The 261089-nt window shown below is 37.6% G+C and overlaps 3 protein-coding genes and 2 pseudogenes across 8 annotated transcripts; 1 reads left to right on the forward strand and 4 right to left on the reverse strand.

The window, feature by feature from the left end:
* Positions 1 to 8425: 8425 nt before the first annotated feature.
* On the reverse strand, positions 8426 to 153983 carry APLF (aprataxin and PNKP like factor). 5 transcript variants are annotated; one of them, XM_037807214.1, is made up of 11 exons: positions 153686 to 153983; positions 125733 to 125804; positions 109734 to 109906; positions 76390 to 76537; positions 75907 to 76039; positions 70834 to 71009; positions 56878 to 57212; positions 48470 to 48595; positions 29175 to 29221; positions 9785 to 9986; positions 8426 to 8952 (listed from the first exon to the last, which is right to left on the reverse strand). In XM_037807214.1, the coding sequence occupies exons 1-11, from the start codon at positions 153779 to 153781 to the stop codon at positions 8949 to 8951; spliced, it is 1512 nt and encodes a 503-aa protein (XP_037663142.1). In that variant the 5' UTR covers positions 153782 to 153983; the 3' UTR covers positions 8426 to 8948. The 5 variants fall into 5 exon arrangements, with proteins under 5 accessions (XP_037663142.1, XP_037663141.1, XP_037663143.1 ...); XM_037807213.1 differs by lacking the exon at positions 8426 to 8952 and having other exon boundaries at positions 9715 to 9986; XM_037807215.1 differs by lacking the exon at positions 8426 to 8952 and having other exon boundaries at positions 9715 to 9986; positions 70954 to 71009; positions 153686 to 153979.
* LOC119512500 lies at positions 101763 to 103039 on the reverse strand (annotated as a pseudogene).
* Positions 136959 to 138086, reverse strand: LOC119512748 (annotated as a pseudogene).
* A 206-nt stretch (positions 153984 to 154189) lies between the features above and the next one.
* FBXO48 (F-box protein 48) lies at positions 154190 to 158482 on the forward strand. Of its 2 annotated transcripts, none has more exons than XM_037807547.1 (3): positions 154190 to 154298; positions 157319 to 157657; positions 158115 to 158482. In XM_037807547.1, the coding sequence occupies exons 2-3, from the start codon at positions 157355 to 157357 to the stop codon at positions 158274 to 158276; spliced, it is 465 nt and encodes a 154-aa protein (XP_037663475.1). In that variant the 5' UTR covers positions 154190 to 154298; positions 157319 to 157354; the 3' UTR covers positions 158277 to 158482. The 2 variants fall into 2 exon arrangements, with proteins under 2 accessions (XP_037663475.1, XP_037663476.1); XM_037807548.1 differs by having other exon boundaries at positions 154213 to 154294.
* Positions 158483 to 207824: 49342 nt separating this feature from the next.
* PLEK (pleckstrin) lies at positions 207825 to 234561 on the reverse strand. Its single transcript, XM_037806960.1, has 9 exons — positions 234388 to 234561; positions 222270 to 222425; positions 221430 to 221611; positions 219033 to 219124; positions 215970 to 216154; positions 214398 to 214502; positions 211898 to 211981; positions 210930 to 210999; positions 207825 to 209662 (listed from the first exon to the last, which is right to left on the reverse strand). The coding sequence occupies exons 1-9, from the start codon at positions 234427 to 234429 to the stop codon at positions 209526 to 209528; spliced, it is 1053 nt and encodes a 350-aa protein (XP_037662888.1). The 5' UTR covers positions 234430 to 234561; the 3' UTR covers positions 207825 to 209525.
* Between the last annotated feature and the right edge of the window lie 26528 nt (positions 234562 to 261089).

Below are 261089 nucleotides of genomic sequence, written 5' to 3' on the forward strand. Positions count from 1 at the left end.
ATGCCCGCTGTCACCACTGTTATTCAACATTGTGCTGGAAGTGCTAGCCAGGGCAATCCGGCAAGACAAAGAAATAAAAGGCATCCAAATTGGAAAAGAAGAAGTAAAACTGTCATTGTTTGCAGATGATATGATCTTATATCTGGAAAACCCTGAGAAATCAATGATACACCTACTAGAGCTAATAAACTAATTTAGCAAAGTAGCGGGATACAAGGTTAATGCACATAAGTCAGTAATGTTTCTATATGCTAGAAATGAACAAACTGAAGAGACACTCAAGGAAAAGATACCATTTTCAATAGCAACTAAAAAAATCAAGTACCTAGGAATAAACTTAACCAAAGATGTAAAAGACCTATACAAAGAAAACTACATAACTCTACTAAAAGAAATAGAAGGGGACCTTAAAAGATGGAAAAATATTCCATGTTCATGGATAGGAAGACTAAATGTCATTAAGATGTCAGTTCTACCCAAACTCATCTACAGATTCAATGCAATCCCAATCAAAATTCCAACAACCTACTTTGCAGACTTGGAAAAGCTAGTTATCAAATTTATTTGGAAAGGGAAGATGCCTCGAATTGCTAAAGACACTCTAAAAAGAAAAACGAAGTGGGAGGACTTACACTCCCTGACTTTGAAGCTTATTATAAAGCCACAGTTGTCAAAACAGCATGGTACTGGCACAAAGATAGACGTATACATCAATGGAATCGAATTGAGAATTCGGAGATAGACCCCCAGATCTATGGCCGACTGATCTTTGATAAGGCCCCCAAAGTCAGTGAACTGGGTCAAAAAAGGTCTTTTCAACAAATGGGGCTGGAAGAGTTGGATATCCATATCCAAAAGAATGAAAGAGGACCCCTACCCTCACATCCTACACAAAAATTAACTCAAAATGGACCAAAGACCTCAATATAAAAGAAAGTACCATAAAACTCCTAGAAGATAATGTAGGAAAACATCTTCAAGACCTTGTATTAGGCGGCCACTTCCTAGACTTTACACCCAAAGCACAAACAACAAAAGAAAACATAGATAAATGGGAACTCCTCAAGCTTAGAAGTTTCTGCACCTCAAAGGAATTTCTCAAAAAGGTAAAGAGGCAGCCAACTCAATGGGAAAAAATTTTTGGAAACCATGTATCTGACAAAAGACTGATATCTTGCATATATAAAGAAATCCTACAACTCAATGACAATAGTACAGACAGCCCAATTATAAAATGGGCAAAAGATATGAAAAGACAGTTCTCTGAAGAGGAAATACAAATGGCCAAGAAACACATGAAAAAATGTTCAGCTTCACTAGCTATTAGAGAGATGCAAATTAAGACCACAATGAGATACCATCTAACACCGATTAGAATGGCTGCCATTAAACAAACAGGAAACTACAAATGCTAGAGGGGATGTGGAGAAATTGGAACTCTTATTCATTGTTGGTGGGACTGTATCATGGTTCAGCCACTCTGGAAGTCAGTCTGGCAGTTCCTTAGAAAACTAGAAATAGAGTTACCATTCGATCCAGCGATTGCACTTCTCGGTATATACCCGGAAGATCGGAAAGCAGTGACACGAACAGATATCTGCAGGCCAATGTTCATAGCAGCATTATTCACAATTGCCAAGAGATGGAAACAACCCAAATGTCCTTCAACAGATGAGTGGATAAATAAAATGTGGTATATATACACGATGGAATATTACACAGCAGTAAGAAGGAACGATCTCGTGAAACATATGACAACATGGATGAACCTTGAAGACATAATGCTGAGCGAAATAAGCCAGGCAAAAAAAGTGAAATATTATATGCTACCACTAATGTGAACTTTGAAAAATGTAAAACAAATGGTTTATAATGTAGAATGTAGGGGAACTAGCAATAGAGAGCAATTAAGGAAGGGGGAACAATAATCCAAGAAGAACAGATAAGCTATTTAATGTTCTGGGGATGCCCAGGAATGACTATGGTCTGTTAATTTCTGATGGATATAGCAGGAACAAGTTCACAGAAACGTTGCTATATTAGGTAACTTTCTTGGGGTAAAGTAGGAACACATTGGAAGTTAAGCATTTATCTTAGGTTAGTTGTCTTTTTCTTACTCCCTTGTTATGGTCTCTTTGAAATGTTCTTTTATTGTATGTTTGTTTTCTTTTTAACTTTTTTTTCATACAGTTGATTTAAAAAAGAAGGGAAAGTTAAAAAAAAAAAAAGAAAAGAAAAACAAGAAAAAAAAAAGATGTAGTGCCCCCTTGAGGAGCCTGTGGAGAATGCAGGGGTATTCGCCTACCCCACCTCCATGGTTGCTAACATGACCACAGACATAGGGGACTGGTGGTTTGATGGGTTGAGCCCTCTACCATAGGTTTTACCCTTGGGAAGACAGTTGCTGCAAAGGAGAGGCTAGGCCTCCCTGTGGTTGTGCCTAAGAGCCTCCTCCCGAATGCCTCTTTGTTGCTCAGATGTGGCCCTCTCTCTAGCTAAGCCAGCTTGAAAGGTGAAATCACTGCCCTCCCCCCTACGTGGGATCAGACACCCAGGGGAGTGAATCTCCCTGGCAACGTGGAATATGACTCCCGGGGAGGAATGCAGACCCGGCATCGTGGGACGGAGAACATCTTCTTGACCAAAAGGGGGATGTGAAAGGAAATGAAATAAGCTTCAGTGGCAGAGAGAATCCAAAAGGAGCCGAGAGGTCACTCTGGTGGGCACTCTTACGCACAATTTAGACAACCCTTTTTAGGTTCTAAAGAATTGGGGTAGCTGGTGGTGGATACCTGAAACTATCAAACTACGACCCAGAAACCATGAATCTCGAAGACAATTGTATAAAAAATATAGCTTATGAGGGGTGACAATGGGATTGGGAAAGCCATAAGGACCACACTCCACTTTGTCTAGTTTATGGATGGATGAGTAGAAAAATAGGGGAAGGAAACAAGCAAACAAACAGACAAAGGTACCCAGTGTTCTTTTTTACTTCAATTGCTCTTTTTCACTTTAATTATTATTCTTGTTATTTTTGTGTGTGTGCTAATGAAGGTGTCAGGGATTGACTTAGGTGATGAATGTACAACTATGTAATGGTACTGTGAACAATCGAATGTACGATTTGTTTTGTATGACTGTGTGGTATGTGAATATATCTCAGTAAAATGAAGATTAAAAAAAAAAGAATCAGAATAAAAATAAAAAATAAAAGTAAAAAAGAACACCCAAATCATACCCCCCATGCCACCCTATTTTTCATTTAGTTTCTGTCCCCATTTTTGTACTCATCCATCCATACACTGGATAAAGGGAGTGTGAGCCACAAGGTTTTCACAATCACACTGTCACCCCTCGTAAGCTACATTGTTACGCAATTGTCTGCAAGAGTCAAGGCTACCGGGTTGGAGCTTGGTAGTTTCAGTTATTTACTTCTAGCTATTCCAATACATTATATCCTAAAAAGGCTTATCCATATAGTGCATAAGAATGCCCACCAGAGTGACCTCTTGGCTCCATTTGGAATCTCTTGGCCATTGAAACTTTATTTTGTTTCATTTCACATCCCCTTTTGGTCAAGAAGATTCCCAATCCCACGATGTCAGGTCCAGATTCATCCCCGGGAGTCATACTCCGTGTTGCCAGGGAGATTTACACCCCTGGGAGTCAGATCCCAGGTAGGGGGGAGGGCAGTGAGTTCACCTGCCGAGTTGGGTTAGCTAGAGAGAGAGGGCCACATCTGAGCAACAAAGAGGCACTCAGGGGGAGACTCTTAGGCACAACTATAAGCAGGTTTAGCCTCTCCTTTGCAGTAATGAGTTTCATAAGGGCAAGTCCCGTGATAGAGGGCTCGGCACATCAAACCGTCAGCCTTCAATGTTTGTGACAACATCAGCACCTGCCTTTTTAAAGGGCACCATATGATTCTGATGTACAGCTAGGTTGAGAATCGCTGTTCTAATAAATTTAGTTAAATGCAAAACTGTTAATGGAAGTGAAAATACCCATTCCTTGGCATACACAACATTCTGAATCTATCTCTCCACAGATTTCTTCTTGACCATAAAACATGTTCTGTGTTCTCATCCTAAAAACAATAGAATATAAACCTTTTATTCATCTCTAAACCTGTGCAGTGATCACAATCCATACCTTCTTTCCTTCGTACCATCACTTCCTGAAAACCCTGCAGTCTTGCTTCTGTCCATGCTACTCTACTCTTCCTGTCACAATCACTAATGTCCAAATAGTCATTTATCCATTCAACAAATATGAACTGAGCAACAGTTATGTTCCAGGCACTGTTCTTGGCACTGGGGATTTAGCAGTGAAGGAAATGGACAAAAATCCTGCCCAGATGGAGCTTACATTCTAATGGAGTAAGAAAGAAAAAGAAAAAGAAATCTGTAAATTACTCAGTATGTTAAGAAATACGAGCTATGGAAAAATAGAGTTGGGTATAGGTGGCAGAAAAAGCTTACGTTTAAATGGTTTAAAAGAAGGAAAGGCATTGGTGACAGCAAGTACAGACAACACTTTTGATGAATTTTGCTGTGAGGGGGAGAAGAGAAATGAAGGGAGTAAGTTGTAAAGCTGTAGGGGGAAGTGAAATCAAGAAGATTTTCATTTGTTTTTAGGATGAAAGAAATATCAGTAAGTTTATATGGTGATGGGAAGATGCAGTATAAAGGGAAAAACGAATGATATGAGAGAAAGGAAGGAATACTGGAATAATGTCCTTGAGTATATAAGAGGGGTTTGGATCTAGTGTATAATTGGCTTTGAATTTACAGTAACAGGGGAGAAGATTGAGAAAACAGGAACAGATGCTGGTAGGTGGGTAGATGCAGTGCTGAGAGTTTGCGGAAGTTCTCCTTTATTGCTTCAATTATCTTAGTGAAATAAGAAACAAAATCTAACCTCAGTACTTATGCTGACAACCATTCTGTAGCAGCTGACAATGCCCACACCTCCTCCTCAGGGCTATCTGCTTTTAGCCTTTGTGACACCCTGAAGATCCTGATATTCCTCTTATCCTGTTTAATTCCTTCGAAGCACTTTCTTTATGGTCTCACCCATTAAATGGAGATGACCTCTAAGACCTCATCCTCAACTCTCTTTTCTCTAGATATTGCTCAATCCTTTGTTACTGTGGTAGACATTGCTAGTATTCACTGTATCTGACCCTCATCTTCTCTGGGCAAACGTAAGACTGTATTTCCCAGTCCCACTAAGGCCTGGTGATGACTTCTGGCCAAAGGGTGTGAGCAGGAGTGATATGCGTCACTTCCAGGCTGAAGCACTGAATTACCAAGTATAACCCTCTACTTCTCTATTCCCTTGCAGTCATGATGAAGAAGGTCATATTGCAAATGGGGCAACTAAAAGATGGTGGAGCCTCTGAAAGTTTGGAATGCCCATTTATCACGTGGAAAAAAGTGCCCTGGAGAATCCCCCAAGATGGTAAGTCTTGGCATAAGAAATTTTTCTTGTATTAAGGCCTAACTGGCCTAACTGAATGGTATGGTGATCTAATTGAGTGGTTCTCAAAAGTTTTGGCCTTAGGACTCCTTTTATTCTTAAAAGTTATTGAGAACCCCCAAAAGCTTTTGTTTATGAGGGCCATATCTATAGATAATTACTGGGTTGGAAATTACAATTCAGAAATTAAAAAAATACTATTTACAAATTCATTTAAAAATAACAGTAAACCCATTATATGTTAACATAAATAATTATATTTTCCAAATACATCTAATAAGATGATGGACATTGTTTTACATATTTTCCAATCTCTTTGTCTGGCTTAATACAAATTAGCTGAATTCTCTTATTTGCTCCTGCATTCAATCTATTTATATGTTGCTTTGCTTGAAGAGCAGGAAGAAAATCAGAACTTACACAGATAAGTTGGTAAAGGAAGGAGTATTTTAGCAGGCTTTTCAGGTAATTGTGGATATTCTTGACAGATCATCAAACTGCACAAATGGCAGTTTCTGAAAGGTTGGTTACAATGTGGAATCTGAAACCTTATTAATGAACTTTTCAGACTCTTTTACATTAAGCTCCATTAATCTATCTTACACTTTGAATTGCTCTTTCACCCATTCTGGTTTTGTAACATTATACACTGGTCATTTGGAAAATATTGGTTCACTGAGTTGTGCAGATCTTCTCAAGGTTGACACACTTCATCATATACTATCACCTCCAATATCATCAGAAAAATCTTTAAGCTTGGGGAAATTTTCAGACTTACAGCGACGGATATGAGTTTTTCAAAGTGGTAATTTTTGTTTGAAAGCTCAAATTTTATGGCTATGTTAATTTTTTTTCCTTGAAGAAACAGGCTGACTGTTCATTTTTTGAGGAAATATCTGACAAATACTCATGTTTAAATAACCATAGTTTTTCTGCTGGCCTTCTTTGAAGTAAAAGTTGTGTTCCATGAAAAAAACCTACTAGTTCAGCTTGCAACTCAATCACACAAAGGCTTTTCCTGGACATTGAGATTGTTACTGCAGTATGCAGCAAGAAGTGGCATCTAAATTACAGCCCAGCATTCCCTTTCTGACTAATCCCATTCTATCCATTGTTATTTGGGTACCTGTCTCATTGCCTTTGTAAGCTTTGTAGACACCATGTCTTTTTCTTCCTTGTGTTCTCTATACTATTCAATAGTCTCTGTTCTTGAAAGAATACCCTATCTTTTAATTAGACTGTAAGCACATTGAAAACATTACTCTTCTTTGAATCACTAGCACCTAAGCCTATGTTCCAACTCAACAGAGTACACGTGTGGTTATGATGATACAGTATATTATATACATTATATAATGGTCAATAAAAGATAGTCAATAATCTCAGAAATAATTACTCTTTTATCACTTGTCTTTCAATATCTACCACACAGATGTAGCTTTGTAGGTTAAGTTTGCAGATTGGCAGGAAGAAACTACACACACACACACCCCCCACATACACGCATACCACAGTACAGATTCCTTGCTGTGAGGTGGTCTCTCTGAGCAGGATGTAGCCTGTTGTCATGTGGTTTTCCCCTCCATGAGATGTGCTGGTGACACTGAAACCTGTAGAGATTAGAGTTAAAAGGAAGTCATCAACGATTTATTCTCGGCTTTCCAACACCATTCTGGAAGAATTATGCTCACAATCTATCTTCTTTCATATCGATGAATATTTACAAACATTAATATCTTCTAGCCCTAGAAACAAACTCAGTGGACACAGGGCCATTCTTAACCTGGGGCAGGATAGAGGGAAATGAAGTCAGTGCCCAAGTATCCATGAAAAATCTTCATGACTCCAGCTTCTTTGAAAACATTATGAAATCTACCTTCCCTCAAGAGGTCAAATGAAAATATTGCTTTTAGAATTAAGCATGTAGGTGAGAAATGTGTATATGATCATTTTTACTGGTATAAATCTGGTATATAATTTAAATTCTAATTTTATTTGAGAAATTTCATATAAATGGGTCCATGTAATGTGGTCTTTTTTGAGTCTGGCATCTTTCACTTAGTGTAATGTTTTCAAGGTTCTTCCATGTTGTAGCATGTATTAGTACATTCTTTTTTGACTGAGTAATATTCCATTGCAAGGATATATCACATTCTGTTTATCCATTCATCAGTTTATGGACATGGACATTTGGGTTGTTTCCACTTTTTGGCTATTGTGAAGAAAAATTCTATGGACATCAGGGTACACATTTTTGGGTATATATATATATTTTCAATACTCTTGGGTATATACCTGGAGTGAGTTAAAGAATACTTTAAGGATTAAAGTATCAGTGCAGAAATGATGCCCCTGGCATCATGGGATTGAGAACGCCTTCTTGACCAAATGGGGGAAAAGAAGTGAAACAAAATAAAGTTTCAGTGGCTAAGAGATTTCAAATGGAGTCAACAGGTCATTCTGGAGGTTATTCTTATGCATTATATAGGTATTCCTTTTTAGTTTCTAGTGTATTAGAATAGCTTGAAGGAAATATCTGAAATTGTTGAACTGCAATCCAGTAGACTGGCTTCTTGATGATGATTGTATAACTATACAGCTTTTATCATGTGACCATGTGATTGTGAAAACCTTGTGACTGACACTCCCTTTATCTAGTGTATGGGCAGATGAGTAATAAAGACAGAAAATATATAAATAATGGGGGGGATAAGGAGTATGGGATGTTTTGGGTATTCTTGTTTATTTTTTCTTGGAGTAATGAAAATGTTCTAAAATTGATTGTGGTAATGAATACACAACTATATGATGACATTGTGTGCCACTGTATACTTTGGATGGATTATGATATATCTCAGTAAAATTGCATTAAAAATTTATACGTAAAAAAAGTATCAGTGCAGGAATGAGAATAAATTCAAATATTTTATTCATAGTTTTGTAAAGCCTGCAAGACTGAAAGTACATCAGAAGGGGAAAATGAGTTCTCAAATGAAGACAAAGTCAGGATAATAGTTAACAATAATCTAGAGAAATGTTTATTTTTCCATACCTCAGTTTAAGTAACTTTTATTACACAATTACTTGAAAAGACATTTAAAAACACCAAGAAACAATACTGTAAATCTTTTTTTATTGTAAAAATTTTGCTCTTTTGCGATATACATTTTTAGATTCCCTTAGAAGAGAAAATATTAGTGTTTAACAAGGGTGCTTTTGGTTTGGTGATTTATGATTTCAATAATATACTTCCTACCCTGTGAACACATATCCAACTGTTATAAACAATTCTAAACTATATTTCAAAGAGTCTAAGCCACCTAAATTGAAACATATTATATGGCCTAAAATAGTTTAAGTACAGAGACACAGAGAAGTAATCACTTCATAAAAATTGGAGAATAAGTGTTTTTTCTTGATAGAAGAAGCCAGGATTTTGAACACTGGGAGACAACTTGGTACTCTCATCTGAGGACAAAAGAACAAATGTCATTTGAGAAAATTGTGGTTAAAAACTATTTCTCTACTCTTAATGTAAAGAACAGCACATTGACAGTTAAAATAATCAGGTGAGACCAGTTTGAAAATTAATGTGAAATTCTTTGAGTCTTTCTACTTCTAAACTCTGACATACAGTAAAATTACAGTAGACGTGGAACACAAATAACGTTCCCTACACAATGAACATTTTTCTTCCATAGCCTCGTTGAAACTCTGTTTAGTACCCATTTGATATTAATTTCTCCAAGTTCCAAAGAATAAAAGTATATGAAATAACAAAGCTCCAATCTAGGGTAATAAAGCAAATTATAGCCACTACATGACGGCTGTCATTTTTCAAAAGCTTAGTTCTGCTCGAAGAATTACTTAAATAGCATCGAAAGAGGCCAGCTTTCCCACCCATGACGCAATTTGCCTGTTTATATTTACATGGTATTATTTAAAGAGAGTCTTTTGAAAAAAGACAAAAATTCGTTGCAAACCTATGGCTTTTACTTTTTATTTACCAACAAAGTACATGAAAAAATATCAATTATTATTCTTTAACGTCTCTGTTTCCTATTTCCAGATGCTTTAAATAGAATAGAAAAAGCAAGTCAACAAAAATAAATGCCATCCACTACATTAAAGGCTGACATTTCAACGTCTCATTTACAAGTTAATAGTAAAAGTCCTAACCATCAAAAGAAGGAAAAGAATTACGGATTAAGTGCCTCCTTAGTTCCTGGATTTTTTTTTTTTTTTTTTCCATAAGGAGAAAGTAAATGTGAGCCATATATTATTGCAGAAAAAGAGTTACTTTTTTCTTTTCATAAATTTTTTTGCTTCTTTCAAAAGTTCTTCAACATCTTCCTTTTCTTGGTCTTCCTTTTCCGGCTCCCAGTCAGAGTCTTCATCTGTTGGCTCATACTCTTCTTCTTCCTTATCATCTAGAAAGCTGTCATCCAAGTCATGCTCACTGGGTTGCCCAACATTATCACTGTCATCTAAAATGTTTCCCACTGAAAAACAGAAGATTGGTACACAACACGTCATTCACAACTCAGATTGGGATTAGAGATGTCTAGTGTAAGATGTCTTTCTACATCAAGAGGAATCAATTTAACTTTCTACGTAACTACTACAGATTTCTAGAAAGGACATTAAAATGACCATTTGTTATTTGTTTTTCTAACCTTTATCACCATGGTGCTCCTGAGACTAAAATGCCCCATGAGATTCATAATAATGGTTCCTCTGACTGACAAGTCTAGGCTGTTCCACAAATCACATGAGAAGATATGAGTTTAGGTCCACTGGAAAGTGTAGTTAATAGATCTAAGATATTCTTACAGTTCATGTTTCAGTAAAATTAGGATTCCTGTGATAAGAGCCATTAGAATTTACAGATTTCCAAATAATATTATAATACTAGAATTTTTGTCTTCAAATTAATTTCTTTCCTCATCCCACTCTTTCCACAGTAATCAACAGAGTTCATTCAAAATAAGGCAGTGAAAGACTCTAGGAGGATGTGGAGCATTTTTTAAAATTCAGTTTTATTGAGATATATTCACATATCATATAATCATCCATGGTGTACAATCAACTGTTCACAGTACTATCATATAGTTGTGCATTCATCACCACAATCTATTTTTGAACATCTTCCTTACACCAAAAGGAATAAGAATAAAAAATAAAAGTAAAAAAAGAACACCCAAATCATTCCATCCCTCCATCCCACCTTATTTTTCATTTAGTTTTTGTCCCCATTTTTCTACTCATCCATCCATATAGATGGATAAAGAAGAGTGTGACCACCAGGTTTTCACAATCACACAGTCACACCATGCAAGCTACATAGTTATGCAATTCTCTTCAAGAATCAAGGCTACTGGGGTAGAGTTCGACAGTTTCAAGCATTTCCTTCAAGCTATTCCAATATACTAAAACCTAAAAAGGGATATCTATATAGTACATAAGAATGTCCACCAGAGTGACCTCTTGACTCCATTTGAAATCTCTCAGCCACTGAAGCTTTATTTCGTTTCATTTCGTATCCCCCTTTTGGTCAAGAAGATGTTCTCCATCCCACGATGTTGGGTCCAGATTCATTCCTGGAGTTATATCCTGTGTTGCCAGGAAGATTTAGACCCCTGGGAGTCAGGTCCCACATAGTGGGGAGGGCAGTGAGTTCACCTGCTGAGTTGGCTTAGCTAGAAAGAGAGGGCCACGATGTGGGACATTAAAGAAACAACTAGGAAGATTCTATCTGGAAATCTTCTGAATGGCAGAGGACAATCCTTTGATGAACAGCAAATGTATAAGTTAAAAATATTAAATGCATGCACTTTTATATATGCGTTGGATAACTTCTTCCTAAAATGTTCACATGCAATAGATATAATTTAAATGAAAATCAAGGAATTTGATAGGAAACAATGAGAATGACAGCAAAGTAATTTATTCTCTGAACTATAGTCCAATACATTTATATTTGTCTTAATATCACACTCAATCCACAGGGAATTTGAGACAGCTTATAATGATAATAACTATAATTCAATAATAAAATACAAGTATAAACTAAGAAGATGAAAAAGAAGAATACAAATATGCCAATATCAATTTTAACATCATTATTATAAATTGAGCATCAAATTTCTTCCTGGTTTTCTTGGTAGCCAAGGCTAAAAAGGGAGACATAATGTAACTCACACAATTCTCATTAACATAAAGTAGGAAACACAAAGTTCCTTAGAGGAAACCTTGTATTATATTCACTTACGTACGTATCTTCTGTAAGCATCTTGAGGGCACTTTTTAAGTCTAACTAGTCTCAATTTCCCCTAATACTTTTATGATAGAATGCATTTTAAAGCATTTAGAGGATAATTTGCAGTTGGGGAAGGGGGTGAGGAGGAAAGCACATCAATATCTCTATTCGGTTTTCTTCTTGGAAGTATCCCATATACATAGTTATTTAACGATATCTTGATAAACAGTCTCCCTTCAGATTCAAAAATTATCTTAGCAGATTTACAAAAAAAAAAAAAAAGACAAAATCTTAAACCAAACCTCAGCTCCCCTCCTACCTTGTTGGCTATTCCTTCTAGTCTTCTTTGCCTCATCTTTTTCATCTTCTCAAACTCTATATTTTGGAATGCCCCAAATTTCAGTTTGGAAATTCTTCTCTAACTCATTCCTTAGATCCAGTCTTATATCCTGGATTCCCAAATTTATACCTTAAACCCTGACTTCTTGCCCTGAATTCCAGACTCACTTATCTGTCTATGCATTATTTCCACTTGAACAACAGGCATCTGAAACTTAACATTTTCAGAACCAAACTCTTGAGTCTCCTCACCTAAATGTGGTCATCCTCTAGTTAGTTCTGAGTATATGACTTCTCGAACTTTCAAAGTTTCAAGATGTTTTGGCAAGAAACCTTGTCTTGAATCCCCTTACACCCAACACTGCAAACCCAGTATTCAATGTCAACAAATCCTATTGGTTCTACCTTAAAAATATATCCACTACATCCACTCAAACATCCTGGTCAAAACACCATCACCTACCTGGACTCTTGCAATAGCCTCCTATCTAGGATCCTTGCTTCCATTCTAGTCTATTCTCCACAAACAATAGTTTGTATCAGTCAGATGTCACTTCAAAGCCTTCCAATAACTTTCTATCGTACTCTGAATAAAATTTGAGGTCTTTACTTGCAGGACTTCGCATATAAGACCTTACGCAACTGGTTGACTATTAGCTTTTCTGATTTCATCTCCTACCACTCTCCTTAATCTTTGTTCCAATTCTATCCTCCCTTGCTGCTCCTTGAACAGTCCAAGTATGATCTTCCCTAGGACTTCTGAACTCACTGTTACATTGCCTGGCATACTCTTCCCCCCAGATAACCATCTGACTGACTTGCTCCCCTCTTCAGACCTCTGCTTTAATGTCAAACTATCAGAGAGTTCTTTTTCCATCTGATCTAAAATGACACCCTCTTTACACATATTTACACACACATACTCTTGTGCCACTCTATCCCCTTAAAAAGTTTTATTTTTCTTAGCAGTTATCACCACCTGACATCATATAATTGTTTACATGTGCAGTATTCTACAAGAACAGGGCTTTTCCTCTATAGTATCCTCAGCTCCTACAACAGTGCTAACTACGTAGAAGTCACTCAGTACAAATTTGTTGAATATATGAATGAATGAACAAATGAACTATTTGCAAATCAACTGCTGAACAGCTCTAGTTTTACATAAATCCTTCTTAAAACCTTTTCTTTTGATCACTAGACTGCCTGTCTGTCAATATAATGAATTATATAGCAGACTTTTATTTAAATCCGACTAATTAAAGGGACTTTAAGTCTCACTGAACCCTGGAAATCCCTAGCAACTTACTGAGTAGGATCATTTGTTGAGGCAGTAAGCCAGTATTTATCAGAAGAATCCCATCTGTTTCCTCAAAAAATTGTTCATATCTACAAAACTGTTGTTCACATTTGAGTATATTTCTTTTAATAGGAAGTCTGGAATCTAACAAAACCATCTGTAACAAAACTCAATATAGCTGGTGGTCAAATTTCATTCACTTTATTTCACAAGAACAGGTACTTATGCTTTAAATGAAAACACCTGAAGAGCCAAAGTCCTGGCACAAAAGCAGAGACAGGTTTAGAATTCAGCTCTATGTCCTTTGTCAGTGGTATAACAAACTTCGTAGTGGGGTATGAAATGCTAACATGTGACTATCTGTGGAACCAATAAATTAATAGCTCCCCTGTAGCAAATTCAATCAATGACTTTAAAAATTACACAAGGCAAATGCCATCTAGATGGGAGTTTACTTTCTTTTTCATTGCTAGCAGTGATTGAAGTCATTTTTAGAGAAGTATTAGTTTCTGTCTTTCGATATAAGTAGAGCAAGAAGATAATGAAACCTTCCTTACTTGGAAAATGTTCTGCACCAGTAAGCCTACTGATTTAAATTACTAAATGATTTCCTGAATTGTGGGAACAATCTCAGGAAGTAGAGCTCTTTACACCTGAAATAATATGGCTATCACCTAACTTGGGAATAAAATGTCTATCTTTATCATAAAACTAATATGCTTTTGTGCAAAAAGGATATGGAAAATACTGAAAGCAGAAAAACAAAATACATGAATGTATTCTTTAACTAGCAAGCTGAACCATAAACCATGGTATCTGGATATCCAAATTTAAAATGATGAAACTAGCAGAGTTCAGGTAAATCTTGCTATAGTACTGTTTTCTATATAAAAATTTCAAAGAAAGCTTCTCATACATGGAAGCTTCTTAGAGAACCTGACAACTCAGTCATGAGAAGGCTCACGCCACAGAAAACTGCATGCCATAGAAAATCCCAAGCCATCCCCAAATCCTAGTATTTTACAGAGAATGCCATGGTTAGTGAAAAGCTCACTGAAGCAAAAAACTAATAAAAGTAATATTACAGATGCAGCAGTAGCTGTTTAATTTTTAGTAATAAGTAACAAAAAATCATTTTGTGATTTTATTTTTTGTAGTTTTAAAATCCAACAACTAGAGGAAGTTGAACAACGAATCAGTGACCTGGAAGATGACAGAATGGAAAATGAAAGCATAAAAGAAAGAATGGGGAAAAAAATTGAAAAACTCGAAATGGACCTCAGGGATATGATAGATAATATGAAACGTCCGAATATAAGACTCATTGGTGTCCCAGAAGGGGAAGAAAAGGGTAAAGGTCTAGGAAGAGTATTCAAAGAAATTGTTGGGGAAAACTTCCCAAATCTTCTAAACAACATAAATACACAAATCATAAATGCTCAGCGAACTCCAAATAGAATAAATCCAAAAAAACCCACTCCGAGACATATACTGATCACACTGTCAAACATAGAAGAGAAGGAGCAAGTTCTGAAAGCAGCAAGAGAAAAGCAATTCACCACATACAAAGGAAACAGCATAAGACTAAGTAGTGACTACTCAGCAGCCACCATGGAGGCGAGAAGGCAGTGGCACGATATATTTAAAATTCTGAGTGAGAGGAATTTCCAGCCAAGAATACTTTATCCAGCAAAGCTCTCCTTCAAATTTGAGGGAGAGCTTAAATTTTTCACAGACAAAGAAATGCTGAGAGAATTTGCTAACAAGAGACCTGCCCTACTGGAGATACTAAAGGGAGCCCTACAGACAGAGAAACAAAGACAGGACAGAGAGACTTGGAGAAAGGTTCAGTACTAAAGAGATTCGGTATGGGTACAATAAAGGATATTAATAGAGAGAGGGAAAAATATGGCAAACATAATCCAAAGGATAAGATGGCCGATTCAAGAAATGCCTTCACGGTTTTAACGTTGAATGTAAATGGATTAAACTCCCCAATTAAAAGATATAGATTCGCAGAATGGATCAAAAAAAATGAACCATCAATATGTTGCATACAAGAGACTCATCTTAGACACAGGGACACAAAGAAACTGAAAGTGAAAGGATGGAAAAAAATATTTCATGCAAGCTACAGCCAAAAGAAAGCAGGTGTAGCAATATTAATCTCAGATAAAATAGACTTTAAATGCAGGGATGTTTTGAGAGACAAAGAAGGCCACTACATACTAATAAAAGGGGCAATTCAGCAAGAAGAAATAACAATCATAAATGTCTATGCGCCCAATCAAGGTGCCACAAAATACATGAGAGAAACATTGGCAAAACTAAAGGAAGCAATTGATGTTTCCACAATAATTGTGGGAGACTTCAACACATCACTCTCTCCTATAGATAGATCAACCAGACAGAAGACCAATAAGGAAATTGAAAACCTAAACAATCTGATAAATGAATTAGATTTAACAGACATCTACAGGACATTACATCCCAAATCACCAGGATACACATACTTTTCTAGTGCTCACGGAACTTTCTCCAGAATAGATCATATGCTGGGACATAAAACAAGCCTCAATAAATTTAAAAAGATTGAAATTATTCAAAGCACATTCTCTGACCACAATGGAATACAATTAGAAGTCAATAACCATCAGAGACTTAGAAAATTCACAAATACCTGGAGGTTAAACAACACACTCCTAAACAATCAGTGGGTTAAAGAAGAAATAGCAAGAGAAATTGCTAAATATATAGAGACGAATGAAAATGAGAACACAACATACCAAAACCTATGGGATGCAGCAAAAAGCAGTGCTAAGGGGGAAATTTATAGCACTAAACGCATATATTAAAAAGGAAGAAAGAGCCAAAATCAAAGAACTAATGGATCAACTGAAGAAGCTAGAAAATGAACAGCAAACCAATCCTAAACCAAGTACAAGAAAAGAAATAACAAGGATTAAAGCAGAAATAAATGACATAGAGAACAAAAAAACAATAGAAAGGATAAATATCACCAAAAGTTGGTTCTTTGAGAAGATCAACAAGATTGACAAGCCCCTAGCTAGACTGACAAAATCAAAAAGAGAGAAGACCCATATAAACAAAATAATGAATGAAAAAGGTGACATAACTGCAGATCCTGAAGAAATTAAAAAAATTATAAGAGGATATTATGAACAACTGTATGGCAACAAACTGGATAATGTAGAAGAAATGGACAATTTCCTGGAAACATATGAACAACCCAGACTGACCAGAGAAGAAATAGAAGACCTCAATCAACCCATCACAAGCAAAGAGATCCAATCAGTCATCAAAAATCTTCCCACAAATAAATGCCCAGGGCCAGATGGCTTCACAGGGGAATTCTACCAAACTTTCCAGAAAGAACTGACACCAATCTTACTCAAACTCTTTCAAAACATTGAAAAAAATGGAACACTACCTAACTCATTTTATGAAGCTAACATCAATCTAATACCAAAACCAGGCAAAGATGCTACAAAAAAGGAAAACTACCGGCCAATCTCCCTAATGAATATAGATGCAAAAATCCTCAACAAAATACTTGCAAATCGAATCCAAAGACACATTAAAAAAATCATACACCATGACCAAGTGGGGTTCATTCCAGGCATGCAAGGATGGTTCAACATAAGAAAAACAATCAATGTATTACAACACATTAAAAACTCGAAAGGGAAAAATCAATTGATCATCTCAATAGATGCTGAAAAAGCATTTGACAAAATCCAACATCCGTTTTTGATAAAAACACTTCAAAAGGTAGGAATTGAAGGAAACTTCCTCAACATGATAAAGAGCATATATGAAAAACCCACAGCTAGCATAGTACTCAATGGTGAGAGACTGAAAGCCTTCCCTCTAAGATCAGGAAGAAGACAAGGATGCCCGCTGTCACCACTGTTATTCAACATTGTGCTGGAAGTGCTAGCCAGGGCAATCCGGCAAGACAAAGAAATAAAAGGCATCCAAATTGGAAAAGAAGAAGTAAAACTGTCATTGTTTGCAGATGATATGATCTTATATCTAGAAAACCCTGAGAAATCAACAATACACCTACTAGAGCTAATAAACAAATTTAGCAAAGTAGCGGGATACAAGATTAATGCACATAAGTCAGTAATGTTTCTATATGCTAGAAATGAACAAACTGAAGAGACACTCAAGAAAAAGATACCATTTTCAATAGCAACTAAAAAAATCAAGTACCTAGGAATAAACTTAACCAAAGATGTAAAAGACCTATACAAAGAAAACTACATAACTCTACTAAAAGAAATAGAAGGGGACCTTAAAAGATGGAAAAATATTCCATGTTCATGGATAGGAAGGCTAAATGTCATTAAGATGTCAATTCTACCCAAACTCATCTACAGATTCAATGCAATCCCAATCAAAATTCCAACAACCTACTTTGCAGACTTGGAAAAGCTAGTTATCAAATTTATTTGGAAAGGGAAGATGCCTCGAATTGCTAAAGACACTCTAAAAAAGAAAAACGAAGTGGGAGGACTTACACTCCCTGACTTTGAAGCTTATTATAAAGCCACAGTTGCCAAAACAGCATGGTACTGGCACAAAGATAGACATATAGATCAATGGAATCGAATTGAGAATTCAGAGATAGACCCTCAGATCTATGGCCGACTGATCTTTGATAAGGCCCCCAAAGTCACCGAACTGAGCCATAATGGTCTTTTCAACAAATGGGGCTGGGAGAGTTGGATATCCATATCCAAAAGAATGAAAGAGGACCCCTACCTCACACCCTACACAAAAATTAACTCAAAATGGACCAAAGATCTCAATATAAAAGAAAGTACCATAAAACTCCTAGAAGATAATGTAGGAAAACATCTTCAAGACCTTGTATTAGGAGGCCACTTCCTAGACTTTACACCCAAAGCACAAGCAACAAAAGAGAAAATAGATAAATGGGAACTCCTCAAGCTTAGAAGTTTCTGCACCTCAAAGGAATTTCTCAAAAAGGTAAAGAGGCAGCCAACTCAATGGGAAAAAATTTTTGGAAACCATGTATCTGACAAAAGACTGATATCTTGCATATACAAAGAAATCCTACAACTCAATGACAATAATACAGACAGCCCAATTATAAAATGGGCAAAAGATATGAAAAGACAGTTCTCTGAAGAGGAAATACAAATGGCCAAGAAACACATGAAAAAATGTTCAGCTTCACTAGCTATTAGAGAGATGCAAATTAAGACCACAATGAGATACCATCTAACACCGGTTAGAATGGCTGCCATTAAACAAACAGGAAACTACAAATGCTGGAGGGGATGTGGAGAAATTGGAACTCTTATTCATTGTTGGTGGGACTGTATAATGGTTCAGCCACTCTGGAAGTCAGTCTGGCAGTTCCTTAGAAAACTAGATATAGAGCTACCATTCGATCCAGCGATTGCACTTCTCGGTATATACCCGGAAGATCGGAAAGCAGTGACACGAACAGATATCTGCACGCCAATGTTCATAGCAGCATTATTCACAATTGCCAAGAGATGGAAACAACCCAAATGTCCTTCAACAGATGAGTGGATAAATAAAATGTGGTATATACACACGATGGAATACTACGCGGCAGTAAGAAGGAACAATCTCGTGAAACATATGACAACATGGATGAACCTTGAAGACATAATGCTGAGCGAAATAAGCCAGGCACAAAAAGAGAAATATTATATGCTACCACTAATGTGAACTTTGAAAAATGTAAAACAAATGGTTTATAATGTAGAATGTAGGGGAACTAGCAGTAGAGAGCAATTAAGGAAGGGGGAACAATAATCCAAGAAGAACAGATAAGCTATTTAACGTTCTGGGGATGCCCAGAAATGACTATGGTCTGTTAATTTCTGATGGATGTAGTAGGAACAAGTTCACTGAAATGTTGCTATATTATGTAACTTTCTTGGGGTAAAGTAGGAACATGTTGGAAGTTAAGCAGTTATCTTAGGTTAGTTGTCTTTTTCTTACTCCCTTGCTATGGTCTCTTTGAAATGTTCTTTTATTGTATGTTTGTTTTCTTTTAACTTTTTTTTCATACAGTTGATTTGAAAAAAGAAGGGAAAGTTAAAAAAAAAAAAAAAAGAAAAAAGACAATCAAGGAAAAGAAAAAAAAAAAAAAAAAAGATGTAGTGCCCCCTTGAGGAGCCTGTGGAGAATGCAGGGGTATTCGCCTACCCCACCTCCATGGTTGCTAACATGACCACAGACATAGGGGACTGGTGGTTTGATGGGTTGAGCCCTCTACCATAAGTTTTACCCTTGGGAAGACGGTTGCTGCAAAGGAGAGGCTAGGCCTCCCTGTATTTGTGCCTAAGAGTCTCCTCCTGAATGCCTCTTTGTTGCTCAGATGTGGCCCTCTCTCTCTGGCTAAGCCAACTTGAAAGGTGAAATCACTGCCCTCCCCCCTACGTGGGATCAGACACCCAGGGAAGTGAATCTCCCTGGCATCGTGGAATATGACTCCCGGGGAGGAATGTAGACCCGGCATCGTGGGATGGAGAACATCTTCTTGACCAAAAGGGGGATGTGAAAGGAAATGAAATAAGCTTCAGTGGCAGAGAGATTCCAAAACGAGCCGAGAGATCACTCTGGTGGGCACTCTTACGCACACTTTAGACAACCTTTTTTAGGTTCTAAAGAATTGGGGTAGCTGGTGGTGGATACCTGAAACTATTAAACTACAACCCAGAACCCATGAATCTCGAAGACAGTTGTATAAAAATGTAGCTTATGAGGGGTGACAGTGGGATTGGGAATGCCATGAGGACCAAACTCCACTTTGTCTAGTTTATGGATGGATGTGTAGAAAAGTAGGGGAAGCAAACAAACAGACAAAGGTACTTAGTGTTCTTTTTTACTTCAATTGCTCTTTTTCACTCTAATTATTATTCTTGTTATTTTTGTGTGTGTGCTAATGAAGGTGTCAGGGATTGATTTAGGTGATGAATGTACAACTATGTAATGGTACTGTAAACAATCGAAAGTACAATTTGTTTTGTATGACTGCGTGGTATGTGAATATATCTCAATAAAATGATGATAAAAAAAAAAAAAAAATCCAACAGACATCCAAATAATTAAGCAGCATAATGGCACTTAAACATATTCAGAGCCTACAAAATTTTCCTCTAGTATAACTAGCTTATATGGAATAAAATTATTTAATGTATCTGAGAAATCAGAAGCAAGGTGAGGTTGGAAAAAATAAGTCTCTTCTCTATCTTCAATTGGAATGCTAGTTTTTGCTGCTCTTACTTGGTTGTCCATCCTCCCTCACCCATCAAAAAGTCTCTTTAAAAAATAGCATGTTTAAGAGAAAGAGGACTAGACTATTGGGGGTGGAGTCCAAATATGTCCATCATAAACAAGTTCCCAAACAATGAACAAGTCATTAATCAAGTAGAATTTATTTGTTTAAACTATGAATCAAAGGATGTTGATTAAATGATCTCAAAGATCCTTCCTAACTCCAAATTTCTAATTTTAAACCTAAAGTAGAAATATTCATTTTGTGTATAAATCAGTGAAATAATATGAAATGTGGAGACAGGTTGACAGATTGACTACCTGAAGGCAGAACAACAGAAATCAGTTGTCAGTTATATTGAAAAATTGATAGCTTACAATGAACCACCATGATGACAAAAAATAACTTTTAGAAAGAGCAATAAATTCTTTAACATGCTTAAAACATGTTATTAACTATATGATATTAAGTTGGGGTAATTTCTGACTCTTTTATGCAAAGGAATTTGCAATAAAAGAGTGACTACTCTGAAATTTGCAACTAACAATTCCTCCATGATGTTTAAAAGTTCACTGTCAATTCTCTTCCTGAGAACTAAGTCTGCAGAGCTGCTGAAGAGTACTCTGTCAGATGCACCTTAGAAGAAATTGCTGATTTTGCATGGAGAAAGGATCTTTTCAAATAGCTTTTTGGTTTGGGGATTGTTCTAGTTTGCTAATGCTGCCAGAGTGCAAAACACCAGAGATGCATTGGCTTTTATAAAAGGAGGTTTATTTGGTTACATAGTTATAGTCTTAAGGCCATAAAGCATCCAAGGTAACACATCAGCAATCGGTTACCTTCACTGGAGGATGACCAATGGTGTCCGGAAAACCTCTGTTAGCTGGGAAGGCACGTGGCTGGCATATGCTCCAAAGTTCTGGTTTCAAAATGGCTTTCTCCCAGGACGTTCCTTTCTAGGCTGTGGTTCCTCAAAAATGTCACTCTTAGTTGCACTTGGGGTATTTGTCCTCTCTTAGCTTCTCCGGAGCAAGAGTCTGCTTTCAACGGCCATCTTCAAAATGTTTCCCATCTGCAGCTCCTGTGCCTTCTTCAAAGTGTCCCTCTTGGCTGTGGCTCCTCTTCAAAATGTCACTCACAGCTGCACTGAGTTTCCTCTGTTTGTCAGCTCATTTATATGGCTCCACTGATCAAGGCCCACCCTGAATGGGTGGGGCCACGCCTCCATGGAAATTATCTAATCAGAGTTATCACCTGCAGTTGGGTGGGGCACATTCCCATGCAAACAACCTAATCCAAACGTTCCAACTTAATCCCCACTAATATGTCTGCCCCACAAGATTGCATCAAAGAATATGGCTTTTTCTGGGGGACATAATACATTCAAAACAGCACAGGGATATAAGACAACAGATGTCTCAGAGCATATTAATAGCTTAATGCTGATCATTGTTCAGGTTTTCTTGTCCTTTCTTTTTCAGTAGTTTTTAAGACTAACTGGGATGTTAATTTCATTAAATAAACAGATATTTAAAGATATTCCCTCTAAGAATGGAAATATACTAAATACACACAGGAATGATTATTTTTAAATAATGCCTAGTTTTACTACTAAAGACTCATTTTCTTTTGTGTACAAATTGCCTAGTTGCATATTCATATTTTAGCATCAGAAAAAAGGTTTGTGTACTGATCAACTCTTATACATGAGGTTTATTTCTTTGATAAATACCATTGTGTCAGCTTTTCTCATATTCCATATCCTTCCAACTTTCCCCCCACTAAGCAGAAGCTTTTAAAATCTCATTTAAGTCTCACTAATCTTTCTTTAGAGCTTCTTTTCTAGATCTTTTGGTTTCTACAGGCATATCTCAGAGATACTGCAGGTTCTGTTCCAGACCACCATAACAAAGTGAATGTCACAATACAGCAAGTCACACATATTTTTTGGTTTCCCAATTCACATAAAATTTACACTATACTGTAGACTGTTAACTGTGTGATAGCAGTGTGTCTAAAAAAAACAATGTATATACCTTAATTAAAAATACTTTATTGCTAAAAAACGCTAACCACCATCTGAGCCTTCAGTAAATCATCATCCTTTTGCTGGTGGCAGGTCCAGCCTCGATTTGATGGCTGCTGAAGGCTGGGGTGGCTGTGGCAGTTTTCTAAACTAAGAAAACAGTGAAGTTTGCCAATTTTTCCTTTCGCAAAAAGATTTCTTTGTAGCATGTAATGCTGTTTGATAGAAGTTTACCCACAGTAGAACTTCTTTAAAAATTAGAGTTAATCCTCTCAAACCCTGCTTCTGCTTTAGCAACTAAGTTGATGTAATATTCTAAATCCTCTCTTATCATTTCAACAGTGTTCCATATAGAAACCACTTTCTTTGTTCATCCAAAGAAGCAACTCTTCATCCATCTGAGTTTTTATCATGAGACTGCAGCAATTCAATCACAACTTCAAGCTCTACTTCTAATTCTAGTTCTCTTCCTATTTCTACTACATTTGCAGTTACTTCCTCCTCTGAAGTCTTGAACCCCTCAATGTCATCCATGAGGGTTGGAATCACCTTCTTCCAAACTCCTGTTTTGTTTTTTTTAAATGCAATTTTATTGAGATATATTCATACACCCTGTAATCCATCCAAAGTATACAATCAATGGTTCACAGCATCATCATATAGTTGTGCATTCACCGCCACAATCAATATTAGAACATTTTCATTACTCCAAGATAAAGAAAAAAAAATAAAAATAAAAAAGAATACTCAAAACATCCCATATTCCTTATCCCCTCCCCCCTATTATTTATATATTTTTTGCTTTATTTTATTACTCATCTGCCCATACACTGGATAAAGGGAATGTCAGTTACAAGGTTTTCACCATCACAAGGTGTCATGATAAAAGTTTACAGTTATACGATCATCATCAAGAGTCGAGTTTATTGGATTAAAGTTCAATAGATTCAGATATTTATTTCTAGCTATTCTAATGCACTAGAAACTAAAAAGGAATAGCTATATAATGTATAAGAATAACCTCCAGAATGACCTCTCTACTCTACTTGAAATCTCTTAGCCACTAAAACTTTATTTTGTTTCATTTCTTTTTCCCCTTTTGGTCAAGAAGGCATTCACAATTCCATGATGCCAGGCTCAGGCCCATCCCTGGGAGTCATGTCCTAGGTAGGGGATGGCTAGTGAGATTATTTACAGAGTTAGCTGAGAGAGAGAGGCCACATCTGAGCAACAAAAGAGGCTCTCTGGGAGTGACACTTAGGCATAATTCTAAGAAGGCTTAGCTTCTCCTTTGCAGGAGTAAGTTTCGTAAGGGCAAGCCCCAAGATCGAGGGCCTGACTTATTAAATTGGGAGTCTGTAATGTTTGCGAGAATATCAGGAATTTCCCAGGTGGGCAAGTTTAATATTTCCGCATTTTCCCTCAGACCCTCAATGGGACTTTGCAAATACTTTTTTTATTTTCTGCCCAAACTATTCTGGGATATATTGGGGTATTACATTAATCTGTACAGAATAACATGATCTCATTTCCTATTCTAGGTTCCATGTAATTACGTTGTTTAAATAAACTGACCATACAGGCTAAATTAGATAGTGTTCTACAGAGAATATAAGTTTTGTACCAAATAAACATCTCTTAAATGACAGTTAAAACTCAGGAATAGATATGACTGCTGTAAGAGTTTACAATCTAGGGACTTTTACAATAAGCCTTATTGAACATTCTGTACTCCTGCATCGTTGATAGCCCAATCTCTGCCCACGCGCTATTCCTTGATAACCTATGCTCTCGAATTCAATCCTCAGCATTTGCTCATTATAGTTAGTTTGTATTAGTGGGGTCTTACAATATTTGTTCTTTCATTTCTGGCTTATTTCACTCAACATAATGTCCTCAAGGTTCATTCACTTAGTTACATGCCTCACAAATTCATTCCTTCTTGTAGCTGCTCAACATTCCATTGTATATACACACCACAGTTCGCCCTTCTGTTCACACACTGATGTACCCCAAACTCCTGTTAATGTTGCTATTTTGACCTCCTCCTATGAATCATGAATATTTCTAATGGCATCTAAATGGTGACTCTTTTCCAGAAAGTTTTCAATTTACTTTGCCAGAGGAATCACTATGGCAGCTATAGCCTTGTGAGATGTATTTCTTAAATAATAAGACTTGAAAGTCAAAATTTCACCTTGATCCATGGGTGGCAGAATGGGTACTGTGGAAGCAGGCATGAAAACAACATTCATCTCATTGTATATCTCCATCAGAGTGCTTGGGTGACCAGGTGTATTGTCAATGAGCAGTAAGATTTTGAAAAGAACCTTTTTTTTTTTTTTTTTCTGAGCAGTAGGTCTCAATCGTGGGCCTAAAATACTAAGTAAACCATGTTGTAAATAGATATGCAGTCATCAGCCTCTGTTGTTCCATTTATAGAGCACAGACAGAGTAGATTTAGCATAAGTCTTAAAGGCCCTAGGATTTTTGGAATGGTAAATAAGCATTGGCATCAGCTTAAAATCACCAGCTGCATTAACCCCTAAAAAGAGAGTCAGTTTGTCCTTTGAAGCTTTTGAAGCCAACCACTGACTTCTCAAACTATGAAAGTCCTAGATGATGTCTTCTTTCAATAAAGGGCTGTTTTGTCTCCATTGAAAATCTGTTGTTTAGTGTAGTCACTTTCATCAATGATCTCAGCTAGATTTTTGGATAACTTGCTGCAGCTTCTACATCAGCACTTGCTGCTTCACCTTGTACTTTGATGTTATGGAGATGGCTTCTTTCCTCAAACCTCATGAACGAACTCTGCTAGCTTCAAACTTTTTCTCTGAAGCTTCCTCACCTCTCTCAGCCTTCATAGAATTGAAGAGAGTTGGGGCCTTGCTCTGGATTAGACTTTGGTTTAACAGAATGTTGTGGCTGGTTTGATCTATTCAGACCACTAAAACTTTCTCTGTATCAGCAATAAGGCTATTTCGCTTTCTTATCATTCATGTGTTCACTGGAGTAGCACTTTTAATTTCCTTCAAGAACTTTTCCTTTGCATTCACAGCTTGGCTAACTGTTAGGCACAAGAGGCCCAGCTTTCAGCCAGTCTCAGCTTTCAACATGCCGTCCTCACTAAGTTTAATCATTTCTATCTTTTGATTTGAAGTGAGAGACGTGTGGCTAATCCTTTCACCTAACATTTAAGGCCACTGTCAGGTTATTAATTGGTCTAATTTCAATATTGTTGTGTCTCAGGGAATAGGGAAGGCAAGGGGAGGGAGAGAGATGGGGGAAATAGTTGGTCAGTGGAACAATCAGACACAAATTCAATTAAGTTCACCATCTTATATCGGTGCAGTTTGTAGTGCCCCCAAACAATTGGAATAGTAACATCAAATATTACAGACCACAGATCTGTGTAATAATGGATATACTAATAATGAAAAAGTTTGAAATAGTGTAAGAATTTTATCAAACTATGATACAGAGACACAAAGTGGGCACATGCTGTTGGAAAAATGGCACCAATAGACTTGCTTGATGTAGGGTTGCCACAAACTTCCTATTTGTAAAGAATGCAGTATCTGCAAAACACAGTAAAGCAAAGCACAATAAAACGAGGTATGCCTATACTTCCAAAAAAAGTAGATGTACATGTGTGCATACGACTGCAGAATTAGAGAAATATTAATGAATATATCTGTAGAACATTCTAAATTTCAGTTGTCAACAGCACCAATCACCTAGAAATAATGTACATCACAAAATAATAGAGGTCAGAAAGAACAATCCCAATCAGATGATAAAACGTGGATGATAATTTCTTTCAAACATTATCTACAGGTAAGGTAGCTAAGAGAGTATAAAAGAAATTTTCCTGGCACTGAGTACTCTAGAATTGAATATCTTGCACCAAAACCACAGCACTCTGAAAAAGTAAGAAGAGTTACAGAAATTTTAAACCAATCAGATATACAAGAAGCTCAACAGATGCCAGCAATCAAACCTAGAGAAAACAGATACATTGGACTTCATTAAAATGAAATATTTGTGCATCAAAGATTACTATCAAGAGAGTGAAAAGACAACCCACAATATGGCAGAAAATATCTGCAAATCATGTATCTGATTTGGGTTTAATATCCAGAATATATAAAGAACCCCTGCAACTCAATAACAAAAAGACAGACAACCCAATTAAAAAGTGGGCAACGGACCTGAAGATACATTTCTCTAAAAAAGATAAACAAATAGCCAATAAACACATGAAAATATGCTCAACATTATTAGCCATTAGGGAAATGAAAATCAAAACCACAATGAGATACCACTTCAAACCTACTAAGATGGCTATAATCAAAACAGTGGAAAATAACAAGTGTTAGTGAACATATGGAGAGACTGGAACTCTCTTACATTGCTGGTGGTAATGTAAGATGGTGCATCCACTGTGAAAATAGTTTGGCAGTTCCTCAAAAAGTTAAACACAGAGTTAACACATGACCTGGCAAACGTACTTCTAGGTTTTCAACTCAAAAGAATTGAAAACAAGGACTCAAACAGATAATTGTACACCAATGTTCACAGCAGCATTAATCTACAATAGCCAAAAAGTGGAAACAGCACAACCGTCCACCAACAGATGAATGGATAAATAAATGTCGTATACACATACAATGGAACATTAGTTGGCTGTAAAAAGGAATGAAGTGCTGATACTTGCTACAGCATGTATAAATTTGAAAATATTATTCTAAGGGAAATAATCCAGACACAAAAGGACAAAGATTATATGATTCCACTTATACGAAATATCAAGAATAGGCAAATTCATAGAGACAGAAAATAAATTAGAGGTTATCAGGATTGAGTGGGAGAGGGAGAAATGGGGAATTACTGTTTAATGGGTACAGAGTTTCTGTTTGAAGTAATACAAATTATTGGAAATAGACTGGTGATGGTTGCACAACTTTATAAATATAATGAATATCACTAAATTATATACTTAAAAATGGTTAAAATGGCAAATTTTATGTATATTTTACCACAAAATAGTTAATTGCTCTAAAAATATGTTGTTCATTAAAAAAATGCTTCAATGATAATTCAAAGAAAATTTTCAAAGAAAATTCTGATATTTTAACTATGCCATATAAGGCACATTGACAGTTTTTAGATGAATGGTTAGTGTTTCTTTAAAGATACACAAATGTTTCAAATCCCTTTAATGGGACCATGCTACAATTTGTCAATAACATATAGCTTTAATAAAATGTTATTACATAATGGCTGGAAAGGAAGCTACTTTATGATAAATGCTTCATCATTAGCTGTAATACTAGTAGAGAAACTGCAACAAATAACATTTAACCTCCCTGAATAGTACAGGTAAAGGGTGCATTTTTGTACCTGGAATACCAAAACACTAAATTGTGTTTTAATATGAAATATGAAATAAAATTCCCTTATCATGAAATTAATCATTTTTACCACTTGATTACAAGTTGGTTGTGTGTAAGCACATACACACGCATGTGAGCATAGCCTCAATAGTACGCATTTTAAAAATTCCATCACTGTGTCAGCAGCAATATTGTGTGCTGAATTGGCTTCTGCATTTTATAAATGATACAAAGAAGCCAAAGTCTATTAAAGGGAAAAAATATTAGAGTTTCGAAGCAGGTGAAACAGAAGGTAAACAGACTGATGTAAATAGAACTGATAGCATTTGACGGTTATTCCTCTGGTGTCTATCCCTCCTTTCTTACCCCTCCAAAGGTTTAGTTACTATTAGGGATCCCTGTGGTTCTGAAGGCTCCAGGAGTGGCACAAACTACTCACTGGCCATAGTGATTGGTTCAAGGGGAAGAATGTGATTTAAAGTATAAAAGAATGAATTTTCATGACTTTTCCTAGGAATACTGAGAGTCAAAATTGTTTGTTTTCTCTCTCTCTCTCTCATTAGATGTAAACACAGATGCTTACAGTCCCAGATGAACACGGATGCATATAGTTCCTCAGTTGGGAGGGGAGCCAGTCTTACGTTAATAATGACTCCTGTAGAGCCCAAGAGATAGAAGGAAATTGGGTCCTTAGTGGCATGGTTGAATCAAACCAGTAATTGTATCTAGATCCAGTCCTACCTCTTGAGTCAATGAGTTCTCATTATCATTTAGGTCAGTTTGAGATTTTGTTTTCAGGTACTTGCACATAAAAGTATCCTAACAGATACAAGGACAAATCTATATTGTTGGACAATAATTTTGGAAAACGTTTGCTATATAAAAGGCTCATACTATTTTATATTTTTTTAATCTAAGAAACTTATTAAAATCAGCAATTCAATATATTAACAGAAACAGATATTTTTTAAAAATTCACAATAACTGGAAACTATATCTAAGTTGAACAGAAGAATCATTGAAAGGTTTCATTTTGAGTTTTCTGAAGTGAAATCACTTACCCAGAAGTGTACTATGTCTATATTCTATCTTGTGCTGGGGATTCTTCCTAAAAAAAAAAGGAGGCAAAAATGAGATCTCATTTTCCAATCACTAAAAATTAATTAGACTATTTCAACTAAACTAGAATACTATCATACAAATAAAATTAGGTCCCAATAGGCCCCTTATTGAAAAGAATTTCCTTTTTAATGACAACGTTTACTAGGTGCCTACACCATGCCAGTTACATTTTTGGATGCAAAGATATAGTGGTGAACAAAGACAAAGCTCTCTCTTCATGAACTTATACTCTAGAGAAGGATGGGATGAGACAAATAAAATGCAATGTATTATTTTCCTAAAATATGACTGTATTAGATTCTCCAGAGAAACGGAACCAACAAGATATGGAGATACATATACATATATATATACACACACACACATATATGTAAATATTATGAGATTTATTACAGGAATTGGCTCACACAGCCATGGGGATTGGCAAGCCCAAATTCCATAGGGCTCGCCACAAGCTGGGAACTCCAATGAAAGTTTCAATGAATTCTCCAAGAGAAGACGGAGCTGAAGTAGAGATGGGAATTTTTCTTTCTGTTTGCTAAAGTCATCTGTTCTCCCTTTAAGACCTTCAACTGATTGCATGACATTTCTCTCATAGCTGAATGTAATCTCCTTTGTTGATTGGAGATGCAATCAGCCTTCAGTGCAGTCAATTGACTAATGATTTAAATCCAAAAAATACCCTCACAGTAACAATCAGGCCAGTGTTTGCTTGCCCAAACACTGGACACCATAAACTAGCCAAACTGACACATGAAATTAATCATCACAACAATATCTTGCATTTCTAAAATTTTATATATTACACACAAAAAATACAAAATAGTACATAAACATGACACAAAATAGCACATATATGTGTATACATGCATATATACATATACATATATATAATGTCTAGAAGTGATACTTCGTTAGGCACTTCATGAACCCAAAGAAAAAAGCATTTAGGTCAGGTCTGTCAAAAATGCCAGTCATTTGCCATGAGAAAAATATAAACAGGAAAGTCAATTTGCTGTTGAGAAATTCACATAATGCATTCCAAATTCAAACGAAACTACTGTTTGAAAATCTACTTTTAATTACATGTGTCTATTATTTCATTAGTTTAACAAATGTTTGCTTGTCCTATATATTCAAGACACTGTCCGGATAATGCAAAACTCTCCAGGCAGCGAAAACCCAAAGCAACGGGTTGTCATTATCTACTTGATAGCTATCCCTCTCTTAGGGAAGTGGCAAAGAGGCCTGGAATATACTGTGATGGACTGAATTATGTATCCCAACATAGACGTGTTCTTGGTCTTGATCTGTACACGTGGGGTGAACCCATTGTAATTAGGATCTCTTGAAGATGTGTTTTTAGTTAAAGCGTGGCCCAACTAAGGGGGGTTAGGCTTTAATTCAGGTTACTGGAGTTCTGCATGAGCAGAAGACATTTATACATAGTCAGAGAAAGCCATGGGGAGGAGCTGGAAACCAGAAGTCAAAGGAAACCAGAAGAGAAAGGAGGGGACTTGCCATGTGATAGGAAAGTCAAGGAACCCAAGGATTGCCAGCCAGCCTAAATGCAACCAACATCGGGAGGAAGCAAACTTTCTAGTCAATGATTTGGACTTCTGGCCTCTGCTACTGTAAACCAATAAATTCCCACTGTTTAAGACAACACATTCTGTGGTCTTTGTCATAGCATCTCAGGAAAACTATGACTGACAACAGATACATGCTGAGGCGTACAATTTCTAATATGCCTGTGTCAGAAGTAATTTTTTTACACTATAAAGGTTCGTTCATTCATTCATTAAGTACTGACCAAGTGTTTCACTGTATTCTGGCTCTAAGCAGGCAGTGAAGATTCAACTTATAAGAATATACATATTCTTGCCCTTAAGGAGAGAAAGCCTGGGGGTTGCAACAGAGGTAGGTATTATATACGCATTTAACTTTATTGAAAAATAAGACAGGAAATAATCCTTGTATCTTCTAAGATATAGGTATTAAGCCAAGCCTTAAACCTTCTGCTTGTCAGGCTAAATAACCTTTGTTCTATTTTTAAATTTATTTTTAATTGGGCAAGTAAGACAAAAGAATTAAATAGTATAACATAGGTTATCTATGGATTTAAATTTTTCTGCAAGTCCTCTTATTCAGCTTTCTATTTCCAAATCTGTTCCAATGGATAAAAATGGCCAAATCTTGGAAAGTGGCTCTCTAGCCTCAAAACTAGTGTATGATATGCACACTATGAATCACAGAATGTAAGTGCTAAGGATGACCTCACAGAGCAGCCAGTCCACTTCCTCCAGATGGCAGGTAAGCAATGTGAACCCAAAGAGGTGAAGTTCTTGCTCAAGGTCTATGCTTTTCAACATGGGTAAGTATCATACTGAAGACAGTGGTTCTGGCAAATCTATGGACTGGATTTTAAAAACCACATGTTGTTGCAGTAATCAAGTGACTACTCCATTTAAAAATTACTTTATGGAAACCAGTGGGAAAAATGTATTTGACAACTCTTTTATATAATTTTTAAAGTGTATATTTTGTGTTTGAAATATTTCATAAAAATTATATTTTAAAAATATTGTATTTTTTGCCTCTGTGCCTTTGACTCTATTGTGATATTGGTTAACAAAATAAACTAAATAATTTCTAATCATGAAACCATCTGCTTTTCAAACATTTCTGCCTTCTTTCCAATATTGCCTAGCATCTTGCATTTGCATTTGTAGGAAAGTGATTACAAATACATTTCTTTAAATTAGTCAATGTTTACTATGATTATTAATTTTATAACTAATTACCCTAGTAACTATTAAATTACAATAGGACCTCACTTTATATAACTAATACATTCCAAGACCCTTTGTGTAAGTTAAAAATCATGCATAATAGCAAACCCCATTATTTAATAACTATTTCTTACATGAACATACCTATCACATTTGTTTATAAATAAGGCAGATACTCTAGTAACATTAAGTAAACAAAATTAATCATAGAAACTATTTTTTAAAAATTTAACTCTCTGCCTTTATTTTTTCTGATTGCCAATCATGTATACCTGAATTCGCTTGAGTTTGCGTAAAACGAAGTCCTACTGTATTTGATAACACTCAGAAAAGTAAAAAGTGTTATTGCTTAATAGCCATGGTAATCAAGGAATCTATTTTCCAGGATAGGTTTTAGCTAGTGTTACATTCAAGAGCTTCAATTGAAAAGCCTAGAACCTGTATAATGCTATCCAGTAGAACTTTCTGTGATGAAGGAAATTTTCTCTATCTGTGCTGTCCAATATAGTAGCGACTAGCAACACGTGGTTACTGAGTAAAGGAAATGTGTGCTACTGCAACTGAGGGACTGAATTTTTAATTTAATGGAATTTTAAGTAATTTACATTTAAATGTAATTAGCCACGTAGGTAGGGGCTATTGTGTTGGACAGCAGAGCTTTCATTAAAAAACCAAGAAAAAGAGATCCCTCCTTTCCCAATCAAGATTAATTTAAAATTAACATTTAAAAAAAAGATTTTCCTTATGGTCCCTGTAAAAAGGTAAAAAAAAATTCTATAGGTAGAAATGCTATCATTGAAAATATTTATCAGATGAGGGCAGTGACTAAAACAGAAAAACCCAAGTTAGAATCCTGGCTCAGTCGCTTACTTACATTCTAAGTTTCAGGACCCACTTGCAAAAGGGAAATAAGAACAGAACCTATACTCATATGAAGCTACAGTGAAGATTTATGAGATAATGCTCCATAAATTCTTAGCCTAAGGGTTTGGTAGGTGGCAAAAAGTAATTAATGTTAGCCATTCATTTAGTCATTTGTTCAAAGAAAACTCACAGAATAATTATTACATGCCAGGCCCTGCACTGTGTTGGGTGCTAGTGACAAATCCTTATTGCTAATATCTCTTCTTTTTTTGTAACTTTTCCTATAATATGAGCATTAAACACAGTGCAAGAGTGTTTAATTAGGGTCATAACTCAACAGTTATTGAAAAGTAGAAATAAGATTCTACAAAGGATTCTACATTTCAGGTAATTAACCCAAATATGACTTTTTGATGTAAAGGAAACTTCCAAGTTGAGTGAAATAAACTGGACAATTTAGATGTGATGAAGGAAGTGGCAAATTAACAAAGATGCAATGATAATTTGTGGGAAGATCTTGCCTTACTGAATATGCTGGCACAGATCACTGACTTGTTTAATTCAGTCTTTATTAAAGTACAAGAAATGCTGGACATCAGGGTAAGAGGAAGAGAAAAATGTTATTCTCCATCTCTTAATCTACAAAACGATAACTGGTCATTTCAGATTTGGTTTTGATAATTTTTTACTTTGAAAAAATTTCAAACTTATAGAAAAGTGGCAAGAAGAGTACACTGAAATTCCACATACCTTCATCTTGATTTCTCAAATGTTACATTCTACATGGTTGCCTTGTCATTTATCTACCTATCTATCTATCTTTCTATCAGTATTTGAGATTTAAAGTTCTATCTTTTCCCACTTTGCCCTTAACAGAACAGGATTACTGGAAGGTTAAATATGGTCTTGTTTGCTACCGGAGGCTCCTTCAAAAGCTGCTTTAGAAACTCTCAAGTAATTAAATGTCAGACTTTAAAAGCAAGTACAAAAACAGAACCGAGGGAGTTAATAAAATACAGTTTATGCACCAAATTACACGTGAAAAGACTGAATATATCAGCTGCCAGGCTAGAAAGATTAAAAGAGAGAGTAATTTCTAAAAAAGGCAAAGTGAAGAAGCAGTTTCAGAAAATAGGGGGATACTGGTTCAACCTTAAAGATTCAGAAGATGGTTCCCTATTCTTTATTATCTTGAAACACATCCACAGTTGCACTCAGATACATAACCCACCTACATACTCTAATCTCATATACTACCTGGGAATAAGCAAGCCATTTCAGAGTAAGTGAATAAATGAGCAGTAGGAGAAAAAGTCTCAACACTTGTATATTCCAAAAAGGAAGAGCAGGAAAATTAATTCTGAAAGTTTATTTTCAAAAAAAAGGGAAAATATTTTCAACTCCATGTTAGAGGAGGAAATGTTGTTCCTTTTTGGCTCTGATAATTCCAACCTTGCCTAGGATAATTACATATTTTAATAAAAAGACAGGTATAAGACAGCAATGCAGACCAGAAGAAACTAGTTGAATTAGTGATTTCCCACATTTAATTTTAGAGACCAAACTACCAATTTAAAACAAAAATATTAATAGAGATGAATAACAATTTTGCTACTGATTTCATTGACAACAAAGAAAAGAATTATCCTGTGTGACAGGTTAAAAAGTTTCCTGATATTGGTATTTTCAAATAAACTTTATTCTTTATTGATGATAAATACAACTCACAGAATAGATGGACTTTAATGAGACAATGAATGAAAACCAAAAAGAAAGTATGTCACATGCAAAAGCACACATCACAATAAAAACAAATTTTAAATGTTTATTATATAGCAATTTATATGTCAATAAAATTAAGTATTTTGAAAACTTAGTTCTTAAATCATCCTCTCCTTGAAGGCTGCCCTAAATCTCAATCCCAACCCTTATTTGCAGCCCAATCTTTCATTTCTACTGTAGAGGAACATTTGTTGGTTCTTTTCCATGATAGGTATTTGATACAACCATTTTAGCAAGGATACTTTTTTTTTTAACTCTGCACTGCCTAAGTTCAAATTATATCTCCTCCAAGAAGGTATCTGTGATAATCACTGGGAAATATCTCCAGAATTTATTGTCTGTATCTACCTTTTGGTACCTATCATAAAATTTCTTACATTGTCTAAATTTTCAATATGTATAGGTGTATTATTTCTTTCTACCTGTCTCTTCTACATATCTGTCTATTTATCAATTCATTTTCTGAACACCTGAGTGTAGGTTGCATACATCATGCTCCTTGATCACTTAGTACCATGAACATTACCTGAGACCAAGGATATTCACTTATTTAACCACCTTAAATGCAGTTATCCCAGTAATTTAACATTGATATAAAGCTTACAGTCTATATTCCAATTTTTTCATGTCCCAATAATGTCCCTTTGAGCCTTTTCTCCTCCCTGCTAGATGCAATCCAGAATTGTGTGTTGCATTTGTCACTGGTTTTTTAGTTCCTCTTTCTTTTTAATTGTGGGAACACATATGCAACAGAAACTATCCCATCTCAACCACTCTTAAACATACCATTTAATGGGATTAATCACATTCACAATGTAGCAGTACCCTCACCACCTTCCATTACTAAAACTTTCCCATCTCCCCACAAAAGCACGCTATGCCCATTATATATTAACTTTCCATTCCCTCTACCCCTGCCCCTGGCAACCCATACTCTAATTTTTGTCTCTATGAGCTTGAATATTCTCTGGTATTTTCCTTGTAGTTACCATGGGGTTGAAATTTAACATCCTAAATGTCTAACAATTTCATATGCCCTGATACCAACTTAATATCAATAGTATACACAAACTATGTTCCTATAGCCCTCTGCCCCCCATCTTTATGTAGTTCCTGTCATAAATTACATGTTTATACATTATGAGTCCAAAACCACTGATTTATCATTCCATTTTACATATTTGCCTTTTAGATACGTAGGAAGTAAAAAGTGGAGTTTCAAATCAAAATTACAATAGTCTGGGGGTTTATATTTACCCACGTTATCACCCTAAGCAGAGATCTTTATTTCTTCATGTAACTTCTATCTATGGTCTACTGTCTTTTCCCTTCAACCTGCAACTTTCTTTAACATCTCTTCTAGGGTTGGTCTAGTGGTGACAAACTCTCTCAGCTTTTGTCTTACTCTCTCCCTCATGTATGAAAGACAGTTTTGCTGGATATAGAATTCTTGGTTGCAATTTTTTGCTTTCAGCACTTTAAATATGTCATCTTACTGCTTTCTTGCCTCCATGGTTTCCAATGAGAAATTGGCAATTAATCTTATTGAGGCTCTCTTGTATGTGACACGTTCCTTCTCTCTTGTGGTTCTCAGAGTTCTCTCTTTATCTTTGGCATTTGACAGTCTGATTATATGCTGTTGGAGTTCACTGAGTGTCTTGGATATGTATACTCATGTCTTTCATTAAATTTGGGAAGTGTTCAGCTATTATTTTCTTGAATATTCTGTCTCCCTTTTCTCTCTTTCTACTCTTTCTGGGACTCCCACAATGTGTATATTGGTATGTTTAATGGTATCTCACAGGTTCTTCAGGCTCTGTTCACTTTTTTTCATTCTTCTTTCTGTTCTTCAGACTGAATGATTTCATTGTTCGTATCTTCCAATTCACTGACTCTTTCTTCTGCCAGTTAAAATCTGTTGCTCAACATCTCTAGGGAATTTTAATTTTCTGTTACAGTGGTCTTCAGCACTGTTAGATTCCTTTTCATAATTTCCATCTCTCTACTGATATTCTCTTTGTGTTCCTCTATTGTTTTCCTGATTTCCTTTAGTTCTTTGTCCATGCTTTCCTTTGATCTTTAAGCCTATTTAAGGCCATTTTTTTTATTAAATTCAGTTTTATTGAGATACATTCACACACCATACAATCATCCATGGTATACAATCAACTGTCCACAGTATGATAACATAGTTATGCGTTCATCACCACAATCTATCTATGAACATTTTCCTTACATCAGAAAGAACCAGAACAAGAATAAAAAATAAAAGTGAAAAAAGAACACCCAAATCGTCCCCCCCATCTCATCCCATTTGTCCTTTAGTTTTTATTCCCATTTTTCTACTCATCCATATACACTTGATAAAGGGGGTGTGATCCACAAGGTCTTCACAATCACACTGTCACCCCTTGTAATCTACACTATTATACAATTGTCTTCAGGAGTCCAGACTGCTCGGTTGGAGTTTGGCAGTTTCAGGTATTCACTTCTAGCCATTCCAATACAGTAAAACCTAAGAGGTGTTTTCTATATAGTGCATAAGAATGTCCACCAGAATGACCTCTAGACTCCATTTGAAATCTCTCAGCCACTGAAACTATTTCATAGGACCATCTTTTAAAAGTCTGTCTGCTATGTACCAGGTCTGTTCTTCCTTGCTGATGGTTTCTAATACTTTAATTTTTTCCTCGCCTTGGCCATCACTTGCTGTTTCTCTTTATGTTTTGCTATCTTTTGTTGAAACCTGAACATTTTGATATATTAATGTGTTATCATTAGAACTCAGACTCCAAGGCATCTGTTCCTAAAGTCTGTATCTAGCTAGTATTATAACAGAGCTTTCCTTGAATATAAGGAGCTAACAAAAAAAAAAAAAAAGAAAGAAACAAAGGAAACACCTTTCCCAGTTTTTAGAGATTGACCTGTGAGAGTGTTCTCCTTCAGGGCTTATCTATACAATGAGTTGTATGAGAATAGCACCAGGCCAAAGTATAAAGGCCTCCCTATTGTTTATTGCACACGTGTCTTGTCTGGGGCATGTGTGTGGGGGTCCTAGGAATTCCCTTACTCACACAATTACAAACATCCCTTCTTTCCTAGGGAAGAATTTCCTCATGGTCACAGGCACAGCCAGGAATCCCTCACCACAGGCAGCACAACCTGATGCTCTCCTACAGTGTTCTATAGGAAAACTCTGTGCTGACTTCTTCATGCAGGGTAAGTTCTGGGATGGTGAGTTCCTCAGGTCACTACCAAACAGAATGGGCCAGACATACAGGCTCCCAGCACGTGCACATGGGCCACTCTGCTCCCTCTGGAATGGGGTCCAGGAATCCACAATGGAGGTGTGGGCTGGCTCTGTGCTGAGCTGGTGAGGGGTGGCAGAGGGGCCAGCCAGGGCACTACAAGATCCTACTGATTTTCAGAACACTTTTTCTTGATTTGGTCCTCACCTGGTTACTGCAGTCATTTAACTGTTTTCTAGAGTCCTGAAAAAGATGTTTTTCCCAGTTCTTCATGTTTTTCATAGCTTTTGTATGAGGGCAGAACCCTGAAGCATCTCACTCTACCATCTTGATCCTGGCTGATGGTTTCGAGGGTAGGAGAGCTCCAAAATCAAGGCATTTGCAAGGCAATGCCTTCTCCTAGGTGACTGTAGCATTCCAAGGCTGGCTTTTCTGTAACATGGCAAGGCACACAGCGGAATCTTCTCCTGGATGTGTATGAGTGTTAAGTTGAAAAGGGGTGATGGTTAATTTCATGTGTCAACTTGGCTAGGTTATGGTATACAGTTTATTCAAGCAAGCAGTGGCCTGATTGCTACTGTGAGGGTAATTTCATGGACTTAAATTCTGGCACCTAGAATTTCTGAGAATGAATTATTTTTGTCCCAGCTGTGGTTGAATACGATAAAATAAAACTGATTTATGTTTCTGTAAAAAATAAGGTGATTAATAGGTGACATCTGCAAAACACTAGCTTAGAAATATTTTTTGATTTGTATCTACGGACAATTACATCTACAATCAACAAAGGAGACTGCCTTCAGCAACGAAAGAAGTGCATCCAATCAGTTGAAGGCCTTAAAGGGAGAACTGATGATTTCAGCAGTCAAAACGAATTTCTATCTCTACTTTAGCTAACCAGCTTCCCCTAGGGAAATCATTGAAACCTGCATCAGAGTTCCCAATTTGCAGCCTGCCCTATGGAACTCAGACTTGCTAATCCTCACAATCATGTAAGCCAATTCCTACAATAAATCTCATACTATTAGCTATATATATATATTTTTGTTAGTTGTATTTCCCTGGAGAAACCTGACAAATAATCAAAGTACTCACTGAATCTTTTTACACAAGTCTAAGACTAAAATATGTTAGAATTTCCTGCCATTAATGGTTTATATTACTTCCTCAAGAAATAATGAAAATCTGACAATCACATTAATCAGACTTAACTGCAATCAGGTTCCTGAGATACAGACTGCTCAGCATCTAAGACACTTAACTCTAGTCAATCAATCACTCAGATCAACAAGGAACACAGAGAGCCCTTCACTTAAGTGCCACTGTGTCTTGGTCTGTCCTCATCTGACTTTTTAAACTTTAATCATTAGCACTATGTAATGGAGGGGTTCAGGTTTGAGCTCAGAGGACCAGAACCTGAATCTGAACTAAACTCTTTACTGGTTGTGTGCTTCAGGGCAAGTCGTATGAACCAAGCCCCCATTTTCCCATCTGTAAAGGCGGGATAATACTTCCTACCTCATACCGGGTTGTTTCAAGGATTAAATGAAGTAATGTGCTTAAACATTTCTAAGCTTTTAAACGTTTTGCAGATGTCAGCTATTAATCACCTTATTTTTTACAGAAATATAGATCAATTTTTTTTATCATATCCAACCACAGCTGGGACAAAAATAATTCATTCTCAGAAATTCTATGTGCCAGTAAAAGTAAAGTAACTGGTGATTAATACTAAATGACTGTATATTTCTTTCAATAATACAATTCTGGTTGAATGTTCCCAGTTGAATTTCATACATTTACAGAATATTTTCTATCATTTGGCTATACATATTCCATTTTCAAAAATCACCCTGGGTCAAGCTTAAGTGGCAACTCTGTATGGCTTTTTGGTGACATCTAAAGATTTGAAGAAACTTTCAAGGTCATTGCCAAATTCTACCCAGGTATTTTTTCTAACAATGAATGGAATTGTTTGCTCAGGTTTCACTCATAAAGGATTACAACAAACTTTCTTACAAATGGTATTTTCTGTATTTCAGTGGGTCTCAAAATTCATCCTTCCTTCCTTCCTCCTTCTCTTCCTCCTTTCCTCCCTCCCTCCCTTTTTTTGCATTGTTGTTAATTATTAATGGTAATCTTTGGATTCTAATCACATTCTCATAAAAATAACCATAATCACACCAGCTTTATGCAGGAAGCTTAATTTCACATTTTAAAATATACATTTTAATATATACATATATGTATATAAAAATATTATATGTATATAATAATATATACATACAATATAGAGGAAAAAATAAAAAGTCTAGGCAATAGTATATCTAATAAGATACCTAATATTTTACAGATTTTTCCATTAAGACAAATATTTACAAATCTTTGTAATTTTGATGAACCAATGAAAAATTTAACCCTAATATTTTTCAATGATTAATTCTATGAATAATATTTGAATATAAACATATAAAACAAGTCCTAATTCTACCCATTTCATTCACATTATCAATCAACAAATTGATACCTACCATGTGCCAAGCACAGTTCTAGGTTCCGGAGGGCATAGTAGTGAACAAGCAGACAGTCTGTGTGTTCATGGGATATGATGGTGGGTAACAGACAAACAAATAAACTGCATGTATAATAAATTTTCAGGTAGAAATATAAAGCAAAGGTAGGGCATAGAGAATGACGGAGCGTGAAGAACTGGGTTAAGTATATAGGTAGAGTGTCAGAGATGGCATTTCTGAGGAAGAATATTACCTACATATCTGAAGGAAGAACACTAGGAAGAGGAAACAGCATAGTCCTACATTTGCTAAGGCCCTGAGGTGAAAACAGGCTAGGAGATTTGGAAAAACAGAGGAAATTGATATAGCTCAAGGGGAATGAGTAAGAAAAAAAATTGTAGAAAACTGAGAGAAGAAGATGTAAGTCATGGTAAAGAGGTTGTTATGGGAAGCCATCAGAGCAACCTGAGTTAGGAGACATGATATGACTTAATTTTGGAGAAGTACTCTGGTTGCTGTGTGGAGAATGAACCACAGAAGGGCAAGAGAAGAAACAGGGTTTTCATTAGGAAGCTAATGGAGTACTCCAGGCAAGAGATTAAACACTGGTTATGACTAAGGCAGTAGAGGTAGAGGAAGTAAATGATCAGGTTCCTGACAGGTTTTAAAGGTTGAAATGGCAGTAACTGCTGATGGATTGAGTGAGCAATGGGAAGGAAAGAGAAGAATCAAGGGTCCCTCATGATTTGGGACTTGAACGCTATGGATTTGGCTTGAACATTGCTGAGGTGGGAACATCTGGGAAAGAATGGTTTCCATGACAAAAATCAAGAGGTTTTTTTGGATATAATGAATTTGAAATACCTATTAGACAACAAAGTGGAGGCATTTAAACAAATGAATCTGGAGCTGTTAATTGAATGAGCTCACCTAGAGACAAAGAATAGAGAAGAGAAGAGAAAACATCAGAAAGCTGAGCACTGTGGCTCTGCAATATTTTGAGGTAGGGAAGAAGAAGAGATAGCAAAGGAGGGTAAGGAAGAATAGCCAGGAATATCACTGAGCTGACTTTATGAATAGGAATATATTGCAGTCTGCTCTGGATTACTCCACTATTGAGAAGAGACCCAAGGGCACAAGCGATTCAACCTGAGTTTTCCACAAGAGGAAATGAAGCCCAGGAAAATAAAATGATTTATGCAGTTATGCTACAGAATTAGCATAAATATAACTAAACTAGGTCTACTAACTTAAAAATCAGTTATCTCTCCATCAAAAAGAACTACCTAAAGATTTACTTTTAGGCAATGACAGCAAAAATGGAATAGTAACTTTTTTTTGTTTACTTCCAAAGATACAGTAATTTAACACCATGATTTTAAATGAACTTAAGGTATTGTTCCACATCATCTTCTAGAATAGAGACTAGCACATATTAGGTGCTCAATATTTCCTGGATGAAAACTTAATCATACCATATTTTAATTTTTATCCCAAAATAATTTATCTTGCATTTAAAAAATTCAACACATTTTAAAACCTGAAGCAAAAACATGAATTCCATGGTATGAAACACCTAAGTCTCAAAACTGAGGAGAAAGAGCAGAATAAACAAATATGGTCTTATTTATAAAATCAAAGAATAACCCAGTACAAAGTAATAGAAAGTAGTCAGTTTCTTACTAAAAATCACTACAATTTCCCATGTATGTCAAAACAACTCTGAAAATTCTTATATACATGTAATGAACACTAAATGTAACAAAGAAAAACAAATTTATCATTGTGTAAATGATGTCTATTCAAATAAAGGAAAAAGAAAAACAAAACTAAGAACTAAGAAGACATTCCAGTACATTTTGTCAGGAGTACGAGAACATAATTGATGCTGTTACTGCTGTGTCTAACTGAAGTTTAAAAAAATTATGACGAAGTCTTATGGAAAGCTATGTAGTAAATTATTACCATGTAGTCTAAGATATTTTCTTCCAAGCACATATTCATATACAAGATTAAAGAAGTTTAAGTATGGCAAATGATGATGGGTTACTTCCTCTATATGTAGATCCTGTAAAATGGATTAAAGAGCTATCAACTTTGAAATTAACTTCAAATAATAAATAAAAATGATTGATAGCCTTATATGACTGATTCTGGGAGTCTCAACTACCTGACTATGAGAGTTTCCCTCTAAAACTTACTTATTTTGCCTCAAATAATATAACTTCAAACACAAATTTTATTTGATTTTTATTCAGTGACTTCTAAAAATCATTACCTGGTAATTTAAAGTATACATCTGCACATATGACGAAATAAGAGAATAAATACCACAGTATGGTGGAATACTTCTCAAAATTAAAAGACTAAAGAGCAAAAAATTTTAGATAATAGCTATAAACCTGGATCAGCAAATAACAAAAAATAATGAATTTTCTTACTATCAAATATATGTTTGAAAAAATGAATTATGCATGTGGCAAAACATTGTGCTATTTCACCCCATACAGGCCATGTTAGATTCAATATTACATTAAGAGCACTAAGAGCTGATCATTGATACACTCTGTTATGTCACCCCTCTAAGAAGACATTACAATTTAAAAAAAAAAAAAAAGAAGGACACTGACCTCTGAAAAACATCAAGGCCCCACCCAACATCTTCACTGCATGGTACCTGCTTGGCTAAGGTTTTATATATCTGAGGAAATGCATGTGAATTTGATTTTACATTCTTCCACTACACTGGTTGAAAATGGATTTATTTATTTTAATAAATATATATTCTAAGTTTAGTGCTCAATTTAACAAGTAGTAACAGGAGTAAAGCACTGCATAAAATCCTATTACACACCAGAGGAAGTGGATGAGTCAGAGGTAGGAACAGCAATTACTGGGCTATGCTGGATATTAAATATCTAATGTTCTAACTCAGACAAGTACTTTAAAAATGTATTAAACTGAGTGAGTCTTCTGATATATTGCAATGTACAGTGCAAAAGGAATAAATTAGTTAAATGAACAAGATATTTAAAATAATGGCACAAACCAATTCTTTCAAATTATCATTTTTTTCAAGCAATTTACTTAGATTAAAAAAAGCATAACAAGTCAGAGAAAATGTTAATAATGCCTGTAGTCTAGAAAAAAGTAAAATAGTTATGTATTCTTTTCTAAACACCAACCTCCTATATTTGATAGGCTGAGGAAAGCTTTATTTTTACTACAGTATGCATTTATACATGTGATAAACATCTGTATTTCCCTATTTCACTTAAGTGACAGAATGGCTGGAAATGAAATATACCCATATATGTATAGTTACCTGGATATACATTTGCTCTACAAAGATTAAAAACATTTCCAGTACATCTTGGAAACACAATATGCAATATTATACAAATTTAAACAGCTGTCATATAGTATTAGAATGAGATTATTTAATATGTTCATGTTATGATCACCTAGAAAAAGAAACTGAATTGCACATATTTAAGAGATTAACAGGTAGGACTGGGAACTACTAGGACTACTATATATATATAAAAAAAGTGAAAAATACTTTTCTAAATATAATACTTTTTGTTGCTGATTTTCAAGGCTTATTTTAAGGATGGTGAGACATCAATGCTTTTTATTTGTCTCTGGCTATAGGAAAAATCTGGCATGTATTTACATGAAAAATTGCATTTATGCAAACTAAATTAGAACGTGTCATTCTGACACACTAGGTTTATATTCTAGCACTTAACAAGATACGGCTAATAAAAATAAAATACTCTCACAAATCAACATTGTTAAGCATAAATGTGTTGTTATAACATGTTTAGTTTTAGCAATGGTTCAAAATAAATCTATTAAATCATATTTTTTGCCTAACTAATAATGATAATGTGAGACAAAGAGAGGGTATGCAAATATATATCATGCGTCTATAGCTAGGGTTTCTATACCTTCCTGACCTGTAAAATGAATGCTTTCTTCAATCAAAATACCTTATCCGGATTTTTTTTTTAACTCCAAAATATTATTTTGTCATTTGTCTAAAAAGACAACCACTGTTAATACTTTAGAAAGCCATGAGGAGAAATGCTGGACTGGCGCATGGAGGTACCTTGGTTTCCAGACTAAATTTTGATCTTACTAGCTTTGGGTGGGCAACTCACTTAACCTTTCTTAGTTTTTATTCCCTTATTTGTAAAATAGCAGTTAAACAATCATAGCTAACATCCTCCAAGGATCTTTCTTGAACTGTAATTAAAATTAATAAAGAAAAAAAAAAAAAAAAAGCTCTTAAGGCTTTATCTGCAACTAGAACCAGGACACTAAAAATTCAACAGAAGAAAAGCAAATAATATACCAAGTATATATAGATGTATCTACCAAATATAGATAGATAGATAGATAGTATGAAATTTTGTATTAGCACATGTGGATTACTGACCTTGGAGTATTTTACTTGACCACTCCCTACTTTGAATTCTTTTAAAGATATATATGATTTGGAACTTGTAATTTGCATGACATTATTATTCTTAGCAAGGCTTTGTACTTTTTCTTCTACTCAAGAATAAGCATATTTGCATGTAAGGACCAGGATGGTGGCATAAGACACTCCAGGGTGCCATTCCACTACAGAATGCCAAGGACAAGAAGAGAGTTCTAAAAGCTGTAAGAGAAAAGTAATATATTCTGCACAAGGGAGTCCCAATAAGATTAAGTGTCAATTTCTTATCAGATAGAATATAAGATTATATCAAGGTTAAATTTATTTAACTTGCTATAATGGCATTTAAAGTGGTAACATAAAGTAAATATCCTTGTTCTTAGGACATTTTCATGGCAGTATTAAGTGTATAAGGAGCATGATGTACACAACCTACACTCAGAAAATAGATTGTTCAGAAATAGATTGATAAATAGACCAACAGACAGACAGTCAGAGAGATGGAGTGATACAGAAAATATGGCAAAATGTTAAAACTGGTGGATCTGGGTAGGTATCTTGGGTCTGGGTATGTTGGGTTTCTCTGTATGGGGTTTGTATTAGTTTCGCAACTGCCTATAAGTTTGAAATTATCTCAAAATATATAGTTAAAAACTGGGTAAGTAAATACATACAATGGAAACATTTTAAAAAAAATTCTTATCAGAAACCATGGAGACAAGAAGAAAGCTGCCAAATTTTTTAAAAAGCTGAAAGAAACAACTGGTAATCAAGAATCTTATCCAATGAGATTGTTTTTTAAAAATGAGGGGAGATTAAGACATTCCCATATAAATAAAAATGGAGGGAATTCATCACCACTAGACCCTCCCTACAAGCTGTGTTAAAGGAATTTCTTCAGACTGAAAGGAAAGAATACTAGACAGTGGATTCAGGTGGCATAAAGAAATAAAGACCTTTGGTAAAGGTAATTATATGGATAATTATAAATGCCAATACTCCTAAATTTTTAGGTATGTAACACCACTTTTTACTTCTTATAAGTGCATAAAAAGTAGTGATAAATCTAAGGTTTTAGACATACAATGTATAAAGATACAATTTATAACAAGTATAACAAAAAGGTAGGGGGACAGAGAGGTATAGGAACAGTCTATGTATGTGCTATTGAATTTAAGTTGGTGTCAAATTAACCATAATTGTTACAGATTTAGGGGATAAATTTAAGTCCCATGGTAACCTCAAAGGAAATATCTGAAAAATAAATACAGAAAAAAAAAAAAGAGAAGGTACTCAAAATGGTACAACACAAAAAAATCAAATAACTATGAAAGTAGGTATTAACGGAAGAATTGAGGGACAAAAAAGGTCTAAGACTTACAAGACCAAATAGCAAGACAGTAGAAGAAAGTCCTGCATTATCAGTAGTTGCTTTAAATATAAATGGATTAAATTATCCAGGCAAAAGCAGAGACTGGCAGAATGGATAAAAAAAAGCATAATGCAAATATACGCTGTTTACAAGAGGCTCACCTTATTCAAAGAAATAAGAAAGTTGAAACTGAAAGTATGGGAAAAAATAAATCATGCATATAGAAGCCAAAAGAGAGCTGAGGTAGCTATACTAATTATCAGATGAAATAGACTTTAAGTCAAAAGCTGTTATGAGGGATTTAGAAGGTCACTATCTACTGATAAAGGGGTCAATTCAACAAGAAGACATAACAATTTTAAACATATATGTGCATCTAATGGCAGAGCCCCAAAATATATGAAGCAAATATTGACAGATTTGAAGGCAGAAAGAAGCATTCCACATTAATAGTAGAAGACATCAATACACCACTTCCAATAACAGATAGAACATCTAGACAAAAGATCAATAAGGAAATAGATGGCTTGAATACTATAAACCAACTAGATCTAACAGACATATATAGTACACTTTATACAACAGGAGCAGAACATACATTCTTCTCTAGTGCATAAGGGTCATTCTCAAGGATGGACCATATCTCAGGTCACAAAACAAGTCTCAATAAACTAAAAAAATACTGAAATCATACACTGTATCTTCCATGACCAGAATGGAATGAAACTAGAAATCAGTAAGAGAGAGAACTGGAGAATTCACAAATATGTGGAAATTAATGCACTGTTAACCAATGTTTCAAAGAAGAAATCACAAGGGAAACTGGGAAATACCTTGAGGTGAATGAAAACTTACATACAACATACAAAAACTTATGGGATGTGTGAAAGGCAGTGTTGAGAAGGAAATTTATATCTCTGATTGCTTACATTAAAAAACAAGAAAGATCTCAAATAAGAGACCTAACTTCACAACTGGAAGATTCAGAAAAAGAAAAGCAAATCCCAAGCAAGCAGAAGGAAGGAAATAACAAAGATTAGAGCAAAGATAAGAGAAACAGAGAAAAACATACAATAGACAGAATCAACCAAATCAAAAGTTTATTCTTTGAAAAGATATACAAAATCAACAAACATTTACCTAGACAGAGTAAGAGAAAAAAAAAGAGAGGACACAAATAACTAAAATCAGAAATGAAAGGTGGGGGCATTACTACTCACCCTACAGAAATAAAAAGGATTATAAGGGGATACTATGAACAACTGTATGCCAACAAATTAGAAACCTAGATGAAATGAACAAATTCCTTGAAACACTCAAGCTGTCTACACTGACACAAGAAGAAACAGAAGATCTCAATAAACCAATAACTGTGAAGAGACTGACTCAGTAATCAAAAACCTATTAAATAAAAAACCAGTAACAAGAATTGGAGAGGACGTGGAGAAAAAGAAAAACTAATTCATTGTTGGTGGGAATGTGCACTGGCGCAGCTGCTGTGGAAAACAGTTTAGTGGTTCCTCATAAAGTTAAGTATAGAATTACCTTATGATCAGGCAATCCCATTTCTATGTATACAACCAAAAGAATTGAAACCAAGGACTAGAACAGATATTTGCACACCAATGTTCACAGCAGCATTATTCACAATTCCCGAAAGATGGAAGCAACCCAAGTGAGCATCAACAGATGTATCGATAAACAAAATGTGACATAAATACATACAATGAAATAGTACTCAGCTGCAAAAAGGAATGAAATTTTGATACATGAGACAACACAGATGAACCTAAAGACATCATGTTGAGTGAAATAAGCCAGACACCAAAGGACAAATATTGGTGATTTCATGTTTTAATTGGTACAGAGTTTCTGATATGGGTGATGGAAAAGTTTTGGTAATGGATGGTCATGATGGTAACACAATTTTGTGAATGAATTAACACCACTGAATTATATGTATTAGAAAGTGGGTATAAAGGGAAAATTTGATGTTGTATATATATTACTAGAATAAAATTAAACAAACAAAAACCATAGGACTGTACAACACAGAGTGAATTCAAATGTAAACTACAGACTACTTAATTAATAGTGTAATTACAGTAACACTGTAACCAAGATACTACTCTAATGCAAAGTGTTATAATAGGGAAAACTGTGTGTGTGAGGGGGGGATTTATGGGAGTACAACCAAACATTTCAGATTTACATACCTATAGCAAGATGCTCCATAGGGACATTCAGGCTGGTCATGAGCCTCATCCTGAGGCATATCTTGTAGACTTCCATAATCACTGTCACCTGGGTGGCTGAAGTGTTGGAAATGGACAGGATTCTTCCTACGGGGGTGACAAATGAACTATCATTAAAAATAATTAGTGGGATATTATACTAGATTTTTAGTGAAGTTAGCAAGAAACTAAGCAATACACATCTGATTATTCCAGAAGGTGAACCAACATCTTACCTTGCTAAAAATAAAGTTCATGACACTAATCAGTATAGAATTTTCATGGTAACAATGAATTTATAGTGACAATGTGGTAGGTCATGATTATTAATGGACAATCTGCAAACAGAACTTTATATAAGATATATGTATATATAATAAGTATATGAAATGAATATCATAAGTATAAACAGCTTTTAAAGACTTTTACCAAAGTGAACATTCACAAGCACCCTCTACTGAGATTAAGGAAAAAAAAGAAAAAAAAAAAAAAAACCAAACAGAACATTACCAGAATTCTAGAAGTCCCCATGTGCCCTCTTCCAATCATTAAACCCATTTTACTACCCAAGGGCAACCAGTATCCTGTTTATTAAAGCAATGGTTCTCAAAATTTTGGTCTCAGTATTCCTTTACACTCTTAAAAATTATGAAAATTCCAGAGACCTTGTGATTATGTGGATTATTTTCCCTATTAGAAATAAAAAATGAGAAATTTTAAATATATTCATTTATTAAAAATAAAAATAAACCTATTGCATATTAACATAAAGCATGTGTTAACATAAATAACCCCTATCTTCCAAATAAAAAATTTAGTGAGACAAAGCATTGTTTTATATTTTTGGGAATTTCTTTAAAGTCTGGCTTAATAGAAGGCATCTGGCTTTAATCAGTAACAATAACACACTTCATGTAGCTTCTAGGAAACTACATTTGTAAAGGAATAAGAGCGGTAAAAGGCCAAAAAATTAGTCTTAGTATTATTATGAAAACATTTTTGACCTCACAGATTCCCTGAAAGCATGTTGGGAAACCCCAGGGGTTCCCAGACCATATTTTTGAATTGATAATCTAAAACAAGAGATTAGGGTTGTTTTGTTTTGTTTTTGCTTTTTAACTTACTTTGAAAAATTTCATACCTGTAGAAAAGTTGCAAGAATAATACAAGCATCCGTATGCCCTTCACCTAGATTCACAAATTGTTAATATTCTCCCACATTTGTCTGATGTCTTTCCATAAATATCCACATACTATGTTTGTTTTTGTTTTTTGTTTTGAAACATTTGAAAATAAGTGTCAGACAGCATGACCTTAGGTCACTAAGTACTTCAGTATGCATCTCTTATGAACAGGGACATTGTCTTATATAATCCAATACAATTTTCAAACTCAGGAAAGTTAACATTGACTAATAAGTTATCTAACAGGTCATCTACAAGTTATGCTAATTGTCCCACAATGTCTCTTAGAGCAAACCTATTTTCCTCCTTCTGGCTCCAATCCATTTAGCTTTTCATATCTTTTTAGTTTTCTTTCATCGGAACTGGTCTTCAGCCTTTCTTTGTCTTCCATGACATTTTTGAAGAGTATGGGTCAATTGTTTTATGATTGTACCTCAATTTGGGTTTGACTGATATTTCGTCATGATTAGGTTCAGTGTATCCAGCTCAATGTTTGTTTGTTTTCTTCAACTCAGTTTTATTGAAATATATTCACATACCCTACAATAACCCACAGTATACAACCAATTGTTCACAGTATCATCATATAATTGTGCAATCATCACCACAATCAATTTTTGAACATTTCCAGGAGATTAGTTTTTAAATGCAAATCACATCTCTGCATCTGGAATTTATGTTTAACAATTAATCCATGTTGCTGCATGCAACAGCAGTTCATTTTCATCGCTGTGTAATATTCTGTTGAATGAAGCTGCTACCATTCATTTATTCATTCTACTGCTGATGGACTTTTGGGTTCATTCCAGTTGTTGCTTACTGTAAGTACTACCTCCATGAACTTCCCAGTATAAGTCTTTTAGTGCATACATACGTGCATTTTCCAGGGTATATGCTCAGGTTTGGGATATTTCCAGCTTTCTAAAGCAATTGTATCAACTGTCACTCCCCCCTAACAGGTTATTAGAGTTCTAGTTTTTAAGATCCTCACTATCACTTGGTGTTGTCAGGTTTTTTTTTTTCAGCCAGTCTGGTGGATATATAGTAAAAGCTATAGCAGAAATTGGCAAACTATGGCCTACAGGCCAAAACTGGTACACTGTCTGTTATTGTAAATAAAGGTTTATTGGAACATAGCCTCACCCATTTGTTTATGCATTATCTTCTGTTGCTTTCACACTACAAGAGCAAATGTGAGTAAATGCCACAGAGAACATATGGTTCATGAAGTAAAAATATATATATTCGGTCTAGCCCTTTAAAAGTTTGAGAACTCCTGTTCTACAGCATTGTGTTTTAATGTGTTTCCCTAATGTCTAATGAACTTTAGCACCTTTTCACATGCTTAGTGGCCATTTGCATATCCTTTTTTGTGAGGTACCTTTTGCCTATTTTCTTTTTTTTTTTTTACTGAATTGTCTATAATTTTCTTATTGATTGATATTTATTTTGGATACAAGTTCTTCATTTGATATTTGTATTACAAATACCCTCACCCACTTTGTGACTTGACTTTTCACCCTTTAAATAGCATATTCTGATTTTTTTAAAAGGTAATATTAATAGATTTCATTTGATCAATGGACTACATGGTTATAATTATCATGTTTTATATCCTGTTTAAGAAATCACTGTCTACCCCAATACCATAATTATATCTCCTACATTAGACTCTGGTAACTTTATTTTATGTTTTACATTTGGATTAAAAAGATCATCTAAAATTGACTTGTGTGACAGGTATGGGACAGGGGTTAAGATTTATTATTTTTCACATGAATAGTCAATTACCAAGCACCACTGATGGAAAAGTTCATGCTTAACCCACTGCTCTGCAGTGGCACCTTTGTCGTAAAGACAGACATGAAGGCTTGGTTTTGGATTCTGTATTCTTGTGCACTGACTATGTGTCTACCCTTCTACCCAATAGTACATTGTATTTTATAAAGTAGCTTTATAATAAGGCTTGATATTTGGTAGTGTAAGTCCTTCAACTTTTCACTACAAGATTAGTTTGGGTATTCTAGATCTTCTGCTGTTCCACTGTATAATCAGCTTGTCAAATTACCCACTCACACCCATAATCCTACTGGGATTTTGATAAATATTGCTCTGAATTTATAGATCACTTTTCAGGAAATGTATGTCATTACAATATTGAGTCTTCCAATCCATGTGCATGATATATCCCCTATTTAATTAGGCCTTACTAATTTCTCACCATAATGACTTCTTTGTATACATATATAGCACATCTTTTGTTAGATTTAGTCCTAGATATTTAAGGTTTTGATAATATTTAAGTGTTCTAATTTTTAAACTTTCTAATATTTTGTTTCTGGTATATAGAAACATACGTTTTTGAATACTGACTTTGAATCCAGTGAGCATGCAAAATTCACCTACTGATTCAAAGAGTTTCTCTGAAGATTATTCTGAATTTTCAAGGTATATATGCATGTCATTTGTAAATAATTATTATAGTTTTATTTCTTCCTTTCCAACCCTTATCAGTTATTTCTTTTTCCTGTCTTATTGTACTGGCTAAGATCTCTAGTACAATGTTGAATAGGAATGGTGATAATGGGTATACTTGTTTAATTCCCAGTATCAGAGGGGAAACTTCAATATTTCACTATTAACTATGACATTAGCTGTAGGATCTCATATATATCCTTTATTACACTGAAGAAATCCCTTCTATTTCTATATTGCTAAGAATTTATTTTCATAAACAGGATGTTAAATTTTTACAAATGATTTTTCTCAATTTATTGATCACTACAATTTTTCTCCTTTAACATGTGAAGGTGGTAAGTTATATTAATTGATGCTCAAATATCAAACCAACTTGTATAAGTCTAACTGGAATAAAATAAATAAAACATTGTTGTGATAGAGCTGGATATATAGCTGGAATCAATTAGCTAATATTTTATTTAGAATTTTTGCATCCATATCCCTGTAAGATTTTGGTATCCAGTTTATGAAATGAAATCGGATGTGTTCCCTCTCTATATATTTGGAAAAAGTGTTAAGAATTGAGTTTTTCCCCCTGTAAATGTCCAGTATAATTCACTGGTAAAGCTATCTGGACCCATATTTTTCTTTGTGGAAATGTACTTAATTATGGATTTATTTCTTCAACAGATATAGGACTACTTTGATTTTGTATTTTCAATTGTGCCCATTAAGATTTATTCCTCCTGGGAATTTGTCCATTTCTTCCAGATTTTCAAATTCATTGGAATAAAGTTCAGTATTCTCTCACTATCTTTTTAATGTCTCCAAGATTTTTAGTGATGCTCCTATTTTCATCCCTGATATTGGTAACCCTTCCACCCTGTCTATTTTCTCTCCCCCCTCCTCTTTTTCAATCTTTCTTGGGTTCATCAATATTTAATTCATCTTTTCAAAGAAGCAACCTTTGGCTTCCCAGTTTTCCCTAATGTGTATCTATGTTCTATTTCATTACCATCTTCTCTACCTTTATTACTTTCCTCCTTCCACTTTCTTTGAGTTTAATATGTCATTCCTTTTCTAATTTCTTACAGTGGAAGCTTAGATCACTGATTTTCAGTCTTTCTTCTTTTCTTATATATGCATTGAAGCTGTAAATTTCCCTCTAAGCCAACTTTTTGGTATATCACACAAGATTCAATATGTCACACTGCAGTATAATTTAGTTACAATATTTTCTAATTTCATTGTGGTTTCTTCTTTCATTCATATGCTATTTAGAAGCACGCTGCTTAATTTCCAAACATTTGGGGATTTTCTCCTTTTAACTGATGATCGATTGTTAGCTTAATTACACAGTGCTCAGAAATACTATTATTTTAGTGTGATTTCAATCCTTTAAAATTTGTTGAGATTCATTCTATGGTCCAGGATATAGTTTATTTTCAGAAGTGTTCCAAAGGCACTTTAAGAAAATGTTTTTCTTCAGGTTCAATGCAGTGTTCTAAATACTTCAAATAAGTCAAGTCTGTCAATAGCTTTATTCAAATCTACATTTTACTGATTTTTTTAATCTGCTTAGCCTATGACTTGCAGAAAGAGTATGTTAAAATCTGTTATAATCGTGGATTAATTTCTGCATTTAATTGTCAATTTTTGCTTTTTAGTCTGCATTATTAGGTGCATACAAATTTAGAATTTTCATATCAATGACTACTTTATCACTATGAATTGTCCCTCTTTACTTTAGAAATGCTTCTTGCCTTAAATTCTACTTTGTGTGATACTAGCATGCATTTGCAAATTCTTATGGTTTATCTTTCTCCAACCTTTTAATTTCAACTTTTATATGTCCTTATACTTAGGATGTGAGTCTTATAAGCAGACTAAGATTTTTGCCCTTTTCATCCAGTGCAACAATTGTTGTCTAACTAGGAGTATTTAAAGTCTTTACACACAATGTGATTATTGGCAGAGCTGGGTTCAACTCTAGTATCCAACTATCATTTTTTCTCCATTTATTCTACGTAGTCTATGTTACATTTTCCTTCCTTCCTTGCCTTTCTTGGGTTGATTATATTTTTAAAGTATTCCATTTCCCCATTTCCATTAGCTTGTTAATTACATAATTACTCTTTTTCTGATGGCTACCCAGTAATTAGAACATGCTTCTTTGACTCATTAGAGCTTGACATAAATCAGAACTCTTATAATTTCCCAGATATTGCAAAGACTTAAACACTTTTATTTGCTTTTATCCCCATTTTTGTGCTATTTTCATATGTTGTAATTTCACATATATTTTACATGCCACAAAAATTGTTTCATATAATCAATATTCATTTATATTTAGTCTCATATTTACCCTTTCTATTGCTTTTTATTCTTCCTGAATGTCCCTACTTCCATATAGCGTTCCTCCTATTTGGCAAACACTGAACTCTATTTTTGTTGCCCAAGCCCATGAGATTGCCCAAATCTCTGCTTGGTCTATTAGCCCTCAGCCTGAAACACTAAAAAATTGGTGAATGCAGCCTCAAAATCCTGGCTGCTTTCACAGTTCTATGATGTTTTCAAGTGTGAGTATTCAGCTTTCCTTGCTGTTCTCGTGACGGCTCTGTCTTCAACAAGATACTCCACTTTTACCAGAGATAAAAACTTTATTTTATATACTATTAACTCTTAAAAAGTTTGTATGATCTTATACAGATAAAAGGTACAAGTTATAATTAAGATCTAAATTTCATAAGTGCTAATAAGAGACATTTTAACCTCTGCCCAATTTTTAAAAATAGCTTACTAAGGGAACCATATACTATTAAGCAGAAAAGCATATGATCCCAAAGAATAAAATTTTTCAAAACGATTTTTTGGGGAAGCAACAGATCCTTCAAACAAGTTGTTATTTTGTTTCACAAAAGTATTGAAATAAGATGCAACTGCTTTAGACATGCTGATTATGAAGTGTGTTGTTAGAAGTGGTGAATATTTGAATCTAAAATTCAGAGCAAAAATCTGTGTTGGAAAAACAGATTTGGAGGTAATAAATAGCATGACATCAAGGGATTGAACAAGACTACTCTTAAGGAATAATACTTTCCTAAAAGAAATAGAACATACAAATACATAATTAGGAATCAAATATAATGTTAAAAACAGTATGAGGCAAAGAGTTGTGTAGAATAGGCAATGAGTAATTCGGAGGAGAAAGGGTATGTTAGAAAATGACTCAGGAGTTCACTGTCAGCAGGGTTTTAGAGCCAGACCAGGGCAAGGAAAAGAGAATAGTATGTACAAAGGCAGAAAGGCAGAAAGCAGCATGGCAGACCCAAAGAATTATGGTAGTTTAGGGTTTTCTGGACCATGCTAGTAAGTCTGGATTTCAGCCACTGAAAGATTCTCTACAGGACAGTGATGCAGTCATATTTTCTCCCGCTCTTTTTTCTTTTTCCTTTGTTTTTACTTTCTTTGCCAGACCACTTAGCAAACAACAAGAAATATGAACTTGAGAGAAAATGTGGAAATTTAGGAGATTATTCACTTGTCCAGAGAGAGATGATGGCATGAACTAAAGCACTGAAGCTGGGGAGAAGATACATTTAAACAATTTTTATAATGCACATATATAATGAGAATTCAACATACGTTATTTTCCCCTTTGTTACAAATATAAACACTGTTTGTGGTAAATATTTCTCAGGTATTAATTATGAATATTAAAAATGGTGAAAAAATTAAAATCACTATGTATAAGCTAGAACTAATTAAAGTAAACATGTATCATCAAATATGAATGAATGAATTCATCACCTTTACGAAAGACAAACTACAATGTTGAATGACAAACAGGATTTTTCAAAATCCAAAGTAATACAAGGTATATATATTTCTATTCTACAAGTTTATAAGTAAGTGTATATCTAAAGCCATTTCAAAAAGACAAAATTGAATCTAAATACATAAATTAGAACTGTTGAAACAGAAAGAAATGATTATACACAGGGCTAAAATAGCAACTCAAAAAGATAATATAAATGTGAAATTAACAGAATATGTGATGTAAATATACTTGCATAGAAGACAGTAAACTCGGCTGTTAAGATATTTGGTTTAATAAGTTGGAATGGCAAAGAAATGCTTCTGAAGTAAGGTTGTGTAATTATAAACATGATATTACTACAAACATAGATGAAACGATAGCCTAGAACTAAGGATTTATAGGAATATAATTTGAGTCCACAAAATGTGAAATTAGATCATATAGTCCAATGTAATCACATAAAGCAAGTATAGGAGTGTCCAATCAGACCAGAAAATATATATTCAGTTGTTTTAGAAGAAACTAAGCTTCTTATACCTACAATATGCCTAAACATAACCTAAAACTTTCTTGATAATTACACACTATATAGCAACTATGTATGAGGCCTTCTCTCTAATCTCTAAGACTTTGAATAAGCAAGTATTTAGGTCAGACTGATTCAGTTTTCAAGTCTGGATTCCCCAGTATTCAGATCCTTGTATTAGTCCACATTGCTACCTATAAAACATCTAATTCTCCAATTTACCTTAAAAAGTTCTAGCAGGATTTACTAGAATGCATAGTGAGAAAGTGCAAACCAGTAATAGTAGATAAAGCTCCTAAACTTACACAGGTCACTGCCTTTAAAATGCTATAGCAAATAACTATATAGCTACATGCTATTGAAATACTGGAATTGTAGTCCACCTGTAATTTCTTTTTACCTGTAGCAGTTTGCTCCATACATGCAGGATGTCCTCTTGACCTTGTTTTCTTCAGAATCTTGTGGAACTGAGACAGTCAGCTTTGCATGCAAAGTTTCATGACTGGAAAGATCACAATTAGACTCAGGATGAGAACTTCGAGACTCGTTGTATAATGATTCCCCTTGGGCACTTGAACAACTCTCAGAACAGCTCAGTGCCTTGTCTTTTTTATTTGGTGTTCCTTTACTGACAATTCTGTGTTCAGAAACTTTACCCAGTTCCTTTCTTTGTGTATTTGTAGTATTCACCTCTGTGTTACTTAATGTGATTGCAGAAAATGATTGCGGCACTTCCTATAAAACAATCAGAAACAAATGAAAAATTTTTACATATTAAAAATAAATTTAAGTTCAAAAACTTGAAACTACAAGATTAATGCTATATGTATACATTAATAAAAATTTACATTTAAAAAACCTCAAGACTCACATTTTAAAGTCATTAAAATTACCAATATCTCCTAAGTCTCTAGATTGATATTTTTTTAAACTGCAGTTATTAGAAAATGAATTTCAATTGTATCAAACTTTTACATTCATGTCAAATGTTCAGTGAAAAGTTACCAGAAAAATACTAATGAAAACATAAGAGAACATAGCATTTGCTTTCATTTGAACATAATCTTTTCTAAAAAACCTACTAGGATCTTAAATTTCATTGTTCAACAATGTGTCATGCTTTTAACATGCACTTTTCTTATAATTTCTTATAAGTTACTACAATTCTTCATTTCTACGCTCTAAATGTAATCATGATATTTTTATAGCTGAATGATAAAACTGTTCCTCACAGAAAAAAATCTTGCATGAAGCTGTTATGGCCAACTCAGAAAACAAAAAAAACTTTCCTTTGATAGGGTCTAAATAAAGTTTTAATTTAACCTATTAAAGGTGCTATGAACCATTCGCACTGTAGAACCTTTTAAATTTGCCTCTACCACCAGCACAAAGAGTAAACTTAGTTTTATTCTATTAAAAATGACCTCTTAAAATTACTTTTATTTCCTATGCAGTGGAAACATAGCTCAGAAAAAAAAAAAAAAAAAAAAATCCCCCTGATAACCATTTCTAGGATGTGATGACAAGATACTAGATACACATGATTTTCACTCCCACTTATAACTAAGGGCCCACCTATGTTGGCTGCCATCTGGAAACAGCTGCTTTGCAGCTTAATATTTGACAACTCAAATTTATCAAGAAGGTGTTATTAGCATGACTTCTTTTAGACTAATTAAGTGTTTTGATTTTTTTTCTTTTTTAAGAAACACAGTATGTGACTTTAAAATACTATCCAAACTAACTAATCATCTTATAAAAGGAACTTAGGTCTTACCGTGATTCTTATATAATACATAAACTATGAGAAACACAACCATTTGGCTACCTCTTGCAGCTGACAATCAGTTGGTGGCATTTATGTCATATCCCCGTTTTAGTTTGCTAATGCTGCCAGAATGCAAAACACCAGAGACGGATTGGCTTTTATAAAAGGGGGTTTATTTGGTTACACAGTTACAGTCTTAAGGCCATAAAGTGTCCGAGGTAAGGCATCAGCAATCGGGTACCTTCATGGAGGATGGCCAGTGGCGTCCAGAATACCTCTGTTAGCTGGGAAGGCACGTGGCTGGCATCTGCTCCAAAGTCCTGGTTTCAAAATGGCTTTCTCCCAGGACGTTCCTCTCTAGGCAGCAGTTCCTCAAAAATGTCACTCTTAGTTGCACTTGGGGTATTTGTCCTCTCTTAGCTTCTCCAGAACAAGAATCTGCTTTCAACAGCCGTCTTCAAACTGTCTCTCATCTGCAGCTCCTGTGCTTTCTTCAAAGTGTCCCTCTTGGCTGCAGCTCCTCTTCAAAATGTCACTCACAGCTGCACTGAGCACTGAGTTCCGTTTGTCAGCTCATTTATATTCCTCCATTGATTAAGGCCCACCCTGAATGGGCGGAGCAACACCTCCATGGAAATTATCCAATCAGAGTCATCACCCACAGCTGGGTGGGGCGCATCTCCAAAGAAACACTCAAAGAATTACAATCTAATCAACACTGATAACGTCTGTCCACACAAGATTACATCAAAGATAACGGCGTTTGGGGGACACAACATATTCAAACTGGCACACCCCCTAAACCACACACTGTTCCCCAGCTTCATTATTCTCATCTAGACCCCAATCCCATCCCTCCTCCACTAGAGGACCAACAGACACATGCCAGAGACTGGAACTCCAGTGGGAATGGGTAACCTTGACCCAATTCCCTACTTGGAAGTCTCCCACTGGATCAGCTCTCACCAATTTTCTTTTCCCCTACTCAGGTAGTAATGGAATAGGTCAGCAAATATGTTGGCTAAGCAGATGTTCCATAAAACGCCTGTCCTATTCCTACTGGCATCTCCAAATTGTGTTTCTTTCTCTTGGTTCTAGAGAGGGAGGATATCACTTCCCCCCACAAACATTGCACTCCTCCAAAGCTTAAAACCTTCTCACAGTCCCCTTTGTATAAAGTTGGGGAAAGGGATGGTTTTCATTGCTGGGGATCCTTTCAAACACAGAATACTTATAATTAGTACCTTTTCCCCCAGCTTTGGGCCTCAACAGAAGTTTGGAGCCAGTAGAGAAAAAAATCCCACTCAATATCTTGTCACATTTATTATAGGAGGAAAAAACTGGAAACAACCAGAGAACTGGTTGAACAGATTAGAATATGAAATACTATGCAAATGTTGCCAAGAATGAGGTAGATCTATCTATATATATCTAATGTTTTTTTAACTAAAAAAAGAACAATATATAATCAAGTTAGCTTAAAAAACAATCCCTATATCTCTCTGTATGTGTACTTACTTGTATAAATCCAAATGAAAAGGTTTCAAAGGATGCAAGCCAAAATATTAGCAGATCAATGGAACTGAAGGTTGAAACAAATCAAAACTTTCACTTTTTATTCCATTCTTTGATGATTCTATTTTTAACCATAACCATGTATTATTTTTGAAATGAAATGGATAGTATATTTCAATTCCCTTTACTTCCATGAAATGTTAAAAAAAAAAATTAATCCTCATAAGGAATACATTTAACATGTTAATTTATTATAAAAGAGAAAGGAATGATAAGGCCACACATATCCATACTATGGATCAGGGGTGCTCAAACATATCTTAAGAGACACAAAAATCAGAATTCATAATGCCCTTTATGGAACTCCATGAAACACTGATATACAGTAGATCCCTGGCCCTCAAAAATTTAACATTCATGATTTCAATTATTTATAAATGATCCCCCAAATCCATTACATGCAGTAATTTGTAAGTTTGCTGAGACATAATTTTGTACTATGCCAACTGCAAAGCTCATGAGCTAGAGCAAGTCACTGAACTGTTGAGTGAGGAAACAGGTAATATGGAAGATAATCTGTACTTGAGAGAAGTAGAGAAAAGGCACAGAGCTTCATATTTCGTAACAGCCACAGGGTTCATTACCTAGATGGAGTGGAAATGTGAAGAATGAGTATGGGAAGCTGGATATTCATGAGAGAGAGGCCAGAATATCTTGCAATGCAAAAATACATGCCAGAGACTTCAGAGACTGAGCACAGGGCTGGTAGAAAATGACTTTGGTGCTTGGAGGTGGCTGGAATGTGTCATCAAGGCTATTAAAACAGTCCCTTAACTTACTCAACAAACTCTCCTCCACCTCTTAAGATTTAATGTACTACAAGTGACAGGTTAAAGTGCTTCCCCCTTACAAGTTCAAATAGGTAAATCTTTAGCATATGGATGACACTGGGTTCCAATTTCATTCACGGCAAAATTTTTGAAGAGACCATTCTTTCCCCCATTGAATGGTCTTGGTGACCTTGCTGAAAAGCAATCGGTCACAGATGTTTGGGTTGATTTCTGTACTCTCAATTCCATGCCATTTGCCTACAAGTCTACTCTTATGCCAGTACCACAGAGTTTTGGTTACTGTAGCTTTGTAGCAAGTTTTAAAATCAGGAAGTGTGATTCCTCCAACTTTGTTTTTCTTCATCAATATTGTTTTGGTTATTTGGTGACTCTCGTAATTCCACATGAGTTTGAGGATTGGCTTTTCCATTTCTGCAAAAAAGGCCACTGGAATTTTGATAGAGGATGCTATAGATGGCTTTGGGGAATATTGCCCTCTGAACAATATTGTCTTCCAATCCATGAACACAGTATATCTTTCCACTTAATTAGGTCTTCTTTAATTTCTTCAAGCAATGCTTATAGTTTACAGTACACAATTCTTTCACTTCCTTGGTTAAATTTGTTCCTAATCTGTTATTCTATTAGATGTTACAGTAAATGGAATTGTTCTACTCATTTTCTTTTGGGATTGGGCACTGCTGATAAATAGAAACCCAGTGGACTTTTGTATGTTGATCTTCTAACCTCCAACTTTGCTGAATTCATTTATTAGCTCTAGTAGCTTTTCCTGTATGTGTGTGTGTGTGTGTGTGTGTGTGTGTGTGTGTGTGTGTGTGTATTCTTTGGGATTCTTTCCATATAGAATTATGTTCTCTAAAACTAGGGATGGTTTTATGTCTTCCCTTCCAATTTGGGTGGCTTTTATTTCTTTTTCTCACCTAATTTCTCTCTGGCTATGCCTTCTAGTACAATGCTAAAAAAGCAGCATTTTAAACAAAAGGCATCATTGTCTTGTTCCTTGTCTTAGGAGAAAGCTTTTAGCCTTTTACCATTGAATTGAGTTTTTTTTTTTTTGTTAAATGCCCTTTATCATATTAAGAAAGTTCCCATCTGTTCCCAGTTTGCTGGTTTTATGATAAAAGAAATTTGAATTTTGTCAAATGCTCTTTCTGCACCTATTGAGATGATCATGTGTTTCTCCCCCTTCATTCTATTAATATAGTGTATTACACTGATTTTCTTTGACTGAATCACCTTTGCATTCCTGTGAAAATCCCATTTTGTCATGCTATAGAATCCTTTTAATGTGCTGCAGATTTGATTTACTAGTATCTTGTCAGTGAATTTTGCCTCTACTTCCTAAGGGATATTGGTCTGTAGTTATCTTTTCTTGTATCTTTGTTGGCTTTGGTAACAGGGTAATGCTGGTTTAATAAAATGTGTTAGGAAGTGTTCCCTCCTCATACCTTTTGGAAGAATATGAGTATGATTTGCATGAATTCTCCTTTAAATGATTAGTAGAATTCACCAGTGAAGCCATTTGGTTATGGACTTTTCTCTCTGGGAGATTTTTGGTTACTGGTATCCCTTTACTTGTTATATAGTTCCACTGAGGTTTTCCAAAATTCTTGAGTCAGTTTAGAAAATCTGCATGTTTTTAGGAATTTTTCCATTTCATCTAGATCATATAATTTGTTGGCATACAATTATTCTCAGTATTCTCTTATCATCCTTTTAATTCCTATACATTTGTTGGTAATGCTCCTGCTTTCATTTCTGATTTCGATTTCTTTGTCAGTCTAACTAAAGTTTTGTCATTTTGTTGATATTTTCAAAGAAACAACTTTGGTTTCATTGATTCTCTTGATTGGTTTTCTATTTTCTACTTCCTTAAGCTGTAAAGGAAGGATGTTTTGAGGTCTTTCTTCTTTTTTAATGTAGGTATTTACAGCTAAAAATTTCTGAGCACTGCTTTTACTGCATCTCATAGCTTTTGGTATGTTGTTTTCATTTTCATTCATCTGAAAGTATTTGATAATTTTCCTAGTGATCTCTTCTTTGACACACTGGTTATGTAAGAGTATGTTATTTAATTCCCATGTATGCAAATTTTCCGGTTTCCCTTCTGTTACTGGTTGCAGGTGATATTTGTATGATTTCTGTTTTTAAAAATTTATTGAGATTGTTTTATGGCCTAATATATGATCTATTCCAGAGAATGTTCAATGTGTACTTGAGAAGAACATGTACTCTGTTCTGCACATGTCTATTAGATATGGCTGGTTTACTGTGTTCCTACAATCCTTAATATGAAATATTAAGAGATTTATTAAAAGAATTGGCTCATGCAACTGTAGGAATTGGCAAATCCGAATTCTGTAGGGCAGGCCACAAATTGAGAACTCGATGGTGATGTTGAATTCCCCAGGGAAGGAGGATGGCTGAAGTAGAGACAGAAATTCTTTCTGACTGCTGAAATCATCAGTTCTCCCTTTAAGGCCTTCAACTGATTGAATGACACTTCTCTCATTGCTGAAAGCAATCTCCATTGTTGATGGTGGAAATAATCAGCCACAGATGCAATCAACTGACTAAGGATTTAGATCCATGAAAAACCCTCACAGTAACAACCAAGCCAGGGCTAGCTTGACCAAATGGATACCATAACCTAGCCAAGTTGACACATAAAATCAACCATCACAAGAGCCATGCTATAAACCATTCTTAACCCAAATGGGCAATCAGGAGCAAGGAATATAAGATTTTTTGACAGGGTGAACCAATACTGAGGAGCTCTCAGGAATACAGCACTATTTAAGAGACAGCTTTGTAAATGAGTGTTATATTCTTCACTTCCCTTGCTTTTCCTATGAAAAAAATGAGCAGATATCTATGTGCAGAGAAATGCTATACTTATCTGCAAGGTTATTCACCTCAGCAATTATTACTGGGCTTTTGGATTGCTCAATGTTACCTCACCAGGGCTCCCATAGCCACTTAATAATTTATGACGTGTGAACCCAATAACTAAGCAAAGGTGTATTAGTTAGGGTTCTCTAGGGAAACAGAATCAACAAGAAATATCTGTAAATATAAGATTTTATAAAAGTGTCTCAGGCAATGGTGGGGATGCACAAGTCCAAATTCCATCGGGGAGGATGCACAGTCCAAATTCTGTAGGGCAGGCAGCGAACTGGCAACTCCGATGGAGGTGTTCAATGAACTCCTCAAGAAACGCTTCTCTCACTAGCTGAAGAAGTGAAGGTTTTCTCCCTTTCTCCCTTAAAAGTCTTCAACTGATTGGATTCAATCCAGCTGATTGAATTCTCTCATTAAGGAAGACACACCCTTCACTGATGTGATCAGTCACAGGTAGAGTCAATTGACTGATGATTTAATAAACCAGCCTTCTGGTTTATTAACAAGCCACAAATGTCCTTGCAGTAACAGTTAGGCCAGTGCTTACTTGACCTGGACACCATCACCTGGCCAAGTTGACACACTGAACCTAACTATCACATAAGGTAATACCACTTGCCACACTACCTACCAAAATCAATCCCAAGGCTCAAATAAGGGTACATTATAAAATACCCAAAGACTTAAAAGTAAAATTTAAATTTGGTCAGACAAATATATATGGGGGGTGGGGGGAAGACATACACTGCTACAAATTGTTGGCTTCATATGCCCCCTTCAACAACGTCTAGTCTAGTATATCAAAACAGAAAAGTAGACGGGGGTTAAGGCAGTAACTCCAGTCAGATTGAAGGGAATACATAGAAGCTGGCTGAAGCACACCCCAACTTCTCTATCTTTCTGGAATTTACATGGGGCAGTAGGGCAGTGTATAGATCAAGCCACTAGATGCACTGAAATTTTCGAAGTCCCTTCTTACTCACATCTGCTTATGGTGTACTCCAAGATTCCCATTGATTTCAAGCCATTCTCACTCTTTAGATTTCTCTTGACTAACCTAGAAATACTACCAGGTTTTTCCCCCTTGTTTCTGTATTTACCCAGATCCTATTATAGTACCCAAAAAAGTAGCCAGGTGCCTACTGTTTGTTTCTCCTTAACCCCCCCCCCTTCCTTTCATTCACCTGATAATGAGTGGGCACATGACCCAGAAAGAACCATTATCTCACCTCCCTGACCACTGTGATGGATCTGATAATCCAAGTCCCTAGAACTTAACTCCAAACCTACCAAATAAGAGCTCTCTTTTTCCTCAAGTTACAAAACTGGATGACATGAGCCTTCAGTCACCTGTGACCATGTTGCACACCATGTAAAGAAAGCCTGCCTATAGTGAAGAATGATTCAAGAAGCAAAAATGGGAAAACCACAGACCAACCTGATAGTGATCAAATCCCTGGTCCCGATTAGTTCCTGTGACCTACAGTTCTTTGCTTTCCCTTCTGTCTTAGTTTCCTAGTTGCCATGACAAATACCACACAGTGGGCTAGCTTAACAACAGGAATTCATTGGCTCACAGTTTCAAAGGCTAAAAAGCTTGCTTCCCCTGGAGTCACGAGCATATTGGTAGGCTGGCAATCCTTGGGTTCCCTGGCTTTCCCATCACTAAGTGATGTTCTCTCCTTTCTCCTCTGGTTTCACTGATTTCAGCTTCTGGTTCCTTCCTGTCACTTTTTTGCTGTAAGGCCTCCCATAATAAGATTAAGACTCATCCTGATTCAGTTGGTCAAACCTTAACTAAAAATAACATGTTCATTTGAATAGAAAGTGAGATACGGTAGGTTAGTATAGGCTGCAGTGAAATAGTGACACATCCCAGAGTAATTTGGGCAGATAATAAAAAATATATTTACAGCCTCCCCCTCCCCAGCGCCGAAGATCTGGGGGAAGGTGCGGATGTGTTGGACATCCTCACCTGGACCGGTGTTGATGTTGTCACAAACATTGGGACTGGAGGTTTGATGTGCTGAGCCCTCGAGCATGGGACTTGCCCTTATGAAGCTCATTACCACAAAGGAGAGTCTAAACTTGCATGTAATGGTGCCTAAGAGTCTCCCCGAGTACCTCTTTGTTGCTCAGATGTGGCCCTCTCTCTCTCTGAGCCATCTCGAAAGGCAAACTCGCTGCCCTCCCCCCTACGTGGGACCCGACTCCCAGGGGTGTAAATCTCCCTGGCAATGCAGAGTATGACTCCCGGGGATGAAGGTGGACCCAGCATCATGGGACTGAGAGTATCTTCTTGACCAAAAGGGGGATGCAAAATGAGACGAAATAGTTTCAGTGGCTGAGAGATTTCAAATGAAGTCGAGAGGTCACTCTGGTGGACATTCTTATGTACTATATAGATAACACCTCTTAGGTTTTAATGTATTGGAATAGCTAGAAGTAAATACCTGAAACTACCAAACTCCAACCCAGCAGTCTGGACTCCTGAAGACAATTATATAATAATGTAGATTACAAGGGGTGACAGTGTGATTGTGAAGACCTTGTGGATCACACCCCCTTTATCTAGTGTATGGATGAGTAGAAAAATGGGGATAAAAACTAAAGGACAAATGAGGTGGGATGGGAGAATGATTTGGGTGTTCTTTTTTCACTTTTATTTTTTATTCTTGTTCTGGTTCTTTCTGATGTAAGGAAAATGTTCATAGATAGATTGTGGTGATGAACGCATAACTATGTTATCATATGGTGGACAGTGGATTGTATACCATGGATGATTGTATGGTGTGTGAATGTATTTCAATAAAACTGAATTTAATAAAAAAATAATAATAACATGTTCAATCTATTTATAATAGGTTCACACCCACAGGAATGGGACTAAGATTAAGAACATGTATCTTTCTGGGGTACATAATTCAACCCACCACAGTCCTCCCTCTGGATTCCCAAGACATGTCCTCCCCATATACAAAGTACATTCATTCCATCAAATGCCCCAAAAGCTTTAAATTATTTCAGTAATAATGCTAATTACAAAGTCTCACCAAAAATCAGCTAAGGGCGTGGTCCATCCTGGGGCAAAATTCCTCTGAGTCTGTGGGCCTATAAAGCCTAGAAAACAAGTTACCTAGTTTTAAAATACAATGGTGGGACAGGCAAAGGGTAAATATTCCCATTCTAGAAAGGAGAAATTGAAAAACAGGGGCCACAGTTCTCAAGCCAGTCCAAAACTCAGCAGAGCAAACTCCATTAGATTTTTTTTACATATACACTTTTATTTTTTAGTTTTTTTCTCACTACATTTTAAGGTCTGTGATTCGTCTGTGGATCGATGTGCTAACCTCCATGCATGCTGAGTGCAGCCCCACCCTTTCTGAGCACTGGAGTGGTGGTTTCCCTCTGTCCAAAAACTGGGGTATAGGCTCCAACCCCTCCAAGCACTTGGGTGGTGGCCAAACTCTCCCTGAACACCTGGGCAAAGATCCCACCCTCTCTCAGCTTTTGGGTGATAGCCAAATTCTCCTCAAACCTCAGGGCAGGAACCCCACCCCTCCAAGTACAGCGGTGGACTCATCCTTTCCACACACATAAGAGGGCCCTCTTTCTTTCTTTTAGGGAGGGGTGGGTCCTCACTCTTGGCTCAAGGAGAACATTTTGGTCTGTTCCTCTGCTTCCATGGTACTACCCTTACAGTCATTCTTTTTCAATTCATCCCTTCTCTGTCCCTTTCAGTCCAAGATGGCAGTGCTTCAATTAATACACATGTTGCAAAACGTCAGCTCTGCATGCAGTTCAAGGGAGTGAAAACCATTGGACAGTAAAACTTTCCACAGATTCTTCCTGGTTAACTGAATTTCCAGTCCTGACTTCATCTGAGATGTCTGACTGGATCCATGTTGACCCACACCCTCTCCAACAAAGGGTTTTTCAGTTATACCCTGAGAGGGAGCCCTGTCCTCTGGGGGCTCACTTACCAGAAGCTCAGGGAAGTCCCTGACACGGCTGCATCTGGTTCTAGTCTCAGAACACACATCTGGATGGGCCAAGAATTTTTCAAACCATCACTTTCTGATTCCTTTGTGCTTATGAGTTTAATTTTCAGGTTATTCTTTTCTTCTTGCATTTTACTATAAGCTACAAGAAACCAGGCTGTACCTTCCAACTTAGTTTGGAAATCTCCTCAGCTAAATATCCAAGTTCATCACTTACAAGCTCCACTTTCAATCCAACATGAGGGTATAATTCAACCCAGTTCTCAGCTACTTTATAATAAGGATCACTTTTCCTCCAGTTTCCACTAGCATATTCATCATTTCCTTCTAAGGCCTCTTTGGAGGTACCTTTAATGTCCATATTTCTACCAAAAGTCTTTTCAAAGCAAGTTAGGTTTTTTCTACCAAGCACCTCACAATTCTTCCAGCCTCTATCTATTACCCAATTCCAAAGCCAGTTCACATTTTTAAGTATCTGTAATAGCAGCAACCCAACTTTCTGGTACCCAAAAACTGTCTTAGTTTCCAGGCTGCTCTAACAAATACCTCACACTGGCTTAACAACAGGAATTCATTGGCTTTGGTTTCAGAAACCAGAAGGCTTCCTTCCTCCCAGGGTCAGAAGCATCCTGGCTGGCCACAATCCTTCGATTCCTTGGCCTTCTCATCACATGGTGACGTCCTCTCCTTTCTGTTCTGGCTTACAGTGACTTCCAGCTTTTGGCTCCTTCCCATGGCTTTTTTTTTTTTTATGAGACCTTCAGCAATAGGACTGAGACCCAACCTAATTCAGTTGGCCACACCTTAATGAAGAATAACATCTTCTTCAAAAAGTCCTATTCACAGTGGTTCACAACCACAGGAATGGGATTAAGATTAAAAACATGTTTTTCTGGGGTACAAAATTCAACCTACCAAGCTTTCCATAATGGAAACTGAACTATTCTGATATCTTTGTGTGGTAAACAGTCTGCAAATATGTCACCAACAATTTCTTCCATCCCTCTAGACACAAGTCACTCTCCCCATCAAAAGGTGGAGTCCATTTTCCTTCCCCTTGAATCAAGGCTGTCTAGGTATGATGGTTAATTTCATGTGTCAACTTGGCTGGTTTATGGTGTGCAGCTGTTTGGTCAAGTAAGCACTGGCCTGATTGTTACTGTGAGGGTATTTCATACATGGATTTGCATCTATAATCAGTTAATTGCATCTACAGCTGATTGCATCCACAATCAACAAAAGAGACTGCCCTTAGCAAGCAATGTGGGGAGTCTCCTCATCTAATCAGCTGGAGGTCTTAAAAGCCAGAACTGAGGCATTCAGAAATCAGAAGGAAGAATTTCTGTCTCAAGTTCAGTCGCTAGTTTCCCCTGAGGAATACAGACTTGTCAGACTTCAGAATCACCTTTATTGGAATTTACCAGGCTGTGGTCTGCCCTACAGAGTTTGGACTACAGAGCTTATGGCCAGCCCTATGGTAGGGTGAGCCACTTCCTCATACTAAATCCACCCCATGCCCTCTCTGTTTTCTCTGGAGAACGCTTACTAATACACCAGATGACTTACTCTGACCAATATAATGCAGCAAAAATGACACTGCACCAACTCCAGTCCTAGGTTGTAAGAAACCTGGCAGCTTAGCTGGGTCCAGCCAACCCACAGGATCATAAGAAATAATAAATCATTGTGGTTTTAAGCCACTAAGTGTTGGAGCAGCTTGTCTCACAGCGGTAGACAGCTGATACACATTACAATACTATTTTGCTTAAGTAGATTCAGTTAGGCTTCCTTCAGTCACTTACAACAGAATTCTAGTTAGATAAATAAAGGAAATATCATTCTTCTCTTTAAAGTTAATCAATTTAAGCACCCTCACTTTCATACCCAAATTAGACTTTACATAACTGGGAAGGACATCCAGGCAGAAATACATAAGAGAACTAATGAAAAATATGGACTATTCAGAGCAATTATCTTCATAATTATAAATTACTAGAGCCACAACCTCTTATAAACAGTCTGGTATGATGTAGTAAAAAAAAAAAAAAAAAAAAAGAAAGAAAAAACCCAATGGATCTGAAATGAGAAGACCTCAATTTGTGGTCCAAGGTCACTATGTCACTTTGAGCCTCATGATGATATTAGACTACATCAATAGCTATCAAATGTGACCACACATTAAAATTGAGTTTATTTAAAATAATATTGATGCACAACAGGCCCATCCCAGGCCAACAAAATGAGAATCTCAGTGACTAGGTCCAAAAGGGGGAAGGTGACTTCTGTCCCCTCTATCCTTACTCCATCCCTTTCTTCCTTTCCAGGAGAATGTGACTGGTTCTTTCCGAGTAAACTGACCCAAGTCTACTCTGCAGGCCTGGCCAAACTGTTCTCAGTTCTTATAATTGGCAACAATTAGATTAGTGGGCCAAGCCTCTTGTTTTCTCTCACTTTTAACCTTCTCTCACACACACTCGGCATATAACCATGCCTTTTGGACTGGATGTTTGCCAGGTGTTAAGAACTTGGGTGGGGACGGAGGGTGGTGTTTCTAAAGGCCTTCTTGGGTCTTCAGTCTAAGTCATGTCTTCTGGCTCTGCTTTATGAGAGCTTTTCATGAAGGGTTATGATGCCTCAGCCTTGTCTCTCTTGTGCTATGACAGGTGAATCTCCCTCAGGAACCACAGGGGAGAAGCATTTTGTAGGAACAAAAAGATCTCTCTCTTCCTTTTACTTCCCACCCCCGCCAATGCATCCCATAAATAGGCCTCTTTTTCTTTAAATACCCTAGGTAGAACGATGTGTAATTCAGCCAAACCATTCTGGTGAGTTAGCAAAAATGGAAAGAGAAGGTCTATAAATATTGAAATTAGCCCAGAAGTGATCCTGCATCAGGCTATTAAGAACTACTCTATCTTTTATTCTTCTCTTCATACTTAATGAGAAATAGGTGGCTGCATGTGGTCTGAGTGACCAATGGAAAAGAAAAAAACAGGTTTTATGATAAGAAAAAGGTAATGAAATCAGAATGGAGGTTCCAAATTGTGACCACAGTCAAGTGGTATCCACTTTTTTCAGTCTGAAAATTTCTAAACCAAATCCCTTTGCATTCTACAATTAAAGTACCATATTAAAGCTCAGCTTTGGTGAGCCAACAAAAAGTTGGGCCAGATGTCATCTTTATAAACTCAATAATAAAAACCACTTTTGTTTCTCCTTGCTGTATATAATATATAATCAATTCCTATCTAGAACTCCTGACAAAGAAAAGAAACAATGAAATAGTGAATTTAAAAAAAAAAAAAGAAAAAAAAGAACACCTTGGATGAAATTACAGACTCTTCTTGAACGGCATTTTTGCACTTTTTTCCTGGGTCCTGGATACTTTCTGAATTTCCTGCTGAAATTAATCGCTTCCTGCCTTGATTTGAAACGTTTACCTGTGTTTTATCTTTGCAGATTCCTTCTTTTCCATCTCCCTGGATTACCTCATTATCTTAAAAAGACACAAACACACACATGAAGAAAAAGAAGAAAATTATTTGCTGTATGTTAAAATGCCAATAATCTATGCCAAAAAACAAAAGGATAAAAAGCCAAGTAAAATTAAATTTCCATTTATATTAATATCAACTTAAAAACACTTATTTCCACATCCAAAAAAGTATTATGTAGCACAATGGCCAAAACCTCCAGCCTCGAGTCAGCCAGGCCAAGATTCCAGTAAGGGCTCTACCTGCTAACTATTTCATTTTACCTCTCTGAAATTTAGTTTCTTCATTTGGAAAATGGGAATAATAATAATGATTCATAGTTATTTGGAGAAGTAAATGCAGCAAGCCATAAATTATCTAGCAAAGTACCTGGTATGTGTTAGCTATTATATGTCATCTATTTTAGCACTGAATTTCTTAAACCAAAAATCTGACAGTCATACAGCTCTCCAATAATTTTATATATACTTTTTGAGACCCTAACATCCACAGTGAGGAATTCAACTTACATCATTTTAAATTCAGATTAAAAACCCAAATAGGAGAAAAACCCAGAAGGAAGAATAACCTCTACAAACATTGCTGACAAAAAAAAAAAAATTAGTCTCAGAACAATGGACACCACATCTGATATAATACTTACCCAAGGTTCAGTACAGTTGGCAAAGCTAAGTCAGCATCATATTTTGTTAACAAATTCATGAACTGTCTAATCAGAAAAGAAAAAAAAATCTACTTTTTGTAGGAGGAAAACCCTCATGGTTGTTTGTTTCCTCTACACTAGAATGAGAGCTTCATGTGTTAATGTGATCCCCCCTAGTATCCAAAAACCAAGAAATGTCCCTAACACAAAACTGGTGCTCACTAAGTATTTTTTAATAAATGAATTATGAGCATAAACAGAATTTGCCTGACGATCCCCCTGGAAATCTGATTATATATAAGGCAATCTGTAGTTACGATTCTAATATTCTAAAGCAGGGGTTAACAAACTTTTTCTGTAAAGAGCCAGAGAGTAAATATTTTAAGCTTTGTTGAACATAAAGCATCTGACTTAATTACCTAACTCTCTTTGTAGCATGAAAGTAGCCACAGACAATACATAAATGAATGAGCAGGGCTATGTTCAATAAAAATTTATTTGCAAAAACGGGCAGTGGGCTATGCTGTGTGAATACATCTCAGTAAAATTGCCCTTAAAAAAAAACAAAAAAAAAAAACAAAACCCAAACAGGCAGTGGACTGGATTTGGCCCACAGACTGCAGTTTGCTCACCCTTTCTAGAGGATATTCAAGTGACCTGAAATAACACTCCTTTAAATTCAGGAAAGAAATATTAACAGAATATTGCCCATATTACCAAACTGGAAAATCAACTGAGCCATAATAAAAATAATGCATTTACCAATGGAAATTTATGAATAAACTATTCCAGTAAGTTAGATATTCATCATGAATCTAAATTAGAAAGCATTTCATATCATCTTAGAAACTGCCAGAAATAGGAAAAGTGTTTGGTGCAGCAAATGACCAAATACTACAAAACAGTTATAAATTCTCAAACCACGGGAAATAATGAAGTAATGGTGGTGCTTAATCTGCAAAAAAATATTAAATGTAAATTAAATAAGATATGGCTTTTGCCCAAATGGTAGTTTACCTCATTCTAAGCTTCAAGTGTTGCATAAGTACAAAGAATGCTTAAGTTAAAAATACATATATTTGAAAATACCTGATTCTTCAAAATTCTAAATTCTCTACAACAAATATTCCTTTTAAGGACCAGAGCTAATTTCTTTTTATTTAAAAAGAAGCAATTTTGTTATTGTTGTTAAAATGCTCTTCACAAAAAGTGTACAAAATAGTTTACTTGGCTTATAACACTCTTTACAAATGATATATCAAATGTTTTTCTAAATCCAGGATACATCAGATAAATAATGGAAATATGAAAGGAATTAATTATTATTGCAAACCCATTTATTTTATTTTGTTTTAAACTATTACTAGTTGTACTTACATGAACTGTTAAACACTAATGCTATATGGTAGCTAAACTATATATATATATTTATATATAGATATAGATATATATCACTAAAAATACATCCATCCAACCTTACCCTGCAGAGGAACCGCTAATAGCAATATTAACAATTTGATATGCATCCTTCTCAGCTTTTCCCTAATTTAAGCAAACATATCTATAAACATGTAAATATAAACCCACACAGGGCTAAAAGCAGAAATGCTCTTATTTCAGTGCCATAAATTAAATTGGAGTTTCTGGATCAAAGTGTGTTGTATATTTAAAAATTTAAGAGATACTGCAAATGACTTAAAAATGCTATACTAATTTATACTTCCACTATCAGTGTTCAATAATACTCATTTCTGCCAACACTGGATATTATTAATTGCTTAAATTTTGTTGAGTTTTGTGAACAAACAACAAAATATATAATGTTACTTGCTTGTTTTAATTTACATTTCATTATCCGACAATGTCATATATTTATTGGCTATTTGTCTTGAATTCATTATAGTCAATATAACGTCTAAAATTTGTACTGACTTTTTACCTTCTTACTTTTACCATGAAGACAATTTTTTTACAATATTCTATCTCTTGTAAGTGTAGCAGATACTGTCTGCCAGTCTATTGTGTGCCAGTCTGTTATTTGCCTCTGACTTTTCTTAAAGTGTCTTTCATATACAAATATATTTTCATGTTTATCTTGAAAAATCCATCAATTTTTCTCTCATAGTTTCTGGACTTACTATCTTAAAAAAAAAAGCTCTCAGAAATAATAAAAATATTTTCCCTATATTTTCTTCAAATGCCTTCACAGTTTTAGTTTTTACATTAAGATTATTAATTCAATGGGAATTTACTTCTGAATATGATATGAGGTAATGCTCTAACATTTTCTTCCAAATGGACAGCTAATTCTTCAAACATCATTTATGGAATAAGAAACTTTCCAATTTGTTTTATGCAAAGCTGACAGCTCTTTTGCTAAAGTCTGATAAAGATGGCCCAAATGGAGAAAAATACTAACCACATTTATACATATAAACAAATATGTTGTTTTAAACCATAAATTTAGTAAATATAATCTAACAGAATATAAAAATAATAAACTATCATGATATAGTTTAACTTATTCCATGGTACAATATTAGGTATAATAGCAGGAATAGTACAATATTAGGAAATCTACCAGCATCATTAATCACATTAATATATGAAAATTCATGACTATTTCTAAAGAATTCAATTCAAATTCAATTCAACAGTATTCCTGGAGAAAGACAACATCCCAAACACTTGATAAGAGTATTTATCTGTATCTATCAATCATCTTAAACGCTGAAATACTAACAGAATTCCTATTAAAATTAGGAAGAATACACAGAAGCCAATTTTATCCACTATCATTTAAAATTTAGAGGCTCTACCTCATGAAATAAAACAAGAAAACAAAGAAAGCAGTAAGTAAATCAGAAAAGCAAAAATAATCATAATTCTATAGAGAATTTCATTGTTAAACCAGAAGACTGGAGAGGTCAAAAGCTATTACAATTAGATAATTTAGCAGTTTCTGAAAATAAAGAAACTATATAGAATAACTAGTGCTTTAAATAATTTTGAATTATATTCCAATTAAAATAATGAGTCACTTAGGATGGATTGTATGGTGTGTGAATAAAACTGTCTAAAAAAAAACACAATGCATCAGCTAAATATTTATAATCTGCAATGAGATGTCATACTGAAAATCTTCACAGTACAAAATTAAATGCAAACCAAATGGCTTGGCGACTACTTCAATTTTCATCAGCATTTGCCACTTTTCAAGATTCCATATTGTAGAGTTAGAAGACTGGGGAATAAGAGCACTACAGAACAGGATGATACCAGGGAAATATAAAAGGCCCTTTTTTAAAAGAGGCAAGAGTATCCTAAGCTAGGAGTTATGACTTGGCCTGGGGCCTAGAAGGCTGAGGGAATAGAGTTAACTGAAAGTCAAGAGAGGGGGAGGCTATGAAAGCCTTTGCCAAAATATATTCTTCCTAATCACTAAAGTAAATGGTCAAAAGCACAGGTTATTTTTTAGAGTCAAACAGAAGGCTAGGACTCAATTATGTGATCTTGTTTAAGTCATTTAACAGCCCAAAGTTATTTGTCTGGTTCCTACTGACTCAGAAAGTTTCAAAATAGCTAGTTGGTTTCAGATAATCTAAAAAATATCAATTACCTCAGTATAATCAGTATAACACTAGAGCTGGGAAAGGCATAAGAAAGTGACCTATATCTAAATGAGCCTAAAATGTATACTACAAATTAATTTTTTAAAATCCTTAGCACTGACCTATTGACCTGGGTCATTTATTACTTAAACAAACACAACAATTTAAAAAATTATACAGCATCTTTTAGTTAGCTGAATTCACATACTAAACTGTGCTATACTTCTAATCTTTCTGTCTTTAAAGGAATTAAGTAACCTTTTTCTTACAGATACCCTCCCGTAGTTTGAGTATATAAGAAAAAGATATGCCTGAATCCCAAGATTTTTCCATTCTGTTTTGAAGCTTTAGTATTTAAAATACATTGTATATATAATATTCCTGTCCAGACCAATGTCAAATTATTCTCATTTGTATTTTCAAGGAGAAGCTCCCAAGAAAGGGCTTCAAATTTATGTCAGAAATCTGTCAAATGAAAGTTGGTTATAATTAGTGGTCAAATATTTTTCCTGGAAAACTACAAAACTCCTGAGTTCAAACTCTCCATACCCAACAACTACTCATTCTCCATTTGTTCAGAAAAACTTTCAAATTTTGATTTATGTTTCTTTGAAATTCTTAGTATTAGCTTAAGCAAATACTTACCGCCACTAATGAGTGGTATAGAAAGGTTTTGATCACTTAGATCTTCTGTTATCATCCAAGCTGGAAGGATTCTTTTCCTCTGGGCAAAGTTTGGCTGCTGCTTACTGAAGTCTCTACAGTCATCTAGAAAACACTAAAAAAAAAAACCCACCTATATATTAGTTACTAAAAATAATCACTTATCTTTAATGAATTTGTAAAATCATTTACTTTGTGGAAACTACCATTAAAAATTATCCATTCCATCTGCAACTGTGAATTAAGTTGGTCAAATTCCTCAAAGAAAGAAATTCATTATCTTTATTAGTTGAAGTGCTGGATTAGTGTGATATTCTCTAGAGCTTAATTTTAAAACAGCAAAAGAAGATGAGCACAGGTCAGAGCTAGCAATGATGTCATGATATTGTTTAATTCTGGTTGTTTTTCCTCTCCTTGAAAAAATGAGGCATATGTTACAAATGGATGAGATCTTAAATTTCTCACCATACTATTTGTAGTAGTGGTCTGGGTCTTCGATATTTCTGTGTCTCTTTCTAGCTGTGGGGCACAAGTGGTCTCATCAGGTAAATTAATCAAGAGTGGTTTTGCTGTTTCATTCAATATATCATCTTCATCAAGCATTTGACTGTTTCTATAAAATACAGGCAATTAATTTATTAATCATTTAAATACTTCTGCCCTCTACCATGTCACCATAAACTCAATTCTCCCATGTACATTTGACTGGTGAGTTATACTCCTTTTCTCAGACTTGACAAAACAGAACACCATATTATAATACACTATACAGTATGTGTACATACACATATACACACACATATTTATTATATATAGTATATAGTATGTATGTAGGATATATATAGTATATATATGTAGTATATAGACTAGAATATGTTCTTCATTTTCTACTTACTGTATCATCATACAATATATTAATCTTTTCAAACCATGAAACTAGAAATTATAACCACCTTTTTATGAAATGGGTGGCAGTCATCTCTTTCAAAGGCTTAAGAGCTACTTACTTATTCAATATCTGTGAAGACAGTTAACAGAAATTAAGATCATCAACTAGTATCCAAAGGGAAAAATGTAAGCTGTAAGAGTATCCACTAAGCTAGGGACCCTTGAAGAAAAAAATACAATAAAATTCTGAGTTCAGGAAGGCTCCCATATAGCTGCTACTGGGGTACTGACCAGAAGAAACACTTTGTGAAATCTCTGCAAACTTGTGGTCCAACTGCAAACCAAATGTTTTGGTATAAGAGTAACAATGATCATATGTGGATCACACCAGCAGAACTAATTATCTTATAATTTCTGAAAAGTACAGTAAGATCATCCAAAGTTGGATTATTATTCTTCATAAATGCAGAGATAATGCAACAAATTTATCTTTTAAAAATTTGAGGATGTTAATGAAATATTACTTTACTTGAACAGTAAATGGATTAATCTCTCCAATCAAAAGGTAGAGTCTGGCAGAACAGATTAAAAGCATGACCCAATACACAGTTTACAGGAGACTCACCATAAATTTAAAGACACAAGTAGGTTAAAAGTGATAGGATGCAAAAAATATATAATGCCATACAAATACTAACCAAAAGAGAGCTGGGGTAACTATTCTAATACCAGATGAAATAAACTTTAAGTCAAAAACTGTTACGAGGGACAAAGAAGTTCACTATACTGATAAAAGGGTCAATTCAATAAGAAGACATAATAATTATAAATATAAACACTGCACTCTTAAACAATCAATGGGTCAAAGAAATCACAAGGGAAAGCACGAAATATCTTGAGGCAAATGAAAACAAAATACAATATACCAAAACATGGGATGCAGCAAAGGCAGAACTGAAAAGTAAATTTATAGCTCTAAAAGTTTATGTTAAAAAAAGAAGAGAGATCTCAAATCAGAGACCTAACCTCACAACCAGAGAATCCAGAAAAAGAGCAAACTAAACCCCAAGCAAGCAGAAGGAAGGAAATGACAATGATGAGAGCAGAACTAAATGAAATAGACAATAAACAAACAATAGAGGAATCAATGAAACCAAAAGTTGAAAAGATCAAGAAATAGACAAATCTTTAGCTATGCTGACAAAAAAAAAGAAAAAAAGGATACAGATAATTACTATCAGAAATGAAAGGGGGAAGAGAAGGCCTTCCAGGACAATGGCAGAGTGGGTGAGACAGAATGGGCTTCTCCTCTGTGAAAGAAACTAGAGAGAGGCCAGAGGATGCCCAGGACCGCAGATTCGGGGTGTATCTGGCCACAGAGGGACACCTACAGTATGTGATGGGTAGGGGGGGACACGAAGAGATGGCGCCTTGAGGGAGAGGGTGAGTTTGTTTGGCTGGGACCACCTCCTGGGCCAGGAGTAACGAGACGGCCTCTGAGCAAGGGAACGAGCGGCAGCTCTCCACTCCCACGCACCCACCTTGGCAGTTGGCTGGGAAGGTGATCCTCCACAGCCATTCAACTGGGAGCTCCTGTGAGGGAACCTGGGAGGCGACATTTACTTCCCCCGCAATGGAAGTCCAGGGTTTGCAGCAGCAAGAAGCAGAGATAGGAGTGGGGGCCATATGGAAGTATCAGGAGCCTCTCACACACCCCACAGTCTCAAGGGCGCACAGCAGGCAGGGAGTGGGGCATGTCTGAGCTGGAGGGTACCCCTGAACTGACTCCGCTGAACTGCACAGGGCCCACATCACACCCCAGAGAAGGCAGCCCCAAGGCACATGGAGAAATGGTGCACTGATTGGATCCCAACCCAGTTTGGACTCTTCCCAAGAGAAGTTTGAGGAAGGCTGGCTTGAGTATAAAAGATGGCCCAAGAATGCCACCTGCTGGTAGGATAGGGAAACTTCACAACAGCAAGCTGTAGCTCTGCCAAATAATATAGAAATGCTCAAATAATCCTGAATTTCCCAAAATAACCTTATCAAGACAAGTAAATGCCCCAAAGCCAACAGAAAATCAAAAAGCACTTGAAGAATCTAGAGGATATAGACAAATCAAATGAACAAATGAAAAAGTCAGAGACACAAAATTTGGAGCAATTAATTAAAGAAGTACCCACAAATCTCCAAAACAACTTCAATGAGATGGCTAAAGATATAAAGGACATCAAGAAGACTATGGAAGAGCATAATGAAGAATTTGAAAGAGTAAATTAAAAAACAGCAGATCTTGTGGAAATAAAAGATACTGCTGATGAAATTTTTAAAAAAACAGACACACAACAGCAGATTTGAAGAGGGAGAAGAAAGAATGAGTGAAATGGATGACAATTCAATGGAATGTGAACACACAAAAGAGCAAAAGGTGAAAAAAATTCAAAAAATTTGAAATGGATTTCAGGGAAATGGTGGACAAACAAATACAAGAATCACTGGTATACCAGAAGAAGAGAAGAGTAAAGGGCTAGGAAGAGTGTTACAAGACATAGTTGTGTAAAATTTCCCAACCCTTCTAAATGACATAAATATACAAATCAAAGATGCCCAACAAATTCCAAATAGAATAAATCCAAATAAACCCACTCTGAGATGTAAACTTATCAGATTGACAAATGCTGAAGAGGAGGAGAAAGTTCTGAAAGCAGCAAGAGAGAAGCAACTCACCACATGCAAAGGAAACAACATAAGACTAACTAAGTACAGACTACTCTGCAGGTACCATGGAGGTGAGAAGGCAGTGGTATGACATATTTAAGATTCAGAATGAGAAAAACTGCCAGCCAAGAATTCTTTAACCAGCAAAATTCTCCTTCAAAATTGAGGGAGCTTAAAATTTTCACAAACAAATACTGAGAGGATTTGTTAACAAGACACCTTCCCTGTAAGAAATACTAAAGGGAGCTCTTTCCTCAGCTGAGGAAAAAAAAGGAAGGAGAGAGAGGTTTGCAGAAAGGCCTAGAACGGAAGAGTATTAGTAAGGGTAACTTAAATGAAAAAAAAAAAAAGAGAGAGAGGGAAAAATTAGACCTACAACTAAAAACCAAAGGATAAGAGGGCTGGTTCAAGAACTCCCTTCACAGTAATAACTTTGAATGTGAATGGATTAAACTCTCCAATTAAAAGATGCAGACTGGTAGAATGGATTAAAAAGTATGACCCATCAATCTGCTATTTACAAGAGACTCATCTTAGACCCTGTGACACAAAGAGAATGAAAGTGAAAGCACAGAAAAAAATATTCTACGCAAGTTGCAACCAAAAGAAAGCAGGAGTAGCTATACTAATATCAGACAAAAATGGACTTTAAATGCAAAGATGTCATAAGAGACAAAGAAGGACAACATATATTAACAAAAGGAACAATTCACCAAGAAGAAATAACAATTATAAATGTTTATGCATACAATCAAGGAGCTCTGAAGTCCATGAGACAAACATTGGCTAAACCAAAGGGAGCAACAGACACCTCTCCAATAATTGTATGAGACCTCAATACACCACTCTCTTCTATACATACAACAACTAGACAGAGGACCAATAAGGAAATTTAGAACCTAAACAATATGATACATAAATTAGACTTAACAGACATATATAGATAATTACATCCCAAAGTACCAGGATATACATTCTTCAGGATAGATCATATGCTGGAGCACAAAACAAGTCTTAATAACTTTTAAAATACTGAAATATTCAAAGCACATTCCCTGACCATAATGGAATGCAACTATAAATCAATAACCACCAAAGAAACAGATCTTTGAAAAATGTATACAGGTTAAACAACACACTACTAAACAACCAGTGGGCCAAAGAAGAAAATGCAAGAGAAATAGGTAAATATCTAGAGACTAATGAAAATGAGAACACAATATATCAAAACCTACGAGAAGTTAGTTTCTTGGGGTATGGTAGAAACATATTGGAAGCAATGTAGTTATTATTTTTTTTTAATCATCATTTTATTGAGATATATTCACATACCACGCAGTCATACAAAACAAATTGTACTTTCGATTGTTTACAGTACAATTACATAGTTGTACATTCATCACCTAAATCAATCCCTGACACCTTCATTAGCACACACACAAAAATAACAAGAATAATAATTAGAGTGAAAAAGAGAAATTGAAGTAAAAAAGAACACTGGGTACCTTTGTCTGTTTGTTTCCTTCCCCTACTTTTCTACACATCCATCCATAAACTAGACAAAGTGGAGTTTGGTCCTTATGGCTTTCCCAATCCCATTGTCACCCCTAATAAGCTACGTTTTTATACAACTGTCTTCGAGATTCATGGGTTCTGGGTTGTAGTTTGATAGTTTCAGGTATCCACCACCAGCTACCCCAATTCTTTAGAACCTAAAAAGGGTTGTCTAAAGTGTGCGTAAGAGTGCCCACCAGAGTGATCTCTCGGCTCGTTTTGGAATCTCTCTGCCACTGAAGCTTATTTCATTTCCTTTCACATTCCCCTTTTGGTCAAGAAGATGTTCTCCGTCCCACGATACCGGGTCTACATTCCTCCTCGGGAGTCATATTCCACGTTGCCAGGGAGATTCACTCCCCTGGGTGTCTGATCCCACGTAGGGGGGAGGGCAGTGATTTCACCTTTCAAGTTGGCTTAGCCAGAGAGACAGGGCCACATCTGAGCAACAAAGAGGCATTCAGGAGGAGACTCTTAGGCACAAATATAGGGAGGCCTAGCCTCTCCTTTGCAGCAACCATCTTCCCAAGGGTAAAACTTATGGTAGAGGGCTCAACCCATCCAACCACCAGTCCCCTATGTCTGTGGTCATGTTAGCAACCATCGAGGTGGGGAAGGCGAATACCCCTGCATTCTCCACAGGCTCCTCAAGGGGGCACTACATCTTTTTTTTTTTTTCCTTGTTTTTCTTTTTTTTTTTTTTTTTAACTTTCCCTTCTTTTTTAAATCAACTGTATGAAAAAAAAAGTTAAAAAGAAAACAAACATACAATAAAAGAACATTTCAAAGAGACCATAACAAGGGAGTAAGAAAAAGACAACTAACCTAAGATAACTGCTTAACTTACAACATGTTCCTACTTTACCCCAAGAAAGTTACATAATATAGCAACATTTCTGTGAACTTGTTCCTACTATATCCATCAGAAATTAACAGACCATAGTCATTTCTGGGCATCCCCAGAACGTTAAATAGCTTATCTGTTCTTCTTGGATTATTGTTCCCCCTTCCTTAATTGCTCTCTACTGCTAGTTCCCCTACATTCTACATTATAAACCATTTGTTTTACATTTTTCAAAGTTCACATTAGTGGTAGCATATAATATTTCTCTTTTTGTGCCTGGCTTATTTCGCTAAGCATTATGTCTTCAAGGTTCATCCATGTTGTCATATGTTTCACCAGATCGTTCCTTCTTACTGCCGCGTAGTATTCCATTGTGTGTATATACCACATTTTATTTATCCACTCATCTGTTGAAGGACATTTGGGTTGTTTCCATCTCTTGGCAATTGTGAATAATGCTGCTATGAACATTGGCGTGCAGATATCTGTTCGTGTCACTGCTTTCCGATCTTCTGGGTATATACCGAGAAGTGCAATCGCTGGATCGAATGGTAGATCTATATCTAGTTTTCTAAGGAACTGCCAGACTGACTTCCAGAGTGGCTGAACCATTATACAGTCCCACCAACAATGAATAAGAGTTCCAATTTCTCCACATCCCCTCCAGCATTTGTAGTTTCCTGTTTGTTTAATGGCAGCCATTCTAACCGGTGTTAGATGGTATCTCATTGTGGTCTTAATTTGCATCTCTCTAATAGCTAGTGAAGCTGAACATTTTTTCATGTGTTTCTTGGCCATTTGTATTTCCTCTTCAGAGAACTGTCTTTTCATATCTTTTGCCCATTTTATAATTGGGCTGTCTGTACTATTGTCATTGAGTTGTAGGATTTCTTTATATATGCAAGATATCAGTCTTTTGTCAGATACATGGTTTCCAAAAATTTTTTCCCATTGAGTTGGCTGCCTCTTTACCTTTTTGAGAAATTCCTTTGAGGTGCAGAAACTTCTAAGCTTGAGGAGTTCCCATTTATCTATTTTCTCTTTTGTTGCTTGTGCTTTGGGTGTAAAGTCTAGGAAGTGGCCGCCTAATACAAGGTCTTGAAGATGTTTTCCTACATTATCTTCTAGGAGTTTTATGGTACTTTCTTTTATATTGAGATCTTTGGTCCATTTTGAGTTAATTTTTGTGTAGGGGGTGAGATAGGGGTCCTCTTTCATTCTTTTGGATATGGATATCCAACTCTCCCAGCCCCATTTGTTGAAAAGACCATTATGACTCAGTTCAGTGACTTTGGGGGCCTTATCAAAGATCAGTCGGCCATAGATCTGAGGGTCTATCTCTGAATTCTCAATTCGATTCCATTGATCTAAATGTCTATCTTTGTGCCAGTACCATGCTGTTTTGGCAACTGTGGCTTTATAATAAGCTTCAAAGTCAGGGAGTGTAAGTCCTCCCACTTCGTTTTTCTTTTTTAGAGTGTCTTTAGCAATTCGAGGCATCTTCCCTTTCCAAATAAATTTGATAACTAGCTTTTCCAAGTCTGCAAAGTAGGTTGTTGGAATTTTGATTGGGATTGCAGTGAATCTGTAGATGAGTTTGGCTAGAATTGACATCTTAATGACATTTAGCCTTCCTATCCATGAATATGGAATATTTTTCCATCTTTTAAGGTCCCCTTCTATTTCTTTTAGTAGAGTTATGTAGTTTTCTTTGTATAGGTCTTTTACATCTTTGGTTAAGTTTATTCCTAGGTACTTGATTTTTTTAGTTGCTATTGAAAATGGTATCTTTTTCTTGAGTGTCTCTTCAGTTTGTTCATTTCTAGCATATAGAAACATTACTGACTTATGTGCATTAATCTTGTATCCCACTACTTTGCTAAATTTGTTTATTAGCTCTAGCAGCTGTATCGTCGATTTCTCAGGGTTTTCTAGATATAAGATCATATCATCTGCAAACAATGACAGTTTTACTTCTTCTTTTCCAATTTGGATGCCTTTTATTTCTTTGTCTTGCCGGATTGCCCTGGCTAGCACTTCCAGCACAATGTTGAATAACAGTGGTGACAGCGGGCATCCTTGTCTTGTTCCTGATCTTAGAGGGAAGGCTTTCAGTCTCTCACCATTGAGTACTATGCTGGCTGTGGGTTTTTCGTATATGCTCTTTATCATGTTGAGGAAGTTTCCTTCAATTCCTACCTTTTGAAGTGTTTTTATCAAAAACAGATGTTGGATTTTGTCAAATGCTTTTTCAGCATCTATTGAGATGATCAATTGATTTTTTCCTTTCGAGTTTTTAATGTGTTGTAATACATTGATTGTTTTTCTTATGTTGAACCATCCTTGCATGCCTGGAATGAACCCCACTTGGTCATGGTGTATGATTTTTTTAATGTGTCTTTGAATTTGATTTGCAAGTATTTTGTTGAGGATTTTTGCATCTATATTCATTAGGGAGATTGGCCAGTAGTTTTCCTTTTTTGTAGCATCTTTGCCTGGTTTTGGTATTAGATTGATGTTAGCTTCAAAAAATGAGTTAGGTAACGCATTTTTCCATTTTCTTCAATGTTTTGAAAGAGTTTGAGTAAGATTGGTGTCAGTTCTTTCTGGAAAGTTTGGTAGAATTCCCCTGTGAAGCCATCTGGCCCTGGGCATTTATTTGTGGGAAGATTTTTGATGACTGATTGGATCTCTTTGCTTGTGATGGGTTGGTTGAGGTCTTCTATTTCTTCTCTGGTCAGTCTAGGTTGTTCATATGTTTCCAGGAAATTGTCCATTTCCACTACATTGTCCAGTTTGTTGCCATACAGTTGTTCATAATATCCTCTTATAATTTTTTTAATTTCTTCAGGATCTGCAGTTATGTCACCTTTTTCATTCATTATTTTGTTTATATGGGTCTTCTCTCTTTTTGATTTTGTCAGTCTAGCTAGGGGCTTGTCAATCTTGTTGATCTTCTCAAAGAACCAACTTTTGGTGATATTTATCCTCTCTATTGTTTTTTTGTTCTCTATGTCATTTATTTCTGCTTTAATCCTTGTTATTTCTTTTCTTCTACTTGGTTTAGGATTGGTTTGCTGTTCATTTTCTAGCTTCTTCAGTTGATCCATTAGTTCTTTGATTTTGGCTCTTTCTTCCTTTTTAATATATGCGTTTAGTGCTATAAATTTCCCCCTTAGCACTGCTTTTGCTGCATCCCATAGGTTTTGGTATGTTGTGTTCTCATTTTCATTCGTCTCTATATATTTAGCAATTTCTCTTGCTATTTCTTCTTTAACCCACTGATTGTTTAGGAGTGTGTTGTTTAACCTCCAGGTATTTGTGAATTTTCTAAGTCTCTGATGGTTATTGACTTCTAATTGTATTCCATTGTGGTCAGAGAATATGCTTTGAATAATTTCGATCTTTTTAAATTTATTGAGGCTTGTTTTATGTCCCAGCATATGATCTATTCTGGAGAAAGTTCCATGAGCACTAGAAAAGTATGTGTATCCTGGTGATTTGGGATGTAATGTCCTGTATATGTCTGTTAAATCTAATTCATTTATCAGATTGTTTAGGTTTTCAATTTCCTTATTGGTCTTCTGTCTGGTTGATCTATTTATAGGAGAGAGTGATGTGTTGAAGTCTCCCACAATTATTGTGGAAACATCAATTGCTTCCTTTAGTTTTGCCAGTGTTTCTCTCATGTATTTTGTGGCACCATGGTTGGGTGCATAGACATTTACGATTGTTATTTCTTCTTGCTGAATTGCCCCTTTTATTAGTATGTAGTGGCCTTCTTTGTCTCTCAAAACATCCCTGCATTTAAAGTCTATTTTATCTGAGATTAATATTGCTACACCTGCTTTCTTTTGGCTGTAGCTTGCATGAAATATTTTTTTCCATCCTTTCACTTTCAGTTTCTTTGTGTCCCTGTGTCTAAGATGAGTCTCTTGTATGCAACATATTGATGGTTCATTTTTTTTGATCCATTCTGCGAATCTATATCTTTTAATTGGGGAGTTTAATCCATTTACATTCAACGTTAAAACCGTGAAGGCATTTCTTGAATCGGCCATCTTATCCTTTGGTTTATGTTTGCCATATTTTCCCCTCTCTCTATTAATATCCTTTATTGTACCCATACCGAATCTCTTTAGTACTGAACCTTTCTCCAAGTCTCTCTGTCCTGTCTTTGTTTCTCTGTCTGTAGGGCTCCCTTTAGTATCTCCAGTAGGGCAGGTCTCTTGTTAGCAAATTCTCTCAGCATTTGTTTGTCTGTGACAAATTTAAGCTCTCCCTCAAATTTGAAGGAGAGCTTTGCTGGATAAAGTATTCTTGGCTGGAAATTTTTCTCACTCAGAATTTTAAATATATCGTGCCACTGCCTTCTCGCCTCCATGGTGGCTGCTGAGTAGTCACTACTTAGTCTTATGCTGTTTCCTTTGTATGTGGTGAATTGCTTTTCTCTTGCTGTTTTCAGAACTTGCTCCTTCTCTTCTGTGTTTGATAGTGTGATCAGTATATGTCTTGGAGTGGGTTTATTTGGATTTATTCTATTTTGAGTTCGCTGACCATTTATGATTTGTGTATTTATGTTGTTTAGAAGATTTGGGAAGTTTTCCCCAACAATTTCTTTGAATACTCTTCCTAGACCTTTACCCTTTTCTTCCCCTTCTGGGACACCAATGAGTCTTATATTTGGACGTTTCATATTATCTATCATATCCCTGAGGTCCATTTCGATTTTTTCAATTTTTTTCCCCATTCTTTCTTTTATGCTTTCATTTTCCATTCTGTCATCTTCCAGGTCAATGATTCGTTGTTCAACTTCCTCTAGTCTTGTACTATGAGTGTCCAGAATCTTTTTAATTTGGTCAACAGTGTCTTTAATTTCCATAAGATCATCCATTTTTTTATTTATTCTTGCAATGTCTTCTTTATGCTCTTCTAGAGTCTTCTTGATTTCCTTCATATCCCGTACTATGGTCTCGTTGTTCATCTTTAGTTCTTTGAATAGCTGCTCTAGGTGCTGTGTCTCTTCTGGTCTTTTGATTTGGGTGCTTGGGCTTGGGTTATCCATATCGTCTGGTTTTTTCATATGCTTTATAATTTTCTGTTGTTTTTGGCCTCGTGGCATTTGCTGAACTTGATAGGGTTCTTTTAGGGTTTGTAGACCTATTGAAGTCCTTATCTCTAATTTATCAGATCTACAGCTTCGTGGAGTACACTTTCTCTAACTAACCAGCAGGTGGCGTCCACGAGCCACCTGTTCTCCACAAGCCAGTTCTCCCCTGCTTAGCCTTTTTGGTGAGTGGGGGAGTGAGTCTTGTGGGCCCAATTGGTGTACCAAGCTTGCGTGTGTAGTTGGTGTTGCCTGCCCTGTATGTGGGGCGTGTTTCTGGGCAGTCGGGGAGGGGGGGTGGCCCTAACAATCAAATATCCCTGATGATCCTAGAGTTTTAAAGCTGCTGCAATAGTCTAATCCTTCAGTTCAGTCCTGCCACAGTTTGTCTCTGCCACCGACCCACAAGTCTTTGGTATTGGCGTATGGCTCCTGAGACTTGCAAGTGGGCCCCTCTTCCAGGCTGTGCACACCGGGTCCTCTGTTGAGGGATGACTGTGCTATGTCACAGGTGAGTGCCGTCCCCCCAGGGCAGTTCTGGGCTGCTGGGCTGTGTAGGGAGGCTCCCAGTCTGCTCAAATGATGGCTGAATGGGGCTTTGTTAATTCACACTGCTCCACCTTCCCAACTCTGGGACAATCAGCTGAGGTTGCAGGGAAGGCTAATGTCCACACCCAGTTTTGTGGTGTGTGCCTGTTATTTGAAGCACTTCCGTCACACTGGGTTGTCTGGGGCAGCTCTGGGCTATGGGGATGGCGATGGGCAGGAGTGTTTCCTGTCCACCAGGATGGTGGGTGTGAGCGGACACCCCCCTTTTCTTGGGAAGTTGTGGTGTTTAGTGAATTTTCTCAGCCACTGGATTATTGCCTTTTGTCTCAGAGCTCTCTTAGTTCTGCTCTTGACTTGACATGCCCAAATTGCAATTCTTTGAAGCTTTCTGTATTGGGCTTCTTAGAGTAATTGTTTTAGAAAAAGAAAAAAGGATTAAAAAAAAAAAAAAAAAGGGCCCTCCTCAGAGATCTAATGGGTTATTGAAATGCTAATAGACAAAGCAACCAGGGCCATTAAGGAAAGGTCCACAGGGCAGAGAGATCAGCTTTTCTTCGGGATTTGCATATGCGCCTCAAGGCCTGAGCTCCGCCCTTCCCCTTTCTGTGTTCACCAGAACTCCAAAAATCCTCTGCTTTTATTTTGGAGTTTTTTGTGTTATTTTTTTTTTTTTCTATGCCTGTCTCCTCTCTGCTGGGCTGGCAGCTCTGAGATTCTCTGGTGTCTGGTCTCAGTCTATCTATGGTTGGAGTATGGATCAGTAGAATGAGTTTCCGAGAAGGGCTACCACTGCAGTTCTCCCTTCTCCTTCCCGGAGCTGGCAGCCCCTCCTCCCACGGGACTGCGCCTGGCAGGGAGGGGCGCGGGTCCCCTGGCCACAAAAACTTACAGATTTCGCTGATCTCAGCAGTTCGACATTTTCATGAGTGTTGTATGAAGTATGCCCAAAGACAGATTGCTCTGTGGTATCCAGTCCACGCAGTTCCTGGCTTTTTACTTACTTTCCTGGAGGAGTAACTAAAACTTACAGCTCACCAGTCCTCCATCTTGCCCCGCCTCTCTGCCTCTGCAATGTAGTTATTTTAGGTTACTTGTTCTTCTTATTTCTTTGTTTGAAATTTTTTTTAATTTTTTGATAAATAAAGTTAAAAAAAAAAACCTATGAGATGCAGTGAAGGTGGTGCTAAAAGGGGAATTTATAGCTCTAAATGCATACATAAAAAAAGCAAGAGAGAGGCGGGGCAAGATGGCAGACTGGTGAGCTGTATGTTTTAGTTACTCCCCAAGGAAAGTAGGTAGAAAGCCAGAACTGAGTGGACTGGACACCACAGAGCAATCTGACTTTGGGCATACTTCATATAACACTCATGAAAACGTGGAACTGCTGAGATCAGCGAAATCTATAAGTTTTTGCGGCCAGGGGACACGCGCCCCTCCCTGCCAGGCTCAGTCCCGGGGGAGGAGGGGCTGTCAGCTCCGAGAAGAAAGGAGAACTGCAGTGGCAGCCCTTATCGGAAACTCATTCTACTGATTCAAACTCCAACCATAGACAGACTGAGACCAAACACCAGAGAATCTGGGAGCACCCAGCCCAGCAGAGAGGAGACAGGCATAGAAAAAAAACAACACAAAAAACTCCAAAATAAAAGCGGAGGATTTTTGGAGTTCTGGTGAACATAGAAAGGGGAAGGGCCCTGAGGCGCATATGCAAATCCCGAAGAAAAGCTGATCTCTCTGCCCTGTGGACCTTTCCTTAATGGCCCTGGTTGCTTTGTCTCTTAGCATTTCAATAACCCATTAGATCTCTGAGGAGGGCCCGTTTTTTTGTATTGTTTTGTTTTTTTTTTTGTTTTTTGTTTTTAATCCTTTTTTCTTTTTCTAAAACAATTACTCTAAGAAGCCCAATACAGAAAGCTTCAAAGACTTGCTATTTGGGCAGGTCAAGTCAAGAGCAGAACTAGGAGAGCTCTGAGACAAAACGCAATAATCCAGTGGCTAAGAAAATTCACTAAACACCACAACTTCCCAAGAAAAGGGGGGTGTCCACTCACACCCATCATCCTGGTGCACAGGAAACACTCCTGCCCATCGCCAGCCCCATAGCCCAGAACTGCCCCAGACAACCCAGTGTGACGGAAGTGCTTCAAATAACAGGCACACTCCACAAAACTGGGCGTGGACATTAGCCTTCCCTGCAACCTCAGCTGATTGTCCCAGAGTTGGGAAGGTGGAGCAGTGTGAATTAACAAAGCCCCATTCAGCCATCATTTGAGCAGACTGGGAGCCTCCCTACACAGCCCAGCAGCCCAGAACTGCCTTGGGGGAACGGCACTCACCTGTGACATAGCACAGTCATTCCTCAACAGAGGACCCGGGGTGCACGGCCTGGAAGAGGGGCCCACTTGCAAGTCTCAGGAGCCATACGCCAATACCAAGGACTTGTGGGTCAGTGGCAGAGACAAACTGTGGCAGGACTGAACTGAAGGATTAGACTATTGCAGCAGCTTTAAAACTCTACGATCACCAGGGAGATTTGATTGTTAGAGCCACCCCCCCCTCCCTGATTGCCCAGAAACACGCCCCATATACAGGGCAGGCAACACCAACTACACACGCAAGCTTGGTACACCAATTGGACCCCACAAGACTCACTCCCCCACTCACCAAAAAGGCTAAGCAGGGGAGAACTGGCTTGTGGAGAACAGGTGGCTCGTGGACGCCACCTGCTGGTTAGTTAGAGAAAGTGTACTCCACGAAGCTGTAGATCTGATAAATTAGAGATAAGGACTTCAATTGGTCTACAAATCCTAAAAGAACCCTATCAAGTTCAGCAAATGCCACGAGGCCAAAAACAACAGAAAATTATAAAGCATATGAAAAAAACAGACGATATGGATAACCCAAGCCCAAGCACCCAAATCAAAATACCAGAAGAGACACAGCACCTAGAGCAGCTACTCAAAGAACTAAAGATGAACAATGAGACCATAGTACGGGAGATAAAGGAAATCAAGAAGACCCTAGAAGAGCATAAAGAAGACATTGCAAGACTAAATAAAAAAATGGATGATCTTATGGAAATTAAAGAAACTGCTGACCAAATTAAAAAGATTCTGGACACTCATAGTACAAGACTAGAGGAAGTTGAACAACGAATCAGTGACCTCGAAGATGACAGAATGGAAAATGAAAGCATAAAAGAAAGAATGGGGAAAAAAATTGAAAAAATCGAAATGGACCTCAGGGATATGATAGATAATATGAAACGTCCAAATATAAGACTCATTGGTGTCCCAGAAGGGGAAGAAAAGGGTAAAGGTCTAGGAAGAGTATTCAAAGAAATTGTTGGGGAAAACTTCCCAAATCTTCTAAACAACATAAATACACAAATCATAAATGCTCAGCGAACTCCAAATAGAATAAATCCAAATAAACCCACTCCGAGACATATACTGATCACACTATCAAACACAGAAGAGAAGGAGCAAGTTCTGAAAGCAGCAAGAGAAAAGCAATTCACCACATACAAAGGAAACAGCATAAGACTAAGTAGTGACTACTCAGCAGCCACCATGGAGGCGAGAAGGCAGTGGCACGATATATTTAAAATTCTGAGTGAGAAAAATTTCCAGCCAAGAATACTTTATCCAGCAAAGCTCTCCTTCAAATTTGAGGGAGAGCTTAAATTTTTCACACACAAACAAATGCTGAGAGAATTTGCTAACAAGAGACCTGCCCTACTGGAGATATTCAAGGGAGCCCTACAGGCAGAGAAACAAGGAAAGGACAGAGAGACTTGGAGAAAGGTTCAGTACTAAAGAGATTCGGTATGGGTACAATAAAGGATATTAATAGACAGAGGGGAAAAATATGACAAACATAAACCAAAGGATAAGATGGCCGATTCAAGAAATGCCTTCACGGTTATAACGTTGAATGTAAATGGATTAAACTCCCCAATTAAAAGATATAGATTCGCAGAATGGATCAAAAAAAATGAACCATCAATATGTTGCATACAAGAGACTCATCTCAGACACAGGGATACAAAGAAACTGAAAGTGAAAGGATGGAAAAAAATATTTCATGCAAGCTACAGCCAAAAGAAAGCAGGTGTAGCAATATTAATCTCAGATAAAATAGACTTTAAATGCAGGGATGTTTTGAGAGACAAAGAAGGCCACTACGTACTAATAAAAGGGGCAATTCAGCAAGAAGAAATAACAATCATAAATGTCTATGCACCCAACCAAGGTGCCACAAAATACATGAGAGAAACACTGGCAAACCTAAAGGAAGCAATTGATGTTTCCACAATAATTGTGGGAGACTTCAACACATCACTCTCTCCTATAGATAGATCAACCAGACAGAAGACCAATAAGGAAATTGAAAACCTAAACAATCTGATAAATGAATTAGATTTAACAGACATATACAGGACATTACATCCCAAATCACCAGGATACACATACTTTTCTAGTGCTCATGGAACTTTCTCCAGAATAGATCATATGCTGGGACATAAAACAAGCCTCAATAAATTTAAAAAGATCGAAATTATCAAAGCACACTCTCTGACCACAATGGAATACAATTAGAAGTCAATAACCATCAGAGACTTAGAAAATTCACAAATACCTGGAGGTTAAACAACACACTCCTAAACAATCAGTGGGTTAAAGAAGAAATAGCAAGAGAAATTGCTAAATATATAGAGACGAATGAAAAAGAGAACACAACATACCAAAACCTATGGGATGCAGCAAGAGCAGTGCTAAGGGGGAAATTTATAGCACTAAACGCATATATTAAAAAGGAAGAAAGAGCCAAAATCAAAGAACTAATGGATCAACTGAAGAAGCTAGAAAATGAACAGCAAACCAATCCTAAACCAAGTAGAAGAAAAGAAATAACAAGGATTAAAGCAGAAATAAATGACATAGAGAACAAAAAAACAATAGAGGATAAATATCACCAAAAGTTGGTTCTTTGAGAAGATCAACAAGATTGACAAGCCCCTAGCTAGACTAACAAAATCAAAAAGAGAGAAGACCCATATAAACAAAATAATGAATGAAAAAGGTGACATAACTGCAGATCCTGAAGAAATTAAAAAAATTATAAGAGGATACTATGAAAAACTGTATGGCAACAAACTGGAGAATGTAGAGGAAATGGACAATTTCCTGGAAACATATGAACAACCTAGACTGACCAGAGAAGAAACAGAAGACCTCAACCAACCCATCACAAGCAAAGAGATCCAATCAGTCATCAAAAATCTTCCCACAAATAAATGCCCAGGGCCAGATGGCTACACTGGGGAATTCTACCAAACTTTCCAGAAAGAACTGACACCAATCTTACTCAAACTCTTTCAAAACATTGAAGAAAATGGAACACTACCTAACTCATTTTATGAAGCTAACATCAATCTAATACCAAAACCAGGCAAAGATGCTACAAAAAAGGAAAACTACCGGCCAATCTCCCTAATGAATATAGATGCAAAAATCCTCAACAAAATACTTGCAAATCGAATCCAAACACACATTAAAAAAATCATACACCATGACCAAGTGGGGTTTATTCCAGGCATGCAAGTATGGTTCAACATAAGAAAATCAATCAATGTATTACAACACATTAACAAGTCAAAAGGGAAAAATCAATTGATCATCTCAATAGATGCTGAAAAAGCATTTGACAAAATCCAACATCCCTTTTTGATAAAAACACTTCAAAAGGTAGGAATTGAAGGAAACTTCCTCAACATGATAAAGAGCATATATGAAAAACCCACAGCCAGCATAGTACTCAATGGTGAGAGACTGAAAGCCTTCCCTCTAAGATCAGGAACAAGACAAGGATGCCCGCTATCACCACTGTTATTCAACATTGTGCTGGAAGTGCTAGCCAGGGCAATCCGGCAAGACAAAGAAATAAAAGGCATCCAAATTTGAAAAGAAGAAGTAAAACTGTCATTGTTTGCAGATGATATGATCTTATATCTAGAAAACCCTGAGAAATCGACGATACAGCTACTAGAGCTAATAAACAAATTTAGCAAAGTAGCGGGATACAAGGTTAGTGCACATAAGTCAGTAATGTTTCTATATGCTAGAAATGAACAAACTGAAGAGACACTCAAGAAAAAGATACCATTTTCAATAGCAACTAAAAAAATCAAGTACCTAGGAATAAACTTAACCAAAGATGTAAAAGACCTATACAAAGAAAACTACATAACTCTACTAAAAGAAATAGAAGGGGACCTTAAAAGATGGAAAAATATTCCATGTTCATGGATAGGAAGACTAAATGTCATTAAGATGTCAGTTCTACCCAAACTCATCTACAGATTCAATGCAATCCCAATCAAAATTCCAACAACCTACTTTGCAGACTTGGAAAAGCTAGTTATCAAATTTATTTGGAAAGGGAAGATGCCTCGAATTGCTAAAGACACTCTAAAAAAGAAAAACGAAGTGGGAGGACTTACACTCCCTGACTTTGAAGCTTATTATAAAGCCACAGTTGCCAAAACAGCATGGTACTGGCACAAAGATAGACATATAGATCAATGGAATCGAATTGAGAATTCAGAGATAGACCCTCAGATCTATGGCCGACTGATCTTTGATAAGGCCCCCAAAGTCACTGAACTGAGTCATAATGGTCTTTTCAACAAATGGGGCTGGGAGAGTTGGATATCCATATCCAAAAGAATGAAAGAGGACCCCTACCCTCACATCCTACACAAAAATTAACTCAAAATGGACCAAAGATCTCAATATAAAAGAAAGTACCATAAAACTCCTAGAAGATAATGTAGGAAAACATCTTCAAGACCTTGTATTAGGCGGCCACTTCCTAGACTTTACACCCAAAGCACAAGCAACAAAAGAGAAAATAGATAAATGGGAACTCCTCAAGCTTAGAAGTTTCTGCACCTCAAAGGAATTTCTCAAAAAGGTAAAGAGGCAGCCAACTCAATGGGAAAAAATTTTTGGAAACCATGTATCTGACAAAAGACTGATATCTTGCATATATAAAGAAATCCTACAACTCAATGACAATAGTACAGACAGCCCAATTATAAAATGGGCAAAAGATATGAAAAGACAGTTCTCTGAAGAGGAAATACAAATGGCCAAGAAACACATGAAAAAATGTTCAGCTTCACTAGCTATTAGAGAGATGCAAATTAAGACCACAATGAGATACCATCTAACACCGGTTAGAATGGCTGCCATTAAACAAACAGGAAACTACAAATGCTGGAGGGGATGTGGAGAAATTGGAACTCTTATTCACTGTTGGTGGGACTGTATAACGGTTCAGCCACTCTGGAAGTCAGTCTGGCAGTTCCTTAGAAAACTAGATATAGAGTTACCATTCAACCCAGTGATTGCACTGCTCGGTATATACCCAGAAGATCGGAAAGCAGTGACACGAACAGATATCTGCACGCCAATGTTCATAGCAGCATTATTCACAATTGCCAAGAGATGGAAACAACCCAAATGTCCTTCAACAGATGAGTGGATAAATAAAATGTGGTATATACACACGATGGAATACTATGCGGCAGTAAGAAGGAACGATCTCGTGAAACATATGACAACATGGATGAACCTTGAAGACATAATGCTAAGCGAAATAAGCCAGGCACAAAAAGAGAAATATTATATGCTACCACTAATGTGAACTTTGAAAAATATAAAACAAATGGCTTATAATGTAGAATGTAGGTGAACTAGCAATAGAGAGCAATTAAGGAAGGGGCAACAATAATCCAAGAAGAACAGATAAGCTATTTAACGTTCTGAGGATGCCCAGGAATGACTATGGTCTGTTAATTTCTGATGGATATAGTAGGAGCAAGTTCACAGAAATGTTGCTATATTAGGTAACTTTCTTGGGGTAAAGTAGGAACATGTTGGAAGTTAAGCAGTTATCTTAGGTTACTTGTCTTTTTCTTACTCCCTTGTTATGGTCTCTTTGAAATGTTCTTTTATTGTATGTTTGTTTTCTTTTTAACTTTTTTTTCATACAGTTGATTTAAAAAAGAAGGGAAAGTTAAAAAAAAAAACAAGGAAAAAAAAAGATGCAGTGCCCCCTTGAGGAGCCTGTGGAGAATGCAGGGGTATTCGCCTACCCCACCTCCATGGTTGCTAACATGACCACAGACATAGGGGACTGGTGATTTGATGGGTTGAGCCCTCTACCACAGGTTTTACCCTTGGGAAGACGGTTGCTGCAAAGGAGAGGCTAGGCCTCCCTATGGTTGTGCCTAAGAGCCTCCTCCCAAATGCCTCTTTGTTGCTCAGATGTGGCCCTGTCTCTCTAGCTAAGACAACTTGAAAGGTGAAATCACTGCCCTCCCCCCTACGTGGGATCAGACACCCAGGGGAGTGAATCTCCCTGGCAACGTGGAATATGACTCCCGGGGAGGAATGTAGACCTGGCATCGTGGGACGGAGAACATCTTCTTGACCAAAAGGGGCATGTGAAAGGAAATGAAATAAGCTTCAGTGGCAGAGAGAATCCAAAAGGAGCCGAGAGGTCACTCTGGTGGGCACTCTTACGCACAATTTAGACAACCCTCTTTAGGTTCTAAAGAATTGGGGTAGCTGGTGGTGGATACCTGAAACTATCAAACTACAACCCAGAACCCATGAATCTCGAAGACAGTTGTATAAAAATGTAGCTTATGAGGGGTGACAAGGGGATTGGGAAAGCCATAAGGACCACACTCCACTTTGTCTAGTTTATGGATGGATGAGTAGAAAAATAGGGGATGGAAACAAACAGACAAAGGTACCCAGTGTTCTTTTTTACTTCAATTGCTCTTTTTCACTCTAATTATTATTCTTTTTATTCTTGTGTGTGTGCTAATGAAGGTGTCAGGGATTGATTTGGGTGATGAATGTACAACTATGTAATGGTACTCTGAACAATCGAAAGTACGATTTGTTTTGTATGACTGCGTGGTATATGAATATATCTCAATAAAATGAAGATTAAAAAAAAAAAAAAAAAAAGACATAATGCTGAGCAAAATAAGCCAGGCACAAAAAGAGAGATATTGTATGTTACCACTAATGTGAATTCTGTGAAAAATGTACAATGTTTTACACTGTAGAATGTAGGGGACCTAGAGATACAAATTAGTGGAGGGTAAATGACAATCTAATAAGAACAGATAAACTATGGAGGGTAATCTCAATGTTATGGGAATGCTCAGGAATGATTATGGTTTGTAAACTTTCTTGGATATAGTAAGATCATGTTGGAAGCAACAGAGTTATTTTAGGTTTTTTTTTCTCTTATTCCTTTGTTTTCTTAGGGGTTGTTAATTTTCTTGGGGTATGGTAGGAACATGTTGGAAGCAATGTAGTTATTTTAGATTATTTGTTTTTCTTACTCCTCTGTTTGGACATGGTTTATTAATTTTCTTGGGGTATGGTAGGAACATATTGGAAGCAAAGTAGTTATTTTAGGTTATTTGTTTTCTTTAATCCATTGCTTTGTTTGAAATGTTGTGGGGTTTTTTTGGTTGTTGTTTGCCTGTTTGTTTTTAATTTTTTGATAAACAAAGTTAAAAAATTGAAAAAAAATCAGTAGAAAAATGGGAGTAAAAACTAAATGACAAATAGGGTGGGATGGGGGGATGGTTTGGGTATTCTCTTTTCACTTTTATTTTTTATTCTTATTCTGATTCTTTCTGATGTAAGGAAAATGTTCAGAAATAGATTGTGGTGATGAACGCATAACTATATGATCATACTGTGAACAGTTGATTGTATACCATGGATGACTGTATGGTTTGTGAATATATTTCAATAAAACTGAATTAAAAAAAAAAAAAAAAAAAAAAGCAAGAAAGAGCTAAAACTACAAAGACCTAACTGAACAACTGAAGAGGCTAGCGAATTATCACAAAGTAACCACAAAGCAAGTAGAAGAAAAGAAATAACAAAGATTAAAGCAGAAATAAATGTGCTAGATAACAAAAACAAACAAACAAAAAAAAAAAAAAAGAGAGAGAGAGAGAGAGAATATACAATACTGAAAGTTGGTACTTTGAGAAGATCAACAAGATTGGCAGTCCCTTAGCTAGACTGAAAAAATCAAAAAGAAAGAAGATCCGAATAAACAGAATGAGAAATTAGAGTGGGATAATTACTATGGAGCCCAAGAAATAAAAAAAAAAAAATCATAAGAAGATACTATAAACAACTTTATGTCAACAAGCTAGAGAATTTAGAGGAAATTGACAATTTCCTAGAAACACATGGACAACATAGACTGACCCAAGAAGAAACAGAAGACCTCAACATACAAATCACAAGCAAAGAGATCGAATAAGTCATCAAAAATCTACCTACAAATAAAAGTCCAGGGCCAGATGGCTTCACAGGGGAATTTTACCAAACTTTCGAAAAAGAACAGACACCATTCCTGCTCAAACTCTTTCAAAAAACTGAAGAAAAAGGAACACTATCTAACTCTTTTTATGAAGCTAATATCACTCTGATATCAAAAACAGATAAAGACACTACAAAACAGGAAACCTATAGGCCAATCTCCCTAATGAATACAGATGCAAAAATTCTAAACAAAATACTTGCAAATTGAATCCAAAGGCACATTAAAAGAATTATACACCATGACCGAGTGGGGTTCATTCCTGGCATGCAAGGGTGGTTCAACATAAGAAAAATTAATGCAATACAACACATTAACAAACTGAAAGGGAAAAATCAAATGATTGTTTCTACAGATGCTGAGAAAACATTTGACAAAATTCAGCATCCCTTTTTTGATAAAAACACTTCAAAAGGTAGGAATTGAAGGAAACATCCTCAGTATGATAAAGGGAATATATGAGAAACCCACAGCCAGCATAGTACCCAACAGAGAGACTGAAAGCCTTCCTCCTAAGATTGGGAACAAGATCAAGACACCCAAAGTCACCTCTATTATTCAACATTATGCTAGAAGTTCTAGCCAGAGAATTTGCCAAGACAAAGATATAAAAAGTATCCAAATTGGAAAGGAAGAAATAAAACTGTCATTATTTGCAGATGATATGATCTTATATTTGGAAAATCCTGAGAAATGGACAACACAGCTACTTGAATAAACAAATTCGGCAGAGTGGTAGGATGCAAGATTAATGCGCATTAAGTCAGTAATGTTCCTATACATTAGTAATGACCTATCTGAAGAGGTTCAGCCCATCAAACCACCAGTCCCTGATGTCTGTGAGCACATCAACAACTATCGAGGTGGGGAAGCCCAACACCCCTGCACTGAAAGAGGTTTTTTAAAGGCATACATCCTGCAGAGCAGCACTACAAATTTAGATAGGTGCTTGCATGATATACTTGTAAGGTATGACACTGGTACAGAGAGTTGACAACAGAACGATATATGGGAAAAATCTACCTATTGCATACTATGGACTATAACCAATAGGAATATCTTACCAGTACCACACAAATACTAGGGACAAATAATTAAGGGCTGAAAAGGGCTGTGGGGTGTTTTGAGTCATGAGAATTGTTTAAAATGGAGAGTGATGAGGATTGTCCAACTAAATGATGATAATGTGAGATTTGGATATATTACTATGGACAGAACATATACTATTTGAATTTACGAATCCCTTACTTTGTAAGTCAAGTCTTTGATCTTGAGACTTGCTCTTTCAAAACTTAGGTTTGTAAAGGGGAAGCTGAGCCCACCTACAATTATGCCTAGGTGTCACCTCCAGAGAACCTCTTTTGTTGCTTAAATGTGGACTTTCTCTAAGTCCAGTTCTGCAAATATATTCATCACACCCCCCCCATATGAGACAGGACCCCCCCCACATGAATGAGTCTCCCTGGTGACATGTGACTTGGATTGCAGGAATGAGCCTGACCCTGGCATCAAGGGGTTGAAATGCCTTTTTGACCAAAAGGAGGAAAAGAAAGGCAACAAAATAAAGTTTTAGTGGCTAAGAGAATTCAAATAGAGTAGAGAGGCTGTCCTGGAGGTTACTTCTATGCAAGCTTCAGCTAGATATGCCAAATGGCCACAGGATGATAAGCCCAAGTCAACAGTAGTCCCCCAAACCCTAAAGAATACTCAGATCCCTATCTGAGCCTCTGTAAAAGTTTCACTAAGTTTATGCTTCAGAAACTTAAATCCTCCAGAGAGCTCCTATGCCACCTAAGTTCTGAAACCCAGAGGTTTTGCAATAGTCTCTTCAAGAATATCAACCAGATGTATCCCCTTTTCCCATAATCTCAACTCCACTTTTCAACATGAACAAGTTAGGGTAGTCACTGCCCAGACATCCCTGAAGATTGGGAAAGTGACTAAACTAGAGGAAGGGTTAGCAACGGACAAGACGGAATTTAACAACGGCTTATGAGTACTGAATCTTTACATAATTTTCTTTTTCTTAGTTGCTAGGGTATTAGAAAAGCTAGAAGGAAAGAACTGAAATGGTGGAACTGCAACCCATAGCATTCTTTGCAATTTGCTCTATAGCTACTTATTAAATTATAATTTGAAAGTTATCACCTTTTTGTATACATGTTATATTTCACAATGAGGAAATAACTGAAACTATGGCAATGTAACTTGTAACATTTTTGGAAATTTCCTAAATAACTACTTGTTACATCATACTTTGAAAGTTATTACCTTTTAGCATACGTTATATTTCATAATAAGAAAATAACTGAAACTGTGAAACTGTAACCTATAACATTCACTGACATTTGCTCTCTACTTGTTAAATCGCACTTGAGTAGAAAAATGGGAACAAAAATTAAATGAATAATGGGGGGATGGAATGTTTTGGGTATTATTCTTGTAGTTTTATTCTTATTTTTATTTTTTATTTTTTGGAGTAATGAAAAATGTTCAAAAATCGATTTTGGTAATGAATGCGTAACTATATGATGGTACTCTAAACAACTGCTTGTATACTGTGGACGACTGTAGGATATGTGAATATATCTCAATAAAACTGAATTGAAAAAAATGCATTTGGAAAGTTATAACTTCTATATATATATGTTATATTCCACAATAATAATAATAAAAAGAAATGAAAGGGGGAACATTACTACCGACCCAAAAGAAATAAAAAGTATTATAAGAGAATACTATGAAGAACTATATGCCAACAAATTAGAAAACCTAGATGAAATGCACAAATTCCCAGAAACACACAAGCTATCTATACTGACTCAAAAAGAAACAGAATCCAGGGATGAGCCTGGACCCTGCATCATATGACTGAGAAAGCCTTCTGGACCAAAAGGGGGAAGAGAAATGAAACAAAGTAAAGTTTCAGTAGCTGAGAGATTTCAAATGTAGTTGAGAAGTCATTCTGGAGGTAACTCTTATGCATTATATAGATATCCCTTTTTAATTTTTAGTTTATTAGAATAGCTAGAAGGAAATATCTGAAACTGTTGAACTATAATCCAGTATCCTTGATTCTTGGAGGTTATCAGACAACTACGTATCTTATATGGTATGACTGTGTGATTGTGAAGACCTTATGGCTCACACTCTCTTTACCCAATGTATGGAGAAATGAGTAGAAAAATGGGAACAAAAAGTAAATGAATAATATGGAGGAGGAGGGGTATGGGATGTTTTCTTTTTTTTTTTTTAAATGGGCATTATCAAATTACTTTAATCAATTAAAAAAACTGGAAACAACTTGGACAGTTGGATTTCCAATTATGTGGTCCACTGACAGAAAAAAGTAGATGTGCCAAAAGAAGTAAAATAAATTTATCATTTCCAAGTACTGATTTTCTTTTGATTGCTACAGCCAAGTAAATTCTTCTTAGGAATTAACCAAAGCATGTAAGATTCTAATTTCAGCTGTTTTAATAGTTTATTAACTTTTTTATTTTACAGAATTGTCTTGATTTTGAAGTTCTGGCATTCAGAAACATCCTGACTTCTAGTTTTTGAATGTGAATCACAGAATACTTTGTATTAAGAAAATCAGAAACAGAGCCAGGTTGTCTAACTTATTTGTATTGTAAAGTTTTTATATTTGATTCAATTAGCTTACATATAGTTACTGTAATATGAGAGGTAATGAAAAAATATGAGAGGTAATGTTATATGACAAGACAGTTCCTGCAATTTTAAGATATGGATCAAAATAATAACATCATAAGGAATGATAAACTATAATTTTTTAGAAATAATATTAGACAAATAGCATGAATGAAATTACAAAGAGGAGCACATAAATAGCAGCAGTAAAATTTCAAGAATTAAAACAACAGACTAAAAATAAAAAATAATTTACTGCTGGTGATCTATAATCTTTGTTTTAATGGATGGCTTGTATGCACATCTTCTAGGCTTGAAGGCTTTGGCACAGAAGAAATTATCTCTTTAAGTTTATTCGGAATTAAATTTGCTGTTGTATTCAACGAGTCATCATCCTTATCCACTTTAGGTATATCTGGTAATAGAGGCCCAGTCAAAATATCACTACTACTCATATTTGTTACAAGAAAAGTTCGAAGTCTACGATCATCTCCTCTTCTTCTTTTCCGCTCTTGCAACTGGGTTGTCCTAGGCATAAATCTGTCAACTGCATCTGAAGAAGTATTAACCTTTTGTGCATCAGGGCAAGGTAATGATTTCTTTAAAGTTTTCATCTGTATTTTCTGCAAAGAGTTATTGTGGTTATCATGCTCCACTGTTTCATCATGGTTTCTACCATCCTGAGAGGCACTGGATGCTGTGTTCACATGCTCCCCTGATGAACATGTACATTTTGATGAGAAATAACATAAAGGCAATTCACAAGAATAAGGAAGATAAGGATTTGAGTTCCCAGAACTGTTCAGCGTAGCTACACAAAATCCAGACATCTCTGAGTGGAAGTCCTGTCTAAAATCTTTTGTCATGTAATGGTCTTTACTTTTAGTAGTTCTAGCTATATAAGCCTTTCTCTCTTGTAATTTTTTTCTAGTTTCTTCAACTGTCTCCAATTCTGGAGCATAGCACACATGAAGCAATCCACCAAAGAAACTCTGTTCATCCATTTTTCTCTTGGCTTGCACTTTGTAAATTCAGAAATTTAATAAGATAAACTTCTGTAAATTCTTCTGCCAGGTATTCATCTACTGTTCAATTGCACCATAAAAAGCAAACCACTCAACTAATTCCTTCACCGCTCCCACTGCAGGAACTTCTTGTATAATTAAGTACCGAGATTCCAAATTGACTGTGTATACCTCGACAGCATGGGGCCGTCTCCCCTCCTGATACTTGGCTTGCATGTCGCATACCTGGGACATTGTCTTTTTATTCTTATTTTTATTTTTTGAGTAATGAAAATGTTCAAAACTTGATTGTGGTGATGAATGCACAACTATATGATGATACTGTGAACAACTGTTTTACACTTTGGATGACTGTATGGTATGTGAATATATTTCAATTAAAAAATTAAAAAAAAAAAATAGAAGATCACAATGGACCAATAACAAGTAAAGAGATTGAATCAGTAATCAAAAATCAGCCAACAAAGAAAAAGCCCAGAACCAGATGTCTTCACTGGTGAATTGTACCAAACATTCCAAGAACAAATACCTATCCTGCTCAACCTCTTCCAAAAAACTGAAAAGGAGAGAACACATCCTAACTCATTCTATGAGGCCAACCCCACCCTCATTCCAAAGCCAGATAAAGATACCATGAGAAAAGATAATTACAGACCAATATCCTTTATAAATATAGATGTAAAAATCCTCAACAAAATACCAGAAATCAAATCCCACAGCATATTCAAAGATTTATAGATCATGATCAAGTGGTATTTATCACAGGTATGCAAGGATGGTTCAACACAAGAAAATCAATTAATGTAATACACAACATTAATTGAACAAAGGGAAAAGAACCACATGATCATCTCTACTGAAACAGAAAAGTTACACCACAAAATTAAGGACCCCTTCTTGATAAAAACACATAAAAACATAGGAACAGAAGAAAACTTCCTCAACATGATAAAGGGTATATATGAAAATCCACAGCTAATATTATACTTAATGGTGAACGACTGAAAACTTTCCCTTCAAGAACAAGACCAGGATGCCTACTGTCACCACTGTTATTAAACATTGTACTGGAAGTTCTAGCTAAAGCAAAAGGAAGGAAGGAAGAAAGGGAGGGAGGGAGGGAAGGAGAGAGAGAGGGAAGAAAATGAAAGGCATTCAAATTGGAAAACAGGAAATAGATGACATGATCCTATATATAAAAAATCCTGAAAAATCCACAATATAGCTAAGAAACAAATTCAGCACAGTGATAGGGTACAAGGTAAACAGAAAAAAATGAGTAGGTTTTCTATAGACTAGTAATGAGAAAAAATCCATTAATAATAGTAACTAAAAGAATCAAATATCTAGGAATAAATTTAACAAGGATGTAAACTTAACATAGAGAACTACAAATCACTGCTAAAAATAATCAAAGACCTAAGTAAAGGAAGGACATTTCAAGTTTACGGATTAGAAGATTTAATAGTATTAACATAGCAATTCTACCCAAAGCAATTTATAGATTCAGTGCAATCTGACAAAAATTCCAACAGCCTTCTTTGCAGAAATAGAAAAACAATCATCAAATTTATTTGGAAGGGTAAGGGGCCTCAAATAGCCAAAAAGGCCATGAGAAAGAAGAACAAAATTTGAAGACCCATACTTTCTAATTTTAAAACTTATTACAAAGCTACAATAATCAAAACAGTGTGGTAGTGGCATAAGGAAAACTACATAGACCAACGGAATCAAACTGAGTTTAGAAATAAACCCTCACCATTTATGGTCATTTGATTTTTAACAAGGGTGCCAAGACCACTAGATGGGGAAAAAATAGTCTTTCAACAAACAGTGCTAGGAAAACAGGGTCTCCATATGCAAATGAATGAAGGTGGACCCCTCCCTCACCATATACAAAAATTAACTTCCAAATGGATCAAAGATCTAAATATTAGCACCAAAACTATAACACCCCTAGAATAAAACATAGGGAACCATCTTCGGGAACTTGTGCTATAAAATGTTTTCTCAGTCTTTACATCAGAAGCACAAGCAATGAAAGAAAAAATAGATAAAAGGGACCTCATTAAAGTTAAAAACTTTTGTGCATCTAGGAACTTTATCATGAAACTAAAACATATCTGATAAGGGTTTAATACCCAGAATATATAAAGAAATCCTACAACTCAACAACAAAAACACAATCAAATTAAGAAATGGGCAAAAGACTTGAATTGACATTTCTCCAAAGAAGTAATACAAATGGCAAATAAGCACATGAAAAATGCTCAACATCATTAGCCATTAGGGAAATACAAATGAAAACCACAATGAGATACCATTCCATACCACAAGATGGCTACTATTAAAAAACAGAAAATATCAAGAATTGGAGAGGATGTGGAGAAAAGGGAATATTCATTCATTGTTGTTTGGAATGTGAAATGGCACAACTGCTGTGGAAGACAGTTTGATGGTTCCTCATAAATCTATGTTTAGAATTACCATATGACCTGACAACTCCGAACTAAACCAGAGACTCAGATGGATATTGGCATACTTATTTTTTTTAATTTAATAAATTTTATATTTTGAAATAAATTCAAACTTACAGGAATAGTTGCAAAAACAGTACAAACCCCATACATAGAACTCCAGCATACCTCGAACCCCCTCCCCCAATACCCCGATCTACCACCTTTAACATCCTGTCACACCACCATTTCTTTCTTTCCCTCCCTCTCTCCCTCCCTCCCTCCCTATCATCCATCCTCAATTGCTCTGTCCTCTGAACATATGAGAGAAAGCTGCACGTATCTTTGAACAAACAATATAATTCACATATACCTTCCTCATGGACAAGAACATTTTTTTATGCAATCCCATTAAGTTCAGCTAAGAAGTTCAAGAAATTCAACATTGATACAAAGCTTACATTCTATATTTCCTTTTTCTTTTTTCTTTATGTCCCATCTGTGCCCCTTTGAGCCTCCTCTCCTCCATCCTCAGATCCCATCCAGGATCATCCTTGGCACTTAATTGTCATCTATTTAGACTGCATTTTTTTTTCAATTGTGGAAACATATATACAGCCTAAATCTTCCCATTCCAACCCCTCCCTAGCATTCCATTAGTGGCATTAAGCACATTTAGAATGTTGCAATGCCACCACCTTCCCACCATCCATTTCTATAAGTTTCCCTTCATCCCAAACAGAAACCCCACACTCATTTCTTAACTCCCCATTGCCCCTTCTCCCACTTCTCGTACACCATACTCTACTTTTCATCTCTATGGTCATATTCTCTGATACTTTCTTTGTGTTTACCATGGGGCTTAAATTTAACATCTTAAATCTATAACAATCTTGTTTTTCTTTCATACCAACTTAACTTCAATAAGACACATAAACTATGTTCCTATATTCCAACATTCCCCCACCTTTATGTAGTTCTTGTCAAAACTTACATATTTTACATTGAGTCCAAAACCACTTATTTATCATTACAGTTTAGGTATTTTAGATCCTATAGGAAGTAAATAGTGGAGTTACTAATCAAAAATACAGTAGTATTGGTATTTATATTTACCATGTGATCTTTACTGGAAATCTTTATTTCTTCATGTAGTTTCAGTCAATTGTTTAGTGTCCCTTCCTTTCAACCTGCTCAACGCCCTTTAGCATTTCTTATAGGACTGATTTACTGGTGATGAAGTCCCTCAGCTTTTGATTATCCGGGAATGTTTTCATCTCCCCCTTATTTTTACCCACCAGGTGTTTGTGAATTCTCCAAGCCTCTAACGGTTATTGACTTCTATTTGTATTCCATTGTGGTCAGAGAATTTGCTTTGAATATATTCTTTTTTTTTTTTAATTTATTGAGGCTTGTTTTTATGTCCCAGCATACGGTCCTTTCCGGAAAAAGATCTGTGATCACTAGAGAAAAATGTTGTGTCCCAGTGACCTGGGATGTAATATTCTATATATGTCTGTTAAAATTCTCTATATCTCTCTCTCCTTTCTTTGTTGCTCTGTTGGTAGGGCTCCCTTTGGTATCTGAAGTACGGCAGGTCTTTTATTAGCAAAATCTCTCAACATTTGTTTGTCTGTGAAAAATTTAAGCTCTCCCTCAAATTTGAAGGAGAGTTTTGCTGGATAAAGTATTCTTGGTTGGAAATTTTTCTCTCTCAGAATTTCAAATATATCATGCCACTGCCTTCTCACCTCCATGGTGGCCACTGAGTAGTCACTACTTAGTCTTATGTTGTTTCCTTTGTATGTGGTGAATTGCTTTTCTCTTGCTGCTTTCAGAACTTGCTCCTTCTCTTCAGTATTTGACAGTCTGATCAGAATATGTCTTGGAGTGGGTTTATTTGGATTTATTCTATTTGGAGTTTGCTGGGCATTTATGCTTGTGTATTTATACTGTGTAGAAGGTTTGGGAAGTTTTCCCCAAAAATTTCTTTGAATACTCTTTCTGGCCCTTTACCCTTCTCTTCCCCTTCTGGGACACCAATGAGTCGTAAATTTGGATGTTTTATTTTATCTGTCATATCCATTTCGATTTTTTTTATTTTTTTCCCCATTCTTTCTTTTGTTCTTTCATTTTCTGTTCTGTGGTCCTCAAGGAGGCTGAGTTATTGTTCAACTTCCTCTAATCTTGTATTATGAGTATCCAGAGTCTTTTTAATTTGGGCTACAGTTTCTTTAGTTTCCATAAGATCTTCTATTTTTTTATTTACTCTTGCAATTTCTTCTTTATGCTCTTCTAGGGTCTTCTTTATGTCCTTTATATCCTGTGCCATGCTCTTCTTCATGTCCTTTATATCCTGTGCCATGCTCTCGTTGCCTGTCTGTAGTTCTTTGATTAATTGCGCCAAGTATTGTGTGTCTTCTGATCTTTTGATTTGGGTGTTTGGGTTTGGGTTCTCCATATCGTCTGGTTTTATCATTTGCTTTAAGATTTTCTGCAGTTTTTGGCCTCTTGGCATTTGCTTTACTTGATCTCTAATTTGTCAGCACTGCAGCTTGGTGGCGTACACTTTCTCTAACCAACCAGCAGATGGCATCCGTGAGTCACCTATTCCCCTCAAGTCAGTTCTCTCCAACTTTGTCTTTGTGGTGTGTGGGGATCTGATTCTTGTGAGGTTCAATTGGTGCACTAAATTTGGGTGTGTTGTTGGTGCTGTCCGCCCTGAATGAGGCTGTTGCAAAAGTCTAAGCCTTCATTTCAGTCTTGCCACAGATTATCTCTGCCACTGACCCGCAAGTGTTTGGTATTGGCGTAGGTTTCCTAGGATTTCCAAGCAGGTCCCCCTTCCCTGCTGTGCTCTTCCAGGATTTCTGCTGTGGGAGGGCCGCGTCATGTCACAAGTGTGCGCTGGCCTCCAGGGAAGCCCTGGGACGCCAGGCCATGCGGGGGCGTTCCCAGCCTGCTTCAAAGATGGTTGAATGGGACGCGTTAACTTCCCCCTTTTCACGCAGCTCCGCCCTCCCAGTTCCGGGACAATCAGCCATGGGTGTATTAAAGGCCCCTGTCCACAACCAATATTGTGGTGTGTGCGTGGTGCTGCGGGAAAGACTCCCTGTCACACTGGGTTTCTTGGCGCAGCTCTGGGCTGTGGGTCTGGCCCTGAGCAGGCGTTTCCCCTGCCTGCCGGGGAGATGGGTGCAAGTGGTGCGGTTTTTTTTTCTCCTTTTGGCTCCCCTTTGCTCCCCTGGCCCCGAGAAAATCAGCAGTGGATGTGGGAAGGGGTATCCTCCACGCCAGACACCGAGGTGTTAGCCCAGCCCGCTCCCACCATGCTTCCCTGTGTGGCTCTCCCCGTCATATCTGCATCTGCTCCCGGGCTTTTTTTTTTTTTTTCAAGAACTAGTCCATCTCCAAACGCCAACCCACCATTTCCCCACACCGCAGTGTGGCTGAGGGACTTTCAGCCGACTCACTCACTCGTTTCAGAATCCAGACTCCTGGTTTCACCAAATGCACAGTCCCTGTAGATTTAGCAGACCTTGTCTGGCTGGTGCTACACTGGAACTGATGTGCTGGGTCACTTTCTGGTTTTTATCTAGTATTGTGCACGGAGGTGTGTTTTTTTGCCCTGTCTCACCTAGGCACCATCTTAGGTTCTCTGGCATACTTATTTTTATTATTCCTGTTCTTTTATTTACATTGTGATTAATTTGCTCCTTTTTTCCTTACCTTCTTACAGCGGAAAAACAGATCATTGGCTTTATAGCTTTCCTCTTTTCTTATACAGGTATTTAAATATAAATTTCCTTCCAAGGACTACTTTAGCTGCATCTCACAATTTTAATATGTTCCCCATATTGTTCTATTCAAAATGTTTTCTAATATCTCTTGTGATTTCTACTTTGAGCTATAGGTTATTAAGAAGTATGTTGTTCAATTTTGGAAAATTTGGACACTTTTCTAGATATCTTATTGTTACTGAATGAATTTTAATTTAAAACCATGACAATCAGAGAACTCTGTATAATTTTGCCCATCTAAGTCTAGGTCCAGTTTATGTGTTCTGTAATTTAAAACCTGAAACAAAGCCAAATAATCCTCTAACAATTGGCTCAGCAAAACTAGAATATGAATTTTCTACACTGGTATCATTTATTCTATACCTCATTTCCTCAGTTTCCTTTCCCTGTATTTTCTGTTATTTTTAAAGTTACACATGCATCGTCTAAGTCAGAAGTTAAATACCTAAATAAAATTTAAAAAGCTAAAATTAATGAAGAAAATATAGTCAATTTAAAATTAATTATCTTGGTAACTATTAGATGGAAAATACATTCTGAATACAATGGTAAAAGACATCACATGGGGGAGCAATCACTAGTCGGGCATAAGTTTCTAAAATAAAATGTTTTCTAGAAACACACATACACAAACATAAACACACACAAAGAATTATGTAGCTGCTATGTCTCCAACACAGTTTAATCCTAGAATGGTTTCTAGTGAAGCATTTATGGATGTCTGAGGAATTAGATCAAAATACCATTTCTTACTCTTATTTCATCAGGTGATCTTACCTTAAAGTACATTCCAGGTCTGTTTCAGACTGTGTAGAGAAAACACGGAAGGAGTATTTGTCAACCAACAAAGAAAAACTATCCCCAGGATTTAACCAGTGCCATAGATTTGTCTTTAATGGTAAGAGCTGGCTTTTCTCAGAAGACTGATAAAAACATGGATTTGTGTGTATCTAACAAAAAGAAAAAACACAATACCATAATTAAAAATTATGACAAAAATACAACTGAGAATGAACTGATTCAAAATTAAATGTAAAACTATTTAAGTATAAATTAGACCTAAAAGTCTGATATACCTGGTATTTATAAGTATCATAATTATTCATACATAAAAAAGAAAAAAAAAACTGTAAGATACTTCTCATTTCTCTGAGAATCAAAGAAAAAAAGCAAACATCAATTAACTGGTTAAAAGGTACTTTTTTCCATTTCGCTTAATAAAGAGACAATGGACGTGGAACAGAGAAACATGAAAAATAACCCTAACTATGGAAACTAGACCCCCATCCTAACTTTTATTTCCAAAAAGTTAGATATAAACTTTTGGTTAGCTTCCTTACCAGATTTTCTCCCAAGAGTTTCTTACTATGATTTTTAAAATGAGAAACTATGGAACAAGGGATTTTGTACAAATCTCTCAACTAAACAACACAACTTTGTTTTTTCTCCTTGCAGAGGAATCTTCTCATTTTATTTGAATAAAACTCCAACTATGAAGATCTTCATCAATATTCAAATCACAAGTACTAAATACATCTCAAAGTCAAAACTGCTACAATAGTCACTATTTTATATTATTTTTGCCATGGATTGCCTCCATGTTAGCAAAGGTAATGAGAGTTGCCTCTATAACCCAGACCTACTAAAAAGCACCTTAAAAATTCCAATGAGGATCAAGCTGAAGTAAGCATTTCCAAAGATAAAATAGCCTTTTTGTCTTCAACATCACTTGGCAATTAAAACAAATAATCTTTAGTGTATGACAATAGCAATCTACAGTAACGCAGTCCTTTGATTTTTTTTAATTAGAATCTAATACAGAGCAACTTCTCTTTACCATCCTTCCATCTATCTACTTAATTGGTTTAATGAGACTATTTTTCTGGAGACATCAACAACCTCTCCAGCACAGCAGCAAGACTCACCCTGAGACTGGACATATGCTGAACATTCCCAGCTTTTCTATTTATACTTCTTCAAAATATCCTGAGACATTTTTCTGGGCTAACTATATTTTCATATTTCAAAACATTTTCTGATTCTAACCATTTAAAATATCTGTAGGTGTTAAGATATATTTCATTCACCCTCAGTTTGAACAGTCTAGAACTCAGGATGAATGAAGGGGGTGAAAACTTCTGTTCCTAATGAGAAAATATTCATTATGGAAAAATTAAGGAAATTTATAAAAGGTCTGCTTTTAATGTGGATACTTTGAAATCCTAGAAATGTGTCAGTTCTTTTTTCTTTTCTTTTCACCACCCTTACCCCAACAAATTTCTTTTCATTAGGAAACTTGGTTAAAATTGAATAAAATATGGCTTCTTTCATAAATCTTAAGCCATTATAGAATATAAACTAAGTACCAAGTTTAGAATACTGTTATAAAACATGAAGCAAATAATGTTATTAACTTTGGTAGGCTACTTTGGATTATAATTTGTTTTTCCTTTGTTTTTATTTAAAAAACATATTTCTACAAAAAAAAATAAGAGTAGGGAATTTCAGGGGTAAATGGAATATATTCTGATTTAATTTCTGTTAAATATTAAAACATACCAAAATATTCATAAACATTTATTGAACATCTACAGTAGTCTCCCACTGCATCCAACTGTCATGTCAAGCCCCAGATCATTTACCTCCGAAGTATCTCTTCCATCCATTTCTTATCATTTGCAGTCACTGCCCTAATTCAAAATCTTACCCACTGCTCACATTTCTTGCTTGTGCTAAACTCACATCAAGACTCCCTGTCTCCATCAACTTCAATTTCCCAAGTTATTCTTCCACATTTCCCTGTATAAAACCTCTGATATCTCCCTAATATAAACAAAATATAGCAGTTAAAACTCTCATGAATCTATGATGGTTTCTAACCTTACTGACCATCTTCACACAATGAAATCATTGCCCTATTCACATAATCTTAGATCTAATCACATGGATCTACCTCTGGGCTTGGAAAATGTTCCCTGTTAATCCTCATCCTGGGAATGTTTGTTTAAAAAAAAAAAACCTCACTATTAAGTGAAGCCTTTCCTCCTTGAGTACACCATCGTTATCAGAGACAGGAATGTTAGGTAGCAGGAGAGACAGAGTCAAAACAGTTATGAATAAACATAACTTCTGCCTGAATGTTGAATATTCTTCAAATAAGGTTTTCCTTCTAGGATAAGACATGTCTTTATTAATCAGTATTGTAAAGATTCAGATGAATACCAAAATAACATTAAATACTGAATATAGTATTAAGGTTATAAAGGCAAGAAGGTTAATTACAAAGGCATAAAATTCCAATAGAAAAGGTAAAATACTTGGAGGGAACTGATTACATTTATTTAAAAATGCATCACAGACCCAAAGACAAAGAAACATCCACATAAATATTTCTTTCCTCAGTTGAATGCACTTAATATTTAAATTATAGGTGACTAAATATTAGCTATTTAACAAATGCAACCACAAAGGTGGGCCAATGAGTGTGTCCATGAGCATCTTTTCATTTACCTAAAACTATTCATATAGGGTCACCAGAACTGAGAGCAAAATTGACATTCCAAGAAAATCTAATGTTGATCCTGTAAGTTAAATCTAAAGAAATTACTCATTAAATAAGGTAAAAAATCTATGTCAAATTATATATACTCTAACTAAAACGTCATACATACATGAAATCCACAAGGAACATGAATTTAATAACTTTTTAATTATATTAAGAGAAATAACTTACAATAAAAAGTCAAAGTATAGCATCTCTGGAATACACAATTTTCCTGATTTTAATAAAGATACATGAATTTCCATGTTTGGAAATGACCCTTCTGATACACAATAACTAAAAGTTCTGGGTAAACTACAATATACATGCTTTTAAAGGCATAGCTAGGCCTGCCAGGAAGGAAGGGAAATTCCTAAGACCTAAAAATGAAGAGAAAGCTAAAAAACATATCTTTCGCCTATACTTCAAAAAAAAAAAAAAAAAACTTTTTATTTTGAAATACTTACAGAACAGTTGTAAAAATAACAGAACTCCAACATTTCCCTACCACATATGCCCTTTATTTCTTTTCCTTCCTTCCTTCCTCTCTCCCTCCCTCCCCTCCTCTCACTGTCTCTCTCCCCTCCTCTTTCCCTTCCTTCTCCTCTCCTTCCCTCTCCTTTTCCCTCTCCCTCTCCTCATCCTTCACCTACTTTTTTTTCACAGTCACACCATCACCCCTTGTATGCTACATTGTTGTACATACGTCTTCAAGAGTCAAGGCTACTGGGTTGCAGTTTGTTAGTTTCACCTACTTTTGAAGTGCTGTGAGTTTTAAAAACTGAAAGGAGACAGGAAACAAAGCCTTAGTTCCACACAATGGGAGGAGCTGGAACTGTGACTCAAAAGGTAAGACCCTTAAAGGGCTATGGCCTGTAGGAAAATATAGATTTAAAAAGAAATCTACCTAACAGCAAGGGGCTATGACAAGGAAACTTACCCAGTATGAGCACTGATAAAACAAACAAAAAAATTCTCCTCTTAGAATTCATATTCATGGGCCTGGCCTAGTTCAAATTTTACATTTAAACAAGGTATATGGATCAGGAATTCCAAGGCTGAAATATAAACAGAAATTGGACCTGAATCTGCAGCACCTTGGACTACTTGATAAAGACAAACACAATATTCTCATAAGGCACTCACCCCTCAACTGAGGCTTTAAAGAAATACCACAGATAAAGGACTATTTAACCAGAGCTCAGAATCAAAAAACAAAACAGATGAGGAAATAATCCACCATGAGAAGGAGTGAGAGGGAGAGTGGAGGAGAGAGAAAGAGACAATGAGTGAGAGACAGAGAAAGAGTGAGGCCAAAACCAATAAACAGGATTAATTTCCCAAAACCTTCTGATAAAATTCATACTGGACATAAAATATTAAGTATGTTCAAATTTTTTAAAGGAAAAAAAGATAGAATTTTAAAAATTAGAAAAGACCAAGACAATAAAAGGGAGTGGGAGGGCAGGCTCATTAGTAAAAGAACAAAATAGAACATCCACAAATGAAAAACAAAATCATCAAAATGTGAAACTCAATGATGAATTAAACAGATTAGATATAGCTGTAGAGAGAATCAGTGACCTGAAAGAGAGATAAAAAAAAATTATCCAAAATAAAGCACAAAGAAAAAGATACGAGAAATAGAAAGCAAAGCTAACAGACATGGAAGAATAGAATAAAAAAATTTTTAACATATGTCTAATTTGAATTCCAGGAAAAGAAAATAGAAGAGAAATATAAAGAGAAAATGGCTACGAATGTTTTTTTTAATGACACTACAAGTGAATGCATCATGGAGAAAATTCAGAACAACAAATACAAAGAGAAAATGTTAATAGTACCTAGAAAGGGAAAATATATTACCTACAAATTAAAAAATAAAGAGACTAACAGCCAACTTGATTTTGCACCAGCAAAACAGAAACCAGCAGACTACAGAAAATCTTTAATGTATCAAAAGTAAATAACTATCAAACTTGAATTTTAGACATGGCTAAATTACCATTCCAGAAAAGTGGTGAAAAAAAGACATTATCAGAAAATAAAAACAAAGCAAATAACATCAAAAGATGCTCACAAAACAAGTTTCTAAAGGATATTTTTCAGAAATAAGAACAATTAACCCAGAAGGTAGGCTTCAGAAGGAAAGAAGAAACAGGGAGTCAAGAAAATGGTAAAAAGGTGCATAAATATAAACAAATATTGACCTATAAAGCAATAATAATGATAAAATTTATAGGAAACAAACAAGATGAAATTAAGTCAGGATAAAAAAGCATGTAAGAGGGAAGAATGTTGATCAGGAGTAAAAGAGTCTAAGGTCCTTGTATTTTTCAGGTGAGTGATATGGAGTACACTTTATGTAAGCAAGTTAAAAATTTAAAGGTGAGATTTTTATTATTATTATTAAATTCAGTTTTATTGAGATATATTCACACACCATACAATCACCCATGGTATACAATCAACTGTTCACAGTACCATCATATAATTGTGCATTCATCACCCCAATCTATTTTTGAACATTTTCCTTACATCAGAAAGAATAAGAATAAAAAATAAAAGTAACGAACCCCCAAATCATCCCCCCACCCCACCATATTTTTCATTTAGTTTTTTTTTTCTAATTCAGTCTTATTGATATATATTCACATACCATACAATCATCCATGGTGTACAATCAACTGTTCATAGTACCATCTTATAGTTGTGCATTCATCACCCCAATCTATTTTTTAACATTTTCCTTACACCAGAAAGAATCAAAATCAGAATAAAAAATAAAAATAAAAAAAGAACACCCAAATCACACACCCCCACCCCACCCTATTTTTCATTTAGGTTTTGTCCCCATTTTTCTACTCATCCATCCATACACTGGATAAAGGGAGTACGAGCCACAGGGTTTTCACAATCACACTGAAGATGGCCTTGTAAAACAACAGAAATGGAGTATTTAACTTCCAAACAAGTAGAAGGGGAAACGGAACATATAAAATTTAGTCAAAATAGAGGAAGGAAGGAAGGAAGGGAGGGAGGGAGGGAGGGAGGAAACAGGAGAGAAAGAATTTGATGGAAAAAAAAACAGACAATAGCATAAAATGAGAATGTAGAAATAAATTAAAATATATCAGAAATATAAATGGCCCATGTGAATATAAATGGACTAAAACGTGCCTGTGAAAAACCAGAGATTGTTAGACTGGATTTTAAAAACTATATTTAAATTGAGCAAATAAAAATCACTAAATATATAGAATACATGAACACAATTAACAATCTAATGACTATATAGAAACCTCTATAAATTAGTACATATTCTTCTCAAGCAAACATGCAAACATGCTTGATGTTTCGTAACAGTTTATCAAAATTAAATAAATAATACACCTTAAAGCAACTATCAATACATGTCAATGTATTCATATCATATCAATATTTTTTATGACTACATAGCTAATTTAAATTGAAAACTCAATAACAAATTGCTTGGTTATCTAACCAAATATGCCCCCCCCCCCATTTGGAAATTTAATACACACTTCAAAAATTCAACTCAAATAAAAATAACATAATTTCAATTAGGAAAAAACTGAACAACAATTGAAGTGCCACATGTAGAAATCTATAGGATGCTGCTGAAGTGGTTAATTAGTGGAAAATGATTTTTTAAATGCTTATTTAAGAAAAACAGAAAGGCCAGAAATATATTTAATTTAAGAAATCAAGAAAACAAACAAAGTAAAATCTAAAAGGAGTGTAAGAATGGCACTTTAATAAAGACCAGAGTAAACATTAATGAAAACAAACATAAAATAAAGAATAGAAAAAGCCTGTAAAGCCAAAAGACAATTTTTTAAAAACTGAAAATTCCAGGCTGAAATATAACAGAAACTGGCTGTGTATCAGTAGACAAATTCTAGCAAGATTGATCAAGCAAAAAGAGAGAAGACACACACATACACACTCACAAAATTTTAGAATGACTCTATACCAACACATTCATAAATGTGCAAAATTGACCATTACATTAAAGCATATATAGCAAACCAACTATTAACAAAAAAGGATGTATGTTTATGCATGTGTATGCAAGTGTGTGTAGCTTGTTTAGAAATTATTTAATAATAAAAAGAAAAGAGAGCTGGATTAGACTTAAATATTTTAAAAATACAATCAATAATTTAAAATCCTCTCAACCTCTCCCAAAACAAGATGCAAGTGGATTTAAAGTTGAATATTCAAACTCTTCCAGAGACTAGAAAAATAGGGACTGTTTCCCAATTTCATGAATGAAGCTACTAAAACTGATTCTAAGAGCAGACAAGGGCAGAAAAAATATTAGCAAACCCAAACCTACAACAAATTAAAGATAAAAGCTAACTATTTGAGAGCCATATTATTAGTGTGTGTCTTTTAACATTTCCATGGGATTATAAATGCAAAGAAAATAGATTAAGCTCTAACTTTAGAAGTGGTGCAAAGGACGCATTATCCCTGAAGAAATGGAACTAAAATACAAACCAATTGTCTATAGCTTTCTCTTGCAGTATCATTAAATATAAAGAAAGACTGATGTGTACTCAAAAAAAGGCCCTCCTTATTTTCAATATTTTTTTTTAATTAGGAAAGCATTACTTTTTTTTTAAATGAGTGAATTGAGGAAAAGCTATTATATTATTTTACAAGTATATGCATAATTTTCTGGGAAGAAAAACGATAACAGCTCAAGAATTTTCTGTACAAAAGAGAAAAGCACAATAAACCCAAGATGTATGTTTTGATGGATTAATACAAAAAGGTGAGAAAAAGTCTTCTGCAATTCGTGTAGTTATAGAACTACTGCCTCAATCATCCAAGAAACAAAACCAGTAAGATTTTATTAAAATGAAATAAAAGCAATGAAAGCTATGAATTCACCCCAAGGACATAACAAGTACTGCTGAGACAGTCATTTACAGAGAACATCATCACTTTGCCTCTGTAATGCATTTTCTCCCCACTGATTCAAAATTTTAGAATAAATTTACATGACACATGAAAAAGCTAAGATCATTTCATGAACTAACATCATCTCCCCATGCACTATTTCCAAGAATTGCTGAGAACTATAGACTTTTTTAAAGGGGAAAATATTAGAGGAAAAAATGGTAGAAATTCATTTAATTTGGTCCACCAGGAACCAAATTTAAAGTCCAAGTCTAATTAGAAACAGGGCTTACATAATAAGCATCTGAATAAATGGATCAATTGTTTTCAAGGGGATAAGCATTTTCTTGAAAACTATATTAATATAAACAAGAAATCAAGCATTACACTGAGCAAAGGACCTACCTATATATCACCAAGTTCAAGGAGCAGCTTTCTATCCACAGTTATGTAAACATAATAACTTGTAGAGTAAAATTCAATTGCTAAGCAGATTCTTGCACATTGTCTCATTACATGGATGTAAGAGATCTGGCTTATAGGGAATTCATGCCTACATCTTTAGATCTTTAGTACCATTTAAACTCTCACCCACAACATATAACTATTTCAGTTGTTCCACATCCTCACCAACATTTGAAATTGTTAGACTTCTCAATTTTTGCCAATATGTTGGGTATGAAATGGTATCTCACTGTGGTTTCATTTGCATTTCTCTGCTTAATAAGTAGGTTGAATACCTTTTCAAGTTTACTAACCAGTTAGGTTTCTCCTTCTGTAGAGTGCCAAGCTGGTCTTCAGTCTATTTTACTATGGAGTTGCTTATCTTTTTCTCATTGATTTAAGTTAATTTTGGTTATCAATCCTTTGACAATCTCATGTGCTTTAAATGTTGTCTCCCTGTTGTAATTTCCATTTTCATTATAGTACTTTGATAAACAGAGATCACTAAATTTAATGTAATTGATTTTTAACCTTTCTTTTATGGTTACTGCTTAAATCATAAAGATTTTTTTTCTGTATTATTGCCTAACAGTTTTATAATTTAGCCTTTCACATTTTATCCACCTAGAATTGATTTGGAGATATTGTTTAAAGCAGGGTTCTAATTTATTTTTTTTCCCAAACAAATAACCAACTGTCCTAGTGCTATTTATTGAAAACAATGTCTTCTTACCCACTGTTAGACAATGTCAGATCTGACCCAAATCAAATTTTCACATGCCTAAGTCTGAATCTAAGGTTGTTTTCACTATTAAAATTCTGTGTCACCTTAAAGCACTAAAACTTCTTGTTAAAAGATGTCTACAATTAGTCATAATTTCAAGAAATTTTTTTAAAGAAGAGAACATCCAATGACAGAGAATCCTGCCTTGGGAAGTATAATTTAATGAGAAAAAAATACTACATTTTTATTAAAAGAGACCGAGTTCTAATCCCCATTCTAAAACTTGCTGAGTACATAGAATCAGACATCTCCAAAGAACTTCAACAGTCTGAGTTGTCAAAAATAATGGTGACATGGGAAGATGGCAGATTAAGAAGCTCCAAAATTCCTATACCCACAGAAACATTGACAAACAAGCAAAAACTGGCAAAGTCAACTTTCCAGAGATCTGGAAAACATTCAAAGAGTTACAGTAACCAGCAAATACTGAATCAAGGTGAAGGCAAATTTAAAAACCTTAAGAAAACCTCATGAGCCCTTTACTAGCCCTTTCCTCACACCCTCCCCAACTTGGTGCATTGCCAGTCCACACTCCAAGAATAGGTCCCTGATCCCAGATGATGGAGAAAACAGAGTAATTGTTATACAAATAGTGGGGTGCATCTATGTCTGTTATAATCCTTCTGGTGGCAGCCTGAATCTAGGCAGCATTTAATCCAAGATGTTCCTCTCTCTCTCTCCTGTCCCACGAGTTACTCTGGATGCAGAAGTGGTTAGCAGACTGCTAAAACATTGTAAGAAAACTATCAAACCACAGATGTCTGACACAAATAATTACCAGTTGAGACACGTTATATAGCATCCTGACCAGGAGGAAAGGCTGCATATTTCCTAGATAAAGTAGGGCATTTGGAGTGCCTCCGTCAATAGGGGAATTTGTATGGGAATATGTGCATGCTTAGGACAATATACATGCGCTAAAATGTCCTGCAAGGATACTATGCTTTGCTTCAGGTTGTTCTGTAGGCTTGCTATAAGGATGGCTAGGCACTGAAGGTGAGTACCAGCACAGAGACAATCTGCACAGACTGGAAAAGGGGTTTTGTTTTGTTTTGTTTTTACTCCTGGCCTTCAAGAAAATCTCTGTCATAAGACTAGCTGAATACAAGCTAAAGAAACAGAAATTTCTGTGACTACACACATCAAAGGTTACAGTCTTTACAAAAATAATTTGGAAAAATCACTAAATAAATATAATACAAGAGTCTTCAACAATAAGAAGGAGGGAAAACAACAAATCATGAGAAAGGAGGAGAATCTGCTTTCTCCCGATCAAAATTCCAACATTCTTTTGTGCAGCAATGAAAAAGCCAATCATTAAATTTATGTGGAATGGCATGGGGTCCTGAATAGCCAAAAACATCTTGAGAAAGAACAAAGTTGGAGGGCTCTCTTGTTCCCAATTTCAAAATGTACTACAAAGCTAGAGTAATCAAAACATGTGTCACTGGTATAAGACATACAAACAGAATGACATAGAATTGAGGATTCAGAAATAATCCACACTTCTTTGGCCAACTGATTTTGACAAGGATGCCAAGTCTACACAATGGGTATAGAACAGTCTCTTCAACAAATGGTGGTTGGAAAACTTGATACCCACTTGCAAAAGAATGAAATAAGACCCCTGACCCAAACCATTTATAAAAACTAACTCAATAAAGACCAGGGCCTAGATGTAAGTGCTAAAACCATACAACTGGTAGAAGAATACACAGGGGAAAATCTTCAGGACCTTCTTTAGGAAATGGATCCTTAGAGAAGACACCAAGAGTACAAGCAACAAAAGCAAAAACAGGTCAAATGGACTTCATAAAAATTAAATACTTTTGTGCAAAGGATATCAACAAGAAAGTGAAAAGACAACCTACAGAATGGGAGAAAATATTTGGAAATCATGTATCTGACAAGGGTTTAATATCCAGAATACATACAGAACTCATACAACTCAACACAAAAACAAGGAACCCAATTTTTTAAATGGACAAAGGACTTGAATAGGCATTTCTCCAAAGAAATTATACAAATGGCCAATACTCACATCAAAAGATGCTCAACATCATTACTCACCAAAGAAATTCAAAGGAAAAACACAATGAAATACTATTCCACACCCACTAGAATGGCTATTATTTTAAAAATGGAAAATGAGCCTTGATAAGGATGCCAACAAATGGGATCCTTGTACATTGTTGGTGGGAATGTAAAATGATGTAGCTGCTGTAGAAACAGTTTGGCAGTCCTCGGAAATTAAACATAGAATTACTATATGAGACAGCAATTACTATGATAGGTATATACCCAAAAGAACTGAAACAGGAACTTGGACTGATAACACAACACCAATATTCATAGAAGCATTATTCGTAATAGCCAAAAGGTGGAAGCAGTTCAAATGTCCATGAAAGATGAATGGATAAACAAAATGAAGTATATGCACATACATGGAATATTACTGAGTCATTAGTGAATGAAATTCTGACACATGCTACAACATGGATGAATCCTGAAGACATCACATTGAGTTAAATAAGCCAGACACAGAAGGACAATATTATATAATTTCACTTATGTAAAATACCTAAAATAAGCAAATTCATGAAGACAGTAAATAAACTGCAGGTTACTGAGGACAGGAGGGGTTGGTGGGAAAAGGGAGTTAATTTTTTTAATGGGTACAGAGCACTGTTTGAAGTAATGAAAAACTTTGGGTAATAGATGGTGATTATAGCACAATATTGTGAATGCAATTAATATAAATGAATTATATACATGAAAGTTGTTAAAATGGGAAGATTTGTGCTATATAAATGTTCCACAATTTTTTTAATGGGCAAAGACTTGAATAGACATTTCTCCAAAGAAGATATAAAAATGACCTATAAGCACATGAAAAGATGCTCAAAATGATTAGCCATCAGGGAAATGCAAATCAAAAGCACAATGAGATACCACTTCAAACCCACTAGGATGACTATTATTAAAAAAACTTAAAATAACAAGAGTTGGCAAGGATGTGGAGAAACTGAACTCTCATGCATTGCTGGCAGGAATATATGATGGTACAACTACTGTGGAAAACTGTTTGGTGGTGCCTTAAAAAGTTAAACATAGACTTACCATAAGGTCCTGGTAATTCCACTTTTAGCTATATGTCATGAGGAAATGAAAGCAGGGACACAAACAGACATTTGCTAGAAAAACCAAGGTTCATAGAAGCATTATTCACAATTGCCAAAAGGCAGAAACAACCCAAGTGTCCAATGATGGATGAATGGATAAACAGAAGGTGGTATATTCATACATATTCATACAATGGAATACTATTCAGCCATATAAAGGAATAAACTACTGATAAATGTTACAACATGGACAAACTATGAAAACATTATGTTAAGCCATATCAGCCAGACACAGAAAGGATAAATATTGCATGATTCCACTTAAATAAAATAACTAGAATAGAATAGAGACAGAAAGTAGAACAGAGGTTACCACGGGCTGGGGGAAAAGGGGAATGAGGATTTGTTGCTTGACGGTACAAAGTTTCTATTTTGGTGGATGAAGGTTTGTGTTTTAGTAACGGAAGGTGTTGACAGTAGCACAACACTGTAAAAGTAATTAATGCCACTGAACTGTACACTTAAAAAAGGTTAAAATGGCAAGTTTTGGTTTATAAATATGTTGCTACTATTTAAATACACACATACATACATACAGGTACCAAGAAAAGGGTAAAAATATTTATCTTTCTCCCATGTCTATAAGATCATACTTACCAGAATGTTCATAAAATTACACTAAACAGTATTTAAAAGATAAATATCAACAGAGGTATAATTTGAATAAACTTTACCATTCCTAATTTTACTTTTTTTTTTTTTTTTTTTTTTAGAATTTTCTATATAGTTTAATTTCTTTCAAGCAGAACAAGTTTAAATTATGTAAGCACATCTCTTCTTCATATTTACTTGCAAAAAGCAATGGAACAATTTCTATAGATAAACACATGAGGAACTTGGTGCAGTGAAGAAAGAGTACAACATCAGCAGGGCAAACAGATATTCCCGACTGTCAGCACCCACCTGGGGTGCTCCAGCGCTGAAGCCTAACAGCCGCATTCTTGGGCACTCTGGGCTTGTGCACGCCGCGGTGACCTCAGCTGTCTCAAGGCAGCATCTCCATACTGAATTCCTGAGCCCATTCTTTCTGGATCCAGCTCACCTGATTCAATTTTGTTAAGTATTTTTCTTGCACACTGTACAAAGGCCTCTTCTACATTCTCCCCTGTTAGTGCACTTGTTTCCAAAAACGTCAGCTCATTTTCTTGAGCGAATCTGGAAGCTTCTAAGAATGTAACTTCACGATCTGCATCCAGATCCTTCTTGTTTCCACAGAGGATGATCACAATGTTTTGACTTGCTAGCATTCTGGCATCTGCTAATGTCATACACAAGGAGAGCCCCTGCTGCACCTCTGTAATAACTTCTTGTCACAGACCGTAGGTTTCGGACATGGCCGTCTGCGACATCTTGGGAAGCGGCACCGCCTCTCCCCGGGGTCACAGGCTGCAGCTCCGGCCCGCGCCGGCAAGAGGAAAAGGGGCCGCGGTGGGTTCGCTGCGTCTCGATGGAAAAGAGACTGGGGGGCAGGGGACGGGGAAAGAGGGAGGGACCCACCCAGGTCTCCAGGCAACCGCCGGCGACCCCGCGGCTGCGGCTCTGCCCTTATGCCGGGCTCCGCGCAAGCGCGCCCTAATTTTACTTTTATAGTTATAATCTTATGAGGAAATTTGCTCTAGCTTCTAATATTGTTTCTACCACAGTTTGGTGCTCAAAAGGCACTTGTTGCTGTCATATGCTTGTTTTATGATCTGAGTATAATCTTATTAAAGACCAAGAAGGGTGATGAACGTTTTCTAAATGGTACCTCTCTGAAACTGAATATTCCAAAACTTCCACACAGAAATGTCACTTGCTTTATACTGGAAAAAGTTTAACTCAAAGAGGGGATTCTTGATCAATAAAATCACTTTTCATTTAGGTATACTTGCTTTATGTATCAGTACTCTATTGAATAACCACAGAAATTCAATATGTATCTGAATATTTTTCATCTATGTATAGACACAATTCCAACTAAGTACCTTTATTAAGCCTATTTGGAAAACATTCTAAGAAGCATTCTGGTGTTTAAAATATAAATATTCTTGATTAATGGTGACAAAATATGTAAATAAGGTTTTAAAATATGCATGAATCAGTATAAATGATGGTTTCCTAATGGTCTATTTTGGTATATAAAAAAATGTAATTCTTGCAAATTTTGTTATAAGAATGGTTTCTTCTCAGCATTGAGTAAATAAGAGTGTAAAGAAAAACTCTGATATTCATTCAGTTCACAATTCAGTTGATTAACCTACCCCCAAAAAATGTTCTGAGTTATTAAAATGGATCCTCTCATTGTTTATGACTATTCTGCTATTATGAATTTTTCAGATATTATTTGGAGCATAAGCAAAGCTACAAAAAACACTAGGAGTTACAGGTATTAACCAAGAGTCTGTCTTTATAAGTAGAGTAAAAATTACAATTGGTTTATTGATTTATTTTCTGACTTCTGCATCAGTTATCAGCAGGATTGGAATACTAACAATACAAATTGAGAAAAGTCTACAAACCTATTTTAGGAGCTAATATTCTCTGCTTTCATAGCACAAATAACTAGAAATTAATCATCAAGGATTATTTAAATGTCTTATTTATCAAAAAATTAGGTCCTGTAGGTCTTAATTTATAGGAAAAATAAGTTCTTCATTCCATTAACATGAATAGAGGAGTCCACATAACTAATGTAGAAAGTCACTGCAAAATCTTCCCTTTGAAGAGACAGGTGTATTTTTAACTATAATTGCTATTTTGAAAAAGTAAATATAAACTAATGTTATGTTCATCAGAAAAGGCAGGAGAGGAATTTAGACATCTATATTCTTTCCTTCAATGTGCTTCAGTGGTTCTGTAACAAAATAACAACAACAAACTATTTATCACAGGCTATGGTGGTTCATTGGAAGGGTGTTAGAAATTGGGTACTGGAAAAAATAATATAATTTTGTAAAACTCCATGATATCCGTGTTCCCAGAAATGCCATGTACAGTTCTCACTACAGCACTTATTCATATATTCAACAAATATTAATTACTGGGGCTGGCCGCTGGTGATCCTTGATCCTGGGCTCCTGTCACATGGCAAGGCACACAGCAGCCTCTCCTGGCCTCTCCCTTCTCTTCTGGGTTCTGTGCCAGTGTCTTGCTTCCATTCTCTTTATCTACCTCAATTTCATTCTGCTTATAAAGGACTCCAGTAATAGGATTAGGACCCATCCTGATTGAGATGAGCCACACTTTAACTGAATTAACCTCATCAAAAGATCCTACTTGCAATGGGTTCACACCCCTCAGAAATGGACTAAATTTAACATGTTTTTCTGGAGTGCATACAGCTCCAAACTATCACACTCATGTACAGATTTTATTCTCCAACACAACAGATTCTGCAATTGAAAGGGAATAATCACACAGCATATTTTCAGAAATAGGGTATCCCTGAAAACAATTGGTGCTTATACGATAACGCAAACAAAGTTCTAGCCCTCAAAAGAAACTTTCAAATTAAAATTATTTTAAAACCCTAAATTGAATAAGGTCTAAATGTTAGAAATATTCAACTCTACAAACAAATTTCTAGAATTTGTTGAAATACACTATAACATGTAACTGAATTTGGTCCTTATCTACCCCCAAAAGTCAACGATTCAGTAATTATGGGCTTTCCTATAAGATCTTATGTATAATATCCCATTATGTACAATATAATAATGTAAATATGAAATACAAATGTAGGTGGTCCCTAGTAGTTTAGATCTTTATCTCCAAATTATCTTTTGGTACTTAGAAGGATATATTCTGACATTAATTCTCTATTTCCATAACCTTAGAAAATAAGCACCACTAATCAGAAGCTGAAAAGGGTAAAATATAATAAATTAAAAATAAATCATTAACAACATATTTACCGGTTTGATACGAAGCTGACCACCCACCACCTCAAGAATGGCATGTCTTCTGGACACTCTCTTATCTGTTATCTGCAGGGAAAAGAATAAAAATTTCAAATACAGCCACCTCCTCAAAAAACAACAATAAAAAAAAAAAAGCAATGTTTCTGAAATCAGTAGGCTAGATATGAAATATATCATTCATTCAACAATTGTATATTGAAGTGAATGTCCTCATTTAACACATAAAGAAACTAATCAGAGATTAAGGGAGCTGCCCAAAGTAACAGAAAAGTAAATAAATCGTAGAGCCAAGGCTCAAGCTTGGGTCTAATAAAGCCCAAATCCTTAAATGGTGGCTTCCATTCAAGATAGATGTTTAGTGGGGATTCTTAAAACTAAAATTCATAAAATGAGAAAAACTTGTATAATACATATATTAGGAAACATTTCAAATATGAATAATATATAATATGTTATAATGATAAAAGGTTTTTTAAAAGATACAGCCTGGTAAAATGGAAAAAGTGTGACTATAGGCTTCAGGGTCAGGCAGGACTAGGTCAGGAAGACCTGCATTTGAGTTCTTGGGACATCAGTAACCATTAAGAAAGGCAGGAGGAAGAAGTGAAAACCAAATATTCACAGTAAAGAAGATTATTATCTATTTTTATATATTTGTTTCCTCTTTGAGCTGACAGTATTCTATGTATGTTCACAATCATTTCTGCATATTAAATTTCAAAAACTGTTTGCACTTTATATTCTGAAAATGTTAATCAAGCCTTCCCCACAGTGATGTAAACACAATCATTAAGATTACCTTTTTAATCTGTCACTAACATATAATGAAAACATTTTAAGCACCACCTTTACTTAATACCATAATTCTTTGGTCCATCTCTTGGTTACCTTGGTATCACTTGAACACTGGTGCTATCCACATCAGGACCAAGATTATCAGTAAAAGCAGACTATAGCAATGCATAAATTCAATTAAACCATTAGTTCTGAAACAAACTTGGAAAATGTGAAATTGCTAGAAATTAGTACTCATTATTTTTCAACCAGATAGCAGTTCTACACTTAAGGCTGTGACTACACAAATAGTAACATTAAGCATCATGGCAGGAAGAATTCCACATAATCGAATTTCCCACATGAGTAAAGTTAATTTTTAGAATATTTTCCAAAATAAAAAATATATTAAATATAGTCCATTTAATAGATATCTATTATTAGACATACGACTTTCAGAAAGGTAAATCTCAAGTAATAATCTATTCTATCAGACAAGATAGCATAGAAGTTTAGAGGTTCTTATATTCTTTTCTATCATGTGTTTCAGTGGGCCAAAAATAATAGCAGTTATCTGACAACTCACTTTATCACTTGCATAGAACATTCACTTAAATATGAGATTCACCATAATACTGTCATGACTATTATTCACATTTTACATATTTGGAAATTGAGGTCCAGAGAATTTAAGTTGCTTATGTAGGTCATTATTCAAGTAGGTAATACTCCAAATCCACACTCTTATTAATAAAAATAAATATCATAGGGAGAAAAATATTCATACATGATTTTATATGCACATGTAATTATTCAGAAGTAATTTCAAGAAATGCAGATTATTCTGTAGCTGAAGGTAAGAGGGTTCTATTTCTAACTTGGGTACTTTAAGATCTCACTGTTATTTCAATAATACAAATTGATTTTCTAATCAATCAAGTAATAAACTGTCACATATAAAGCCATGACATATAATGATGTTTCCTGTAATTATTCAGTTTTTTTTTTTAAAAAAAACAGTATTTTTTGCAGGAAGCAATAATGGTCATTTCCAGCTCACTCTTTCCTTGAAGTAGGCTTCACTGACACTAGCAAGAAAAAGAGATTTTAAATAATATAAAAGTATAATGTGACCTCTAGTGGACACATGATTCCACAGCAGTGTAATTTCACTACAAGTTGTGGGCCTCTATAAAGTACCAAAAATGGTGCTTTAAAGAGTCTTTGTAATTAATATCATTCAGACATTTGGTTATAATGTCTCTTTTAAAACATACCTCTAAAAAGTAAGTAAGCTACAAAATAACCAATAAAGCTTTATCAATGGGACACTTACAGTTTTAATAAATTATCATTAAAATGTATTTTAATTTCAGGAGTGGGGGGATTGGTCACAAACACATCCTAAAGGTCTCTTTGCCTGCTTTATTTAATAGCCTATTACTTCTCTTGTATAAAGTGACTATCTAATACATTCTTATTAATTAACATATTAACTGCAATAGCAATTATTTATCAAGACCAACAGTTTCATACTAGGTATTATCTCTTTTAATCCTCACAATACCTCTGAAAAGTAGGTGATACTATTATCTTCAATTTATAGGTGAGAAACTGGAAATGCAGAGAGGTTAAGACACCACCCAAAGTTCCACAGCCGACAAGCAACAGGGCCAGCATTTGAACCAAAGGAACCTGATTCCAGAACCATCCCTGTTCTTAACATGACACTGTCTCACCCAGTATCATTACATAAAACCTAAAGTAAACCGTAATTTTTTAGATTACTTACCAACAGCTTAACTATCTGAACTAGAACATGATAAAGAACTGGAAATAAGGTGAAAACTGCTACTTAATAAGTAAACAGACATTCTGAGAAGATTCCAGCCCTAAATAAAGCTCTGGCATTCAAAGAGGCCCCCAGGCTTTCATTTGGTCCATTTTATTCTAATGTCATACCCAATCTAACAAGATGTGTTATACAAATTTCCAATTCTCTATTCACTGCAAGTAAGAAAGTACATAGAGTAGTAAATAGTACTTTGACAACAGTGGAAAAATGATTATGGTCTGCAAATGGAACGAGAAAGGCTATTTTGAAAAGCAAAGAAACTCAAGGCCCCAAAAAGAGTACACTGGCAAGAGACTATTTAGGGTGGAGACAAATGGCATAACATACTTCAAAATATTCTAAAGGCTTACCCAAGTTTACTTCCTGATGACCAACAGCCACCAGGTTGAAATTAAAACTTCATTTTAAAGTCAGACATTTTGTACCTTAGAAAGTCATAAAAGTAGTTAAAATTGAGGCATTCCTATAGAATAATTGTAGCCACCTAAATTCTAACCTCATTACATACCCTCCAAAAACTTGGCGCAAACAAAATCACCCATAACCCACAGGTAAAGCACAACTAAGAGATTGAAATTATTGCAAACTTCAATTTACATATAAGAGGAAAGATCAAGCTCCAGAACCTATGCTTGAGCAGAAAAGGGCAAGTAGTAACTAGGTGGAAAGAGAAGTGAGGGAGTGGTAACTTAGGGGTGGTGGCGCACAGTTAATATCATTCCCAGAAAGAATAAGGTATACTCTGAATGGGAAATACTGAAACACATTCAAATTCAGCTTTTCAGAGCCCAGCTAATAGGGAATCAAATGGAACAGGCTTAAAAATATGTAGAAACAGGTATAACAATCTCAGAATAAGGCACCATTTTTGAGGGTTAGAAGGTAGAAACTTGGTAGGGAGGACCCTCTCAGAGATTTAGTGGCAAATGCGGGCAGGTATGTGTGAGTGGAAATTAAGGGTCTTGCAGAAACAGAAGAATTATAATTTCAGAACAGACAAAATAATAATCCCTCCCTGTCATCCCCCCACAAAAGATACCTTCAATAAAAGAAGCATCACTTTATTATGCTAACAGAAGAGAGTGTTCTTAAACTATCAAATCTAATAAGCCACCCCAAACCCTCTGTCCTGTCTACATACAGAGTACCTACTACTGCTGGTCCAAGAATATAAAGAGATTTTGAAATGAACAGAATACAATAGATAAAATCTATACAAAGCTACTATAAAAAGAAAAGAAAAGAAAAGAAAAAACAAGAACCAAATATTTTATCTGAGGAAAATTCTCCCCCACAACACAGACACAAGGTAGACCACTCTATGCCAATTTAATATTCTTAAGGAAGTATTTGCAAATTTGAATAAATACAGCTCAAATCAGAACTGTAAAAGCTTAAGTAAGAAATGGACAAATATTGGGAAAACAAAATCAGAGTTGACAGACTTAGGAGAAAAAATCATCTAAAAAATCAAAACTAAATTATAAGCTACTGTACGAGTTATCTAATGCTATGTAATAATTGATCCCTAAACTTAACAGCTTATAACAATAGTTATTGATCCGTTCTCATGATTCTGTCAATTAGCTGGACACTTTCCTGTTGGTTATGTCTGGACATACTTATGTGGCTGCATTTAAGTGACAAACAGAAGACACTAGTATATAAATTAAAATTCTAGATCTCTGGGAGAAAATCAGTAAGATATACAGATTGACAGCTAATTTAAGAAAAAAGAGCAGGGGTGGAGTGTGAGAAAAAACCCAAATGTATAAAATAAGAAATGAGAGATGGAAATAATCATTGAAAATACAGGCCATTTTTTAAAACCATAAGACTTGAACAAGTACAGTTGATGCATTTTTTCCTATACGTATGTTATCCTTCGTTAAAAAGTTCAAAGAAATCTTGAGACTACTTTGCACAATTCCATGCAAATGAATCTGAAAAGTTAAATGAAATGGATAATACCCAGGGAAATTACAATTTACCAAAATTGATCTAAGTAGAGATAGAAAGTTTAAACAGACCAATTTCAAAATAAGAAAGAGAGAGAGACTCAGGCAAGATGGCGGCATAGAGAGGAGTGGAAGCTAAGTAGTCCCCCTGGAACAACTACAAAAAACCAGAAACAACTACTAAATAATCCAGAATAACTGCAGGGGGACAAACGAGACCATCCACTCATCATACACCAACCTGAATTGGGAGGAATGCCCAAAAACACAGCATAAAATCTGTAAGTAAAACCTGCGGAACCAAGCCATGAGACCCCCTCCCCCATAGCCTGAGCTGCAAAGCCTCATGGTGCGAGAGAGAAACTCTCTCTCAGCAAGTGAATACAGCTCAGCTGAGCTCCAACTGGGGTTTTAAGTAGCGAGTGTGAACTGCTCACTACAGGTATGCATCCCCAAAAAACAGACAGAGGCTTTGGGTGACGACTGACCTGGGAGAGCCGGAGGGTCGCCTTGGACTAGGTCCAAAGGGGACTATCTGTTTGTTTTTTGGCTCAGTGGAGAAAGCCCCAGTCATTTTCAGTTTCCAGGGCTGTGACTCTGGGAAGGGTGGAGACAGCACAAGCAGAGAGCGAGACCACTGATATGCTAATGACCTCCACCTGGGGGGTCTGTCTTCTCTAGGAGGAAAGGGGTGGGGCCCTTTCCATTCAGAACCAGACCCCAGAGCCTGGGGGAACACGGCCACACCTCCTCACACCAGTCAAGAATTATAGGCTAACAGGCATCACCTGCTGGGCAGAAAAGCACAGTGACCCAAGGCATCAAAGGGTGGAGCAATTTTCTAAGACACACCCTCAGGGAAACCAGATATTGAATATTTCTTCCCTCTGGGACCTGAGCCTGTTCTGGTCTGGGAAAACCTGATTTGGATAACCAAGGAAACCATGCCTAGACAACAGAAAATTACAACCTACACTAAGAAAAACAAGGTTATGGCCCAGTCAAAGGAACAAATGTACACTTCAACTGAGATACAGGAATTTAAACAACTAATGCTAAATCAATTCAAAAAGTTTAGAGAAGATATTGCAAAAGAGATAGAGGCTGTAAAGGAAGCACTTGGCATGTATACGACAGAAATCAAAAGTTCAAAAAAACAACTAGTAGAATCTATGGAAATGAAAGGCACAACACAAGAGATGAAAGACACAATGGAAACATACAACAGCAGATCTCAAGAGGCAGAAGAAAACACTCAGGAACTGGAGAACAAAACACCTGAAAGCCTACACGCAAAGGAGCAGATGGAGAAAAGAATGAAAAAATATGAGCAACGTCTCCGGAAACTCAAGGATGAAACAAAGTACAATAATGTACGTATCACTGGTGTCCCAGAAGGAGAAGAGAAGGGAAAGGGGGCAGAAGCAATAATAGAGGAAATAATTAATGAAAATTTCCCATCTCTTATGAAAGACATAAAATTACAGATCCAAGAAGCGCAGCGTACTCCAAACAGAAGAGATATGAATAGGCCTACGCCAAGACACTTAATAATCAGATTATCAAATGTCAAAGACAAAGAGAGAATCCTGAAAGCAGCAAGAGAAAAGCGATCCATTACATACAAAGGAAGCTTCATAAGACTATGTGCAGATCTCTCAGCAGAAACCATGGAGGCAAGAAGGAAGTGGTGTGATGTATTTAAGATACTGAAAGAGAAAAACCGCCAACCAAGAATCCTGTATCCAGCAAAGCTGTCCTTCAAATATGAGGGAGAGCTCAAAATATTTTCTGACAAACAATGAGAGACTTTGTGAACAAGACACCTGCCCTACAGGAAATACTAAAGGGAGCACTACACGGTGATAGAAGACAGGAGTGCGTGGTTTGGAACACAATTTGGGGAGATGGTAGCACAACAATGTAAGTACACTGAACAAAAGTAACTATGAATACGGTTGAGAGAGGAAGGTGGGGAGCATGTGAGACACCACAAGAAAGGAGGAAAGATAAAGACTGGGACTGTGTAACTTGGTGAAATCTAGAGTATTCAACAATTGTGATAAAATGTACAAATATGTTCTTTTACGAGGGAGAACAAGCAAATGTCAACCTTGCAAGGTGTTAAAAATGGGGAGGCATTGGGGGAGGGATGCAATCAGCATAAACTAGAGACTATAACTAATAGAATCATTGTATTATGCTTCCTTTAATGTAACAAAGGTGATATACCAAGGTGAATGCAGATAAGAGGGGGGATAGGGGAGGCATGTTAGACACTTGACATTGGTGGTATTGTCTGATTCTTTATTCTACTTTGATTTAAGGTTATTTTTCCTTTTGCTGCTTCCTAGCTGTCATTTTTTTTTTCCTCTTTCTTTTGCCTCTCTACTTTCTTTGACTCTCCCTCCTGCCTTGTGGAAGAACTATAGATGCTCTTATATAGATAGTGGTGAAGGTGGTGAACACATAAATGTATGACCATGCAGAAAACCATCAATTATTTACTTGGGATGGAATGTATGGTGAGTGAACAAAACCATATTTAAAAAAAATGGGTTGATGACAAAACCTCGAGGGCAATATACTGAGTGAAATAAGCCAGACACATTAGCACAATTATTGCAGGGTCTCACTGATAGGAACTAATTATAATATGTAAACTCACAGACATGAAATATAAGGTACCAAGATATAGGATGAGGCTTAAGAATGGCAAGTGGTTGCTTAGTATGAGCAGAATGTTCAATTAGGATGAACTTAAATGTTTGAAAATGAACAGGGGTGTTGGTAGCAAGATGTGAGAATAACTAACAGCGCCGAATGGTGTGTGAATGAGGTGGAAAGGGGAAGCTCAGAGTCATATGTCACCAGAAGGAAAGCTGGAAGTCAAAAGATGGGAATGTATAAAACTGAATCCTATGGTGGGCAATATCCATGATCAACTGTACAAATACTAGAAATCACTTCCATGAACCAGAACAAATGTATGACAATACAATTAGAAGTTAATAATAGAGGGACATACAGGGAAGAACTATATACCTATTACAAAATATATACTACAGTTAGTAGTATTTCAACATTTTTTCATAAACAGTAACAAATATACTATATCAATACTACGAGTCAACAAATGAGGGGGGCTGGTTAGGGATAGGGGAGGATTAGAGTTTCCTTTTCTTTTTTTCTTTTTTCATCTTTCACTTTATTTCTTGTCTGGAGTAATGAAAAGTTTCTAAAAATTGAACAAAAATTAAGTGTGATGGATGCACAGATGTATGAGGGTACCCAGGGGCATGTGATTGTACACTTTGGATCTTTGGATAATTGTATGGTATCTGAACAATCTCAATAAAAATAAAAAAAATAAGAAGAAGAAGAAGAAAGAGAACTTATTCTACAGAAAAAAAAAAAAAACACCAGATAGTTTCACATGAAAATTCTATCAAACCTTCAAAGACCAGATAATCACAATATTGCATAAATTTTTCCAGAGTACAGAAAAAAAAGGAAAATTTCCAAGTTTTTTACAAACCTGATAAGGATAATATAAAAACAAAAACAATGGACCAATCTTCCAATGAATATAGATGTAAATATCCTAAATAAAATATTAGCAAACATAACTTAAGACTTTAAGCAAATAATCATGACCAAGTTGGGGAATGTAAGGATGGTCTCCTGTTAGTGAAACCATTCATATAATTTAACATAGTAATAGAAATTAAGAGAAAAATCATACCATTAGCTACATAGTTGTAAAAAAAAAAAAACCTCATAAAAATTCAACAGTCCTAATAAAGAACATGCAATAAGAAAAGAACAGATTGACATTTCTTTAACAATTATACATAAATATAGATATAGACATAGACATAGACATAGATATATACATATATATATATATATATATCAGCCCTCAACCCAGTGTCTTACTTAATGGGAAAATACTAGAATTATACTGAAATATAGAACAAAGCAAAAAAGGTTTCTGTCTCCCTGATACCTGAAACTGTATCGGGAGGATTTATCTAATGCAATAAGACAAGAGACAGATAATATGCTAACATCATCTTGGATAAACAATAGGTCAATAATAAAATCAAATGATAAAATAAAAAGATTCAGCACTCTGAAATTATCAGTCAAAATTAATCACCCTCATACATACAAACAAAAAACAGCAAGAAGATATAATGGAAGGGAAAAAATCCATTTATAAACAGCAAAAAATAGATAAAGAACTTTGGAATAACCTGAAAAGAAATGAGTAAAACTTTATGAGGAAAACATAAAACACCCCATAAAGACACAAAATCAGACATGTTCCAGGATAGGATAACCATATCAAAAAGCTATCAACTGCTTCACTGCTTTTCTATCAAAAAGTATAAAAATATAAAAAACTTTTATCAAAAAGCTATCCTACGTCTACATATTGAGAGAAAATAGGTATAAATTACTCAGACACTAACGGTGGGAGTACAAATTGCTGCAACCTTTGGAGGGAAATTTGTTAACAGACAACCAAACCATGCATGCAACCTCATTTCTAAGAATTTACCCAAAAGACACACTTCCTATAATACAAAAACAAACGTGTACAAAGTCATTCATTATAGCATAATTTTTTACATTATGGTAACATATGTATAACACAAAACTTGCCAATTTAATCATATTTAAGCATACTATTCAGTGGCATTAATTTTACAATGTTTTGCTACCATCACCACCTTCCACTACTACAACTTTTTCATTAGCCCAAACAGAAACGCCACACCTACTGAACATCACCTTCCTATTACCCTTCCACCCAGCCCATAGTAATCTCTAATCTACTTTGTCTCTATATGAATTTGCTTATTCTAGATATTCCATATAAGTGGAATAATACATTTATCCATTTCTGTCTGGCTTATTTCACACAGTGTAATGTTTTCAAGGTTCATCCATGTTGTCGCACATGTCAGAAATCTATTCCTGTTTATGGCTGAATAATACCTAATATATGAATATTCCACATTTTGTATCCATCTGCTGATGGACACTTGGGTTGTTTTCACCTTTTGGCAACTGAGAATAATGCCATGAACACTGGTGTACATGTATCCACTTGAGTTCCTGCTTTCAATTCTCTGGGGTATATAACTGTTGTGGCTTGAATCATATCCCTCACAAAGACATGTTCAAGTCTTAATCCCCAGTCCAGTTCATGTGAGCCAATTTATAAAAAAGATCTTTGAAGATATTATTAGATAAGGTGAGAAAAATTGAATCAGGGTGGGCCATAATCCAATATACAAGAGGCAGAGGGGACAGATGGCCATGTGACGGAGGCAGAGACTGAGTATGGACTGCCAGCAAACCACCACCAAATGCTACAGACTTTCGAGAAATAACAGCCTACCGATACCTCGATTTTGGATTTTGTAATCTCCAAAACTGTGAGAAAATAAATTCCTGTTGTTGAAGCCTATCACTCTATGGTATTTCTTATGGCACCCCTAGCAAACTAAGAAAATGACAGAGTGGAATTGCCAAGTCACATGGTAATTCTGTTTAACTTTGAGAGGAACTGACAAACTGTTTTGTACAGCAGCTGCACCATTTTATATTTCTACCAGAAATGCATGCAAGTTGCAATTTCTCCACTTCCTCATCAACATTTATTTTGCCTTTTTTTTTTTTTAAGCAATAGCCATCCTAGTATGTATGAAGTAGTATTTCATTCGGTTTTGATTTGCATTTCCCTAAATGGCTAATGATGTTAAGCATCTTTTCATGTGTTTATTGGCCATTTGCATATCTTCTTTGGAGAAATATCTACTCAAATCCTTCCCCCTTTTTAAATTAGGATACTTGTCTTTTTGTTATTGATTTTATAAGTTATTTATATATTCTGGATTTAAACCCTTGTCAAATACATAATTTCCAAATATTTTCCCCCATTCTTTTTCACTTTCTTATTAATGTCCTTTGACACATAAAAGAATTTAATTTTGATGAAGTCCAATTTACCTATTTTTTCTTTTGTTGTTTTCGCATTTACTGTCATATTTATGAATCTATTGCCTAATAGAAGGTCCTATTGAATTTCTCCTACGTCTTCTCATAACAACTGCATGGTTAGGTTTAGGCCCTTGATCCATTTGGAGTTAATTTTTACACACAGTTTCAGTAGGGGTCCAATTTCATTATTTTGCATGTGGATATCCAATTTTTCCAGCACCAGTTGTTGAAGAGAGATCTTTTCCTATTGAGGGGACCTGACACCCTTGGTGAAAATCAATTGGCTAGAGAAGTGTGGGTTTATTTCTGAATTATAAATTCTATTCCATTGGTATATGTGTCTGTCTTATGCCAGTAACACAATGTTTTGATTACTGTAGCTTTATAGTGAGTTTTGAATTTCAGTTGAGTACGTTCTTCAACTATGTTCTTCCTTTTCAAGACGGTTTTGGCTATTCAGAGCCCCTTGCTGTTCCATATGAATTTGTTGTTGTTGTTGTTGTTGAGAACATTAAATTTTTAATTATGTTACCCATATGTTCAAGAGATCAATTAACAGAATGTTGCCCATGGAGAACTGGGCTGAGACCTAGAAACTGTCTTTTCCCAAATGTAGTATCATGCATCACACCCAAGAGCTAATAATAGGTCTCTCCAGATGCTAACACCGTAGACTTCTAAATCTCCATCCCGCACCTTACAGGACTTGAGGGCAGTCAAAACTTCATCTTTCAGAGGTGAAGGGGACTGACAGAGGCTTTGAAACCTGTCGTACAACTCCTCCCAGGGCACATCCTGGGACTCAATTCCAACTCACGTGCCCTTCTGTAGGTCGTACTGCAGATGACCCCAGTCAGTTAGCAGACTCAAACAGACCCGGGAGAGTCTTGGGTGGCACCCTGCCACTGAAGCCAAAAGCCTGGCGGGGACGTTGCGGCAAAAGGCAGTCCTGATGTCAGACTTCTCGAGAAGCCAATGGACCAGCTCCTGACCCCCCTCTCTGGGTGTTTTGGGGCTGTCCATTTCAAACTCCTCTCTACCGGACTGGGCAGAGAAGGACAGCAGCAGCAACAGCATGGACGCTACCACCTTTAGGAAGTTGTTCTGAGGCAAGCGCTCCCACAGGAGGCTGAGAAACCTGCTGGGGCCCTCCACTTCAGCCTTCCCCACCTCCTGCAGGCGCTCCAGCAGCGGCTCCGCCTGGGTCTTTATCAGCGAGTCCTCCTGAAGGACCAGATTCTCTCTGTAGCCGTTGAACAGCTGCACATGGACGGCGGAACAGCGGCGGGCGAGCCAGGCCAGGACGTCTTGGAGTGTCTCCTGGTTGGTGTCCGAGTAGCTGGGGCCCGGAAAAAGCTGCTGCAGTAGGTGGTGACTGGCGGCATGCCGGAGAGCTCGGTTCCCTAGCAGTCGCAGAGACAGCAGGGTGTCACAGTGCCCCAGGGACTGGAAGTTCGTCAGCCGGGAGACTGGAAGGGGCCCAGGACCATCCTCCAGCCTCCACAAGTTGTGCAGTTGCCGCTCTAGAGCCTTACGAATGCGGCCATGGCAGCCAAAGCACCAGTGGATGTGGCACAGATAGCGAGCCCACTACAGGGCCCGGCACGCAGTCTTTGGGTCCCAGGTGCGGGTCATACAGGAGACCGCCAGAACCTCAGAGAAGTGCTCTAGGTGCTGCAGGAGCATCTCCATGGGGCACGCCTGTTCCATATGAATTTGATAAATGGCTTTCCCATTGCTGCAAAAAAAGGTGCTGGAATTTTATCAGGATTGCATTGAATCTGTAAATTGCTTTGGTTGGTATAATGACATCTTAACACTGAGTCTTCTAATCCAAGAATATAAGGTGCCTTTTCATTTATTTAAGACTTTAATTTATTTCAGCAATGTTTTGTAGTTTTCACTGTGCAAGTCTTTTACATCCTTGTTTAAGTTTATTCCTGGATATTTTATTATTTTAGATGTTACTTTAAATAGCACTGTTTTCTTGATTTCCTCTTCACATTGCTCATTGCTGGTACACAGAAGCACAACTAATTCTTGCATGTTGATCTGTATGCCACTTTACCAAATTCAATTATTAGCTCAAGTAGCTTTCTGTGGATATTTTGAAACTTTCTACACATAAGATATGTCATCTGCAAGTAGAGATAATTTTACTTCTTTTCCAATTTGGATGCCTTTTATTTTTCTTGCCTAATTACTCTGGCTAGAACTTCCAGTACAGTGTTTAATACTAGTGGTGAAAATGGGCATCCATGTCTTTTTCCTGACCTAAGGGGAAACGCTTTCAGTCTTTCACTATTGAGAACAATATTAGCTGTGGGTTTTTCATACACTTCTGTATCATGTTGAGGAAGCTCTCTCACAGTCCTAGTTTTTCTGAATGTTTTTATCAATAGTGTGCTGTATTGTGTAAAGTGTCTTTTCCGCATCAACTGAGATGAGCATGGGCTTCTTTTCCTTCATTCTATTAATGTGGTGTATTACACTGATTGATTTTATGTTCAACTACTCCTGAATTCCTAAATTAATTCCGCTTGGCCTTGGTGTATAAGCCTTCTAATGTGCTGTGGATTTGGTCTGCTAGTATTTTGTTGAGGACTTTTGCATCTCTATTCATGAGGAATACTGTTCTACAACTTTCTTTTCTTGTGTTGTCTTTATCTGCCTTTGATATTACAGCAATGCTGGCCTCATAGAATGAATTAGGAGTGTTTCCTCCTCTTCAGTTTTTTGGAAGAGTCTGAACAGGATTGGTATTAATTCTTCATGGAATGTTTGGTAAAATTTACCAGCTGGTCCCAGGGTTTTCTTTGTTGGAAGATTTCTGATTACAGATTCAATCTCTTTACTTATCATTGGTCTGTTGAGATCTTTTAATTCTTCTTGAGTCAGTGCAAGTTGTCTGTGTGTATAGTAATTTGTCCATTTCATCCAGGTTATGTACTTTGCTGGCTTACAATTATTCACAATATCCTTTTAAAATCCTTTTTATTTCTGTAAGTTCAGTAGTAACGTCCCCACTTCCATCCTGATTTTAGTTATTTGTGCCTTCTCTTTTTGTTTGTCAGTCTGGCTAAAAGTTTGTCAATTTTATTGATATTTTCAAACACCAACTTTTGGCTTCATTGAATCTATTGTTTTTCTATTCTCTATTTCATTTATCTCCACTCTAATCTTTGTTATTTCCTTCCCTCTGCTCACTTTGGGTTTAACTTGCTATTGTTTTTCTAGTTTCTTCAGTGAATTAAGGTTAAAGATTTAAGATCTTTTTTTTTTTTTAATACAAACATTTAAAGCTATAAATTTCCCTCTGAGCACTGCCTTTGCTGCATCCCTTGAGATTTGGTATGTTGTGTTCTTGTTTTCATGCATCTCAACATAGTTTCTAATTTCTCTTGTGGTTTCTTCTTTGACATATTGCTTAAGAGTGCATTGTTTAATATCCACATATTTTTGAATTTTCTAATTTTTCTTTTGTTATTGATTTCTAGCTTCATTCCCGTTGTGGTCGGAGAAGATAATTTTATGATTTCAATAGTTTTAAATTTATTGAGATTTGTTTTTGTGACTTAATATATGGTCTATCCTGGAGAATGATCCATGTGCACTTGAGATGAACATGAATTATGCTGTTGTTGGGTAAAGTATTCTACATATGTCTTTTGGGTCTAGTTGTTTTTAGTATTATTTAGGTCTTCCATTTCCTTACTGATCTTTTGTCTAGATGTTCTAGCCATTACTGAAAGTGGTGTATTACAAAACTGTCCATTTCTTACTTCAAATCTGTCAATGTTTGCTTCGTATATTTAGGTGCATATATATTTATAAATGTGAAGTCTCCTCATTGAATTGATCCTTTTATCAGTATGCATGTCCTTCTTCGCCCTTTGTATCACTTTTTTACTTAATGTCTATTTTAGCTGATAATACTATAGCTACTCCAGCTCTCTTGTCGTTAATTCTCTTTTAGTAAATTCCCTCTAGGGAATTTTTCCACTTCAGCTATTATATCTTTTCAGCTCTGGAATTTTTATATCATTACTTTTTATAATTTCTATCTTTTCATTGAAATTCTCATTTTGAACATACATCATTTTCCTGATTTCCTTTAATTCTTTGTCCATGTTTTCCTTTAGCTCTTTGAGCATATTTAAGACTTTTCTTTTAAAGTCTGTCCTTTATGTCCAGTGTCTCGGCTTCTTCATTGCTGGTTTCTGACCCTTTATTTTGGCCCTTTGCATGGACCATCTTCTGTTTCTTTGTATGCTTTATGACTTTTTGTTAAAATCTGGATATTTAAATATTTTAAAGTACTGGAAATAAAAATTTTCCCCTTCCCTAAGGTTTTTTATTTTCTTTTCTTTTTCTTTTTTAACCTTCTTATTGTTAAAGGCTACAGTAGCCTCTTTCCTTAGCAATTTTTCCAAATTATAAACACAAAGACTATACCCTTTGACATATATAATCACTGAAGTCTCTGTTCCTTAAGCTTCTATTCAGCTAGAGTTAAGACAGATTTCCTTGATTGCCAGGAACTAACTAAAGGAAAAAAGAAAAAGAAAAAAGGAAATCATCTTTCCCAGTCTTTGCAGATTGGCACTGTACTGATACTGGCCTTCAGCTCTTAACCAGCCAATGGTAAACCTAAAGAACAGCCTGAGGCAAAAGCCTAAGGTCCTCTCATGTCTTCCCTAAGCAAGCAACTTGCCCTTCGTATGTGGTGAGGCTACATAAATTCCCCCATAAATATACACAGATACTCTGAATACCCACTTCCCCCAGGAAATTTGCAGCCTTTCATCCTCTTCCTGGGAACTACATTGTATGTCTCAACCAGTAACCATTTGCCAGAGGTAGCTGTGAGCTTGCTTTTGGTTGGTTCCACCCCCACTCCTAGTGTTTTAGCAGCCCTGCCCAGCCACTTTCTATGTCCAGAATAATTTATGGGACAAGCAAGACAGAGATTAGCATCTTGGATTCAACACTACCTGGACTCAGGCTGCTACCAGATAGACTGGTACAGATATACATGCAACCCAAATGGGCATTAAGTTTGCTCTGCCCCCTTCCCATCCCTGGACCAGCGACCTGTACTGGGAGTGTGAGCTAGTGCCCCGCCGAATTAGATAAGGGGTGGAAGAAGGGCTAGTAAAGGCACCACATACTTTTCCTACTATTTTTATATTACCTTTTCTTCATTCAACATTCACTTCTTTTTGGAACATTTTGACAGTTTTCCTGAGCTCTGAGAAAATTGATTCTGTCAGTTACCGCTTGTTTTCAGTATTTCTGTGGTGGAACAGAATTTTGATTCTTCTTACTCTGCCCTCTTGCTGACATCACTTTCCATTTACAGCACACTTTTTAACAGCAAAATAACCTAAATAGCCATTCACATTACACTGTTTAAATAAACAGTGATAAATGCACATGAAGTACTATGCAACAGAAAAAAAGAATGAGGAAGATATCTAAGAAATTATATGGAAGAACTAGTATGGATTGATTTCAAAGATATGCTTCTAAGTGAAAAAGACAAAATGTAAAAGGGGGAAATATGAACATATATGTATGTGTGTGTTCTTATTTTTGCAAAAAGGAACACAGGATAAAGCAGAAACTAATGAAAATGGTTACTTATGGGGAAATGACAGGTGGGAACACAGTGGAAGGGATAGGGAGAGGAGTCAGACTTCCAAGTATATATATTTTTATATGGTTATTGGTTTTTGAACCATGTTAAATATTTACATATTTATAAAACAAAATTAAACTGATAAGGAAGAGGATAAGTCACTAAAACTGTATCCAAAAAGAAACAAATGATATACCATATTTATAACATAACCATATGAAAAGTAAGATTTTCAAGTAGATCTTCAACACAATACACTGTAAACCCTCAGCGGGTGTTTTAAGAACAAAATATATAGTCTAAGAGAATAAAGAACTGCAAAGGAGTCTTAAACTTTCTTAATCTATTTGTTATTTTTTTGTGGCTTTGATATATATGATAATTCTGAAATGATTTGTGTTATGTTATAGATTAGAGAAAAAGAATAAATACTAACATTTTTTGGGAAACAAGGTTCTCACTATGGGAGAATGGCGATTCAAACATGGAATTTGGAATGGGAGAAGAAACACCCTGTACTTATAGAAGTACCATTATAACATCATAATTTAAAAAACAAAACAAAACAAAAACCCTTATTCCTAGTTTTACCCTTTAAAAGGGCCTAGAAGCCATAATACTCCAGGAGCAATGTGCACTTTTAAGAGCTCAGATCTTGGTTTCTAAATGCCACTCCCAATTAAAAAGAATCAGAGTTCTTTGGAGAAACGGCGGATTCCAGATCAAGGCCCCAAAAGTACAATGTGAGCCTGAGACATCTTTTTGTGCCAGAAAGCAAGGACATGCTCAAAACCTGACGGGCTCATGTCAAAAGGACATAGACACCAGCACGAAAAGACTCCCCATGGCCAAATTCAAAACAATTTCCAACTGAATAATAATAATGGAATATAACATATTGAATACTAAATTAATTCATGAATTCATACGAAATTCAAGAAAGGGAGTGGGGGAGAACCTAAGATGGCGGCTAGGAGAAACAGGGCAAAAAAACACCTCCATGAAAAATACTAGATAAAAGACAGAAAGTGACCCAGAACACCAGTTTCAGTGATGCACCAGCTGGACAAGGTCAGCTAAATATACAGGGACCGTGCACTTGGTGAAACTGGGAGCCTGTGTTCTTAAACAAGTGAGTAAGCCTGCTGAGTATCTGGCAGCAGTGTGGGGAAACCGTGGGTTGGCATTTGGAGGTGGACTAGTTCTTTTTTAAAAAAGCCCCAAAGCGGCTGCAGATACGGCATTGAGAACCGCACAGTGAAGCGCAGCAGGAACGGGCTGTGCGAATGCCTCAATATCTGGTGTGGAAGACAGCCTTTTGCGCACCCATTGCTAATTGTCTCCAAGCGAGGGAGGCAGAGGTTAGCCAAAAGGGGAAAGTAACCACGCCCCTTGCAGCCATCTTCTCGGCGGGCTGGGAACACTCCTGCCCAGCACCAGTGCCACAACCCAGAGCCACGCCAAAAAACCCAGTGTGACAGGAAGTGTTTCCAGCATCACGTGCACGCGCCACAATATCGGGTGTGGACAATAGCCTGTCACACACCCACAGCTAATTATCCTGGAGAGGCGAAAGTGGAGCTGTGCAAAAAGTGGGAACTTAACACACCCCATTCAGCCATCCTTACAGCAGGCTGGGTACACACCTACATGGCCCGGTGGCCCAGAACTTCCCTTGAGGGACAGCGTGCACATGTGACGTAGCACAACCTTCCCTCAGCAGAGGAAATCCCAGGGACCATACACCAATACCAAGGACTTGTGGGTCAGTGGCAGAGACAATCTGTGGCGAGACTAAAATGAAGGTTTAGACTCTTGCAACAGCCTTAAATCTCCAGGAACACCTGGGAGGTTTGATTATTAAAGCTGCCCTCCCTCCCTAACCACTCAGACACACGCCCCACATTCAGGGCGGACAGCACCAACAACATACCCAAACTTGGTGCACCAATTGGACCCCACAAGAATTAGACCCCCACACGCCACAAAGACAAAGTTGGGGAGAACTGACTTGAGGGGAATAGGTAACTCACGGACGCCATCTGCTGGTTAGTTAGAGACAGTGTACACCACCAAGCTGTAGATCTGACAAATTAGAGATGAGTCTTTGAATAATCCTACACATCCTAAAAGAACCCTATCAGGTAAAGCAAACGCCAAGAGGCCAAAAACAACAGAAAAATTTTAAGCATATGATAAAACCAGACAATATGGAGAACCCAAACCCAAACACCCAATTCCAAAGATCAGAGGAGACACAGTACTTGGACCAATTAAACAAAGAACCAAAGACAAACAATGAGAGCATGGCACAGGAAATAAAGGACATGAAGAAGAACATAGCACAGGATATAAAGGACATGAAGAAGACCCTAGAAAAGCATAAAGAAGAAATTGCAAGAGTACATAAAAAAATAGATGATTTTATGAAAATAAAAGAAACTGCTGACCAAATTAAAAAGATTCTGGATACTCATAGCACAAGACTAGAGAAAGCCGAACAACAAATCAGCGACCTTGAGGGCCACAGAACGGAAAATGAAAGAACAAAAGAAAGAATAGGGAAAAAATTGAAAAAATCAAAATGGACCTCAGGGATATGATAGATAATATAAAACGTCCATCTGTAAGACTCATTGGTGTCCTAGAAGTGTAAGAGAAAGGTAAATGGCTAGAAAGAGTATTCAAAGAAATTGCTGGGGAAAACTTCCCAAACCTTCAACACAATATAAATACACAAAGCATAAATGCCCAGTGAACTCCAAATAGAATAAATCCAAATAAACCCACCTCAAGACATATTCTGATCAGACTGTCAAATACTGAAGAGAAGGAGCAAGTTCTGAAAGCAGCAAGAGAAAAGCAATTCACCACATACAAAGGAAACAACATAAGACTAAGTAGTGGTTACTCAGCAGCCACCATGGAGGCGAGAAGGCAGTGGCATGACATATTTAAAATTCTAAGAGAGAAAAATTTCCAACCAAGCAAAACTCTCCTTCAAATTTGAGGAAGAGCTTAAATTTTTCACAGACAGACAAATGTTGAGAGATTTTGCTAATAAAAGACCTGCCCTACTTCAGATACTAAAGGGAGCCCTACCGACAGAGAAACAAAGAAAGGAGAGAGAGAGATGGAGAAAGGTTCAGTACTAAAGAGTTTCAATATTGGTTCATTAAAGGATAATACGAGAGGGAGGGAAAAAATATATCTGACAAACATAAACCAAAGGATAGGATGGGTAACTCAAGAAATTCCTTCACAGTAATAACATTGAATGTAGATGGATTAAACTCCCCAATTAAAAGATACAGATTGGCAGAATGGATCAAAAAATATGAACCATCAATCTGTTGCATACAAGAGACTCATCTTAGACACAGAGACACAAAGAAATTGAAAGTGAAAGGATAGAAAAAATATTTCATGCAAGCTACAGCCAAAAGAAAACAGGAGCAGCAATATTAATCTGAGATAAAATAGACTTTAAATGCAAGGATGTTATGAGAGACAAAGAAGGCCACTACATACTAATAAAAGGGGCAATTCAACAAGGAAAAATAACAATCATAAATGTTTATGCACCCAATCATGGTGCCACAAAATACATGAGACAAACACTGGCAAAACTAAAGGAAGCAATAGACGTTTCCACAATAATTGTGGGAGACATCAACACATCACTCTCTCCTATAGATAGATCAACCAGACAGAAGACCGATAAGGAAATTGAAAATCTAAACAATCGGATAAATGAATTGGATTTAACAGACGTATATAAAACATTACATCCCAAATCACCAGGATACACATTCTTCTCTAGTGATCATGGAACTTTCTCCAGAATAGACCATATGCTGGGACATAAAACAAGCCTCAATAAATTTAAAAAAACTGAAATTAGTCAAAGCACATTCTCTGACCACAATGGAATACAATTAGAAGTCAATAACCATCAGAGACTTAGAAAATTCACAAACTCCTGGAAGTTAAACAACACATCCTTAAATAAATGGTTTATAATGTAGAATGTAGGGGAACTAGCGATAAAGAGCAATTAATGAAGGGGGAATGATAACCCAATAAGAACAGATAAGCTATTGTGGGTAAATTTAACATTCTGCAAATGCCCAGGAATGACTATGGTTTGTTAATTTCTGATGGGTGTAGTAGGAACAAGTTCACAGAAATGTTTCTATATTAGGTTATTTTTTTGGGGTAGACTAGGAACATGTTGGACTACCTTGTTATGGTTTGTTTGTAATTTTTTTTATTGTATGTTTTAATTTTTTTGATATAGCTGATTTTTAAAAAGTTAATTTAAAAAAATGAAAGAAATATGCAGAGTCCCCTTGAGGAGCTATTGGAGAATGCAGGTGTGTTGGGCTCCAGCACCTCGATGGTTGCTGATGTGCTCACAGACATAGGGGACTGGTGGTTTGATGGGCTGAGCTCTCTACCATGGGACTTGCCCTTGGGAAGACTGTTGCTGCAAAGGAGAGGCTAGGCCTCCCTATAATTTTGCCTAAGAACTTCCTCCCAAATGCTTCTTTGTTGCTCAGATGTGGCCCCCTCTCTATAGCTAAGCCAACTTGGCAGGTGAAATCACTGCCCTCCCCGCTACATGGGATCAGACACCCAGGGGAGTGAATCCCCCTGGCAACATGGAATATGACTCCCAGGAAGGAATCTAGACCCGGAATTGTGGGATGGAGAATATCTTCTTGACCAAAAGGGGGATGTGAAAGAAAATGAAATAAGCTTCAGTGGCAGAGAGATTCCAAAAGGAGCCGAGAGGTCACTCTGGTGGTCACTCTTACGCACAATATAGACAACCCTTTTTAGGTTCTAATGAATTGGAATAGCTAGCAGTAAATACCTGAAACTATCAAACTACAACCCAGAACCCATGAATCTTGAAGAAGATTGTATAAAAATGTAGCTTATGAAGGGTGACAATGTGATTGGGAAAGCCATATGGACCACACTCCCTTTTGTCTAGTTTACGGATGGATGAGTAGAAAAAGGGGGGGAAGAAAAAAAAAAGGCATCCAGTGTTCTTTTTTACTTTAACTGTTCTTTTTCACACTTTAATTGTTCTTTTTCACTTTAATTTTTATTCTTATTATTTTTGTGTGTGTGGTAATGAAAATGTCAAGAATTAATTTTGGTGATGAATGCACAACTATATAATGGTAAACAACTGACTGTATGCTTTGTTTTGTATGACTGCATGGTATGTGAATATATCTCAATAAATATAAACAAAAAAAAAGCAAGGGAGTGGGAATGGGAGGAAAATCTTTTCCTTATGGAAGAATGCCAACTAATACAGAGGAAAAGAAAAAAGCAGAAAATCACTATTTTGGAACTACAAATGCAATAACTGACTCAGTAAAGCCTCAGTGGATGTCAACTTTCAGGTGAAAAGTTGTTAGGAAACAGAATATTCATGAAGTCTCCAAGTGTCACTTCACAGACTACTTAAAAGGAAATAGTATCTTCACTTCAAGAAATCTGGCAACCACCACCTTATCCAAGTAATTACAGGCACGAAAACCACATGCTTAGGATAACCAAGGAAGAAGAGAGAAAAGCACAAATCCTTGAGTATCTGCACCAGCCCTGGACTGTGTGCCAGCCCCTGAGATTCCATTATAGAAGAAAAATAAATGTCTTATTTGTTTAAGCTGCTGTCAGTGACATTCTGTCAATTGCAGTTAAAAGCATTTGTGAGTAATACAAAGTACTCTTACAACTTTTATATTAGTACTGAATCTCTAAAAATAAATTCTTTCACGCTCAGCCAGTCAGAGAAGGAATATTAGAAATAGAAAAACTAACTAAATTGAGCATTAAAGTAAGACTTTTTTAATGTTAAAGAAATTACATAGCATACAGCAGGAGCCGCGAAAGGAAACCTGCAAGAATGCACCAGTTTAAGTGTAATCTGAAATCACTCATATCCTTTGTTAGCAAAATCTAAAATGATAGCAATTTTTTTTCAAATACTATGGGAGGAAAAAACTTTTTACTTGAATTCTTCATATTATTTCTTCAATGGGGACAAGACTGGTCTTATATCGCTTTTGTATTGATACAATGTAGATCCACTATAGCTGATTTTCTCATTTTGAATTATTCAATGTTTCATCCATTATCATGCACGTACAAGTCCTCACTCTGTTTTTACCACTTGAATATTGTGCCAGAGAAAAGATAAAGACATGAATATATAAAAGAACTGTTTGTGATTCCGTTTGTTGCCAGTTATTTTTGGCATTTATTGAAGTCAAACAAAATGAAGCTTTTCTTTTGCTACCAGCAGAAATATTTAGATGTTTTTAAATCAAGGTCTCTGACATATCTGTTCGATTATGATTCCTAATTTCTAAAAATAAAAAACAAACCTGAATAAAATAAAAGTAGATAAGCTACTAGATCCTAAAATAGAGTGGAATAGTGCCTTTCATTTCATTTTTGCCTATATCATTTACTGAAAAATCAATATTGGTTTTTATTAAAAAGTTTTCCTAGAAAAATGTCCAAATATCATAGACAGGTCTAATATATCCCATTAATTCAGTGCTCTCATTTAGACTGATTCCTATAAACTTAAGTACAAAAAAGAGGGAAGACTGGTCTGTTTTTTAGTGTAAACTACATTACACATCAAGGACTAATATAATAAAAATTATCTTGTCCAGTGCTTTATAATTTACAGTACTTTTATACAAGATTATCTAGGTTGCTCTGTCACAAATAAAAATAGGCAAATAAATTCAAACTTTCATGGTAGAGAAAAACAGAAAATCATCTAGTATAGGACTTAAGCCAACATGATGGGAAAATGAATAAACCAAAAGGAGATCCATGGCTTTTATTTTAGGTATAATTTGCATAAACCTCTTTCCTCAAACTTCTTTTGTGGCAAGTAAATGAAATCTAAAATAAAGACCAGAATGGTATCCAGACTGGTTTCTGTAAACCAGTCAACAAACCATACAAGTTTTCTAGTAAATTATCCAGTAAGCCTCCCCGTGTGAGCTCTGGCTGCATTCTAGAGCTTGGTTATCGACAATGAGACTCTGCCATAGCATCTACTGGTAAGTATAGGTCTTATTTCTTAAGTTAGTTGGTAAGAGATGTTTAACACTATTGTATTGGAATTTACCAAAATCTAATTTCTAAGACAAGTTAGCAGTTCGGGGAAATGGACTTCATTTTGGTCAGATGCTTTCCATATGCAGACTCCAATTTACAAATAAGCTCTCTATAAAAGATTATTAATTATTAATATAGTGAATGTGAATTGTTCTTTGGAACTTGTGGAAAACATTCCCATAGAAATGATGGTGTAAATGGTGGTTAGGTTATCAGGCTTCCTTACAAATCCCCATTTAATCCACAAAACTGATAAAATGTGGATTATTCAGATTTTAAAAACTAAAACCCAATGCTTTCTGAGCTCCTAATTCAAGGCTTCTGAATTGTTAGGCAATATAACGTAACTGTGCTGACTAGATGCCACTGAAATTTCAACTCATCCAACCTGTCTGACTTCTAATGCTGCTTACATAGCGAATGTTACAGAAGTGTAAGACAATCATCCTCGTCATTAAGATGATAGGAGCATCGTAGTGGGTAAAAACAAAGCAGGGCTAAGGAAGACAAAACTGGGTTTAACTCCCCACTTGTGACTTTGGGAACTTAATGTTTCTGAGCAGTTACTTTCCTTATTCAGTTCAGTTCAGCAAACATTTCTCAGAGAACTATTCTGTGCCAAACATTCTGCTTAGTGCATCTAGCAGTTTTCAACTCCTGCTTTGCAACTGAGCTTTATAAAAATACAGATGCTCAGTCACTACCTGCAGAATCAAACTACCAGAGATAAAGAAAAGAGCTTGGAGAAAGGTATGGAGTAATTTAAGAAGACAGCATATTCAGATTGAGCATGAATATTAGTAAATACATATATGAAAACTAATACATACCATAAAAACAATGTCTGTTAAAGTGAAACAGGACCACTGATGTAATCTGATTATCCCACAAGTCTACTTAGCACTTAATAAGTATAACAAACACTTTCGAATCTTAAACCTTAAATCATGCATTCATTTAGCCCAAAAGGCTCCTCCCTCCTTCCTACTGACTCTCCACCTACCAAAATTTGAACTGTTCTAGTACTTCAAAGTCCAGCTCTATATGTCACTGAATTCATGAAGCCTTCCCTGATCCTTCTTCTTAATTTCAGTTTCCTTCTATACATGTAACATCATTCTATTTTATAGCATATAGCTCAGAGGCTTTCTAGCCACATTTGGCTTACAGTAGTTATGCACACACACACACACACAAACCTTTTAATTAAGTGTGAACTTCTAAAAATCAGGATTTGACATAAAAATCCAAATCTCTTGAAAAAATCATATGATCTGACAATACTGTCACCAGGTGGGAATTGGGCGTATGACTCCCGCGAGCAGCAAGGATTGCATTAGAGTAACAGGGATTGCCACTCCTAGCGGCCTCTCTGACCCTGAGGCAGAGCAGTTGTCATATCTCACTATCCCTGTGCTGTTTTTCTTACTCCCTGGCACTTGCCTGGCTCCAGCCTACATTTGACATTGCAACCATTTAGTTGCAAAAAAAAAAAGTTTCATTTTTTTTAAACTCTAAACTACTTGAAAGCAAGGACTTCTTTCTCATTCATCTTATATCTCCTATACTTCCACAGTACATATTCTTCAACTATTTCCTGAATTTAGTAAATTAATCAATGGAATAGGGAAAATGTTAACACAATTCATCATGAATGTTGTTTCTTAAGCTTCAGCAGTTGTAGCACTGCTTCTTTACCATGTTAAAATTCACTTCAAAACTCAGGGATATACTTTTTTCACCTAAGTCACAATAGACTTACGTGCCAGGCATTGACTTAGGCTAAATAATTAAATGAGAGAAAGGTAAAATAGAGCATCCTGGAGTGCACAGCACATCCCTAGTGACAAAGAAGGTGGCTGGGAAGAAACCTCTTTTGGATCAGGTAGGACCAGCAATCTCCAAGAGCTGGGTAGGATTCTACAAGAAACAAAAGATTCAGAGTTGCCCAGCCCAGGAGTGGTTATTTTGTGTAAACTCTGTACTTAGAGTTTGTGCTAAGTGTTTGTATACTTACAAGTGGTTAACCAATGCCACTTAAAGAATCTACACTAGAGCCCATGACTCTCCCCACCTGCCCCAACTGAAGGTGTCTTCTCTTTTTCAATCAGTCAACACATTTTACATGTGTATCTAGTTAAGTCTCCCTAAATATCTGGTGCTATCTCATTCCCTTAGGGAGAAATGGATCATAGAGGAACTTCACATACAGTCTCCGCTATGGAAAAAGAATAAGGAAAATCAGAAATCACAAACAGCAGTTCTCATTTAAGAATATAATCAACTTTAAAGAAAAAACATAAAGTAAATAACTTGGGCTCAAGATACTCTGTTGCTTCAGATGCTGTGCTGTCAAACCTTTTAATTGGTACCAATCATGAAACAGAATTGCAATCTAGGAAAGGAAACAAAGACCTTGGATTGGATGATGACTCACAGTAAAGCCAAGTGCAGAAGGAAGATCAATTTCACTATGCTCTGTTCTCCAGTGACTGCATTATTTCCCGCCAATGTAAAGATAGTCTCATTGTCAAATGATTTTACTACAAAGACCATTTTTAAACATTGGAATTACAAATATTTGTGCTTGCATGGCAAAGTTTGTGAAACTTGCCTCATATAAACATGGCTAGTTAAGAGAAGAGTTCATAAAGCATCCTTTTTATTATTAATCATTTCAGACGCATTCAAATTTATAAAGAACTTCCTGAGTTCTCCCTACTTAGAACTAAGGCTTTGCTTTCTCACGCTACAAAAATCTCACTGGAATTGCTGTTGTTGGAAACAGCAGTCCTTGTGTTGTATTTTAATCACTGCAGAGAAGAATAAAATATACCTGTCAATTCCTAAATCTAGAAAACAAGATGATTTGTTTGTTCAACATATCCCTTCAATGCACTTAGGATATCATTCAAAAATGCTTCCAATATCTGCCAAGCTTATCAAGAGAACCTCATCACTGAATAATTATTAAGAAAAGCAAAATTCTGACCAGTTAATTGACCAATGTTCAACTCCTTATCATTTTAAAAACAGAAACCAAAGATAGGCTCATCTCATTTTCGAAGGCCTGTAACACAAAGAACAAACTTCAAATAATGAAAGGTCCTGCTCCTGTTGCTATGTTCATAAAATGTATGGCTAAAAAACACCAGTCTTTTAAGCAGACCCACGGTACTCTGAGTTGGTAACACTATTTGTTAAGCAAGTCAAAACTGGTTAGTCACCAGACATATGATTACCAGATGAAGCACATACTGTTAAGTTTTTAAATTACCTTAAAAAAAAATAATAAAGGAAACCTCCCAGGCAGTTGCTTCAAATGTTTGTATAGGTTAATAAACCAAGGAGAAACCAACATTTCAACATTAAATAATTACTTGCCTATCAACACAAAATAAAAAAAAAAAAAGCAATAACCCTACTACATACATGTATACACACACAAACACACACACATTCAGGACGAATTTCTGCAACACAACTTTGAACTACCACTCCTTTTCCTGCTCTGAGAAGGGCCCTAATACCAACGGTCCTACTTAAAAATACCACACTCCCTAAACCCTGGTATAGCTCACTGACAGAGGTCTGTCTTTCCAGTCCTAAAGGCAAGGACCCATGTCTCATTTATCTTTGTATCCCCCACAGTGCTAGAGTCTGCAAAATGTGCTGCACAAAGTGGACACTAAAAAATGGAATGTTGAATGTTAACAAATAATATATATATTTAGGGAAAAATTTGTAAAATCAACAGAATGCCAGAATAGAATATGTAAATTTTCTAACTCCTGAACCTTTCAAAGAGGTGGGGAATATATAGCTCAGGTGCACTACTCATCCAAAAGTTTATGCGTGACCTTTACTTAACCTATCTCTGGTTCATTCAATTACCTCATCAGAACAGCGAAGATAACACAACACTTAACTCACAGGGTTTTGAAAGATTTAAATATATGTAAATTCCTTAGAGCAGCACCTGAAAAACTTTACACACCATATAAGGGTTAGCTACTGGTATACTTTAAAAAGACCATTACAGTAAAAGTAAGGCCCTCACAGTTCTGCAGACGAGGCCAGAGCTTAAGAGAAATTAGACTGGAAGAGAAGATCAGAGGTTGGCAAACTTCTTCTGTAAGGAGCCATAAACCAAGGATTTTAGGCTTTGCAGCCCAAGAGGCATTATCCTCAATCCTTGGAGCAACTATTCTTCCTTAATGACTAATAGGGTTTTGTAGTTTTGTGTTGTTTTTACGTTTTAAAACGTAAAAAAAAAGTCATTTCGTGGGCCCATTACAAAAACAGGCTGGATTTTGCTCCCGAGCCAGAGTTTGCCAACTCTTGGATAAGATGATAACCCAAACCAGTGATTTTTAAAGACAACATAAGGAGATTTTGTAAGTTGATTAAAGTTGACTGAAAACGTCCTGTCCCGAACTTCTAAAATCCAGAAAGACAGGGTCTGCGTGGTGGGGCCTCGGGAGCCAGCGAGGACCTCGAGCAACTCTCCCGATCCGGCCACGCCCTCTCCCGCACTTACTCCCAGCAGCGGCCCGCGGCCGATCACCGTCTCCCCGGGAGCCAGGGCCACCCGGGGGCTGCCGTCCTGCGGCTGCAGCTCGAAACCCCCAGACATGGCGGGCGAGGTTCGGGTCCGTCAGCAAGGAGACCGTCCCGCAGCCGTTTCCGCCTTTCACGGAGAACAGACACCTACTGAGACCCCCAGGAAAACATGGGAGTAGGGAAAGAAAAGACAGTTCAGTGATGCCTCGTCCTCGCTGGGCGGTGACCCCAGCTCGCATTCCAGAGTCCCGCCTCTTCACCTAGACCAATGATGCACTGGGAAACTCCCCCTCACGCCGCCTAAAAATTGTTTAAAAGCCGGAGTTTGTCCGTCCACCTTATCACCGCCCACCCGGTTCAGAGGACACTGGACCTTGTAGTCCCCGGAGCCTGCCTTCCTCCCCATTCCCGAGCTGAGGCCATGCTGGAGAAACTACCGGTTCCAAAAGGCTATGCGCGCTCTTCTCTGCGCCTGTGCGAACTCCTAGCCAGCAAGGCGGGTCTGGAGTAGGAACGCGAGGGACTATGGGGAAGAACTCGAAAACCGAAGCTTTTAAATCGCCGGAGGACAGGCCACTGCAGCCCAGTAGGTAGGAGGGTTTTTCTTTTGTGTCAGCACCGGCACGCTTGAGTATACGAGACCCGGGCGGTACTGCAGCTGTCGCCCAGCGGCCTGAAGCCGCGGTGTCAGTCAGTTCTGTTATTGTTCACTTTTAAGTCTTTAAGTGCCCTGTGGTCTTGGGACACAGACAGCTTCCACCTGCGGTGGACGCGTAAGGTGGGTGGCTCAGGTGGGATGTAGGAGTCATTCCCCTCCCACCCGCGGGCTCCGGGAGGGCTTGTCCCGGCCGGGCGACTCCCGCCCCTCCTGCCCTGCCTTTGACTCCTCCTTCCATTTGACACCTGAAAGGGTGAGCTCTTACCTAACTGAAGACGTGATTTAGCACGGTTCAAAAAGGAGAAAGGGCAGAAGAGGGATAGTTTTCTAGGCATCCTGGCGAAACAACTTAAAAGAAGAAATATGCCTAATGCAATTTTAGGAACCTCGCCAAGGCACCCTCGACTGCTAAATTCAAACGCCTTCATCTGCCTGTCTGTGGAATTCCTGTCACGGGAGGAAGTATTTTATTCCCCACTTAGATCCTGGGGGAAGCAGCAAACATTGAAATGCACAGTAACGCTTTTCTAATATGAGATTCCATCCATGAATACCGTGGTTTTAATTTTAATTTGTATTGATGGAGAGGGGAAGGTGAATTACAGAAAGGAAAACTTACTCTTAATTCACGTGCTTGTTTTCACCAGTTTGCTTTCTTACTTCCGCAAACCCAAACCCTCAAGAGGAAGTCCTCTGTCGAACAGTGACATTAAACTCTGCCACAGCTAATTTGTGTCATAAGCAACCTAATGAACGGGAGCAACTGTGGTCTCAGCAAGTCCAGAAACCAATAACTGAGTAGCACATCTAGACAGGGTAATTGTCATTAGCCGAGTTTTAAAAAAAAATCATAAACTCCCCTTCCTGCATTTCCCCTTTCCTCTGCCATTAAAAAAGGAAGTGCAAAATGGAATCAACTGATTTTCAATAAATATGAGCTGTCTTTATATACAAATATAGCTCTGGAGTGATTTACCCAGCCATGCTTTCAACTTATTTCTGAAGCATGTGCCATGTGCTATAGGTAAATTAGCTGAAACTGGCTTTTAAATCTTTAGTCACATCCCATGCCTGTCTGAGTACCTAACTGAGTTGTAAACATTGTTTATGGTTGTTAGTCACTGTTTTATGACCTCAGTGACTGCTGTCCTTAGTATGTAATGAACTATACAGGTAGGATAGCTACAAGGAGCCATTGCTAAAACACTTAATCGTATATCCGAATTGGATATTTGAGACTTAGTGTCATTATAACCCTGATTTCATCCTCTTGTCAATTTCAAGCAATATTTGTGTCAAATGTGAACACCTACCCACAACTAGGTATAAAGAAGATAAGCAATTCTTTTATAAAGCACTGAACGTCTATCTGGTTTATGATTAAGTCACAAATTATAGATTAAGGATTTAATGGCCAGGTATCAGTTCCCAGAGGCAAATATTCAGGAGTTTAATAGGATTGAATAATACACATTTTCAATAAATCCTTGGAGTCCAGTGTGTTCTCACAGTAGTTATATTGCTACTAAACTCAACAAATATAGTCTGACATATACAGAACATTTGTCATTTTTAGGTAATGTTCTTTGGGAGTGGAAATAAAAACATTTTCTTAGGTTCAAACCCCATCTACTAAAAACATTTAAAAAGAAGAAAGGAACTAACAGGAGTGCTTCCCATGTGCAATTCACATGTGATGCTAGGTGTTTTACATATTCATGTTAATCCTTGCAGAAACACACAAGACAGTAGTATTGTGGCTCCATTTTACAGATTAGGAAACTATAGTTGAGAAAGTTAAAGTTCTTTAAATCATACTGCTGATAAATAGCAATTTGAACCCAAAAGTATTAGGCTAAGCGTAGAATCTATAGTCTGATCTGAAGATACTGAGTATGTTTAAATCTTGCCGTGTATGTGTGTGTGTGTGTGTGTGTAGCTACAAATTTACTTATGTTATTAACATATACATTTTCTTAAAAAGGGGTATTCCAGTTATTATGCCAACAGGTGGAAGTAATATTGAACCATAAATATGTTAAAAGGCTAAGTACAGAAAGGTATAGGTAGTAATTACCAAATTAAGGTGAAATGTTTGTCCAACAAAGAATTCCAGATAGCTTCTCTTTGAAATATAGTTACTAGTTTTCTTTTTAAATTCAAAATTGCTTCCCCAAAAAGTTCATTTAAGTTTCTTTGCCAGATTTTCATTAGAGGAATAATACTTTCATGTTTGCTCTAGAATTCTGGGTTACATTCTTTACTTAGAGGATTTTAAAAGGTTTTTAAGTAATCAGCAGTAGACCTGAAAGTTTGCCAGCTCAGTGAATTAGACTTGACATTGAAATCAGGAGAAGCCATTGACTTTTATATCTTTGAAATAAAAGCCTAAATGTCAAGGAGAATATCTAGATTTTTCTTTTTCATTTTTTTTAAACAGCAGAAGTAAATAATGTGTTTTGCTTATACAACCTTTTATTATATTTCAGTATTATAAAAGGTTGCTGGTTTAATCGAAAATTGATACAGAAGAAATTTGGAAAAGAATGAGTATAATCTTAAACATACTATAGTCATTTCAGAATAAATACTACTAAAGGCTATATTTAGTTATTTGGGCTTTGTTCAATGAGACAGCTTTTATGCCTGTCTTTTTGCAATGTGGTCTCTCTTTTTTTTTTTTTTCTTTGTTAGAGAAGTTGCAGGTTTACATGCATAAAATAAAGGATTCCCATATACCACCCACTATTAACACCTTACATTGGTGTGGAACATTTTTTACAATTGATAGTAGCACATTTTTATAATTGTACTGTTAAAGTCCATGATTTAACTTAGAATTTACCATGTAGTGTCATTCCATGGATTTCTTTTTTTAATTTTTATTCTGTTACCAAGTATACAATCTGACATTTCCCCTTTTAATCATATTCAGCATACTTTGCCTTTTAGGTTACATATAAGGAGAATTTACTAAATCATCAAGCTATGCAGAAAAACTCCAAGAGGAACAATAATTCAAGAGTTTCTGATATAGAATTGAATCCTGTGGATGCTGAGAAGAAAAAGGAGAGTCAAAACAACTTCATTGAACTACTGCCTCCAGAAGTCACTTTTAAAATTTTCAGTCAGCTAGACATTCAGAGTCTGTGCAGGGCTTCAGTGACTTGCAGGAGCTGGAATCACACAATAAAAAACTGTGACTTCTTATGGAAACCTCACTGTTTGACTGTACGAGCTGTGTGCCAAAGAGAAATAGATGATGATCTAGAAAGTGGCTTTTCCTGGAGGGTAAGTTTAATTCTCGTTGTCTGCAGTGCTTTTGACAGTGTTAGCAGTGGTACCTTTGAGCCAGTTCTGCCTCCTGCTTGGAAGAGGTTAAGATTTCATAGATAGAGTGTTCTGACTTTTGAAGTGGAGTTTAAATTGGTTTAGTATTCTGTTCCCACTAAACACACTATCTCCCATTCATCTTTTTAAATCATTTTAAGAATCCTAAATCCAGGAATTCTCTATTAACCAGAAGAATAGGGGCTACATCTTTTAACTCTACCTCCTCCATATCCCCAACAAACCTATATGTATACACAAATGCATATATACACAAGCATATCAATTTATTATTATATATTTATCAATTTAAATACTTAATCTTTTTTTCCATTGTGTCAGTCAGCTGCTCTAGTTTCAAACAAATCATTAACCACCTACTATATTCTTTTTAACCTTGATGGTTTACCTCTTTCAGGTAATACTACTGAGGAATTACCAGAAGAGTAAAGTGAAACATGAATGGCTAAGGGGAAGATATAGCAACATAAGTTCTCCCATTAGCCTGCCAGAAAAAATCATGTACCCGATGGATGCAGATACATGGGGGGAAATTCTAGAAGCAGAACTGGAAAGATAAAAGGAAAAATCACAAATATATTGTAACCTTGAGAGATTAAAACCAAAATGACAATTTGGTTGCAAAAGGTGTACCTTTAGTTGTTCATTTTTTTTGTTCTCTTTTTAATATTTAACATTTTTTAAAAACTGATAAAGTATTATGAAAGTTAAAACTTTATTTTTATTTTGTATTTTATTAATATTTTTATAGTTCTGTAGAAAAATCACAAAATGTTATTTTTATAAAATATACTTATTTCAAAATGTATTGTTTCTATTGTTTCATGTTTGTGTTAGTATATTGCAGTACTTTAAATGACAAGAGTTTGAATGGTATTTTTCTGCTTAATGATAATTCACAGATTCAGGAAGCCTTTTAAAGAAATGACTTAGAGATTCATTAAGTAATAGTTATAGCTAGGCTTATGAGAGGACTAACTAAATGAAATTAACACAATATGTTTAAATGAATAATAACTTTAGATTTCAGTAAAATTAGATAGAAACATCAAATATTGAGACCATTTTAAAGCATATTAATCCTGTGGTTTGGTTTAGTTTAAAATTCATCTGACTATAGGGCTAAAGCTTGTAAGATTAAGATTTTCCTTACTTGGCTTACAAGCTTGTTAATTGCTCTCAGAGGCTGAAAATATGTGGAAAATTTCCAGAGCACTTAACTACAGTCAGAACTGCCACACTATTTTCTTGATAAAACTTTCTTTCTTTCTGACAGCCTTATAGCATCATCTGCTGTCTGCTTGCAGATGCCAAGACATAGGATTTTCATATCCTTTTTGTTTTTTCCATTAGGGAACACTTAATACCTGACTTGTTGAAATTTATAGCTTTCCATGACCTTTTAATTTGCTTTTCACTTTTGTTCAAGGTAGGTGATGGAGCACCCACTATACCAGATTATTCACTGTGAATCTGCAGTCAACACAATAGTAACAAGTATCTATAAAACATTTTAGTCAGTAGGGGGTTTTCTTTTTAAATTGTGCTCTATGACACACAAAAAATAAGAATCTAGGAAAACAATATTTAACAAATAGCAGAAAGATGTCCCATTATATACAGATTCCCTTTGCTGTATCAAGTGGGTGATGGTTGATGTGTCCTCCTATCTTCTCAGAGTTGGAAGAGGCCTTAGAAATCAAGCAGTCCAGTCTCCAGGGCCATTCGATAATCCCCTCTACAAGAACACTGACAGGTAGTCAGCCAGCCCCTGCTCAAAAACTTATAGTAGTTGCATTTCCATTACATCACAAAACAGCCCTTTTGTATTTTAGCATTGCTTTGATCATTAGAAAGTCTTCCTCACATTGAACTCAAGACTGTCTCCTTGTAACATTTGCCTACTAGTTGTGGCCCTGCCCTCTAGAACTAGACTAATTCAATTCTTTTTCTTTACGATTCCCATTCAAATATTTGAAGACTGCTATCCTGTTTCTTCCTATGCCATCTTCCCAGTTCCTTCTGCTATTCCTAAACATAGCTTCTAGGCACAACATTCTCTTCTGCCCATGTCCCTCTTAAAAAAAGTGTAATTGGAAGGGAAAGCATCCCACTAATGTAATAACAGTTAATAATTAAGAAAACACTTTGAAATATTCAAAGTATGGAAAAATTAAAGCTATAAAGCATTTTATTGAATAGCATCTGTGTGCACTAGTGAGTGTACATGTATATTTTAATCTGTTTTTTGTAATGAATGTGGATCGTCTGCCTATTTACTGCTTATCACTTTCATCTGTTAATAGAGGTCACCCTAATTAAGAGACTCACCCCCCCCCCACCACTTCTTCCCAAAGCTGGTTTTCTACCGTACTCTGCCTCCCGAAGAGACACTGCTTGGGCCAGGGATGGGCACATGACCCAAACCACCTTCTTTCATAGCTGGAAGCGAAAAGCCCTTTCCTCTTTAATGATGACACTGTTCCTTGCCACACAGAGAAAGCAGATACTCAATATGGAGTCAACAGGAGAAGGAAGTAGAGCTGCAGAGAAAGCCATTCCCAATCTGCTCACCTAAACTGATTCAAACTGAGTTTTAGTCTTTGCACAAGGAGTCATACCTGATATGGTTGCATTTGCCAATTTTTTTTCCTAATATATGGTTTTTCTGGTTTATATTAGTATCTTAGTTTTTGTTTTAGATACCATATCTTGTTTTGTCCTTAGTCTTGCTAATGTTATGTGCTCTTAAAAATAATTACTTGCCTCTGACTTTCTCATCAGTCATTCATTTCTCAATCCACTATAATATGGCCTTTAATCCTCATTGTTGAAGCTGTTGTTATCAAACTTACAAGTGATTTAATTACTAAGTCCTTTTTAAAATTGTTAATATATTTGACACACGTAAACACTCAGTTCTTGGAAATTCTTCTAGGTTTGGAGCTGGAGTCTCTTAGATTTTCCTTTTCCTCTGCTAACCACCCCTTCTCAGTTTCTTTCACACTTGCTCTCCTTCATCTATCCATTACATTTTCTTGTTCCCCAAGGTCCACCAAACTCTCATCTCTGTACATTCTGAACATCCTAGATTATCTCCTCTATTCCTTGAGTTTCAGCTACCTCTGTTAGCGCTGGTGACTACCATGTCTGTATCTCAGGATCAGATCTTCCTGTAACTCTCCAGAAACACATATGCCACTAACTATTGGAGTTTAACAAAATCTCAGACATCTGAATCTGAACTCATCCTCTTCTCACAGCACCAGTTCCTCCTTCTCCAGTCCCTCAGTGAAAGACCAATGCTCCTAGATAGTCACCATTTTTTTTGTTTGTTTTTCTCCATCATTCTTCACATCCAGTCAATGGTCAATTCTTACTGCTGCTGTTTTCTTAACTTGCCCTTTCTTAATAAGCCCTTATTTGAACTTTGGATTACTACAGTGGCCTCTCAACCATTCTTACCTCCAGATCATCCTCTTACTGTCACCAGAATGATCTTTCTAAAACCCCACATTAGCATGTCCATAACTTAAAATCTTCACTGCATGCAGGTAGAAATGAAATTCCCTGATGTAACCTATAAGGCTCTTCATGATGTCTCCCATCTTATAACTTTCAGTTCCCTCATATCAAACTATTTGCAGTTCCCTGAACATGAAAATTCTCTCACCTCTCTGCCTTTGCACAAGCTGTTCAATATACCTGGAATGTTCTTCCCCTAATCTACCACTGTTTTCTTGGAAAAATCTTCTCATTTTGCAAAACTCATCATCTCAGCCTGGAAACTGTTCCTAACTACAGCCGTTCTCGAATAAGTGGCCCTTTTAATGTTTCCATAGTTCTTTGTGCATTCTACTCTCAAAGATTTCAGACTGCATTGACTGTTTTATTTGTCTGTCTTCCTCTTTAGAGCTTCTTAATGGCAGGACTATTTCTTATTTATTTTTGTGTCCCCCAAACCTGGCACATAGTAGGTACTCCATAAAGATGTGTTAAATTATTTCTGTAATTATTTATTTTTATCTTATTCAGCATATAATAATTTACTATATTGCTAATGGATAAGATTGTATTGGAATGCAAGTATACAACCCATAAGATAAATGAGAAATTTAATATTAATGCTCTATATCAGTAATTGCTTTAGTCTTTCCAAAGACTGCAAGAGGAAAATAAGAAAGTAAAAACCTTTTGTTTTCTTTTTTGAATAAACTTTGAAAATAAACTTAATGCAGGAAGTACCACTTATTTTTAATTGTGTCACCCCAATCAGTTTTAAGTATTACCTTTGCAAGTTATGTATTAGTTTTTGAAGTACTGTTACATTAAAACAATTAGTTGCATAATGAGTTGTAATCCATGATCACAGTTTGTTATGCTGAAAGGAAAATTTTGGAACTTAATAATAAATTTTATGACCTACTCTCAGGATAACTGTATTTTTATCAGACCAGGAAGATGAGTGGGTGCAGTAGAATGGAGGAAGAAGTGCTCTTACTCATAGATAAAACACCACATTACATATATGCAGTGTGAAAGAGGCAAGATTATTGGGAAACAGTATTAAGGAATTCTCATGTTTTCTACTATTCAAATTTAAGACTTAATATTAAAAAATAAATTTAGAAACTTTTCTTTTATTGCTTCTAGTTTATGACCTGGACATAATGATCAATAACATCTGTATGAAATACGAACTTTAGACCTTAGATACTCACATAGCCAGTATAATTTGAAAACCATAACATACCTTTAACCACACTAATTTCATCTTTGCTTTGACTTCATATAACACCATCTCTCCAAGACTTCAAATGCCGTAATAATACTAATAAAAGACAAGTAGTAATATCAGGATGTGGGGTGGAAAGAAAAATGCATAAGATAGAAGATAACAGTTTTAAAGTAGAGTTGGATCCTTTGTAAGACTAATGAGTTGGAATAGCTAGCAGTAAATACCTGAAACTGTCAAACTACAGCTCAGAACCCTTGAATCTTGAAGATGATTGTATAAAAATGTAGCTTATGAGGGGTGACAATGTGACTGGGAAAGCCATATGGACCACACTCCCCTTTGTCCAGTGTATGGATGGATGAGTAGGAAAAGGGGGGCAAAAAAAAAAGATACCCGGTGTTCTTTTTTACTTTAGTGGTTCTTTTTCACTGTAATTTTTGTTCTTATTATTTTTTGTGTGTGTGGTAATGAAGATGTTCAAAAATTAATTTTGGTGATGAACGCACAACTATATAATGGTACTGTGAGCAATTGAATGTATGCTTTGTATGACTGCATGTTATGTGAATATATCTCAATAAAATTGAGTTTTAAAAAAAAGAGTTGGAAAGTCAAAAACATCAAACGAATGAAACTAGAGCAGCAATAGACAGAGTTGATTAATTATAATCACCAACATTTTTTTAGTGCCTGCTTTGCACCAAGCATTGTGCTTGTATGGTGGGTACTACATCTCCATTTTACAAATGAGGAAATTAAAAGAGGATTATCTTGTCTATCTAGTTCATCACTATTCCCCAGCACTGTATGAGTGTGCAATTCATATAGGTACTCAATAAATTTTTATTGAATGAATTTAAAAACTTAATCTAAGAATGAAAACTCAAGTGGAAGAGCCAGAAATGTTTCCCCAACTTTTTGAAAAATTTCAAACCCACAAGAAATTTAAAAGAATAGTATGATACACAACATGTATGCATACTCTTCACTTAGATGTATCAGTTTTTTAACATTTCCATATTTGTTTTAACTACTTACTTTTAACTTTTATTTTGAAATAATTTCTAACTTACAGGAAACTTGCAAAAGTAATACAAACCCCATAGAGAGAACTCCCAACATACCCCACCCAAATCCACCAACATTTCACCACATTTGCCATATCATTCTATCTACCCGTCAATCTATGTATTTATTGTCTATGTATTTATTGTCTAAACATTTGAGAATAGGTTTTATACATCATGCTCCTTGAACACAATACTTCCATGTACATTTCCTAAGGATATTCATTATGTAACCACCTTAAGTATAGTTTTCAATTTGATGAAATTTGACATTGATGTAAAGCTTACAGTCTATATTTCAACTTTCCATATGTCCCAGTAATGTCCTTTTGGGCATTTTTCTCCTCCATTATTAGATCCAGTCTGGGAATCATGTATTGCCTTTATTTGTTAGTGTCTTTTCAATGTCTCTCCCTCTTTCTTTTTCTCTTTTTTTTTTTATTGTGGAAACCTAGATACAACATAAACTTTCCCATCTCTTTTTTTTTTAATTGTGGAAACCTAGATACAACATAAACTTTCCCATCTCAACCACTCCCAAGCATGCAATTCATTGGCATTGATCACATTCACAAAATTGCACTACCCTCACCACCATCCATTTCCAGAATTTCGCATCACCCCAAACAGAAACCCTGTACTCATTATTCATTAATTCCCCATTCTCCCTTCTCCCCCACCCTTGGAACCTGTACTCTACTTTCTGTCTCTCTTAATTTGCACATTATACGTTTTTCATATAAGTGGAATCATACAATATCTGTCCCTTTGTGTCTGACTTATTTCACTCAACATAATGTCTTCAAGGTACTGGCATATATCAGAACTTCATTCCTTTTTAAGGATGAATAATGATATTACATTGTGTGTATAGAATATATTTTGATTATCCATTCATCCGCTGATGGACATTTGGGTTGCTTTCACCTTTTGACTATTGTGAATAATACTGCTATGAACATTGATGTACAAATATCTGAATCCCTGTTTTCAGTCTTTGGGTATATACCTGGAAGTGGGATTGCCAGTCATATGGTAGTTCTGCTTCACTTTTTGAGGAACCACAAAATTGTTTTCCACAGTGTCTGTACCGTTTTATATCCCCGCCAACAATGTACTAAGATTCCCATTTCTCCATGTCCTTGCCAGCACTTGTTATTTTCCATTTTGTTTTCTTTTTAATAATAGCCATTCTAGTGGGCGTGAAGTGGTGTATCATTGTGGTTTTCATTTGTCTTTTTCTAATGGATAATGTTATTGAGCATCCTTTCATGTGTCAAGATGGCCATTTGTGTATCTTTGGAGAAAGTTCTATTCAAGTCCTTTGCCCATTATTGTAGTGAACACTTCAGAATCCTTTCTCATTTCTTTCTGTGCATATTCTTACAGTATTTTCTTTGTGGTTGCCATGGAGTTTATCTAGCATCCTAAACCTAAACAATCTCATTTGCTTTGATACCAGCTTAACTTTCGTAACATACCCAGACTATGTTCCTTTAGCCCTTTGTACCCCACCTTTATGAACTTCTTGTCACAAATTACATATTTATACATAAGTCTGAAAAATTGACTTATTACTTTTTATTGCATTTGCATTTTAGATCTTGTAGGAAGTCAAAAGTGGGATTACAAACTGAAAATGAAATAATATTGGCATTTATATTTACCCACATTTTCACCTTTACCATCGATCTTTATTTCTTCATGAAACTGAAATCTATTGTCAGTGCCCTTTACTTTTAACCTGAAGAACACCCTCTAACATTTCTTGTAGAGTTGGCGTAGTTTTGACAGGCACCCTCAGCTTTTGTTTATCTGGGAATGTCATCTTTCCCTCAGTTTTTCTTTTTTTTTACATTTTATTTTGAAATATATTCAAAGTTATAGGAACAGTTGCAAAAACAATACAAACCCCATACACAGAACTCCAGCATTCCCTGACCCCCCCCGATACCCCGATCCACTAACTTTAACATGTTGTCACACCGCTATTTCTTTCCCTCCCTCCCTCCCTCCCTCCCTCTCTCCCTATCATCCATCATCTATTGCTCTGTCTTCCGAATGTATGAGAGCTAGCTGCACACATCCTTGAACAAACACTATAATTCACATATACAATTCTCATGAACAAGAACATTCTTTTATGCAATCCCATTAAGCACAGCTAAGAAGTACAAGAGAGCCAACAATGATACAAAGCTTACATTCAATATTTCCTTTTTCTTATGTCTCAACTGTGTCCCTTTGAGCCTCCTCTCCTCCATCCTCAGATCCCATCCAGGGTCATCCTTGGCATTCAATTGTCATCTATTTAGACTGTCTTTTTTTTTTCCCCTCAATTGTGGAAACATATATACAGCCTAAATCTTCCCATTCCACCCCCTCCCTAGCATTCCATTAGTGGGATTAATCACATTTAGAATGTTGTAATGCTATCACCTTCCCACCATCCATTACCAGAAATTTCCCTTCACCTCAAACAGCAACCCTACACTCATTTCTTAACTCCCCATTGCCCCTTCCCCCATTTCTCTTAACCAATACTCTACTTTTCATCTCTATGGTCATATTCTTTGATACTTTCTTTGTGTTTACTGTGGGGCTTAAAATTAAACTCTTAAATCCATAACAATCTTGTTTTTCTTTGATACCAACTTAATTTCAATAGGACACATAAACTATGTACCTATACTCCTCCATTCCCCCACCTTTATATAGTCCTTTCAAAACTTACATATTTTACATTGAGTTCAAAACCACTGATTTGTCATTAGAGTTTGTGTTTTTTATATCGTAGAAAGTAAATAGTGGAGTTACAATTCAAAAATTATTGACTTCTATTTGTATTCCATTGTGGTCAGAGATTCTGCTTTGAATATGTTCAATTGTTTTTATTTTTGTTTTTTTGTTTTTTTGTTTTAATTTATTGAAGCTTGTTTTACGTTCCAGCATATGGTCCCTTCTGGAAAAAGATCCGTGATCACTAGAGAAAAATGAGTGTCCTGGTGATTTGGGATGTAAGGTTCTATATATGTCTGTTAAAATTCTCTATATCTCTTTCTCCTTTCTTTGTTTCTCTGTCAGTAGGGCTCCCTTTAGTATCTCAAGTAGGGCAGGTCTTTTATTGGCAAAGTCTCTCAGCATTTGTTTGTCTGTGAAAAATTTAAGCTCTCCCTCAAATTTGAAGGAGAGTTTTGCTGGATAAAGTATTCTTGGTTGGAAATTTTTCTCTCTCAGAGTTTTAAATATGTCATGCCACTGCCTTCTCACCTCCATGGTGGCCACTGAGTAGTCACAACTTAGTCTTATGTTGTGTCCTTTGTGTGTGGTGAATTGCTTTTCTCTTGCTGCTTTCAGAACTTGCTCTTTCTCTTCAGTATTTGACAGTCTGATCAGAATATGTCTCGGAGTGGGTTTATTTGGATTTATTCTATTTGGAGTTCACTGGGCATTTATGCTTTGTGTATTTATATTCTGTAGAAGGTTTGGGAAGTTTTCCCCAGCAATTTCTTTGAATACTCTTTCTAGACCTTTACCCTTCCCTTCCCCTTCTGGGACTCCAATGAGTCTTAAATTAGGATGTTTTATTTTATCTGTCGTATTCCTGAGATCCTTTTTTATTTTTTTCTCCATTCTTTCTTGTGTTCTTTCATTTTCTGTTCTGTGGTCCTCTAGGACACTGAGTCGTCGTTCAACTTCCTCTAATCTTGTATTATGAGGATCCAGAGTCTTTTTACTTTGGCCAACAATTTCTTTTATTTCCATAAGATCTTCTAATTTTTATTTAATCTTGCAATTTCTGCTTTATGCTCTTCTAGGGTCTTCTTTTTGTCCCTTTTATCCTGTTCCATGGTCTTCATGTCTTTTATATCCTGTGCCATGTTTCCATTCCTTGATTGTGATTTTTTGATTAATTGTGTCAAGTACTGTGTCTCCTGATATTTTGATTTGGGTGTTTGGGATCAGGTTCTCCATATCGTCTGGTTTTATCACATGCATTAAGATTTTCTGTTGTTTTTGGCCTCTTGGCATTTGCTTTGCTTGATAGGGTTCTTTCAAGTTGTAAAAAAAAAAAATACCAATCTAATTTTTCAGAAATACAAGTTGGTGGCATACACTTTCTCCAACTAACCAGCAGATGGCATCTGCAAGTCACCTATAACCCTCAAGTCAGTTCTCCCCAACTCTGTCTCTGTGGTGTGTAGGGAAATGATTTTTGTGGGGTTCAGTTGGTGAACGCAGTTTGGGTTTGTTGTTGGAGCTGTCCGCCCTGAACGTGGTGCATGTGTCTGGGTGGTCAGGGAGGCAGGACCACTTTAATATTCAAACCTCCCAGGTGTTCCCAGAGATTCAAGGCTGTTGCAAGAGTCTAAGCCTTCATGTCAGTTTTGCCCCAGATATTCTCTGTCGCTGACCCACAAACCACCTGCATTGATGTAGCGTCCCTGGGTTTTCCGAGCGGGCCCCCCTTCTCAGCTGTGATCTTCCAGGACCTCTGCTGAGGGAAGGCTGTGCTACATCACTAGTGCACATTGTCCCTCAAGGGAAGCCCCAAGCCTCCAGGCCGTGCAGGGGCGCTCTCTGCCTGATGCAAAGATTAGCCTATAATTCTTGACTGGTGTAAGTTCTGAATGAAAGGCAGGTAGTAGAGCTGGGCCCCACCCCTTTCCTCTTAGAGAAGATAGACGCCTTAGGGGGAGGTCATTAGTATTTCAATGGTCTCTCTCTGCCTGTGCCACACCCCTGTCTGGGTCACAGAACTGGGAACTGAAAATGGCAGAGGCTTTCTCTGCTGAGTCGAGAAAGGAACAGAGCTAGTCCGAGGCGACCCTCCGGCTCTCCAAGGTCAGTCATCACCCAAAGCCTCTGTCTACTTGTTGGGGATTTGTACCTGGTAGTGAGCAGTTCACACTCGCTAATTAAAACCCCAGTTGGAGCTCAGCGGAGCTGTATTCACTTGCTAAGAGAAAGCTTCTCTCTGGCACCATGAGGCTTTGTAGCTTGGGCTGTGGGGGAGGGGTCTCCTGATTTGGATCCGCAGTTCTTACTTACAGATTTTATGCTGTGATCTCAGGCATTCCTCCCAATTCAGGTTGGTGTATGATGAGTGGGCGGTCACGTCTGTCCCCCTGCAGTTATTCTGGATTATTTACTAGTTGTTTCTGATTTTTTTAAATTGTTCCAGGGGGACTACTTAGCTTCCACTCCTCTCTATGCCACCATCTTAGATTGGAAAGCTTTCCCTCACTTTTAAAAGAGTTTTGCCAGATAAAGAATTTTAGATAGGCAATATTTGCTTTCACATTTTAAATATGTAATTCCACTGCCTTCTTGCCTCCAGAGTTTCTCATGAGAAATCGGCACTTAGTCTTATTAAGGCTCCCTTAGACATGACACATTACTTCTTTCTTGTGGCTTTCAGAATTCTCTCTATCTTTGGCTTTAAACAACTTGATTATAATATGTTGCAGTGTGTGTCTATTTGACTTTATCTTGTTTGGAGTTCATTGAGAGTCTTGGGTATTTATATTCATGTCTTCTGTTAAATTTTAATTGTTAGCCATTATTTATTTGAACATTCTTTCTACCCCTTTCTCTTTTTTCTCCTAGGAGTCCCACAATGTATATATCGGTATGCTTAATGGTGTCCCACAGGTTCCTCAAGCTCTGATCACTTATCTTCATTCTTCCTTCTTTCCATCAGATGGAATGATTTCAATTGTCTTATCTTCCAGTTCATTGATTCTTTCTTCTGCCACTTTCAATCATCTGTTGAACCCCTCTAAGGAAATTTTAATTTCTGTTACTGTGGTCTTCAATTCCTTTTCATAATTTCCATTTCTCTGTTGATATTCTTTTTGTATCTGTCTAACATTTTCCTGATTTCCTTTAGTTCTTTCTCCATGTTTTCCTTTAGCTCTTTGAGCATATTTAGGACCATTTTTTCAAAGTCTGTCTGGTCTGTCCCAGGTCTGGTCCTCCTCACTGATGGTTTCTAAATGCTTTAATCTTCTCCTTTGCCTGAACCATCACTCCTGTTTCTTCATATGTTTTGTAATCTTTTTTTGAAACCTAGACATTTTGATATTTTAATGTGTTATTGCTGAAATTTAGACTCTGAGGCATCTGTTCCTTAAGATTATATCCAGCTACTATAATGACAGAGCTTTCCTTGAATGTCAGGAGCTAACAAAAAAAGAAGAAATAAAAAAAAGAAAACACGTCTTCCAGTCTTTGAAGATTGACCTGTGGAATATGGAGGCCTGCCCATACAATGAGTTTAAAGAATAGCTTGAGGCCAAAGTATAGGGTTCTCCCTAACCCTTTCCGTGCATGTGCCTTTTCCTGGGCATTTGTGTGTGCCCTAGGAATTCCCCTGTTTACACAGATATGAATGCTCCCTCTTTCCTAGGAAATCATTTCCTCATGGTCCTGGGCACTGCACTCTATGTCCTATAGCCAGCAATCTCTTGCTGCAGGAAGCCATGACTTGACTATTGTCCTATAGCATTCTGTAGAAGAGCTCTGTGAGATACCTTCTACATGCAAGACAAGTTCTGCAATATGATCATGCAATGAACATCCTAGTTCAGTCCCTCAGGCCACCACCAGAGAGACTGGGCCATCTTGACATGCTCCCAGTATGTGCAAGAAGGTTTTTCTGCTTCCTCTGGAACTGGGATGAAGGATCCATACTGGGAGTAAGCACCAATTCCTCAAGAAGCCAGTGAGGGAGTGGGGTAGGGGCCATCCAGGGCCTACCACTTTTAGGTTGTGTTTTTCTTGTTTAAGCCCTTGCACTGTTACCAAAATCCTTTAACTGTTTTCTGGACCTTTGAGAAAGATGTTTCTGCCAGGTCTTGCTGGTGGCTCAAAGCTTCTGTAGGGAGGCCAAACCCTGAAACTTCTCACTCCACCATCTTGATTAGGGCTGAGTTTTTAGTATCTTTTAACCAGAAGCATCCCCCTGTCTTTTGTTTTATTTTTCAGGAAATTGACATTTTTTAAAGATTTCAGTCTTATTGTCTTATAGAAAGGTCTGTAATTAATGGGTCTGATGATTACTTCATGATTTGAGTCAGGTTATGCATATTAGCAACTATACTACTTGGGTAATGTAAGAACCACATAATGTCTCTTACACTCTGGGAGATGCTAAGTTTGTTCATTTGATTAAGAAGGCACCAAATCCTTCATTTAAAGATTTCTGTTTTCAACAAGAGTAGTTCTTGAATGCTCCCTTATTGCTTTCCCTATGCTAAAATGATTTATAGACATTATTTTATTTCATCCTCACAATTAATTTGAGTTTCAGAGAACACAGGAAAATCATCTCCAAATATAAAATTTTAAAAGTGAAGTCATAATTTGAACTCCAATCTATTTGATATTAGAGCCCAAGCTTTAATCAATAGAGTACAGTAATACCTTTTAGAACTTTGACAGTCCTAACATTGGGGCATGGCAATATGAAGAACTGAGGCTAGGTAGGAACTCTTCCCTTTATAAACATCTAGAAAATTGGGGGGGGGGGGCAGGAACTTAATATTAAATACATAGAACTTCTAATGGCTGAACAGGTAATTCTGAAAAGACTTCTTGCTTAGGACAACTTGAAAACCTGAGGAAAATGTTTAATATACCTGAAGGTATCAGAGGCGTAACAAAATAGTAAAGAAATACTGGGCCAGTATCTGGAGGAGAGACAGCCAGAGAGTAAGCTCAGTGATTGAGGTTAAACTTGCCATAAGAACATTTGCCAATTCCAACAAGGGCAGCTGAGAGATTAAATAGATTTTGACAGCTGCACAAGGCAGGACAAGGAATAGAATCCAAGGCCCACTAAGGGAAGGAGAAATATTCACCCTCCCCTTTAGTAAACCTTGTTTCTTATAGTTTGGGACCCAGAAGGACTGCACCCTAGGAACACTCTGGAAGTAAATAGGTCACCTCAGGAAAACCAGTCACCTTCAGAATAACTCAATTCATGAAACAGAATGAGAAGATCCTGGAATAGTAGTTGTCTAGACACTTGGCAAAAGCAAAAGAAAATTATTTCTTGAGCAAGATATCACCAGACTTGACTTCAAATTATCTCCATGAGCATTTCTGTAGTTAATGCCTGACCCACACACAAAGAGACACAAAACATAGGTAGATAAGGAGAAGTGATAACAAATGAGAACTTGCAGAAAAACAGATAATAGAAACAGTTGCACAGGAGTTGTAGATATTGGAAGTATCAGGTAAAGACACTAAAAATAACAAAGCTTACAGTGACCAGTGAGATAAAAGGCATACTTGATATGGGTACAAATACACCTAAAACAAACTAGTAATAGTAAAAATGAGCAAAAGGATGAAAAATACAGAATAGAGGATAGTGAGAAAACATTAATAAAAAGTGAGGTCTAATATTTGTATAATTGGAGTCAAAGTAGAAGACAGAGAGAGAGAGAATGAGACTGAAGCTATTTTGAAAACAATAACAGCTGAGAAATTTCCACAACTAATGAAAGGCCTTAAGCCACGGGGTCAAGAAGCCATATGATTTTCAAACAAAATAAATAAGAGTTATACCCACAAAGCCATATCAGAGTAAATTTGCTGAAAACTGAATACAAAGAGAAAAATGAAAGCAGTCAGAGAGAAAAAGACAAGCTACCCCCAAAGGAGCAATAATTAATTAAAAGATTTCTCTCAAGAACAACGGAATTCAAAAGACAAGGGAATGATATCTTCAAAGTACTAAAAGGAAACCAATTCTATTATTCTGCACAATAAATTAATTCTGGAAAAGGAGAAAAGGAAGAAAGAATGTAAGAACTATAAACAACAAAGAACAGGATAGGCTGAATGTGACTAAAGAAGGTAATAGTACAAAGGAAGGGATGCAAGTCAGGTTCCTGACAGAAGCTCAGTATCCTCATATTCATACAAAAAAAAAAAAAAAAAAAAAAAAAAACAAAAACTTTTTTTTGGTAAACACATTTTGCATTTTCCAACATTTCCTAGTTCCTACCCAGTCAGGGCAGGATGGATGATAAAACAAGATAAAACTGGAGATTTACAAACCACACCAATTATGCCATGTTGTAATAAGCATTGACTTGTCAAAGTTTATTTTTTAATAACCATTTTTATGAGACCTGTTTTTCAGCTATGGGTCTTCTGAGTCATGTAAGGAAGAAATTGGCTGTGGTTTTCTCATTTTGCTCATTTTGATTTAGTTTTAATGTGACAAATTATACTGTCTATGGTCATCACACAGCCTGGCCAAAAATATATAAAATCTTTATGATTTTAGAAGCCTTCTAATAACTGCATTTGAAAATCTCTCAACTTAATGTCATGGTTATGTTTTCTGTTGCCTAATTAAAGCTGGCTGGGCAGATTTTTCTGTCTTTTATTTTCATAAATTAATAATAAAAAGGCCCATTTCTACCATTGTTCCTTCATGTGTGGCTTATTGTTTTATTAAAGTTATTTTTTCTCTCTTACTCTCTTTTTGTCTTTTTATTAAATGTTCTTTTTTAAAAATTTGCTTTTTCCCTAAATGTTTTGAAATTTGTTAAACTTACAGAAAAGTTGAAACAGTAGGATAGTAGTATAATCACCTGGATTCACCAATTAACTTTAGCTATGTTTGCTTTGTCTCTATCTCAACCAGGATTTCTCAACCAATGTCTCAACTATTAAATTTTGGAGCCAGATAATTATTTTTTTGTTGAGGGGGGTAGTTGGCTGTCTCTGCACTGTAGGATGTTTAGCAACATCACTGGCTCCTACCCACTAAATGCTAGTGGTACCTCCTACAGTTACGACAATCAAAATATCTCCAGCCATCACCCCCAGCTGAGAACAACTGATCTATGCTATACAAAAAATATACTTTTGTTTAGCTGAAATATTTGAAAGTAAGTTCACAGACCTCACGCCATTTTACTCCTAAATACCATAAGGTTGTAATTCCTAATGATTTGTACACACACCTACATAACTACAACATTATAACCACATTAATGATATCAAATACCCAGTTTATAGTCTTACTTCCCCCAATTGCTCACAGAAAGTGTTTTCATGCTTCAGAATTTTTACCAGTCTGATAGTAAGAAAAGATACACTCAAAGCAGTTTTTCTCCATTTTGTTATGAAATCTTTCAAACATAAAGCTGAAAGAATTTTCTCAGTGTAGATTTAATTTGTATTTCTCTTGCCATAATAAAGTTCAGCATCTTTTCATATGTCTAAGGACACTTAAATTTGTGTATGTGTGTGTGCATATATATCTTTTTTTTTCAATTCTTAAGAGTGCTATGTAAACTAGGGAAATTAGTTCTTTATCTATGACATGTCACAATTACTTTCTCCCAGTTTTTCACTTATCTTTTGACTTTGCTTATGATGTTTTTTTTCCTATGGAATGGTTATTTTTTTAAATGTAGCCAAATTTATAAATCTTTTCTGCTATTGCCTTCTTAATGGTGAGCATAGTTTAAAATATTTTTTCTCACAAGAAGATTATAAACACATTCATTTATGTTTTCTTCTAGTACTTGTATGGCTTAGTTTTCCACTTGGAGTGTTTTCCTAGGATATTATGTAAAATAAGTATTCAAAGATTTCTTTTTCAAATGGCTATACAGTTGTCCTGACACTGTATTAATAAGTCCATCTTTCCCCCAGTGATTTCAGATGCCACATTATTCATACAATAAATTTCCATTTGCACTTGGGCTATGTCTGAAATTTCAATTCTGTTCCAGCTCTCTTGTCTATTTATGCCATATAGTATTAATTATAGAGGATTTATTCTATATTGGTATTTGATATAGTTATCCCTCCTCATTGATTCTTTTCCCATACATACGAAGTTTGAAATTAATTTGTCTAGGTCCAGAAAAATTATCTGTTGAAATTTCATTGGGGTAGTGGGGACAATTTGCATCTTTATGATGTTGAATTTTCTTATTCAACACCAAGGGATATTTGCATTCATCTTTCAGGAATGTTTTCAGATTTTTATCATACAGGTTTTTCATGTATCTTGTTATTTCCAAGTATTTTATCTTTTTACTTTCTAATGTGTTCTGGTTTGTTAATGCTGCCCTTTTGAAAAATACCAGAAATGGAATGGCTTTTATAAAGAGGGTTTATTTGGTTACAAAGTTACAGTCTTAAGGCCATAACGTGTCCAAGGTAAAGCATCAACAAAGGGTACCTTCACTGGAGAAAGGCCATTGGCATCCAGAAAACCTCTGTTAGCTGGGAAGGCACTTGGCTGGGATCTGCTTGCTGCCAGGTTGCATTTCAAAATGGTGTTCTCCAAAGTGTTGCTCTTGGGGCTGCTCCAAATGTCATTCTCAATTGCTCTGAGGTCCTTCTGTCTGTGAATTCCTTTATACAACTCCAGTGATCCAATTAATACCCATGCTGAATGGGCAGGTTAACACCTCCATGGAAATTACCCAATCAAACATTTCACTCACAGTTTACTGAGTCATACCTCTATGGAAACACTCAAAGGATTCCAATCTAATCACTAATACATCTGCCCCAACAAGATTGCATCAAAGAATATGGCTTTTGGTTGGACATAATATAACCAAACTAGCACATTCCACCCAAAAGACATATTCTTTCCAAATACAAAATACATTCATCCCATCAAAATATCACAGAAACTTAAGTCATTTCAGTAACAATAGGTTAGTACAAGATTCCATCAAGATCAGTTACAAGGGAAGAAGATGGCAGCATAGAGAGGAGTGGAAGTTAGTCAGTCCCCCCAGAACAACTAATAAACAGCTAGGAACAACTAGTAAATGATCTGGAATAACTGCTGGGTGATGACAATGATTGTCCACACATCATGCACAAACCTGGATTGGGAGGAATGCCTGAGACTGCAGCATGGAATCTGTGAGCAGAAACTGTGGACATGAGCCAGGAGCCCCCTCCCCCCACAGCATCCCAAACTGCAAAGCCTCACTGTGATAGAGAGCAGCACTCTCTGAACAAGCAAATATTCATCAGTCCAGCTCCAACTGGGGTTTTAATTTGCAATCATGGACTGCTCAATGCAAGCTGCAAATCCCCAATAAGCAGATAGAGGCTTTTAGTGATGACTGACCTTGAAGAGCCAGGGGACTTCTCTGTGCCTGGAGGGGGAGCCCAGAGGACCAGGTGCTATCTCTGGCTAGCAGGTGAAGCTGGAGGCCATGGGCTGGCCCTGAAAGGGGGCTTTCCATCCCTTTTTCTCTCTCTCAACCTGAGCGGCTCAGTGGAGAAGGCCTCAACCATTTTCAGTTCACAGTGTTCTGCAGTGGAGAAAGCCTCAGCCATTTTCAGTTCTCAGTGCTCTGACCCAGCAAGGGTGGAGATAGCAGAGTCACAGAGACAAAGAATCCATTTAAATGCAAATGAAAACTCCCTAGGGGTCTATCTTCCCTAAGAGTAAAGAGGTGGAGCCCAGCTCTATACCAGCCTTCCATTCAGAACCAGACCCCAGAGCCTGGGGAAAAACAGCCACGGGCCACACCTCCTTACACCAGTCAGGAGCTACAGGCTGACAGGTGCCACCTGCTGAGCAGGTTAGGAAAAGCACAGAAGCTTGAGGCCTCACAGGGTGTGGCAATCTTCTAAGATACACCCTCAGGGAAACCTGATACTGAATATTTCCTCCTCCTGGGACCTGAGCCCATTCTGGTCTGGGAAAACCTGATTGGGGTAACCAAGGAAACCAGATGCCTAGACAATGGAAAACTACAATCTACACTAAGAAAAGTGAAGTTATTGCCCAGTCAGAGGAACAAACTTACACTTCAACTGAAATACAGGAACTGAAACAATTAATGCTAAATCAATTCAAAAAGTTTAGGGAAGATATGGCCAAAGAGATGAAGTCTATAAAGAAAACACTGGGCATACATATGGTAGAAATAGAAAGTTTGAAAAAACAACTGGTAGAATCTATGGAAATGAAAGGCACAACACAAGAGATGAAAGACACAATGGAGACATACAACAGCAGATCTCAAGAGGCAAAAGAAAACACTCAGGAACTGGAGAACAGGACACCTGAAAGCTTACACCCAAAAGAACAGATAGAGAAAAGAATGGAAAAATATAAGCAATGTTTCAGGGAACTGAATGACAACATGAAATGCATGAATGTACATGTCACTGTGTCCCAGAAGGAGAAGGGAAGGGAAAAGGTACAGAAGCAATAATAGAGGAAATAATTAATGAAAATTTCCCATCTCTTGTGAAAGACATAAAATTACAGATCCAACGAGCGCAGTGTACCCTAAACAGAATAGATCTGAATAGGCCTATGCCAAGACACTTAATAATCAGATTAACAAACATCAAAGACAGAGAGAATCCTGAAAGCAGCAAGGGAAAAGTGATCCATCATATACAAAGGAAGCGTGATAAGACTGTGCAGATTTCTCAGCAGAAACCATGGAGGCAAGAAGTGATGCGGTGTATTTAAGATACTGAAAGAGAAAAACTGCCAACCAAGAATCCCATATCTGGCAAAACTGTCCTTCAAATATGAGAGAGAGTTTAAAATATTCTCTGACAAGCAGACAATGACAGAGTTTGTGAACAAGGTACCTGCTCTACTGGAAATACTAAAGGGAGCACTACAGACAGATAGGAAAAGACAGGAATGAGAGGTTTGGGACACAATTTTGGGTGATGGTAGCACAGCAATGTAAGCACACTGAACAAAGATGACTGTGAGTATGGTTGAAAGAGGAAGATTAGGAGCATATAGGAGACCAGAAGGAAAGAGGAAAGATAAAGACTGGGACCATGTAACAGTGAAACCTACAGGGCTCAACAATTGTGATAAAATGTACAAATATGTTTTTTCATGAGGGAGAAGAAATGAATGTCAACCTTGCAAGGTGTTAAAAATAAGGAGGTATTGGGTGAAAAATGTAATCAATGCAAACTGGAGACTATAATTAACAGAAACATTGTATTATGCTTCCTTTAATGTAACAAAGGTGAAATACCAAAGCTAAATGCATATAAGAGGGGGACATAAGGGAGGGGTATGGGACTCTTGGCATTGGTAATATTGTCTGTCTCTTTATTCTACTTTAGTTTAATGCTATCTTTCCTTTTGTTGCTTCCTAGCTGTCATGGTGGTTTTTTTCTTTCTTTCTTTCTCTTTCTTTTTTCTTTTTCTCTTGTCTCTCTACCTTCTTTGACTCTTCTTCCTGCCTTGTAGAAGAAGTGGAGATGTCCTTTTATTGATAGTGGTGATGGTGGTGAATACATAAATACATGACTATACAGGGAACCATCGATTGTTTACTTACAGAGGAATGTATGGGGTGTGAACAAAACCATTAAAAAAAAATAGGTTGATGAAGAAACCTTGAGGGGACTATATTGAGTGAAATAAGTCAGACACATAAGGACAAATATTGCAGGGTCTCACTGATATGAACTAATTATAATATGTTAACTCATAGACATGAAATATAAGTTACAAGATATAGAATGAGGCTAAAAAAATGGAGAGCAATTGCTTATTATGAGCAGAATGTTCAACTAGGTTGAACTTAAATGTTTGGAAATGAACAGAGGTGATGGTAGCACATTTTGAGAATAACTAACAGTGCTGAATGGTGCATGAATGTGGTAGAAAGGGGAAGCTCAGAGTCACGTATGTCACCAGAAGGAAAGTTGGAGGTTAAAAGATGGGACTGTATAAAACAGTGAACCTTGTGGTGGGCAATGTCCATGATTCACTGTACAGATATTAGAAATCTCTTTCATGAACCAGAACAAAGGTATGACACTATAACTAGAAGTTAATAACAGAGGGGCATATAGGGAAAAAATACACCTATTGCAAACTCTGTACTACAGTTAGTAGTATTTCAACATTCTTTCATCAACAGTAACAAATGTACTATACCAATACTATGAGTCAACAATGGAGGGGGTTTGGTTTAGGGGTATGGGAGGATTTGAGTTTCCCTTTTTTGTCTTTATTTCTCTTCTGGAGTAATGAAGATGTTCTAAAAATTGAAGAAAAAATTAATTGTGATGGATGCACAGCTGTATAATGGTACCAGGGGCAATTGATTGTACACTTTGGATCTCTGGATAATTGTATGGTATGTGAACAATCTCAATAAGAAAAATTTTTTTTAATTCAAAAAAAAAAAAATCAGTTACAGGAACGGTTCTGTCCCAAGTCATAATTCCCCTTCTAGATGTGGACCTCTGAAACTTAGAACAAGTTATCTGCTTCCAATATACAAAGGAGGGATATTCATTGGCTAAACATTCTCAATGCCATAAGGAGAAACATTAAGGAAAACAGGTTTTAAGGGACCAAAACAGTTCCTAAAATCCGCAGGGCAAACTCCATTAGATTTCAAAAACTGAGAGTCATTTCTCGAACTATGTTGTATCCTTAAGAGAGTGGGGGTCCAACCATTTCCAAGGGCCCATGTGGCAGCCCTTTTCTCTCCAAACGCTGGGGTGAGTGCTCCAACATAGCCACACATTGGGGAGACCACCTTCTTCTTGACCCCACCCTCCTCAAATATCAGGGTGCCACCCAGACTCTGCCTCTCCAGGTCAAAGGCTCTCCCCTCTCCAAACAACTGGATGGTAGCTAGGCTCTCCCAAATCCCTGGGGAATGTGCTCCATCCTCTCTGAGGTCTGAGAAGGCAGTAGTCTTCCTGAGCAGCGAGGTGGAAGGCCCGCCCTCTGCCTCCAGGGCAAACTCACCCTTTCCATGCATGTGGGCCACTCCTTTCTCCCTGCCCAAGACCTCTTGACTCCAGACCTCAATCTCCATGGCTCTGTCTTTGAAGAAATTTTTCCTTCAATTTGTTCCTTTTCCTTCTCCTCCAGTCCAGACCAGCAGGGGCTCTGTTTATACAGATTTCACAAAAATCTCATTGGCTTGGCATGAAGTTTACAGGGGCCAAAGTCATCAGATAAGACTTTCCACAAAATCTTTCTGGATAACTCCATCTCCAACCTGGCTTGTACTGAAATGGCAGTTGGTTTCCATGTTTGGTTAAATCCTCATGTGGGGCTGTAGCCTCAGGGGTTTCACCTTCTGGAAGCCCAGAATCTTCCAAACCATCAGTTTCTGGTTTCTTTGAACCTGAGAATTCAGTCCTAAGTTTATCTCTCTCCTCTCACATTTCACTATAAGCTGCAGGGAGAAGCCAGGCCACACTTTTGATATTTAGTGTCCAAATCTCTTCAGCTAAATATCCCAGCTTGTCATTTTCAAATTCTGCCTTCTATCCAACACCAGGACACAATTTTGCCAAATTCTCTGCCACTCTAAAACAAGGATTGCCTTTCTTCCAGTTGGCAATGATACATTCATCACTTCTGCTCAAAGCCTCATCAAAAGTATCTTTAGAATCCATATTTCCACCAACAGTCTCTTCAAAGCAGTTTAGACCTTTTCTATCAAGCTCCTCACAATTCTTCCAGAATCTTCCCCTTATCCATTTAAAAAGCCATTCCAACATGTTTGGTATTTGCAAACTCAGCAGCACCCCACTTCTCTGGTACCAAAATCTGTTCAGGGTTGCTGATGCTACCTTTTTGCAAAATCCCAGAAATGGATTGGCTTTTATAAAAGGAGTTTATTTGTTTACAAAGTTATGGTCTTAAGGCCACAACATGTCCAAGGTAAAGCATCAACAATGGATACTGTGCCAGTTTGAATGTATTATGTCCCCCAAATGCCATTATCTTTGATGTAATCTTGTTTGGGCAGACGTTATCAGTTTTGATTAGATTTCTTTGAGTGTTTCTTTGGAGATGCCCCCACCCAGCTGTGGGTGATGACTCTGATTGGATATTTCCATGGAGGCATGGCCCTACCCATTTAGGGTGGACCTTGATCAGTGGAGCTATATAAATGAGCTGACAGGCAGAGGGAACTCAGTGCAGCTGTGAGTGATGTTTTGAAGAGGAGCTATAGCCAAGAGGGACACTTTGAAGAAAGCATAGAAGCTGCAGATGAGAGACAGTTTGAAGACAGCCGTTGAAAGCAGACTCTTGCTCCGGAGGAGCTAAGAAAGGACAAATACCCCAAGTGCAACTAAGAGTGACATTTTTGAGGAACTGAAGCCTAGAGAGGAACATCCTGGGAGAAAACCATTTTGAAACCAGAAGATTGGAGCAGACACCAGCCACGAGCCTTCCCAGCTAACAGAGGTTTTCCGGACACCATTGGCCATCCTCCAGTGAAGGTACCTGATTGCTGATGTGTTACCTTGGACACTTTATGGCCTTTAGACTGTAACTGTGTAACCAAATAACCCCCCTTTTATAAAAGCCAATCCATCTCTGGTGTTTCGCATTCCAGCAGCATTAGCAAACTAGAACAGGTAACTTCACTGGAGAAAGGCCATTGGCATCTGGAAAACCTCTGTTACTGAGAAGGCACTTGGCTGTCATCTGCTTGCTCCCAGGTTACGTTTCAAAATGGTGTTCTCCAAAGTGTTGTTCTTGGGGTATTTCGTCCTCTCTTAGCTGCAGCTGCTCCAAATGTCACTCTCAGTTGCCCTGAGGTCCTTCTGTCTGTGAATTCCTTTATACAGCTCCAGTGATCCAATTAATACCCACCCTGAATGGGCAGAGTAACACTCCATGGAAATTATCCAATCAAACATTTCACTCACAGTTGATTGAGTCACACTTCCATGGAAACACTCAAAGGATTCTAATCTAATCAACATTAATACTTCTGCCCCCAAAAGACTGCATCAACGAATATGGCTTTTGGCAGGACATCATATATCCAAACTAGCATATAGTGTAATTGGAATTTTCTCTTCCTCTATCTTCTAACTCGTTATCATTTATACACACACACCACAATACACACATATTGTATTGATTTTTGTACATTAATTTTGTAGTCTGATAAAATAATGAATTCTTTGATTGTTCATATTAGTGTAATCATTGATTCTCTTGGGTTTCCCAGATATGTTATCATGTCACCTGAAAAGGGAGAGTTTCACTTTTCAATTCTTAGGCCTCTGTATTTTCTCTTGAGAGTAGGCATCTTTGCCTCATTCCTTATCTTAGTGGGAATGCTTCCAATATTTCTCCATAATAATATTAATATAGCTTCCTCCCTCCTCTCTTTCTCTCCCTTTTTCTCTTCCTTTCTCTCTCCCTCTCTCCCCTCCCCTTCCCTCTCCCTCTTCCTCTCCCTCTCTCTCTTCTGTGTGTGTGTGTGTGTTAAGGAAGTACTAATTAATTCCTGTTTTACCTAATGCTATTATTGGGAATGGACATAGAATTTTGTGAATTGTACAAAGGGACTTTTCAGCATCTATGTTTTAAATTATAAATTTCTCACCTACGAATTGTCTAAGAACTTTACAAATACTATGTTATTGCTCTACGCTCTATAACAAATAATCTCTTAGGTTGATATGTGGATTAAATTCAGAGAACCAACATTATCAAATATTATACTTTACAACCTTGAAAAACTTGGTGGACAGACTGGCTTCTTCCCAATTACTTCTCATAATAATAATATGTTCCATTGATTAGCTACCTTCTTTGTGGCCTTTTATGCATCAGACAGTCCTGAAAGGTGTTTCTTAACATTCATATTTTAAAGATGTGGAAATTGAGGACATAGAACTTATACATGGAGGCAAAAGTCCGTGACCTCAGGACTGATTCCAAAGCTCTTTCTGCCCTATCTTTGAAATCTGGTAAATGCTTATCAACTACCAGAAGAGGGAGCAATATTTCTATTGCAACCCAGACAGAGTTTGAGCAAGAGAGGGATATTTTCTCATTCCAACCTTCTTTCCTAATTGGAAAATCTCAGAGGTCGGGATTTGCCTGGAACCTTCTAGTTGCAAATGACAGAACTGGAACCAGCTCTGCCCAGCCCTGGTGGGTTGATTGGACTGACAGTGGATAGAGTCTTTCCCTGAAGAGAACATGAGGTATAAGACAAAAGTGCCAATAGCCTCCATTAGAAATATAAGCTGTCAGAGAATGTAACACTCAAATGAAGAGAATTCTCATCCCACTCAGCCCCAGTCCTGGCCTGGCTGCCCTACGTTTCTACTTGGATCTCCAAATGCACAATTAAGAGCATTTAAATTCAGCTTTCACATTTTACCCGAAAGAGAATATTCATGTCATTGTTCTGTGAAGATGTTGTTCCATGGAGGAATTATCTCATATTCTGCCAGTTTGTTCTCCAAATCTTCAGTCCAGTGTCCCCAGTGATGCTATAGTTCCACGAAGTTGGACTGTAAGTGCAAGGGTCTTCTATTGGGGTAACGGATGTGAGGTCTGAGGTTGTTAGTTCCAAGAGCTGAGATCAGACAGTTATGGTTTAACAGTCTTTATGTGTAAAGAAATTTCTCACCCCTTAACTAACACTGAATAAATTCTAGTAGCTTATATGACAAGACTATAAAAGGAATTTACCCAGGATTGAAAACACTTCTAAAATTAAGTGTTGTTTTTTATTCTTTCCTATTGAAGTTCATGTAGGCAGAAAAAGTGAGCTAGGAGCCTTAGGGAGTTGAGCAAGGTAATCAAAATTTACATCGAAGATTCCTTACTTATTTAACGGTGTTTCTTCCATTTCATTTAAGAATAAATCTGTCACATGTAAATTTTGAAATTTATTGCCTGTATTATATGCTTTATTATAAATATAATGTCTACATCTCAAATGGAAAGCAAAATATGGCCAAATGTGATATATAATTTTATCTCATTGTAACTTAGATTTTGATTATACTTTCCTGACCCTGCCTAAAGAATGGTATATTTTGAGATTGAGACATCACTACTCATGATTAATGTCAGTAAATAATAATAGTAGCTACTCTCAGTTGAATATTTACTATGCATAAGACATCTTCCCAACAACACTTGGAGATATTCCATTCCTGCAAATGCCTCTAATTAACTATGTTGGCAAGTTACCTGTGCCTCAGACTTCCATGTGTAAATTGAGAATTTCAAAGGTATCTATTTCATGGATCTTTTAAGAGGATTATTAGTCAATATGTTCAAAACACTTATAATAGTGCCTGAATTAAATGTTCACTCTGTTATTGTGTCATCACTGTTTGCTGGCTCAAGAAACTGAAGTTTAAAGAGATTCAGTGACTTGCCCAATATCATATACTACTAAAAGGTGGAATGGGGATTCAAACCAGGAAGCCTCTTTTCAAAGCCCACACTAAACAACAAGGTGCTGTTTAAAGTAATTAGGGCCAGAATAACATGGCAATTGACCAATCAGAACAGATGCTAGCTCTTAAGCCACACCTATGTGAGCCCAGCTTATGCCCACCATGTTGCCTGGATGGCCCACATGGATCAAGCTGCAAAAGACAGTGCCCTTAAAGACACCTGAGAGTTTAGAGCCAACAGAATCCCAACTTACTATAATGTGCTCAAACATCACAAAATAGAAGGAACGGACTGTTTTGTTTTTTAACAGTTTTGTTTGGATATAATTCCAAATACTATTCAATTCCCTCTATAAGCATACAATTCAGTGGTTTTTAGCATATTCACAGGGTTGTGCAACCATCACCACAACCTAACTTCAATACATTTCTGTCCCCAAAAGAAACCCCCAACCCTTTAGCAGTTACTCCTCATCTCCTCCTGCCCCCTCGGCCCCTGGAAACTACAAATATACTTTCTGTCTCTATAGATTTAACTATTCTGTATGTTTCATATAAATGAAATCATACCACATGTGGTCCTTTGTGACTGACTTTTTACCTAGCATTACATTTTCAAGTTCATCCATGTAGTAGCATGTATCCGTACTTAAGTCTTTTTATTGATCAATAATATACCTTTTATTTATCCATTCCTCAGTTTTTGGACATTTGGGTTGCTTTCTACATCTTGGCTATTATGAATAATGTTCTTAGGAACATTATGTACAAAGTTGTTTTGTGGGCATATATGTTCATTTCTCTTTGATATACCTAGGAATGGAATAATTAGGACATATGATGTCTTAGTTTGCTAGAGCTGCTATGACAAATACCACACAATGGATTGGCTTAAACAAAGTTTCGAAGGTTAGAAGTCCAAAATCAAGATGTTGGCAAGGCCGTGCTTTCTCCCAGGGTTGGTAGTATTCTGATAAAGGCAATCCTCCATCACATGGCAAATCTCTCTCTCCTCTCTGGCTTCTGATTTCTGGCTTATTCCTCTGGCTTTAGCTGACTGACTGTTTTCAAATTTCCTCTCTATTTCTAAGGCCTCCAGTCATACAGACTAAGGCCCACACTGATACAATTTGGTCACATGTAACTATTAACAACATCTTCAAAAAGTTCCTATTTACAAATGGGTTAACACCCACAGGAAGGCATAGTATGACTTGAACATGTCTTTTGTGGATACATGATTCAATCCCCAACATATAGTAACTCGAGTATATCATTTTAAGGAACTGTTTTCCAAAGAGGCTGTACCATTTTCATCCTCACCATCAACGTATTCTGAAGATTCAAATTTCCAAACATCCTCACAAGCACTTATCATTTTATTTTCTTTTTTTTAATTATAGTTATCTAATGGGTATGAAGGGATATCTCATCATGGTTTTGATTTGCATTTCCCTAATCACTAGTGATGTTCATCTTTTTATGTGCTAATTAGCCATTGGTGTATCTTCTTTGGAGAAACATCTGTTCAAGTTCTTTGTCCATTTTTTAGCTAGATTATTTGTCCTTTCATTCTTAAGTTGTAATAGTTCTTTATATATTCTGGATACTAGTCTTTTATCGGATATACAATTTACAAATATTTTCTCCCATTCTGTGGGTCTTTTCACTTAATTCATAATGTCTTCTGAAACACAAAAATTTTTAATTTGATGGAGTTCAACTTATCTATTTCCCTTTGGTTGCTTATATTTTGGGTGTTAAATATAAGAAATCATCACCTAACCCAAGGACACAGAGATTTATACCTGTGTTCTTTGCTAAGAGTTTTATAATTTTAGATTGTGTATTTAGGTCTTTGATCCATTTTGAGTTATTTGTATATTTGTATTTGAGTTTTGTATATCATGTCGGGTAGGGATCCAAATTCGTTCTTTTGCATGTAGATATCCAGTTATCCCAACACCGTTTGTTGAAAAGACTACTCTCTCCCCATTGAATGGTTTTGGCCTCCTTGTCAAAATCAACTGACCAAAGATGTATGGGTTTTATTTCTGGACTCTCAATTTTATTCCATTGATCTATATGTCTACCTTTATACTAGTACCACAGTGTCATGAATACGTTTGCTTTGTAGTAAGCTCCAAACTCAGGAAGTCTTCATCCTCTAACTTTGCTCTTCTTTTTCAAGATTAGTTTAGCTATTCTGAATTCCAGGAGAATGGTTTTTTAGCCTTACTTCAACTAGCAGAGTGTTTGATAAGAGAAAGAGAAAAAATTGTCCCTGCCATTCTCAGCCTTGGGTGTATCCTGTTGAGCTAAAGTTGCAGAAAGCATTAAAAACGCATTCACATTCAGGGACTCTCGCACATCTGGTACATTCTGTATTACACAGTTTTGTGCAGTAGAAAGTAGGAACAGAGAAAGGTCAATAGAAATGTTGTTGACACTTTTTAATAGTGATGTTCAAGGTGGCACTTGAGAGATCTCAAACCCTGGCAGTTCAGGCCACCTCTGCCCTCAACTCCTGGAGACCCCAGGAGTTACTGCAGGCCAAAAGTCCCTCTTCAGAATTCATGTGGCTTGCCAGCTCTATTTATTTGTTTGTTTTTTAATGACAGGAGCTTATTTTTACAGACATTCATTCCATAAATGTTTGGGAATTTGGGGGTAATTTTAGCAACTTTTAACATTTCAACTGTGCACATCCTTCATTAGTCTTTTGTCACCTCTTTATTTTTGTTCTCTATGTTTATCCTTTAGCTCATTTTAGTCTTGTCATGATTTCATCCTTCTAAATTTGGTAGTCTAGGTTTTTTCATTTTCACCTTGTCTATTCTTGACCTTTAAAATATACGTTATTATCCTTTTTTTGTTTTTTAACTTTTTAGTTATATCTCTTTTAATCTTTCTGTTTTCTTTTTCTAGTTTTAAACAAGTCTTTTACTTTAATATCTGAATCATTACTGGCTCATTCCTTTTATTTACATTTCCTTTTTATTCTTTAGCTTAAACTTCTGATCATATTTTTAAAATATGTTCTCATTTGTCTATAGTAATTTAAAAATATTTTAATCATTTTTTAACCCTCAAACTATATGGAGGGCAGGATACATGGGTCTAGAAGTAACACAGCTATGGTGAGGTCCACACCACAAACTGGGAACAGTGGATCCTTTAATTCTTCTAGTTGCCCCTGCAATTGCCTCTCTGGTTCTGCTTAGCAAATCATCCATCTCTTTTAGTGTTCTTCTCCAAAAATAAATATTGACTGGGCTTATGCTGGAGGCTCAGGAATTTCAACTTCTTCCCATGGCTCCATGCTTCCTTTTTAAGCAAACAACATATTTGAAATGCTGGAATGCGAGTCTCTTTGTAAGGAATTACATGTATTAACATACCTGGCCTCTGATATGCGGTGTTTTTGTAAGGTGTGGAGATTTTAGGCAGAAAGTGCCTTTTCCTCTATCTTTTCCCATCACAGTAAATCACATATCCAGTTGCTCAAGCTAAAAACCCAGAAGATATCCATCAGCAAGTTCTGTCCATTATATTTTCAAAACATATCCCATATTTGTCTCCTTTTCTTCAACCTCACAGTCACAGCCTAGTTTAGGTCACCTAGGTTACTACCCTATCAACCTAAATCTGCTTCTAATTTTGACGCATTCTATCCATTTTCCATACAGTAGCCAAGGTGATCTTTTAAAATGTCAGAACATGTCACTCCCTAAGTAAAACCTGCCAATAGCTTTCCACTGCACCTTAAATAAAATCAGAACTCTTTACCAGAACCGACAGCATGACCTGGCCCCTCTCAATCTCTTCTGCCTCACCTTGTGCCTTGAGCCTTCTGCCTCACACTGACTCTCTGGTTCCTTGAACATGCCAAGCTCCCTCTCACCTCAGAGCCTTTGTGCATGTGACTCGCTCTCCCTGGAGTGCTTGTTCCCCTACTCTCTGCAAAGCTGGCTCTTTCACATCCTTCAAGGAGGGTGACCAGCCACCCCATTTTGCCTAGGGCTGGGGGGACTCCCAGTGTGTTAATTCCCTAAGGCTGCTGTAACAAAGTACCTCCACCTAGGTGGCTTAAAACAACAGAAATTTATTGTCTCGCAGTTCTGGAGGCTAGAAGTCTGAAGCCAAGATGTAACCTGCACCATGCTTCCCCTGATGTCTGTAGAGAAGATTCTGCTCCATGTCTCTATCCTGGCTTCTGGTGGTGGCTTGCCAGCAATCCATGGCATTTTCTGCCCCTGTCATCCGTCTGTTTCTCCCCTCTGTCTGTCTTTCTGTGTCCAAATTTCCTTTTCCCGTCAGGACACCAGTCATTTTGGGTTAAAGGCCCACCCTACTCCAGTATGACCTCATTTTAACTTGTCTAATTCCATCTTTATCTATGTCCAAATAAGGTCACGTTTTGAAGTACTAGAGATTAGAACTTCAACATATCTTTTTTTGGGGGGGTGGAGGGGGGTACAAATCAATAACAACTGGGATGCAAGACTTTTAGTTTTAAAATTAGGAAAGTCCTAAACAAACTGGGTAAAATTGGTCACATTTTACAACATTCAACGTATTTTCAACATTCAGCTTAAGAATCATTTCCTCAGTAAGACTTGACTGGCCTGCTATATCCACAGCAGTTTCCCCACCCGACCCCCATTATTCCTTATTTCAACACCCTGTTTCATCCATAGGAAAGACTTACTATACTTTGCATTTATCTTACTTTACATGTGTCTTTACTTGACTTCCTCTTTGTCCCTATCCCTAGTGTCTAAGCGTCATGGGGTGGGACTTTGCCTGGCTAGTTCCCTGTTACATCCCTGGTGTTGAGCACTGTGCCAGGCTCACATTTGTTGAGGGAAGGAAGGAAAGATGGAAGGATGAAATGGAAGCAAAAAAAAGAAAGGCAAAGTAAATGGGAGTGTAACTGAGAAGTTAGGATTTAAGGGCTGATTATGATTACTGAATCATTATATAGATGTTCCTTTTTGCTTTCTGGCATATTAGAGTAGACAGAGGGAAATACCTGAAACTTGAACTGTAATCCAGCTGCCTTGATCTCTGGTAATGATTGTGTACCCTTTATCTTGTGCCCTTGTGATTGTAAAAACCTTATGACTAACCTTCACTGGTACCCATTTACCCAGTTTTTTGACTTAAATTCTTATGATTACTAAAGGCAGCCCCTAATGTTTATTAATGAATGGTTTTGGGTCAGTCCAGAACTAACCTACCCTAAGTTCAAAGTTATCTTGATAACTGAAGCTGGATCTAATCAAAATGGGCCCTCCTGACTGGCACAATAGCCTAGACTTTAACCTACAAGTCACCTATACCTCATTTTAATACTAAAAATCACACCCATCATCATATTAAGGCTGCCATTTTCTTACATATGTTCTGTGACTAAGCATGTAATCAATCTGAGCATGCTCAATAATTAGATCACTTCTAATCTGGAGCCATTGTACTCATTATCCTAAAACCTGCCCATCTTTTGATGCTATAAAACTATCAGAATTATTGCAGCTTGAGGAGACAGATTTTGGACCGATAGGCCATCTGATCTCCTGCTTCGCACATAGCAATAAAACTTTTTGTCTCTTTGAAACCCCAGGAATTGGTCATTTGAGCGTATGAGCAAAAGAATCTACCGCCTTGGTCCGACAACAGGAGAGAGTACCCTCAATGCAACACGCAGGCTTATTTTTGCAAAGAACCATGTAATGTTGAACTTTCCCGCAACCCCCTAAAAAAATGAGGCAAAACCCATTCTTCACAAGCCTACTTCTGGCTATGTATTTTTAATTTGATTTTTGTCCCTTTTTCATGGAATTACTAAAAGATCCTTTTGGTGTGTGAGTTTTCTTTGCTCTCCTCCCTTTGTATTCCTTTCCCCTAAAGCTAACAGGGAGATGGCCATGTACTTGGAAAGGCAAAAGAGAAAAGCACAATAACACTTTCTCAAAATATTACCTCTGTTAAATTACATTTTCCTTTCGCAGTTTGTTAATCCTTTGATTGAGCACTAAAACCTTATGTATTTTCTTCTCCACTAAGATGTCATTGTCAGGAATTGTATTTCTTGTTGCAGTTTGCAGTGCAGAACTTAGTCTTAAATTCTGTAAGTGGGAGAGATATTTATTTTTATTTATAATGAAAACAGCTGATCACAAATATAGATAGTTCCAAATGTGGATCAAATCTTTGCACATCATTTAACTACTCTTAAGATCTTTGTAAAATTCTGCTCTTCCAAAGACACTTTATTTCATTTTCATCTTAGCAATCTTGCTAAGGTCCCTCCCCCCTTTTATCTAACTACATGTGTAATGGCCACCTAAGAGAATTCTCCTCTAAGCTCCAGTGTCTGTAGTTTCTTATTCTCTAAATATTCTTCAGTAACAACTGATAACTAAGACTCACATTTGCTGACTTCATTTTGAATGAATTAAAGAATATAAACTTTTGTTTGCACAGTAGTCAGAAGAATCACCCAATAATGTCTATATATTACTTTAAATTTGCTTCCATTTTTAACATTCACTTGCCTCAGTTAACTGTTGGATAAACTACATATAATGCATTTTACTTTGAAGCTTCACTTTCTAGTAAACTTTTTATTGATTTTTAGACATTTCAACTTTAAGAAATCCCATCAGGCTTGTAAGAGCAGTCAGCCAATTAGCACTTGTAGTCACTATCTTGGTGTACAGATTGAGTAGAATCTTCACTCAATGTGTACACCATATTCTCAGAGAAGGTGGGATTTGGGACAGCATCCTTGGCACCCTTGTTTCAGTGTGATGATGAAACACGTGAAGCAGGTCAACTAAGAGGGCTTTTGCTTCCTTGTTAACTCGTTTGACAGAGATAAGAAATTCATCACAAGCAAATGCAAATAATGGGGGGAGTGGGCTTGAATGTGGGGAGAAATGGCTCTGAAGGTATTTTCAATTTTTGGTAAGATAGGGACACTGAAGACATAGAACACTTAGAACAGATGCCTGATTGTATAATAAGTGCCAAATGACTGTGTGTAAAATGTACAAGTAACAGGACAGTGCTGATAATTTGAGTGTGCCTTATTCTTTGCAAATGTTAGAATAAAAACTTGACTCATCTTTCATTTGCATGGGGGAGAGTGAGGTGGAATTAGAATTGCCAGTGTATTGTAACTAGAAGACATTAGTGGCTTACTTTTATTTTATTTTGTTCCCCAGCTTTGCTAATAGTAGACAATGCATAAGTATCTGTTGAAAGACTAAATGAATGAGTAAAATAAGAAAGGATTTTCCATTTTAAGAGACCAGGGAAAAGATCTTTCTGAAACTTGTTGCAGATGACCCCAAAACAACAAGAAAAAAAAGAAACAGAAATACAAATTCCATCTTCAATAAGAATACGAGGTGTGTAATTAAATCACAGTATGAAAACAGAAAGTAGACAGAGGAAGGGTAAATGTTTTAGTAGAGAGGAGGTGGTCAGTCTTTAGTGCCTGCAGGAAGCTATACCTAAGAGAATTGAAGTGAAGTACATTGCAGAACCCCCAGCAAACCTCAGGAGTAAAAGCTAGAAAGCATCAAGTAAGAAAAATATAAAATTCCAGGTCAAAAATAATTCTTACTCGGGCTTTTGTAGTCATTGATCCATTCTCTTCTAGCTTCAAGAAAGGTCAGTGCCATTCTTATTCCCCGTTCCTTATATGTGTCCTATTTCTAAGTCTCTTTCTTTTTTCCCTGATGTGCCTAGAAAAATCAATATTATACTATCTGCTTAAAAGTTTCCATTTTTATATAATAAGCTCTTTTCCTTTTTAAAAGAAGGTTAAAGTCAAGTCCACATTTAGAATTTTTTCAGCCTTCATCCCTCTGCCTTATTGGTGATCAAACTTCATATTGGTTTTCTACCTATAAATTACATGGGATTACAAAATCGCCAGGTAGTTCTGTGTTCCACCAACTCCAGCATCATAATTACAGTACTTCACAGAGGAACATTTAAAAAAAAAAAAGCATATTAGCAGTGAAGAGAATGAGGACTTACCAAGAGAGTCTTTGTTTAAAATTAAAAGTGGTATAAACTACCTTAATTATGTGACTTGTTCTACCTAGAAAGTATGTCTTTTACAAGTATTGTCTGAAAGTTTGAAAAACGCCCTATTTACACTGGACTGTTAACACTGTGTCATACTTGCTGAATTCTTTCATGAGGCAAATGACTTAACAGGCAAAGTGCAGAACTTCCAGAAAGCAAAGGCCCCGGACAACACTAAGCACACAGATAGCCTTCTGGGCTGGTCAAGTAGGCAGCTGCAGAGGTGGCACATTTTTGTTGCTTCTGGAAAGATCCTTCCCCCTCAAAGGAAGAATAAAACTGCTTGAAGGGGTGGTTCAACCTTGGTGTTTTGTTGCTGGAGGTCACAATTGATCTATGTGATATTTTTTCTTTCTTGGTATACATTTTGCCATTTTTACACAGTAACCTATGTCTTGTATTCTTTATAGCTGATTTTTCTATTTCATTTCAGAGAATTGACAGAGCAGATGGTGGGATCATCATAGAACATGTTATAAACATGTGAGCCCTTTGGTAAAAGGAACATTTTATCCAAGAAAGATTGATGCTTTGAGTGAAATAAGCCAGAAATTTGAGTGAAATAAGCCAGAAACAAAAAAGACAAACATTATAACACTTCACTAATACGCTAACTATAATGTGCAAACTCTGAGAATTGAATCTGAGAGCACAGGTTATCAGGGGAAGGCTTATTGTAAAGGTCCCTAGATTGTAAGCTCTTACAGCAGTCACATCTATTCCTGAGTTGTAAGGGTTATCTCTAAATTCTGAGATGGTGAGCTCTTTGTGTATAACCTGGTTGGTCTCTGGAACTTCAGGTATCTGTGTGACACCTGAGACTCACAGCTAGAGTTTGATAGCTATGAATGTCAGTATTAATCCATACAGCAACTGTTAAAAAAAAAAAGCTGAAAAAGAGCTCAGACTTCAATTAGAGATATGAATGAAGTGGATCCGGTTAGGACTAACACAGATCAGACTAAGGGGTAAAGGACAATATTGACAGTGTTTTGAAACTTCAACTTCTGTGGGAGACCAACGGAAGAGATGTTTATTTGGTGCAAAATCTTTATTTTCTGTAGCACACTAAATAATTTAACTTGTACAGTCAGTTTATTCAAACACCATAATTACATTGAACTTTGAACAAGGAGTGAAATCTGGTTGGTTTGTACAGGTTATTGTGAAGCCCCGATACATCCCAAAGTAATTTGGGCAAAGAATAAAAATGTATTTACAAAGCCCTCTTGAGGTACTGGAGGAAAATGTGGAACTATTAAACTTCCCCACCTGGAGAATTACTGATATTCTCATAAGCATTGGGAACTACCAATTTAGAAGGTCAAGTCCTCAGTTGGGGCTTGACCTTATGAAGCTTGTTACTGCAAAGGAGAGGCTAAGCCTACTTACAATTGTGCCTAAGAGTCACCCCCAGAGAACCTCTTTTGTTGCTCAGATGTGGCCTCTCTCTCTAAGCCAACTCAGCAAGTAAACTCACTGCCCTCCCCACTATGTGGGACCTGACTCCAAGGGATGAAAACCTCTCTGGCAATGTGGGATGTGACTCAAGAATCAAGAATGATTCTCTGATCTTTAGTAGTTCTTACTTTAAAGTGTTTAACCTTTTAGTGCCTCATTCCCTGGAGTGGCACATCACAAACAATAGGCATACAACATCATTTAGGGGTCTAGTTAACATGCACACTCTGACTCAGAGATTTGGGTTGGAATCCCAGCATCTGCATTTCTAACAGACTCACAGGCGAAGCTGATGCTACTGGTTGGGGGATCACACTTTGAGGAGCACTTTCACTTCTCCATGCTACAGCAAATACAGCCAGCATTTCACCCATATCAGGAAACTTAGCCCCACAGCCCCACTCAGTACGTCAAAACCCTTTCTGGCTATTCCAGATTCCCGGCCTGGATCTGACACAATATGCCTTTAATCCCACCTGCCAACCCATCCTTAACCTACTGGTAGAGCCTCTGCCCCAACCTGGGCACCTAGGTCACTCATAATGTGTTCCTCGTTCTTGCCTTAGGATCACTAAAGACTTCTGAAAAAGGTCAAGGGCTTTTCTCACTCTTTGCCCTCCATACAGACTGATGCTCTTTATCTCAGCTGGGTCCCCACAATGTCCAATCCAACTTCCTCTCTCCTCAAGCTCCCAACTATACCTCTTGCACAAATACACCTCAGCTTCTGACCTCACCTCTTATTTTTTTAAGTGTCAGAGGGTGTTTGGCATAAGCTATGCCTCTTTCTTCCTCTCAGCCTCTAAATTACTCTATTTCTACATCCATCTTTATTTCCTTTTCTCTTGCATCAGTGGCATTCCTCTTGCTTTCCGTGATCAAGCCACTATCTGGGTGGATCCATTCTTTCTTCACCTGCTCCAAAACCCTCCTTCCTCACTTTCCTCCTCTCCTCTGCTCTCTTCAGCATATTCCTGTCCTCAATTTACAATCTACAAATATTCACTTATCCAACAAGAGCTGTTGGCTCTGACCACTTCTCTGAACTACACCTCCACTTGATGACTCAAAGCATCTCATGTCTGAGAAAAACAAAGCCCCTGACTCCCACCACCTTGCCACATCCACACCTGCATCTCCCCCAGTTTTCCCATCTCAACATATGGCCCCACCATTCATTCAGTCACTCTGTCTGAAAACCTAGGAGCCCTCCTACATGTGTCCTTTCCCTTATCCCCCAAATCCATTCTTGCACATCCTATCAAGTCTACTGCCAAGATATATCCCAAATCTGGCCCCCTTCTCACCACTTCAGTGCTACATGTCTGGTCTAAGACACCCTCATCCCTTCCCGAATTACTCATTAGCTTCTCATCATGTTTCCAAGCTTCAACTCTTGCCCCCTACAGTCCATCCTTCACAAAGCAGCCAAAGTGACTTGGAAAGTTGTAAATCCAATCACATCACTCCTCTATTTAAATTCCACCCATGACTTCCCGTTGCATTTAGAATAAAACCCAAAGTCTTCTCTGCCTCTCTAATGTCTCCTACCACTCTCCCCTGCTATCATGCACCAGACACACAGGCTTTCTTTTTGTTGCTTGAACATGGGAGATCAATCCTGCCTCAGGACCTATGGACTTTTTCTTCTTAAAAACTAGAATATGCTTATTCCGTACCTTGTTTTATTTTCATCATAGCACTTTTGATATTTGAAATTGTCTTCATTGTTTACAGACTACCGTTCCCACCATAGAATGCAAGTCCATACGGTTGCTGCAAAGGAGAGGCTAGGCATCCCTATGGTTGTGCCTAAGAGCCTCCTCCCGAATGCCTCTTTGTTGCTCAGATGTGGCCCTCTCTCTCTGGCTAAGCCAACTTGAAAGGTGAAATCACTGCCCTCCCCCCTACGTGGGATCAGACACCCAGGGGAGTGAATCTCCCTGGCAACGTGGAATATGACTCCCGGGGAGGAATGTAGACCCGGCATCATGGGACGGAGAACATCTTCTTGACCAAAAGGGGGATGTGAAAGAAAATGAACTAAGCTTCAGTGGCAGAGAGATTCCAAAAGGAGCCGAGAGGTCACTCTGGTGGGCACTCTTACGCACACTTTAGACAACCCTTTTTAGGTTCCAAAGAATTGGGGTAGCTGGTGGTGGATACCTGAAACTATCAAACTACAACCCAGAACCCATGAATCTCGAAGACAGTTGTATAAAAATGTAGCTTATGAGGGGTGACAATGGGATTGGGAAAGCCATAAGGACCACACTCCACTTTGTCTAGTTTATGGATGGATGAGTAGAAAAATAGGGGAAGGAAACAAACAGACAAAGGTACCCAGTGTTCTTTATTACTTCAATTGTTCTTTTTCACTCTAATTATTATTCTTGTTATTTTTGTGTGTGTGCTAATGAAGGTGTCAGGGATTGATTTGGGTGATGAAAGTACAACTATGTAATGGTACTGTAAACAATCGAAAGTACAATTTGTTTTGTATGACTGCGTGGTATGTGAATATATCTCAATAAAATGAAGATTTAAAAAAAAAAAAAAGAATGCAAGTCCATAATAGTGAGGACCATGCTTGACTTATTCACCTGGCAGTGAAGGAAGCACCTCCAATAAATATGGGCCCGTTCAACAAATAAATGAATGAGTGACCTTATACCTCCTGGAAGCTAAAAACCAATTCTCTACTCTGCAAGTCACTGTGACAAACTTCTGGAATGAATAATCTACAACCAGTGCTTCCCTTTTTCTCCATACTGTGACTTCTCCCTTTCATTATCGTTTTGAAAATGCTCCCTTGAAGGCCACCCATGGTGCTTTAATAACCAAATCCAACCACCTTTCTGAGGCCTTAGCCTCCTTAACCTCAGTGTGTTTGACACTGTTGACCACTTCCCTTTTCTCTCAGAACCTCTCTTCTCCCTGGACTCCTGAGACTGTCAGCTAACCACATCTTTGCCATCTCCTTTACTGGCTCCTCTTCCTGCTCCTGATCTCTATTTATGGGCTGTCTCTCTTGTCCTGTCTTTATGCTCTATGTACTTATTAGTGCTACATACTTTCCTTTGGTGAACACATCTCCTGGAACTTCAGCTCTTACCTCTTTGCTCATGATTCTAAGCATATCCCTGCATCCCTACTCTCTCTCCTTACATTCAGAATCACCTTAATCCCAAACTCAAGTCTGGCACTGAACTACTCATTTAATGTCCCAAACTTTGATGCGCTTTATAACATTCCTGTTCTTGTTAGGGAACTGCCATTCTCCAAGGATCAAGGTAATGGAGTCCTCTCTGTGTGTACCCTCACCAACTTATTCCATCAGTACCATCAATGGATTCTTCCTTTGATATGGTTTTGTTTACTTAGCATCCATTTTTACTACCAACACCCTTATTACCTCCTAGAAAGTTAACTACAGTAGTCCACTAACTGATTTCCTTTTCTTGGGGCACCTTCCTCCAGGCTTAGCTACATCCAAGCTTCCTTTACCAAAATGGTTCCCCATTGCCATTTCTTGAAAAAAAGGAAAGCTCAAGTCCTTTAGTTATTCATTCAGCACAAGCAGCACCTCAAGGTAGTTTTCTAGCCTTTCCTCAACATTTCCACTTTCTTAGTTTTTAATGTATTTTCTAGAAATGAATAGCCCATCCTTGTTACATTTATAGAATGGTTTTGGTCACAAGCCAATGTGCTTTCTATCTGCATCTTGATCTCCTTACATTCTACTCAAACTCCAAGACCTACATTTAATCATACATCACATATCAAACATCAGAGACCATCCTTGTGTGAAATAGTTTTTCCTTTTGATCTTGTATAGCAGTGATCATCTATATAGGTCTTTTGGCATTAATCTTTACAAGCAGATCCTAAGCCCCCAGAGGATGTCATGGGGTCTTCACTTTCTGCACCTGCATAGCTCCTGGCTTAGGAGAAGATCAGTGAAACTTTGCTGAGTTGATTTATTTTAAGTGAAATACTCTGAGTTCATTATTCAGGGACAATAAGAATCAGATAACAGATAGAAGTGGGTGGTTATATTAATAAATTTGATGGAAACAAATTTTATTACAATATTAATAATCGTGCGTACAATTAACTGAAAATTTTACTTTTTGCTTTTTGACAAAAATTTTTTTCCAATTAGATAAAATTTGACTGCTTTCAGCTCCAGAAAGTCTCTCTCATCCTTAAAAGTGCTCTCTTGATTTCCTCTTCCATCTAGCTATCACCTGCTTATCTTCTTCCTTGCACAATGAAGTTTTGTGAAAGAAGAGTCTATGCTTCCTGTTTGTATCTTTAAAATATGTATCTTCCCAGGTGACCTCATCATTTTTTAAAGAGCCATGTAGTGTGCCCTCAATAAAAACTGAATGTATGAGTGAATGGATAATGGACTCTCCTTATTCTCCCTGGATATTTTCATCCATTCTTATAACTTTACATTCCACAGTTGTGCCATTTAAATCTAAAACTCCATTTTGACCTTTATCCTTTGTTCCAGTACCATCGATCCTTAACTGCTGATGCACATTCACTCCTGGATCTCTAACAGGAATTTTAAATTCAGTATTTCCCTATCTCAACATGTCATCTTTTCTACTAACTAGGCTGTTCCTGTTGTATTTCTTATACTGATCAGTGAAATGACCATCTTTCAGATCACAAAGTCAAAATCTAGATATCATCTTACACTCCTCATTCTCTTGTTGATTCTTCTTCCTAAGTATCTTTCAAATATGTCTCCTACCCTCTTTGCCTGGTAAATCCTATTCATCCTTCAAGGCTTTCAATTGTAGGAATCCTTCTCTGAACAGCCCATTTTCCCTTTATCTGCCCATCACAGCACTTCACCAACCACAAGAGGGTGAAATCATCAGCTTGGGAGCTTTCCTCTCCCCAATTCCAAGGGGTCCTTGAGGGCTGAGAGTAAGGCTTAACATCTCTCATTTTAGCATCAATTCCTGACACACGGTGGATGCTCCATAAATATCTGTTGAACTGTTTGTTGAAACGGACTCCCACCAACCTCACCTTCACTGCTGTAATTCAAACCCTGTCCTCTCTCATCTGAATTATGAAAGCAGCCTCAACTGCTGTTGTTCTCACAGGGTGCCGGGCTCCAAACTCCCTCCACAATGCGGTCAGAATGACCTTGGAAAACTGTAATGTGGATAACTCACCGAGAGGCCCAGCGAGTAAGGAGCTTGCCCCAGAACACACATCTGGTTAATGACTGTGGCAGAGTCTGTGAATTTTCTATCACCAAGTCTTAGATAAAACCAGGGTGTCCAGTCCAGCCAATCCCATCCGTAACTGTCTGTCAAAGATCTTTCATATGGCATCAGAAAATAGGTTGCAGAAACTAGTATTCATACCAAATTCCTTAAGCAGCAGAGTAAAGGTCATTCACTCCCATTCATTCCTAGTATCTTCAAATGTGATTTGTTTCCCTACTGAAACACTGTCAGCTTAAGAATCAAAATGGAAAGAATTTTGAAAGAATCTCCTCAAATGGAGTCAGCATCTGCTGTGGGGATTCCAGCACTTCACGTCTCTAAAAGGCCAGTGGAAAACAGGAAAGGAAGCACAACAGAAAGAGTGGGCTGTCTATCCAACGAGGTCACTCACTGTGGCCGGAAAAGAATGACCAAACTAGGACAGTGAGTCTTCTGATCTCATGTTGGCCTCATTTGCTAACCCAAAGACAAGACAATAAGAAAGTTGTCTCTTGTGTGTTGAGACACTGACAAAGGAAAAATCCAACATGGTGATATTGAGTTCACCATTTTCCTTCTGAATTTTCACTAGTCGAGAGTCCAATCAAAAGGACAAGGAAAATCCTAAAAGACTTTGACGTTATTTCTGGGTTTGGGGGGGGTGGGGCATGGAGATAAGGAGTGAAATTTAGAGAAGAAAAATAGCCATTCATCAGAATTTCAGAGAATAGGAGAGGCAGAAAGTTCACTTCTACTGCCTTTCTCCTTCCATGCTGAATCAATGAAGATAGCTAGGGAATTAATGTCACAATAACAAACAACCCCAAATATCAGTGACTTAAAACAACAAATGTTTATTTCTTGCTCATGTTACATATCCATTATGGGTTGGCTGTGGGATCTGCACCATGATTTGACATCCTCACTTTAGGAACCACCCAGACAATGGAACCACACTGTCCATTGAAATCATAATGCAACCCATAAATGCTAAACACATGTGTAGTCTTTAATTTTCTAATAACCCTATTTTAAAAGGTAAAATGAAACAGGTGAAATTAATTTTAATAATAGTTTTTTAGTTTCCTGGGCTTCTCAAACAAATTCCATGAAATGGGTCAGGTTAAACAATAGGAATTCATTTGCTCATGGTCTGAGGCTGGGAAAAAGTCCAAATCAAGGTGTCATCACCGTGATGTTCTCTTCCCTGGGCATGGCTTATGGTTATCTTTGGTCCTTAGCTTGTCACATGACAAGGCACATGGCAGCATCTCCTGCTCTCTCCCTTCTCTTTCTGTTCCATTGATGTTCAGCTTCTTGCTTCCTGTGTCTGAATTTCATTCTGCTTATAAAGGACTTCAGTAATAGGATTGAGACCCAATCTGATTGCGGTGGGTCACACTTTAACTGAAGTAACCTCATCAAAAGGTCCTACTTACAATAGGTTCACACCATAAGAATGGATTAAGTTTAAGAACATGTTTTTCTGGGGTACATACAGCCCTAAACCATTGCAAATATCTTTTATCTAACCCACTATATTCAAAATATTATCTTTTCGGCAAGTAATATTAAAAAATTAATGAGATTTTACATACTTGTTTCTGTACTAAGTCTTTGAAATCTGGTATGTCTTCTACACTTACAGCACATCTCGATTTGGACTAGCCACTTGCAAGTGCTCAGTAGCTACACATGACAAGTGGCTATGGTATTGCATAGGGCAGATCTGCATATTGATAGAGACAAGAGAGCTCCAAAGGGTCTTACACCCAGTGAAATGCTCAGCCCAGAGCCAGTCACATGGAAACACCTAACCCCTAGGGGCTGGGAAAATGCTGTGAGCTCCCTTCAGGGCTGCCACTCAAGTCTTCATGAATGAAATAGCCCTATAATAACAATCACTACCATAACCATTATGTCACAGGGGCTGGTCTCCTGGCAGTCAATCAGAACAAGCCTTTATTTTCCCCTCCTATGCCTCACCCAAATCAGCTTTCTAGGGTTAAATCTTTCCCCATCCCTAGATGGACTCTCAGGTAGGTTCCATAATATTTCTTAGGCATTCTGAGGTAATAAAGAGTCCTCCTGTCATTTTGAGTCACAAAACCATCTCAATTCAGTAATTAGAATTTGCATTCCTTTCAATACTCGGGATGTCATTTAGAGTTAAGGAGCCTGCTTTCCATGGTTCAGGCCTGCAGTGGGAAAGGGTGAATGATGTCGTAGGATCCTCTCTATCTCCCCTCCTTTTTCACACATTAGACTGTCTCCAGGTCCTCCAGAGATGAAGTAGGAGGGGGAGAGTGGGGCAAGGAAAGGCCTTACCTTCCTGGTGCCAACCAAACCTGGCACTGGTTTCCTCGGGCTTGTAGAAGTTTAAAGCTTCCTCTTTGGGATAGCTCTGGTGGGTTTTCAGAGACCATCCAGCTACACTGAGATGCCCTCCCCTGACACAGGCCACGTGTGCTCCCAGGGCTGGCTGCCAAGATTTTCTCCCTCAGCCTCTGGGAAGGTGGTGGTCTATCCCTCTGCAGCTCATGCTCCTTCTGTCCACACTGTCTTCTCTAGTGGGAATTTTAAAATTCCCATGTGGCCTTTCCCCCCAACTGTGGCCACACAGAGAAGCACTCATTCTCTCATCCCTTGTCCAACAAGCTGGGAGCTTGACTGATCCCGTGTAGTCACCTCTCCCTGCCTCTGCCCCCAGAGCAACTGTCAGCCTCACCTCCAGCCTTCACGCTGTGTCCCAGCCTGGTCTGCCACCAGCAGTGGACTGAACAGATTCCAGTGGACACGAGTTAAGGTCAGCATCTTCTTAAAGCCCCTCACAGTCTGCTTGGGGTGAAGGGAAACACCTTCACTCCACCCCCATGGAGGGGAAAGGAAAAACCCATTGCGCTGCAACTGGTTTCCCCAAAGAAATGCTCTCACTAATTTTCAACCACAATTTGGTCTCTCCAAGTTCCTCAACCCTTTTAGATCTTCCAGATGGGAGAAGAGGTAAGGGTTGTAGAACTGGCTTTGGCTCCCCATCCCTTTGCAAGCCCCAACTGTCACCTACTGTTTGGTTCAGGTCCTTTTGAAGGCTTCAGATGAAGTAGAGATAAAAAGAGTCTCATTTTAACATCTTGTTAAATTACCAAATATTGGCTGTCCACACAGTTGTCAGGCCTTCTACTCACATTATCTTTTTTCTTCCTTACATCAACAGTGCAAGGTAGGTGTCAATATCTCCATAATAGAGATGCATATGTCAAGGTTCAAAAAGGCAGGTTAGGGGCTGACCAAGCAGGTCTGGTATTTGACCTTTCTGCTGATTATGGTGGGCATCAACCTCCTTCAGTAGTAGGGGGTAGAAGAATCCAGAATCGTTTGAAATTACGCAACTTCAATGGATTGATTTTGTTAGAATTACCTCCTTAGAAAGAACTACAGGCACCCTCCTCATCTGACTTCAAAGCAAACACTGCTTTCATCACCAGCTAACTCACCACTCTTGCATCATTCTGGCCTTTTCCGGGAAGTTTGTTCAGCTTCACAGATTGGCACACATCAGGGAATCAATTTCCACTGAGCAGTCATTCAGAGGGAACTGCTCCAATTATAGGAGACTTTTGATTCAACAAAACCCAAACTCTAAAATAACTCTACATCATTTCTAGAAGAACTCAGAAAACACAGGAACTTTTTCTAGAAGCCTGTCAATGTGAGAGATTTGGGAGAAGGTGCAATATTTAAGAAAGCAACTACCCAGTGATGTCCTGACTGTTCATATTCAGCCTCTACCCTTCCACGGTCCCCCTTTTCCCTCTCCTGTCCCATCCAGTTAAGAGCTGAGCACCCAAGGTTTCTGTTTAGAAAGTCCTGCGCAGCTATTCACACTACATGGCACTTGTATCTACCAAATCCCAAACAGAAATCCTACTGTGTGCAAGGTATGTCTTTGCTTTTCTTTTATTAGAGAAGTTGTAGGTTTGTAGAAAAATCAAGCAAAAAATACAGAGTTCCCATAAACCTCCTCCTTACCCCCCACTCACACACACAGTTATCCTTACTATTAACACTTCGCATTAGTGTGGTAACTTTGTTACAATTGATGAAACAATGTTATTATAATTATACTATTAACTATAGTCCATAGTTTATATTAGGGTTTACTGGTTGTGTTTAGAGTCCTATGGGGTTTTTTTTTTAATTTAATTCTAATAATACATATACAACCTAAAATTTTCCCTTTTGACCACAATCAAATGTATAATTCAGTGGTGTGACTTACGTTCACAACATTGTGCCACCATCACCACCATTCATTACCAAAACTTTTCCTTCACCCCAAACAGAAATTCTGTACCAATTAAGCATTAATTCTTCATTCCTCACACCACCCTGGCCCCTGGTAACCTATATTCTAATTTCTGACTCTATGAATTTGCTTATTCTAATTATTTCATAACAGTGAGATAATACAATATTTGTCCTTTTGTGTCTGGTTTATTTCTCTCAATGTTATGTCTTCAAGGTTCAACCATGTTGTCGCATATATCAGAATGTCATTCCTTCTATGGCTAAATAATATTCCTTTGTATGTATGCACCCTGTTTTGTTTATCCATTCATCTGTTAATGGACAGCGACTTTGCTTTTTAAACAACTCTATCGAAGCATAATTGACATACAATAAACTACATATATTTAAGATATACAACTTGATAAGTTTTGACATATGTATACACCCCTGAAACCATCACCACAATCAAGATAGTGAATATATCCATCACCCCTGAAAGTTCCCTTTCTCCTTTGTAATACCTTCCACTTACCCTCCTTACCCTTTTCCCCATCCCCAGGCAACCACTGATGTGTTTTCTGTCACTAGAGATTAGCTTGCATTTCTAGAATTTTGTAACAAAGGAATAACACAAAATGTACTCTTTTTTTGTCTGGATTTTTTTTCACCCAGCATCCATGTTGTGTGTATCAATAGTTCGTTCCTTTTTATTGCTGAGTAGTGTTTCATTGCATGAATTTACACAATTTGTTTATCCATTCACATGTTGATGGATATTTGGGTTGTTTCCAGTTTGGATATTTGTTTCCACAAATAAAGCTGCTGTGAACATTAGCGTACCAGTTTTTATATGGATATACGCTTTCACTTCTGTTGGGTATACACCTAAGAGTGGACATGCTGGTGTGTGTTTAGCTTGTGAAGAAACTGCCAAACTTATCCAAAGTGGCTGTAGCTTTACTTTCCCACAGCAGTGTATGAGAGTTTCAATTCTTCCACATGCTTGCCAACACTTGGATTGATCAGTCTTCGTAATTTTGGACATTCTGATAGTTGTGTAGGGGTATCTCACTGTGATTTTAACTTACATTTCTCTAATGGAAATGAAACTGAGCATCTTTTTATGTGCTTATTAGCAATTTGTACATCTTCTGTGAAGTATCCACTTTGTAAAATTTTATAGTTTGTTTTCTTATTATTGACAAAGCATAGCTTTTAACTGCACAGCAGCTTTTCCTATACGTGCTCATGCATCTGTGTGTATAAATATATAGAGAAGGGGAGGGGAGAGAGTGAGACACTCTAATCAGCTCAGAAAATGTTTTGCAACATTATGTTACAGAATAAAATCCCCAGAAGCCTCAAAACCAATTATCATCAGGGTAGAGTTATTTGTATGGCTCTATCCAATGACAGAGGTTTCCCTTTAAACAAGGGAGAAGTTAGAGCCCCATGTCTCAGCTGGTGGTGTGGTCTAACGGGAAATGCTGCTGCAGCTGATAGGACGTGAGTGCTGGGCACAGTAAGCTGGCTGTTTCCATGGCAACAATATCAATAGCCGAAAGATGATTGAAACCAAATATATCCACAAAAGAGCAGAGCGCTTAAGCACACAGATCCAGAGGCCAGGCAAACCTGGCTTGAATCTCCTTTGGTTACTGGCCTAGAGCTCTTAGGGAAGGGGGTAAACTTTGTTTTCTCATTTGCGAAATGGGGACCCAAAAAGCTGCCTCACACTGTTGTGAGAATTCAGTGAGGAATTTCTACAGTAATTGCACTCATGGTCAGCACTGACTTAAACTCCAGCTATTACTGTGAAGGGAAGTGAAATGTGGGGGGTAAGAGCATGAACTCTGGGGCCACCCAGACTGGGCTAGAACCCTGAATCTGGCAATAACTAGCTGTGTGACCTTGGGTAAATTACTTCACCTCTCTGTGCTACCCTGTCCTCCTCCATAAAATGGGAATCTTCTGGTACAAGTCTCCCACAGTCGTTATGAACAGTAACCAAGTTTATACAAAGTACTTAGAGTGGTGTAGCAGACCGCAAGTGTTTGCTGTTGTAGCTGCAGGGTCCCCCTAAGCTCATGGCAGTGAGTGCGGAGCCTGCTTATTTATTTATAGAGCATCCACTATGTGCAAGTTCAAAACTAGATGTTATGAGGGACTCAAAAAATTGTACAACACACTTTTCTGAGCCCAAAGAACAGAAACCCTAAAACAGGAAGAAACATGATTGATAATGTCAGGTTACATGGTGTGTGACTCTTGTTAACTGCCTGGTGCAAAAAAGTGGTAGAGAGATTGAGAGGCAGAGGGGTCTACCGGGGAAGTGGGGGGAATTACAAAGAGTGAAGAGGGAACAAAGGCCTTAAGCTGGAGTTTGAAGGAGGGATATGAATGAAAAAACCAGAGAGCCAGGGAGCAGAGAATGTTCTGGGCCATAAGGCTGCGTCAGCAAGAGGAGAGCAGAAAGTCCGAGAGTCTCCCAAGGCCAGCAGGGGCCAGTAAGTCTGGAGGAGAAGGTGGGCAAAGGAGAAATAAATTTGGGAAGATTGGGGTGGAGGCAGGGGGCAGTTAGTTCTAGAACATTGCATAGATGTCTAAACTGGAGGCTGGAGGGAGTCAAGCACTTTATTGGTGGTTTTTAACCTTAATGTTGATACAAATTACCCCTATACTTAAAAAAAAAAATAGTTTATGGATGGATGTGTAGAGTTTATGGATGGATGTGTAGAAATGTAGGGGAACCAAACAAACAGACAAAGGTACCCAGTGTTCTTTTTTACTTCAATCGCTCTTTTTCACTCTAATTATTATTCTTGTTATTTTTGTGTGTGTGCTAATGAAGGTGTCAGGGATTGATTTAGGTGATGAATGTACAACTATGTAATGGTACTGTAAACAATCAAAAGTACAATTTGTTTTGTATGACTGCGTGGTATGTGAATATATCTCAATAAAATGATGATTAAAAAAAAAAAAAAACAAACAACTCAAAAAAAAAAAAATAGTGGAAGTGAAAATATACAGGTCCCTCTGCACACTGATGAAATCAGAATCTCTGAAGTTGAGGCTTCGGCATATGTCGAGTGAGAAAGTTGCACAGGCGACTCTGACATAGACCAAAAGTTGAAGATCCCTGCTACAGAGTCTTGAGAAACAAGATTACCACAAGTGACTTCTGTGGCAGAGAGATCAGAAGAAAGAAACTGGGATGTGTTGAGTGCCCACATGTGCCAGGCGACTTACAGATATTATGGCATTTAATCCTAACAACAACCCTATGGGAGGGACATTATTCTTCTCATTTTAGAGATAAGAAACTGATCTTCAGGAAGGCCACAAATGCAGTAAGTCCCAGACCCAGGGTTCAAACTCAGGAGCCAGGCTCCAGGACTGCTGCATTTCCACAGAATCACACACCCTTCCCATCAACACCTGCGTGCATTTTCCCCTTGAAACTTACTGCAGCTAAAATTAAGTATAGTAGCTAATGTGATATCATAAAATCTATCTCCTCCCATCCTCTTTTCTCCCCTCCAGTGACTTCTAAATTTTACCGCCCCTTTGCTCTGACACTGAGCCAAAACCACTGAGGGCTATAATTTTGAACTAAGTTTATTTTTTAAACAAGCTAAATTAACTTTTATTATAACTTTTTTTCTCTTTCCCTCACCGTTGCCTCACCTACTTCTCCTAATCCACCTTACACAACTTTGAAAATCCTTATTCAGAGCAGAAGACAAAATGGAATCTGAAATGTTAAATACTTACTTTCAAATTTTCTTTTTACCCTAAGACTGGCATGGGGTGACAAAGGGGAGGGTTTGTCCACACCCCAGCCTTCACACGAAATGCGAAGGAAATGATGTCAATCCTCTATTTAGCTCTCTGTCTACCAGAAAACACTGAGAAACTCTTCGTTATTTTAATCTAAGCAAGTTCCCCATTCTGCTTTTGGAAGCCAATCTCTGCCAGTAGAAGTTGAGCCTGTGTACGTGTGTGTGTGTGCATGTGTGTCTACAGGAGAAACTTCTCGCTCCTTATCTGTAAGACCCTTACTTAGAGTTTCTTCATGCCTCCTTCTACTTTATTTTTTCCAAAAATGTTTCAGAATTTGTCACATTGAATGCTTTATTTTTCTATCAGTCACATGACACAAGAAGGCATTTTCCTCCTTTGTAAATACTTTCTTAATTCTTCCAAAATGGATACTTCTACGATCTGCTCCCTCTCACCACCCCTACCTCCACTGAATTGGGATCCTGAGTTTTCTTTCCACACTTTCTTTCCAGCTTGGAACGTTCTTCAGTTGGAATCGGCAGTTTGTTTATTCCTTCATCCATGTCATGAAGGGAAATGTCTGTTGCTCTGGGGCTCGGGTCAGTATGGACTTGCCTGTTACTGTGCTTGACAGGGACTGAACTTGATTCCTAGGTCAAAGAGGTTCAGACCTCTCTACACTTGACATACCCACTTTAGTAAGTGATGCCATCATTCCACCAGGAAGAACCTGTCTCCCATGTCAGGAAACCATAACAACTCTTTCAATTATCTCCTGGCCACTTGTTCAAATGTGCAACTGTCACCTAGACTAGGATGGAATAGTGCCCCCTGGAGTTGAGCAGTGCACAGCTGCTTAACTGTACAGAGCAGCCCTTCAAGAGGAAATTTCACCCCCCATAGACTTTCCTGTTTATTTGATTGTTAGTGGCCATTTACAACTCTTTTGCTTGCCTGAACATTGTAATCAGGGCCTCATAAAAAAAAATCAGTAATATAGGCTGTCCGTATAGTTTCCTCTTCCTTAAACCCTGTTTTTATCTTCCCCCTATTCTTCTTATTCCCTAAAATAGGATGACTTTTTTTAAAAAAAAAGTCATAAAGAGATAGAGATGACTTGTGAGACGAGAGACGGTGTTATCCTCAACAAGTGAAAGTGAGTTGTAGGAAAGCAGTCATTAACGGGAGGAAAAACATCAGAGCCATCGCACCAAAAAGATGCTAAAAATAGTCAAGTTTATTTCAGAACATAAGGTTGACTCTATGTTAATAAATACTTTTAACACTGAATGTAGAAAAAATACTGTGCATGTTCTAAGATGACAATTTACTAAAGAATCAGAGAAAAAGGTAGTCCTGTCTCCCTAGGCCATTGATGAAACAATTAAGGAGTAGAAATAGCCTCGTGAATGTGGTATGGAATTAGGGGAGAGAAAGCTGGGAGCTAATAAAATCAGGAAGAATTTTCTTACTGGGGCATTCAAACTAAAAATGCAGATTTGGAAAGCACACCCTCACATATACCTGTTTCTATGGGTGTCATAGAACCATTTTGGAGTAGATCACTCATGAATGGACAGGGTGAAAAACTGGAGACAAATCTCCGGTTGATAATGGGGCTGTGAAGCCTCAGAGCCCAACAGGAGCTGCTGCTGCTTGTGCTTAAAAGCTCAGGAGGGTTCCCAGCTGACACAGGTGTTGCAGACGCCATCAGCCATTCTTCAGTGAAGGCATGCTCATGTTGATGTCTTAGTTTGGACACTTTTATCACCTTGGGACTGTAAATTTGTAACCAAATAAATTTCCTTTATATATATATAAAAAAAAAAGCTCAGGCGGGGACGACAACATCCCTAACTGGAGAACTGAAGGCTCTCCTCAGGGCTGACGGCCACCACAAGCTCTGTCTAGAGGCCTTTCGGTGCTGACTTTGTATAAACCCAACATCCCCTCAGCAGCCTACAGTCCTGCCCCTCCCCACCCTCTGGAGCTAGGTGGGTGGGGGACCCATTAGCCAGACAGCTGCCCAGGCTCCTCACCTATGCAGGGAACCCATCCTACTATTTTTTTTCCCCTAAACACTGAATTGAAACAGTGTCTCGAAGACTTGAGTTTTCCCCTTCTAATCGGGCATGATAATAAATGGTAGAGAAATGCTCCTGAAAAGGACAGATCAGCTTCAGTGGAAATAGAGTAACATCTGCTTCCGGGAATAACAAGGACACTCATCTATTCATGGCTTCCTCAGGTCTTTTTCTCAGAAGACATGACTTTTCAGGCCAAAGTAAGTGACTGAAGCCAGTACTTCAGCTCTGGCTCTTAGGAAATTTCTGGGTAGGGTGAGGAAGGAGGAAGAGCGCTCCCTTTTGTTTTGTTACTTGATCTCTTGGCCAAGCACAAGCCAAAGGTGTTTCTGCCAAGTGCCCTTCCTACAGATTTGCAACACTGTTTAAAAAGGAAGAGTTCTCTCGAGTTCTGGCCTATTTGGATGCAGCCAAAGGCCAAGACTAAGCCATGGGAAGATACCAGAAGGACAGCTGGAGGCACTTTCACTTCCACGGGTATTAGAATCACAAGCATTTTCTTTTTCCAGCTGGGGAGGACCTCAGAGCGCTGGCTCAACTCCGTGTTTTCAGAAGAGGAGCCTGAGGCGTGGACAGGTTAAGCAGTGTCCCCAGGCCACGCAGCTTCTTACATCTGCGCGGGATGCACGGAGAGTGGCAAGGAGGTGTCAGTGAGCAAGGTGGTGCTGGCGAGCACCGTGGGGCACGTGGTAATTGCATTCAGAATTCCCCGCAGACAAATCTTCCCACCCCTGGGCCCTTTCTTGCTGATCCATCCCACAGGAGGACGGGTTCTGGGCCGAGCTTATCCTTGGGGTTCCCGCGGGAGGGTGATGAGAAGCCGCAGGAGCGCCTTCACTTCCGGCTCCGGGAGACCACCTGGATGGCCTTGATCCACTCGGTGCGCTCCTTGGGGGTGGCCGCTTGCAAGAAGTAATGAATTTCATCAGCCGTGATGATCTCAAAAAGGTTCTCATCGTCGCATCTCTTGCCTGGTGAAAGAGAAAGTGAATGCTAGTGCGCACACGCGCATCGGAAGGGCCTCCGCATCCACCTTCCGTCTGCAAGTAGTGAAATCCTTATTTCTTTTTTTAGTGTTTTAAGAAAATTAAACACGTGGTTTGCCAACATGTACCAACAAGAATACCAACATTGTAGAATGATATAGAGTCACTGGATGATTATATATATGCATATATATTGTATACCTACAGATAGTATGATCATATATCTATGTATGTGTATTATCTACATATTTGTATTTTTAAGAAATGAAGTAAAACACTCAAGGTGAAACATTTTCTTTTCATAGTTTATATACAAACAAAATTTCACACCTTTACATACCAATAGTGTTTAACAAGTAACCCTTTTCTTCCTCTGCTAATAATATAAACCAAAGGGCTGACCCTAACTGGTTTCTATCCAGTACTAAGTTAGAGTCTCTGATGAAATATCAAAAGATAATAAACTGGCCGATAGTGCAGCAAGGCAAAACATTTGTCTCAAATCAAAAAGCAATATGCTCCCTTCTCCAAAACTAAAGAATCATTCAAAGGGGGAAGGGTAGTAAAAATGCAAAGCCAGGGTAGTAAAAACCTAGGCTTTTGCAGCTATGGTATTTTCCTGTAGCCTATATAATACCATAAACCTGAAATAGCAAGGTCAAACATCTACCCAGTGATACCATTTGTCACTGGCCCTTGAAAAGTCATGCTACATAAACATGGTTATTCCATGCACCAAATCATGGACTTGGAAAGGACCCAGAAGTTCTTCTGGTGTAACCCACTCATTTTAAAAGGAGTTAGGGGATCACCTAAAGAAATTAGGTGATTTGCCCAAGGCCATGCAGATAATTTACTAGCACAGACCTAACTATTACCACACTGCCTAACTGTAAAAATGTTTCTTTTGTGGTGGGAGAGTTCCTGATCTGGATATGTAAAAGATCCCCCTTGAGGATTGTCATGGCTCAATTACAGATGTCAGGAGGTGACAAGCTCCCCATCTAAGCCAGTTCTGAGGTGATAGATTTTCCTCAGCATAGCTCAAGGATTTACTCAAGGCATCCAGAAAGCCAATCCCACTCCCCAAAGGCCTGGAGAGCCAGGACAGAACTTGGGAGAGGAGAGCCCTTGTCTCTCCAAGGTAAATTCAGTCCTGCTTATGCCTGATTGATTGATCGCAGTTAGCTAAGGATTTGTATGTGTGAGAGAAGAGTAAACACACCTCCCTCATACAGAAATTCATTCTTACCATCTGGGTTGCTCTCCACTGATGTCACCACACAGCCTCTTAAGTGAATTGCTCCCAGGGGATCTTCTCCCTAGAGGGGAGAGAGGTAGTTTTTTGTGCTTCCAAAGTATAGTGTATGGTTATATCTCACCCTGTGGTACAAAAGCCAGCTGACACACTCTGGTATAGATGAGGGCCCCAAAATAAATAAAGAACAGAAGGAGATTAAAAGAAATCTGTTCTAGATCCATAGATCCTTCCAGATCCTCAATCCTCCAAAGATCCTTCCAGAGCCTCAACCCTCTGCTTCAGTAGGCCTGGAAAGGCTGGATGAGAAGACACAAATCAATCTGGGCTCAAGTCTGGAGGAAAGTGGCAGGGGAGGTGGAGAAGCTGAGGTCACCAAGTCCCATTAAAGAAGAGCTGCATGTTTCCAGAGCTCTTCTACCCCATGCAACTGATCTAGTGGCATAATCTTTACAGGAGGGAAACAAAGAGCCCTGTGCTGCAAGCAGAGGCTGGGACCCAACCCAGACAGGGTTGTCTTTATGCTTCAGAGCTGGCTCATTTTATTGAGAAAAAAAGCCCTCTCCTGAATAATCAAAAGCTCAAATTGCTGGACTTAAGTAATGTACTCATCGAAGTAGGCCAGGAGGAGGAATTATCACTTTTTGCATATCACTTTTTACAAGAGGGAAGTGTTGGACTGATTGAGTGTCCCTGAAAATATGACATTGGGACAAACAAAATAAACTTTGTGTTGAGTTGACCAAATAAATTATAATTTAGTGATGTTTTCTTCAATCCCTGAGCTTATGGGGGGCTTCAAAGGCTAAGATCTCAGCTCCTTGCAATGATCGGGGATAGGAAAGAGTGGAGGTGGGAAAATTAAGAAGTGGGAGGATGAAGGGAGAGAGAGAGGATCCCAACAGAGCAGAAAGAGTAGCCCAGCTAATAAGCACATGGCTCTGTCCACCATGGAATCTCACCCCAGCAGGGTCATAGTAGTGCAGGTAAGCAGGATCTTCTCTCAGAACGAACTTCCGTACTTTCCAGTTCTTCCTCCTGTGACCCTGTATCCAGGATCAACATAAGAAAAGGAGTGATGAGTCCTTAGCATCACTCCATGCCCATAGTAGCTAGGTAGTAAATCTTTGCTGAATTGACAAAGCAAAGAAAAGATGAAATATTAACTCCAGGAGAACCAGGCCCCAACCCAGGTCTTCGCCAGGGGAGTAGCACTAGACCAATTAACAATGTGTATGGCACAGCCTCTAATTAATATATTTTCATGTCTGTAAAAAGTGACAGGGTAGATTAATTTATTTCTAAGATTATCTTCCACTTTTAGCCTTGTAAAAGATAAAACTACTTACAACATGGGAGATACAAAGAAGTTTGAGACGTAGCCCTGCGCTTCAAAGAGTTTATAATGTGGAAGTAAGGAAATAGGAAATGCTCAAATCAAGCAAGTGGTATAGATAATGGGTTTCAGTGGACTAAGTAATTGTGAGCTTTGGTTATCAAAGAAAGCTTTATAAAGACCTACACCCATCCATGTGGGACACAAAGGATTTAAATGTTTAAATAGATGAGGAAGAGATGGGAAGACCACTGGTGAAAAAAAAAAAAGCAGAAGTGAAAATGTACAAGTTATATTCAGAGGTGAATGAATAAGAGCAGTTTGGCTAGAATGCAGGGTTCATGAAAAACAACAGATGCAAGGTTGCAAAAGCAAATGGGGACTTAGTAAAAATGAAGAGTGGGGGCAGTTTCTGATGGCTTTTGAATAGGGAGTGAAAAGATTATAATCACATTTTAGGAAGATGAATATGGTAACATTGTACAGGAATGACCAGCTGGCTAGATTAAAGGAAAGCCAAGGGAAAGATAATAAAATAAAAAGGAAGTGATTAAGGAATGATTGCAACAATCCATGCATAAAATTATTAAGAACTAACTTCAGGCCGTGGAAATGGAAATGGAAGGGAATGGTGGCTGTGACAGATGTGAGGAAAGAAGAATAGGATTGGCCTTTCCCAGTAGAACTAAACATGGACATCAGCCGGACTGTGACTTTTGAGGGCAGGCATGAGAAGCTGCTTAATATCTGTTTGTCATTACCTCAGGTTACTCAGTTATTTCAATTAGCTTATAGCAGTTTTTTTTTTTTTTTAATGCCATGGTAAGCCTGACTCTATGATTTCCCGCATAAAACTGAAATAGCTTAACTCCAGAAGCCAAAAAGCAAATTAGACTAGAAGACATATAGTTTCTACCTAGGCAATATTATTTATAATTTCTAAAGCATCATGTATTCACAGGCACATACACCAATTTTCCAACATTTTTCACTGCACATGGACCATCTGTGATTTTAGCAAACAGGGCCTCCTCCATAATGTCAGGTAGGAGGAATTTAAAGGGGCTTTCAAGAATGGGCCTAAGCTATTTGATCAAGCATTTAGTCAAGCAGCATATTTCCAAAGAGCTTTTTACTAGCTTCAATGGTCGGGCCAGTAAGTTGCTCTGTATAGTCAGAAGAGAAAACAGAAAACATTTCTGTCTGCTTTATCATGTCCAGAATGGCTTTTGCAAAACAACAGCTTAATAATAGTGTGAATTCCTGCTCTTTGCCTTAGCTGAATGCAGTCCATGAGATAAGGAACTAAAGTTTCCGCCCATCATTTCCTCTTGACCTATAGACACTCATTTCACACTGTCTTATGCAATTGCTGGGTAATCACCAAGTTGTCATGAGTCAGCTGAGGAAGAAGTTACCAGGAGGATGTGAAATCAGCTGACCTTGACCAACCACCATATTCCTTTAAGCCCTCACTGATATCACAATGTGACATGCTGAAGAGTTTGATGTGAGGAAGTGGGTTTGAGGCAGCTTTCATTTCATGAGCATTTCCTGAAGGATTTCAAGGGAAGGACACATGCCTGGCATTTCAAAGGTTTGTTGCTGAATTGTCGAAGCCATTTACACATTCCATTTAATTCACTCTACAAGTGCCAGGCCTATTCTAGACCAAGAAAGATGCTGAACTCTGCAGCAGACACAAGAAAAGCATCTACAAAAAATCTACAATGTGGTTGAGAATTAAACAACTAGATATTTTATACATTGTCACAACAGAACAAATTATATCAAACTACTTTTACCCTTAAACATCTCTGTCTTTTCAATGGCGTCTCTTAGCCAGTTTATTTCCTCTAGCTAATGAAAAAAGCGATAATTATCTTGAAACATCTTTTTCCTATGATATTGACAAAAGAAGAGTTTCCCAATTTCAAGATGCATCCTCTGCCCTGACTTCCTCCGTTCTCGTGATCAAATGTCAATTTGATCATCTACTTAGCTATTTACCCATCTTTCACTCTGTGGTTGCACTTTCTGGTTGTCTATTTGTTAAACAAACAATATACCATTTGGTAAGTATCTTCAGGGGAAATGGCTAGAAGGGAATAGACGTGGTGACTCACCTGCTTCAGTAAGCACCCCTGCTTAATGATGACCCCTCTGAATTCTTCTTTCAGAATCACATCTTCATCACTGGAATTCTCTTCACAGAAGAACCCACTATCTGGCTATTGGGAAAACACAGCAAGCTTATTTTGCCAGACTTGGGCAGATTGTTCATGTACCATCTCCATCTCTACCTACATTCCAGCCACCACGTTAGGCTCCTCTTTCTTTTCTTCCTGCTATGTGTATCCCAATCTGAACTTTAGAGATTGTGCTTGGGTAGCTAGTTTCCCCTCCTTCTTATTTCTAGATGCTGCCCCTCTCCTTTTTCCACTCCTTTCATTTCCTTGTGCTCCACGTGCCATGTTCTAAGTCTAGCTCAGTCCTCCTTGTGGAGCACAAAATCACCTCCAAAGTCATCTTTCTCTTGGGGAATCATGGCCAGATCCCTGAAAGCAGAGTAGGTGAATTTATAAGACACCACTCAATACCATTCCCAGTGCCAGCTTTACCACTCAACCACTTCTCCAGCTTTGAGAAGATCAAGAGCATATATCCAGCCTCATCCTTTGAGATCAGGAGGGAATTGGGACTGTCGGCTACAAGTGGTGATGAACTTGTAGCTGACAAGTTCATCACAGAAGGAAGGAAACACAGAGGAAGAAGAGCCACTGTGGTGGGTATTTTTAGAATCCCACATTTAAATGGCTATAAAAAAAACAGATGGATCAAGTGTCTGAAAAAAATAAATACTGACAGAGAAACTTCCCCTAAATTGAAACAAAAATCTCTCTGGGACATTCACTTTACTTATGTAATATGGATATTTCTCTTAAATAGCTTCCTAATATCCATGCTCTGAAGCAGAATAGAAACAAAACTGCAAAAGTCCCCCTAGAAATCCACTGTGGCTGGATTTCTCATGTGGCCCAAAATTAGGTCCATATTGTGTAGTACAGTGTTTCCCAGTCTGTGGTAAAGGGTACATAAGATACACAAGATGACTGTAGGAGGCAACATGGATGAACAACTTTTGTATTAATAATTGTGCATTTTGATGCATATTGGGGAAAATACAACTAGCACATCACACCTGGGATTTTTGGATCCCCTCCCTGCTCCATCTCTTGAAAGGAAGCTCAACGGAAGATAAAAGTTTTGCCTGTTTCATGTTGTTGTTTTTAACCACTGCTGTATCTCCTCTGTTTAGGAGAATACCTTGTGTATATTAGGGCCCAATAGTGAACTATTACTTAGGATAAGAATAGTTATATTGAAGTTTAAAAAAGCAAGTTAATTTAAAGAAAACCATTCAAATCAATACTAGTTTCCTTTAAACTGATTCACTGGTAAGCCTCGTGGAGAGGGGACAGCTGTTGTGTCTAAGAGGCACTGGAGTCATAGAAGCTCCAAATGGGCCTTGAGGCTTGGGTGTTTCCTTGCTCTCCATGACTGACCTCCCCGTGCCCTGTCTCAGCTCTAACAGCTCTCCACAGGGCCGGGCCCTTTCTTCTGTACACATGACCACGAATGAAATCCATCTAGACTCTACCCAGAGCAGCTGCCATGACAGCAGCTTTGCTCCTTACAAAGTAGTAGAAGGCATCAGGGTTGTCCAGGAAAGGGTTCTCCGCGGTTCCGTCTGCTGCAATCTTGGACAGGTCTCCAGCAGGCTGCAGATACCCTTCATTGAGCAGCGAGGAGGCAATCATGAGGCCTTCCTGGCGATTCCGGACAGACTGGTTGGACACGAGCCAGTCGATGACACAGTTACCTGAACAGACCATCATAGGGAATGTTAACTCTTCTTACCAAAGAGCAAGCCCCTGCCAGTCACCCCTGAACTGGCTTCAGAGCATCCAGCTGCCGGACTTGACTTATCTTCCCTCTTATACCAAGAGGGAAAAAGGAAATCAGTGGGATAGATACCTGCAAACCACGGCAACCACATAAAGCATTCTTAAAATATCTTTGCACCGATTAAGGAGGCAATGCATGCATCCAAAAGCTAGTTTTTACTCACCTATTCATTTACTCCACTAATGAACAAGCATTGATTGAGCATCTACCAGGTGCTAAGCACTGTGTTGAGTATGTGTGACCCTGCCCTCAAGGAATCTAAAAGGGGCAGAGGCAGGATAAACAATGTTTTGACCAGTGCTCAGCTACAGGTCACTACCATGAAGCTATGGGGTCAGATCTACAGGAGGGCGTGGCATGCAGGGGCTGGGAGGGAGTGGGCTGTGTGTGCATTATTGAGAAAAGCTTCATGGAGGAAGTGACACTGGGTGGGGCTGAAGCTTAAAAAATGAGTAGGTGTTTGGCAAGCTGATGATGCAGGGGCCGAGAGGAACCAGTACAGGCTGAGGTAGCCGGCTGAACAGATGCGCGCGGGCACGAGGCAGCCCTGTGGGGGCAGGGGAAGTGGAAGAGTTGGTGAAAAGAAGGCAGAAGGGGGCAAGAGGGAGGGGGAAGACATGGGGTACGGTGGGAGATGGCACATTAAGAAATTTGGCAATGAAGAACTATTCCAAGTCTTTAAGTGAGGAAATAGCATGCCCCAATGTGCGCTCTAAATTAAAATTGGTTGTCATCACTTGGAGTGATCATCATCCCTTTGCAGATCTAGCAGGGAAGTCATTTAATCAAACTTTTGCCCCAAGATAGGACTGCCAAGAGAATAAAATGAAATTGACTCATCAATTGGATTATTAGTAGGCTACAATAATGTAGTTTTATATTTAAAATGGTGTGTTCTTTACAAAGGTAGCCAGTGAGGGAGCCAACATAAGTCAATCAGTTCCCGGTCATCCAGGGCACACCATCCTCGGAACAGCAGTGAGAGCAACCGGGCAGTGAATTTTCCACAAACTTCATATATGGAAGGCTTTTGCCCACTTTTCTTTCTCTGTAGCAATAACTGATAGATGCTGCGTTACTGCTTTTAATCCTTGCAATAACCCCATAAACGATGTAGGGCAGGATTACAGATCTCTGTTTTTACGGCTGTAAAGTTAAGTCTCAGAGAATTTAAGTGACTTTAAACTTTAAGCCTTAAGTGACACCAGTCCTTAAGAGTTCCAACCCTAGGTTGCATGCCTGTCCAATATGGCATGCTGAAACTTGAAGGGCAAGGCCCATCTAGTCATCTGAGGTTAACACATCAGCACTGCCTGGGTCCCAGTCTCTGCCACAGATGTCCTCCCCCATCTGAGGCCACCTGACTCCCATGTGAAAGCTCCACCCCGCTTGAATTTCTAGAACCTGCCCTAACCTTCACCAAGAGGGACTTAAGAAGTTCTAGCCCAATACTCTGGGATTCAGTATCACATTACACAGAAAACAAGTCTGGCCCAGACTTTGTACCCAGACCTGTGTGAGACCTTCCTGAGGGTTTGAGACTCTATTTTAGCAACCCCAATCCTGCTAGAGCTGGAGCCCTGCCGTTCTCTTGCCCAGGGCTAGGTATCTTGATCCCAAATCTCAGCACAGATTCCCTGATCCTAATTGGCTGCTGCCTTAACTCACTGAGGCTGAATTTCCATGGGTTGCTAGCCTGTTACATCTCATACTCTTTTGCCCCTTTGGCTTCCTGACCTGGACCATTTTCCTGGATTATCTATTGATGTGTCTTCTCAGATTCTACATCTGCTGCATCTCCTCACAGTTTTCCCTCCTTGACATCTCCTGTTACCGTAAGTAAGCCATGCCTGGTGTTTGACAAACCTAGCCCTAAACTTTACCACCCATTTTTTACCCTAATGAATCACTAGCACTACAAGGCTGGTCACGTCCTTTTTCTGGACGTATATTCTGAACACTTCTGCCTCCATAACTTTGTTCCTATCATCCTCTGCCCAGTCCTCTGCTCAGAAATCCTCCCCATAAATACTAAACAAAACTCTACCCAGCTCTCAGGGTCCAGTTTGGGTACCACCTCCTATTTACCCCAACCCCTTAGGCTCTTTCCATTTTCTGAACTCACAGGTTGATTGTCTGTGGACACATGACATCATTAATCATAATAACCACATGGAAAGCTTGTGCCGGTCACTGCTCTAAGCACCGTGCAGCAAGCCTCTGATGTTATTATTATTCCCATTTTACAGATGAGAAAGAGAAGCACAGAGGGGTAAGTAATTGGCTCAAGGTTTTATAGGCAATAACCATCAAAGCCAGGATTTGAATTCAGACAGTTTGGCTTCAAAGGACATGTTTTTAACCACCATCCATGCTACCTAAACTCATAAAGCTTAATGTCTGGCCCTGTGAAGCCTTGTGACATCCCTAATATTGTCATTTAGATCTTATATGGTATGTCTTGATCCCTGTTTATCATAGTAAGGATCACATCTTAATCAACTCTGTGTTGAAATTATTTCCAGCAATTCTCAACAAAATGCCAGTTATTGAAAAAAAATTCCCCTTTGATTGTTATAGCTGGAACTTCCAAAACTTTATCTTGACCAACAAAGTTCTTTGCTACTCTTCTTTGTTTCCACTCTGGGAAGTTTAATTCTCATGTCCACCAGTCCTCGGGCTATGACCCTGTCCACCCGTCCTGTCCCAAACTCCACAAACACATACTGCTGAGGCAGAGCTCTCCATCACCTTCCCCAGTCTCCCCAGCTCAGGCTTGCCAGGCCTTTTACCTGTGAAGCAGTGATTAAAAATCTTCTTGTCCTTCTCTAGGTTCAATTCTTTTATTCCTTTCTCGTTGTCTTTCATGGACAAATACAAGGCACTGCACAGAGAGGCAAACAGATGGGTAAGTGGAGAGCATTTCAGAATGGCGGATCTTATCTGGGAGTCACCACGTTGGAAAGCCTGGCATGAAATGAACTACTTCCCTTCCCAGGCAGCCCCCGACCCTAATCACCCCACTGGGTCACAAGTGGCTAAGGAGCAGAGTTCATATTTGTCTGACTCTGTAGTCTGCACAACACTTAGCACAATGCACTAGGGAGGGCTCCTGAGTTCATTTAAGTTCTTTGGTGATAAACTCCTGGTTCCTGAAATTAAAGGTTCTCAGGGCCAATTTTCTGTACCAGGCCAGAGTCTGATGTTTTTACATTCTAGATCTCTAAGGACCCTCAATCCTCATGTTCCAGTTCTTTAAGAGTCTTGAAGGGACCATCCAGTATAGACATTTGTCTCCAAGCAGGTGAATGTTTTGACTAAGCTTATCTCTTACTTCAAAAATTATAAAAAGGAAAAAAAGGGAGAAGAGTTCTCATTTTTGTCCTTGAAGTAAACCCCAAATAGCCTTCTCAGAGCAATCCCAAGCAATAAACCAGAAAGCCACCTTTATGGATCCTGCAGCTCCAAATGGCCAGAGAATCATGTCCACCTGGCTCTGAGAGCTGTGACCAGGAGTGTGGTCACTCACGTCCCAGCCAGCAGGTGCAGCTAGACTAGGTGCCTCCTCTTGGTTCTTCACCAAAAAGCTTCCTGGGTGAGGGAAGCGGTTCAGTTTTATCAAGCTCAATTCACAGCCTATATCAAGCTCCTACAACATGTCAAGTCCTGGGTTAGGCTTGTGTACAGGGTGTCTTCAGTCCCCTGGCAGGGACCACTGCTCCAGAATGTCAACAGAACCCTCACTGGTCACTTAAAGCAGCTAGCATGGGAGTCACGGCAGGGCTCCTGCTTCAGGGTATGTTCAACATAAAAGCAAAAGTACCAGGAAGCAGGAAGCTCCAAGAGAAAGGGGCTCATGTGACAGGAGATGTGGGACATGCAAGAAGAGGAGCCCTGTTCCCAAGTCCTATCAGGGGCTGAATTTACCCACAGGTCTCTAACCACTGTTAGGCTACAGCTATCACCAGCAAATCCAAGACAGCCAACACCAGGTGCCAATAACCAGGTCAGGGCACCAACGGCCTCTTCCTGGGATCAGTGTTCACGCAGCTGGCTCTTGGTGAAGCTGTGAATGTGTCATTTTGAAACCTCGCCTGCTCAAACACCTAGCACCTGACATTTCCTCCCTACCTAGAGATCCTGGAGCTTCCCTTTGAGACTAATTTATTATGGCCGATTTATAAATGCAATCTAGTCTGCCCAAGTTACCTGAATGAGAGAACTTACGTTCCATTAGCCTCCCTTCCTAAGCTGTCATGCTTTGGAGAAGCTGAGATTACCCCTTCAGACCCAGGTAAACATCTTAACACACCAAGCGAAGAGCCAGTGTCAACTTGGAAGAGTGAATACAGCCTTCAGTGGTAGTCAAAGCAAGCCTTAGGACGGGATCTGTTATGAGATTTCCTCGAAGGAAACTAAAAGGAAGAGATGGACTTTTGTTGCTCTGATGTGGCCCTCTCTCTCTAAGCCCTCTCAGCAGGTAAACTCACTGCCCTCACCACTACATGGGACATGACTCCCAGGGGTGTAAATCTCCCTGGCAACACAGGATATGACTCCCAGGGATGAATGTGGACCCGGCATCATGGGATTGAGAAAGCCTTCTTGACCAAAAGGGGGAAGCAAAATGAAATAAAGTTTCAGGGGCTGAGAGATTTCAAATGGAGTCAAGAGGACATTCTGAAGGTTATTCTTACGCATTATATAGATATCTCTTTTTAGTTTTTAGTGTATTATAATAGCTAGAAGGAAATATCTGAAACTGTTGAACTGCAACCCAGTAGCAGTTCTTAAAGATGAGTGTATAACTATATAGCTTACATGATGTGATACATGATGTGACTGTGTGGTTGTGAAAACCTTGTGGCTCATACTCCCTTTATGCAATGTATGGACAGTTAAGTAGAAAAATGGGGCCAAAAATTAAATGAATAATGGGGGGCATGGAGGGTGGCATGTTTTGGGTGTTCTTTTTTATTTTTATTTTTGTTTTTATTTTTGAAAATGTTCAAAAATGGAATGTGATGATGAATGCACAACTATATGATGATACTGTGAACAACTGATTGTACACTTTGGATGACTGCATGGTATGTGACTACATCTCAAAAAAATTGCAAGGAAAAAATAACAGTAAAAAAAAAAAGAAGAAACAGATGGAGAGAAGCAAACACACACAAAAAAATCACCTTAAGTCAATGGTTTCTGGCAGTCGAATGGACCTCCTGGTGGATTTTCTTGCAAACTTCTGGCCTCCTTCAATGCATTTAATGGCTTTCTTGATGTCCCGAACCCAGGCGTCTCTCTCCTCCAGGAAGGCTGCCTGGAAGAAGTGGTCTTGCTGTTTGGTCGTAGTGATCTTAAACACAAACTAAAAAGCCAAAACACATCCCATTAGGAGTGACTTCTTTCAAGGGGCTCAGGCCCCTTATGAAGCCCAACAGTTGCCTCAACCCTGTCCTGAAAGTGCATGGCCCAGAGAGACCCCAGTGTCCAGGGTGGAGGGTGGGTGATGGCAGGAGGGACTGTCCCAGGAGCACCATTCACACTGTGGGCTGCACTCGGACTAGAGGACCAGTGCTTGTGAAGTGCCAAACTGTGTCCCCCTAAAAGACACTTTCAGTTCTGGCCCCATCCTGTGAATGTGATCTTGTTGGGAACAGGTTTTGTGAAGATGCTATCAGTCAAGTTGAGGCCAAACTGGGTTAGGTGGGCCCTCATCCCATACAGCTGGTGTCCTATAAGATGGGAGGATGGACACACAGACAGGCAGAGGGGAGGACACCATGTGACTGTAGCAGAGAGCACCATGACGCCAGGAGAGGCCCAGAACCGATTCTTCTCTGCAGACTTCAGAGAATGCACAGCCCTGCTGATACCTCGATTTCAGACTTCCAGCCTCCAGAGCTATAGGGCAATAAACATCTGTTGTTTTAATCCACCCAGTTTGTGGCACCTTGTTACGGCAACCCCAGGGACCATGACAGTGCCCGACGAGGTATTCATTGTGGCCGGTGATAGCAACTCACCATCCTTTTGCCAAAGTCCTGACAAGGGCTCGTAAGAGTGCTTCCTTTCAGGGGGATCATGCCTTTGGGACTGTTGTCACATTTCTTCTTATAGAATTCAATTCCATCTTCTAATAGGACCACCCACATGGGTTTCCAGGTGTTGAATACGCTCCCCTGTAATGACAACAAAAAGAGGTGAGATGGGGGACGAGGGGCTGGGAGTGGCAATTGTAAACTGTATTTTCTTCCCAAAGAGGGGATTCTGTAGGGTGCTGGAGAGTCACCCTTATTTTTTTTTTTAATTCAGTTTTATTGAAATATATTCACATACCATACAATCATCCATGGTATACAATCAACTGTTCACAGTACGATCATATAGTTATGTATTCATCACTGCAATCTATTTCTGAGCATTTTCTTTACATCAGAAAGAATAAGAATAAAAAATAAAAGTAAAAAAAGAACATCCAAACCATCCCCCCCATCCCACCCTGTTTGTCATTTAGCTTTTATCCCCATTTTTCTACTCATCCATCCATACACTAGATAAAGGGAGTGTGATCCACAAGGTTTTCACAATCACACTGTCACCCCTTGTAATCTACATTATTATATAATCGTCTTCAGGAGTCCAGACTACTGGGTTGGAGTTTGGTAGTGTGCTTGTTTGAATGTATTATGTCCCCCAGGAAAAGCCATATTCTTTGATGCAACCTTGTGGGGCAGACATATTAGTGGGGATTAAGTTGGAATGCTTGGATTAGGTTGTTTGCATGGAAATGTGCCTCACCCGACTGTAGGCGTTAACTGATGAGATATTCCCATGGAGGCATGGCCCCACCAATTCAGGGTGGGACTTGATTGGTGGAGCCATATAAATGAGCTGACTCAAAGAGAAGGAACTCAGTGCAGCTGTGAGTGACGTTTTGAAGAGGAGCAAGCTTGCTAGAGAGGAACGTCCTGGGAGAAAGCCATTTTGAAACCAGAACTTTGGAGCAGATGCCAGCCACGTGCCTTCCCAGCTAACAGAGGTTTTCCGGATGCCATTGGCCATCCTCCAGGGAAGGTACCCGATTACTGCTGTGTTACCTTGGACACTTTATGGCCTTAAGACTGTAACTGTGTAGCCAAATAAACCCCCTTTTTATAAAAGCCAATCCATCTCTGGTGTTTTGCATTCTGCAGCATTAGCAAACTAGAACAGGTAGTTTCAGGTATTTACTTCTAGCTATTCCAATACATTAAAACCTAAGAGGTGTTATGTATATAGTGCATAAGAATGTCCACCAGAGTGACCTCTCGACTCCATTTGAAATCTCTCAGCCACAGAAACTATTTCGTCTCATTTTGCATCACCCTTTGGTCAAGAAGATATTCTCAATCCCACGATGCCGGGTCCAGATTCATCCCTGGGAGTCATATCCTGCATTGCCAGGGAGATTTACAACCCTGGGAGTCAGGTCCCACGTAGGGGGGAGGGCAGTGAGTTCACCTGCTGAGGTGGCTTAGTTGGAGAGAGAGGGCCACATCTGAGCAACAAAGAGGCACTCAGGGAGAGACTCTTAGGCACAATTATAAGCAGGTTTAGCCTCTCCTTTGCAGGATTGAGCTTCATAAGGGCAAGTCCCACGATCTGGAGAGTCACCTTTAAAAAATGTTTTATGATTTATGTGGTTTCAGTATAAATCCTCTCCAATTGTTGACTTCTTGGTGTGCCTTTCTGATTTCTCCCACTAGCCCTTTGCTCAACCTGACCCCCTGTGTGAAATGCCCCTTCCACCCTCTTCCTCCTTCTCTCCTTGACTGAACTCTCCCCATCCTTCAAAGCTCGGCTTAGCGTGACTCAGCTCCTCGGGGGCGCCTCCTGCTTTTCTTCCTGGCTGCACCACACATTCTGGAACTTCATAATATGCTACCTCCTGTGGTTCTTTAATTTACTTAAGTATGGTCCTCTTTCCTTCTTCATAGCAATGACTTATCAAGTATTTTCATTTGCTTCTGGTACTGAACATAGAGTAGATGTTCCTTAAAACCATGTGAAAGACGATTATTCCCCAAATTGTCGAACACAAGCAGCCATCACACTTCACTGAAAAGTGATAAATCCTTCTCATTTTTGTTAGTCCCCACCCAGACTTTTCTCTGCTATAATTTCCCCAAATTTGCCCCACCTCTGGCTCACATGATTCACACCACCACAAACCACAACGGCCCACCAAATATTAAACTTTCCAGCCCACTGCTCTGTGTGGGAGCTGTGAGAGCACACTTTTCTTCTGTAAATAGCTCCTATGTATGATTTTAGAGCATAAACTGTATTTTGGGGGGGTTAATTTTTAAAATTTTAACTTTTTTGAGAGGAAAAAATAGGGAAAGAAAGGATAAACATTGGTTGGTTGGAAGGGTTTTGTCTCTGTTTTAGAAAATTTCAACTCTTGGTAGTGTTTGTCAAAATTGAAGAAAGAATCAAATATTCTAAAGTCAAAATGTAGAAAGGTTTTTTCCTAGTGCTTTGCAACATATGGACTACAGACCACCTGATCTGAGTCATTGAAAATGAGTGTAAATAAAAGCTGGTCCCACCCCAAATCTTCCTTCACTTATAAACCCTAGTTATGTTGCTGTGATTGACAAATCTATATAAAGCCCTAGATCTATTGCTCCCCTCCTGCTCAAACCTGGGCAAATCACTCACTCTGTCTGAAACTCAGGTTCCCAGTAGTAAAATGGGGATAATAAAGACCACCTCAGATTTCTAGCACATGTTAAGTGAAATCATATGACAGGATTTTGTGTGTTCTGATGTGCTCTACAAAGGAGAGTGTGGTATATGTGATAACTGTCACATGTCAATGTCCTAAATGCTTTGAGTTTCTAGCACAATAAATAGCCAGTCTTACATCTTCTCTCTATTCCTAGAAAATGAAAATGAACTGGTATCACTATCATCACGTTAAAGAGAAGGAAACTCAAGGACATTTAGCCACTTGCTGCTTGGAGTAAGGAATGGGAAAGCTGAAGGCCCTGCACAAATGTGTTTGCAAAGAAACAAATCACCTCTCTTTGGTTTCTTTCCTGGTGGAATGAGGCTCAGAGGTGGTGAAAGATCTCACACGGACCTGGACTTCTATGCCTTCTCCATCACTGCATCCAGCTCTGAACTTAGGAGGCCTGAGGGTCAAGATCACTTGAGGGTCAACCCTCATGCATGGATCTGAGCTTCATATGGACCATTTATTAGTTGTGCTTGTCCTTGTGGAAAATGGTTAATCTTTGCGAACCTTGGATATTTTTTCTTCTGTGAGAGGGAGAGAATAATTCTACCTTACAGATGGTACCAGTATTCAGTTAGGTTTATATCATGTGTAAATATGTATATATAAATGTATGCATGAAAATGTATTAAAAACACTCTGTCAACTATAAATTGCTACCAGACTATATGTTCTAAGAGGGCAGAAACCTATCTCACCATTATATTGCTAGGTGCTCAATAAATCATTTGTGAAATGAATGGCTGTAATTAAAATCACATTATATGTTAATTGATATATAGAGTAAATAAAGAAGATATGAAGAAATGACTAACACAAGAATAGAAACAATAATGTGTATAGATATTTTCTAAAACTCTTCTATATAAATGTGCAGGATTTAGTAAACTGCCTCACTTTTCAATAAGGAGGCAGGTGCCCACTTCTGTGTGACCCAGCTACTCAGGAAAGAAGCACTTGGGAAAGAAGGGGACTGCCATCCTAGCTGGAACTTTTTTAAAAAATTCAGAGGTGAATTGTATACACATAAATAATCAGCCCATAAATCCTTCATTGGCCAAGGAAAATAGTATGGCTACTGCACCCTTCCTGTTGTGTGTTAGGGCGACTCTCTGTGGTTTGTTTTCCCCTCCCAAGCCTGCCCTTGATGTTCAGTTCAACTCAGGGATGGCAAATATATTCAATCTCAAATGCCAACTCAGACTGCACATTTGTGGCTGCCTGAGGCTGGACTCACTGGAAAAGTGTAAGGATCCACTAGCAGTGTCCATGGAGGGCATAAACAGTGGCATGCAAGCTGCATTTGCTTCCATCCTGGTCTAATCAGATCCCGTTTAACTATGAATATCAAAAAGAACACTCAGAGAGCAGCCTGCAGGCATGGCCAAGCTGTATGAAAATCACTTGCAAAATGGCTTAGAATGCCAGTGTTATACCACTCATGTCAATGTGGACTTCAGAGAAATCCTGATTTTGAAAGTTTTCAGTTTGGTTTCATGCCAACTTCCCCTTTAGCAATAAATTAACCATTCTGACTAGACTAAGGAAGTCTATCTTTCTGGTCTCCATTTCAGGAGAGCTTGGGAAAGGAAGAGTTGAGGGTTCTTTGCTTCTTCTCATTTCCTGAGGCATAATATCATCCCTGTCATGACTACCACAAAAGAGAATTATCATCCAGGTCCCAACAGATCCTGCTACTTATCTCAAAATACAAAGGGTCTATATAGAGCTCCTGTTGCCCAGAGGAAGACTATTTATGTCAAGAAGATAAATACACACAGGACTATCACTTTGCTTGTCCAAACGTTTCCTTTGGTTTAGTTAAGAAAAAAAAAATTTACATGATATCTCTTCTCTGGACAGGCAGAATAATTACCAGTCTACAACTGGATTATTTTTCCTTTTTATAAAATGTGCAAAGTTAGCCACTCTACAGCACCAGAGTCGAATGCCTTTCTGTTTTCATATGTCTCTGAGAAGGACTCATACCCAAAATATAAAGAGCTCCTGCAAATCAATAAGAAAAATGCAAACAATCCAATTTAAAATGGGCAAAAGACTGAAACAGGCACCTCACAAAAGAGGATATAAAAAAGCCTATGAAAAAGAGATGAACATCATTATTCATCAGGGAAATTCAGATTAAAACCACAAGAGATGTCTACACACCCACTAGAGCACCTAAAATTTTAAAAGGTTGAGAAGACCAAGATTTGGCAAGGATATGGAGTAACTGGGACTCCCATATATGGATGGAAGGACTGTGAAATGGTACATCCAATTTGGAAAACTATTTGGCAGTTTATACTAAAGCTAAACACACACATACCCTGTGTACCAGCAATTCCATCCTGGGCACAAATCTGAGAGAAATAAATGCATACATCCACAAAAAGTTACACGCCAGAATGTTCATTAATGCTCTATCCACAAAAGCCAACAAAACAAAACAAAACATAACAACCCAAATACTCATCAACAGGAGAGTGGATAAGTAAATTGTAATAGGTTCATACAATGGAATACAACTTAGCAATTAAAAAAAAAAAAGAATAATCCATTGGTACTTGTAACAACATGGATAAATCTCATACATATTATTTTGAGTTTAAAAAGCCTGAAACAAAAAATCATGTACTGTATGATTCCATTTATATGAAGTTCAAGAGCAGACATAACTGAAGATTACTGGCATTAAAACAGTGGTTACCTAGCATAGGGGTATAAATTAGGAAGGGGAATAATGGGACCTTATGGGTAACTAGAAATGGTCTGTATCTTGGTCTGAGTGTTAGTTACACGACGTATACATTTGTAAAAAGTAATGGCGGACTTGCAGACCTGGTAGTGATTAAGTTAGAATGATGGAATTTGGTGCTTTCTCTGCCTCTCAGTCGTTGTTGAGCCCCTCATGGGAGTAACCTCACAACACCATCCCTGGCTGCCCCTCTATTTCTGCCCCTCTGACCCTGACCATCTTGACGCTTGCCCAAGAGCAAATGTGGAAGCACAATTTAAGAATATCCAAGTTAGAAAGGAATTTAGGATCATCTATCAACACCCTATCATTGGTGTTAAGTGACAGAGCCTAGGACACTGACCAATTTGTTTGTTTCAGAAGCCACCTGCTTTTTGGTAACCACATAACTTTGAGTAATTCTGGAATCTGGATCAATTTCTTTAGGCCATTTAGCTATTTTACCTTAATGGAAATTATACACACACATGTCTGTTATTTCCCATACGTGCCCAAACCTATACAATTATATGTCCACAATGGGCGAGTTTTAGATGCTGAGTCAGGTTTAAAGTTTCCTAAAAAACCACTGCTCATCATCATAGGACTGGTATAGTTTAGTGCATGAATCTGACAATGTACAACACCAAAAGCAGAAATCATAAACTATAAGATATTTGGGTGTAAAACTAATAATAAACTTCTGTACATTTTTTTTTAAATTGCAACTGAAAAGCAAATGAAAATGGGGATACTCATTGTCATGAGGAGATAGTTATAATATGTCATTACATGATTAAAGGTTAACATCCTTAAAATATTAAAAAAAAAAAAAACTTTTTCATCAGTAAGAAAAAATACAAACAACTCCCAATCTTTTAAATGGGCAAGCAATATAAACAGGCAATTCTCAAAAGGAGAAATGTACTGCCTCAACAGCAATCAAAGCAATGCAAATTAAAATAAAAAAGACACAACCTTTTTCATTAATAACATCTATTTTCAAGTTTTATTCAATGTATTGGCAGAGATATAGGAATGTGGGCATGAAGGAAAATAAAAAAAGAAGCCCTGTAAGTTAGAAGTTTGATGTGGGCTGTCAAAAAGAGTAAAGACATTATAGGTACATAGGATCAATATTCTAACCTTAAACAGAACATAGCTCTGGTGTCCGACAGCCTGGGCTCAAATCTCACTTCTGCCATGTTCTAGCAATGTGACCTTGAGCAAGTTTTAAAAGCTCATTTTCTACATCTGGCAAATAGAGATAATGATAATATCTACTTCTTAGGATTGTTGTCAATATATAAAATTGCTCAAGGCAATATCTAGCACATAGTAAGCATTCAATAAATGCTACCTCATCCCTGTAATTCTGGACTTATCAGGTGCACTTGAAAAACTGCATTAAGTTTAACGACCCTCAAAATTGCAGCTATACTAAACCCTATTCAAAGGAGAGTGACAAGAATGACAAGTAGACAAAATTACATCTCTTCTGGGGAACCACTTAAGGACCTGGCTGTATTTTAGCCCAAAAGGCAGAGCAGATGAGAACCATTTTCAAATGTGTGAAAAGTTATCACTGATTGTTTGTGAAGTCTCAATCGGTAGAGGTTTCAGAAAAACAATTTTCTGAATAACAAGAGGTATTCAAGGCTACTTGGTGAAGGAAAAGAAATGCAGGCCACAGATGGGAAGTTGGATTAAATACTTATTTGAATACTTAACCCTCCAATACTAAGATTTCTACACATGTTTTCCAAAAAGCCTGCTGTCTCTACTTTCCTTGTAGTCTTCTATTTACAGATGCCCTTACCAACCTTTGGGCCTCAAAGGCAAGCCAAAATAATAAACCTTGAAGACACATTTAACATGGCCATCTAAAAATGAATATACCATCTGAAATTACCTTTTTTTAATATTTCAAAAGTTACTCTAACATGGAGCTCTGAATCCTGGGTTTCTATGAGTCTTCCAAATATGTTCATTCAGCAAAGAATGATGAGGCAGATTGTATGCTTCAGAACTTGGCCTGAGGGTTGGGAGTATAAAAATAAACAGGACCCCAACTCTGCCCCCCAATAGTTCACAGTCTAATGGAGAAGCCACCTCCAGCTCAGTGTGATAAATACACAGGCCGGGGCCTGCCTTCCTGTGGACATTCAACTTTGCTGAAAGAAGCCACAACTGAAAGCTGAGGGCTGGGACAATCGTTTTGTTGTTTTTTTTTTAGAACCCCTCCCAATCACCTCTCACAAAGAAGAGATACCTCCTTTAACTTCCTCTTTCCCTCAAACTTCTCTTTGCATATGCTGACTTTGGGCTGAAATTCAAAGGAAAATAACACCGTGAGTTACTATCACCTATTCTCCCACACACAGGCATTTGTTATATTAAGTTGAAGTTGCATTAAATTAAGCTGTTTTTTTGCTACATCATTAAACTTATCATCCAGTTTTCCAACCAGATACAAGAACTCACTTGTCTAACTCCTCAGACAAATGGTCATTGTAGGTCTTTTGAAATTCTTTGAAGGCAAGGGAAATAATTTATTCAGTAACATATGTTTAAAATAAATAAACTCTTCCAGGTTGGACAACTTCTCAATAAAAATACATTAAGTAAGCAATATGGAATTGGCACAGTGTTTAATAGTGTGACTTCTGATGTCCTGGGGATCTGGGTTCTAATCTCAACTTTGCCCCCTTAGACACGTTGCTTCATTTTGTCAAACGTTAGTCTCCTCTGTAAAATGAGGTTAATAAAGTACCTGCCTCCCATGGTTATTGCAAATATAAATGAGATAATATGCCTAAAGGGCTTAGCACAGTAGCTAGCTTGTAGTAAATGCTCAAAAAAATAACAACCATGTCAACAGATAAAACCACACTAATTTGGAGGCGATGATGTGAAGTTGTGCTTGCATACGGTTCTCCTGGGTGCCCCTATCGCCACAACGGTGCTTTGGAAAAGAGTGTCACTGTAATAAGAGCCCATGTAAGGTGCAAGTCCCTGAGGTTTGTTTTGTGGCATTGTTTCCAGAACAACAAGGCTCCCTAACAGATCCCTGAGGCTCGGTCTGGTGGCGGTAGGAAAGAATTCCTGGGCTGGAACCACTGGCTCTTCTGCCCTCTCTTTCTCTCCAGGCTTCCTCCCTCTACTCCCACAGTTTCCACAGCCCTTTTCTTTCCTGTCTAAGCCCTTTGCCTTTCTCCTATCCATCACTTTGAGTCCTGGGCTTTCTCCAGCCTCACAGGCCACCCAACACTCAGCAAGATGCCTGCTGGGTTAGTTGCCATGGAAACAACAGCTTGCTCCAGAAACCTCTAGTAGTGAGGCTGGTATGGGACAGGATTTGGTGGACTCTAGGTTATTTATTGCATGCAATTTACTCTTCTCTTTTTTTAAGTTATGATTATTAAAAACACCCAACTCAGTAATTTGTTTTCACGTATTCCCCTTTTTCTAAGTAACCTCCTCGTTAGGGAGAAAAGGAGGCTAAGATTACTAAACTCAATTTTGCCCACAATACAATCTGGCTAGGCCCCACTGTGGCTCTGGTGAGCTCATCTGACCTCCCTTTCGCCGGCTTGGTTAAGCCTGCCTTTAGGAAAGCAGCCTGGGATCACCGAGACGAGCATGGGCTCTACTGTAGGGCAGGCCTGGGTGGAATCCCAGGTCATCCTCTTATCAGTTGTTTGACCATGGACAAGTCACTTATCCTCTCTGAGCCTCAGCTCCTCATTTGTAACATGGGGATAAGGATACTATCTTATAGGGTAGTTAGGGTTGTGTGAGATTGTGTTTATACGGCAGCTAGCTGCTACCTAGCTCTTTTTTTTAGGTCAAAAGTGACACGACTCTATAGGCAAGGAAATCTGGGTGTCATTTAGAATGAAAAAGCTACAGAACGACAGAATCGTGTGTTTTGCCGGCTCCTCTTAACCCTCGTCTCTATTTTAAGGTCCTAGTCATGAGGCAAAGGAAGAAACCCAAATTGCGAAAGTGGAAAGGTATCCTACACAGAAAGAAAGCAGAAACATCCCATAGTTGTTGCCTTGACCTGTCGACCCCAAGATTTCTGACTCTACAAAATCCCGCACTTGCATTTTCTAATGTTTTATTCTTTCCACCCAGAATGTCTTATCTCCAGTGAAATTATTTTCTAAGACAAGACGTAGGAAGAAAGAGGTTCTTTATGTCTACCCATATCTTAAACAGCATAAGCTTCTTTAAAGAGGAAAGAGTGAATGGAGGGAGATTCATATTGCATTGCATGTCATGCTTTAACCATCAAAGCATCTTATGGCCTTGTTGGAGAAAGGTTTTCATGGTTCTTTCTTCACTATCAGCTTGGCAACTAACCCGGGAACCAGTGCGTCTCACCATTGACACCCAGGATAGGAGCCCCATGTATGGAAGAGTATATCGATATCGACTTTTATCATTGCTGTCATTATGTTGCACCTATTATGTGCTAGGCTCCTGACATATACAACTTTCAATCCACATGGATTGTGTGGTAACTGACAGAAACATAATGCCTAAAGAAGTTAAGAATTTTAGTACCTGACCTGATTTAGGAAATTCTGGCTTCAGATTCAGTTCAGCAGCAGACGAAGGGACTATTTTTGAACAAAGCGTTTCTTAAAAATAGCAAATTAGAGAATCTCTATACATTGCAACAGAGAATATTCCAAAGGTTCTGAAGAAAAATGTAAAAGTTATGGAAGACATAAATTGTAGACTTGAAAATTATGGAAGATGTAAATCATGGAAGTAGCAATATGAAATTACACTGTTTTTAGGTGCATTTTCTAGACTGGATTTTACAGGACATTATCTGAAAGGGTTACTCTCACTGATTAAAAAGAATTAATTAACTTAAGCTCATTTGCTTGACTACTCTGACTCTATTATCCCCATTTTGTAGTGAGACAGCCTCACTTATTAGAGATTTATCTTCTATACTTTTTGCAATTTATGGAGTTTCAAAGGAGTGTACAAACTTAAAAGCAATTTTTCATTGCTGTTTCATTTCAAGATGTTTTTAATTGTTTAAAAATGAAAAAAAAAATAGATATCCATTCACCAGGTTTTCTCAGGATACCAGCTCATGAGATCAGGAAAGAAATAAATCAATATTGATTATTATCTGTTCTCAGAGAAGATACAGCACATATCGCAAGCTATCCACATACGCCTGTGTGCGTGTGTGTGTGTTTGTGTGTGTGCACGTGTGTTTTCCAAAGGAGGTTTCAAAGGGCAGCCAGCTAGGGAGACTGTCAGTCGAGGGCTCATTTATTCTGCAGCATCCTGTCCAGTAACTCTCACTGCCACAAATATATTACAAGCCCTAACATCAATTAAATTAGCTTTCTGAAAGAGCCTGGGGTGCTGGACAGGACTCAGAACCAGGAGTCAGAGAGAGAGTTTCTGGTCTCAACTCTGTCCCAGCCACATGCCCTCGGGCGATCACCGAGCCTTTTGGGTCTGTCTCCTCTTTTGTAAAATAAGGGAATTACGCCAGATGACCTAAGTTCCCTTCTAGCTTTAAATTGAAACAGAATCGGGTGGCCACATGTGCTGTTTAACACCCTGGTGAGTAGAACATTTTAGGCTAAAAGTTAACCTAAAAGTTCCATTAAACAAGCACCTAAAACGACTCTGTTGTAGGCCCTTCAATCATTTAGCATTTCTTCCCTGACACCCTGGGCTCATCTCAGTCCACATGAGCACACTTGTGTATGTTGGCATTGCCCACAGGATACCAAGTGAGATCCACGTGTGAACTCCCCATCACGGGCGGTTTCACAATGACTCGCTCACACACCTAGCCTTGCAATAAAGACCAGTAGTGCTAATAAAATTCAGTTCTTCTGGACATCACACCAGTGGGACTAAGCATTTTGAGTAAATTTGTGTCTCTATTGCCTAACCTTTAAAATGGGCCATGTATCACCATAATGGAACATTATAGGAATTCACTAAGAATTGTGTGAAGAGATTCAATCCAATTAAAAACATATATATAGGGTTTTTATGCATCGATTCTAAGAAGATGGCCTACAAAATACGTTATAATTACTGCATTATTATACCAACTCAACTTTAATCTCTTTCTTCTCCTGCCCCCAATCCCCACCAAAAAAAAAAAAAAAGAAAAAAAGACAGGAGGAGGAGAATTTAAACAGAGAATAAGTAGTCTCTTTAAGTAACCTGTATAAAAGAAGAGTCTGAGTCTTTAGCAGAATTCCTGTGTGTGAGTAGCTCTTGAAAAGGATGTTCTAATTTCCATCATCTCATGGAGAGGCAGGCAGCTCAGGCCCTACAGTGTGGAATTCTCAGCCCCACCAGATCCAGCCCTGTGCTAAGCTTGAGCGGGATTAGTTTACCTTAAAGAAACAGAATGCAGTGGAAGGCATTCACCTTAAAGAAACAGAACGCAGTAGAATGTGTCTTAGCTTTCCCGCTAACATCCTACCTGCTGCAATGTTCTGCTATTTCGACCCAATATTTTCCTCATTCATAAAACAAGTGAGTAGGGAGTGCAATCCAGGAACCCAATCCTCTCCCGTCCCACGCAATCATTCCCTGGTAAGTGGGCACATCTACTCACCCTCTTCACAAGGTAGCCTTCCCTGAGCCGCTTTGGTTCCATGTTGGATGGACAGACAAGTGGACGGGTCCACTCTCAGACTCGTCCTCTCCGAAGCTCACCCTCCTGTGAGAGTTGATGCGGTTGTGGGTTGCCTTTTCTACATCAAGGTCCCTTTCACAATTTCCCCTCTGCTGGTGATCGCATGATCACATCCTCTTCCCCTCACTGGGGTGGATGACCAGAATGAGGAACTCAGAGTTAAACAACTCATTCTTTGCAAATGTTGGAGACTTATTAAAAGTACAGCTGTTATAAATATTCATCTAAGGGAAACTTTTATGACCATAAATAAATCATTCTCTCAAAGAGGAAAAAAAATTGGTAGAAATTTCCCTACTTAGGAATTATTCTTGAGAACTTGCATATGCTTCATAAAAATGCCAACCTTCTGGTTAGCATAACAAACGTGACTAATGTTAAGTGAAGGCCTACTCTTTGCCAGGCACTGCACTTGCTGTTTTTTTCCAGGCTCTCTCATTTAATTTAGTCCTCATGAGAAACCCAGGGTGGGGGGAGTATATCATTGTACCTAGCTTAGAGACAAGGAAACTCAGGCTCAGAGAAGAACAGCAATCGCCTCAAGGTGACACAGCAGGTGAGGAGTGAAGCAAGCACAGGGCATACCTTACCGGGGCACGACTGTCTGCCATCGGGCCTGAGACCCGTACGTCACACGGAAGGTTGTTCTTACAGGATTCCTGGACAAACAGTCCATGATCAAATGTTTGAGGGACTGTGCATCTTAGGGACTCTCCTTGCACATTAACAAATTAAAGACCCAACCGCCCCCAGAAGCACTACAGCCAAGAATCCTGTTATAATAGCTTTTAATCTATTCTTCACAAACTTATTTGAAACAGGATCCTTTTTGTAACAATTTCTATTAACATTCTGAAAAACTAGTATTCTACAGAACAAACTTTGAGAAAAGTTCATCTGGCCATGAGAACACAGGCAGGTTGCTTGCTACACTGTGCCTCAGTTTTCTCATCTATAAAATGGGGATAATATCTCATGGGGTCATTCTAAAGATTAAATAACGCATGTAAGTTCTTAGAATAGTGTCTGGAACATGGTAAGGAGCCAAAAATGTTACTTATTCCTCATCTTCAAGGAAAGTCTCCATAACCCTAGGGCTGATCCTTTTAGTGATGTTAGGCTCAACAGAAATTACTGAAGTAACCATAGGACTATATTTTTGACTAGTCCTTTTTCCTCATTATACCAGGCTCTCAGAATCAGGAGGCTCTCAGGCAGGGTTCTTTGGCTGCAAGCAACAGAAACCAACTCTAGCTAATACAGGCAAATTGGAATTTACTGAAAGAGTGTGGGATGGCTCACAGACTTGTAAAAAAAAGTGAAAGACTCAAGTTTTGGAAAGGACAGGAACTAGGACAGCTGTGGGGTTTTAGGAAGCATCCATGAATGGGTGATCTCTTTGAAACACCAAGAGGAAAGAATTCCAGTGGTTGTCAGGCTTTACAACAGTCTGCAAGGGTATGTCTGGTTGGCCTAGTTGGCTTAGTGCTTACCTCTCAGACATCCAAAGTGGGGCGGGGGGGGGGCACCTGACCTGACGGTCCCATTAGGACGGTGCCCGGTGGGGCTGGGGTGGTCTCTGCAGTAAAAGGAAGGTGCTATTAACAGTAGAAGAGCCAAAGGTCCCTAGACATACAAAACCAACAGATGTCCCCTTAAGGCATCTGAGTTGCTGGGAAGGATAGCGGGAGGAAGCAGCTCGGTTCTTGGGGTTTCCTGAGAGCCCCCTGATTCACTCTTCTCCTTCCTTCCAGCGATAGCCAGCAGTCATTGGCCCTCTGACTATTTTTCACTGTGCATTTTGTGCTAATATAAATTCTGTAAAATTATAGATGGTTTGCCATCAGTTTCTTTTTAAAAAAAAACTTTATCAAATAAAAAATATTGGAAGGAATGAAGTTATTTCAGGATATTTGTTTTTCCCATTGTTTTGCTTTATTTTGTTTGGAAATGCCATCAGTTTTTCATTGCACTAAAGTTAGTTAGAAATTATTAGAAAGTATTGAATGGTAAGAGTGGAGGAATCGACATTTGATGGCATCTGAGCAAAATGGAAACAAATAAAGGGATGATTTTCCATGTCTGCATTCAAACAAGTATTATGCTATATCTATATTTGTACAGGCAATGGAAAGAGTTCATAGAGTTACCAGTGGAAGTAAACCAAATTTGATTTCATGGCTAAATTTATCTGCTTTAGTTTAATTGACAAGTGACCTCTAATTTGGAATGTTGTTTTTCCCCCGCCTTGTCCCAGTATGACAAAAGGGCTTAAGAACCCTTACTCAGATGTCATGTGATTTGGAACACATAAATGCTCCCTCTGTGTTCTGAATAATTCATTTCAAGAAACACCTACTGATTGCTTAATATGTGCCAGGTCCTGGACTAGGTGCAGGGGTAAAAATGTCTTGCCACCAAGGAACTCCCTGAATTTGCAAATCAGCTGAGCTTTACCAAGGATGGAAAGCCAGGGCTCCTTCCCCCTCCTGCCAGGGGACATGACGCCTGCTTAGCGACACCTAGTGGTCAGTAAAGGAAACTGTCTGAATCAACAACATCGGTAGGCCTTCTCTACCCTCACCAGTTTGAGCAATTGCTCATCTGCTCTGATAGATCCAATTCCCAGATCAAATAATTAGAAACTCTTTCAACAGCATCCTCATGTATGTGTGTCTATGCTAACTTTTTAAAATGTCCCTCTGCCCTCCTTTTGAGTCTCCCATATTTGATCTTGGAAACATTCTTATACTACGTTTTGTTGGTGTAAAGAAATTTAAGACTTTGGAACAAGCAAAAAAGATTCCTGGGTGTCTCCAATGGGAAACTGCATTGTTTATAACACACCCTTCCAAGTTGCCTGTATCTATGGTGTTTGTGCCTGTGCCTGTTTGATTATATTATATCCCCCAAAAAGCCATAATATGTAAAGCAATCTTATGGGTGCGGACTGATTGGCCTCTTGATTAGATTGGAAACATTTGATTAAATTATTTCCATGGAGAAATGAACACCACCCATTCAGGGTGGGTCTTAATTAAATCACTGGAGTCCTATAAGAGAGCTCACAGACAGAGCTCAGAGCAGCTGAGAGGGGGATTTTGGAGAGAAGCTAAGAGCTGTTACTGACACTGACATTGGAGATGCTTAGAGATGTTTGGAGATGCTAGCCCAGAGTTTTCTCCAGAGAAGCTAAGAGAGACAACAAGCCCAGAGACATTTTGGAGAAGCCATTTTGAAATCAGAACCTAGGAGCAAAGGATCAGCAGATGTCAGCCATGTGCCTTCCCAGCTAACAGAGGTTTTCCAGACACCATTGGCCTTTCTTCAGTGAAGGTATCCTCTTGTTGATACCTTAGTTTGGGCACTTTATGGCCACAGGACTGTAAATTTGTAGCCAAATAAACCTCCTTTATAAAAGCCATTCCATTTCAGTGTTTTGCATGATGGTAGCATTAGCAAACTGGAACAGTGCCTTTCTTTGAATCTGAACTATTGGACAATTCTAAATTGTGGATAACTGAGAGCAATGCAAATGATTCATGTCTTTAGACATGCAAATAAATTCTACCCAGTGGAGGTTCGATAGAGTTCCCTCTGTGAAGAAAGCCATTTTTGTGTTCATTTGTAAACTGATTTCAACATCCCTTTACTCCATGTAAATGTGTGGCTTTTTTACTTCTCCTTGAACCCGTTGTGACATTTGATTGGTTCCCTCTATAATTCAACAAGGGACTTTGTTACCCACGGCACAGCAAGCAGGATGAGCTTCATGTTTTCATTGGTTCCTTTTGTCCCCAAGTCCTACAGGGGCAATGTGGAGTACCCAGGATGGACCCCACAGAACCACTGGGTTTGCATCACATCTGAGAAGCCCAGGCTTAGGGAACCTGAATTGTTTATAATCTTTTTCCAAGCTGCACAGACTTTGCCCCAGAGGAAGGCATTATCTGTAGCACACTTGGAAAAAAAAAGAAATTTACCCTTTGCTCTGGAGGGAGACACTATTCCTAGCATCCCTGGTTGTTTGCTAGACAAATACTCAGGAAAAGATAATGCCTCTGCTTGGAAGATATGCAGAAAAGCAAGAGAGCCACAGAGAATTATCTCCCAACAAAAGGAAAGTCTTAAGTTGTCTAATTCACTTAAACCTATTTAGAGAAAATCTAGTTGGTACTCAGATTTCCAGTTCAAGATGGGAAACTGAGCCCCCACATAATGAGCAAACCACCCACCCCCACACAGACAGACAAATACACAAACTCAGATGAAAATGATAAAGGAAATATGAAAGTAGGGACAGATCTTTATCTATTCAGGATACCATGGAAAAGTACCATCCCCATGACAGAATCTCAGAAATTTCTATAGAGAATGTCTGTAAAAGCAACTTTGGAGTCACTGCACATAGGAGAAAATCCATGTGAACAGTAAGTAGACGCTCTTGCTCAATACTGGTGAAAAGGTAGTTATAAATTAACTAAATATTTTCCGCTGGCTCTTTCAGCCAAATTACCTCATTTCTTATTTGAGAGTTAGGAGATCTACTTGAATAATTTTGAAGGGGGAAGAACAAGAACTGCAATTTTTTTGTTGCTAAGCTTTGGTTCAAAGAAAGCATTTCCTCCCAAGTATTTTCTTGCTCCATCAGCTGAGAGAGCCTAGAAGCAATGACACCCCAGTAGCTATGAGCACACCTAGTGACCAGGGCTTGGTGTCTAACATTATATATATATAATTTAATATATATATATTATAGGAACCAGGGCTCTTTGGAGAAAAGGTCAAAAGACCAATTCTAAGACTGGGTCAGGAAGTAGACAAGTTGAGCCTGGAGTATCTTATAGTGCCAGAAAGTAAGGAAATGGTTAAAAAATTTAAAAAACCACAATGATGGTGTTCTAGTTTGCTAATGCTGCTGAAATGCAAAACACCAGAAACGGATCGGCTTTTCTAAAAGGGGGTTTATTTGGTTACAAAGTTATAGTCTTAAGGCTGTAAAGTGTCCAAGGTAACACATCAGCTATTGGGTACCTTCACTGGAGGATGGCCAATGGTGTCCAGAAAACCTCTGTTAGTTGGGAAGGCACGTGGCTGGCATCTGCTCCAAAGTTCTGGTTTCAAAATGGCTTTCTCCCAGGACGTTTCTCTCTAGGCTGCAGTTCCTCAAAAATATCACTCTTAGTTGCTCTTGGGGTGTTTGTCCTCTCTTAACTTCTTTGGAGCAAAAGTCTGCTTTCAAAGGCCATCTCCAAAATGTCTCTGTAAGCTGCAGCTTCTCTCTCTCAGCTCCTGTGCTTTCTTCAAAGTGTCCCTCTTGGCTGTAGCTCCTCTTCAAAATATTATTTGCAGCTGCACTGAGTTCCTTCTGTTTGTCAGCTCATTTATATGGCTCCAGTGATTTAATTTAGTCCCATCCTGAATGGTAGAGTAACACCTCCATGGAAATTATCCAATCGGAGTCATCACCCACAGTTGGGTGGGGCACATCTCCACAGAAACACTCCAAGAATCACAGTCTAATCAACACTGATAGATCTGCCCACACAAAACTGCATCAAAGATAATGGTGTTTTGGGGGGTATAATACATTCAAACTGGCACAGATGGGTTATGCCAAAGGGGCACAGGAGCCAACTGGAAGAGCTCCCAATGGCCAAAGCTGGAACAATTTGAAGAACAAAATAAAGTAGTATTGGATTATAGCGCAAATTATAAAGTAAATATCTATGCATCCATACTGACATAAACAACAGATTACATAAACAAATAAAATGAGATGAAATAGAAAAGTCCATTCCAAGATTCCAAGAATCCCCAATAATTTGTGTAAAAATTCTACCCTCACAGAGGTGGAGCATAACTCCCCACTTTTTAACTGTGGGATGGGTGTAGTGACTTCCTGCGGAAGAGTACAGTATGGGAAGCAGGGAAAAGAGTAACTTTACAAGGAAGAAACCTGACATACACTTCCTCAAGTAGGTGATCAAGGTTAATATCAACAGTGATAAATCATGTTGAAGGTATGTATCTTAGATGGCCCAGTCTAATCATGAGAAAAACATCGGACAAACTCCAATCAAGAGACAGTATACAAAATACCTGCCAAATACTCTTTAAATTGTCAAAGTATCAAAAACAAGGAAAGTCTGAGAAACTGTCACAGTCAAGAGGAGCCTAAGGAGAAGTGACAACTAAATGCCATATGATATCCCAGATGGGATCCCAATATGGGAAAAGGGCAATAGATAAAAACTATGGCAATTTAAATAAAATATGAACTTTTTCATATTTTTCATTCAGCATGGGCTTTGATTAGTTTACTGGAGCTCTGTATAAGCTCAGTCAGAAGGAATGAGCTTGCTACAGCCAAGAGGGACACTTTGAAGAATGCACAGGAGCTGAGAGAGGAGCTTCAGTTTACAGAGACATTTTGGAGACAGCCTTTGAAAGCAGACTTTTGCTCTGGGAGAAGCTAAGAGAGGCCAAATGCCCCAAGAGCAACTGAGAAAAACGTTTTGGAGAGAAGCTGAAGCCTAGAGAGGAACATCCTGGGAGAAAGCCATTTTGAAACCAGAACGCTGGAGCAGACACCAGCCACGTGCCTTCCCATCTAACAGAGGTTTTCTGGATGCCATTGGGCATACTCCAGTGAAGGTATCTGATTGCTGATGACTTTCCTTGGACACTTTATGGCCTTAAGACTGTAACTATGTAACCAAATAAACCCCCTTTTATAAAAGCCAATCCATTTCTGGTGTCTTGCATGCCAGCAGCATTAGCAAACTACAACAGTTCACATTCCATTTGTTCCAAAATATTTCAATTCGATAACAGTTGTTTTTGCAGTGAAAACTTTGCTTTGTCAGTTCTTTCTCTCCCCTTAGGATTATGGAGGTACAGAAGATTGCTTTTTAAAGAGAGCAATTTTGCTAAATTCAAGATTGTAATGCAGTGTATGATTCTCTGGTTGTCTAACTATGAAAAGCATTCATACTTTTAAAAATATCATTAAATAAAGGTATTTATTACACCACCATCACCACCACCCAAAAACTGAGAGGAAAGATCCCCAGAAGAATGCCACGAACACGGGTAAGCTGAGCGCTCTAGCTGCTGGAGGTGTGGGCAACCGAGGGTTGATGGGAACCAGATGTGAGTCCTACTAGAACCTTGAAGTAGGGCAACAAACGGAGCCCGCGCACCAGCGCCACTGAGCATGCGCTGCTGGGCACTCGCTGCCGGCTCACACCTAGGGCAGCAGACCACCTAAGGGGGAGAGCGGGAAGGTTACCGCTGCCTGCAAATAAGGGCAATCGTCTAGTCAAAGGGCTTGCTAAGAGGAGCTGCAGACTTCCAGAACACTTGTGGAGTTTGTTTACTACACAGTGGTGAGCAGCAAGGGGTTAATTGGAGCTGAAATCCAAGGCATGGAGGCCTGCATTCCATCCAGCACAAGTTGAGGCTGCCTGGGGAAGGGGTGCCTTTTTTCTTTTGTGCTGTTCCTCCAGTTAAGCCCTGTGTGGTCCTGCGCCTGCATCTGCCCACAGGGGGCCTTTTGCTCATTTACACAGTGTGCTCTCTGTAGGGTAACTGCAGCCCAGAAAAATGCCAGTTGCAGCAAAAACAGAACCCTGGGGAGGCTCCCCACTCCCAACTGCTGCTGTCTCAGTATCTTTCAAGCAATTAGGCCTCTGCTCTTTCACAACAAAATCATAGTGAATCTAAAAGCTTCCCAACTTTTTTTCTTTGGGCTTGAATGAAATGAACAAGATCAGCACTCATCTCAACTCTAAACCCAAAATATATAGATCCATCTCTTTAAGGACAACAAGCAAACTGAAAAATCAATATATGTGAAAAAATGTAATACTTCCAGAGGTGATAGGCATATAAAACTGGGTCCAGTAGGATGCAATCCTAAAGCATCAATTTTTTTCTCAGCACTCCCCACTATGAGAAACATGAAATATTGGGCAGATCCCACAGATTTCCCAATAACTCTAAGCTTAAAAAAAAAAAAAAAAAAAAGAAAAAGAAAGTCTAATAATCATATAATTGTAGTCTCACTCTAATTCAGTGTAACAAAAAGCATCCTAATCATTTTTTCAATTAACAGCTTTTCCTCTCCCCTAATTGGAAACCTGGAGTGGGAAGGGTGTCCGTAATTTGTGTCTTCATCCTGGTCTGGCTCCCTCTCCAACCCCTTTTGCTAGCTCTGGTTTTCAGATCTATCCAGGATATAAGGAGGAAGGCAGATATGGTGAATATATCATCAGACCTGTCCCTTGGGTAGAATCATCTGGGAAATCTATCTTAGTGCCAGTGAGGGGGGGGAGGGGTGCAGTCTATTAGGCAAGGTGCCTTATTCCTCTCCTTGAAACATTACTTAAACTTACTTAAACATTTCTGCCTTTTGTGAGAACCCAAGGAACACGAATGATGTCCTATGGTGCAGGCTCCTTTCAAATGGAATCATCGTGAGTAGCCCCACTCCTTCAGTTGCCCTGGGCCCTTAGCCTTCTAGGGTCAATCCTGGACACGGTCTTGCCTGGCTAGCACAGCTCCCAAACCGCACTGGTGCCCCTGCATGGCTGATGCACCATGGTCAGCTCCTTCTCTCCTGGGAAGTAAGTGCTTCCTCCATCAGAGACTGATAGTGACAATTCCCCCCATGTGGACAAGGTCTCCCCTCTGGCTGTTTGCTTACCACTCACCCTTCAGGCTCTGGGCTTCCAGCAGACAATCGCTCGGTTAGGGGTTCCTTTGTCCCTCTTGTTGGTTCTCTTGTATAAACCCACACCCAAGGGTCTCCAACTGGTCCCCAGAAACCACACCCTCAGGCCCCCCTGGGCAGTAAGAGTACAGCAGACCTTGCAGGCATCACCAGCTGTGGAGGCTGCATAGGCTGCAGAAGCAAATTGTCAGGAGGACCAACTAGGAAATCCCCCTGGTAACTGATGGGACTATGTCCATGATGCACATGAGTCACCTCCATCAGAATCTCCAAAATACTTAGGGGACTGGGAAAGGGAGCCAGAATTCTCATCACAGAAGGTATGGGCAGAAATCAAGAAATGCCGTGAGCAGCTATTGTTGGGATGCTAGATTTTCCCCTGCATCATGGTCACTAGATACCAAGGGTTTCTTCAACCTTCAACTTGTTCAGACAAGTTCTTTCTTAAAATGGGCTTCTGAGGATACAGCTGCTTGGAGTTCCAGTTGTCAACCATCCTTCTTAGATTTCCGGCCCACGTCCAGATGAGCTGAGTGACATGAAGTGTAGCTGAGGTCACTGAAGAGATTTTTACATAAGCTATTTTGAAAGTTCCTGACATCGTCAGCCCAGAGCTTTTCTTCCTAAGTCAGCACAACCTCTTCTCGGCAGCAGGGGCAGTCGCAGCTGATCGCACCTCACTGCGTAGGGCACAGAGCTGGCTGTGGCACCAGGAGTGTGGCAAGATCTCACGCCCTCTACCAGCTGCCATCCCATAAAAGGGACCTGTTTCCCAAAGGTATTTAAACCAAACAAAATATCGGATCATGATTTGGTTCTGAAAATTTTTGACATTCTAAAGTTTAGAAATAATATGTGTATATTTCATTCTGATTCACACTAACTTGCCAGTTCTTTAAAAGAAACTTTAGTCCCATTGATAGCAAAAAAATAAATAAATAAATAAGTTAATATTTAATTTTATTTAAATATTTATTAAATAATTTTGGGAAGGGAGACTGGACTAGATAACATCTAATTTCCTTTCCAACACCTAGATTCTATACTTCTATGAAGTAAATAATTCTGTATGTTTGTTTTTGGATAGCTTGATCTTTTTCAGGCCTCTAGTTTCTAGAATATTAAAAGTAACAAACAAAAATAATTCACCTCATCAATGCTTCTAAAGCCTGTGTTAATCTTCCAAATGCTATCGACCCTTTAAAAAATGGCATGCTTCTTAAAATCTTGATCAACATGAATTTACAATAATAATAAGAGCTAGTATTTATTGAATGCAATCTACATGTGATATTGTGCTAAATCCTTCACTTATTTTCTATTTCATTTAATCCTTCCAATTTAGCGAGCAGCTGTTATTATACCTGTTTTACAGATGAGGCAATAAGCACAGAGAAGTTAAATGACATGCCCACATCAGCTCAGCTCGTAGGCTCACAGCTGGGATTTGACCCAATGCTGCTTCGCTCCAGAGTCTGCAGCCCTGCACTTTCCCTGGCAATCACCTCCAGGCTGTGCTGCCCAGCAGCCAAGAGAAATCCATTGATCATTAAATTCACATCAGCCCAGAAAAAGACCTGACCATTTCCACAGGATAAACAAAGACTTCTTGCCACTTAATTCTTTAAGAAAAAAAAATCCTTACAATAAATGCAGCCTTAAGTTTTATTCAGCAGTTTCTTAAAATCGCTCAATAAATCTGAGAATAAAGAAGTGAAAGCTCAAACTGAAAAGTTCCCTTTTTCTGTCTGGTGAGTGCTAAAACAATAGGAATCACATATGAAATGCTCGAATTATCTTTCTTAATCCAGGAATCAATCTTGGAATGAATGTATATGTATATATCGGATGAATATCCTTTAAACAATCCTCCATGTATATCATTTTTCATCACAGTATGTAAGACAAAACTTGAGCAGCAAAAAGTTTGAGGTTATAATCTTTGCCAAAGGCCAAAAGTATGGGTGGCCAATTAAGAAAGATATATATGCTTTGAAATATAATCAAGGTATTATTCAATAAATGGTGGTGATGTACTGGAGAACCATATGGAAAAACTGGTAAATTTAGATTCTGTGTCTCACTCCTTAAATCCAAATAAATTTCAGATGGATCAAAATGTAAATACATAAATACTAAAAACAATATCAGGGAAGTTCTAGCAAAAAACATGAGCTAAAATTATTTTTATAACCCCAGCATGGGGAGACCTTTTTAAATCTGACCTGAAATCCAGATGCCATGAGAGATATAAATTAAATTACATAAAATAAAAAATTATGTATAAGAAAAATGCCACAAGGCAAACCAAAAGACAAATGTCAAACTGGAAGAAAAACTGTCATCACATGTCACAGACAAAAAGTTAATTTCCTAATATACTAAGAATTCATACAAAGGAATGTTATAAAGACAATTCATAGAATCTGTGCAGAGGACCTGATTACACAGTTCAAAGAAAAGGGGCACTCAAATGACTATTAAACTTATGAAAAACAATAATAATAAAAGAATGAATGCTAGAGGAACAATGAGATACTATTCTTTACTTATCAGATGGCTCAGATTCAAAACTTATTGCACCCTGTGTTGATGAAGGTGTAGCGAAGCAATCACTTTGCTGGTGAGAATGTAAAGTAGAACAAACTCTACGGAAGGAAATTTGGCAAACTCGTCAAAATTACAAATGCCGATATTCTTTGATCCAGCAAAAGTACTTCTAAATAATTATCCTATGGGTAGACTTACCTGTGTGCCTATGACAAATGTACAAAGACTCCCCTCACTATCTGGTAGAAAGTAGCATCTTCCATTATCCTCTATTTCTTTCTACTATATTGGTTGTCATAACATTTATCAATACTGTCCTTACGATATATACATATTTGTTTTGTCTGTCTCCCCCTCTGGGGTGTGCATATGAGTAAAGGGTGAGCAGTAGATCTACTTTAGGAAGATGATCCCAGGTTTGTGTTCTCCCAGCACCGTTTCCTTGTGTAAATGTGGAATATTGCTACCAGTAGCCTTATCTGTCCCGTTTACTAGAAGAGCAGTGAATTGACACACAAGCTTGGGCCCATGTAACAAGAATCACATAGAAAGACAGGTGGAGAATGGAGGCAAGTATATTCTCTGTTCAAAAGTGAGTCACATATATCTTGACCTTATTCATGAAAACAGTGTTTGCATTCCCCGTATGTAGTTGCTGGACCTGATGATGAGACCAAAGATGATTTGCCCACTGTTTTCCCTGACCTGTTCCACTTATAATGTAAATTGTGTGCTATCCTCAGGTCCATTGAGTCTTACTAATTTTATTGCCAGTCGGAACCTGGAGCCAATGGTGGTGGTGGGACAATGTAGTTGTGAAGGCATATTGCATTCCCAGCATCTATAACAAAAGCCAGCACATATTAGGACCTCTATGAATAATATTTAAATGATGAATGAATGGATGGATGAATATATTGCTAAGCGAAAAAGAGCAAGGTGTAGAAAGGTTATCTTTTGTGTAAAAAAGATAATATTGCTTCCATTTGCACAGGCGAACTCTGGCGGAATGCACAAGTAATTCACACCTCAGTAGATGAGTATAGCACTTCTGTACTCAGTGGTCACAGGAGTTTTTTAAAGCCAGGACAAAGATTTTTCTTAGAAAACAGTTGGTGTGCTCTATCATATGTAAATATATAAATATATAAATGGCCAATCAAGATTGTATATTGCAGTGGCAATAATCATTTTGAACTGGAAAATTATCAAAGCAGACATCACCAGGATGCAGCTATTATCTGCTTCCAGAAATACATCATTCTAGATTTTAGGTGTCCTGAGAGTCACACACACACACACACACACACACACACACACACACACACACACAATCCCTGAACTGGGGCAGGAGCAGATAGGGGTATAAAGTGGACAGACAGGAAGGCCAAATATTAAACAATGTAAGTTCAATGATTCCACCAGGGTAGGTAGGTTGAAAAATAAAAGTAACTAATCATATTGATCTTTCATAAGAAATTGCTGAATATCAATCAGTTGGCTTTGGGGGGAGGAATGCTGATAAATATTTTGGGTTTTAAAGAGCCTATATTAGGTTTTCCTGATCTTAGATAGCAAACACTCCTATTTCATAAATACTATAAAACATCAGAGTAGAGAAAAATACATTTTTCTGTTCCCTACATAGCAAATGGGATGGATAGCAAGAAGCTTATGGATCATCCAAGAGTTGTTAAAAATCACTAAGAAATAAACTTGAAAGATGGGGATACAGCATTGCCTGACGTTATACCACTCAGAGTCATCACGTCATCTAATAGGAGGTCATTCCAGCTAAATTATTCTCCTGATGCCAGTTCTATATCAGGACAATCTTTGTCTACATATATAATAGACTACATTTGTCTACGTATTTCTCTGACCTCCTGGAGTTTCACCCCACGCATGCACGGATCAGTATTCAGCCAAAGATTCTAGAGATCACGCTGCAGATATCCAGATGTTCTGCATTCTCTCTCTCTCTCTCTCTCTCTCTCTCTCTCTCTCTCTCTCTCTCATATTCAGCCCTGCAAATTCTAGCCACGTTGGTCTCTTCTAATTCTGATCTCTGCCACGTCAATTCAGTGAGTCTGCCTGGCTCTGTCTCAGTTCTGCTTCCCTGCACCAGGGCTGGAAACTATCTTCAGGATTAGTAAGATGGCAAAACCAGAGGGTTCCCCTTGTTGGTTTCCCTTCTCTCAGATTTCACAGTCCTCCCCTGCCTTTTTCCCATTGTCTGAAAACAGTTGTTAGAAATATTTTGTCTGATTTTTCTGGTGGTTTTACTATAGGAAGAAAATTGTTGTAGCAGTTAAACCTTTATGAGCAGAAGCACAAGTCAATAATTTTATTCTTTATACCTTCTCCAAAAGCCATTGAAAGTATCTCCAAGGTCCATTTAAATAGCACTGTGGGCATGTTAAAACACACACAAGAATTCTTAGCTTTTAGAGGTTTTGTTGAAATATTTATGGGCTAAATGATATAATATCTGAAATTTGCTTCAAAAATGTGGGTGAAGGTGAAATTACATGGTTATACATTGCCCATGAATTTATAGTTATTGAAACTGGGTATGAGTACTGACTGATGTTTGAAATTTTCCACAATAAAAACATTTCTTGAATCAAAAATCAGTATGGGAACCCCTACGTTTAATACCCACTGAGCAGCTTCTACTTAGTAAGAATGAACAATCAAAAAGCAGGTTTTTGATGGTAGAAAGGGGTAGCACATGAGGGCATGCAGTGTCAAAACAAAACTGAAGAAAAGAGAAACTGAAAAGCTAACGGCAATCTTTAACTGCTGTGTCCTATTGGTTCAGATGTCCGGCCCCACGAGTCACCAATATCCAGGACCCGGCACCAAGCGGTGTTGCCAGTAGGTTCTCCCCTCGCTGTGGGGCTGGAGCTTGCAGAGACTCTACTCAGACCACGTGGCCGCGGGTGCTGTGGCTGCCGGGTTCTTATTTTTAGAGAGTGAGGTTTCACAAAGCGCACAACCAATCTGTCCTGTCCCAAACGCCATCGAAAGGAACGTGGATCACCATGGTAACAGCAACGGCAGGCAGTGGGGGAGGGCTACAAAAAAAGTACCAAAAAGCAGGTGAAAAAAAGTCAGAGAAAGAATCCCGTCTATGCCCCAGGATCTAGTGAGAATGCAAATTCTGTCTCGTCTCAACCTCCAGGCCTTTTATGTAACTCTGTTTAAAAGCGCCTACTCTGTGCGTCCTAGAAAGGTATCATTACCTCCATTTCTACAAGGGAAAATTGAGGTTCAGGGATGTTCAGAAACCTGTCAGGATATAGAAAACCAAGGTCCATGTTCTCCCCTCTCTGACCCTGCAACATTTAGCACTTGCAGATGTTCATTCAGAAACTGATGATGTCGACTGATGTCATCACTTATGAAATAAACAAAGTGCACAATTTAGTAAAGGTAAAGTAAACAAAAACATCATTTTTAAACATTTAAAGATCCAGAGTGTTCTGAATACTCATATTTAGTGCCCTTCCTCTCTCAAACTTCCACCAAATAGGAACATAATATTAGAATTTAATACTGTGGATGGTGGTTGATGGTAGCACAAAATTGTGAACATAATTAACAGCACTGAATTGTATATTTGAATGTTGCTAAAAGGGGAAATTTTACATTGTACATATGTTACCAGCATAAAAATTTTAAAAACAAACAGGATTGTACAGCACAAACAGTGAACCCTAGTGTACTGGTTTGCTAATGCTGCCTTTATGCAAAGTACCAGAAATGGATTTGCTTTTATAAAGGGGGTTATTTGGCTATAAATTTACAGTTCTATGGCCATAAAAGTGTCAAACTAAGGCATCAACAAGAGGACACCGTCACTGAAGAATGGCCAATGGCATCTGGAACACCTCTGTCAGCTGGGAAGGCAAGTGGCTGGTGTCTGCTGGTCCTGAGTTGTGTTTCAGTTCCTCTCTCAGCAGCTATGTGTCCTTAGCTTAGCATCTCCAAATGTCCTTCTGTCCACAACTCCAAGCATCACTGAGCATCTCTGTCAGCTCCCAAGCATCTCTCCAAAAGTCTCTCTCGACTGTTCTCCACTCCTTCTGTCTGTGAGCTCACTTATAGGACTCCAGTGATTTAAGACCCACCCTGAGTGGGCAGGGTCCATATCTCAATGGAAATAATTTAATCAAAGGTCTTGCCCACAGTTGATTGAGTCACATCTCCATGGAAACATTCAATCAAAAGATTAATGTCTGCCCTCATAAGATTGCATTAAAGAACATGGCTTTTGGGGAACATAATATATTCAAACTGGTACATTGCACCCCCTGGACCACAAAAGGACATGTTCTTTCCAAATAAAAAACAGAAGATAGAAAAGGCAAGGAAATGGATTTTCCCCTAGAGCTTCCATAAGGAATGCAGCCCTGCCAACACCTTGGTTTTAGAACTTCTGACTTCCAGACTGTAAGATAATAAATTTGTGTTGTTTTAAGCTAACTTTGTGGTAATTGGTTACAGCAGCAGTAAGAAACTAATATACACATCAACAAAGAAGATATACATATGGCAAATAAGCACATGAAAAGATGCTCAACATCAATAGTCATCAGAGAAACGCAAATTAAACCCATAGTGTGATGCCACTTTACACCTACCAGAACAGCTAAAATTTTAAAATGGCCAATGACATGCTGGCATGAATGGGAAGCAACTGGAACACTTATTTTGCTGGTGGAAATGTAAAATGGTACAGCCATTTTAGAAGACAGTTTGCCATTTTCTTATAAAGTGAAATACATACTTACCATGTCACCCAGTAATCCCACATCTATGTTTTTACTTAAGGAAAATGGAAAGTAAACGTCACATAAAAACTTATATGTGAATGTTTACAGCGCCTTTATTTGTTATTTGTCCCAAATCTGGGAAGAATCCAAATCTCTTTGAACTGGTGAATGAGTAAACAAACTGTGCTATATCCATACAATGGAAAGCTACTCAGCAATAAAAAAGAATTAGCTTGTTGATAGTCACATGAACATGGATGAATCTCAACTGTATTATGTTAGCTGAAGAAAGTAAGCCTCAAAAGGCTACATATTGGCCTCTCTCTCTCAGCCAACCTTGCAGGTAATCTCCTCTCCATGTAAGACATGACTCCCAGGGTGTAAATCTCCCTGGCAATGTGGGGCATGACTCCCAGGGATGAGATTGAGAAAGGCTTCTTGGACCAAAAGGTGGAAGAGAGATGAAGCAAAATAAAGTTTCAGTGGCTGAGAGATTTCAAATAGAGTTGAGAGGTCATTCTGGAGGTTATTCTTATGCATTTTATAGAGATCCCTTTTTAGTGTATTAGAATAGCTGAAGGAAATACCTGAAAATGTTGAATTGCAATCCAGTAGACTTGATTCTTGAAGGTGATTGTATAACTATATAGCTTTTATGGCATAACTGTGTAATTGTGAAAACCTTGTGGTTGGACAGATGAGTAAGAAAATAAAGACAAAATATAAATAAGTACTAGGGGAGGATAAGGAGTATGGGATGTTTTGGGTGTTCTTTTTTATTTATTTCTTTTTTTTTTTCCTGTAAAGGAAATGTTCAAAAATTGATTATGGTGTTGAATGCACAACTATATGATGATACCATTAACCAATGATTGTACACTTTGGGTGATCATCTGGTATGTCAATATAACTCAATAAAATTGCATTAGAAACAATTGAAAGAAAAAAATTCAAAACAACAAAAAAGACTACATATTGCATGCTTCCATTTATGTAACATTCCAGACAAAGCAAAACCATAGAGACAGTAAAAAGGTCAGTGTTTATCCAGTTTGGAAATGGGGGAAGAGGCCAGCTACAAAGCATGAGGGTATCTGGGAGGATAATAGAACTGTATCACAGTTGTGATAGCTACACAATTGTATATGTTTGCCAAAACTCACAGGATTGGGTGTTCTACTGTATATAAACTTTCTGTATTTTACCAGTATAAAATATACCTCATTTTTTAAACATGCTTAAAAATGAGATAAAAATCAATTCCAAATGGAGTGTAGATTTAAATATGGAAAGAAACACCAAGAAGCTTTGAGAAGTAAACATGGAAAAATATACTTAAGAATGTAGGGTAGGCAAAGAGCAGCATAAAATAAAAGATGATGAAATTAAATTACATCAACATTCTGGAATTTTTGCTCATCAAAATGCATCATTAAGGCAGTGAAAATGCAAGCTACAGTGTGGGAAGAGCTATTTGCAATAAAATTAGCCAACAAAGGAATCATATCCAGAATAAGTAAGGAATGCTTACAGATCAATAAGAAAAACATAGATGATCAAATTTTCAAAATAGAAAAAAGACGCTCACAGGTACTTCACAAAAGAAGATATCCTAAAGGCCCATTAAAACTATGAGAAAGTGCTCACTCTCCTTAGTCATTATGGAAATGCAATTTAAAACCATGACATAAATTAAAACCTCTTTGAGATAAAACTAATCACCCACCAGAGTGACTAACATTTAAAAGATTAGTGATCTTAAATATTGGCTAGAATGTGGAGAAAATGGAACTCTTGTACACTGCTGGAAGGAATGTAAATTAGCAAAGCCATTTTGGAAAGATGTTTGGCAAAATTTACTGAAGTTGAACTTCCGCAAATGTGCCCACATATTCACCGAAAGACAGATATAAAGAGTTCATAAATGCAAACACTGCCCTCGCCCCTAGTGGGATCAGACACCCAAGGGAGTGAATCTCCCTGGCAACGTGGAATATGACTCCCGGGGAGGAATCTAGACCCGGCATCATGGGATGGAGAACATCTTCTTGACAAAAAGGGGGAAAGGAAAGGAAATGAAATGAGCTTCAGTGGCAGAGAGATTCCAAAAGGAGCCGAGAGGTCACTCTGGTGGGCACTCTTACGCACAATATAGACAACGCTTTTTAGGTTCTAATGAATTGGGGTAGCTGGCGGTAGATACCTGAAACTATCAAACCACAACCCAGAACCCATGAATCTTGAAGACGGTTGTATAAAAATGTAGCTTATGAGGGGTGATAATGGGATTGGGAAAGCCATAGGGACCACACTCCCGTTTGTCTAGTTTATGGATGGATGAGTAAAAAATTGGAGGAAGGAAACAAACAAACAGACAGACAAAGGCACCCCGTGTTCTTTTTTACTTTAATTGCTCTTTTGCACATTAATTATTATTCTTGTTATTTTTGTGTGTGTGCTAATGAAGGTGTCAGGGATTGATTTAGGTGATGAATGCACAACTATGTAATGGTACTGTGAACAATCGAATGTATGATTTGTTTTGTATGACTGTGTGGTATGTGAATATATCTCAATAAAATGAATATTAAAAAAAAATAGCACTAGAAGGGATATGGTGATCATCTAGTCCTATGACTCCCAAACTTGGTTGATCTTGAATTACCTGGAAGCTTTTTAAAAATAAAAAAATTTCAGAGTCACATCTCCAGTGATTCCGATTTAGCAGGTTGGACAGGAGGAGGTGTGGTGGGGAGGACTGGGAATTTATAATTTTAAGTAAGCTTCCCAAGTGACTCAGATGATCAGCCAGTTTTAAACTATACTCACGTGTACTCACTAACCCAAGTCTGTTTTACAAATGAGGCAACTAATGCCCAGAAAAGTTGTGGCTTTCCCAGAGTCACACAGCTAAAGCCAGAACTAGAACTCGTCTCCTAATTCCCATTCCAATGCCTTTTCACTCTCCCTTGAAGCAACAGTTGCAAAAACCAAAGACTTTTTTCTCTGAACTGAAATCACTTAAGTTCTCTAAACTTTAGTTACCTCATCTGAAAAAAAAAGAATTCATAACTCCGTTATTTTTACGAGTCAAAAAATGAAAAAAAGTCCAATTCCTATCAACAATAAAAAGAATAAATAAATTGTGGGATTTTTATTCAAATGAAGAAATATATAGCATAAGCATGAACAGACAACTGCTAAACACAGCGACATGGATGAATCTCACAAATATGTTGATCAAAAGAAGCAATATAAAATAATTTGTAAGATATGATTCCTTTTATATGAAGTTGAAAAACAGGCAAAAACTATTCCATGATGTTAGAAATCAGGTTGGTGTTTACCTCTGGGAAGGAAGAAGTGGGTAATGATTAGGAACGGGCACTAGAGGGGCTTCTGGGATGCTGATAATATTTTATTTCTTGATATTGGTGGTAGTTATATTGTGATCATTCATCAACTGTTACACTTAGATTTATGCACCCTTCTGTATTCATTTGATGCTTTCATTTAAAAGCTAAATATGTAAGAGAATAGTTAAGGATGCAGAAATATTGAGAAATATTAAGTTTTTAAAGAGTGTTTTATATACAGTGTGGTGTTACCAGAGATATTTGTTGCTTTGGACTTCCGTCATTTCTATCTCATTTTTATGGTCAAAGAACTGCCCCCTTTCCACCTCCCATGTACACACACACTCCTTTGGTCTAGGTGTTTGCTTCTAACACAATCCATACAGTCTTAGTGGAATTGCCTAATACAGCATCCATGTTGGCCAATAATCTCCTTTCCTGGGATTCTGGAACTTGAATGTAACCATTCAGGGGCAACATTTGCCTGAAGACGATTCAGTGGATGGCAGGCTCTAGGGAGACTGTCTGTGAATTCCACTGCAGAAGACTGAGGGTTGCCAAGATTCCTGTGCATTCTGAGGCCTGGGTATTCTACTTGAATTATGTGAGCTCCTCAGAATCCTTCTAATAACTACATTTTTAATGCTTCAGTCAGAGTCAGTTTTCCTTCCTGACAACCAAATAACAATATCAGAGTTGGGTGGTGGGGATGGGCTATAATCAGCATATACGCCAAGATTTTAAAAGTAGCAATTGTCTTTTTTTTCATTTTTCTTGTCTATATTTCCTACAGTGAATAACAGATATGTATTACTATTATAAGACGAAACAATAATAAAGATATTTTTATAAGAGGCTCAGAGACAAAGATGGAAGCAGTCATCTGGGATGTGATGGTTTCCAAAACTGAGACCTTAGATCTGACTCTTCTAGGAGTTACTACAAATAACATATGTCCACACAAAAACTTGTACATGAATGTTTATGGCCACATTGCTCATAACAGACAAAAGGTGGAAACAACCCAAATGTCCTTCAAAAAACGAATGGATAAATATAATGTGGTGTACACAAACAATGGAATATCATTCAGCCCTAGAAAGGAATGAAGTTTCCATATATGCCACAACATAGATGAACGCTGAAAACATTGTTCTGAATGAAAAAGCCAGACACTAAAGACCAGATATCACATGATTCCCTTCATATGAAAAGTCCAGAATAGGGAAATGTGTACATACAGAAAGTAGATTAGTGGTTGCTCAGGGTTGGAAGAGGGGGTGGGGATAGGAGATAGGTGAATGATAGCTAAAGAATGCGGGGTTTGTTTTCAAGGTGATAAAAAGTTGTAAAATCCACTGTGGTGACGGTTGCACATATCTGTTTATATACTAAAAACCATCAAATTGTATACTTTCTGTACATGTTTTTGTGAATTTTTGTGCATTTGGTGAATTGTATGGTACGTCTCAATAAAACTGTTTCAAAATAAATATAAATAATAATGTGAATTTGGATCTGCTTCAAAAGAGCAAGGAAATTCTGCATATGGCTTCCAGGTTGGTGAGGAAGAGCTGAGGTTTACTACCTACACTGGGTAACATCTGCAGAATGAAACTTAACTTGATATTATTATTTTGAACTCTTGTAGAAATGTTCTCACTATGTTAAGATTTAATGTTAGGATCTTAGTTTTTCATGCACCCTAGTATAAAAAATCCATTTGAAGAACATTCTGTTTTGTTTTTGCAAAATCACATTTCAAGCTAATATCCACTGAGTTACTCAATGTACTTCATTCAAAAACCCACACACATGCAAAATTTCTCCTTAAATCCAGTTCCAGGAAAAAACTTGCTTCCTTAGAAAAATACGTTTGCTTCATTTTATCAGACTTAATAACCCATATGCTTTCTGTCTCAACCTTTTTCTTTAACTCCCAGAAAAATCAGATCTAAACTAAGGGCCCAATTGTGGTAAATGACACATCCAAGGTGCCTGCTTCCATCCCTCTCTCTGATCCTATTTGTGAAAATAGTTTTATTGCCCTTCCCATTTCACATTCTAAAAGTAATACATACTCATTATTCATTGTGAGAAATAGGGACAAGAAAAATGAAAACAAATGTCACTGTTAAAATTTGGGTGCATATTCTCTGCCACACACACACACCCTGACACCATTATTACTATAGTCATCTGGTTGCCAGGAAAGAAAGTTGACTCTGACTCTGGCTTACTTAAGCAATAAAAAGTATTTATTTGAAGGACACTGGGTGGCTTTCATAACTGAAATACAACGGCCATGCCTCAGAATGCACAGGAACCTTGGTAGCCCTCAGTCCCGATGACGACATTCACAAGCAACCGCCCTAGACCCTGCCATCGGCTGACTCATCTCCAAACTGCTTTTTGTCCTTCGTGACAGCCAACACGTAGCACTGTATTCAGCAACCCCACCAAGACCACATGGAACGGGCCGGGCCAGACACCCAGGGCAAACAAGTAGGGGGATGGTTCTGTTACTATGAAAGCGGGGTGAACAAAAGGGCGTGTTTCAAGTCACTGAGCTGGAAAACATCGTGTGGCCTTTGCCTTGCTTTTCTCCCTCCTGTGTGGTCACGACCATGTGTTCGTGGATTTATGCTGTCCCCACACCTACCTCCATTGCTGCAAGAAAGACACCCTGGCCTGGGAGACAAGGGGTTCACGTTCCTTGAGGCTTTCCTGAGTGGGCGTGGTTACCGGGGATTGCGGCTGTCTGCTGCCGCTATTGTCCTTTCCGGCGTGCCCCTCCCACGGAGGGAGGAGAGGGACTCCAGACTGGGCTGGAGGCTGCTACTGCTGAGCACATTACACACAATTAGGACAAAGTAAAGGTGGGTTCTGTGTGTTTTTCCCAATTAACAGTAGATGGTGTGATTCGGTTCTATACCCTCAACCAGTAATATTTAACAGAAAATATCCTCAGTTATGTATCTAATGCAGTATTTCTCAAAATGTATTTATGGAACACAAGTGCCCTCGGTGACATTAACAGTAGTTCTAAGAAAAGGGTTCTGACAGTCAAAAGACATTTGGGAAATGTTACATACTATATTATATTTTTGGAAATGCAAAATGCACTGTACCAAACTAAAGGTTCTAGGAAGTTCTACTATTTGTGTGTGTGTGTGTGTGTTTAAATTATGAAATTCCCAAAGTTATGTGACCACAGATGACTTTTCATGGTACACCTAATAATTTTGTTAAATTGATGTTCTGTTTAAACAGGGTTTATGAGACATTGGTTTAATATTTTAAGGTAATATTACAAATTTTTGCCTTATTAATAAAGTTATCCACTTACCTGATACATATGTTTTAGCAAAAGACTTGACACAGGATTGATAATATTAAATAGTAAGTGATATTCACTTTTTTCTTCAGCACATGCTCAGAAATAATGCAGATAACAGTTATAAACTATTAACAGCATATAGTTAATGTTCAAAACACTATTTTTATTTCCTCAACATTTTCATTAAAATAGAGTCCAGCTCACTCTGCTCATGTAACAATGTACAGAAGGCATCATGGAATTTTAAAAATATTCATGCTGACTAAACAACCTATAAAGTAAGAAATCATTTTTCTCTTATAAGCTATTCAAAGCTTAAAAAGAATAACAGTTCTCAGTGTTGTGAAAGTGTGGAATTGTTGTGACAACGTTTATAGGAACCAGAATTGGTACAACTTTTGTGGTGGGGCAGTTAGACATAAAAGAAAGAGACCTCAAACTAATTTTATCTAAATCTCAAAAGGCAAGTACCTCAGTGAATATTTGTTTGTGATATACACACACACATTCACACACACATGAATGTACATCCATATACCTACATGAAAAGATGGAAGGATATATCCTAAAGTAATAGTGAATATCCACAGGGTAGGTAGAACTATGGATAGTTTTTCTTTGTTTTCCATGCCATTATATTATTATTTTTCTGTAATTAATATATATATGTTAGTTAAGACAAAAGTTATTTAATATTTATATAAAATAGATGTCAATTTAAAGATTATGGTGCTCACCAAATGAAGAGAATCTGTTATAAATACAGAAAGTGTTTGGTATCTATAAAGATAAAACACATTGTTCAATATCTGAATTGGATATATACTAAATGAATGAAGCCGTATCAGAGAGCCTCCAAGTTTCAACATAATATTACTATTTCCTTAGACAAACATAAACTCTAAGACATATTCTATTATCAATAAAAAAATCTTCATATTCTCTTACCATTATAAGAAACAAGGACATTACTTTTAAATCAGGGGTTGGCAAACTTTATGTAAAGGAGCAAATAGTAAATATTTTATAATTTGCAGGCTAAACAGTCTCTGTTGTAACTACTCAATTCTGTTAATTTATATGAAAGCAGCCATAGATGACACCTAGAGTCATGTCTAAAGCTGCGTTCCAAGAAAACATTATTTGTGGCATTGAAATTTGAATTTCACATAATTTCCATGTCATGAAATATAATCATTATTTTTATTTTTTCAACCATTTTAAAATGTAAAAGTCATCTTAGCTCACAGGCTGTACAGAAACAGACAGAGAATCACATTTGACCAGAGGGATATTGTTTGCTTTGACCCCTGTTTTCATATGTGTAGTGCAGTGTTCATGAAAAACGCCCTATGCTCAAGCAAAAATCAGCTCATGTTTTTGGAGTTCCTTATTAGGGAGAGTTCAGATTTGACCTGATATTTCCTAGGAAGACGATCCTAATAAATGCTTTTGTACCTATGGTACCCAGCCTCCAAGTTGCCTTCTGATATTCCCACCCTTGTGTGATGCCCTCCCACATTGTACTAGCTTTGGTCTGCGGGACCAAGAGCACACAGCAGAAGGTGTGCCACTTCTGAGATGACATTATAAAGACTATGATTTCTGGCTTGGGTGCATGTTCTTTCTCTCTCTCTTGGGTCTCTGCCATGTTGTGTAGTGAGGCCCACATGGCAAGGAACTGAAGCTTCCAGCCAACAGTCAGAGAGCAACTGAGGCCTGCCAACCCCAGTGTGAGTGAGTTTGGAAACAGATTGTCTAGTCCCACTCAAACCTTGAGATGACTGCAGCGATGGCCAACTGTTTGAGTGCAACATCATGAACCACTCAGCTAAATCCCTTTGTACGCCACAAGAGATCCCCTGAATCTGTAAGACAATAAATGTTTGTTGTTTTAAGCTGTTAAGTTTGGGAGTAATTTGTTATGCAGTCACAGGTAAGTAATACGGTACCTATGTTAGACCAAGGTTTGTGGGGTCCCTAACACAGACCCCTCACCCACTGCTGCTCACAAGACCCCACTGTCCTGATTCATAACCCAATTTTGGCTGGCTGTCCAGTACATGAACCCTGCTGTACTTGGACACTCCTTGAAACCCAGACTCACCTCCAACCTTTGGAATGTCTGTGTGTCATATATGGAACTAGTAAAGGAAGAAGGGGAAATTCCCTGCACATTATTTTCCATAAAATGCTGGTCAGATTTTCTGAATCTAGTGACTTAATAGAATTTTTCACCCAAATGAAAAAAATAAAAATGTATTTGCTGCTTCCTAGCCTGATTATGTAACTTCCCACACTCTCATTTACACTTTTCAGTGTCTTTTCAGATAGTACATTGCACTTTACTTTAGGTGACAATTTTATCTTTGGGAAGTTGAGCATTGCTCTGTTTTTTAATCAGTCACCTGATTTTCCTTTATGGTGCACAATCTATTACACTGTTTATTGCTTCTTACTTGTCAGTATTATAGAGATAACTCAAGATGACAATTTATAAAACATAAAACAGGAATAGCAAGAAAACAATGGTCACATTGTCAAGTCAATCATATGATTCTGGCAAAGCTTGCAGCCAGGCCAGATATTATTTGCAAGAAATCATCTCATTGCATTGTTTTATTTAAGGTATTTGAATTCCTTCATGTCTACAAATATGTTCTTTCCATTTAGAAAAGTGCCTGGAATTGCACATTCTGTTAGTGAGTTAGGCACCTGAGCATGTGTGTGCATGATGGAAGGAGATACGGGAACTATCCAGATGTGCTAAATTCCTACCACCATACTACAGATATTATTTACAATTAGATTTTTTCTTTACATCATTGCAGAATAATTATTTGGATATAGCTATTACTTTTCAATATATGGACGGATTCACATAGGGACATATTTAAAACAAGGACAGTAATTTAATTCAACAAATACTTATAAAGCCTCTACTATGTTCCAGGCACCATTCTTTGTGTGCTGGGGCTACAGCAATTAACAAAACAGACAAAAAAAAATGCTTGCCCTCAGGCTTCCACAGTTTGTGTGTCACCCACTATTATCATTAACAGTTTTAGCATATGTGTTTTCTAATGCAACATATAACTTATTGTAACAGCTGCATGATATTCTATAGTGTATATATACATGAATTTAGTCAAGCATTTCTTTCTTGGTTGACAATAAAGGCTCTCTTTCCCTACATCTTTACCATCTCTGAATTTTACATATTTTAAAATTTTGAAAAGCTATAGGCTAAAAATAATTTGCCATTATTGATTTAATTTGCATACCCATGGCTCTCCTACTAAAGATGGTTGAGCATCCTCTCATGTTTATCGACTGTTTAAATTGCCACTTAATAAAAATTGCTAACATCCGATCAGGCCCAAGAATGTGCATTGGTTTATCAGATTCTCACAACAACACTATCAGAGAAGTCACACAACCAGTGTGATTCAACCAGTTCCTGTCCTTTGCTGGCAGAACATTTTCTACCCATTCCTTCCTGTTTTACTCCCTCCCTTCTAGTGAAACCTAAGAGAGTTGGTTGAATTAGCAAGTATTTAAGGGGTTCCTTTGCAGAAGACATCATGGTAGACATTACTGCCAATTGGAAGAAGCAAAGTTCCTGCCCAAAAGTTTTATTGAGGAACCAAAATATATCATATATAAGGAATGTGTATCAGTTTTAAGAAATATATATCAGATTTTTAAAAGGTATGATTAATGTCAGTAAATATGATATGGTCAGCAAATCTATCCAATTGCAGAGAAGAGAATGACTGTACAAAATTCCTGCAATCCCACAAATTTAGTACTATTCAAAGAGCAGTGTAGAGAATACTGCAAATGACCCCGAAATA

The sequence above is a fragment of the Choloepus didactylus genome, chromosome 17, assembly GCF_015220235.1.
Source record: "Choloepus didactylus isolate mChoDid1 chromosome 17, mChoDid1.pri, whole genome shotgun sequence".
Taxonomy (NCBI): domain Eukaryota; kingdom Metazoa; phylum Chordata; class Mammalia; order Pilosa; family Megalonychidae; genus Choloepus; species Choloepus didactylus.

Excerpts from the sequence above, each read along its gene's own strand:
- PLEK (XM_037806960.1), bottom strand. The coding sequence starts at position 234,429 with ATGGAACCAAAGCGGCTCAGGGAAGGCTACCTTGTGAAGAGG. Across the intron at positions 222,426-234,387 it reads AAGGCTACCTTGTGAAGAGG|GGGAGCGTATTCAACACCTG; the intron begins GTGAGTAGATGT and ends TTGTCATTACAG. Across the intron at positions 214,503-215,969 it reads CTGATGCCTTCTACTACTTT|CCAGATAGTGGGTTCTTCTG; the intron begins GTAAGGAGCAAA and ends TTTTCCCAATAG.
- APLF (XM_037807214.1), bottom strand. The coding sequence starts at position 153,781 with ATGTCTGGGGGTTTCGAGCTGCAGCCGCAGGACGGCAGCCCCCGGGTG. Across the intron at positions 57,213-70,833 it reads AGTCTGTAATTTCATCCAAG|GAAGTGCCGCAATCATTTTC; the intron begins GTGTTCTTTTTT and ends ATTGTTTTATAG. Across the intron at positions 29,222-48,469 it reads TATGGAGCATCTTGCTATAG|GAAGAATCCCCAGCACAAGA; the intron begins GTATGTAAATCT and ends TTTTTTTTTTAG.
- FBXO48 (XM_037807547.1), top strand. The coding sequence starts at position 157,355 with ATGCAGAAAAACTCCAAGAGGAACAATAATTCAAGAGTTTCTGATATA. Across the intron at positions 157,658-158,114 it reads AAAGTGGCTTTTCCTGGAGG|GTAATACTACTGAGGAATTA; the intron begins GTAAGTTTAATT and ends TACCTCTTTCAG.